Raw genomic sequence first — 248,245 nt, 5'->3', positions numbered from 1 at the left:
CATACAGATTTATGAAATAAAAATTGTTATCTGCGTGCAAAGGAATGACGTAGTCATTACACGTATTTACTGTGCTTCGTTTAATTAGATAATGAATATTTAAAATAATTTATACAATATATATTTAATAATTCATTTATATAATAAATATTTAAACTAATATTTAGTTACCTCAAAAAGTTCTGTTATATCGGTTCCTTTGGTAAGTTGAATCCACTCTGCCCCTCCGGGATGATACTTGGCGAACTTTTCCAAATCGTATAAACCATCCCCATACCTCCATAAGCCTTCTGCGCCGTCAACTGCTCTTCTCCCTTCGAGGTACGAGTATGGTGTTCTAACAATCTTGTTTCTAGTAGGAAAAGGTACGAGACCGGGAACTGTACTTTTAAGCTCAGGCATGACGGTGTGCGCGATAGTCCTGTGAAAGATCGTCAATGATTACAAGTTGGACTACCTACGAAATTAATAATAAAATGGTATTTTTTAGTTACTGTGATTTCTTATCGAGTCTTTTTCATTTATTTCGCCGCATTTCTACTATGTATTTGTACAGCGAAACTAATAGCAAATAATAAAATAGTAATAACAATAATAATAACAATATTATTTAAACAGCTATAAAGCGTTTAACTACAATAGTATATAATAATTATTATATTTCATTTTTAAATATATAATAAATATCTTTTATCATATATTGTAGAAATCTTTTTGTTGCTGAACTGCTTATAATATATTTTATTAGAAAAACATCCATATAAATATTTCATACATATCGACCTGTTAATCGCGGTTTCACATTATCTAGTAGTAAACAATTTTTTCAAGATTTGAATAAATAATAAGAATAACATGTAATTCATGAATTTACAAATGGGAATTTTATGATAATTTCTGTCACGTTATCTGTTTTTGTTGTGCAATATTCTCTACTTATCTTCGGAATTATTACAAGACATTTTGTTGCACCAATCGTTCAAATCGTTCTATATGATTAAAACTATAAAAGAAATATCATTGTGCTTCACTGACCAGCGTTTATTATCGTACGTACGTGCAAACGGAGGAAGTGATAATTGAATTTTATCATGTGTGCCGTAAACATCGTTCTACAGAATATAATGGTATGTGAATTGTATGAACAATGATAACATTGTGACTAACAGTATAAAGATCGCGACTTTTTTAATAACGAGTTTCGATTAATGCGATGAATAATTGCGAGAGAAGGAGTAGTATGAGGAACATGTAAAATTTTCAGCTGACAATAAGTCCATTTCCGCGTCACAAAGCCGAAATTAAATAAATATATGCAGCGTGCAAATAAAATTTTGTCCGTTTGTGGAGACGCCCCATTGTTCTGCGAATGTTCAATGTCCAAATGTATTTCGTTTCTCGAACAATTTACGTCTTTTCATATCTATCGGTACTGTTGCGCGACAATAATTAATAATTTTCCAAAGAGATTTCGTAAAACTTTTATAATAATGAATATAATAAAGTAAGCAGTTGTTAAACACTTCATAAATAGTTGAACCTAACTATGGTTAACTAGATTTCTCTCATTGATCGATAAAATTTTCAATGTGCGAATAAGTTGTCGAAATCTAAGTAATGCATTTTTTAAATTTTTGTTACGGGCGAGGATAAAAATGTTGTCAAAGCGTAAGGTCTTTTTTATTAGTTCTGTCGATTAAAAAAAAAATATTAAATAAGTAGCATTTCAGTTATTATACTGTAAGTTAGTCTATCTAATGTCTCAAGAAAGATCAGAACACTTGGTCCAGATTGAAAAAAATTATACCGTCACGCTTCCTATCCGCTGTATACACAACTTCCAAGCAATAGCACTTACTAAAAGTGGACGCGACACTGTCAACCTTTATATACGTCAAACAGAATCTTTGCTACCGCGCACTTTGACCCAAACACGATAACCCAGTACAATATGTAATACATTAATGTAACACCAAGGAATACCGAATTTCCTAGGAAGAAACTCAAATGTGGAAATATCACGTTCCTTGCAGAATTGCAAGGGAGTGATCGAAGCGAATAAATAGTAAACACTTGCCGTAATCAACGAGAATGCTGCCTGGTGTCATTGTACACCGCGCGCCATGAGTTCGTTTATCCGATGATAAAAATTTATCGAGCAAATCGAGTAACTGTAAATTTCCGAGGTCATTGTCTTTAATTTTGAAATTCTTATATTGAGGAAGAGATTATTTTAATGAACTTTAATTTTTGATCTTTTAATCTAAATATGTACACGGTATCTTTTGTAAACATTTAATTGCTTGCGTCAATCTTAATCTAAAGAAAAAATTATCGTTATTGTTCAGCTGCAGTATCGCAATTTCAAATATAGGAAAATTTAAGCGCAAACTCGGAATCTCTTTTGGAATATGAAAGCAGAGGTCTAATGGTTGAGATTAAACAATTCTTTATTTTATTCCTGCATCTTTGAAATATTTCTACAATACGTATTTATCATTCCGTTTCTATTATTGTGTATTTTGTATTTGTTGTTTTCAAATTGTAAAAGTTCTAATGGACAAGAATCAGGGGCTCGGAAGACATTTGAAATCCGAAATTGCTACTTTGTTCACCTTCGAGCATGCCACCATTTATATGTACCGCAATAGTACCGCAAGGGGTTAATTAATAAAGAAATAAGAATTTCATACTGATGCTGATTAATTGTATAGTGATTACAGAATTAATGTCCTCATTTTCGACTGCATTAGAAAATTAATAAATAAGCAAATAGATATTAATTAAAAATGTTCTATAATCAATTTTTATGTTTGTAATGACTTAATTGTGCAGATAAATAATTAGCCTAATCCCCGTAGGCGAATAATATTACGTAAAATAATTGAGTTGATGTAAAATCATACAAAAGACATTATTCCTTTCTCCGGTTACAGTAATATCGTCTATATCACGTCTATTTCACAATATTTTGATCGCAGAACCAAATATAACTAGCTGAGAAATATCAAACCAATTATGCAATTTCTTCAAGATGAACTCGAAGAAATGTAAACGTAACTGCCTACGCGTTTATGTTTATGACAAGATTAAATATTCTGTAGTATAATATAATACGTACATCGTTCCATGTTTTATATCCATAGTATAGATTATTGTTGAAAAAATTTATGCAACTTAAATGTTTATGTAACGAAAAGATTAAAAAAACATTTAAAGTCTGAAGGCAATATTTTACAATACACGCACGATTGGATATAAATATTTCTTTGCGATTAACTGATCGTTAAAATCCATAATTATTTTAAACACAATATATATAAGTTCGCTTAATAGCAATAATTAGTTTGGTATCGTACGTGTCCAAGTATTCAATGCAACGCTTTAGTGCTAGAATGCAACGCTTCAGTAAAATGATAAGTCGTATTTGGCATACAAACATTATGACTGCCAAAGTGATAAAATCGATTAATTTATACAGATAAATCTAAATAATAACAAAACTTCATTGAAAATTTTAACACTCACGCAACTAAATTCCTATGTGACTTCTAGAATAAAAGTTTAATCATAATACGTTTTACACACTATGCGGCCGAATTATTCAACTGTTTGTACTTATTAACCTTTACTGTTTATATCCTTAAGTACCTTCAGCAACGATATTTTTATCAAACTACATTGATATCGTCAATACCCCACGCTTTTATAGCTTCTGATAATGTTTTATATCCCAATATAATCACGATTGGTTTTAAAGGTCATAATCGATGTAAATGGTACCTCGTAAAATTGTTTTTGCTTATATGTCTTTAACTGGAATCACAATCTCAACGATTTAATCAAATTGATTCATGATTTAATCGTTAATGATCAATTGGAGTAATAATCAAAGAACAATATTTAGTATAACGCATATTAATATGGTAAATTCATGATTTTTAACGTTCTACCATTTTTATAAGTAATAACTTTTTCTAGTTGTTCTAAACAATTGTAACTTTTTATAAACTTTCATGAACGAACTAGAAAATTTAATATCGAATTCTCCTAACAATTATGAAAATTTCAAGTCGTTTAGTCTAATTTTAAAAGAATTATTCCATTTAAAGGAAATTCAAATATTTTGGCGAGACACTACACATGTAAATATAAATGAAGAACTCCGCCCAACATTTTACAACTAAAGACTTTATTTTGGAGACATTAATTACTTAAAAAATGACTAATCTTTTTTTTGAACATTTCACAAGGGAAATTCTTATCATTGCCTCTAGCCACTTTACTAATTAGAATTTAAACAGCGCACCTAAAAAACCAAAGCATTGATAATTATTAATTTTTTTACAATTCAATAAAATAAATTGCCATTGCACTATGAACAATAGAAAGGCCATTAGATTTAGACTGTCTTCAAAAATATGTTTTGAAAAATTAATGAGAAAAGTTGCAAATCTTCAAAAACATCGTTCATTGTGTAATTGTGAACTAAATCTGCTATCCGAAGATTAATATTTTGAAAATTTAGTTGACAAAATAGTAAATGGCTTTCTGATTTATATTTGCTTCTAAATAAACATGTTCTGATTGAACTCGTATCTTTAATACACCTTGTATACAAAGTTCCGAGAAATTGAAAGGCTTCAAAACACTAACACTAAAAAATTATAAATATTTTCAAGTTTGTTTATTTGCTTTCAGATGTATACATTGGAATATATGTTACCGGGAAAATGGCATTTATAAAAATTACAATAAGTATAACATCGCAGGCTTCGAAGGAAGCCAATAAGTTATATGACGCCATGCGTCGCAAATTGCTCTACAATTTCTTGTTCAAAATACTGTAACAAATCCAGAAGCCTTCTATTTTACCCTTGGTAAAAAAATATTTTCGGTTCGAAGCCCGTTCCGGTAGATTCAGGGCAAATGATCAGCACATAGAACGTTTACTGACGATCGTACTTAAATATTCAATAATCTAAGTAACAACCCTAACATTATGCGCGCTTTAACTACAGCAGCTCTGCGGCTTAGGATCGAGTCCTGAACGTTTGGTAATGTTTACACGGGTAAATTCTTCTGCGACTGTTGGGTGAATGCCAACTGTTTCTTTCAGTTTTGGGAATGTTAAATTACATCTGAAACAAATGATAAATAATTAAAATAATTAAATGAACAATTAAAATAATAAATGTTCTCAAATATTGATACATACTTCATAGCAGCAGAAAAGCCTTGTATAACTTCACCTGCATGAGGACCAACAAAATGCAGGCCAAGCACTCTCTCGTCACCGCCTCTAAGCGCAATTACTTTAAGGTAACAATTGGAGACATCTTTCTGTGGTATGAAGAATTCTGTTGGTTTGTAATACATATGGTAAATTTCAATTTTATCCTCTCCGTGAATTGCAGTCGCAGCCTCTTCGCTGAGACCAACGCAGCCGTACTCAAGAGGACTGAATACTGTTGTTGCTACGTTCACGTAATCCATTTGTTCAGTCGAGTTTCCAAATAATCTTCTTGCCAACAATCGCCCAGCATGTATAGCAACAGGTGTTAATTCCGGTTTTTTCTAGAATACATATATATTTTATTATTATTAGTTACCTCACTATTGAAGGAATGTCTTCTTTTGTACATAGAATATTTTGAACGTATTCAGAAAAAAATTATTATAATAACTCGTACACAAAACTAATGTAAACTTACATGAAGAACATCACCAATAGCATATACATTTGGAACATTTGTCTGTTCATTTATTGCGTCAATCTTTCCGGAATCTTCAACAAGTTTGAGATTTATATTTTCGGGTTTCAATTCTTGGGTAAGTGCTCTGCGACCAATAGCGAAGAGGACAGTATCGTAAACATCTTGATGAGATTGTCCATCCTAAAATAATTTTTAATTTAGGTAATTTTATGTAGACTTTAGTTATTTGACAGAATTTGTTTGGCATCATACCTTATCAATCCAATGTACAAGAAGTCTGCCATCATCTTGCTTTTGAATTTTAGACGGTTTTGCCTGGTAAATAAAATGTATACCGCGCCTTTCCATTTCTGCGGCAACTAGATTTGCCATTTGCTGGTCAAAACCTCTCAAAATAATGGAACGAACCATTACTGTTGCATCAAATCCTAAACCATTCAAAAATCCAGCACACTCCAAACCAATATCTATTTATTTACTTATTAAGAAAAATAATTGCTTATATAAAAAAAAAAAAGTAATAATTGCAGTTTCTACAAATAAAAGGGTACATCCTGCACCAACGATGAGCGTTTTCCCGGGAGCTTTATTTAAACTAAAAATGTCGTCACTGCTTATTCCGTATTCTAATGCACCAGGAATGTCAGGGTATTTTGGTCTACCACCTACTGCAATTAAAATATGTTTTGCTGTATATGTTTTTTCCTCTCCATTCTTCATTTTTCCACACACTGTGTGCTCATCCTTAAAATATCCTTGTGCATTAATGTATTCAACTTTTCTGTAACAAGAATAAAAATACCATTGTAATGAAACTGAAATTTAAATTTTATACATGCCAAAACATAAGGATTTAATAATAACACTTACTTTGTTCTAAGTTCAACACGTGTTACCCAATTTACAGATTTTACATGATTTTGAACAGCAGTTTTTAATGATTCCCAGTTGTTTGTAATAGTTTTTGGGTCTGGTAATTGCCAACCATAGAAAGTTGCTTCCTAAAAACATTGAGATTACAAGATCAAACTGTTTTTGGTATGATAACTTGTAGAAAATCCAAACAACATACATGGACAGCTTCTCCAAGTAAGGCAGCCTGATGCATCAATTTCTTTGGAATACAACCAACATTCACGCAAGTACCACCCAGACCCCATGTTGTACCTTGTGGCGATGGTGTTACATAGTCAAAAACTGCAACAGTCGCACCTAGACTCACTGCTTCTTTTGCTGCTGCTAATCCACCAGATCCACCACCAATTACTAGTAAGTCATACGTGAATTTTTGATCAGCTGAAAAAAAGTAATAGTGGATATTAGTAATAATATTACTAATAGAAACTATTATAGTACCAAATGAAAACAGAGAGAGGTTATGTAACAACACTACTCTTTCCACAAAAGTAGATCGAAAAGGTATGCGAACGAGATACTTCTTCAAACGACATACGGACTACCTAATTGTTAAATCAACCGATGAGTTGAGTTAAGTCACTTAGATCAATTTTAACCTTGCCGGTAGAATACGGTCGCGAACACAAAACAATTTCGTTTACTATCAATAATGAAATTTAAGCTCCGTTTGCAAATAGATACCAGTGAATCTCGAAACTCACTACACAAACAAGCCATTGCGGTTCGACCATACGGAAACTTGCTACACCTGGACCATGGTAACTCTGACAATTTAGCATGTGCCGAACGAAATGACACAAGCCTCGCGAACAGTGTTAACGTCGCCATGATTCTTGCGAGCCGAAGCCGATCACGGCCACGTGACGTCACCCCGATGACACTCGTGTTTTTCGACACACGTTGAGAAAATTACACGAGAACCGCACTTGTTAGAAAATTTCGCCGAAAACGCTTTCGAAGAAGCAAAACCACAAGCAACGATGAAGTCGATCCTGATCACTGGTTGTAACCGCGGTTTGGGTCTGGGTTTGGTGAAACACTTAACGAGTCTGCCGCAACCGCCACAGAATATTTTCGCGACTTGCCGAGACGTGAATAAAGCACGGGTAAGATTAGCCGTAAACTAAATTAAAAAAGACATTGCGCAACGACCGGTTATGTTTCGCAAGTTGCACTTACCAATCGGTGCCATTGTTGTCAGTCACTACTGATATTTAATCCACCCTAAAGAAAAATGCTACGAATTAAATAGGACTTCCTTCTGGAAAACGTTAACAACTCGACACGATAGAACTGCACGATTTCTTGTTACTGAAAGACAAGAGCGAACTGACGCCGACTTCGTTCATTCACCGCCATCTGTTATACGATTGCTACAAGCACGCGAGTTTTAAGTGCGATTTATAGTGACTCATAGAATGCGCGCTGTTCGATTACGCAAGTACCTGGTGGCATGCAAGTCATCGCGGATTTCGTTATAGAACGGGCTTTAGAAACCGGTTCACCGGCACTATTCCGATTTCAAATTTCTTACCGATCGACTCTCATGAAAACTATTATTGATGGTATAAGATGTATCTTTCTTATTCGAACGACTTTTAGATTTTCGTGTTTTTACAACCATAATTTACAGTTTCGATCTAACACATACATTGTTCCTGAATAATTCATAGATTCCTTGCATCATTCGTAAGTTCGATAATTTCAAGGACTTGTACCCGTTAAAATTTAATTGATGGAACCCAGAACATTCTAAAGCAGCTTCTTGACTATGACGAGAAAAATCATTATTTTTCCAGGAATTAACAGCAATAGCCGAGGTATCGAAAAATGTCCATATCATCGAAACAGGTAGGTATGATAACACGATAAATAGTTTGATAAATAGTTTCGAGTAGAATACTTAGATTAACGACTTTATCGTATAGAGTAATCTGTAGTATTAACAGTTTAGTGATCGATGCTGTGCATTCTATATTATTAACGAAATCTATAGATACATAATTTAAACAAAACTGAAAAATGAGTACATTTTTAAATACGTTTTTAATATACCATTGTTTGCGAATATTTCTTTATTATAACATTTTTAATACAAAACAATAATAAGCATACGATAGGTTATTACAGATTGGATGATTGATTGCGTTTCGGATTGTTCAACACTTCATTCTTTTTAATTAGGACATATTAATATACTATAACTATCTCCGTTAAAAATTCAATTAGTCCAGCTTTTGTAACATACGTGCGTTTATATAAATTTTTACGCACAATATTACATTTACATCTGTTTGACCGATCGTAATCTAGCAATAAAAATTTCCAAAGAAGCAAACGGGTTTCATAAATATTTAAATACATTCTCAAAAAATGCAGTATGTACGTTTCAGTAAAGAGAGCTACGTGAAAATAGAATTCGATGAATAGACAATGATACGGGAAATTTGAATCGAGTTCGCACCATTTTTATAAAGATAATTGTTTCACTGAATTTATATAACGAAAAATAATTTTTAATATCAATGGAGTAAGAAAAAATATTTAGCTATAACATTAAAGAGAATGAGCAGCCTTAAGTAGACAAACATCATTTCTTATCATTTACAATGTAAATATATTTACAATAAGAATGCACAGTTAAAAGATCATTATGAAAAAAAAACAGTTATTTTTTACTGATATAAAATACTCGATTTATTACGAAACGTGATACGTACATATATCATAATGAAGGAACATTACACGAAAATATTTTTAATTATATTCAAGTGTAAATAAATAATGGGTACATACGCTAAGAGAATATTTCGTATTGGATTCGAAAATTTCTATTTACGTAATGATAGAATTTGTAATTATCGAAATACTTGATAGTGGAGATAGCTATTATAAAAATGTTAATCGCTAGTGCAATTAACATTGTGCACTGATGCAGTAACACATATTATGTGTTTGGTCTATGGACGGCCTAGAAGTCAATCAGTGTAAATACGTTAATCTTATAATTAAGAAAATAAGGATATTGCAAAGTACAATTTTTATTATAATTATACAAAAAAATTAATGTTAATATTTAATTTTTTTATTTCTACCTTTTTCTATAATTTTATTTCGTTTAATTAATCTATGGACAATGCAGGTGCTGCTATCTATTAATTGTTTATGAAGAAATCGACTGTATTGATTTATCGATCGAAAGATCTTGTGAAAAAGATGACGAAGATGTACTTTTGAATCGTCCATATATGTATATTTTGCACATTTGGGGAAATGATGAAATTATATTACAGCAATATTATTCTATAGCGCTTACCCACACTTTCTCGTTTTTCGAAATTTTCGTTCAAAACAGTCGCACGATCTTTCACTTCCTGATCACTGAAATCTGAATCCTCGGTTTGCGGTTCTTCTCGGCAGCTAAAACACCAAGATCTCTTCTTCTTCGAGCTACGTGATTTCATGATGCGAGAATCCTGCGCAAATGTTTTCCACGATGAGATTGTTCACTACTGATTCACACGAGCAAAGAATCCCATTGCTATAATTGCGATTAATATCGGAAAAGTGGGTAAAATTTCAGTGAGGCAGCTCCAATCGATACGTGTTGATTTTCTTTCTGATAGCAAGTGTACTAGCGTTTCTAATGGACAGAGTGCTGTTTACTTCAACCTTGAATTATGTAGTACGCTCGAGACAGTTTATTAGAAAAATATGATACTTCTACCCGTGAGCAGTTCCGGAAATTGTAAAATGAAAAACGTTAAGAAAGGGGAAGCGCAATACACATTCTGGATATTAGACTTTAACTTTATTTTAAAAGTATTTTAAAACAATTTTTGAGAAATTTAAAATATGAAAATTGTTATTGTAGAAAAATTCAAAGTAATCGACATTAATTGGTAATATTTAATGATCGCTACGACAAAATAAATAATAATATTGTGTCTTACTGTAATAGCAAGTGTCGGACTAGATGACCGTGGACATCGCAATCATAAATTTTATAAAGTTAAATTGTATATTGTATTTTATGTAACAAAGAATGTATTCCCGCAATCTTCTGTGACATCTGTATTAATCTCTTGCGATAAGATGGGTGCAAAAAGATAAAGCTACTACCATGTGATCAATTATTTACGGACGCTGAATGACAGATGACAGCGAAGTAATTAATGAAGAATCATATCGTAACTTACCAAACCTATTTAAACACTGTCGATTTTAATAAAATGAAACGAAAGTAGAAGTGACACATTGCTCACGTTGCCGCGATATGAAAAACTTTGTTGTATCGATTAGCAGCGGGTCTATAAGTGCCAAAGCAGAATGTTCAATGTAAATATACTATAAGCAATGCACTACAATCTTTGACTAGGTTACTCTGTACATAAAATAACATAATTCGGAAAGTGACTATAAAAACGATTCCTCGAAATAATTTATGAATTCTTAAGAAAAATAACTCGCTACTTTCTTCCAATTTATCTTTTTAAATCGATTTTAAAATGTAATAAACGTTTGTAACTTTCATTTTAAACGTTAAACACTTTAAACGCTGAACTTTTTCGACGCTGTTTTCGGTAAATAATGCGAAACAGTATAATTATAAATCGTGTTGTATTTGTTAAAGGTAAAGATTTCTACTCCCTAAACATACTTCTGAAATCTTTAAAAGGCGTTCCCCGTATTAGCTAAAAACAACTGAAAAGACCGCCTCTTGAGTTACCGGAAGTATAATGTTAATTCCCTTGGTGGCGACACCTTCCAATCTCTGTGAAGTAAATCCCCTTCGTTCTAAATTACTGCTCGGTCAGTCACCGAAATATTCAAATGAGCGACACAAAATACACAAATCTCTTTTTTTAATTTTTAAGTATAACACTTATATAAATTTAAATTGTAGTCGATTCCACTGCAATTTGATGCTATTACCAATTTAACCGAAAATAAATTAAAAATCACACTGACAGTGAACAATTTTATTTAGTAGGAATAAGTAGTTTGTATATATAAATTAAATAAAAGATCTGTTAATAAGACAAGATAAAATGAATGAATGAATAAAGATTCGTTACAGTATCATTTTCATTTTTTAACTACTTTCCATTCGGAACGGTCACTAATGACGTAAAATTTAAAAATTATATTCTCATATATAAATAAATTTTAAATAATTTAACGATCATAAAAGAGTATACCTAAATATTCCTTACTACCAAACAAAATTTTAATGAGTATTAGTAAATGTGTTAACAAAATAATTGCTACATTTAATAATTAATTTTTTACAAAAAAAATACAATTTTAATCGCTTTTAAAGCATCGAAGATTAAAATTTTGAGATATCATTATACTTACTTATACTAACATTTATCTTATTTGTTTAAAGATTTTACAGACCCAGAAGATTATGACAAAATAGTAAAAACTGTTAAAGAGAAGGTAAATTCTGATGGACTGAATGTTTTGTTCAACAATGCTGGATTCAGCCCGAAATTCACAAGACTCGGTCTTGTAAAAGAAAAACAAGTTACAGAATCGTTTTTTATAAATGTGGTGGTGCCACTTATGCTAACGAAAGTAAGTGTATTTCATAAAACTACACGATAAAAATATAAAATAAGGATAAGTGACTTGATTTAACAAAATATTAAATTATTAAAAGTGTTAAATAATTTTGGAGATATTGTTTAATCAATCTCAAATTATGATCTCTTACAATTTATATATATGTACAAATTTTATAAATGTTAAGGCTGTTTTACCATTACTAAAAGTAGCAGCTAACAAATGCAATGACAAGACAAAAATGAGTACCAACAGGTCTGCTGTTATTAACATGAGCTCTGTCCTTGGAAGCATTACAGAAAACACCACAGGTGGATTTTATCCTTATAGATGTAGCAAGGTAATATTTATTGATTTTAAATAGTTTATGTTAATCATAATATTCAATTGTATAAATTCAAAATGAAAACAAAATTTTTTAACATATGACAATTATTTGTCTCATTCTATTTATTTCCTTAATGAAAGTAATGTTCTGATCTTATGCTTCTTACATATTATTCTGTATAATCAGATATTTTAGCCTTTAGATAGCCGGCTTGCAACTCTGCAAGTTTATGAGTATTCTGTGAAAGAATTTAAGTCTTTAATGGAAAAGTACCAGCTATCTAAAGGTTAAAAAAATCATTTGATACTAGTAAACATTATTTAATTTTTAGGCAGCTCTCAATGCAGCAACAAAGTCAATGAGTGTTGATTTCAAGGATGATGGAATTCTAGTAATTTCCTTACATCCAGGATGGGTGCGTACAAATATGGGTGGGCCCAATGCACCAATGGATATTGACACCAGTATAAATAATATTCTGAACACATTAGGCACGTTAACTGAAGAACATACAGGCTGTTTCATTCAACACGACGGAAAAATGTTATCGTGGTAACTGTTGAAAATATCTAACTGTTGAAACTTATAAATACTATAAAAGCTATAGACGATATTTTATGTAGAGTTATTCTTTATTTTACATTTTTATATAAACATTCTCTTCTAAGAAATCTGTACAACTTAACATAATTTTAATCTCTTTGTTTACATTAAATGCAAATATTTTGTACTGTATTAAATAGATATACTGTGTTAAACAAAAATTTTGACAAAAATGAATATCATAATAAGGATAATAAATTCTACATCACAATTAAATACTCTTTGTACACAACCTATAATAAATGGAAAATGTTAAATTAAATAAAAATTCATACAGTGCTATAATATAGAAGCTATATCTACTTTATGTAATATTTTTATTTCAAAACACACACAGATGTTGCAGCGTTATAAATGTTAAGTATAATTATTCTCAAAAGAAATAAAGACAGTTATGGCTTCATGAACAGTCTTCTTATTCATTTTAGAAAATTTGCATAAACATAAAGTGAAACGTTCGTAATTATATTGTTTTATTTGTAAATGTCAAAGCCTATTTTGTACATGACACGGTGCTATAACATAATCTGAAGGAATGCAAATTTGTCCTAGTATATTAAATTGCAAAAAACTGATATCTCAATTATGTACAACCATTGTCAATTACCAGAAATTATTGAACATATCATCATGTGTAGAAGTATAAATACATTACAGATAAATGTAATAGTATATATATATATAAGTCTTTTGAGATACTATTTTACAGCAAAAATAAATGTACCATTATCTATTGTACATTTTTATGATTACAATGAATTGCAATCATTTTTTTTATGTACCTATTCAGTAAATAAAAATGTTACATGTATCTCAAAAATGAACTAATACTGCGATGACACAAAGATTATTAAGAATACACGTACTGTTTGAGTATTGAGATCTTGCATGTCCTTTACTTTCTCCCAAACAGAGTGATCATTCAACATAAATGTTATAATGCACTATTATTAATTTTAGATTCTAAATTGAAATATGAAAATTTGTAACAAATGCATGTATAAAAAAATAATCAATATCGTAAAAGTATTTGTTTTTCAGTATGTAAGAGTTATAACTGAACATGAAATAGAATAAAAAATGAAATAAAATGTTTTTAATGTATCCAGTGACGATTATGATTAAAGATAATTTCATCAGGTGCAAATTTGTAAAAGATGTAAATGATTTCCTAAATACCTCAGTTTCCAAATAACAGTTACAGAATAAATTTTAATCAGTCTTTAACCTTTTAGATGTTGGTTCACTATTTTGTGAATTCGAATCTTCTGAAAATCCCAAGTGTGCAGAGAAATCTGTTAACCCTTGAGAATCACTAACTGTTGAGAAACCTAAGATATTAAAAGATATTGTTTTTATTATAATTTCTGATCAATAATAACAAATGCTTTATGTACTAATACAGTTTAACTTACATGTATTAGAGTCTTCTGTAAGTCCAAAGTTAGAATTTGAAGAATCTAGTCCACTTTTCCTTGGCAAACCATTTTCTTTGTCTGCAACTGTCTTTCCTTTCTTCTTCTAAAAAACAGGACATCTTCAATTCTAATTCTTGCATTCACGACAAATACACCCACCTGATCAAGTGTTGAAATGGGCACCCACTTATAGATCTTCATAGTTGTTTCTCCTATCGTGACCCATTTTTTCTCCCTATAAAAGAGAACACATGAGAAACACATCTTCTAGATCAATATTAAAACAACAGACACCTTTTTTACTGTTATTAGAAAAGCAAACATAAAACACTACTATTCAAAAACACACATGAAACTTTTTAGAACTAGAGGTTTGTTTACAATCGACATGTGTAATATAAAATTTGTACTAAATCTGCAAGTAATGAAAACTTGAATTTATTGTAAATACCCAATATTTTCTTTTTTTTTTACATATTTTCTTTATGTTTAAAAGATTTACCAATGGCGAACTTTGTCAACAACTTGCATTACACGCTTAATATCATCCTTGGCACGACTACGAGTCTCTGCACGTACTGACCGCGACATCATGTTATGTGGTTATAAATCACTATTAATTGAACACAACACGAAACACCGGGACATTCGTCGGTGAAGAGGTTAGGAAACTGACAGCAGTCGCGAATTTCGACAGTATAGTCGTAAACGTCTTCGGGTTTAAGCTAAGAACGGAAACTACAATCATAACAAGATAATACGTCTGGGATAGTTCAAAGGGGTGCGGAGGGAATGGCGGAAACCAGTGACACTCAATAACTGCAGTACACACATTCAAATTACAATATGTACACAAGAAATTTGGCCATTTTCATTCAATTAAAGTATATGTACAAGGAATGCACAGTAATTACGGATGTTACTAAGATAGTAACTATTATTAATAAAAGTTAAAATGTGTAATATTGTATAGTTGCGATAACATGAACATCAGTGTTACAAATTACTGAATACGCAGACTCACAAGTTGGTATGTGGACGAAATGCATGTCTGATTGGACATTGAACACTCGTATTTTTCCTATTGGTTGAAATATTTAGTAATTGGATCGTACAAAGTATGAAACAACGGAAAAATGGACTATACGAATAAATTGAACAATATTCATAAACTATTTATGAAAACTGAACGTTTTGTTTCAGTAAATATTCCTTGATGTAAATTATATCACAGAAATAACATAAAAATAAAAATTTACTCGATTACATTAGGATTTTTATCTGTTTTGATTTTATGATGTACAAAGTATATTAATACTCAAGTTTTTATCAAATTCTTCAGCCGCAGCGCGTTTCGTTAGCGAGAACAAGATTCGAATTACTTTCCTCTGATTGGTTGATAATTCAATACTAAAACAGGATTCATTGTGGATTGGATACGCAGTAAAATGGTAGGGATGCGGCAAAAGCTAAGAGAATTAGAAAAATTGAGGAAAACCTGAGTCATATTAATACGTTACATTTTCATTTACGCAATAATGAAATTTATTCATTCATAAAGGTAATAATAAATAATTGTATGGATTTCATTTATTGGTACATTTACACCGTGATAAATCATATGTAATAGATACACGTGCGTACGTGACAGATTATTTTAAGCAACATGTACTTCGTCTGCAGTGTATATGCGTGATACCACACATCACCTGCTTTTATCAGTAAGATCTTATCTTCACTAGAGTAGCCAACGAGCAAAACCATAAAACCGGAAAACCAGAATTGCTTCAATAAGATCACAGGAGTGGGAATGGCGGTGGACCACCTCTTATTATTATACTGTTGGTGGAATTTTTTACATAAACATCAGAATTATACTTATAAGTCACAATTTTAGGACCCACATATCGAAGTCGTCTCTACGGGGAATTAATTATACATATATGTTATTTAATAGTTAAATATTTAATAACATTAAAATTAAAATTCATAAATCTTAATTAAATAGTTTAAATCAAAACATTATTTTTGTGCGTGCACCTTTGAGTTACATAAAAAAAAATAGATTGTGAATTTTCACATCAGATCATGTTGTTCCTTACGTAAAGAAGATGAACTCCCTCGTAGACGGCATTTTGTTACATATTCGTAATTAACAATTTATAAATACCCAAAGCATTTAAAATTATAATATTCTTATACTTTTTAAATGTTCAAAATTCATTAGTTATTATACTTATAAATTATTACTTTCATTGCAATTCAGGGAAAAGTAAACCCTAACCTGTTGTAAAACCGACAAAAATGCCTGAGATAAATAGAACTAGTGAGCCAATGTTGGCAGAAGTAAAAGACAAATCTGATAATGAAAATGTAAAATCTAATGAAGAAAATGGCAGTGCTGATAAAGAAAAAGACCAATCTAATGAAGAAACAGGACACGATCTGGAATGGATGGTATAATTCTGTTACTGAGTGTTTCTCAATGAATTATAGAGTTCCATTTCTGTGAAACTGACAAATCGTTATTCACTAGAAAATCATGAATTAATATGTTGTATGTTTTAGATAAAACCATGTGAAATATATAAAGAAGAATATAAGGATTGTAAAAGTATAAGAGCACGGTTTCATCAATACTTTGTATTTGGAGAATCAATTGACTGCACACAATGGAAAACTGACTATAACAATTGTTACATTTGGGAAAAATATAAATCTGAAAAGGCATTTGTATGTAAAATATTTTGGTTGTGTTCTATTGTTTTGTAATTGTAATATTTAAAGGAAATATATTTTTGTATACATAGGGAAACTTAATAGACAGTGAAAAAAACCGTAGGATGACTAGGCTACAAGCTCATTACGCGAATAATGTCTGGGAAAGGAGGGACAAACCACCAGAAGACTGGAATGCACCATTACCTGAGTGGTTACAACGTAAAGCTGAAAATTCATATCTGGCAAATACAGATAAAATAGAAGAAGAATATAAAAAATTGAAATCTTGTACTATATCATAAAAGTCAATTTAGTAAATAAATACTACAGTAGGAACATGTAGTAACTTTGTACATATTGCAGCTGGGATAATTTAATTAATAAATTGTTTAAAAAATATGTTCTAATCATTTCATTTTATTATTACTAAACGTAATAATATTAAGCAAAATGAAATCTATAATACAAATAATTTGAAGAAAAATATTTTGAAGGAATATAATAAGGTAATTTGTCTTCATGTTGCCGAGTAAAAACTTTGATACCAATTTATATATTTATAGATGTAGGTTATGATTTTATCAACTGAAAAATCATATAAATATGAATGCATACGAAAAATTAAAAGAATTACAAACTTTTATTATGATAGTTTTTTTATGAAGAAATAAAAGAAATATATTTCAAAGTTTTGAATAGAAAATGATTTCACAGTTTAGTCAATATTTTAAGAACGTCGTATTCATATGGCAGGAATTCCTTAACGCTACAAGCTAAATTGGGTGCAACATATTATAAAGTTCATAGTTAGCTATTCGATAAAATTTGATAGGATCAAGAAATAGGTAAGAAATCTATAAAACGACATTAAAATTGAAGTTGGACAATGGATAAAGTTATAAATGAATTTTAAATCGGAACTCGACGCGGCTTTTTTTCTAGAAATTCAAAAGCTGCGTGTCGATAAATTGTGCATAAACGTATAATCAGTGCAATCAAGAAATCCGAAAGGAAAGATCATAAAAAGAAAATACACACTGGTGCTAGTTCGTGCGAAGAATAATAACAATTGCGAGTAATAAAGAAGAGTAGGTGGTGAGCGTGTAGTACATATGTACATTCCATGTATCCGAAACAACGAACGCAAAGCTCCGTGTCGGACATGCGCAGTATAGCACTCGGTGAATTCCGTTACGCACTTTTCTTCCGTTACGAAAGTCAATCCGCAAGTGGCCAGTGGTAAAAGGAAAGGTAAAAAGCGACGCCGGACTTAAAGAAGCGGGAGAGATAGTGTTTTAAACGTCGCGGCAAATCCTCCCCACTTCTCTAAGAAACACACACCAGAGGAACGCGTCGTTCTATCGAGCCTGTAGTGTTACGTGCTTACGCGATGTTGAGCGAGTGACGTAACCTAAATACAAATATCACCTATCACCGATTAGATTGATTACAGCACGATTATAAAAGAAACCGGCAGTTTTGATCTGTAATCGAAAAACATATATACAAATACGTACGCACATACACATTCTCTCTCTCTTACTTCCGTTCTAGTGTTTCCGTGTGCGGTAATCTAACTCGTCAAGATATACTCACCGAATTGTATCGTGTTTAACGTCTTCTCCGTGAAGCGGTTAGAGTTGCTGTCCTGCAGTGAAGGGTTGTGCTCTTTGTGCAGAGGAAAAGTGCGTGTGTTCGTCAATTTGTCTTTTCACGGGGATAGTAAACCATGGCGGAAGATTGCATCGATGCCGATTCCATCGAGGCATATAACCATTTTTTCATGGAATTCATCAACAAGGTGGATCCGAACGATCAGCTGCCCGTCACAGTGAGTTCGTACAGTGTGACAGACGCCGAGATCGTCGGTGAGATCATTAACGTGACTCTACAGTACCTCAACCAATTGTAAGTAAATGGTCTTTCAAATAACGATATCTGTATTGTGCGAACGCGTGGGTGGACGTCGGTCGTGTTTATTTGTTGATAGTTTTCGTTGCAGCCGGTGGCGTCGAACGTCAATAAACACCACACTGTTCTCTTAAACTAACGATCTTGAGTAATACTCATATTTTCGATCAAATAACGTCATTATATCATCTGTGATTCTGAATAGAAATAACATATTTACTCGTGTTTGATTAACCAAGAGTTTATTTTTATCTTGTACAACGACGATATAGTCATTGTTTATCCACATTTGTCATCTCGCGTAACACGTGACAAACAATAAAAGAAGGCGGGGCACACGCTCTAAATTACAGTAGGAACGTTTACGATCGATCCGCAGCCTTTTTCTCTGGTAACTGTAGATAGTTTTTACAGAGCCTTTGTTTTGTTCTGCATGTCATCCTTTTGTCATTCGATTAGTGCGTTTCAAATTTTATCAATAGAATTGAAAATCACGAAAGAACAACGGGACAGTTAAACAAAGTATAGAAACATTATAGCCTTTATCGCCTTGAAAAATATATAATATTATAAAAATTGTGCAAAGTATTTAAAGTAAAGGTATTTTACTTGACCAGTCTCCAGTGGTCCAAAAAGTGATTATTTGTGATAGAAATTAAATATATATTTGCATTTATAACTTTCTAACACAAATCTAATTTTTATGTATAATTTGACGATTTATCGTGAATTATTGAATGAAAGACAATTACTATTCCATATAATTTTTTGCATACATTGTTAACATACATTATTATATCATAAAATTAAATTAAATATTCATGATTGTATCTTTATAGTACCATATCTGATAAAAATATCATGTGAAAAAGGATAATGATGAGTAATCTCGAATATTCGGAAAATTGTTGATTCATTAAAAGAGAGAATTTTATTGTGAAGTTGCAATTGAAAAATTGAATTTTGGCCAGGAATGACTACTATGCAGTGTTTTCGAAGGTTACTGTAAATAGGGGATGACGCATTAATATATATAATGCTGAGATATAAAAATAAAATAGTTTCTTTCTTTAAAATATTTTCGGAGATATTAATTTTGTTCGTTTTCACTGAAGAATTTATGTTGAATCAATTATTTTCTATATTTTTATAAGTTTATGTTACTGTAGAACAGTAAACATAAAGTTGCTAAGGATATCCCGCACTTTAATCGAAAGGGATTAAATGCTAAAATATTTTTAATACTTGTAAGAGGTGAATCATAATTATCAGTTGTAATTAATTGATAATGGGGAAGATTGTTACGAGAAATGTAATTGCTCTAATTAAGTCAAGTATATCAATTTATAATTAATGTTATTATTTCCATGTATTGTACCAAGTTTCAGTAATCAATCTGTATGCAGTATCATTAGAGCGGTTACGAAAAGTGATTAGTTATTATTAGTCATTGGCATAGTATTGTTCAATCGTTCATACAATTTTGTTTAACATTCTCTGTATACGTTTTATCGTTTTTATGTTTAAGAATAAAGTATGGAAAGAATATTCTTTGATTTCTAAGCCGCGTGCGTGTGTTCCGCTGCAATCCTTTGAAGTGTCTCTCCAGCTTTGCGAAAAGTCATATGAACGCGAAACGGAGATGTAAATGGAACATACCAAAAGAACGTTCTCTGTAACGTCATACTTCCGTATCACTTTGTTGACAACTGGACCGACTAAAACTGTCACTAGACTATGTATAGATACATACATATACATGTTCTTTTCTATATAATAACACTCTACACAAAAACAGATGGTACCCGCGTAAATACAAAATGACAAAGACATAAATACGCATTGTCCTTGCACAGCTAACGGACTTTTAAATGTCAAGTACAATGAAATTCAGTATTTAAAGCAGATTAGATTTTAATCCTTTCCAATCGCATTATCGATAGCTCGTATAATTTATCACGATAGTCGATCTAAATGAAAGATATAAATTTAAATGTGATATTTTAGTATAAACGCAAGTTGAACACTTGATATAGATTTTTTCTATCAATAATTATATTCCAATTTGTTAACTTTAATGTATCAACTAATGGTAAATAAGAGGAGAGGAACGATGTCGCAAACTTAGGATATCCATTCTAACTAAAGAATAATTATATCCTATGCGCTATATTTATTAGATAGTTCGAGTGTGAGTTATTAGGACAAATGCATTATTTGACTTCCTTTCTAGGAATTATTTATGACTCAACCTAGTAAGAATAATTCAAGTTTCCTCGTCAGTTATGTCTATGATAGAATATTAGGCAAAGTAAGAGGTCAAAAATAAACAAGATTATCGATATATTAAACCTTTATTCAATAAATCAAAATGAACAATAAATCGTACACGCTACGTGTATAAACAAATTAAAATTCCTTTACCAGCAGACTCCAATGAAATAAATCTTCCAAAAAACTGTATAATGTAAGAGAATAAATTGGTGCTCAAAATCGAGACCAAAAGTCGTATTTCTACTTTCATAGGTCGTACTTGTTTTTGCTGCCGTCGTATGGTGTACCACAACCATTTTCATTAGCTAATTTCAACATATCCGCAGCCTTCAAATGCACGTCGAAATTTTCGTTGTACTCGTGTTGGTAACTGCCGACAATCGGTTCCATTTCTTGGTTCAGTTGACAATGTTTTAGCATCAGCGATGTAGACTGGCTAGAATCTTCTTCGAGACTTCCTTTTTCTAAAGACTGCAACAAGTTTTCCCCTTGAATTGTCGTTCTATCGCTTGCAAACTCGAAAGCTTCGGGATTCAATTGACTCGAATATTTGCTCAAAGCACAATCTCTTTGTTCTCGCGGCAAACTGCGTTTCTGAGTTACTTCTCCTCTCCACAGGTCCTTTATATCTAAATAGCGATATGTTATCTTATAAATTGCCGGAAGTAGGGGTACATTGCTCGCAAATATTGTTTCACTGCTGCAGGTGATCAAACTACGTCCATCGAGTGTATCATTTGATTTGCTCGAACATGACTTAACTATTCGTGTGTATAATTGAGCAGTACCATATGTATAGGCGGAACATAATTGTCGGGACAATGAATATAAGAATTCTTGAAGGGTAAAAGATTATTTCTAAAATGAGTTTTTATTAAAAACACAATGTTATATAAAATTTTAATGTTTCATACGATTGAAAAATAAGGTGACTGAAATAATTCTATTTATATATAAAATTATTTATCAATACGAAACAAATACCAATCTGTAAAACTAAATTACCAGTTTCAGAATTTTTATGTTTATCAAAATTATAATTAATTAATAAACAATTAATAATTATACCAATCAATTTTAAACTATTTCCTTACTTACGATTGAGAGAATTTCGTAACGAAAAATCCATGCTTCTATATTAATACAATTTTGCACACAGGAAATAAAATTCCAAAATTTTACAAATGCTTTTTGTCATCAAGCATCTAATTTTGGTTATTTTATCGTTTTCTATATTCACAGTAGTTCTTAGAATGTGAAGTTTGCTATATTGAATAATATTTTACATAGTGTATGCTATTGATAATTATTGTACAATTTTTGAAAACATTTGTGAATTCAAAGAATATTACTCTATTTTAGGCAATGTCCACCAAGCTTGCAAGCACACTTGCTTCATCAAGTAATACAGGAAATCAAATCCATGTGCAAAAAACAAGCAGAAGACTGTGGATACAAAGCACAAGAGAAAAGTATGTCACTTAGCCATAAATTTTTCATTCAGTTTCTTTTAAATAGTATCTCTTTTAATCAGTATAATTTTTTACAGCATATACCTCACTGAAATTAATGCAAGCCGTTACTAGCAAAGTTAATACAATATGTTATCGTTTCTTAATTCGATTACCATTAGTGCTACCTCCACCTACACCATTGCCACAAGTAGTAGCTGGTGGACATAAAAATTTTAGAAGAAAAATGGAGGATCGCTATGTAGTTTTGCATGATTTACATGCTACTTTTGGTATTGAGGTATGTATATACTGAATTTTTTTATTATGCTATGTAAAAATAGAAGTGAATTTAGAAATGAATTTTTAAATTTTAGGATGACTCCGTAGCAAATTATTATGCAGTATTTGATGGACATGCAGGAGAAGATGCAGCTGTATATTGTGCTTCACATCTTCATCAGTATTTAGCAGAAAGCAGACACTATCCTACTGATCCAGAGCGTGCCTTGCATGATGCTTTTATTACTACAGATACACAATTTATAGAGAAATCTAAAACACAAGTGAGTACTAGAAATCACTGAATAATAGTATATAACTTAAGCATACATCATAAACAATTAAATATTTCTTTTCTATTTTATAGAAAGTATGCGGTGGAACTACAGCAGTTTGTACTTTATTGTTAAATAAAAAGTTATATGTTGCTTGGGTAGGAGATTCTACAGCAATGGTGGTAAAATCCAACACTGTTGTTCAATTAGTAAATCCTCATCGCCTTAATCGTGAAGTAAGTATACAGAATTCCTTTATTCAATTCCATTTTTATATTACATATATACCCAGGTATATTTGTTATTTAAATATGACTTTTACTTCGAAGTCTATGATCATATAATATTACATGTTCATATTCTGCACAACGTATTCTTACTCTTGTTGTATCTAAACCTGGAGTAGGAACTGTGGGATCAATATTAACAAAATCTCTATCATGAAGGCTTTTAAATCTGAGACCTAGTATTGGATCTATAACTGGTTGATAATTGCAAGTTTCGTTTAAGCACGTTTTATTTGTTCTCCAATGGTAGTATGCAAGATCAGTTGCATGAGGCCACAACTTTTTCTTTCCCTGAAAATATGGAAGCCAGTTTTCTTTTTCAAGCCTTTCACAGAAATCAATGTAACCAGAGATTTCAAATTGAAGTTTTGTATAGTTTCTTATAAAAATAATAGTGGATATAATTTTTAATCTATTTGCACGTTCACGAAGTGCGAGCTCCTGCATTACTGCATTGGTTGGTGTAACAAATTCTGATGTTAATTCATATGGCCTATATATTGGAAACAGTAAATCTTGTAAAGTTTTCAAGCGCAAATTAAATTCTTCTCTGCTAAGGGTTTCTCCAGTGCTTCGATATCCAAGCTCAGCTAATTGACGAGCGGTATATAAATTTCCTAAATATCCAAGATCAACAAATGTTACCAGTGAATCTAAATAGTCTTCATAAGTTTTAAATGGCAATAATCTTTTGTCACTGTCTATTTGTGTTCCCAGTTCTGTCATTTTTGAATGTCTCTAATAAATGATTTCAGTACTAGTGTAATAATATAATGCATCATCTACACATAAAATTAAATTGACAGAGAATTTTGGTTACATTTTGAATGCATGAAAAACAATTGAAGTTCTGTAGCTATAATATGCTTATAAACTGTTTAGAGTGAAGTACAACAAATATCATGGTTCTGTTTCTTAGGATGAAGTACAAAGGATACAAAGGGTAGGAGGAGTAGTAATGCAAAGTGTTGGAATTTTACGAGTTAATGGAGTATTAAGCGTTTCAAGAGCAATAGGTAAGTTACTTCTAGTTGACTATTGTTAAGAGAAAGTAAGTAATTTAATAATAATTTAAACATAATTTATGTATGTAATTTGTTGTTTTCTGGTAAAATAATCTTTTCTAAATGCTTTTAATATAAAGAATAAATATACATTTTATTACTTAAGGGGTACACTTTTTTTCTGTTGAATATTTCTGAACAAGACATATTTTTCTTTATATTAAATAAGAGTAAATGATACAAACATTGAGAGCTTATTTTTGAATGAAAAGTTTAATGTTACCTCATCCTTCCGTTTTTTCCTAAATACATAATTATTAATATTTAAAAGTTTTGTTTCGCTATATTTACCTTTTTCTGTTTGTAAAATAAATGAAAGGACATTCAAGATAATAGTATTTTTTTCTAAAGTGAGAATCAAGCATTTCATTGGTATATTGCATTTAATATTTACAAATTTAACAAATACTTTGTGTGTTTCCAAGTAAAGTTAGTAAACATAAATAAATTAACTTGTTACGAACGAATAGACATACGTAACCATTGTTGCTTACCCCAACAGAAATTTGAGGTTAATTTTATAGGAGGTTACATTCTATGAAAAATTACGGAACGAAAAAATTGTGTTTTCCAAGGCGTGGTCATATGTTTGCAAATTTTATTAATTATTAATTAGTGTTTGTTGATATTTCTTCTTCGTACTCACATTCTTATATTAGCACGAGGCACGCGCGTTGACATTTCTTTCACACTGTCAATGCCAGTGAATCCTCTTTCGTATCAACTTTTCACGTCGCACCTGTCGCTTCGAGAATCGAGAATGACATTCGTCGGTGATCGGAGAGACGCTCGCAATCGCTAGATGGCGATACATGTATCTTGAAATCGATACACTCTATTCGACGCATGTTCTTTCGGTATACATTTGAAAATTCAAACGTTTGAAAAACTTACATTCTACCATGTTGCATCTCTTAATGTATTTGATAAGAACAAACTAATATAGTATATCGAATATTATTTACATAATGTACGTATTAATCTTTCATCTATAGGAATAATAGTAAACTTAGTGAATTGTTTACGTGCAATGTTAACCCTCAACTGATATACAGAAGTCATGAGTAATCCTGAAGGAAGCTTCACTTTCTTTGTTTATACTATTGTATACACTAGCTAAGATTAACATATTAATGGAGCGTTCGTCTAGAATAAGATTAACATTTTTTCCTGCACTTTTTGTTTGGAGTCTATTGTAATCTCAGTGTACCATTCTCCTTGTGATAATTAATATACCAGTTAAGGGCGAGTTATGTTGATTCATTTGTTCTTACTATTGTGTCATAAAATAGTTTATTGTAATAAAATTAACCCTCGGAAGACGAGTGGTTTTCGATGGTCGCGGGAGACGAATGCAGGGTCATTTTCACTCATAACAAAGTATGTATTGGAAACTGGTGTCAACGTTGCCTTTGAACGTTGTCCTTTACGGAATGCTACCATATACCAAGTTATCCTATCGCTGGCGGGTCAACATAATTCCGCATTCGACATAGGAGGGTTAACATTTGGCACATAAAAAAATGATACAAAACCGGCGTTTACCGTACAACATAATAGAGAAAAAAAGATACTATCAGATTATGTGGAGATGTTTATTTTAATATATATCCTAATAGATGTGTTCCTTTCAATATAATATTTCTATTATTCTCGATGTTGTTAAAAATATTAAAATCATTTCAATTGTTCAGTAAATGTTACGCTATTTTATGTGTATTATTTTATTAATATTTTATATTCGATAGGTATAATGTTAATTTGGTCGATTATGTTAGGGTAAACAGAGTTTTTGTTGATCACGAAAGAGCTGCAAACTCTGAAGATTTATCTTCTTTCCACACAATAGGTCGTGTATAAGGCGTTCAAGCATCCCGTGTGAATAAATGATTAAGTTCGCACAGGTCTAGTTAGAAACACATTTATCTAAGGAATTAGTGCACACTATAATTTACAGTGTCGCGAGAAGTGCTTAGGAATGTTCTAACTCCTTGCTCGTAGAATTAAATGGACAACGTGCAAGGTACAGAGTGCGTCGAGAACTATGCTATTTTCCCTCTATCAACTATAGAGCAGGTATACTAAACTTCCCGTAGTACACCGAAAAGTGGCATGTAAACTGATATCCTTGTGAGTGCAAATCGCCAAATGCGTTATTCACCACTTCGCTTTCATGTCGTGTATAGGATAGTTTTCTTCCAAATGGTTTCCTTTGATTATTATGATCAAGATATAGTATAATTTATTGTATCTTGAGAATATTTTTGTAGACACGATTCTCGTTAATAAATTAATGATGAGTGGAATTTTAATATACCAGGAACAGTCGAACAGAATTCTAACTTTTAAGGTAATTGCCGAGACGTTCTCATACATTCTTGACTATTTTATTACGTTGATTCTTGCGGATTGTTTCTGCGGTAACTGAAACTTGACTCTATTATCATCTCGGCAAGCGAGTTCCAAAGCAGTCCTGTTACAATTGTCGTTTCCTTTCCTGTCTGCTTGAGCGACATGTACAATTAAATCATCGATTGCTAATTGAAGATCGTTCCAAGCTCGGGATCGATAAATAATGTTTCAAATAAAACAAAAATATTAATATTCGTTTACGGATTTTACTAGCTTTAGATTTTGGATTATTAACAAATTAATTGTACAGATGATACAACTCTTAATGTACATTTGAAGTTTGATTTTTAATTCCTGTATTGCAGGAATAGGCAAACATAAATTTATAGAGTATGTTGTAATGGAAAATAGAAAGCTCATTTAAGTTGATTGGATTTTTAGACTAGTGAACATTAAAATCAGTTTTTACTATTTTATTTACTAAACTACTGTAGTTTCGTTAAACTTTGACGGAAGCCGATTCAGCAATCATTATGTGGAACGGATATGCTTAAAGCATCCTTAGTCTGCGGATTTATACAGTTATGATAAAAATAGGTGAAACATGAAACATAGATAAGATTAAAAGATTTCAAGAATACTGTTACACTAGTTTCAATTTATTAGATGTATAAGAGACGGTAATAAATTTTTATTTTACTTCGGTTTCGTTGCATTACTCTTTAAATCTTGGGATATCAGTAGACGACAACTTTACGTTTCATTTTTACGTTTAGGTAAGAGGTCGTTTTGAGGTCAAGCCATGAAACACGTCACGCAGATACTTATTAGGAAAGGTCCTCATAATTAGGCAACTTCGTCCAACCACCGTACGTCGTTACAATTGTTGCAAGAAGTCGAGGTGCCAAATTGTCGCGTGTTCGCATAGAAACCAAGTAGGGAGCACAAGTATTAGCGGCGTAGGTGTCCAACTATGGGTTAGGTGTCGCGGAGAAAAGGAAAGAAAAAATTCTGGACGCGTGTCGAGTATCCTGTTGGTTCCGTACGACCGCTGACACAATAGTACGTGCAGCCATGCTCCGAGCAATGCACGCTTTACTGGGTGGCTGCTACAATCGCATGCCCGGAATAATTAACAGTCCATTACGCCCGTTTTTGCATCGCGGGAAGACGCGTGTCTCGCTGGTCCCTCGTTTGCGAGGAATTTCTCCTCGGTTTCGCGAAATTTTACAACTGATAGCGTTCCAGTACCTATTACCCGTCTACTTCCGCTAGATTTCACAATCGAGGATCGACCGCGGTCCTTCGCTCCGCGCAACTTATCGGATGAAGTTCGATGTGTTCAATTCGGTGGAAATCCTATTATCAGACTTATTATCCTGACCTAGGCTGGCTTGTCCAATGAATGAACACTTAATCCGCACGTTTGTTACATTGATTGTTCACGAATTGTTATTTAACATGTTAAGTAATGAAAATCGACCCCAAAAATTGCCACAAAATTTAAGTAACTTGATCGATGAAATTGACACTAGATTAATAATTATTATCATAGCGGACGATGAACATTCTTACATATACGTACACTAAAAATTCTTCAAACGTACAGTTTGTTCGAAAATATTACATTATATAATATACTGCATATGCAAACTGTAAGATTTTTCCTCTTCTTGTTACTCCACATAATTGCAATATTTGGAAATACTAATTAAAAAGTTTTTAGAAATATTTTATTTAATATTAAGTGACGTTCGAATACTTCCCGTGGCTCACTATATGTTATCGTTCTATTGACCGGAAGCCTATTAATAGACTTGCTTTAACACTAAACCTACCGCGGTTGTTGTAAGTTTATAGAACGGCGGATAGTTTAAAATAAAAATTGACTAACCTGATTGTAACAATCTCAAGTCAAACAAAGATTTGGGAGATATCCTGAAAAGTCTTTTAATCTAACCGTTTTGTGATTTACCTACAAACTTTTTTTTTATATACACGTCGAAAATTCGTAGCCTACTTAAAACGAAAAACATTTGGATAAAAAAGGTAATAATTGCAACGCGACGATATTTTCCACAACGATTATAACAGTTACGGCGCCTAGAAATCTCAGGAGATTCTAAAATGTGTTCGAGCTTTCTTTTTCTAATTAACCGATTCACTGAAATAAATTCGCCGATCGCGTTCAGGCAAGGCAGAAGAAGTGACAGAGAAAGAAAATTAAGAAAATTTCATTCCGCGTGACGCGCAGTTTTATGGAATCCAAGATAACTGTTACAGTTACCCATTGCACATAAGCGTTGTTTTTTACATCTGAAAAACACGCGATGGTGGGAGCGTGGGGGATATCAGTATTCAACTAGACCGTAATTAACTTTAATTATCTTATTAATGAATGGCGTAACTAATTTAAATAATGGCACTACCGTAACATAGACGCTTCCGGTTATTAGAAACTTATGCGGCTCTTTCTATCGCTTTGCTACAACCATGAATGAAACTGGGAACAGTTAGTAATTAAAATGAAATATAAAAATTTGTGGGTAAACGAGATTAAAAATATTTAGGCACTGACGTTTCGTTAGTAGGGTTCGTGAGATTCTGAAAACCGGTTCTTATCTTTTTTATAAATTTGTAAAACTCCAGGATCGGTTTTAAGATCGTTTAAATTCAATTTTACACGCTAGAATTCGTACGTAAAAATGAGTCGATGTTCTAAATAAAAACGTTAGTACTCTGACTTCATGCTAATCTTCATGAGTCAGACGAATATTTGACACGCGAATCCGCAAATGTATTCTATTACGTAATACTGTTATGTTCATTTATAATACAGATATCCTTTTACAAAAATTCGAAAACTTGCTTAACTGGTATTTTAGAAATATATTGGAATTCGAAAACTGATTTTTTGTTATTTGCGAATGATACACTAATGACTGTGTTATGTTCTGTAGCAATGAAAATTTCTCGAGAAAATGTTATTAGTAGTGATGTAAATTGAGATAGTTCGAGGGAAATCAAATTAGTGTTATTGGATACGCTGAAATCGGACACGCTAAATACATTAAGCACGGAGGTAATAACATTTTTTTTAACGATATAGCCACGAAGTGGAAATGGGTATTTCATTAAAAAATGTATTGCGTACGAAGAAAATTCTACGGTCGTTTTTCATTTGTATCAATGAAACGTTTACGACTGGTTTTATTAATCATGCGCCTTTATACTGAGTGACATAAGCGTATTATGTATAATTTGATTTAAAAACGCTCACTGCTTTCCAATAGTTGATCAACGAGACGCACTCTTTAAAATTACATTTTGTATTCGGCGAATAATTATGTTTAATAAGCTCCAAATGAATTTAATTTAATATTTATAACTACAATTAGAAATATTGTAACACTCTATTGATAACCTTTTATAATTTTTTGCGTATCAACAATATTGTATGTATCTTTTACTTTAATTTAATGTTTAATTGGCCATTTCAGGTGATGTTCGGTACAAACCATTCGTAACAGGTGAACCGGAAGTGAAGTGCTATCCTCTGGACGGTACCGAGGATTTCCTGGTGATTGCCACGGACGGATTGACAGATTACGTAGGACCCACGGAAATAGCGACCATCTTGTATCACGAGATGCAACGGAGTCCAAGTAAGTACATAAGTAACTGCCCGAATGATTTTGCGCTGCGCGAATCAATTTAGAATAACAAACAAACAGAAGGCTGGCGCTTTACGGCCTGTCAGCAGTGCACCGCAGCTTGACACTGTTCAAATTTATTGGTGCGCGTGACGTGATTAACAATAGTATTCGCTGTTGGTTCAACAGTGTTCGATGTTCACGAAAATGTTTGGTCATGGTGAATCAGTTTAGTCAAACAGCATGCATGTCTCCATCTGAAATACATATATTTAAACAATGTATAACAATAATAGCTCACCGAATCAATCTAAAGAACCATAACACTACATTTTTTTATTCAGTGTTTGCCAGGTATTTATAATTAGTTAAAAGGAAGGCTGATCCATTCGATTTATGATACATTTTTAATATAAATTTGAGAAAAAAGAAATTCCAATGAAATTAGAGATTGATTTAATGTAATAATTCGTGATATATACATAATTGTGGTAGATATATAAACGAGGAATTTTGTCCGATTTCATCTACCATTCCGTATCGGGAGAAAATCGAGAGAGAGAACGATCGTTTTTCTATGTGTTCGTTCGACTAGCGTGCTTGGTTATGTTCCATTAATTTGGCCGATGTATCGCTGAAACGCGAAGATTTCCACGTCACGAATAGAACAATCGAAGCGAGTAATTACAGTTATCGCGATGGAATAGATCCATACGAAAGTATCAGGAACCTTAAATCATCTCATTAGATTTAATCAGCGATCGGACGAATACCATTTCTAAGTGCGCTATAAACTAATACGTTGCTGGAAGAAAATATTATGTAGACTTTTATCTATCTATTGCCACCTGAATGCTCCTTTCATCAATAAATTATGCGTCCGCGTCTAACCGTACATAACAAACGTTGTATAACAACCAGATTCCGGTTCTTTATGTAAATTCTCGTTTTCATGCATACGGAACCGAGTCTTGTGACGTGCGAATTATTTTGGAGCGCGGTGCAACAATTTTTTCGCGGCGCAGAGGATTAACAAATTCAAGAACTAAAAGCTCAGCGGACAGAAGACGACCGTGGACAGAAACGGTTGGCGGATCCGTATCGGTTGCGATAAATTGTATTTCCAGCCGCGCGGAATCGTACCGAAGAGTTTCACAGTAATAAAAAATAATTTACGATCCGGCATGAAAGAGTAATTAAGAACGGAGGGCCGTTAGTGGCTCGGCTCGCTCGTCGCTTTTACGCTCGCACAATGAAATATCCTGACCCGCATATCCCCTGCGCGGAGTTTCATTAGAGCGGACTCTCGATGTCGAAGGATCGCGCGCGTTAGCCTAAGTTTTCTCGTGGTTCCCGAACGATGAGCAAAAGATGACGAGTGGCTGATAGTTTTGAGAAAGTAAGGGGAATGCCGTCTCGCAAGGAATTTCGCGGTGGAAAACGCGAATCTCGTTATGATCTTGTACTCCTTCTAACCGGCTGCCAACAAACTGTGTCCAGCCGTTCCTCATGGCGCTGTCATGCTCTGCTTCTCGCCCGACTCAGGGACGAAGATCGGAACGGATTGCCCCGACGCTCGTTCATTTCATCAACGTACCCTTCCTTTCCTTCCGAAGACAAGTTCCTCCGTTTCTGCCCGTAGAAATTCCTCGATGAAAGTTCGTTCACCTTCCGGTCTAGCTAGCCGAATCTAATGCGAGTAGCGATGGGATAAACCGCGCCACAGCCTCGCGAATCCGAGACAATTTCGATGGCCGAGTTTCACTTGCGAGAAGAATATTACGAGAGAATATTTTTATCTAGAGCCCGATTAATACAAACGTAATTTTTCTTCGTTTAATCGTACAGCGAAACTTTTACATAAATTTTCAAAATACAACTACGAGCGTGCGCGAATGAAATAAGAATTGAACCTCGCCGGTCTAAAACATTTTAGTTAAAACAAAAAGATTTATTATGGAAATACAATGGGTCAAAATAATAGCACATTTGACTTCTTAAAATTTGAAAATTGATCAAATAACATCGATTTAAATAGAAATGAGATGTAGATAACGATCTACATCCGTAGAAGATCCGTACATAAAACTGGAATGTACATATTTCACGGTCTCGCTGTTTTGCCAATTCTTGATAAAGTGTTTGAAGCTGTCAACCTGGATCTCAAATATACGATGTAGACACGTTTATTTCATCCTATTTCTGTCGGCTAGCAATTTCGTCTTCCGCTCACGAATTTCTGCGGCCATGTTAAACTGTAAACTCTGACAGTCATTGTTAACGGTTGGGGCTACGGTTTCTCCAAGTAAATGACAATCGATGCGTAACCTCGACAATTGAGAAACAGATAAAACAAGGATTTCATTTTTCTGCATCCTACACGCAGTGTCCTAGTATTTGCCTTGTTTCTTTTTCGAAACTTCCTACAAATTGAAATAGGAGAAAAAGAGTAGCGAACAGGAGCCATGTTGGATATAACAGTGGCGTGCGCAATTATAGATTCAAAGTAACTTGGACATTTTTATCAACATTTATACAAATCTTAAACAAATCTATATTTGTATATTTCTGCTTTCTATTATCTCTAATGTAGAAGTATACAAATGTGGTGTATTGTTGGGCTTAATTTAAATATCGTAAAAAAAGGTAAAAGTTACTTCAAGTATATAATTATTCACGCCATACCATCGGTATTTCGCTGTCTGATACCGATGTGTTCAGAATTATTAACCTAGGATAATTAATAGTAACTGTACATCTAGCGGCGACACGCTGCAAGAGAAATAGCAAAATCTACGTGAAAGTTTCAGAAATTTATTCACAAATAGATGTTTTATTATAATATTAATTCCTTATGGTACAGTTTCTTGCGATTCTATTGATTTAAAATTGTAGATCTAGTTTTGTAACACTCTACGGTTTCTCTCCTTTCTGGGCGTTAATGAATGGCTTTTTATGACTGTATTTCGATCGTATGAACGAATGGATGTCTAGAAGAAACCTAATTGTGTTAACCAGATCAAGAACATCGCGTACTAAAACGCATTAGTACATACTATCTAAATTGGATTCTCCTCGGCGTGGACGATGTTGTACGGAGTTGTCCATGTTTGATACATACCTTTCACGAGAATGTCCTGTATATAATGAAACCGTGAACTATACATTGTAAATATAGTGTTTCATCTAAGGCAGAAATAAATTACCATTTCGAATGTAGCATATGTGACGCAGTTGAGGTAGCATTTGCAGCTGTTCGTATTTCTAAATATTTTTACCCGGGTCTGATCGAAAATTGGAAATTTAGTACAGGGGGACACCCTAGAACCATTGCAGCAAGCCATGGAATGGAATCCTTTATCGAATTCTGCGGAGGATCCTGTCGTCAGGATTTGCTCGACTTCCTGATCGAGCTGCAATTGGGCCAATTGCCCCATCGAATCGCTGGCATTCCCATTGCTAGGATTCTATAAGGGGTGTTGGGGTGGGGAACGGGGCAGGGGTACGGGTCCGTCACAATAGCGATTCCTACGCCTAATTGCAGTCGCGTGCTACGAGGCACGTGGCGCTCGAACACATCGTCGCGTTTGTGGCTTCCTCCGTCCTTCGTTGGAAATTTAGCAGTGTTCGAACGCAGTTCGTCACGTTACGGAACCCGCTGTGACAACAGTGTTTGTCATTATTCGAATAAAATTATCAGAATTCATACTTGGCCAGTCGATCGCAAATCACGTTGTCAAATTCGGTAAGCGACAAGCTTGTGCTCTATACAGTTTTTGTTTCATTTTCATCTATCCAGCATAGAAAAAACTCTCGCTGAACTGTATTTAATAGTTTAACAACGTAATTACTTTAATATTTTACGTCTTTGTTCCTTTGTATCTTCCTATGAATTCTCGTTTGAAATTATATTTTTAAATAAAACAGTAATCGAGACGAAAGCGCGACGAAATGAAGTTTCTCCGTGCATGCAATAATATTCGGACGTGTAATTACTCGAACGCGGTTGTTTATGAACAATTTACAGTTTTATAGACTGGCTAGCGAGAACCAAGACCGCTGAAAAATGTGTTTCGCTTGTTAGGGAGTACATTAAGTTAACAATAAAATTGAAAACCATAATAATCTTCTTGTTTCGTGCCGTTTCGCACGTTCACGCGAACCATAAGTGTACTAACTCCGTAATCTGATACGCGATTGAATTCGGAGGATGAAATCTTTAGAAAATTTTACGCGAATTTTCGAAATTTTTGAAAGCAGCGGAAACCATTACTCAATTATATCTAATCGAACTTGTTAACATAATTACGACAGATATTGGCGGCGTGCACGCTAGAAATAGAAAATACTGCTATTTGTGAGAAGTGGAATAAATCAGTGATAGATGGATTGTCGGCAGCCTATAAAATTCATGGATTGAACTACTTTTTTTAAACGTTACTTAACGAAATTCTTGTCGAGCGTATGCCGGTATTAAATAATAAAAGGAATTTCATAATTCTAAATGAAAATATTTCTATCGCAAATAAGGAGCAAAGAATTTCTTAAACTAATTTCAGTAGAGTGTAAATAATAACAATTATAATAATATATCGATAGTATTTTCTTCCATTTTAAATTTCACTCGTCCAATTTTTTTTATAAATAAACTTATAAATAAATAACATTTTTCAAAGTTATTTTCCCATAAAATTTTACGTAAGCAAAATTAAATAGGTCCGTATGAAATTTTCCACAACAAAATGGTGGTACAATCAATTCGAAGCAGACGGTGCAGGAACATTTTCCGTCAGGCTGGACCCGCGACGGTTTTCGCAGACAAAGCGATGATCGATCGAGACCGTTTAGCGACGCGAAATTTTGCACGCACGCGCCAAAACGGTGCTTTTATTGAGCGATTGATTAACCCGTAGCTTTTTTTATTTCACGCGAACTTTCTTTTAATTTTATCTGTTTAATTTACGCGCTGGATATCAATCCCAAAAATGCCCACAATTCCAAAATCATTCGATTAATAAAACTAAAGACTAAAAACTTAAAGTTTATCATAACGATATGATATTTAAATTCTTTTACAACCTAAAAATTCACTTTGCTCGATTAAAAATAAAATATAAGAAATATAAGAAAAACCTTATTTCCAAAACAATATATATTCGTAATTTTTCTAAAAAATAGAATTTTAAATAATAGAAATTGATATCCACGAAATATCGTTTTAAGTAATCAACAAAATAAAAATACTATTTCAATTAATAATTTTTTTTACCCTGACATAAATAACTATATTCAATAGTCGCACTTACTTCCACGATGTAAAAGCAAGCATGCAGCATTTTATTCCATGAACTATTATTATTCCATGCGGACGAAACTATTTTTTCATTAACTATTGCCAATACTTTATAAGATATTTTTATCCATTTGATTCACCCAATGGATCTTAGAAAATGCGAGCTCGCCAGACTAAGTGTTTCATGGCCGATCAAAATTCTCCTCCGGGATCGGCGTCAGCTCGAGCGTGGGTAATTGCACTAGGTCAGACTGCAGTCCGAGCTGCAACGATGGGGGATCAAGCTCGATGTGCACTCGCGAATGCATATCGATTGTGTGCACATTTGCTGTGATCCTCCTATCTGAAATGAAACAATCATTCTGTTCGATGAAAGCGTGAAATACTGATCCCGGTTGGAAATATGATTCACTTGCTGGACGAGACGAGCGTTTTCACCGGTACTGCATTATAAACAGTAGAATTGAATATGCAGTTTCTGCAATTACGTTTTTCTCTGATATGCAATTCATAAGGAAAGTTTATAGATTTGTTTATATATATATATACTTTAATTTGTAATTGCTCGGGACGGAGGCACGTCGGTTCAGTGGTAACGCACTCATAATAGAGAAAGTAACAGATCAAGATTAGCATGCGCGTATACTGATAAATATGTTACTTTTCTGTGTTTCGTAGAAATCTAAACGTTCACTCATTTTTCCTGTTTCGCGATGGAATTCGATAACAAAATTGGGCTAATTATACGCTACTGATGTAACACAGTTGTTTCAGAAAATGTTTTCTGTGTTTTAGAAAGGTTCGAACTAATTTGGAAAATTTCGAATTATTTCATCGATGAAAAAAGCTAGTACTTTATCAATTTCAAAGAGAGAATTATGCTTAAATAGATTAAATTAATTAATTTTACTATTACCTATAAAGCATCATAAGCTCGCAGTTCACACGCAAACATATAAAGTGTCGTCTCCATGGTGTGATCGTAAAAATCCGATCGTCTAATTTTACATTAAATCGATGCGACCGAATGATCGTAAAATGAAAACGGCGTTGACGATTGGTCAGCGTGTTCCTTCGGAGATGGAAATTGATAATAGCATACCGGAGCAATCGGGCAATTTGGTTTAATTAGGGGACCTGCTTCTGAAACGCGGCTACTACGCGATCGTGAAGGGTGCGTAGTTGGGGTCGCAGTTTATGATAGCATTGTTCTGCTAATAGGGCGGTGCGTAATGGTACCACGAAACAGATGAACGTGTTAATTGCTCGCCGCTATCCGCTCCACTTCTAAAACGTTATCCCGATCCTCGAGAACGTAAATGCTATCCGCGTGAAACGCGTCAGCTGTTCCTCGAGCCCAAATACTTTACTGTGACTCGATCCAATTAAGAAAGTAATTAATTAATGGCGACGAATCGAAAGCAGACTTTTAGGTTGGCGAAACCCGAATCCCCGAACTTTGTGAAGTTTATGCTTCTTCTTTTTTATCTGGGGAATATCTACAGTTTTTTAGGAATCAAGTTTTTAGGAATCAGAAAATCAAATTATTTATTGCGAAATTATGTATAAACGAATGCCGTGGACTAAACGGTTAAGTGAAAATAAATTCGTTTGGTCGAAATATTCTCTCGAGTTATTTATATTTACGAATGATATTACAAACAATTATTTGTGATAATAGCTCGTGCAACCAAAATTTGTTCGTTTCACGCAAGATCAGGAAAATCATAGCTTGGCCTTTTCGAGCTTAATACTTCAGCGTGCGGCGTCTGGTAGCGAATATATTAAGGTGTTCAGTTGATTTTAATGTGCACGGAGGGGCGAGGGATATATGGATCGAGACGATCATTATTTTTCCCCGGCGAAAGGCAGCGCGCGGTCCATGGAATCGATGAAAGCTGGGAGGGCCGCATTGCAGCTTCCACGAGCGGAGCACGGTGTATGATTGAGAAACGAAATAAAATTGAAAGGCAGCTTGCGCGATCGGAAGGGAAAAAGATGGAAATGTCTGAACCAACATGGCGGGTCGAGTGCATCCTAGCAGAAAGAGTGCGGCGGCAGATGAATCTTTTCCTCTCTTTCTATCTTCTTTATCATCTCTCTCTCTCTCTCTCTCTCTTTCTATCTCTTTATTCCTCTCCCTCTCTTTTTACCATGGGATAGAAACCGTGGATAGGCGGGGAAGCTCGTCAGACCGCAGCGTTTTCCTTTATACGAAGATGAAACCAAAAGTGATTGATACATTTGCTGATATATTTAAATTTCATAGCGCACGTAGCATGATGTTTATTGCTGCCGGGAGCTAAGGAAAGTAGTCGGACGAACCGGCGGAGTTATAATCAAAATGAAAGTTAGCATTTGCGACTGGTGCTTCTGGAAATTAATTTATTCGTCTCTACGCGAAGCGCTGATTGTTTTCAGTGGACAGTAAAATTATGGCCATGGTATTGTATAAGTTTGAATTGATAGCTGGTTAGTTTTCTTTTACGTTGCTTTTAAACATTATTCAATCGAAATAGTTACTTTGAGTCTATATTATGAGCCTATATATTATATTGGGTCTATAATTCATCGCACGTAATTATTAACCGTATTAACTATTTGTACTGTCAAATTCAGTAATAAATGATTCCAGTCCTCCTCGTTTTAAATTCATGTTACAGTCAATATTGTGCGCCCGGAGAAGTTAAATCGACGCATTTTTGCAAACAGATTTACAAATGTTGAAAGACTATTTAAAGCATACGAAGCGCATTAAAGTAATGTTTCATTAAAGAAAAATTCGATTCTCTGCTGGAATAGCTAGTTTCGAAAGAAACGTAAACTATCGCGTTTGAATAATGCATAGCAGAAAGAAGCTGTGCTTAACGTTTTCACACGATATTTAAATAATTATTCCATTTGATCCCTCATTTAAATACACGTAAAGTTTATGACTATCTCCACAGAGGAGGATCGTACTCTTTTATGATCCAGCAGCGCATAATTTGATTCACGAAAGTAATTATTAAATTCAAGCACATAATGAATGAAGCTTGGGTTTAACCAAATCGCTTTTATTTTTAATATTATTAACACTAGAACTTTTACTATGACGACACGATTGGATGTATTTAAACGCCGTACGGTTTGGATTATAATTAAAAATTTAGTTTATGTAACAATTTGGTAACCGAATAAATCTATTGCGTGAACATATAAAAATATAAAAAATATACATAAATCCATATAAAAATAAATATATGAAATGTGAAAACGACGTGCACGAATGGAATTTGTAATCGGAATCAGCGACGACGAGACGACTGTTATTAAAATACGCGAATACGGATAGAAATAGCAATTAAAATCATTTATATTTGGGAAACTTGTAAAACTTCGTTTCCAGCTGTTAAATTCCGCCTGTTTTATGAAACTGGCCCACCGTGCGGCGCCCCGGCCTGCGCCATGGCTCGTTGCCTGCCTCTTCCTTCGTCGTCCTCCGGCAAAAGAGCCGATGCCTGCAGGTCCTCCGACCATTCGCTCGTTCGTCACTCGTTTGCGAAGTTGTCTGTCAGAGGCCACGCTGGCAATTTTCACCTTTCCGTCGTCGGTCACATTCGCTTCCGGTCGCTCGCAGTGTCGACACCCCGGTGCCCGCGCCGGTTTCCCATAAAGCAGCAGCCGCGCTCTCTCTCTCTCTTTCTATTTCGCCGCAAGCGAAAAATCCCACGGGACCGTGAACCCATCACAGCGGAGACTTCACGGCGAATCGATTCACCGGCGGCCGTGATCGAACAGTGAATCGAATTTCGGTAATTGCGTTGTTTTTTTTTTTGTTCGGTTTTCGTCGGCCCCGGGAGTCTCTCCGATCGACGCCAGTCACTCGACGCGACTTCGCGAGACCTTTGGTAGCATCGTTCACGAGCACGGCACTCGGCTTGTCTCGAAAGTCTAATTTAGTGATTCTCAGTGATCTATAGTGTGCCTTAACTAACACGGGAGGAGGAAGAGGATTCCCGTTCGCGTCGATCGTTTCCGGGCGAGCCCTGCTGCACATTGTCTTGGTAAGTCCCGGCTGCGTGGGCGTGAAGAACGTTCGCGTTAAATTGGTTTTATCGGCGAAAGAGAAAGCCAAGAGGTAAAAAAGTATGCTTTATGCGCTCGGAAGGGTTACCGTTGCCTCGCGCATTAATCATCCTGATTCGCGTTCGGATTACGGACCTTTTTGCCTCGTCTCGCGACGCGAAATCGGGACAAGATGTTCGAACTGTTTCGCGGTGGAACTGGAAACTTAACGCTGTTCCGTCCGAATGAAAGTTTCTACGACGCGAAACCGTAGAACATCAATCTCTGCGCGTAGTTCGACGACGACGTTCATCATTCAAAGAAATACTCTATTTATCTTTGTTCATCGAGTGACGTATGAAAAATAACGAAATACTTTTATCACCGTTGTGGCTGAAAATGACATTAGCAGACTGCGGATTTTGTGCATTTACGACGGAAACATCGTACGCAAAATAATAAAATTATTTAAATAATTTAAAAACTGCGTCATTCTCGTTATCATTTAAAGTGACTAAAAAAGTAAATAAATGTCTATCTATATAGTTTCCGTGTTATTACCAAGAACACGATCGATTATTTCAAATGAAAGGATTAATGTAAGCAACGAACTTCGCGAATGTTTTCGCGTTGCGTCAGTCGCATAATTATGAAACGAATGCTGAATTTCGTCTAGACAATTTTTAACGTGGACGAATTTCCAGCTGCAAATTTTCGATGCGAATTTAAACGCGGGTATCAACGCCGCGTGGTTTTTAATCAAATTCAAAGCTGCCAAAGGAAAGTTTAGCACGCGCGGTGAATGTTTAACGGGATTTTCAGTATCTGAAAGGAAAGAAACGTGCTTTTCGTGGCCGGTCACGGGATTCGCTGCATCGGAAGACTTCCTCCTGACGTCACTTCCTCCCGGGAATGAACGAACGCGGTTTTGATCGAGATGCCGGGCTTTACTCCCATTTAATTACTGTAATTACGGTTAAGCGTGTGCCTCTTCCGACTCCGGTGATCGGGGACACTATGCAGTGATATTTCGTGACGTACTCTTCTGTTTGCTTTTTCTAATTTATCGGTATTTCGTTCGAGTTTTTTATTCCGGTATCCTTTATTTAAACATTCCATTGTCGATAATATTCGCGTAATTCAATTAATTATACATGAACCAGTTAATTGTTTTCGACGAGAAAATAATTTTATTTAAGTATTTCTATGTGCAAATTCGTTGATATTAATTTTATCTGAACATTTCTATTCATTGCGATCAATTTTATTTAAATATTTGCATGTATAGCTTAGCCGAAAGTAATTTTATTTAAATAAAGTAAATTCTATGTGAAATCTTTTAATATTAAAAAATTAATAGTAAAATAGAGGAAACTAGCTAGACAATTATCTTTTTTATGTATTTTTATACAAGATTGAACTTTCTTTTATTAATTTGAACAAGTCGTTTATAACATCAAAATATTCTAGCAATTTTCGTGAACAATTTATGAAATCCGCAGTCTAATCGTGGCTGCGCAATAAATTTTTTTACGGAAACGGCGTGCGTCCGTTTTATCGATGAAATTCTGAATCGTTTGTATTTTCATAGCGAGCGAAGCGTGCGGGATCGTTTATTTCTCCGTGCAACGGTGCTTACTAAAACCGTCGATAGATTTACCGAAATGTGACAATAAGTATTCCCGGCTCTGCTTCCTGCGGAGAACGCTGACTCTGTAATTAATATCGGCGATAGTTTGCGAACAATGTTCCCGCCTGTTTTATATTCCGCGATGACGCGAAGGGCATGCAATTATGCGTTCGTGTACGCGTGACGGGAATTGATCGTTTACGCGATTGCATCTTCTTAGGTGTCAATGAATCGCGTTGGCGCGTTTTACGAGAATAGTACGAACGTAAGTGGATATTGTTCTCACTCCTTCGACTTCGCGTACTTACCGTGTTTTCTTTAGCTTTGCAACAAAGATCCACAAACGCTAAATTAATAATAATAATGATAATATCGCTTGTCCTTGTACTCCGAAAAATTCTCAATTTACTAATGACACGCTGTTAACTAATTTCAATCCCTCTTGTTTCGTGTCACATTTCGCGTGACAGTAAATGACCATTTTATGATACAACTCATTGTTTCCCCGAATTTTCTGCGAGAATTCATTACGCGCCGAATTACATGGTATTTTATTTTGCATTACTGTAGCTATTTTAAACGCCAGCTTGGAGAAAATATTCGACTAACACGCGAAATTAACTACCATCATTCTCTCGAGATTGTTTTCCAGAATTTAAGTTTTCAGTATTTTTACAGATACATAGCCTCTTGTATTATACTGTTCGCAACCTCATATTTAGACAAGTAAAGTAAAAATAAATAAATAAAATAAAAATGACTGAAGTAAATAAAATTAAATTCAGACAGAAAAGAAAAATTGATGGAACAACATTGCCAAGAAAAGTAAAAATGAACGAAATAAATAGAACAAAAATGAATAATAAATGAAGAAATAAAAAAAAGAAACGAACGTCTAAGTCCCACGAAAGATTAGCATCGTTTATTTAGATCGACGCGGCACTTAAAGTGTCGAGTACTATACGAGATCCCCGGGAGATCGACGAAGGATCGAAGTTTATAGAAAACGTAAGCACGCTCGATTCGCGACGCGCCATTTCAATGAAAGCGTTGCTTTGATGTATCGCCGGTGCGTGAAGGGCGAAACGAAGATAAAACTTTTGGTACGTTACCGAGGCCGGCTTAGAGAGAAGGAGGAGAAACGCGAGGATGATCATCGTCGTGTGAAATATATTTTCTCACCATGAGAATGTTGGCCGCCCATTGAAAGGAGCCCGGAAATCTCTTTCTCCGCGAAACTCCGGTACAGTCGTCTGTGAAAATATGTATACTTCTTGGCCACGAACCATGTAATTATTGCCGCTGCTGCTTGCTCGTAGGCCAGCCGTTCGCGGATCTCTTTTTCGTGTTTGACGGCCGACGATTAGGGCCCCTCCATTCTTTCGCCGCGGATTTCTAGGCCTTTCATACCTGTCCGCTGATAACAATAGAATCATAGAGAAGACCGGCTGCAAAACGGCTATTAACACTTTCTGTGCCGCGTGTACCACCGGTGGCACGCACTCGCGTATTTATTTAGTGCGCTAGAAAGATATTTTATAACAACCGTAGGACAGAAGAATTAATTTCCACCAAATGAATGCGTCATAATACGTTTTGATTCGTAACAAATGATTTCATTAACTTGTTCGAACAAGCATTTTATTTTATTTTTATTTATTTCTTCTGCTACCGATGTGTTCCTATACTATATTGGGCGGTGACGTTTCGTCAATGTAGGAAACAAGTGTGTTAATAATTAAACGTTCGTTGATCGTCGGATAATTGAAGTATTATGCTTTATCGTGCGCTGTGTAATTCCGTTTGCCACCCCTGCCCTAATTACGATGGTTATCCATCATGTTAGCACTTCTGTATACATCGGTAACGCGGTTATGTTGCTATTCTCCTTCCTAGTTCCCTTCTTACCTTTTAATACGGTTCCCGTTACCGCGTGTTTCCTTCCGTTCCTCGGGCAGCCACACCGGCGGCTTCTTAATCCTCGGTGTTCGACCGACATAAGTTGTCTCAATTTCGTATAATTTTCTGCCGAGACTCGCGAGCGCCGCGAAGACTTTATTAGAAATAAATGAAATAAAAATAAGGAGAGAGTATTATATGACCGTGTTCATATAAAATTTGTTTCTGATATTTCGATCCGTAGAATGTGCTAGAAGAGCTTCGCGAAAACAACCGGCACACCCTGTGTGCCGTCTTTTCATTATACCGATTCAAAAGATTTCAAGCCACCCGTTGGATTTCCACCGTGAGATACGAGACTGCGTAGCTCACGGTCGTTGAAATTTGTCCGGGAATCTGTCACGCCTCGGGTCACGTATAATCGTCGCCTGAAGATGACCGGCGGGTGTCACGGAAGAAAGATTCACTGTACGGGCAACGAAAAGGCGGAAAGATAGACGGAACGCCGGCGCATAATGAGAGGTACACGAGCAGTAAACGTAGCCACTTTAACCGGACATAGGTTTCTTCCGGCTCTTTGTTTCGCCCTTTATTTTTTAATGCGCAAGCTCCTCTCCTATCCGCTTTCTCCGCGTTAATCCCGGCATCAACATCAGCGGCAGCAGCAGCAACAGCATCAGTAGAAGCAGCCGCCCTTTCTCTCTGGCCGTCGCGTCTCCCCTTCCGTAAATATGCAGATGACTTTTAATTAGACGCGCTGGGAATTCACCGCACGCTCATCCACTTGCAGCTGCACTTTAGACGTCGGTGTCACTTCGTCGGTGGGGCTTGTTTCTCTTGTTTTCATTACGCGGATATTAAAGCATCCAACGGGCGGACTCGCCCGACGAAATGCGCCAGCTGTTTCCCCGGAACTCCTATATTTATTACTACGCGAACGTTCAACGTTGCACGGTGAACGTTCAACCCGTATTCGAGCGGTCCTCAACCGAATCGGTAGCCTGTCGAACAGGTCTCGATCTTCCGATGTGGAAGGAGATTCGTCGACACCCTTCCTGCTGCTGCTGCTGCTGCTGCTGCAACCTCAGAAATTTCGTGAAATCAAACCAATTTCTCGTATACTCGATTTCTATTACTACTATTAAATCGATGCTTAATACTAACCCTACCAAGCAATATATGTGATTAACGATTACTATTTCATAATAATGACGAATTTAAATTTATTTAAAATTCAAATTATGCACGTATTAAAATGATGATTCGCGTGACCAAGCTGTGGGAGTATCGAGTATATATATAAATAAATATAATCGAATCAAATTAATTTTCATCTAATTGTATTCGATAAATTATTTGACTTCCAGAAAGGAATTTAACAGGGTTTTACTTGCTGTATAATAAAACAGCCTAGAAATATAAGAAAATAAAGAAAGAATGTTTGATTATGGAAACATACGGAATGTATTTGACCAGTAATCTTTTCAAATGGTATGAGAGATGCTAGACCACGAGATTCAATCGTGCTATTGTTTAACGCGTTAGTCACCGAAGTCTTGGAAAAGATGAACGATCGAGCGAGGATGATTTAACAAGTAGCAGCGTCTAGTTATATTACTGTTCTTACATCACACTCCTGCGGAAATTAACGTTACATTGTGACTATATAATATAATGCGCCGCGCCTACATGACTAACACGACTACACCGGGTTATAAACTTCACGGAACGCGATTTCCAGGATGCTTTCTTGCACATTCTCCGATGTTCTTCGTTAAAACCTGGTGAAGTGATTCATACTTGATTTCTTTGCTCGTCCACGATGAGCATCTCAACTGTGAAAATTCACTTCAGTAACTTTGAATTATTGCGAACGAACGAATTAGTATTCTTCGCTGCGAGGAATTTAACAGCTACGCAACAATTATAAATAATGCTACCGCAACGATTTATATAAACATTATTCGTGCTGCAAACAGAAATCCATCATATCAATAGTTGGCGATTAATATTAATCGATGCTCGTTGAGAGATTGATTCTATTTTCAATTAAATGTTAGAGGCGTTCAAAAGAAATAATAAAAAATATCACAAATGGATACTAGTCGTATCTTTGCATCGACTTCTTACAATGAAACAGAAGAAAACGCTCCCACGAGAGGAGATATTTCACGAAGCAGAAGAATCTCGAATGAATCGATTCACGGAAAAATATAATGTGATCAGTTAAATAAAACGCGAGGGGAGTCGGTGGATAAAATTATGCGAACATGAGATTTAACGAATTCATAAATCGACTGCGAAATGAATGGAATTTAATTAAAGGAAGAATTTTCTTATCGACCACGAAATTCCCAGTGGTGAATTCATCGGAAATAAAAATAACTACTAATTACGATGAATATGCACATCCGCTCGCATTCCTCGAATATCCAGACGCGCCGCGAGCGCATCCGCACTTTAGCGTTAATCGCGATTATTAAAATCATCTCGAGACCACAGGGAATTTCTGAAGACGGTCGCCTCCGTTGTCGACGGCCGTCGCCGAGCTAACGCGACAAGTCCATTAACGATATTGACAAAAGCCGATGGCGAAGTTGCGGTAAACAAGGAGCTCCTGTTCCTCCTCGAAACGCGAACGACGGCTTCGTGAAAAGCAACGGATTTCCGGTGGATATCCGCGAGCCGTGAACGAATCATCTGGCATTCGCGCACGTTGAAAATCTTTTGCATATCGCGGCTCCCGTTCCCTAATTGCGACAATCACGGTCGGAAGCTTCTATGAAAAAGCAAACTGCAACGACGGACACGTTACTCTCGCGCCTAACGGCGAACCCGCCGAGACAATGCAAACGAGTTTATACCGTTCCACAACGGTCTCGGAAACAATAATTTCTGGTGAAAATACAATTTTTTAACTTTCGTAATTGCAGCACAGAAACTCGAAAAAATTACTGCGTAAGAATTAATACCATTCATTTGAACGATTTGCTTTGGGAATAAGTATTATGGATGATTACAATTTTTCTTTGCTATAATTTCTTAAAAAAAAGAAAGAAAAATCGTTTTATAAAATAATGCTGGTCACCTTGATTTTTTTAAATATTGACATGCATCTTAGTTGATAATATTGTAGCTAGTGTTGAAATTAATTCAGTGACCTATTATACTATAACCTTAAACCTTGAAACAACGCTAAAATAACTTCAGGCACAGACAGCGAATTCCCAGACCACTGTGTGTTGGGAAATGTTGAGAAAGACGTCCCTGTTCTTCACTTCATTCCCAGGGAGCCATGTCTCTCTCTCTCTCTCTCTCATTTATGAATAACTAAAAGACGGCGACAGAAGACATTGAATTTTAAATCGGTTACGAGGCTTCTTTATTCATGACTGAGTGTCTCGGCGTTAGTATTTCGGCCTAATTAGCATCGAGGGGGTAGTCTAGCTCCGAAGGGTATGTACGGAATCGATTGCTTTTGTTTCGTACTTTTCCAATCTACAAACGCGGCGGGAATGTAAATCGGTTTTATGGAATTAGCAAAATCGTAAAAGTTTTCGTGGCGTTAACACGTTCTCGAATGGAATAACTTTTTTAAATTTCATCGAAATGACTTGAATTTTTTTTAATGAATGTATAAACATCTCTTTAAATAGTAATTGGTTGGAATGATAAAAAATTGAAAACTCATATTATTTGTTTTTTTTTACCCGAGTCAACAATGAACATTTAACAAATGTTTATCGAGAATATCATTAAACTTGGTGTATTATTAATGAGAAAATGCTGTATGTATTTATTTATTTTTATACGAATCTTATTAGAGATATTTACGGAATGCATTTAAAATCTACATTAATTAAAATTTATCGCAGAAAATATGATTTAATAACTTCTCCTGCGATTACTACTTGAAATAGAACTATCGAGCATCGTTTAGGTATGGCACGGTCATTATAAAATCTATAAATAGGCTTCCGGTAGCTAGAGTGTTAATATCTTTACAGTCCAGCAACAGATTTATAGCGCAGAGACGATCTCAAGATCATATACCCAAAATTAGAAAGTAATTTAACAATTTACACAGCGCTTACAAAGCATTTAGTACAAGCAGTGTAGTACTTCAGATAAGATACGCTAAAATAACGAATAATTATCGCCAGTGAGATAGACGGGTATTTAAAATAATTACAGAAAAAAATGAATGAATGGAAACAGGTGAATGAACAACGTGAATGAAATACTAATTAATGCAAACGAAGTCCGATTGCCAGCAAGATGGAATTCTAAATACACTATTTACAATAGAAGTTAAGCATTGGACAGAAAATGAGCAAAATTATAATAACACAAAGGATAAACGACTGTCTAACCATATACACTAAAAAAGCGAATAATGTTCATTAATAAGACAGAGGGCAGATAAAATAATTATAGAAAGAAAGGATTCAGTGTAAACTTATTAACAAACAGAGCGAGTGAAGTAATTAATGTAAACCAAGACCAAATTGTAGCCGTACGTTCAAGTAAACAAATAAAACAATGTTCGTCATAAAAACAAGAATGACCGATGCCGTTCAAATTTAGACGTCAGCAGGGCGATCGCGTTACGTGTCCGGTCGCTACCGTTGTTATTTACACGGTCGGGTTACGATATCCCAGTTCCACACAAAAGTATCCGAGTTCTCGAACAGATTCACCGAAAAAGGTCTGGTGTAATCCCTCGGGGGAGAAAAAAAAAGACAAGCAGCCGGATTGCATAATCAGCATCGGGAAAGAGCGCGACGATTCTTGGGCCGACTGTGGCGACACACGACGAGCAGCCTGAGCGTGGAGTCCGAGCCGCATGGCAACAGCGGAACCGTGTTAAAATATCGCAATAAGGCATTAAACAAAGGAATCCGGGAGGAGCTGAACCAAGACCGCGGTTACTGAAGCGGATCGGCTCTCGAGTGTTGTTTCTTCGTCTCGAAAGGACTCGCTGGAACCTCCTCCATTCATAACACGGTTTCCTCTGATCAGCCTCTTCGAGCGTCGATTTTCAAGAGCACCGTCGCGTTCACCTGTCTGTCTTGGCCCCCATTGTACACCGAGAACCGAACCGGTGTTCGAATACAGTTGGGACCTCTTTTATCCGAATCTCGAACGTTTCGTGTGTTCGTACAGCACGCTGAAAATCGTCTAGCATCGTATCTTTTCTAGTTTCGTTTGCAGAATATTTTGTATAATCTTTACGGAAATATTTTTCAATGACATCTACGAAACGGAAGTCACACTAAAAGACGTCCATCTGCAGAATTCAGGTATTTGCTAAACTAAAACATTTATTGCCGATTGTTTTTCAATATTGTCTTCTCTATTAAGTGTTAGGTTATGTTCGAATACACATTTCAAGCATTTTTAATAGAAAAAGGCGATAGAAGAACGAAAATTTGTAATTTTTTATTGCAATCAAGGGATTTCCCACGGAGAAATCGCAAAAGTGGTAAATAAAAGTTGGATCTACGGTGTAGCACATTCTAAAAAGATAACCAAGTGAAAATTGGATTTGAAACCTTGACATAACCTCTGCATATATTTGTAAACTTGGTGGAACATGTGTCGAAAATAAACAAATTAGTATATATTGTAAAATGATACCCAAATGAAAATCATATAGTAGACAAAACAAAGACGATAGGATAATCTTAAACGAATATGATGGAAGGTATGTTTTACGCGAAACAGGAGACGTTATGATGCATTTGGCAAAACACGGTTATTACAGCAATATTACAAATGTTTGGACGCCAGAGCTGTGATGCAGTCTTGCTTATTTAAAGACAAACACCATGAAAATATTGAATCTGGATCTGGTTTGCTACGGCGCTGTAATCTAAAATTTAGGTTTATTCTAGTAAGGTTTAGTCTAGAATTTAGGTTTAGTCTAGAGCTATTCTCGCACTATTACTTCGCACGAGAACAGACGGTTTTCCGACAATCTGAAAATTAGCGTTCGATTTCTTCTATCAGTGGATCGCGTATCACAGTGTTTTGTGTCTAGACGTTCGGTCGTGCCATGGGAGATCTGTTTCAGCCGTCAAAGAAAAATACAAACACCGTAAACGTGCGGTGCGTAACGATTGCTTGCACGGCAGGCTCGCTGAGAGAGTCCGACGGTCTTGACGGTCTCTCTCAGACTGTTAGTCAATAATTTCTTATGCAGGGACAGCCGGATCACACGGGCAATGTTTATTCTAATGCAGAACCGGCTGTTATTAACACGTTTACGGCGCCACGGTATCTACGGTAGTCGCCAATCATCGGCGGTATTAAATTGCTTAACACTTTGAGCCCTGTCGGTGGCATGTAGTGATACTTTGTGGCGAGCATGTGGCTACAGTGACGACCATTAATATTCTCTCATTAATACGATCTTTCAGAGAGAATAACCTGTTCCGAAGGCAGATAAAACGATTTGTTTACAGACGTCAGAAAAATTAGGTCACTGGATGATGTTTCTGCAAGACATTTTGGAAAGTTGCGTAATAACGTTCGCACTTTGCAATTTTTTTATTTGAATTTGTGTCGAACATTTATAAAGTATAGGCATCAGAGTTTTTTTTAGGCTTGATAGTTGTAGCTTGCTGGAACGTTAACTAATTTCTACGGAATTTTCAGTGTTGCTTCTGGGGGAGAAAAGAGGACAGACTTTCCATTTTGATTTGGCACATTAATAGTTTCACGAGCTATATATTTTATTATATCAATTTTTATATAAGAAACAACGAGAATTCAGTGAAAATTTATTTTCTTCTTGGAATTGTTTCACATCTCTTTGTTTTCACTATTGAATAAGAAATTTAAATATTATTTGAAAATAAAATATTAATCTGCAGTTTTTATTAAAAATAAAACATACAATTCCTTATTTATTATTTAAAGTAAGATTCGTTATTTGCTATTTATATAGTTGCGAATAAAATTTGCCCAGTTCTGATTCTAGATTCAGTATTATAATGATACTGGGCGTAGCAACGACTCGAACAGGATCGCGAATAAAGGATACAAAAATCATTTGTTGAAGCGAACACCTTATCGGGCAGATCATTAGCTCCCATAGAGAAGTGCTAGCCGAAAACCGACTCAAGTGCCGGCACATCTTTCCCCTCGGATAACAAGCAACTCCCTGGCTCTCCTCAAATTGGAAACATCGCTGTGTTTCGCGTCAGCGATGAGAACCACTTATCCGTACTCGTCTGGCAACGTGCAGACCGAAGTAACCTAACCGCAAACCTGGTGAATCATCCGAAGGACGCTCTCTTCCCGTCTCCTCGACCGTCTCCCGCTCCTTTTTATTCCCTCGCTCATCCATCGTCCGCGATTCATGATGGGATCGGCTTAATCCTGTGCCGCAGCAATAACCCCGACGCCGATCGCGCAGGGACGCCGACTTCGCGAAACGTTCAGCTTACCTTCGTCTTGCCTCCCGAGGAGACCGAGAACGTCTAGACTAATCCTGATCGAGGAATCCCCGGAGAATCATCGACGAGTGTCGTCGGACTCCATCAACAGGCCCCAGGCCCATTTTGACCTGAAAACAAAATTATATTCAGTCGCCAATTCTCAAGGGACTTTGATTTTTCTTGGCAAAAAAATATCGATTTTTCTTTATTTAATTGCTTATTTAACTCGTTGTCTTACAGTTTATTTTCGAAGAGGCGCGTGTGCGTAAACAATTTAATTCGACGCAGCAGCTCTGTGAGAGGAGTTGCCACAAAATAAGGCTAACATATTTTCATTTTTATTTAATATATTTGCGTATATGTGCAAAAATGATTTTATTTGCATCATAACAGATTAATATAACGTTAATGTTAAATGAAAATTATAAAAATTTCCTTTTCAAGGTAACATGAAATTATGAAAAAGATTCTTCAAATTCCTTTTTAATATTCTCTATTTTCCAATAATTTGTTACAGCTGTAATTTAATTTTTTTGTTTGAAATAATTCTGAAGTTTAATTTCATACTTAAGACTGTTTTACACACTTCAAACAAATTCTTGTCAGGATTTTATAAAATAAAATCTCGTTCATTAGTATTTTCTTGTTATTTCTTGTTATTCATAGCATTATTTCTAAATACATAGATAACGAAATAATTTATTATCTAAAATCGCTCTTTTTAAAAAGAAGAGACGAATGTTTTCACATAGTTATCTTTTATTTCCATCTCAGATAAATTTCATTCAGGCCCGTCTGTTTTCAACCCCCCGAATAATTCTTTGAACTCGAACCCGAAGCTTCGTGGACGCAATATCGAAATACTGAACTATCAATGCCTGTGAACAAAAGTTGTTGTTTTTTTTCCCTGCTGGTCGATCGGGATTCCCCCGGTTCGATGTCCCCGATAGTCGATAGAGCTGTCGCATGCAACCCGTCTGGATTTCGCTGCAGAAAGTCGCCCATTTTCTTCCTGCATTCCGGTCTCCGTCTGGCCGGCGCGTCGGCCACTCGAAACGTTTTGTTTTGTTCTCGACGTCAATGCTCTTTTCCTTTGATACTTCCTGGATTGTGCGGAAACTTATCGGCAGACGGGGACGGGGGCGAGTCGTTTGCTTGTTTCCGTCCCGTCCGTTCCACCCCTTTTATATTTGCGTCCACCCTCCTCCTCCCCCGGCTGCCTCGTTCCCCGAAACTTTCGCAGGATTCCAGACCGCGTCGCCGTTTTAATTCCTCCGGCCCGCGCGTCCGTTAATTTTAATCATCTTCGAGATAAACGGGGTACCCGATGCAATTTCGCGATGGCTCGGCACACCGGACGAAAATTAATTGCGCGATCGCGCGGCTCAACGGCGGCCCAACGACCCTCCGGCTGCGATTTTAATAATCTCGATTGAATGCGCTCGAAAGTCTTCGCGGGGCCGAAAAGTTAGCGGCGCCGCGTGCTGCTTTGTGCATCGTCGAATTTTCGTAAATTGTTGTACGGTGATCGGAACACGAAAGTTCTTCGTAGTGAAAGCGAAACGGTAATGCTGTTCATTTGCGTTAACGACGGTGCCTCGGTTAAACCGTTAAAGTAAGGATAAGTCTCGGTAATTTTTTGATAGCGAAACATTCCGTCATTTTCCATGTATATCTTTTGACACCCAGACACATAATTTTATTCCCGTTACGTTTTATTAATCTTAAACAATCTTAAATAATTAATCATTTTATTCATAGTCGACGGCGTAGATCTGCAGACTTGCACATTCTTCCTTCGATCTAGAACGAAAAATAAATATATTCAAAAGTGGGACTTTTCCGTAATAAAAGCACGCGTTGCGTGAATCTAAATCCTATTTTTAAAAATACAGAAGAACGATAATGCGCAATTGAGAATTGAAATAAAAATTCCTTTCAAAAATCATTCCTCTGTTTTCGATGAAATTTTCAATCAGATAAAAAGGCTAAAAACAAGAGTTTTTTTATAATGAAAAAACTATTTCAGTAATCCTATAGTAAACTAGTTTCTTGAATGTTTATATAAAAATTCAAGTAATTTATTCCAGCTTTAAAAAAGCTGTTGCACTTTAAAATATGTTCGAATACCTTTCTCCAGGGGTTGTAATTATTTGTAGAATCTCAAATAACACAAAGGTCCTTTTAATTGTTGTGAAACGTTGCACGACAGAAAAATTTAGATAACTGAAAATTCGTAGAGGTCAACAGTCATCCATCATCGACAGCCAACTTGTAAAATCAAGTTGGAAAAGCAGAGACGAAGGAATTAAGCGATCGTAGTGGTCGCAAGATCTAGCTGCGAGATGTTGCAACAGCTGTGTTCAGTCTCACGTCATCCCTTATAAAATTGAGTTTAACCAGTGACTCAGTTACAATAGGCTGCAGACGTTCTTCCTGGATACATGGTTTCCAGCACGGCATTGCTCGCGGGACATTTGTTATCAGTGGGAGGAGTCCCGCGTATTTGCTCTGAAATTTCATTCTTTCTCCCGTCTTCGCCGACAGTGTTTGCAATTTCTTAATGGTAGCCAGCTTCTTTCAGTCTAACAACTGAAAACTGCTTTTCCATTCTATGAAAGTGGCCTTTTCCTTCTTGTTAAAATATTTTCCTAACGATCTAACCGAATGGCGGACTCTGTTTGCAGGGAAACTTCAGACAATCGTAAATGCACTTAGAATTTTTCTAAGAGCGCCAGTCTCTCGATTATTTATTATTTAAGAATGACCAGCGTATGTTCGTTATTCTCGGCATAGAATTTGAACAGCGAGGAATGGAATTTTGAGAATCATATTGTGAATCAGAAGAATGTAAACATGAATTTGAAGAAAGTAGAAATGGTTAGCAATGACCAGACACGCCAATTTAGTTCTATTCGGTAGTATATGTACCAGACAAATAATGAAATTCAATTATTTTAGGAAATTAAGCGTTTTATGAGGAAACTTTTCTTTTCTTTATTAATTATTTTTTCTACAATGAGTTACCCTCCTTTTATCCTTTTTTTGAAGATAATACAGAAAATAAAATAAAGAGAATGAAATAATTGAAAAAGGTTAAAGGAATAAATGTATTTGTTTAGTTGTCCAAAAATAATTTTAAAAATAGGAGTATGGAAAACTATGCTAAAAGAAAATAATCGGGAGCCCAGATAAAATAATACAATTTGATGGGAAATAAGATCCTTTGTAAGCAAAGTCAAACGAACGGTGAAAAATCTGCAAAATAACGAAAAGCAACAAGGAACGACCTCTCTACACAAATTGTAACCTATTGCACGGTTTTACAGCTCGAAACAATACGAAGTTCCCCGGTGCTTTCGAAGTTCTTGCCGGGCGAACAAGGAAATCGTTCAGAAGTTTGAAACTACGAAGAGATAAACGATCGCGGAGGGCACGGGTTTTCTCCGGCGTTTTGTCGTAAACCTGGCGAAGTGATCGCGTACGAAGAAAAACGGGAGAAAATTTGCCGAACCACAACACGCCCCCGAAGAATGCCTCTTCCGCATTTTTCTCCCCCGGGGTCGCATTAATTGCTCCACGCTCGTTATTCGCCCGTGTTTCAGCAAAGCCCTAAATGAGATCGGTGACCATCGCACAGTGGACTATTATCCGCCTCCAAAACTAATTAAAAATCGATCTAAACAATTTTAGGCGAGACATAAAATTGTTGTTTTCTTTTTAAGTAGTTGAATGTATAGAGAAAAAATATTTTATCTATATCGTATCTGCAATTTATTTAGATTTTTCGCAATTTTTATATTGATACGTTTTGAGGTGAATAAATTTATTCTCCGATGCAAACATTATTGTAATTTAAATGGCGGAATAAAAATTGTCGAAACTCATTAATTCGGCATTTTCTGTTAAAAAGGCCGGCGCAATTTCGCGCCACACAAGACCGCCGTGTATTTCGAAAGTTGTTCTGAATACGGAAATCTTGCCCGCCCGTGTGAAAAGTAACAGATAATGTATTGGAAAGTTTAATCATACGTTTTGGTAGTGATTAATATGATTTTGTGACATATTTACGGCGGACACCCGGCGGTGATGCATCCCCAACACGGATCCCCGAGTCTTTTAACACTTTCCAACGACTTTCTTTTTTCGTACGCAGCTGTTGTCGATCGCGCCTAACGATTTTCTATTATAATCGCATCAGGCGATGTCGCCGAGCACGTTAAAACGATCGTTTCTTGCCGATGGGAGACACAGTCCTTTACACAGATGGTTGCGCCGCCGCGCGCCTGCGTTACGGTTGCCGGAACGCGAAATTTCTTCGAACGATCCGCATTAGCGGTTTCTATATTTCTACGTCGATTAAATCGAGCGGCTATGAAAACAGCCATAAGCTGGTAGCTTCACAAACTACTAACAATTAGTCCACGAATTTTACGCGTTTATAGAATAAATTAGTAAATTAAATATTAAATAGCAAAATACATTTGGACACTTCAAAAATATTATCGCGTCGCTGTCGACTAATCGAAACGACTATTAATTGAAATAACTATATTTCCTGCATCGTGCAAGAAAAAAAGAAATGCAACGGAATAGCAGAATTACGCATCGCACAGGCTGAAACGGATATTAATTCGCGAACTTTTTAAGGAATATGATAGTCGAATGAAGATGGCGAAATGTTATGTTCAATGAGCTATGCTCGCCCAACAAAAGCGACGTTAACGAGAAGAAAAAGGCGTGTATAGTATCCCCGGGGCGCGGTTGTAACAATCTTCCTCGTGCACTCTTTTTCTCCTCGTCTCCTCGACTGGCTTGTAACGGAGAACAGAAGTCCGACAGTAATTGCTTCAGGAATATCTATTTCTCTGTGCATTCATCCTACCAGAAGAAGGAGTCGCTTTGACCTCTTCGAATTCTATTTGTCTTCTCGTTCCTCCCTCCCCGTGCCGGCCCAAAGGGACACGATGAAAGACAAATCGTCGCGCGAATGCACGACCAACGAAAGCATGATGAGTAGTCCGGCTCGGATGCGAGAACGGGGCTTCTTTATCAAAAATATTCCAAGAGGAGCTTCCCGATATTAATGGAAAGCCGGCGTTCAATAGGAATTGAACAGTGGACGGATCCTAAGACTTTGAACCTGCGACGCATCGATTAGGTTCGTCGAGTCCATTAGGACAGTTGTTATCCATCTCCGTTTTCGATTAACTATCCAAGAATACTTTATGCAAAGCAATGCATAATTTGTTAACGAAGCACGGACGGTACGTTCTGCAGTAGTATACTTATGAATCACGTGGCAATTATAATTCATTTATTTTATATTCATTTATTTGAAATAATGTTCTCTCGGGTTTACATACGCTACCAGGGGTATAATATAATACAGTGTATGATATAGTACGTATAGTATATAATATAGAGTACAATATATAACAGATACTAATGAGTTTATTACAATTGACACTTTGCCAGTCGAGTCGGAGAGGTTTAAAATTTGATCCGCGTCGCGATACCGTCACCTCGACGATATTTATTCCTGACGTAAACGTTAGAAGTATTTATTGAAAAAATCAATGTTTTCCGTTCGAAACGAACAGATACGAATCATTTTATCGATCACGCCCGCAACGAATCGCGCGGCCCACAGCGATTCAAAAGCGATCCATTAAATATTTCCAGCGCCGTATTTTTAGTTTGCGGCGTCCCGCGTACGAGAATTTTCACTGGTAGCTATCGAAACGTTTCGGATCGCGCGCGATTTATGTGCAACGGCCACCCAGTATTTCCTGTGGCCAACGTTTTTCCCTTTCGAAACGCGAAACGCACGGTTTCCGCTCGAAGCCATGAGACATCGTTTCCGCGCGTCGCGATGCGCGCAGTACCGATTGCGATTCCACCGTGTCAAAAGTCGAAGGGAACACGTGCGATTCCGATTATTAATTTCATATGTTCCTAAATCCGTTATTTTTCATTGAGGAGAAAGATTGGCCTGGTGGCATAGTGTCTACAATGCATGCTTAACTGTAGTTATAAACGTCGAGTGATTTCTTTCTTTAATTTAACCCTTTGCAGGCGGAACCATTTTAATCTTAGATCCAAAATTGCTAATTTGACCAGCTGTAGTATAGTACTTGGTACAATTTGTGCATGTGAGATTGAGTCTTGTGACTCGTAAAACGGGTACTCTTTTAACAGAAGGGTCTTTAATAATGTCAATCATTATTTTGTTAATTATATAACAATTTTCATTGGCGCTTCAAAGGCGCCACTCGGGTGCAATGGGTTAAGCGATCGGAGGTTGGTAAGTCAAGGTTGAGTTTAAACTGACATGAAATAAACTTAATTTTAAATTAAACATGATAGAATCAAGTTAAATTATAATTATAATATAATAGCAATAGTTAGTAAAATAATATTGTATATATACGTACGCATCGTGTTTATTTTATCCTACGCTTTGATACATCGTTATTTTTGTTCTCGAGGTCATTCTTTCAAGTACTGAAGATCACCGCTATTTTTTTTACAGTTACTCTTGCTTTTTAAAGGTCATGCGGGGCTAATGCGCAAAGAATAGCGACAACCTTCAATAATTGAAAACAATTACCTTGAGAAAAAAGAAATATAAATCATAGTAATCTTAGCTTAGAACAGCAGCTCTTCTTGTTGTCTTGAGGTTATCGTTGTCGCTTTACCTTTTATGGTACTACCCAATTATTACTATTATATATATATTTATTTTACAAATTATTATCATTATATATATATTTTCTTCTTTGTGCATATGTTATATGTAGGTATTTTATATATTATGCATGCATTGCTTATACTTTTTTAGATAAATCGCGGATCTTTATGCGAAATAAAATATGCCCATGTCAACCGTAAAAATACAGGAATTAGATAAAGAGGTATTTCTTCATTTAATAAAATGTCCATACATCAGGAATAACGTAATAGGATTCTAAAATTCTTCTAAAGTCTCCAGTGATTTCTATTTCGATTAACCAGCATCACTTTGCATGCATAAAACTCGCAGTCTAAATGTAACTAATGGAAAATAATAATAATGAAAGAATTCGTAGACTTCGTTCGTATACCCACGACGCATCGCTAGAGTCTACACTCGGTTTTCTCTGTTTCGCGTGCCACGAGACGGTCGGAAGAAAATCGCAGAAGCCGATGGAAATAAAAGCGTCGAATCCGGGTCGAAATAAAAGCGTCGAATCGGATCGAAATAAAAGCGTGGAAGCCGGATCGAAATCGACGTTGATGTCAGGCCCCTGCGGGTGTATGTCGGAAAGCAGCGTTTCCACGCCGCTTTTTGCGTTTATGACGCTAACCAGTGCCAATTTTAGCGGGCGTGCGAACGCGAACGCGCTCGCCGCTGACTCACGGCGACATTCCTCGCATCGCTTGCCGGATGAATTTCATTTTTGCCCGGGAAAAACGAACGAGACGCGATTCCTGGAGATACAAGCGGTGTCGGCGATGCTCCTGTTATATGCCCACGTGGGACAAAGGAAGAATTTGGAATCGCGGATCCGTACGCAAATAGATCGCGGCGGAACGGCGTGTCTTTCCTCGTGTCCGACCGGCCTGCTAGTTTCCTAACCCGATCACCATGCGATACGGTTTCAAGATCTGACCACGGCTTTGCTTCGATCGCTGGTTTTCTTTGATCCTGCAGGCACCGACGAACAACTTCGAAAGCTTATCGGTCGTAGAATATGGTAAATTATTTTATGCAGAATAAAAATTTTCTGTGACGGATATGAGCAGTTTCTGCATATACGTTTGATTGATAGTTTAATAAGTATGGCACGTTAAAAATAGTATATCGATGCTCTTCAATTATTTCAATTCCTCCAGTGTTTCTACCTTTTGTACTCGGATGTTGTATCTATTTTAAAGTGAAGTCTCGTTTTAATCATTATCCTTTTTTTCGGTACTGTTAGGTAATAATAAAATGGCGTAAATGAAAATACAAAATCCTGCATATATTAATTCTTATAATATTTCACGCCAGAGTATGTTTATCATTATTAATAAATCTTCGGCTGAAGAATTCCACTATCTACAATGTGGCCACAAACTCTCAAAATATCTCTCACACTTCAAGATGGCGGGTAGAGCACTCGTATCTCGGGCTCCTCCATCATGCATCAGTACACGCAACGTATTTACTTAACATCGCACAGTTTGATAATCTTCTATAGTACCTATTTCTAAAATAATCTATAATTATTTATAAGTCAGATAAATAAGTTTTTTAGTGTAAAGCTAAAGTAATAATAATTGTACTGCGTCATGATATTTCATCGGATTACCAAACATGCCACTTTACAATAACTCATGCTTCTATACACAATAATTTCACACTTTATTTTCCCGCAACATTTTCACAAATTCGTATACAATACTTTGACACACGCCTAAATTTCGAGTCACTTCCGATACATCATTCGACCATTTAATGAATCGGTTATTCGCTTCCAACTCATAATCAAAGCAATATCTGCCGAATCCAATATTGAATCTAATGTCAAAGAATCGAATAACATTTACATTCAACAGATTATTACGGCATCGTTTTCTTTCTGGTGCCGGTCCCACGTGTTGGCAGCACGTGGCGAACGAGTAATTCAACATCGACGACTTCTCGGTAGCAAGTTCTACCTTGTAACTGGCAGCGCCGAAAATACGATTGCCCACGGATCCCCCTCAGCCATTTCGTTCACCGTTTGAACGATTTTAACAGCTGACAGGCATTTCTCATCGCGGAAGTGCCGGGTCATCGACCTTACACTCGTTTTCCAAGCAAGTGATCCCGCTCGCGAGTGAACTCAACCAGAGACACATTCCAGGTATCGTAAAGTCGCTTCCCCGAAGATTGGTCGAACCAACCGTCCGCCCTCCCTCTATGCCGAGGCTGTGCAGGGCGCACAGGTACACGCCTCGGCGTGCCTCTCGCTAGTTCCCACCTTTTTTCTCGAGCCTATCGTGCTGATAATTTCACTTTCTTGATTGGTTTCATTTTTTAATATCTTCCTTCCCAACGATTCGCCTCCCTTGACTTCAACTAGAACGAGAACCTACCACCGTGACCGAAGAGATCCTCCGCGATTTTTCCGCGAAAACGAGTCGAGCATTCCGGCTGAACTAATCATTAATAATTACCTCGAACCATTCGTTTCGACGCTGTTGCTTGAAAATTGTTTATTATTTTAAATTATTCAATTATACCGTTTATCACGTAGTCTTCGACTTGCAGAAACATCGGCGAGAATGGCGGAATAATTTCTCAGGAGCGTCTCGCAATTATCTTGAATAATTAGTTGGAGTAATTATATAATGAAATAACGTGTTGCGTGAAATAATATGATAAAAATCTGAATCTGACAAAATTTCGAATTATTTTAAATCATTGAATTATTTCGTTCATCGTATGGTCAGGTCGATCGCAGAAATATCAGCGAAAATGGCGAAATAATTTCTAAGAAACGTTTCACAGTTATCTCGAATAATGATCCGTAGCGATTAGAAAATAAAATAACACGTCGCTTGAAATAGTACGATAAATATCCGAATCTGATAAACATCGATTAAACATGACGCGCAAGAAGAAATTTTGAACAGTCCCGACCGGCTGTTTGAAATGATTAAGAACCTAATTGATTGTTCAATGGTCACAGTGTAACCCGCGAATCGACGAAACAATCAGCTACCGTCGGAAAAGTCAAGTCTGGCCGGCCAAATAAGCGTGAAGTGTTAATCAGCAAGCGGAGCGGTATAATATCGTGGCATTATCGATTTGTCGGATTCGATTAAGCCCGTTTCCTTGCCAACTATAGCTAACGACACGAATTAGACTCGATAATGGCGAGAGGAGAGGATTCCGTATAGGGCCCCGGGAAATCTGTCTAGCGCAACGTTCCCCAATAAATTAGTGCCGATGGCCAGGCCAACCTACCGCAACGTTGAATGCCAGGAAAATAACTTGGAGCCCGGCCAAGCATCGTTACCAATTTTCTCGCCGATGTGTCTGCTGGGACTCGCCTCGTACAGGATCTCTCAGGAATGCGTGTCTATGACCAGAGCAAGTTCAATATCTGCTGGCGAACCGGCCAGGGTTTCGACCTATTCCATGCTTGAACGTAGAAACCTCGTTTCCGAGAGGTCTTATTTATTTTCTACTTGCCTTCGTTTCATTCGTTTCGGATGAAATATCGTAGAATCGATACCGGAAAACTTACAGACCCGCGTCTTCGTTTGGAAACCGCCGCCGGCATTTTATATTGGCTCCCCGCGCTCAACGTAGAAACCGCATCTTCTGGGGCAGTCTTATGCAGCTTCTTTTTACTACTTTTTAGCTCGGGAGCACCCGGTCGAAAATCGACTGCCAGTAATTCAACGGAGAACGTCGGAAAAATATCCATTTTTGATGGGATCGTTTACGTTGCCCGAATGATGAAAATCTGTGCGAAATTCTCATCGAAAAAGTGCCGGAAAAATTTCAACTCGATAACTTTATTATTTTTTTAGTTATTGTTATTTTAGTGATAATTCGTGGGCAAAATTTTATTTCGATAAAGATTCATGCATTTCACTGTATGGTACATTGTGTTGTATCTAGGTTACGTAGTTTACTTAGTTTCAGTCAAGCCTGGTCTGAATTAGAGTTGCTTTACGTTAATTATGGTAAGTCGTGTCTGGGTCAATTAATTCCAGTAGATTCTAATTGACTCGCTTTGCATTTGTCAGATCACTGTATTATACGATCGTTAAATAATAGATTCGTTAACAATTTTTGCCAGTCTAATGATTAAACAATTTATTGGCTTACAATTATTGTAAATCTAATGATTAAACAATTTATTGTCTTATAATTTTTGCTGATACATCGATTGTCGAATGAACTGGTTTCTATTTTCTGTTAATTAATGATTTCGGTAAATTAGATGTAACATACTGGCTTAAATTTCACTTACACGGTTAACACTTACACATGCTTACACGGTTTTTTTAGTATAAACATTTCCGTAATAGTTATTCCTTATAAATATGCAGCGACAGTAGTGAGTCACGAGCGGCGACGAGATGCTGCGTAGCCTTGCATTTTGTTTTACAGGAGAAAGCAGGTTAACAATTATGCGACGGAAGTATCTCCAAGGTGATCTGCAGCGAGTGTTAATCGGATGATAACAAAACAACGACAGTGTCGCTTGATGGGTGTATAAAACTAGACAAATTACGTGTTCTCGGATGACTCAGTGCATTAGCATAGCTTGTTATTACGCGTTACGTCACGTGGCGGGAACGACCGCTTAGATTCTGCTAACGCCTTACAAGAATGAATTTCTCTTTACACTGTAAACGATGCTACAAATTTCGCCAATACGAATATGCAAATATCTTTCGACTCGTTCCGAGTTTTGACAAAGCTGATTTTTAAGTAATTAAAACGCTTCTATTTTGTCAATATGTTATTTTATCATAGTTTCACATTGTGATAGTATCTGTATATCTATATCTATTTACATAAGAATGTCTTTTTTTTAATTTAGGTGATTTATTTTATCTTTTTCATATTTATTATTTTTCTGATATATAAGAAAAGTATCCCTAATGTGGACAATTTGAGATATGAATATTTTATTTAACCTATAAATGAGATACTCAATATTAATTTAAACTTTATTAACTATTTAGTAAAAATTCCAGATGAACAATATGCAATTAATTCTAAAGTAAACGGTTAAAACAATGTTTATTTTGAGCTTGCTCTGAAATAAGTAATAAATATAGCTGAAGGTAAAGGATTAAAATGTTGTGAGCCGCGTATAAATTTTCATTTTGTATTTAAACATGTTGCGAACTCGCGCGGCTCTCTCGTTGATAACTGTAACGGCCTGTATAATGGCGCATTCCGCGTGGCTTGCGTCAGAAGTCTTCTCAGTGAAAGGGTTAATTTGAGAAAACTGACAATCCCCTAGTTCAAGTCCGTCTAAAATACGACGTTCTAGCGCGTTAAACCTGTGCCAGCCGTTTTTAGAATTCGGTAAAAACAAACCTTAAGTGGATTCAAATGTTCGATTCGGGATGAATACCGTAAACGTTAAACAATTAATTAATTAATTACAATAGCAGATATTCGGAATAATACCACGGAATTAGTCTGCAGATTTTATACAGTTTAAAACAGTACAATTCAAATAAAATAAATAATAATTTAATATTATTATTAATTACGCAAATAATCATTAAATCTTGTGTTTCATTCAAGGATCATTAAAATAATAAAGCAAATGGTTTCTATATTATTTCTCATTTGTAAATCAAAAATATTACCTTTTATTTGCATTTCAGAAACTAATAAATCACTCTTGTTCTTTATTTAACAATGAAATAACAATGTTTTCTTTAAATAATCGTTTAAATATTACGGTGTTTCTAATGTATAGTCAGAAACACCGTTATAACATATTACTGAGTTGTTTAAAAAATTTACAGAATCTAAAAGTTTTTCGCGAAACTAATCAGCGGCTAGCGCTGCGGAATTCAATTAAAATTTCCTGAACGCTTTCACAACAGCGCATCGCAAAGATAATTAAGAATATCATGGTCAGGATACTTGAAGCTTAAACTCCCTCGTCACCTTGTCACCTTGCGCCACAATGTCATGCTAAATATTTATAGGTACGCTGACTAATTAGAAATTGTTTGATGCCCGAACGGGTTTCAATTAGCGATGAAACTGCCGCGATAGGGGGAAAAATATCATTCACGGCACGAATGTCTCACCTCGTTGTCGCGTAATTATGCCGGTTAATTAGACGAACAACCATTGGAGCTTGGAAATTGAATTGTCTGTCGCGACTTTATTGACGGTTCGCGTAGACGCGGCCGCACACGCCACGCACACCGACCGAGGGCGTTAGTTAATTAGCCGCCCGAAGGTCTCCATCGCTTTATAATTAATTTCTTCCCTGTCCACCACATTTTCAATGAGCGCCGATGCTCGGCTCCTTTCTCCGCTTGATTTTTCATCCCCCGACTCGTTATAATTGCACGGTTGATCGATATCGATCGCGTTCATTACTATTCACAATTAATTTATCAACGATATTATATTAACCGTAGTCTTTGTTACCGACGATATTGTTTGGTAACGATCTATCAACGATAATTTTCATTATTGGCAATATTTATTAACAATAATATTTATTAATCGTTTACTTCAGCTCGCTGTATTCTTTAGTTCAAGTAATCAAATATTAAAATATCAGACACTTTGTGTGTTATTTTGTAACAATGTCGAGACTGAATTCATTCGAACTTAGTATGATTTTGTCATACGTCGAACTTGTTTTATTGCAAAGAAAGAGTGGGAAATTAGTGAATTTTAATGATCTGTTGGTTGCAATGTTAAAGCATTTCAGTATTCGTAGGAAATTATTTGCAACGAAATTGTTGTCGAACGAATTCTAAAGATATAATAAAATGTATAAATAAGAAAGTGTGAGTATAAATAAAAGAGTATTAGTAAGAAAGTATAAATAAGAAATTGTAAGTAAAACAGTATAAATAAAAAGGTGCAGGTAAAATGTATAAATAAAAGGGTATAAGTAAGAAAGTATAAATAAGAAATTATAAGTAAAACGTTATAAATAAGAAGGTATAAGTAAAATGTATAAGTAAAGAAGTATAAATAAAATATATAACTAAAGAAGTATAAACAAAAAATGATAACTGAAAAACCGCGAATGAACTAGAAATATGAATATGATCCCTTTGTTCAGAATAAAAGGTGTTTACCTTCGCTTAATGGACCTCGCATTTCTCGTTAATTTTTCATTCGTCGAATGAATGTCCCGTGGGACGAACAAACAAAGGGATCATTGTTATGGAAATAGCTTTTCCGCGGGTAGAGCGGACGGGGGAGGCACCGTGATCCAGTTAATTTTTTTGTTAAGTAGGACGCCGTACGTTTTTATTCGTAACGAGATACGGTTTACTGAAACGAATTTAACGCGATGCTAAGTCATTAATTACCAAGTCATTTCGTTTTATGTAAAGTTGTAAAATCGCGAGGATCAGGGCAGTCACGTGATCACGTGTGGCACGCAATCGACCCGGCGAGCCCTGTTTCACCGCGCTACTAAATACCGGCTCTGGGTCTTTTGAATTTTTCGAAAAATTAGTAGAAAGCTTATCACCAATTAAGAATCGGTCAACCGTTGCGCGTAACAACCACGTGACGAACAATTTTAATCGTCTTTTCATTATTCTTTACTTCATAAATCAAACAGTTTACTTTATTATTCTTGTCGAGTAATTAGTATATATATTTTTATATGTGCTATTTTTGTTTGTATTTCGAGGCTAATATATTGAAATTTTCACAAAATTCTCATTGTTAACAAAAAGTTGATCACGGTACGCGGGATTATTTAAATCCAAGAGTTCGTCGAATGAAATTGTACAAAATAATTCACCGTGTATTTTGGCACAAAAACTTGCTGGTAAAAATGGTGATGAAAAAGTTACATCAGAATACAAACGGAAGCGCAACATGAAATCGATTCAAATACTTCGGAAACAGGTTGCGTTCGAGTGAAACAATCAGCAATTACTGTTCACGATTACCTTTTTTCTAGGACGTCTATCGGTCAATAAGTCACGAATTAGACGATAACTGTACTGCTACCGGTGGCCACTTCCGTCTAAGATTGATCATAAAAACTGACCAGAGACGATATGTTCATTCAAACGATGTTCCACATTGTTTCATATGGAGCGCATTCTATGTATGGCAATGTTTTAGAAATTCATGCTTCTTCCTCGACTTGCGGTATACATTCTACTATGTATTATTACCGTAATACATAATATAGTACTATATACGTAATATATAACGTAATATATACGTAATACATAGTACATACTGCTATTCTATGTAACATAATTATAACATAATAATTACATAAATATATAATAATACATAATAGTATTATTATACATGTTATAATAGTAATAACAATAGTTAGTATAATAATATAATAATAATAATAATAATAATAATAATAATAATAATAATATGCTTAATATAATTGTTACGTATTCACTACACCCCTGCCATTACATATTCCCTCCTTACCACTATACTCATAGCGCCATGAAATTATCGTATACTATTATTATTATTATTATTATAATTATTATCATCGTTATCATTGTTATTATTATTATTATCATCGTTGTCATTATACATTATTATTATCATCGTTATCATTATACATTATTGTCATTGTTATTATTATTATTATTATTATTATTATTATTATTATATTACTATTAATATTAGAATAACCGATTATCGCCCAAACGATATTGCGCGTGGTCAGCGATGTAGAGGAACACCGATGTCGCTCTAGGACCCTTTTCCCCCACCCACGCTACAACCAGACCCACCCCTCTCTAACCCTCGGTGTCTTCTTCGGAGGCCGAAACAACGGCTATCGTCACTCTTGTACCAGCAACAAACCGAGAAAAATAAAATCAAATCTCCAAGAACCAAGTACCAGTTTATTTTCATCATCACGCTAACAAAATCGACCGTTACGAACCATATCGTAACAATAATATAGTATACTATTGTATATAATGGCATGCAGTGTAACAGTAACGATTTATTATTACTAATTAATAATTCTTACTACTACTAGAAGAGAATGGAAAATAAGCATCGACCACGTAATCATCAGCAGCAATCAACGATTAACAATAATAAATCAGTCGTCAATTAATTTTTTGCCGTACTCTGCTTTCGTGCCAGCCTGGCGATATCGTCGGCCATATTGTTCTCGCTGTGGCTGCTTCCTCGGAGACGTGACCTTTCGCTTGCACTTCAAATCGCGCTAACAATGCCGACTGCACTTGCCGTAGATCCTGATCGTCCGGGTTGCGCAGCAGCCCCCCCATGCTTCGATCTCTGTTCGCCGCGCAAGATGCATGGAACTAATCTCGTTCCCCGGCCACGGTGAAAGGCCATCGTCTCGATGAAGCTGGTTATTGCCGTAAAAAATGTCGATTTTCTGGGAATCGGACGGGCTCTCGCCACACCTACGCCCAACGCGAGGCGCGGTGCATCGTTTCTCCGAGCCTCTCCCCGGCCACCGCCGGGCACCTCGCCGCGGCTCTTTTTTCCCTCACGGCTGGCTTTGTGTTCCGATAATGCTAGCCGATAACAAATCACGTGACTCGCCGTAACCGTTTCTTTATTCGGAATGGCCCGATACGGGACGCCTCGAACGGGACATATTTATCGTTAATTACAGGGTCGCGGAAGTTTATGCGCGCGTAATATCCATCGGATACGCGAACTGCGTGCGCAATAAATTTCGGGATATGCGCGGTTCAGCGTGCAAGACGAAAACTCGTTTGTTTCGCCCTTCGCACTCGAATCCGCTTCAACGTTCATTTCGAAATCGTGTTGTTTTTTTTTTCGATCTACGGCACTTCCATTTTGTACGGTTCGTTGCATTTTATGAAATTAACTCGTGCGACAGTTGCAATTGTTTGCAGTAGAGACAACTTTCATCAATATTATATATTTCATCAATTTTACAATCATGTAAAAGTTTATTTTTGATACAAGGGTTGATATATATCGATTAGGAGTAGGGCTAATGAAATTACTTTGAATTTGTGGTAAAATTTTTCAGGTTGATTTTTGCCGCTTGAAGTGTTAATTCGTTCATTTATTATGCGAAACAGAAAAGATCAAGATGTTACTCAAGTCCGATGAAAATGTTTGTTTCCTTTTAATCAATTATAGTAGATTGTACATAGGATAAAAAAAAGTATCCTCGGTTTATTGAAAAACACCTTTATCGTTTTGCGTTTGACTCGTCCTTTTTTTCTCGTAACTGCACAAAGTTCAGTGGCACTGTATCAATGAAAGTAGCGCTCTAACACCGCGCGACTACTATATTTACCTTGCCGGTAACAAATCGTAATAGCCACGGCTAATAACCGCTTACGGTTGACGCGACCGTTAAAGAAAGTAATTAAAAAATAATTTCAGCAACGTCGCATGCTCCACCAAGGACGTTAAATCACCTTGAACGATTCGCTTCTGAGAGACCGTCGTAAAGAAAGAAAAACGAGCGCACCGTAAAACCACCTGACCAATTACAAGTTAATATAGTTTCTTAGCGCGGAGGGTTAAACCAACTTGCCGCCTCGTCGCGTGGAAACTGATTGCCCCGTAGTTTGAAATATAACAAAATCACTCGTCGGTTCCATTTTGCTTCGGCCGATAAACAAAATTCAAAAGTACCCGCCTAACCCTTTGCACTCGAATCCACTTTAATTCTACATCCTAGGTGGATTCTCTGACCTACACTGTTTCCATCCTATACGCGTTATTGTAATTTATGCATATAAAATTGTCAAACGATGTTTACTCTTTTAACAGACTCTTAACCCTAGAACGACCCTGTAGAGTTGCCGGCGCTGCCACAATATTTTAAAATTCTTTGCAAAGTATAAATAAATACTAAGACATTGAAACTTTTCTTATCCTCCTATCTGATGCTGTACTTCATATTTGATATTTTAAAAATAATAAATAATATTTAGATTCTTAGGATCTCATTTCAAGTCGCTCGCAACACCGCGATGTTACTTATAATGAAAAATGGTACGGTATCGGTCCAGAGTTAATTATAAACAAACACGATAATGTAAAAATTATTTTATAACCCGATATGACAATTGTTAATGGTGCCTCGGAGTGAGTACTCGAGTGTAAAGGGTTAATTATCTATCTAGTTTCCGAGGTGAAAGCTCAGAGTGATCGCCACCATTTCTGCAGTCGAAAGGTCCGCAACGGCGGCCGCGTCAGCACGCGATTTTCAATATTCCATTACGAAATGAAATCCTGACAGCCTCTCGAGTCGCGCTTGTCGAACATTTCGGCGATAGGCCAATTTTCTGGCACGGCTGCGAGATCAATCCTTATTTAAGCACGACAGGGTATCGATCAGGCCCCGCGCGCTTTCCAAGATGCTGATACGTTCTGCTGTTCGATCGTTAATAGGTTTCGCTTCACTGGTAACCGATGACTCATGATGTAATTTGAAGAGTTACGACTCCAGACGCCGGTTAACGACCGTTCGGGAATGCTCGGGTCTTCTGGTTCTATTGGATCGAACGAATTTGGATCCGATGCGTGCGTTTCCCACAGGAAAATGTGCACGGAAATTAGCTGACGAAATTTTAGCGGCGCGTTCTGCTACCTTCGATCCTGAATGACTGCAGTAAGTTGATGCAGAGGCGTTCGGACAAGCGTCAAAATGGCGGCTATGGTGTAGAGAATTTTTCCGTTTACACATCTCTGCTGTATTCTATTACTACATGAAACAAATTCAAATTTCGCGCTACAAATGTAACCTTCTACAGATGTCGTGTTTATCTTTCACTAATTAATAATATTAATAATCCTTTCGCAGACCCAAAAGATAACTTTTAAATGGCTCCAAAGCCATCGACAGTAAAGGATTAACATAGATGCTCGAATCAAGAAATAATTTCAAAAAATTCTACAAATATTTCCCTATTTTTCGTTGCCTTTTTCGGTCGCGTCAGGAACTGTGAAAAAATAGAAACCAGTCGTTTTGAATGGTTTTGATAGTGCTAATGTTAATTAACATAGTCGTCTCCGAGAAAATGTAACAGAAGAAATTACCGAAAAACTATTTAACGATCGATCGTGTCGGTAAATTATCGTTTGAAAAAAAAAAAGAGAAGAACGGCTCGAAATCGATATTACGTTGACGTTTTGCTGTGGCTCGGTGAAAAAAGTGGAACGTTCGAAACGATTCAAATGATTCGCAACTTTCATGGACTAATTTACGTAGAAACAGCAGCCCCATGAAAAGTTTCAAATTGGATCGACAGAACTGCAATTCATCTGCCTCGTATTTTCTACCTTGCCGCGCGTTTCTAGCCAGTTTAATGGCCGTAATATTGCCTATGATTTTCTATCTTTTTTTTTCTTGTTCCTTCTTGCTTTTTACTCTCTCGCTGTGTGTGTGTGTGTGTGTGTGTGTGTGCGTGTGCGCGCGGAGCGCTCGCGAGCGCGGCTTCTCTCTTTTTCTTTGCGCGACGGCAAAGAATTCGAAAATGCGGCGCATTCATGGCCGAGTGAGTAAGCTTGTCCGAGTTTAAACGCCTTTCTCTGCGCTGTCCAGTTTCCTATTTACCTGTGCACGCTTCTAATGTTCGGGGATCATTATACGAGCCCGATTTATGCCTCGAAAATATCGCCGAGCCTGGCGGAAACCCGAATCAGAGAGACGGAATGCCAAAGTGTTCGAACACGCGACCGCATAATTTTCGTAGCTTGTGAGAGCGAAGTGGACTGCATAAAATGGTGGTAGCCTTGACTTTTGCTGTGTCGCGATTGAAAATATCAATGCTACTTAACGCTTTATCGACCGGTCAACCGATGGTAAAAATTTTCGTTTCTATGTTGATTTTATTTGTCTTATTAATAGCAAAAGGTATTTAATATTTAAAAATTTATATAATAATATTGAGGCTTGTAGTACAATTTAATACATTTATTTCAGTAATAGATAACAAATTAAGGGTTACCATGGCAATCGATTCCGATCGGGGGGAAAAGCCGATTTATAGGCTACCGGTCGATGAACTGTTAAGCTCTGTGCATAGGTGGATGAAATTCAGGACAGAAATGATACAGAATTTATTGAAAGAATATAAGTAAATAGTGTGAAAGTTATTATTAAAGAAAGTAAATGCGACCTAATAAAAATAACGCGATCTGCAAAATGGTGAAATTAATTTAAAAAAGATATGAATAGAAAAAAGGATGAAATATATCCAAAAACAGGTATAAATATAATAACAACAAACAATACGACCTAAAAAAGAGATAAAAGTGACCAGCAAATGGACGAGTTTTATTTGGAAAACAAATATGCTTTGCGAAAGGATGAATTCGATTTGAGAGAGTTAAGTATGATTCGCGACGCGATGTATTTGGCCTGTAAAATCTGTAAAGGTGCACGGCGTCAGCGAACAACGCAAGGCGGCTTGGATAATGCCGAAGAGCATCGAGTCAGCCATCGCAATTAGAAAAACGATGCTTTCTCCCGCGAACTTTTCCCCTCGAGGAGACTCGCGCGCACGCGCACGCGCGGACATGCTCGTGGAGGTGGCGCGGCGTCTGGACGAAGTCGCGAGAAACCGGCGATCGCACGTTTTCGCGTATCAACGTCAGGTTCTTAATGATTCATTCCCGGGGAATGCAATGTGGCAATGCACTTGGGCCGAAGCGAGACGGTGGAAGTCGCCGCGAGAATAACGGGGAACAGAAGAAGAAGCGATCGACGTGTGGTGTCTGCACGGTCCGCCGCGCCGGTTCCCTTGCGAGCGGCGTTTCCACCTCGCGAGAAGTCGTCCGGATATTGCGTCACGTTTGACCCGCTCTGCCCGTTCCTCGAACTCGATGGGCCATCGATTCCTTTCGCAGCTGTTGCTCGGGGAAGCTGCGAGTGCACGATGCACACCAAACGTGCCCCGCGTGCAACTTCATCGCACCGTCTATTATCGATTTTGTAACCCCCTGCCCGACCGAACCTTGCCGATAACGTCGAATTCCCGAAACTCATTGAAAATTGAACAACTTTCCTACATGTTCACTGAGAAAACGTCGACAATTACCATGAAGTTTCGTTAGGATGCATGGCGTGCACTTCGACGTGCCCCATGTGCAACTTTATCCGGCTGCTTCTTATCGACGCTCTACACTTCAGAGGGTTACATTACGCTTGATTTTGTAGATGCATCCGAAAGTTGAAGAGCCTGTCCTTTTCGTTGCTAAAAAGTGCATAATTTGGAAGATTTTTAGTTACGGTGCACGATGCACTGTAATTTTGTCGATTTTGTACGTTTGCACGATTGAACGGTGTTTAAATGTCTACAGTAAACTGCATTTTCTGATTATCTTATAGAGTATATAGGAATCACTGAAATAGTCTTTAAATACATACTTCTATCTATGTATGTGTTTATTATCTTCTTTTGGTTTATAATCATTCCTTGATATGTATAAAATGTCCACAGACACTCGTATCAAACAGTTGTTTGAACGATCCAGTTCCTTAACTCGACGTGTCCGTGATTGTTTAATGATACGATCTGAACGCCGAGCAACAATTCATGCAGAACATTGAAAAGCGCAAATAGTTGTTTAACCGGCAATTATGATTCATCGCGATTGTGGCGTCTCGTAAAAAGCGCCATGAAATTAACATGTGTCCTTGAGCCAGTCTCTTACCTCGCGCCCTTGGCGTTTCTACCGACGATTAGAGAACATCGACGTCCGATTCTGGATCATGACACCAAAGATGTCATTATAAACTCTCTATACTTTTAACCCTTTGCACTCGAAGCCATTTCAGCTGCAAATCTGAAATAATTTTTTGGCTTTTAGCAAAAAATTTGCATATGAAATTGAGTTTTGTGACTGATATAACTGTTACACTTTCAACAATATTTTTAATCGAAGCTTTGACGATATCTACAAAAATAATTTTGGAACGTGTTATTGGAATATTACGTATTACCCACAATACGATATTTGTGCATGGACAAAAACAAATCAATGTTCTTAGAAGCGATGGAAATTAAGATAGGAAAATATACACATCGTATAAGTGCTTGGTCTTGTGAGGCACAAGCATAACAGTTTCGAATTACGAGGGGACCCGATTTTTCTTTTTGGGGTTCCAGGAAGGCCACCAGTTGTGATAAACAATCGACCATCGATCGTGGCAACACCTACTTTGCCGAATAATGCTAAGTAGCGTACGTTTTATTTTACAAATTCCTACTACTTTGTTTACATATGCTCTGTTGCGGAAGACGCGGTCAGTTTCCACCATATGGAGCGATAGACGGCCTGAACTTAATTGACCGTTCAAGGCCATTTGCCCGACAATGAATCACACCAGATATAAGTTCCACGTTTGCTTCGTGCCAGCTGGCCTGCCCATTTGACAGACGTGCTGCGTGCGCCTGTAGACACTTGTCAAGAAGCACGAGATGGAACGACGGTGTACCAGAGTCCAGGGTTGGGAGCTACCCCCGGCAGCCTTCGACGGCCTGTTGATAGTGCTTATTCGGCAACAGTGACTCATTGTTAGCGTTAGTTTTATCGTGGGGATCCTATTTCAGAAATCTGGGAAACTAAATACACCGAGATAACTATGGATAGAAATTTTGATTTGGTGTGCCACAGTTCAAAAGTGTCTAACAAAATTATGGAGGCTCTGAAACAATTCTGAGAGATTCGAAATAATTATTAACTGTTCCTGTGATAATATTTAATATTTAACATCAGGTATTCAGCGATGCTCTTTCAACTTCTATAACCAATCTAAAATTTTGGAAGGGGTGTTTCTTTCACGACTAGGATTTTCAACTAAAAGATCGGAAAAATTTTTCAAAAATAATATCAACAGTCTTTTAGTTATAATAGGAGATTAAAAGTTTCCACTCTCTCCTTTCCGCTCTCCTACACTACTGTGCAGTAGACAATTTAAACTGTTGCAATCTCGTCTTTTCTGAAATCAAAGTTAATAAGGGATCACTTGGTCATTACATAAAAATGGCGTGGTAATGAATAAGGTAACCTGAACTTTTTACAAAAAAGAAGCATGTTCGGTGATCTTATCTTTCGATGATTAAAGAGCAATTTTTTGCTTGAAACATTTTGTTCGTTAAACCCTCAGAAACTCTTAGAATCGTACACGGTATTGCGATGAGCACACTGTATATGATCCGGATTAAGCCCTATAAAATTGTAGCTCTAGGAGGGTTCGGTCACAAGGGTGAGAATTGAGGGTGGTAAAGCGGATTGGAAAGTGCCTAAGGTCTACAAACACCCAGATACATCCCTGAGGCGACGTATGAATAAATTTTTCGCCTCTTTGTCTCTGATTCTGCTTCCATGGAACAATAGGACTTTAATTCGGGGCTTCACAAACAGAGAAACTATTTTGCGTTCGGTTGCTATTCCAGAACTTTTTATAAAATATTAACAAAAATAATCAACTATCAAAATAATTAATTACAAACAGTTAATTCATATTACAAAGCAATTAACTCTGAGACAGTTAACTTTTAACAGTGCTGCTCCTTGTGTCTTCGCTACTCTGCATTTCATTTATCTATTTTTACCATAAACGCATAAAAATCGCATATACAACTAAATTATAAATGTTCTTGTTATACAAGTTTTTCGTTTTACGCCTGCCAGCAATTCACAACTTGAACATTGTTTAACACTTCATGAACTTTTAGATGCACTTCTTTATTCAAACATATGCAACCATTTGAGGGATTGATAATTTTATTGTTAAATGAAGAAAATCAGAGAATTCCGACTTAAATCGAATCTTATCATTGTCGTACAGCAATATACTTTACTTTAGACTCGCTAATTCTAAACGTTGAAGCTAAAAATGAGAAAATTCTTACTTAAGTGAATCCAGTCTTGTCACTATTACGTAACAAGACACATTAATTGCGTCGTTAATAACGTTACGGTAATTCTCACGTAAAGTCCAAAGCATGAGAAAACTCCCCCGAGACCTGGAAATGTTAAAAGGAGCACCGCTGACGGATCGAACTCTTTTATATCGTTCCGATTAAATGAAACTCATAATTCCTTGGCGCGCCTCGACGCCGGTCGAGGAAGATAAAGGTCAGTCAATTCAAGTTTCACGCCCGACGTTCACGCCCACATACGTGCAAAGCAGAAACCTACACAAGTCAATACCGCCACGTGTCGTTGTTCAGCAGTTTCGAGCCACGTTTCGCCCCCTAATGCCTCCCCCCACGGTTCTCTTAATGTAATTGTCAGATAGCAGACGTACTCGTTAGCGGTCTTTGTTTGTAGATCTAATAGCCGATGGCGGCTCGCGTTTTAATTCGGAAAAATGTACACATCGGTCGGCCTGATAAGGGAACCGTTGGTCGGCACACGACAACGAAAAACGATATTCGAAGCTGCCGAAAATATGTTCTATTTCTGACCCTGCGAAGCATAGTATTCCATACATTCTTTTAGGCTTCCAGTTTTCTATTATTTTGTTAGAATATTAATACTGTAATATTCGAATTAATTCTATTAATTTCATGGGAGACCTAGAACGTATCTAATGAAACAAGATCTTCAACAGTCTGTATTATATTTATTTATTACATGCGTGCATCTGACATATAAAGTGCATCGTGTGTGCATGAATCAGACAACTTTGTTGCTTTGATTTTATTCTTTCAATATACGCTAATGCTGTATGAAGTCTTTCAATCTCTCTTTCATTTTGTTTCGTAACCGTTTCAATTTCTAATTTAATTTGTTACATGTTTGAACTACCATGATCTTTACATGATCTATTGCATAATACAAACGTAATGCAAGTATCGTGTAAATAATACGATCTGAATGGTATTCGCCTGATACGAATATAATATCAAATCGATGGTTACTACTACTATTTTATAATAATAATAATTTTTTATAATAATTTTCGAATGTTAATGTTAATATTACTTTGTGTTAATTATGCTAATTTAGACTGATTGAATAAGATCAATGTCGCATAGGAAATTCTATCTCAATTTAATCAACGCTGCGGGTGGTAACATTTTACGGACGTGTAATCTGTAGAGAAAAAAAGCTTTCATACACGAACGGAATGTTTGTTGAAACGACCTTAAAACGTGCAGAAAGACTGTCGGGACAATCCGATATAAACCCCGCGATCAATTTATCAGTTTAACGTCGTTGTAACACTTCTTTCGCGATCCACGCCGTGTTCGGCGCGATAAAAACCTCGTGGATTTTATATTCCACTTCTTCGTATAAAGTGTGCATCAGGGACCAGAAACCGGTACGACTTCTGTTCACGGACGAGCCCGGATAGCCCTTTCCTCCCTTTCTCTTCCTCTTCCTCCGCGGCGATACCTTCTTCTTGCTAGTAATCCCTTCTCCCGTTATTAATCTCACAAAGAGTTACACCGAGTGCACCGTGGTCTTCGGACAAAGGAAACTTGTAATTGTTACGCGTCCCATTTTACACACTCCTTTCTCGCAAATATTATTTTCAGCGCGGGTACTTTGCAAATCGAATACCGGATTATTGATTGAACAGTGAAAGATGTCTATTCGATTCGGCACGCTCTTCCCAATAAATTTCTAAAGCGTAAACGCCATTTCCAAAGAATTTCTGGTCCTTTGGGCGAGTAAACTTGGTTTTCCAAAAACCTGACAAAAATGTCCGTAGAATAAATGAGAATATTCTCTATAAAATATATTATTCACTGAAATTCGATGTCCCGTTTAAAATACCATTTTATTTGAATCGTGACGAATCTATTATTTAGAGTAATATTTGAAATATTTCCTCTGTAAATATTATGAAACTCTGTTACAGAAAAAACATTTCGAAAATATTTAAAGAGAAATACAGCAGATAGAACCCGTGTGTTGCGACGATAATACAGTAGCGACGTTGTGTTTCCGAACCACCCATACAGGCCAATAAAAGGACGCCGTTTGTCCTTTCAGTTTCTCCAGGCAGAAGGGATTATCCGACAGATTTTTTCTTCGGTCACGATCTCCGAACAAGGAGGGTTGCCAAAAGAAACTCTCATGATTCCAGGAGAGATCGTCGTAAATGTAGTACTGTCTCATATCGTTGAATTTATTACATGCTTTCTTCATTTATGGTGATTCGACAGCGCCGTGTAGTGCACGCCCGTACGAGAGCCCGGAGGAGCGCGGAGTCCGCACGCCCGCGATTACCGTCAATATTTTTTAATGCCGTTTAAACGATACGCCACGTGCGTGCGCCATAAGTCGTCCGGCTGGTCCACCCCGTACGCGGAAAATGCCGGTGTACCTGTAATAATAACACGTTGGTATTATTAATATAGCGCGAATCGTCGTTATTGGCTTATCGTCGGCTCGCGAAGCGCGCCGCAAACCTGAAGCACAATTTTTCCGCGGACAAAGTAATTCGATGGGACTTAATCGTCGGAACAGAAACTGGGCGGGCGCTCGTTATCTCGGCGAAGGCTTCAATTAACCGAGGAACAAAATGTGTGACACCGAATATTATCGTAGCTCGGTTCACCGCGTTTCGTATAGTCAGCGCAACCGGTGATTATCTTAATTCTATGAACACTGATTATTTCGTAGAAAATGAGTCCACTAATATTATTGCCATTTTGTTTTATTTTATCACTAGAAACTGACGAGTTCGCCGATTTAAGTTCGGTCGTTTATGAGTCGAAACATGTCTTTATCGGGATCTAAATTACTTTATTCCGTCGTATATATGACAACAATTCTACGATTCTAAAGTCCATATATAGTTCTTCATCAATTTAATGAACGAATAATGCGTGAAGAATGCATTCGCACGAAGAAATGATTGAAATTGGATTTTCCTGGATTTCTACTGGTTAGACAGGACTTGATGACTCTGATGACTGGTTGAAGACTGAATTGGCTATTATTATGTCTGAGTGATGATAAAACCCATCTATTATAGTGATAGGACTAACTTATCATTTTCACTCTTCAAATATTTACGTAAATGTATATATGTATACATAAAATTTAAAATATAGTCACAAATATAGTTTGAAATATATTTTAATTTACTTTAACAATTATATATATATATATATATCGTATGCAGCAAAACATTTATATCTATTAAATTCTATTGAACATTCGCGCGCGAAGAGAAGCGGTTAACCTTTCAAAGTTTTACATGTTCCCATCAGTCTTGTCATATTTAACATTTACATCGAAAAAAGGCTACACCGACGCAGTGAAAAACCTGTGACACTTATGTTGGAACAGCTGAAAAAATTCAAAACAAATGACAAAAGTACAGAACTGTAAAAATATTCTTCTCGTCAAAACAAAAAGAAAACAGTATGACGCCGGCGATATACACGATAAGACTGTGAAAGAAGTTGTGTCGTAAACAACGAACTCGAAGCAGGCAGGAAGGACAAACATCTACACACGTAATAATCATTCGACGTTTCGTATGCACCCAGCCAACCATAATTTACTGGATTCTCCTACCTCAATCAAGATCCGCAGACGGTAAGAACGTTGAAAAATGAATCGACGACGTCACGCAGCTTAACCCTGCAATCTTAACTCGATTAAACGAAGCACTTTAACTCCATGGAATGTTCGCGATTGTAACGTGGCAGTTTAAAGTGTCAAAAGCCTGTTCGGAACAGTTTCACGAGAGCCACTTTGTACGCGAAGACGCGTAGACCACGGACGATTTAGCCGGCGTGGTAAATAAAGAGATCGATTCGTTCTGAGAACAACACCTGTCCTTCCCGTGTGCACAGTAGCGGCGGACAGGCTACGACTTCCGGTACCGATAATTCGGTGGACTGCGAGGAACATTTTCCTTTGGCGCGGCGCAATGGAATTGCGGATGCTTAGCAATTTCACGCTCTATTAATCGGTCTCGTAAAAGCGTCGAGGATGCCGATCGCAAAATTTTACAGAGCTTATCGTCCTAGATGACGTGTCCCGCGCAACGTATACGGCAACGCCATCCATATGTAAATAGACGCGGAATAAACGGAACGCTGTAATAACAATGAGCAACGGGTACCGGAGGGGGAGAGGGGGAGGGGGGGGGGCAAAAATAGCAGGGGCCGGTAAATGTGTACAGCGAGAGACGAAGGGGGGCAGTGTGACGCATGGTCTACGGCACGAGGGAACACCATTATTCCCCTAACGCGTCCAGAATGCTGAACGCTAATCCAGAAGGAGTGGATTGACGAAAGTTGTTTGAGCATTCCGCGTATCAATATGCATGAGCCGCGCACTGGCCACCGAGTATGCGAATCCTTCCGAGAGGTTCCGCTCATCTTCCGTTCCAGAAATCGAGTTTCCCGGTTTCCAGATTTCCTTATCTCGACTTTTACAAAGCTCCGCCGTTATCCATCGCGCATCTTGTTGCAACAATTATGATCGCCGCGGCGGATCTTTATGCGGAATGGAAACTTTCTGCATAAATTCTGCGGAACAGGAACTACGTACAGATTTCTTTCTACAATGGTTTTAATACATTGAGGATAACGTGTCATGCCGATTTGAATATGCGATTTAAATGTCCAGAATTTCCGTCACTATTATTCATCTACTAATCTGTTACGTGTCTCAATGATTTGTTGCTGAAATTTTTCTATAATTTCCAGGCGGTCGTAGATAGCTTGCTTGTTTTAGTTAATTATCTTGTTATAGTGTTGTTTCGCGCACAGGCGCGCGCTTCTCTTGACAAAACTTTGAGATCAGCTTTTGGCCAGCTTTTCGAGCATAATGCCGCATCATGCAACGAGGGAAAGTTCTTAACGAGCTGCGATCGAACGGCTTATTTGACTTATTTCCATTCTTAACGATTATGTGCCCTCTCTCGTCCCACACGCGCTCGTGCTCGTAGGGAATTCTGGGACTCGGTATACAGATGTTTGCTATGCTCAAACTCAGTTCCGTTCTCACGTATTATAAGGTTTACTTTGGATTTGTGTGGCAAGAATTAGACGAGGCAAAGAAATCGTAAAAATATCGTTTACGGACAGCGTGCTCTGAGGAACTCGTAGAGGAGAATGTGAACAGCGATTGACTTTTCATTTTACGAAATAATAGCGCTTGGAATGTTTAAAATATACGGCGAGTTCCAATTTGATAAAATTGAAATTTAAATGGTAACATACTTCTACATATTGCATGGCTGCGTGTACTCAATTCGGCGTGCAATTTTCATCATAATAATTAAAACAATTACAAGAGATTCAAAATTAATTCATATCATTGCTTCTGTAATTCTGTTAAATTAAATTGAATTCTATTACGATGTACTTAAAATTAAAATGTTATTTAAAATTACTTGTAGAATTAACCGCTCCATGCAACTCGAGAATAGTTGCAATGAAATTGCACGTCTGTGATGTCATAATTTAAAGAAATTCAAGGAATTACAACACAGTCATAAAGAAATCAGAGATTCTGCTGTGTACATGCGTATCGTACACAGAAATAGGAAACGGGAGAAACGTATAAGTATTAAAATGGAAAGTGAAAATGGGAACAGCTTTTGTGCAACTATTACTGGGAAACGCGTCAGAGTTAATAGAATTCATATTTTCTCTAATAAATTATTAACGGCAAAGTTCAATCGTAAAGTTCAATCTACGCTAATAAACAAGGAGATGATCTGCGAGCATTTTTAACATTTATATTGAAATGGTAGAAACGCTTTAATTAATTCTAATAAGATTCGTCGACAGACGACAAAAGTTAGCTTACCCCCTCTTAGTGTCCGATCAGAATAACTGCGTGTATCTAAACGAAATGTGCCAAATTTATTCAGTATAGTTTTCATAAAATTTGATAAAACCCGATTCGAAAAAAGAGAAGGAATAAGAAATGAAACTGTTATCTGTTAAAAGATATAATGAAAACAACACTTTCTCAAGTGTAGTTCCATCGAGTTTTCTCAAGAACGATGCACGTCGTCGCTTAGAGGGTTAAGTATGCCGACGCCTATAGGCGTCCACGGTACGACGAAACAGGTATAAAGCCGGTGGCAGCGCAAACATTGAAATTCAGCATCCGTCAAAGCTGTCCAGCAAACACGCGTCGTACGCGCGTAAGTTGGATATTTGGTGTGCTGAACGTTCGAAGATCCAGCGATTTCACGGATCCTGGCACGCTACGTACCAGATCGCTATCTTCACGAACGCCGGGCAGACGGTAGAGGCCAGGCGAGCGGGCACACGAGGAGATCGCGTTGGAGGGGAGCGCTGGAGGGGCGAAGAGGGAACGAGACGGGGGTCCTCGAACGATGACCGTGGGCTCGGGGTGGGGGTTGCGAAAGGACCAATCAAGCCGAGAGCCGACGAGGGTGGCGTGAGTCATCGGCAACGGTCTGGTGGCGACATCCGGTGGCCGGCAGTCTGCCAGTCGGTCGCGAAACGCCACGCCCGCTGTTTCAAATCTACAAGAATTCTCCTCTTGTCTAGCCGTGTTGCTCCGATAAACGGGGCCCTCGTACGATCGTTTTGCGAACGCGAGGGGAACCGGCCCGAATCTGCGCACGCAAGCGAACAAGCCGCAGCACCGGTCGCGAACAATTTACCCAGCTGACCGACCGAGAGCCGGCTCTTCGTCGAGTGGTGTTCTTTCTGTGACGGCTACCTGTCTGGACCACGTTTCCCGGTGCCGGTATATGATATAGTGAGTTTTCACCTGTTCTCGATTCTGTTTCGTTGCGTTACGTTACGTTGCGTTACTTTACGTTATGTTACGTTACGTTACGTTGTTGTTCCTTTCGATTACGTGAAGGATATCTACCCCCCGAGTGTTCACGCCGTGCTAGTGTAATCGCTGGTGGAATATGTACATATGTATGTCGGGCTCTATGCGCTCGTGAATCTCACCGGCCGGCGCGGCGAGCCTACCACCATCACGCCGTGCCGAGCCGTGCCGCGCCGCACCGGCCGGATCCCTTTCCGATTCTATCTTATTCACGTGCATTCGAAATAACGAGATGGAACGGTGTTACCCGGGTACAGTGACGGTAATTAACGAGTCGCTAGCCCAACTGTCAATCCTTCGTCATAGATGCTGCCGGTTTTTCCGAGATAAAAAATGTCATTAAACCTTGCTCACGGTGTAATTACGGAGACGTGTATGAGAAACCATTTTTTTTTCTTTTCGGCTCAACGTTAGTAATTCGGGCTTGGAAAAAATTGTCGAATCACTCTCTTCGTTTCTGAAATGATTCTGATCGAAAGGATCTGACATTGTGACCGGTATTGTGTTATTTTGGAGCTGTTAAGTAGAGTTGTGCGGATACCGGAGCTATGACTTCCGAATCGAATTTTAAATTCCAGCTTCGGTACGATGTCAGTGTAATTAGGTATACAAGTTTACCAAATATATTTTCAAATATTTAGCGAGGAATAATGTAATTTTATTTTTTATTTTGAGGGTAGGAGATATAATTATGCATTTATTAAATGTTATTGATACATTATTTTCCACTTGTCGACATTATTAGAAGAAACCATTTATTTTTTATTAATTTCTGGTTTTTGTAACCGTCTTGGAAAATTTTAATAAAAATCCATAATCCAATGATTGCAAACTTTCGGGATCCAGATAATACCGAAGTAAAATTCCCGACCAGAACCCAAAATATTAGGTATCCGCCCGCCCCTAATTCCTACTTAAGGGATGAAAGTTTTTTTATATTTTGTCTGCAAAGGTTTCAACAAAAAATGTAGATATTGAATTATTTAGTCAATCAGTTTGGAGAATAATTTTCTGATGCATGGTTCTATAATTATTGTAATGTATATTTGAAATGTATATTTTTGCGAATATTTTTTTAACTGCCTTGGCACCTGCATTCTTTCAGTTCCCCTCTATCGATATTAACTCTCGCGCTTTTTCCTGCAAATGATTATCCGTAAACGGCACTGGGATACGGAGAAAGTTTTTCAAACCGGATCTCGAAAGTGTTGTGAAACTTTTGAATTATGTAGGGGTGTCTCGACAATATACAATGCATAATTGTAATTTCATCGATTGGCCATGTCAAAAGTGAAATTTTTCGCCATTTAGTGGACCAGTGTCAGAAAATTTCAATCAGAAAATTACAGTAATATGTGGAGAACAGTCGTACAATAATTTATGGGTCAGTTAGTATAGGCATCAAATATTACGAATGCAGATGAAATATAGAACAATTTATGAGAATCCATAGGTATATTTCCGGCCTATGATTGCTCGTTTATATCATAAATATGACTTTATACTAAAAATATATCAATTCCAATTTAATATTAAGGGTAACGAAAATATTTGTTGCGGTGATTGACGTGTATTTTATTTTTAATAATTGTGAACAATGAAATTCTGTCAAAAGTGCAACTGAATAGTGTAATAGTGTAATAGATGACGTCTATTCAACAATTTTATACAGAATTTACGTTCTTTTGATACCTTTACCACGAAATCATAAAATTTCTATTTTTCACGCCCTTATCGTGTTACGACTCATTTATCGTTCGCTTTCACCAAACTAGTGTACACAGATTACGTGGAACCAATAAAGCAGTTGTACTGTTTCAACTTCGATATCATTTTCAGAGTTGAAAATAATTTGTCGTTACATTTCTAAATTCTATCAAGTGACCCAAAAATTATTCCATTAAATCAAGCTTAAAATATTATTTATATGTCGATGCATACTATAGTAGTTGCTAAATAAAATTCATTTTCACCAACTTCCGCGTTTTACGAATTAGTAAAATGTTTAATATTATTTTTCAGAAACTATTGTGTGAATTAAACTTTCTTTGACTTTATCATGCAACTATCAATCATAAGAGTGACACGAAAAAAAAACACATTAAACAAAGTTATAAAATTATTCCTGTTTCGTCTGAAAAAATAATTCTCTTCTAGTCTTCTAATATCTACAAATTCTTCCAAATGATCTCTGATTCGAAATAAATAGACCCAAAAATATCTACAAATACTGTAAAAATTTACATTGTTCTCAAGTACTTAATTTAGCTATCGATCATTTCGATAATAATTAGATAATTTATCTGTTATTTGAAAACGTATTTCCTTGACTAAGTCAGATTACCGACGATCTACAGTGCAATACGAATTATTCTTATTGCACGTGACCTTTAATAACGATATGCCATTCGACATGGTAAACCACATGGCGCCCGGTATACTTGTACAAAATGCTCGTTGTTCTCTCATTGGTTTTCTGAGAACCACCAGACCCGGTTGTATGACACAGCCAGTAGACTTTGAGGACATCGAACACTTTTCAGCCGGGTGCTCCAAGATCGGTTTTTCGAGCGACGCGACGCGGCGGTTGGGTCGATTTTTTCGTTGTTTTTCTTCGGGCTGTTGCCCGGCCGCACAGTGTTAGGTTACAAGGGCTGCGGCTTACCGCATTCGCTCTGCTTTCATTCCTGGCTCCGGCAGAGAGCCGGGATATCTCGCAGCATTTTGCTGCAACAGCGCAAAATGCAATTAAGCACGGCGTCCATCGTCGTCGCCGCTCTGCGGTCCGCGGTCCGCGCACCTAGAGTTACGGGACCGAGGAAAATTCGCGGCCACCTTTCTCGGCGAAGTCTCGATTTTACTTCCTGTTACACATCGCGTTCGCTACGAGCCGCGAGCTAATTGGCGAATTTCGCGAACGCTTCATGGGACGCGACGCCAGTCTCCTGACCTGTAAGTCGTGAAAGCAGCGCCTCCTCTTTCGACCGATATCCTAGCGATACGATCAGGGATATGCATCACTACTGTCGGACTCGTTCCTGCATTCTAACTGCCTCGCCACTTTCATTCTATTTTTCCACCGGAATCGGTCGGGGCGAATTTTTGCGAAAGTAATCCGATACGCTTCTGTATCGAAAATATATTAGATCCGTAACAGGGAATTTTATGTTATTTATTTTACTCGAAATTCCCAAAGCTCGGAGGACCCCGTTGGAAACTCAATGTTAAATATTCCATAATTTAAAGAGCTAAGCAAAAATTAAAAATTGCGAGTATTCTGATGGCGGAACATATTGTACTTATAACCAGCGCCGGTAGATGTCGGTAATTGTTTAATAACATTGTTTTCGTGATCTTCGTATGAAACAAAAACTTGCAATGTTTTTCTCACACGGTTCTTTTTTAAATTTCTTTCCTTTGCTCGTTGTTATTACTTGAGCACAGTAACAGTCTAATATATTTCTTCAACTTGTCATAGAAATGCATGTAATAAAGGGTTCAGTTGAAACTTCTATTCGTGAAACTACATTATAGCGCATTCCTGAATGTCGATAAAAATATTTATGGTATAGTGGATTCCTGATTGTCGATAAAAATAAGCAACTAACGTATTTTGATCGTTTATGACAATTACATTTATTCTGTAACGGACTCTTGGTTCGTTGTAAAAATCGTATTCGTGGTATAATCTGGTTTTCCATAGAAACAGCACTTCAAATGTTCGAAATACTTAGGTGTATCCATAAGTTGAAACGTTTTAGTTCTTACGGCGCCGGTATGGGGGTAATGGCGTGAAAAAAAGGAAACTCGATGGAACAGATGGGTCCAAGGTTTCTCGAGCTGCAACATCGTATAGCGTTTGACGATGTTCGACGCGAGGGGAAAAATGAGCGACGATGATGTATGCGGTTCGTGCGAGGGGGAGAACCTAAATCCAAATAGGGAACAATCTTTCGCCGCGAGTTTCGTTCGTCGTACTGAAACAATTCCGGAACTACTCTGTGTTAACCTAAATACTACAAATATTATTTTATCAATAACCTAAACACGGTAAATATTATTTTGTCAGTAACCTAAATGCTGTAAATATTATTTTTATCAGTAACCAGAAACGCGTTATACGACGAAGATGGCATTTAACTTGTGTTTACGGCTTATATAAATGCATCAAGTAATTCAAACTTTATCCACGCCTTCACTCGGGTCTTCGTCATGGTGTCCATAAGCCCCCGGCACTCTTATTTTCCGCCATCTCTACTCTTTCCCTCACTGGCAAACTTTCGAGACAAACTACCAGACGTGCTTCTCTCGAATGCGATCCTGCCTTCGCGTAAGTGCTAAAATCTGTTTGCGGACCGACAACTTTCCCATAGTAAAACTGAAACTTTTCCCGTGGACGTCATCGTTCCTTCGTAAACCGTAACATTCATTCACGGACCCTAAACTGTTTTCGTCGACTCCTATAGCTTCTACTAAGCTCCAGTTCTTCTTCTTATTCGCCGATATTTATATCCGACCTTGCCGCAAATTTTTTTCTTATTCCTTTATTTTTCTGTGCAGCCTTGTCCTCTTCGTTGCAATATTCTCGCATTTCTTCCAAAACCCTCACATTTTCTACGAGTATTTCGTATTCATTTACTGGAAATTTTTCAAGTTCCTTGCAATTTTTTGCTACAACTTTCTCGTATTTGTTGCAACGTTTTCCGTGTTCGTTGTAAGTTTGACGCGTGTTCGGCATCTTTTCGGCTCTAAAACTTCGTTGGCGATATCGTGGACACTCATCACTGTGCTCGAGGTGTCTGTCGCGGATAAGACGCACGAGTTTCGGTCGAAGCGAAGCTTCCAGAATCGCGAGACGATAACCGCCCGTGGACCATAAGCTCCGAGGAGATCCAGGAATGCGCCTGAGCGGGCGGCGGTTTTTAACACCCGACTTTATTGCCGGAATTAACATGAGAGCGTAACACACAACTCGGTATCGCGTTCCGCGGCGGGTAACAGGAAAGAAAGCGGATCTCCGCATTTTTATGAAAATGTATGCACCTAGCGGCAACGGATACGCGCGGTCTCTAACGAGCGCGGCTGCATAGATGCGCGCACCGTTCGTTTTTAACGAGAGAACACGGCGAAGTGACAATCGCCAATTTTTGTTGCATCTTGGACTATGACGAAATTTAATTAAATTATGACTAAATTGGTATAGTGAAATTTGAAACAGCAGAAAAATTGAAAGAATTCAACAATGACAGTGTATTGTTTTGTAATTCATTGGAACTATTAAAGAAAGAAACATATTTAAGAAGAAAGAAATCTTTTTTTCGATATAAGAAGGATGACCGATTGATTGATTATCGATAGAATTATATTTTCTTAATAAGGAACCTAATCGTAGATGCACCGTAAACTGCGATGCATTTAAATTATTATTATTTTTATGATGATCGTGAAACGAGAGTTTTGATTACTATTTTTATTGTCACTCCGAATATTAGCAAAATTATTAGTAAAATTAAAGAAATAAGATTACAAATAAATTAATAAATAACAAGCGACGCGTCTTCGCTGGCATTTAAGAAATTTCTCGCGTGGTTTCTATAAATAAAAATTGTCGTTGCCGATGTCGCGAATGCTCTCTTTCGCTTATCCAAATCAACTGATAAGTATTCTAAAATCTGCCAAGACACATGTCATGCGTGAAACGCGTGTTTCTTTCGCGTGCTATTACCACATCCTCTCTAACAGTATCTGAAATTCCTCGCAATACTTGCCTACAGTTGCTAAGCGTAATTTAACGTGATACACAGAAGAAAAAAAAAAGTTATCGATCGCTCTTTGCGCTCGATATATCGAACATTACAATGTGACACGGTCGACACGAAGCTGCGCGAAGATCTCCAAAAAGTTGCTTCGCTTGATCCGAGCTTTCTAGAGATAACACGATTATATTTTATTTTTATGATCATATTTCCACAAAGTTGCTGCGAACTTTCTACTTCAGTATTGTACGTAGAAACCATCCGGAAATTATTATTTACAATTTATCTAGTCGATCATGCCATGCGGTGCTTTAACATTTACTTTGCTAGAATATAACTTCAGCAAATTTTAGATAGACATTCTTTATTTAAACAAATACTATGGAAATATAATATTACAGAATTATGTATATATATATATATATTAAAGCTATAAAACCATTACAATTACTAGTTGGATACTGATTAGAATATTATTAGAAAATAAATAGTTATATCAATTTTAATGCAACATTAGTCGCATTTAGGCTTCGACAATGTTAACATTGAATTTAACTTCTGTACCTTTGTTCCTCGAGTCCTGAGAAACACTTTGTCGCATATTCTAGCGAAATGTTTCTTTTACAGAAAACTATAGTCCGCTTGCAGAGTGTAATTTGTAGACGATATAACGTGCAACAAAAGCCAACGGAATTCCTACAGTGTCTAACAACGTTCGGCAATCTTCTGCCTGATTGTCAGCGAATACAATGCAACCCGGTTCAATTTCAGTGGCATAAAGCAAACGTGGTAGCGTGACGACGATCAATTTGCCTGTAGTGCGTCAAGCAACCCTTTCCGATATCACTTCTGACAATTTCAAACGAACCATTAAATTGCACTTGCGTTTCTCCTTTCGATTGCACAAATGCACGTTGAACATTGTAACAAAGAAGATTAGGAAAAATATAATAATTGATTAATAACATTATAAATATATTAATAATAGTAATAATAGTTATGATGGCGGTAATGATAACAATAATAACACGAATAATGGCATATATCAAACATAAATATGTATAAAATCATGTTACGTAGTATGATCCGTTCTTCAAATTAATACTAAAAGCAGCGATAAATGATGCTTCCATTGTGAAATAGGTTGCAAGAAGATGAAAAATTATGCGACCATTGTGTTGTTATTGTTTTGTACAGTTACAATCAGTCTGGTTCAATTAAAGTCAAAGTAAATGCAACTCTGTACTACTATGAAGAAATTTTCCAGCATGAATTACGGTTATCATGGGAACAAACTAGCATGATTCATGAAGTGTTATGAAAACGCTGGCGGATACACGATCATACGTGAGATTAAATCCGCTCATACGAAATTAATGAGTTTGTTAACCAGAAACTAGTGGAACACATAACTGAGCTCGGTGTTGGTAATAATTCGATATAAATTCGACTTGTCATTCTAGTAAACTGCTTGGGCTTACGGTTTGCCCAAATCGAACATTTACAATATTCTCCAAACTGTAATAATTGACTTAACGTTACTCAGTACTTTCACTAAATTTAATCAACGTTATTATATTTTTTCATGTATTATGCATTTTCAAGTAAATGATAGTTCCTTAAAAATTGAAACTTGTGCAGCTAAATTGGGAATGATGACTGACTTATAATCACAGTTTTGTCGTAGCATAATTAGAAAATCGAACAAAATTATAAACAAATTCATAAATTAATTTATAAAACCGCTTTGCTTTTTCCCAACAAATTCTCGTATCCACCTGTAACGTGCCTGTGATCTAGACAGAAAAATTTGCATCAGATTTTAATGGCCTAACCTGTACAGTTTTCACGGACGTAAAAATATCTATTGTCTATTGTTTAGAGGTACAATATACACCGCTAATCTAAATTGAAATCTGCAAAGCATCTGCGGACTATTACGAGATCACGTCTCAGGCGCAACAGGTCTAAAGAAGATCTTGATAAGTGGGTCATACGATATAGAAACTCGAAAACTGTTGATTCGCACCACGAAAAATAAAAATCAACCACTGCCAAAAATAGTCGACCGAGTAATTTTATAGAGCGAGATACGGTCGCGTTATCCGCGTTTTAACCTTCGGCGACCAAATGGTCGCAGTGACATAATATCAGTGAATGTGTGATTCATTTCACTCGAGTCGATTATTCTGCGTTATACATATCGCGTGCCTTTTAAAACCGAATTTTGTAAGAAAAATATGAATTTTCGTGGGCATTTCAATTTTTATACAAAAATTTCTAAAGACAATACTTTCCATTGCTGATAATAAGACTATAAAGTAGAAACGTTGGTAAACTTTGACTGATAAAGTTACACTTTAAAAAGTAAACTTTACTTCAGAAACTTCATGGTTTTTTAATCTTATATTCATAAACTTACTTTCAAAGTTTATAAATTTAATGTTTAATATCGCATCCCTAATAAATAAATGATTTATATCAATTTCAAACTTTATAGGTTACGTTTCATTTAATATCGTGTTTCTAATGAATAAATTATTTGCTTCACTTTTAAACATTATATGATATTAAGCACCAGGTCGCCGAATTGTGTGTGTGTTCCATAAAATTGAGAGATCGTTGGATTTTTGTTTCCCCACTTATATCAAGTACACCCGGTATGCAGACGCTATAACAACGGAACATTGTTCGGTGGCATCTGGTATCGCCTCGAGTATTACCAAAATAAATCGGCTGATTCATAAAAACGTCTCAAAAGGCTTAATATAAGTATAGCCACCGTGATTTCGGTAACCTGCATTCTCGATCAACAGATCGGAATTTTACTTAATGGTTACGATAGATTGTAAGATTAAAAATAGCTACGAAAATTTGGTTCGACAAACAAGGAAACTATCGTTTAATAAATAATAGACTACTAGGGTTAATGTCCTTCTGTTGTTAATTATCGCTAGCCTGAGGATATTATTTTTATTTTGTATAAAAACCCTGATAGTAATTATCAGATAAACTGTTTTGTAAACTTTTATTTCGCATTCGACTTCATAAATGAGATCAAGAAAAAGACATGCATAATTAGATTATTTATTCCGTTTGCACTTTCTCTTTATAAAACTATGTAAATTACTTCAACGCCTGGTTTCATATGTTTTATAATAAAGATAGATCTTTTATCCCGATAGAATTTCACTTCGCAGCAATTTAATTCGCAACATCCGAATGCAATTCGAACAACAAACAGATATATGCATTTATTGCATTTATTGCAACAATACCGTTACAAAGTCAATGAAAGCATTGAATTCCTATATAGCATTCCGTTTGAAATGAACGCAGAAACTGAAATCGAACCTACGACATTTTAGCATGAACGTAATACGAGAACGTGGAAAATTATCTGCCAGGAACGTCTTTCTTTTATCGCGATGGAAATATTCTAAAATAGATAGCAAACCGAGCCTTAATTGAATATCAACTTGAACGGAAATTAATTCGCAAAATCCGCACAGTGAACAAGATCAATTAGCGTGTAATATAATATCCATTGTAGTGATAGCGACCAGGTTAAATACGGATCGAATTTCAATTTGTATCGGATGGCATGTATTATCTATAATGGTGGTCCACGGGTATGTGATTAATCGTCGGGATTAAAATCCTCTGATTGAATCGTTTCGTATTTCAAGCTCGAGACAGATCGGGCGTTGTTCGAACAAATTCTTGGAATCAAATATTATTCGAGAAACATCGCGAATAAATTCTTCGAATTAAATTTTATCTGAGTAAAACTTCGAATAAACCTTCCAAATGTTCCAAAAAACAATTTAATTCGAAATTGATTGAATAAATCAAAATTGTAAAAAAGCGACGCGACTCGCGAAATGATAATATTCGAAATAATAACCGAAAGAAAAATAGTCACGAGTACTTTTCTCAAAGTTCTCGTTCATTTAAGAAAATTATGTTATATACGAATATAATGTTATTCGAAATATTCGGAGAATTTATTCGGAATGCTATTCGAATAATGGGAAACGCGCGACACGGGAACGACGACTGCGTAACAGTTTATCGCGGTCAACAGAAATTTTTCGTAGAAAAATCACGAAACAGCAGCTCCTAACACCGATCGTCAAGGCCGATGAGCATTAGTTCAACGATCGTTCCGCGAGCAAGCCTCAATTTATGCGCGCACCACCTCCATAATTCATATCGCTTAGATACAGTAACAGTTCTAAGACGGGAGAACCTCGCGGCAAAAGGTTTTTCATAAGATCGCGAACGGACTGGCCCGCTTTCGTCGGGGATACATAAATTCTCTTGATTATGCTACAGCGAAGGTCATTTTCTCCTTGATATCTCGTATTTGCGAAAATAAAAGTACTTAGAAACGAGATAACGCCGCTGTGGGCTACCAATTATTTTAAAAAATACGGAGACAAATTTCTTCAATCTCTTCATTAATCCAAATGTCGCAAATCCCTCGACGTCATATTTTTATCAATATAGAATAAAATAAATGATCCGTGAAGATTTGATTACAACCGCTATTACAGAATTAATAATGACCTTCCATCGCCGTGGGACATTCAGTGACATTATTGCAATTGAGAATAGTTCGCATGCAAAGCGCGCATAGTTCCGTGAACGATCACAGCATTTTTAGAAACATTACGAAGACGTAACACTTGACGCATTGAAAAAGTTCACGAACTTCCTTCACCGTGGGACATTCGGTGACATTATTGCGGTAGACATTGTGCGCAGCTGAGAATAGCTTTTGCACGAGCAGATTGCATAGTTCCGTACACCGTCGAAGAACTTTGAGAAATGTTCCTCTCAGTACACTCGGATAAACAGTCCTCTGAATTATTAGCAGGATTAGCGAAACTTTCGTAGCACCGTCATTCCAGGAATCATTACTCACCGTGCGAAACCTTCCGTGTTAGGGGCCGAAATTCGTATCCTCTGCGCGCACTGACAAATTATGAGTCACTATCTGTTGGGGCTAGTGTCAGCCTCTCCCCATCGGAAATGCTAGATATAACAGTATACAGTACTGTTCAAAAGTTCTTCATCAGTTCGATCGTACATCGATCGTCATGCTACAATTACAGAAATATCATAAAATTCGAGTATTTGATTTTCGGCCTAATTCAAATTGAAAAGTTAGGTTATGTGACAAAAAATTACGTTTCCGACGTTCTGACGAGAGGTACCAAGGATCGAACGTTGCCTATCGAAATAATCTTGCGACGAAGTGCTCCACCCTAGATGGGATCGTCCCCCAGCGAGTTTCAGTTCGTGACCGATTCCGAAATCGTATTCCGCCTTCCGTGGAGAACAAATTGAGAGCGATGTGATCCGAATGCGAGGGAGCTAGTTATCGATCGGTCGAATGTCCATCCGGTTCGATAGGATGCGTGCTACAGCCGGCTGTCACACCCGTTTTGCAGGGGGCCAATCGATAATACTTTGTTCACAACTGTCCACGAATTTCCATGGACACCGTGTACACTGCATGTAGAAAGTTGTTGCAGTAATCCTTTTACTGATCACAGTGATTGGTAGAATAAAAAAGTGTAATAGAAGATATGTATACTTTTTAAAATATTTTTTTTATGAATTTTTCTGTTATATTTTTGTTGTACCTTGACATAATCTGGACATAATCTGACGTAACCTAATGTAATCTGGCATAACTCGATGAAATCTGACATAACCTGATATATCACGAAATAACCTGACGTAATTTGATATAACCTAGCATTAACCTTCTATAGATCAGGACTGACAGTCTTTTAATTTAATATAAATCTCATTCTAAATAATTAATTTTCATTGATCTTCAATAATTATTTATAAAATGTCATTCACTTCTTATATTGAATGCGAATTGTACTAAAAATGATTACAAATTGATCGATTTAATTTACGAAATGGTGAATAAGACCTGCAAGAAGATTATTTTAATTTGCAAAAAGAATTTGAGTAAAAAATCTGTATTAGAAAGGAAATTTGAAAACTTTAAATCTATCAGGAGTTTAAGATTTGACGAATTTAAGAATTCAAGCCAAATGGATTAAGAGTTCAGGTTTATATATACGATATACGAATTTACGAAAGATTGAAATTGTGAGACAATTGAAACTCTTTCACTTTAATTTTTCCTTCATGCTACATATCGTGTAAAAATATGTTTCACTTTCACTTATAAATCCATACCAATTGAAAATCACTCGTTTGTAAAACGCAACGCGTGACCAACACTTTCCATAACACGCGCTGGGAAACTTTCGTAGACTCGAGCGCAGTTTTCCGTGAGAAATTAAAAAGTGCAGGTTTTAATATTCCAACATGTCGTCTGAGAATGCCATTATTACACTGTCAATTCTTATGCAAAATATAAATTGTGTATAGCAGATTTTTATAAGAAACCGTAGGTCGGATAAAAGTGCCTTTTTCTCTATCAATAATTTGAATGAGTCGCACACCATACAAAGACATTCTCAAATTTTTGTCGTGTCCTTGGAAGTCCCCTTTGAAAATCCGCAGTTTGGCTATCATGCATTTCGAATGAGACGCGTTCAGAGCTAATCATCGTTCGGTTTGCTTTTCGTGGCCCGAGGCTCCTCGGTAATATTTTAGCAACTCTGTTCAAAAGTTGGACGATGTGGAGGGAACTACATATGTGGCGTTAACACAGCCGTTTATTGTTCAGCCGTTGTCGCAGTATCGTGGCGCAGGTAACCCAATATTTCCGTGTAATTTAACCTATCCTCGTCTGTAAAGTGCGTTGCTCGAGGAAGGGGGGCGATATTTCACCGTGAGGTTAGAACTTCCTCTCTGCCGTTGAAACTTTTACCCGTTCTAGTCGAGAATTTATTGCAAAAACCTGCGGACCACTCATTTTTCCGTGAATGGGTCACGTGTAAACAGTTTGCGGCGCAAGATCTTTCAATGGTCTCCCTGAACAGTCTAACCATTAATTATTGACTATTGTACCCGTGTGGCCATGTTTCTCGTAGAATTAACAGTTTTACATAGAACATCCTCTATCGTTTACGGCAATTTTTAATTTACGTCGGTGTGCCTAATTATAGACTTTTCATTTTTGTATTTACTATTGCAACAAGCATTTAACGCATTTATGATACAAATGGCTAAATAAATTATCAAACTGTCCACACGTTAGACAAATTTTTTTAAATAATAGTCACTTTTGTTTTACTTCGTTTCTGTTTATTAGAATCGAATTAGATAATTGATTGTCTGTTGGGAAATGGGAGAATTTGCAACAAACGCTAAAGAAAGATCTCTTGATAATTGTTTGCGATAACGTCTATGAATCGTTCGATAAAATTCTGAGCGGAAGATCAAAGGGCGGAGGGTTCTAGCGTTTTTCCGAGGGGTGAGATTTTTCCGAGGTCGTCGAAAAAGGAAAGTCTCCGATGTATGTCTGATTCGGGAAGAAATACGAGGGCTGATGTACAGATTTGATGAACGATCGTTCCGCTGCAGGCCTTCAGGAATTCAATGATCTTCTTGTACATGAATGCTTCGTCCGCAATCGATATATCTTGAGACGCTAGCGTTTCGAGTCGCAGGTTATGGGAATTGCACTCGCGAATTGATTCTGATTACACGTTACCAGCCATTTGATCGTGTACTATGTTCCAAGGGGATGTTAGTAGCAGATGGATGTCGGATAATTCGTAAATATTATTCGAGTCACGACTCGCGTATAAGCGAAGATTGATCGCCGAGGGTGGTGATTTTAGTATCAGGTTCGGCTACGATCAGTCGAGTCGCTTACCCTTTGCTTTATATTAAGGCTACTCCATAAGTAACGTCGTTTTCTGATACTTACACGTAATTTTATTCTACTTGACATTCGCGACAGATTACATTCACGATACGATCATTAAATTGTCGATATGTATATTGAGTTAGTACGTGGCTCGTGTAACAGTGCAATATAAAATCAAACGACATTATTTATGGTTTACCACGAACTTCTGAGAAACTGAAACATATACATACCGAATTTACTGAGGACATACTTACTCCTGCGCCTTACTATTGGTATAGATGATTTTTATTCTGTATTATAATTTATAGTCTAGCCATAACTCAGTGACAGACATCTGCGGAGTACTTTCAATCGTGTTTAAAACGATCAACCAATCTGTCCGCCGTGTGAAAAATTTCTCTCGCTTCAAATTGATCAGAGAGGTTCTACAGACTTCCGTGATCATAAGACACATTTCACTAGCGCCATGTGACAATAACGTAATGCTCCGGCAACCTTCTCCTTCTATGTCTGCCGAACAAAAGTCCGTCGCGTGTCATAAGCGTGTAACACGCACACGCCTCTCGTTCCCTTTCTGTATTTAATACCATTAGGAGCCGAGTGTGCACAAAACACGAGTTCGGGTTATAAATAACTTTGAAAGTGAGCCGGTGAAAAAAAAAAGAACGAGCAAATCCCTGTAGGAATGGTTCCGAAAGGAAGAAAAGAGGGTTGGGCGCGGCGCCACGTTGGAAAAGCAGACCGAAGGAGAATTAATGTTAGGGGTTAGAGAGAAGGAAAAAGGGAGAGAGAGAGAGAGAGAGAGAGAGAGAGAGAGGGTGGCAATGAAGTCACTGGCGCAAACGAGCCACCGAAATCGGCTGGCCCGAGACGAACTTTGCGCTCTGCAAAATAGAAAAAAGATCCGATGGGGGAAGGAAGAGAGGGTGGGCTTGGAACTTACGCAGACGTAGCTCACAGGTCATTGCACTTGCATTCAGAGGCACGCATTCAGCCGCGTGCACTTTTCTGACTGTGCATGTATGTATGCGCCGCTGCTCAAAGTGACACGCAATGCTGCACCGTGCGCTAAAATCGTCGAAACGCGGGCAAAATACACACCATTGTTATTTATACACTATTAACACTTTGATGGCCATTGTCGCTTACTCGTGACTTTGCGAAAATTTGAATTGCAAGAAATCGATTCAACGCTGTTTTTTCCAAAACGTGTCCTAATTTTATTATGAACAATATTTATTCTATTTCCATTATTTTGTACTATTCTATTTATTCATAAAGTATATAAATATTTTTTCATAACTCCGTTGAATACCACTTTTTCGTCCCTTTATCGGAACTTTTCTATTTATTCTGATCTTATTATAACTTCTTCTAATAAATTAATTTAAAGATTCCTGTCGTCGCTATATCTACATTAATACTGAAAGGGTTAAAATCTAAGAGCGTTCACATGGAAACCTGCTAAAAGAGTTGTTTGTTTTACAGACGGACTGAACCGCGCGCATCACATCCTGCTGCAGTGGGCCAAGCACGCAGGTTCGAAGGACAACATCACCTTGGTTGTGGTCTTGTTATCCCCAGCCAACGAGATCACAGCCAGATCCCGGAAGACCCGTCTGTACAATCCGTTCTACAGCGTACGAGTGCATGATATACTGGAGAAAATGAACTCGAAGGACAAACCGCAGTTCCTGGACATCGACGACGCGCACAACGCGATCAACTCCAACATCTTGAAGCAGACGATGCTGTCTCAAGAGCCGCGGGACCACGGCGACGACGGCATTCTGGCGGCGAGCAACGGGAAACACGAGAACGGGGACGCGGACTACGACTACTCGGACCTGGGTCCCGAGACCGATGTAGACGCGATCGACGACGTGCCCACCATGCCCGTGAAGAACTTATCCTACGAATTTTACAAAGACGACGACTCGGACCCCGACGAGGATAACTGTGACAAGGACTCGAACGTCCTCGACAATGTGGCCATCAACGCGCCAGAGATTAACCCGAAGTACCAGCCAGATGCCGAGAACAATTTACACGAAGACGAGGACGACGACGACGAAGTGGTCCAGAAAGTAACGCCCGATTTGATCCACGCGGCTATTCGCGATGTGATCCGCGGACAGATCGAAGAAAGTGTGGACGACGAAGAGATGCCGATGGAAAACGACGAGGACAGAGCAGACCAGGCCCAAGATCACGTTAACGAACAGGGCTCCGTTGACTTCGACGACTCCCCACCCTCGCCGCAAACTAACAGTAAGTGGCAACCAACAATTCTGTCGCGATACTACAAACCCGTACCGAAATTGATCGTCAGGTGCATGTTCTTCTTCGGGAGAATTGCTTTTCACAGTTTTCTCACGGTGTACGATTTGTCGAGGTACTGAGCAACTTCAGCAGCTGAGATAAGATAGGATGGTCCCTCGTTTTTCCACTTTCGTTATTTCTTGGTCTTACCACCCTGAACTTCTAGTGACAAAATGATGCTAAGCTGAAATTAAAGCTTGCAAATTTCTATGATTTTATTTGTTAAACTAATAAGAAAATATTGTCAAACTTTTTGAACTAAAAGACAATGCCTTAGATGAACGATAACGAGCCTGATCTCTAACAAGAGAAACTTGCTATATTTCTAAAATAACAAAATAGAATTATGCGTAAAAATGGTATAAAGTCGTTAAAATTTTTAGATTTTGCTTACAAGTATTGCACATATTAGTTTGTTACTAAAAAGTGTCACAAGTTAGGGGGTTGAGACAGAAACAATGTTAATAAAGAATTCATCCCTATAGCAGAGGACCAGCCTATTGAAAAATCGCTTTCTGAGGCAGAAAATATGTATTAACTAGTTAGTTATCTGACGGGCATTCGAGACTCGCTTTCTTTAGTGTTGGGGAAATTCAATTGGCTAGAGTTTCTCCGAACTGATGGTACAATCGAGAGGAAGATGAATCTGAGGGAGAGCGAGGTTTGGAGGCACAGTGCATTGGCCTGGTTCCATGAGAGCAACGAAATTACGCTTACACGGAGTATTCTGCAAAAAGATGGTTCTCTGTCGCCATACAAGTATCTTCTTTTTCTATTTGCCCTCAAGCGTTGCCATCAGACACAATTTAGGATGTTCCCATGGTTCGGAGCATTTGTCAAAAGAATCGACATCTTTCTTGTCGCTAGTTTGTAGAAACATATTTTTCTAAAGTTGTAACATACAATTTGAATATTTTCATAGTAAAGGTTGTTTTTAGCATTTGATTGAATAGATGTAATAGCAATAGAAGTAAAATGTATGCTCCTTAAGGTTTTATGGCGGTTCTTCCCGTATAATTAAGCATATGTTTACTGTATAAATGTTGAAGCAAAAAACTGTAAAAGCATATGATAAGTTAATTTTAACGACGAGAGTTTAGTGCCAAAATATTGTAGGATCTATGAAAACAGAACTCCGTAAAAGTCCATAGCATAAGTTAGTTGAACGTTTTGATATTGTGAGAAAAGACGAGTTGGTGCCTCGGGCCTATAAGCATCGATATACGGCCCTACATGTATAAATTGAGTGATTTCTTCTAAACTCGATTTATGTTAAAGCTAATGTATCTTCCAATGTTTCTTTTAAAATTAGTTAATGACCCTTACGTTTGCTATTTGTATAATAAGCTGTTCAATTTTAATGTTATCAATATTTTATACCATATGCAATAGATTATAGATTGAGATTTTTTACTACGAGTAGCAGTTGCAATAATCGAATTTTAAATACTATAACTTCTTAATTACAATAGTCAACTAAAAGCAATGTTTCCTTTGCGTAAATAATAATTGAAATCTAAATTTTGACCTTGCCTTAAAAAATATTATACAAACATATGCTCCCAATTTTGATATTTGTATTTAACAACTTAATTGACACGTATTTTTATTGTGTAAGGTATTTTGTATACGAATTTAGATTTCCTCTGTAGTAGTAGTAGTATGATGGTACATGATAGAATGGAACACGTTTGAATTTCGCGCCTAACTACGTCGCGTAATATCGTGGCCACATTCACGGACCACTACTTCCACGCGCCCGCGCAGTAAGAGTTTCTTCTCGAGGAAACCTGCTATTCCACCTTTCCTTTAGTTCTCTATGTTGTTAACGACAACGGTTAATTTTTGTACGTTTTTACACTGAAACGTTTCTTTATTCCTAATTCACTATATCCGGTGTCAATAGATAAAGGTAAATATTCCTTTTTTTAGTCTCCGTATTGTGTAAATAGATCGAAATTGGAAGACCTACGTATTAGAATTCAAATATAACCGTTACGGCACCAATAGGAGAACTGTCAGCTGATTAATAGGCGCAGATTTTGAATAAGTTCTTTACCTGCTCTTCTAAAGTGTAACGGTTGGAAACGAATGAACAGTCTGTCACAAAAGTTTACGTACACTTGTCGAATCCCGAATATTTCAGGGAAAGGAATAGAGACTCTGAATGCTCAACAGTTTATAAAACCGAAAAAAAACTAATAAAAATTCAAAACGAGTTAAAATAGATAACATTTGCTATCTCAATAACGATAATAATTGCAACAAATTTCTTAATCTTTTGATTTAAAATGTTTTGTGAAAACTTGCGGTTTTAAATTTAGGACAGAACATAATGATTTTTAAAAATTGTCCGATTGTGATACAAACGTGTAAAGATCATTTACATACTTCAGCAACGAAATTAAATAGCTATACAATACGATAAAAAATCATCGAATAAATGATCTGTTTTATTGGAAAAGGAGATTTTTTCGATAAATTAAAATTCTAAAAAAAAATTCTCTGATAAATTATTTTTTAAATATAATATAATCACTAATTTTGCCTCTATTACTCTATGTAAAACTTAAAAAGAAAGCAATTTACTAGGAAACTACGACGCATACAAGAAATGCGAAGGTCGAAAATGACGGTTTCCACAGACCGTTCCTGTTTCCTTTTTTACTTTTCTCGTCCCAGAAGAATGCTCTCCTTCTCGATTGTACATTCCAGGTAGAAATGCGAATGCTTTGGGCACTATAACCAGCCTTGAACTAGTAATGTAGTATTAGCATAGGTCCGACCAATTTAAAACTGAAGTTTACTAAATCCTTTTATACGCTCAAGTGAAATAGAAATTGACATCGATACCGACGTTTTTATATCGATTTATAACGAAACTTAAGAAACGGGGAGTCTCGTTATTCAATTTCTGTATTAGTCGTGACATGAATTGCTGATTAATTTATTTTGAAGTTGCCTCACCGCGAAAAATCGTGATCCAGTATAATTAGCAACGTCGAAATAGAATAAAGTAAAAGACCGACGATGGGTCCAGTGCTACTATCGAAAATCGAAAAGAGGATGAAACAAGAATCCGGGAATTAAAGCCGTATCTTGTATCTGAAATTTCGCGGGTAAGGCAACCAGTTAATTTCCCGATAACACCATAAAATCCCGTGGCATTACCGTGCTTGTTCGCGCCAAGAGGTCGGATCACGGTGATTCGAAGGAACCGGTTGGAAAGAGAATCGATACGGTCGAATATTTTCGACCACTGTAGCACGAAACTGTGCCGTGCTTTTGCACTGTGATCACGAACAATCCGAAAATGTACACCGGTGCCCCTTCGTTGTACATTCGATTTGACAGCGATTCGTTCTCAGTAAAACAATAAGTTTGATATAAGAATATAAATTATTATGCGCCTAAAAGTGTACGCAAATACTCAGTAGAGTATGAAAATTAAATAAGAAGGCAGTAATACGTGAAGACTATAATATTGTTGCTTAGCAAGTATTATTAAACCCTTTCAAAAAGTTAGAGAGTACATATTTTTAGATTTGTATAAATTATTGAAAAATTATAAAATTCTGTAACAGATTGCTCGAAACATTTAAAATTATAAAATAAATAGAATCTTTTAAAAAATTTCTGGACAAGTTACAGTTTGACAACGAAATCGTTTCTTTTTTTTAAACAATACCTCGTGGCGCTTCCACGAAATATCTAGACAAATTGCTTTCTATCGGAAACGAAGTATGTTCCTTTAAAATTAGTTTAGATGTTCGTTCGCAATATGGTTATAGACTCTCCCGAAACAGCTTGCATGGCGTGACTTTTTCGAATTTCTACATTCTACTTCTGTTCCCCACACACGTGGAGTACCGGAAATAGCTTCTACCCTCCTGTAGTACCGACTGTCTCGACGCGTTTAGCCACCTCTTATCCTTCTACTCCAAACTTCTCTGTGCAGAACGTTTGTACAGCGACGAAATTACATTCTGCGTGAAATTAATGCCGTGTATAACGCCGGGAACTTTTTTCGAGAAAACAGCTCTGGACACGGCGTGGCAATCAAATCCACCGGTTTCGTTGGTCTCTGCAGATAAAACACTAACGAGCTGATAATTTTAAACAATTCTAATATGAACATCCATGTGAGAATATTTTTAAATACATTATATGCTAACAGATGATATTTTTATAATGAGAAGATATATTTTGTGGATTAAAGATGAATACTAATAAGCGTATCCTTTATTTATGACATGTGCAAATTTATGAAATACTAGACAGCATTTATATCACCCAGAATAAATAGCATCTTCAGTTTAGGCTTGTAACAACGAAAATAAGAAACTTATTGAAGATTTACGGTCAACTAATAAGTATAATAGTTGTTAAGAAGTATTAACAGAACGCGTCCACTAATTAACCGAATGGAATCGGTTGAAGAAAGTTGTTGGAACTACTATTGAAAACTCTGTGTAACTAGTGAAAATCAGTGATAGAAAAATAGAATTATTATTCATCGTACATTCGATTTTCATCTACGATATCCTATGATGAACATTACTTTACGAAAATTTACTATGAACTCTTCTATCCAACTTTCTTATTCTACAATCAATCGTACTCTCCATTTTGAACGCGCACAAGTAAACGCACCGGCAGTGATTAGCTCGTTTAAATGCAGCGAACGGCAGAATTACTTTATTTTCTTCGCAACCGAATAAGGAATACGAATCATTGCAAACGCGTGTCGTTAAAACGGTTGTTACCACGTCACTTGAATACCCCATTATCACCAAATTTCGTTTCTCGACTGGATTTCTCTTAAGGATGTCATACGACTTCTCCATCGAAGCATTTCCTTTCGTAACGCGAATGAACATTAAAACTTGCTAAATCCAAGACGACCTTGAAACATATCCTTAAAGAAGGATGAAAGTACTTCTGGTTGCACATTCCGGACAGGAAACGGAAAAATGTTTGCGAAAAATATCAACGCCTCTCACAAAGTCGATTTCGCTGCATTCGGTGTTCCTACCAGGCGTAGTAGAGGCGTTTCGAGGTCCTCCGAGATTGATGCATTGCCGATGTCGTCTTGCGCTCTGCGTGAAGGCTCTCGGTGTATTTGCCGATATAAAGGCAGTTGTATATAATATATGTACCTGCTATCTTTATAAATATGGATGTCAAACGTGGGACGTCCGAACTCTTACACGTTCTTTATATCGTTCTGAAACCTGGCCCACTTTCCGCTGCACTTCGGCTTTCACCACCTCGTGCCAGTCACTGCACTTCCTGCACTGATTGTCATCCGCCTCGCAAATCTGCCAGTCTTCTTCCTAGACCGCACTCTTTCTTGTCCCTTCACGTGCCTATTTTGCATCGAACTTCTCTGGCCGAATTATTGGAATGTTCTTTCATATTCCAGTCCGGTAGGCTCCACGGTCCGCCTAAGAGGCTACATGCTAGAACCGCACATTGTATTGCATTTATTGTGCGAGGAATGAGTCATCCAGATTAGATCATGGTCTTTCAGCGCAGTTTAGCTACAATCTCGTCTTGCGCAGGAAAGTAAGGTGCCGAAAATGTGCAGCGTAACGTTCGTTAGCCTTGGAAAAACGAGTGACAGTCTGCTCAGTTAGTCACAGTGACACTAAAATGAAATAGCTTTAAATACTATTGAGAGAGTTGATACATCAAATATTTCTTTATATTTTGTATTCTCGGGGTTCTAGCAATCATTCTTGTCTAACCAAAATCAAATTGTCAGTTTTACTACGATTCTTGTGTTTAATTATAATAAATATTGACTAGAAACAAAATTATTATGACATTCATGAAATATAATTTTAACAAATAATACAATAAAAATGAATTATGGTATAATGGTAACATAAAAATGATGATTAATGTCGTGAATTAGCGAAATTAATGACATCCTTTCCCGTACTATAACTTCTCATATTTAATCAAATAATTTTTCTATAATGGGACGTAATTTGTTACAAAGTGCGATTTATTTTAAAGAGATTATTATTTAGTTATGAAATCTAAACGTTATATGTGTATCCGACTACAAATTACATCAGTTATCGCTCCATGAATGATTTCCGGTTCGTCCTCGTATACGTAAAAATGGATGATTTTTGAAAATTTCTCGAGTCTTACGTACATATTTCATTGACGAGATAATATCTTGTTCTTCAAGATCGTTGTACTTAACAGATTGCCTCATTTCTATTTATATTAACACGTTAGATACACAATTGCTGAGAACTACATATCTGCACGTTTATTGAATCAGATTAGTAAGTACAATTTGCAAGATGTTATACAAATTGTTTGGTATGTAACTATGGAAAACTTTTTTGTAATATTCTAACAACCAATATCGAAATCAGCTCAAAATGTGTATAACAATATAGTGAAATACTTTCTTTTATATTATTTTGATAATCTAAGGCGGTGTTACACCAACTTTAGAAAAGCTAGAATTGGGAACTAAATATACAAAGTTTGTTTTCCACATTAAGAAACAGCAGTTTTTAATACAATAATTTTATTAACTAATAAAAACAGTATTTTTGTAAATGGGTTTTTCAACTAATGTTCTAATTAACATAATGTATTTATGGTAAATATAAGTAGTTAGAATATCAATAGGTTTCCTGGTTTACAAGTTTTTTTGTTATCTTCATTATTTCATAAAATGTAAACAAATAATGTAATTCTCAACATGTCTTCATAAGTATGACTTGGCTGCTAACCATACTACTATACTATCAACATCTCTTCATGAGCTCCTGTTATATTGTTTTGTGCTTCTTTATGCCCTTACTTATGGATCTTGTGTATGTATGTGTTCAGAGTTCTTTAAATTTTTCTTACATAATATAATACTATAGATATTTGTTTATGAATATAATTCATTTCATACATTGTTAATTAAAGACTTTCTATTATAAAGATTGCAGATTTTTCTGAGGATATTGTACAAAATAAAAATTATCTAGAAAAACCAGTTCAGACATTTTATTTCATGTTATTACCATTGTATCGCTTAACATACTACTAAATATGTTATCTACACTTGTAGTGATTTTGTTTAGCTTGTTACATACTTCTTTGAATTATTTCTATAGTATCATTCTATACTTTATAAAATATGTTAGTATTAAAGATTTGATATTGAGTTAGCGATGAATTTTCTCAATTTACCAAGAGTTTGAATCGTATATAGACTTTGACATATTAATTGTATTGCTTACTCCATTGACTATTAAAGCGTGATCAAATTCATTGAAGTCATTGATTGTATGTGCTTAATAGAGTCTTGCGTATTTAGTGTTCCCTTCTACAAATTTTCTAGTACTAAGGTTACAGTATTTGAAACATTACTTACAATTTGTTCTGTTGTAGCTTGATTGAAACAGTGTTCCGTAACTATTACTGAGTATATTATTGTAATTGTTTAATACTTCAATTGCAATTGTATGTTACATCATCGTAGAAAATTACACATAAATGCATCATAGATCTCTCATAATTCCCTCAATTTGTCTTAACCTGATGTCATGGCTCTTTAGAAAGTATATGTTACTCATGAATATGACGTACTGTTAGATCAGTTCCAATTATAACATTCAATTTCTCTACTGGTGCTGTTGACATTGAATCTTAGATACTTTTAACCTACTTTGTTTCAAAAAATATCCTTTCATTATTATTGTTCTATTAAAACGAAGAAAAATGAGAAGGAAACTATAAAAAATGATAGAAATGTATATGTAGTAAAAAATTACACAAAACTATATTGTAAACAGAAGTATTTCCTAGTAAATAGTTTGCAGACTAATCATGAAATACAACTAAAAATAATTGTAAACGCAAGGATATAAACAGTACTATATATTATCGTCTGTTTATGTGCCATTTTATTTACTAAAATCCATATAATATTTTTTTAAATATACACATATTTAAGTAATTATAATTGAAACCTAGATTATACATACAGCTAGAAATAATGGTAATTACAAGAATATAAGCAATAATATATAGTATTCTATTTCCGCGCACCATTTTATTTACTAAAATTCAGGTAATCTTTCAATAGACATACACAAATTCAAATGATTTCAAATAAAATTCGGATTATACTGTGAAGACAATGTGTTGCAGCGTATATTTCGTTAGAAATAAATCTTTTACGTACCTAATGTACTCGTATAGCTTCTACAACGTGTATATAAATATGTCCAAGAGTAACTTTAAAAATCGTTTTGCAAAAATCGTGTATATTATCAGTAATAGTTGCTACGTGTCTCGCACATGTACGAATTTGCCGCCAGTGGCCAGAAGCATCTCGAAGGGTCGTGAGTGCGCACGATTGGCAAACGCAGTTGCGACGCGTGCCGATTGGCGCTCGTCTCTGCGGGCGTCGGCCAATCGTGCGGCACGCCGCGTGGGTTGCCTGGAAGGGGGTTCCGGCAGTTGGACTCGAGCCCCGGACAATTGCGAATGTGCGTCTTCTTCGATCTTCCTTGAAGTGTTTTCGTTAGTGCGTTGTACACATTCGGATTTGTACAATTGTGCATTCCGAGAACAAGTTTGAGAGTACCTTCTCACGGGGCGTGTAGTCGATAGGGAATCTGTATAAAATATCCGTTCGGGAGGGAAGAACAGGCAGTGCCAGCGAAAGAGCGTTCTGCAAGGTACGTTAATCACGTCCACTATGAACGGGTCTGCGGCGAATTTAAATTTGGAACGGATGCCGGCCGGCGTAGACGGTTCGCCGGTCGATTTCGTGTCATTCTGTAGATTCCATTGCGCATTTTGCTGCCGTTGTTCGTAGAACGACCAAGGATCGCTTTCGACAGTCGTCAGTCAATTGTCGCAACGTTAGTTGCCTCGCAAAATCATCGTGGTCCGAAGTTTTCGTATTTGTCTCGCGAGAGGCTCTGACTTCGTTACGGGCTTGGCTGCATTTCTTGGAAACGAATTCGAATGATTTGGCGCTGACGTCTCGCCAATGCGGTATTCGGCTCGTTCTCCGAATCTTTCATTTTTGACGCGCAAATGCGTCGTACATTGAATTTTCGATGGTTTTGGGTTTCTATGTCGCACCGTAACTCGGTGTCCGCCCGATCTACGCGTTTTCATCGATTTTCAAACGCTGGGCAGTCATTCGGCAAATGACGTATGTTTCTAAAACGGTTCCTAGAAAAAGTTTCGCCCCACTGACGACACATCCTACGCACGTCAGACGTGTGCAGAGTATGCAGGTATCCATGTTACGTAGTTGCGGTGCGACGTTTGCGAAATCGCGCAATTCCGAAATTATATCGTACTACTCGATGTATACCGAAGATCGTGTGTGATCTAATAATGAATTTTGCAGTACACGTAATTGCTTTTGGAGGAAATAAATATCTAGTGACATATTCAGGTTGTGTATCATCGGATCCATGGGGTATGGATCTGTTGACGTATGTTGATTACATCTTTTTATTTTAATAATTATACGTAATTGTGTTGGACTTCGTGTACATGAGGTCATCAATTATTTACGTGTCAGTGTAAATATTAGAGCAAATGTTTAATCTGTTATAGTCTGTAAGAAACTTTCTAGTTATCTGTCATCTTGACATACTCAGTAACTGCATTTTTCGCTAAAAGGGCAACATTCGCAAATCAGTTAATTATGTAATGATGTTTTATAGTATGCTATTGGTTTTTTCACAAATATAGTCGGTGATATGGAATAGCCACATAATTTTATTCTCTGTCATGCATAATAATTGAAATTAATTAGAGTGTTAATGATTTATTATAATACTTCAATCTAGGATTGAGGTAGCACAACACATAAGTAGCAATTATAACATTTCCATACTGCTTTAAAAAATAAATTCAGATGGACATATTTTTCTTAATAGAAAAGCAATACTATTATCTCAAAAACCACTACCAGCTGGTACGTAAGTGTGCAGATCTATTGAAAAATTCTACTTTATCGTATCACCCGTATCCAACTTCGCGCGATTACCGTTGGCAACCGTGAAAATACGGGTTACCGCCATCTGCAACCACTACATTGTTATCAATGGCGCGCTGCATAAACAATAATGAAAATAGTCTGATAAAACATATCTGTATCCTAAATATATATAAATTCATTTCACTGTATACTGTTTCATATGAAATGTTGATCATTTATCTTCATTTACATATTAAAATATTATTAAATATCATTTGAATTCTGAGTTTAATTTAACACAGTTTAATATCAAATTCATTTAGTGATATATGTTACTTTCATCATTCTATTTGCGCCTTATTTCTAGTTCACCTATATTTAAAGGATTCAATATTTATATATACTTAAATTTCTGTATAATTATTTCTTCATGCTTCCTTCGACGATCTGCAAGAGGTCAAACACAAATAAATAATAGTAACAAGTACAATTAATGAATTGAAAGGTAACTTGTAAAATAAGAAACATTCGCATTGACAAACGTCGACAATATTTCTGATACATTTTCACTATAAACAATTTTTTATTTCACAGAGTCCAATCCTTGCCGCAATAAAGATCAAACGACAATAAAGTTACTTATATCCTACCACAATAAACCTAAACCTGTCTTTCATTCAAGGCAATTTCCTATTACATGTAAATACTTCACGAAAATTCAAAACATTAAAAAACAATAAACAATTTCCATTTTATTCATTTTCAATTTTTTCTTCTCAAGTTCCACTTTCATTTTTTCTTGTGTAAAAATATTTAAAGTTTCTTATAGAGAAAAGCTAACAGTTCAAGTGGCGAATAAAATTGCAAAATTAGGTTGAACATCGCGCTCGAAACTTATGTGACCCCTTGAGCTCGGGTTTCGCGCTACTGACCGTATTCGCCGTTTCGAATTCGCGTCGATACACCAGCGGTCGATTTTCCGTGTCACAACATTAGCACGGTACCAGTCGATAATTGGATATGTCGCGCGTTGCCGGCAACACGGATCGGCTTACCTCAAACTTAAGCAAATTACACTGATCTATGTACGAAGCGATGTCGTGTCCCTCGCGGTCGCGATCTTCACCGCGCTAATAATAAGCGCGTCGGCGGGGGTAGGCGCGGGATTAGCGCGACGACGACGGCCGAGCTAATTTTATAAGACTTTCTTCGAGGGTCACGCTAAGCTTTTTTCCATAATTCGTTTAATTCTGACCGTGAAAAATATGCGCACGGGCTGCTAATATTATTTCAAATAGCATATTATTTTGTTTCATAATTACTTCCATGCTTGTGTTCATTTTTAAAATAACATTATATGAAATATATTTTCAAATGACATTCTATTCCGTTCCATCGTTACTTCCATCTGTCTACGATTAGTTATGAAATAATTTATATTTGAAATATAATTAATAATTAGACTGCGGATTTTTATGTGAAATAAAAATTATATGCATGAGTTGCAAGATACAGCAGACGAGTAGATATTTATTTGATGTCTCAATAATTGTAACTCATTTTGAGATTTGTCTTTGCTACAAATGCGTGAGATCCGCAGTCTAGTAATAATAGTTTATCGTATATCGGAGTTTAGTCCATTATAAAGAGGTCGATGACTTGTAATTACACGATAACTCGTAGCTTGTTTAACATTACAATTTTTATGTTACAAGACTATGTTAACCAACTATTGTTTTCCTCTGGTGACTATATAATTAATTTTTAAAAAAAAGGACGAACAATTTTTCCTTTAACGTCGATTATGATTGATTAAGCGTAGTCGAGTCCAATTTGCATTTCAATTTCTCGTCACAAAGAAGGCAATGTCACGTCACATGCAGATGGCTAACAGTGAATAGCGTGAATAACGTTTAACAGTCGATGATTGATGCAATTTGTGATATCTTTTCGAGGATATTGTACTACAAATGGAAGAAGAAATTCTAGCTGTCGATCAGATTTGAACGAGTTGTAAATATTTTGACAAGTATAAATTATTTTGAAATAATTATAGAATGACGAATGATTTAGCATAGCGAAAGAAGAAGAAAAGATGAAAAGTTTGAAATAAATGAAAACAATTTCGAATGCACCCACATATTTTGATATATCCTGCATACGCTATGAATCATACTTTAATACTAGATAACGAATAATTCTGCATAAAAACTTCATCAGGCTATGATTAATTTCTTTACGAACGAATATCAATTAAAAACTGTATTACAAGTCATTGTTGCAGAGTATAGTTTATTGTAAATCTGTTGTTTAGTATTTGACGAAATTTCGTATTTACGTAGAAGAAAAAGTAAATTCAAGTATCGATTTGCAAAATTTATTCTGCCAGCTACGTTCTGCTTTAAGTCATTGTAAGCAGTTAAAGATAATTATATTAGGCTTACACCCGGATATTAAACGTTTTATCAATTATGAGCCTAATATCCGGTCATAGTCGAGAGCTTAGATTCATGTGCATGTCGGTAATATTTTTCGAAAGCAGAGATCCAGAGAAGAATATAATAATACTATAGTATTACATTCATAATCATGTAAAATCTACTGTAATAAAAGTTTTCCAATGGGGATTGAAAAAGCTATTACGATCTAGAAGGTTAAACGAATCGCCTGTGATGGCGCCATCATTCACTATTCTGAGTTTCAGATTCTCTTATAGTGCTTTTAGATTACTGATCTACAAAATCCCACGTCAGTCATATTTATGAGGGAAAGTGAACTTATAAAAAGCACATGCAAGAAATGGAAATAATATTCAAGCGTATTAATTCACGCACAATAAAGGAAATATTTGTTTGAATGAAGTGTTTCAAGTTCATATTGTAAAATATATATTTTAGATACTTATTATATATTTCTAATATCAATTAAGCATTTTATTCGATATAGAAATAAATTAATATTTCAAACAAAGCATATTCAACACAGCTGAGAGAAATAGAATTTTCAAATATCTGTGTTTTTCAACTGAAATACTTGCACCGAAATCTAAGGTACATTGGATGAACCACCGGTTGTTTTATATTCTAGGTGATCGGACCTTGCGCGATCTAGATCACGCTAGCCTGAAATTCGTTAACATTCAATGACCGCGAACAAACTATAGTAGAATGGCTAAACGCGATTATCGGTGATCTTGGCCGGTCACGACGCCAAGAAGAAGCACAATGAAACTACAACCGGTGCGATTTGAATCGGAAACTTGTCGGTTGTTGTATGCATTACGTCGCCGATGAATGTAATCATAGTAAACGACCATGGCGACGCATTTATTGTGCTCCGCGTAAAGCCGATACCCTGTCCGTGCAACCCTTACGTCGTGAAATCATTGTTATCAGAACTGCAGCCAGCTGTGACGTTTCATTGACTCGGACGGGAATCATGTGACATTGATCGCCCTTCGCTTCCAATATACCAGTGCTTCTCATTTTGTATTTATGGCAGAAATAATAATATATCTATACATAATAATACTAATAATTTCTATTGTTTTTGAAACAATTTGTTTCTTCAGTTATGATATCGTTCTATTGGTCGCTATATGAATAATTGAATTAATTGGTAATCTCTTGTTTTTTATTCCACATGCGGAAATCTTTATCGCCATTTTGTATATTTTTAAAGGGCGAGTAGATAGCCACGATGATTCTTAGTTAGTCCTCTTGTTTTAATAGATAGACTATGTATAATAGCGTTATCGTGTCCATTTCAACTCAAACGACTTTTGTATTGAAGATTCTTTTTTATCTTCACAAATGAAGCATTTATCTAGATAAGTTGTATCGCCCTGTACAATACACAAACTGGGTATCTCAACTGTCGTGTGCTTACGATAAGCATTTTTATGCACTGGGCTGAGGTGATGTCGTCAGCAATGTGTGACTTAGATGCACCGTATTGTTACCTGCGACTGCAGCTTTCTGTTACATTTCTATCGTTCGAGAGAACGTTAAAAATATTTCTCACTGAAATTGTAGATTCTTCAATTTTATTATTTTTTTTTTTAATAGGAGAATAAGTACAATAAATTTAATATTTTCTATTGAGAATTCGAAATTCGTTGTTTACAATATCTTGGACAATATTGTTCGTAGCATACTTCTAGAGTTAAAAATATCGGATATTGATTTTTGGGGTGCGCATTCGTAACAGCTGATTAGCGCAGACGGCAAATTTTGTCGTGATAAATCGTAATTTATCACGACAAAATCTCACGCGTAACAGCGAGAGATATTTTTGACAATGAGCTTTCCGATAATAACACTGCAAGTCGTTACCAAGTAGAATTTTAATGTAAATTTCCTCTGTTTCACATTTTGCAACGATTACACGCAGTTATATAATTTATCTGTCTGTTCCGTATACTCTATTGGTTAATGTTCTTCTGATTTCGTACTTTATGGTAACATAAATTACTGATGCATTTGTGTAGCAGCAATCTAATTGAAAAATTATTAGTACGAACTAATTATCGTAATTGAACGTACATGTTTATGTATAGGTTGCAGTTTAATTAATGGCTACGAGTAGTATGAATTTCGCAATTTCAAATTATTACGATTTAGATTTTATGGTTCTCCTGAGAATTCCTAAATAATTGTTTTTCTTGGTATCCGGAGTTCGCGTGCTTAAAAAACGATAACGAAGTTTAATACTATAAGAAATATACGTCAGCATCGCAACTCTAGATCTGATAACTGACTTAGCTGAAGTTATATCTATAATTAAAATAAGAATATATATATAGGAGGGAGAAAAAGAAAAAACATAAAATACTGTTGCTGAGGCAGTTACTATCAATTGTCACCTGTAAGTGTGTTGAAATGGAAGTATTGAATAGAACTAAATACAGAGATCGAAGATTCGCGTTATTCATTTATTTAATATACTAGCACTAGACCTACCATTATAAAGAAAATAATTGGATACATTATATCGAATAATAATTCGAGCAAGTGTTACAATGAGCAGTGTAAATAAATCGACATAAATTCGATTTTTTCGCTTGTATCAAATAATGCACGCCAGTCACTTTTCGATAGCTTTAATATTAATATTGATTTTAAAAGATAAACAAATTTGATAATCCCGAGCAAAGTATTTAAATTCGATTCATCATTGATCACAGTTTTCTCCATGATTTTTATCTTTCCAAAGATACGCTCTTATCTCTTATATAATATTGAGCGAATATACATGTTTTAATGTCTCTCTTCGATTTCTCTGTATTTACATACATGTGTGTTGTGGATTAACTTTCGAAATGTTTCCACTTGTTTCGAACGACTTTCTTCCATCTCCCTCTCAACTATGACTTTGAAAAAATGACAGCGATTTTGAAGCAAGCCCAAAAATTCATGAAACTGTGACGATCGATGCGCCAAATCCCGAACAAGTGCAAATCACGAACGAAATTCGTGCATCGAAAGAATGAACGAAAGAAACTAATCGATGCGCCAAATCCAAGCAACCCGAACCACCTTGCAAAAATTTACAATAAAATAGAGAAGATTCTATCGAAGAATCGGCCGAGATGTACACCGTTTTCGTCGAACGTGTAGAGTACATCTTGGATTTGTCACGCATCACGGTATCGTACGAATATTTTTGTAAGCGTGTTTTTCCACGGCCAAATCCCATACTGCGTACCGAATCACGTTTATGTCAGGTGCAGCGGCGAGGAACCAAGAAAGCGCGTAAGAGAACGAGAGAGAAGGAGAGAGAGAGGGAGCACGGTAGAAGAGAGCCTCGAATAGCGCAGGGAAGAGTGTCTCGCTTCGTTTTTACTTTTCCTGTCTTCATCTTCTTGCCTGCTGTCGCCGGGCTAAAATTAACTCACCCTTGCCGCCTATACACACGCGCTGAGGTCCGATACAAGCAGCACCGTACGGTCGAAATCAAAGAAAAAGGACGAACGGAACCAACAAGAGGGAACATGTTCGGGGGATACAACGGGGATCCTCTTTCGGTTCGAAATCTTCGGAGTTCGCCAATCCTTTTTTTTTTCTTGCTCCTCGCGCGAGATTCTTCTGCGCCGTCTCGTTTCGAGAAGTCTGTTGCCGGCTAGCCCATACGTTCGCTTCGAAACAGAAATTAACGATCGAACGCGCGCACAGAAGTGTAGAACCATGTCGGGAACGCAGACGGGGATAACCGCTCGAGTGTCTCGGATTTTATCGTCGTCCGAACGCTGACTCGTATGCTTGGATACGAATCGTTTCTAAGCAGGTGAAACTACCCTCTTCAACCCTTAACCGTCGCAGCGGATGCCGGTATGTCCCCGATCATCTTCTACCGGATCGAGCGCTCGGAATCGTTATGCCCCGAGTATTAACTCGGAATTACATAGATAAACAGTCCCGGGGACTTCGTGGAATCTCTGGGATCGACTCTCGGTTTAACTGTATTTGTTGCGAATGGAATTTTAATTGCGCCACTTATTTTAATATACGTCATCGCGTCAGTGGTCCGGCCAAGCAATGCTCCATGCAGACCACGGCCTGAAAAATCGAGCTTTATCTGTCTGTTACTAATATCTTTAATAGTAAATATTTAAAAAAAACTATAAGCCGTCTGCTCCATCTAAAGTAGGATCTCGTTAGATTCAGATGTACTAACTCCACCACTGCCAAATCTTGTGAAAAAAGTGTCATCCCTTGAAACCTCGTCCTGTAAACATTGTTTATATAGACAAAGATATTTGTCACAATTACCAAAGTCAAATGTATCGCAATAATGTAAATAAATTTTGGTGAACTAACAATGAATGACACTACTGACAATGGTCACAATTTATCTCAACGTTTTCATAGGAACGATTGTATTGGTCGCTGTTTAGCGAATATGTTGCTACATTTTGTTAATTTTGTCTTTTCCAAAGTATGGAAACTCTGCCCTTAGTGAAGAATGCTATTATTGTTAAGAAAGAAGTGGTTGAGGAAACCGGTGATTGGAATCAGTTCATAGCTGCTTGGCAGTACTCAAACCACGTCCCAGGGGGAAAACGGGGTTAACCTAAACCAGCTCAACAATCTGAACTTCGGTTTATTTGTATTCCTTATGCATGCCAGATGGCTTCAAGAAGTCATAATAATCGAGCCGACAAAGAATGAGTGCTACTATTATTAAGATGGGGTTAATAAGCTTGTCCGCAAATGATCGTCTACAGAAAAACCCTTGTAAAACTGATCGATGATCTCGATACTCTTAAACTAAGGTTACTGGGCCCTTTTGATCCAAGGTTTTTGAATCGTCGCCTGATTACTCAATTTTCAATAATTAAGTGATATACTATCACTCTGTTATATTATAAAATTGATATATCAAGTTGAGAATTATCATAAATATTGTTAATTATACAATTGCAAAAATGGTCCATCGCTCGTGGGTTAACATTATGAAAGAATTATTACCAGTTGCCAGAACTGTCTAACAAGTGCCAAATATTGTCAGAACCTAAAACGCGATCTATTGCAACGAAACAAAATTTCCGCAACATAATAGATATTTACCTCAAGGATCGCTGTTTGGATTTATAATAGACGATATTCGTTCCAACGATTAATGTTACAGTTTATAATAAATGATGATAGATATTTGTTTTTCTGATCAAGATTGTAGTTTATAATTAGCAATAATATATATTCGTGTCAAGGATCGGCGTACGAGATTGTAATAAACAATGAAATTTAATAATGCATTAGACTTTAATAAAATTCTCGCCTAGAAATAGGTAACATTAGGTGAAACGAAAGATGATCTCCGAAGGTTACTAATCGTTATAGCATAGATGATCGTCACGGTGTAATATTTAACTATGTCTTGCTACCGTGTCAGAGCAATACGTGACAAATTATGATGGAATACCGCAATGTACACATTTCAAAAATATCTATTCCGATTATTAGGTCATTACGTGTAAAATGTATACCTCACTCTATAATTTTACTATAAAGTCCTACGCATTTAATACTTAATGACTTAACATTAACGGTAATATTCTTTGTTTCTCCTATCACTAATTTTTCAAGAGATAGGAAGTAATCTTCCTAAGTCTTCAATCAACAATATGCAATACAGAAAACTCGTAACTCATAAAAAAAATTAAAAAACACGATACATCAACCGATGAACATAACTCGCGTTTCCCAGAACAGCTGGATAATATCATTTATCTCTACTACTAACTCGCTAAGATTATAAAACAATGTTTGTAGTAAAGATGCTGCTGTTGACTTTATAAATGGTTTCTTGTACTTCACTTTGCGCATGCCATAAATTCACAAAGATTAGTTGGCATAGTTTACGTGAAATCAAAATTTTTGCAAGAAATAGAAACTAAATATAAATAAATTGTTGCTTTAATCATTTTGATAACAAGCATTACTGAATTCTTTTTCTCTTGTTTTAAATGGCACCAACGCGACGATCCTTCTATAAATGCGTTAAATCCGCAGTCTAGTAACGAAAATACGGACCTTTAACAAATCTACCGTGTGGCAATCAAGAAACTATTACCGAAAGGACCCACAGTCCGCACGTATAGCTGACTGCTCTTTATCGTGAGTAGATCTAATCATAGTTAATGTGGCAAAGGCAGTGCATAGGGCTCGGCTGGGAACTATGCGGACCAGCCAAAGTTCTGCGCGACGGTTTCAAAAGGACCTCGGTTAGGGCAGCATGATAAATGAAATGCCAATTAATTTCACGTATCCGCGGAGCCGGGAAGCAGCGAGGTCCTGACGGAGCATTTACGCGTCGGTGCCCTCCGACTCCCGACCAAGTTATACGATACCGGCAAGACTTCGCGTCGAAAGTCTCAATGACATATCCCACTTCGACTTCTCTTCCGACCATACTCTGCGGCTTAGGCGACCACCGGAGCTTGTCGCGCGTGTGTCTCGGGACATTTAGGACGTGTGGCGCAACAATGCCGTGCTCAAGCTGAAAAATAAACAGCCTGGAACGAGCCTCGGTAGCAATAAGATTCCCGGAGACGCCGGGCGTGTCGAATCTGTTCTCCTCTTTTTTTTTTACCAGTTTCAACCGGCGAACGCTATTTTAACACGTCAACTGATAAATATCAACTCCTAACGTTCCATAATATCGGAGGCATTTCATTAACTCGAGCGAAGAGCTATTCCTTTCTAGAATTATATAAATTTCTCATCGATTGCAATATTTATTTAATTCAAATAAAAAACAATGGGAATAAAGCAGAAGGTAGGAGCGTGTACCTATTATAGTATACCGTCCGATGGAATGAAAAAATTGAAGTAAACAAAATATGTTTACAGTATGTTCTAGCTTAGAAATATCCTTATTTCTGTAAACATTTGTGTAAATATAACAGTATAGTTGTATGAGTGAATTCATAAAGAACAATGTTGGAAAATACGGATAGAATTTTCACGTTCGCTCTCATATTGTTCTGTTCAGTTTCTATTGTATCGTTTACGCTGTTGTTTCTAGAAGGGGTCACGATTGAGCGGCGTTTAGTAAAATATAGATACGTTTACCTTACCATAAGTTGCCGTTCAGAGATTTGAGAAATGTGCTCGGTGCACATGGGATCTCGAGAGTTGCGTGGATCGATCGTGCCAATGAATTCGCGTTGGTGGCGACGGGAGGAAGGCTGGAATTAGGAACGGGTTAAGGCAACGTTCTCCGCGTGGGTTGCCCTTTTTTTGGCATCCCTTAAGCCTGTTTCTATGTGGATGGGATCTAGAAACCTCGGCGTAGCGGCCGCTCTAAGTCGGTTGCATACGTTCACTCGGTATTAATATTATTGGCTTCGAGGAACACAGGGATGCGCATAATTATAGATTCAAGGGAATCCCGACGGAACCTGTTTAACACTGTGATCTAGCACGCCAGCAAACCTTAAACAGTTCATGAAGTGAAAGTGTATTTTATTTCAATCGAATTACAATCGAGAAATTCGGATAAGCCAAGTTGCATGTCTATTGAAAGATTGAACTAGAGAAAAATTGGAATTCGTATCAATAATATCGATGTAGTACTTATAATCTAATCAAATTGTTTAAGAGGGTCCTGCGTTTGCGGCAGAACTGTTTTGCACGGAGATCCACAGTTTTAATCGTAGCAAAAATTTGAAATAAAATAGAACAATATCTAGAAGTTAACCGCAAAAATTAAGTGAATTTATTTTGAAACAACTTTGTTCAACTTCTGGATTGAACTTCGTCTTCGTTATGAATTCTCACTGTATTCAATCATATACCAAGGAACTGAAAACGAAGTTACGTTGCCAAGTATTATGGTTCCTTGTATTATACCTAGCATTCCTTCCCTCAGCTTTCCTCTGTTGCCAAGAGACATTTGAAACACAGGATTATAGTGTTTGATTCCCTGAATTAGATTCTGCTTGCTGTTATTTCGTCTGAATTTAGGTATTTGTAACCTATTTCCACCTATTTACAAAAATTGTAATATTAATAGACATCGCAATATTTACAATTTTTCTTGAGTAATTAACGTGTCTACCATCTATAGCGAAGAATGCATCGAAATTTTCAAATATTATTATTAACTAGATAATAACATAAAGCATATATTTTAGGTCTATAATATTTATTCGTGATACGAATTAATACAGATTTAATATTTACAATTTCTTTGACTAATTAATATGTACTTGGATCACGACGCCGCCGTCTATGAAACGAACACAGCGAGATCGAACGTCATCGAGTGCATATTTACAAGCGTTACAATTAACTATTTAGCTTATAATTACGTAATTAAACGTTCTAATTAACTATACTGAAATGAATACAAAGCAAAAGATATATTTTTTATGAACAATATTTATCCACGCTACGAATTCGATAAACAATGATCGCGCAGAGCAAACGATAATCGCGTGACAATTAATACTCGTATTTCAACTGAAACACTGTTGCACGTAAAATACAATTACTCTCTCCTCTCGACGATGGAAGAAATTTCCCTGGTGCGTTTTGTTAGGAAATTCAATCGAAACGCCGCATAATAGAACGGGAGCGCATTCTAATTAAAAGCGTGACGCCATCGTCCACGTTAAAACTCTCCTGTTCGTGACAGTCTTGCCTGCTTTACGGCGACGGTATAGTACATTGCCTATTCGTGTCGACCTGTTCCCTAAAAATATAAACACTGCACCAGAAATTAGTCGAACGTCCGTATTGAAGTCTCTTCTCTTCTATTTGTTTTTCTTTGCCGAGAAATTTCCGATATGCTCGCACCACCGTATTCCAGTCGCAGCTGAATCGAGTTTTTGAATTTTCTGAGCGCAAGGAACCAATTCTATTCCGAAATATGTCGAATACATGTTTATTGTAAATATGGTATGTCTCCGTACGAACGAACACCCTTTATTCGATTAGATAGTCTGCAATCGATAAAAGCATGGAACTATGACGTTTCCGATAGCATCGCGAACATGCACCGTTTAGCGATTCTTCTCCTTGTAATTGTCTCTCTATGAACAAACGGTAGAACGAAGAGAGCTTGGAACGTAATTTTGACGCTGTATTAAATATCGATGTGTAGCGTATTCTAAATAGGCAGCGTTTGTAGTATGTGTAGCGTAGACTGCGATTCGAAATGAATTGAAAAACTATTTGCCAATAAAAGTGATTAATAAATCGATCGCCGGAGTTTCAATTAATGTCAAACCTCTGTTGAAAAATATTGCATTCGCATTCGAGCTGTCCCGTACTCTCCTCTCTGCCCCCGCATCCCGATACATCATTACACTTTCATAAGCATGATCGAGAACCATCCATCGAGCAAATAATTTTTCATTTGATTCATTTGAATCACAGTTTTGATTACAGCTCTGTATAGTTTGTCGTCTTGTGCTGTCGTTTTTAGTCATTAATTCATTTATTTTTCGTTTCATTCGATTTACGAATTTGTCCATTACAAGTATGATTGCAAGTATACGGAGATATCCTTATGGTGATGCGGTAACACGGGCAAAGATATTGCAGGCCAGTAGGTAAAAGGAAGCAATTGTAAATTACTTTTAATAGCCAAAATAGCAAAGCCTTGAAGGCAATTTCATGATCGTTTGATTTCCGGCTTATTTGTTGCAACAGTTTCGTTTCTGTCAGTTTTTTGTCATAGAAAACGTTCCGCCTTCGTTTCCATAAGGAAAATGTTCTTTCCTGGAATATTGTCCTTCTATTGCATTCAGTGTGCAATTATTCCAGAGTAATTTCCTTGCTGGCCATTTTCGATTATCGTACATTATCTGAGAAGGAAAACCCATGATTTATTTGATAGAGACTAACGCTTGTGCTTCATAATTTAAATATCGATGCGAAGCTTGATAGAAACAATTCATAATAAACCACGTCGGAAGTAACATTTATATTTTCAACCTGAAACCGGGTAGCTTGCAATCATTCGCATTTAGAACCTATAAATGTTTCTTTTAAATTATCATCATCGTGCACTATTCACGTATTTAATTAATGCTTCGACCATATTACGATTAAAGTTTAATTAAGGAATATTTCATACATGTCACGAAATATTATTAGAATTATAAACATCATTGTACACTCTCTATGTAATTAGTATTTGAACCGTCTCTGACATATTCGATGTCTAAATTAAAGTTTAAGTAAGGATTATTTAATAAATATTATTAAAGTATTATTAGTATTATAAAGATCCTCGTGCGATGTTGAAAAGAAAGATTAATTAAAGAAATATTTGATAAATACTATTAAAACTATAGAGATAAGAAATTACGACAGTATATTTGAAGAAAATCTGTAATTCTGAAACTCCTTCGAATAATGTACGAGAGTCGACAAAAACAACATTTTTTACCTACAAAAATTTCCTTTCTGATTCTTCAAAGAGACAACAAATCTTCAAATAAAAATTTCTTTGAACTACCTCCAATCACTTCGTTGTCTCTTTATGTTCTTTTTCTTTGAAAAATAGAAAAAAGATAGCGTAATCTGCAGTCATCTTAAAATACCGTATTACTGGTATATATTACAAAATTTATGCGCATTGCAGGGAATATAAAATATAATTTCGAAGATACCTTATCCAGACTTACAAATAACACGCAATTTCATTAAATTTCCTGAAACAAAATCTTTTTGTTACATATTATTTTAAGGGTTATTTTTGTTGTATTTGAAATGAGAAAAACTAACAAAATAATTCATCTTTTTAAAGTAGCTGTTACATTAAATGGTGTGATATTATTTCTATATTCAATGAACAGTGTTCAAATTAACGATCGGAATTTATTTCAATTAGTTATTTCTCGTTACCATTCGAGATAAAATCAGCTAGGTGTCCGGTCCTATCATTTCGATGGTAAAGTACACGCTTCGGAGCTATTCAGGGGAGACGCCTGCACCTGTAATATTCACCGCGGCTCTAATATTAATGAGATCGAACAATTCAGGAGAATTGCGAGACGGGTTGCGGCACTCCCATTGTGGAGCTTTGCAGCACACACAGGGTCCCGTGGATTCAGCGCATTAGCCGCAGATGCCTGAACTAGCCCAAAACCTCTGCAGGGAGAGAAGGTAGGGCGTGTGCCATTGGGGAGCCCACCCTTTGCGGGTCAGTGATGGGTCAATCACCTAGGGAGTGCTGCCATCCGAAATCGGTACAGTGAAATTCATGGAACACCGGTTGCTCGTCCTCTCAACCCTTGCGACCTGCTCGTTTTTTGAGGGCTTGCTCATCAATTTTTCCTGGATGCTCTCGCGATTCATTAATTTTTCTGGACACCGGCTGCCCACCGACTGCGTCATGACAATTGTTCCACTTGGACGATCATACAAATTTTAGGGAGAAGTCGACTAGCATGATCCCCCGGCCGCTTCATTTGTGTCAATACGTCTGTCAAATCTCATTGTTCGGGAATCTCCGGCAAGTTTTCGACGCGAATTCGGCAATACGGTGGTGTGAGTAATTGTAGGCTCAAAGGAGTTTTTATATTTTTAGTGGTATTTAATTGGAAGCCTAACAAGGCGTCGTGTCTGTGTACTTCGATTTTCTATATTTTCAATAAGAGTAATAGTTCGTTCGAATTTATAATTACATAGAATATACATATACTAGTAATAATAGAAGCATACTGATACATTGATAACTCTCTTATTTAAGGGACAATAAAAATGTAAAATCTACAACTGTTCACACCACTGTAGATTCAACTGTTAAGAAATGCTAGTTTAGGGATCTGTGAGTTTAATAATAAAGTAGACTACATACGATAATGTCGTTCAGATGATTACGTAACAGAATCATTTTACAAATCATGCTGCTTAAGCATTCATCCACTGAGCAAGTCACGCCTGTAAATTTGAATAAAAAACATTTAGACAATGTCAATAAATGTAAAGGAAAAAATTGAGCAAAAAGAGCTAAAATGTATAAAATCTTTTTAATAAAATTCCATAACTTTGAATATTTCATAACTGAATTATATGTCTTACAGAAACTCACTAATAATTTCAAAAGACCTCCTTACACTACCTTAATTTAAATAATTTCCTAGATTATGCACCATTGCTACTGTTTTTCGAGTAATAATTTAAGAAAAGTTTAACAATTCCTCGTCGAGTTTAAAGATCCTACTAGAAATGAACGATGGCGTACGTTAAAGCTCACCTGTAACGACGAGACGATGTCCGAACACCAAAGATTTCCAACCACACCTTCAATACCCTTTCGGCCAGCAACCGCGACCACTGTCGGACCAAGGTAGTTAACGCGCGATGGCTGAGTATGTTGCGCGACGACCTGGGTCAAGGTGGACCCGGAGATCGTGCAGGGGTTAATGGTAGAATTCAGTGTCCCGATGACAGACATGGCGCGCGTCAGTTTGTGCAGGGCCAGGACCAATCGCAGGAGCAGCGTTCCTGTCGGAGATGAGGTGCGACTGTTGCTATACGGTGTGGTACAGGTGGGTGGTGGGCAGGGCCGGCGAGGAAGGGGTGTTCCGGGGGCTCTAGACTAGATCGATAATGCATCTCTTGGCGGGCGTAGTTCCTCTTAGTCGGCGACGATCGCTCCTGCGGCCAGATATTCTGCTCGTTTCCTCCTGAAACTCGTGAGTACCGGCGCGCTCCGACCAGCACCGAAACCGTGTGTGAAACCATTGCAGAGAACCGTCTCTTCGTTTCTACCTCCCTGTCTCTCGTCGCTTCTCTGTCTGGTTCGTTTTGCATCCGCATTTTTTCTGCGCAGACCAAGCAGCTGATCCGATCGAACGCAGACGTGGAATCGATTCGCCGGTGAACTCGTCCTTTGGACTCCTCGCTCCTCGGACTGGTTTTTCTCCTCCGGGCCGCCCCCTCGCGCTCCCCGCGTCTGTCAATGATTTTTCTGGATGATTCGGGCGTATCTACGCGACGCGCGATTCTGCCGCACCCCTGTTCCGCGTTTTCTTGGTCGACGACACGGTCCGCCTTGCCAGGATCCAGTGAAGTGTAGACGTGCTGTGCAACGGGCATGTCCAGGAGTTGCGTAACTCGCGTCTAGCTAGCACACGAGAGGGTCGTTGCTAGATTATCGGCTGTGGTGTCGGTGACGGAAGGCTCTCTGCTGTGTCGCAAATTCGAACGTGGAAGGTTTAATTATTCCGAGATTATCGGTGGCGACGTTTCTCGGTCGGGTCTAGGTTTTCAGTCTCTCCGCGTAATCTTGTTATCGAGATTGGTTTACCGTTTGTAAATTACGTGACTCGGCGAGCTTAATTTGCTTATCGTGTCTGCAAAGTCGTTCCGTTTAAAATCGATGTTCCTCGTGATGTACTAGAGGCTTGAAAGGGTTTTGCATAATTCTGCTAGTCGGGTAACGATCGACAATTGTGAGAGTGGTTTCGAATTCCTTTCCTTGTCTCGACGATTTGGTGAACGACGAACGTTCGGGAACGAACTCCTTTGCGGCAATCATACTTAAAACGCGAAGGAATTATTCCATTTTTCAAGAGACTGAAAATGCACTCCGAAAAATAAGCCAACTTACAATAGGATATTATTATCGATTTTGATAAAATCTGCGTGAAAGATAATTCGGCGAATTTGACACGCGAACTGTATCGGTTAACAAAGTTAGGGCTTGAGGATTTACTTTCTTCTAGATATATTGGAAGCTGTGTCGAGAACTTCAATTTTTTAGGAAATTGTCTTACCGATAGTCTGTCTATTCATCTAATTAATTTAAAATCTAGAAATCGAGTCCTTAAGTGACAATTTACTATAAGAGGATTCATAGAGTTAGTCTGTAATTACCAATATTCGATGGTGAACATTATGCTCAGCAATTGTATGCTATAAAGAGTTCGATTACATTGCATTCGGTTTTTATTCAACCGTGTTTTTCTCGTAGAGGAGCTATGCAGGTGAAAGCCTGATGATTGTGAAAACTGCGATCGCCTGCAACTGAAAATCAAATCCAGCTAATTTAGTTGTATGTACGGTTTTTCAGAACCTCTTCAGCATGCGCTGATTCCTGAAGCGGATAATGTAGCGGACAGCGAGGATTCGGAAGACGAGTGGAATTACTATCGCGTTGATCCGAACAAAGAAAAAGAGTCGACAACGCCCGACGACGAACCGCAGCAAGTGAAACAAGAGGAGGAAATCGAAAGTTCAGAAGTTCCTATCGAAGACAACGATTTGAAAATCTATTCCGAGGATCTGGAGATTGTGGACAAAGTGGTTCCGAAGGAAGAGTTATCCGAGCTATTTAACGCGGAGGTATGCGTCAAACGTCATTTCTCTTCCATATACTTTCCGCCTTCCTACCAGGAATTTGTTCATTAGAAAATTCTAACAATTCTTCGTGTTGCAGATCTGAGGCAATATGGAGTTTGTAAATACAGGCTCAAATACCAATGAAGATATTTAGGGCAAGCCACTGGCAGTAATTTATAGTATAAATCGCTTGCATGTATCACTTGAGAAAGAGGTTCAACGAGTATTTTGCATCAAGAATGTAACACCAATTTAGAACAAAAAGAATACTTAAAATCAGTATTGCGACTTTCCGAAACCGTAAAATCGAGCAAGTATAAAATAATGTGTATTTTCTTTTAAACCGTGGTAATTTGAATTTTAGTGCGATATCATCTGCTAAAGAATGTTCCTGCTCTTTCAAAATGCTTTTGAATCGACTAACTAGATTTTTCGTAAGAAAATTGGGTTTTTTACATAAGAGACTAAATGAACTTATAAAAGAATTTAAAGGACTTTCACGATTAGCGTTAATGTACAATACAGTATCACTTATCTTCGCTAGGAAAGTACTTCAAGTACTTTGTACCCAAAATAATCAGGAAGGAAATGTAAATAGTGATCTTCATTGGTATTCATTGACAATAAGTTTTTATTTGAATATATGTATATAAACGTTTGTAAAGACTAATGACCAGCACTCTAAGTAATCGATTTCTGTCCGTAGTTACGCATAGACGACAGGAAAGAGGAACTGGCAGAAGAATCTTGTACGGAGAACAAGGACAAGTTAAAAGACATGGATTTTCAACTAAACCCGGATGCGGCGGAGTTCGTTCCCGTCTCACCTCAGTTTGCAGGAACTCGAATAAACCTCATGGAAGATTACCCTATCTCCGGTTCGCCTTTGAAACAGGTTCCGCAAATGGATGACATCCAAGTGCCTAGCCAGAGCGAATTCGACGAGGAAGTATGCCAACGGCCGCGAGAGGTCGAGTCTGAAGAAAAAGAAGAGTATCAGAATGGTGTTAACCAGAACAGCAATGATGACACGGACTTTATCACTGAGCGACAGAAGACCATTAGTTTCTCCGGGAATATGGACGACTCTGAGGTCTCGTCGACGAAGGCGGAGTTCGGCGACGTGTCGTCGGCTAGCTTTTTAACAGCAAACGACTTCCATAGAACCGGCATCTCCACGGTGGACGAATCGTTTTCAAGTTACGAACGCGATTACGATATAGCCAAGGATCCTATGGCCATGTCCTTCACACCTAGTGACTTCGAGGCAGCGTTTGACAAAGGCGACAAGTTCGACGGTGAATTCGAAAAAGCTGTCGACTTGAATGCCGTCCATAATCTCAGCAACACAGATCTAGATGAGAAGAATGGAAGCATGGAGGAACCCGAACTAACGGCACAGTCTCCAGAATTGCATCCCGAACTGACAAACTTGGCATCGCCAGAAGCTGAACAACCATCGCACACGCAAGCCTTCCCTGATGAGTCTCAAGAGCTCGTGAACTTTTCTTCGCAGCAGGAGGACGACATTTTCAACGAGCACGTCGTCAAATCGAAATCACCCTTCGACTTACTCGATATGCAATCGGAGTCTTCCCAGACGAAACAGCCAGAAGCCATAAGATCCGAGCATTCTCCTTCGACCGAGAATTATTCTCCAGTATTTGAGTCGGAGAAAGAAGCCGTTTCCGTGGACAACGAGCCACCGCTCTCGCCGTCAAGCGTAAACATCGACGAACCGAAGGTTTTAGACGAAACCAGCGAGGACGCGTTGATTCCAGAAACGGAGATCCAGAAAGAAACCTGTGAATCCAAGGAAGCGGATACGCCTTCGTCGCTGTCACCGGTGCCGGATGCGATGGAGAGCAACCTCACTGACGAAACCGAGACCGATAAAATGCCTTCGGCACCTCTTGAGTCCACGTTGCAAGATGAGACTCTGGTATTCACACCTGGGCACTACGATCACCAAACATACTCTGCCGAATCTGGCAGCATCGACCAACCACAGACCACAGAATCAGTCGAAGTTGGTCAGTCCACGGTCGTAGAACCACGCGAAATTTGTGAGTCTCCGGTGATGAAGTTGGATGATAACCGTTCAGTCTCTTCCACGGAAGGAAACAACGTTTGTTCGTCTCCTGTTGCAATGCCTCAACAAGAAGCCGACGTTCTCGAACTATCACCGGTAGAAACAAATGATGTCCGCGAAGCATCTCCACTGCCGACGATGGGTGTATGCCATTCGCCCATCGAAAAATCGGGTGACGTCTTTTCACCCTCTTCCATAGAACCGATGAATGTTTGTACTTCTGTTCCATCGTCTCAAGAAGTACTCGATATGTTTGAATTATCGGCAATGCCAGCGTGCGGTCTTCGCGCATCTTCGCCACTGATGCAAACAGACGACGTTTGCGAATTGTCTCCGATGAAGAGCGACAACGTTTGTCTGGAGAATGAGAACGATTTCAGCAGAGTACAGGCTGCTGTCGATATGGAAGAATGCGAGCCGGTTATTCAAAGTTTAGATACACAACCCGCTGAAGAGAAACGTGCCGAATCCCCGCAACCGACTCAGGAGAATTTATTAGACTTCGTCACAGAACAGGAGGTTAAGGAGAAAGCTGCGCAAGATTTTGATGATCTGATTTGTCGCATGAAGTCCGCGTTCCCACATGAAACCGAACAAGTTTCCGAGGAAAAGGAAGAAACTGTCGTCGTGGAACCCGAGATTTCCGAAACAAAGCTGCAGGAGGTAGAAGAACCGGCGAAAGAACCAGCACTGTGTCTATCGGAGTCTATGCAAGAATTTACAGGTTTGGAATGTCAGTTGCAACCGAAATCGGACGATGTTCCGGTAATCAGCGCTGTTCCAGAAGTTCAGGAGGAAATTCAGAAGGAAGAGGTAACGGTAAAGGAAGAAGAAACGGTAAAGGAAGAAGAAGTAACGGAAGTGAAGGAAACCGTAGAGCCCGAGAAAACATTGGAGCCTGCTGTTGAAGAGGTATGCAAATTAGAACAAGTAGAAAAGATAGAAGCAGTTTCTTCCGAAATCGAAGAGCCTGTAATCGAGAAAATACCCGAGGCTGCTTCTGAAACCAAAATCGCGGAAATAGCCACAGTAACGGTTGCTGCCGCCGCAATCGCAGCAAGCGTAGCAGGCACAGTTGCAGTGACCCAAAACAAAGCAAAGGTGAAGGCCGCCGCTCCGAAACCACCAGCGAAAACTGCAACTTCGAAAACCGCGCAAAAATCGAATCCGACATCTCCCTCGAAATCGATGACTTCCACGACACGATCATTGGTTGGTGCAGCGAAAAAGCCAGCGACAACAGCAACTGCTCGTCCGAAGGACCTGGACGCCCCGAAGAAGACAGTGCCTTCGACCACGTCAAGCACCAAAGTGGCGGCAACCAAACCGGCTCCAAAAACAACCGCCACAACGAGAACCGCTACTAAGCCGAGTACCACCGTCACCGCGAAACCAAAACCCGCTACGACCGCTTCGAAACAGGCTCCCAGCGAGAAAAAGCCTACGACAAACGGCGACGTGAAACCTCTTAGCAAAGTGACTGCAGCGACTAAAACTTCTACTGTCACCAAGACTGCACCGACGACTAGACCCGCGACAGCAAAGGCCTCGACTACAAAAGCGTCTACTCTAACGACGACAACAAAGGCGAGACCTACTTCTGCGACCACGACCACCAAACCGAGCGCAGCTGCGAAGCCCATCGCTGCTACCACTACAACGACCACGACCAGTGCGAGACCGAAGAGCGCCCCGACTGCTACAAATGCAATGAAGCCTCGTCTGTCGTTAAGCAAGCCTCCGATCATCGACAAGCAAGTGAAGGAGACAGCCAACAAACAAATCTCCATGGCGCGAACTACCACCAAAACAACTACCCGCCAATCGACCACCAGCACGACGACCGGCGCGAAACGCTTGTCCTCGACGACGAAGACCACCACAGCGGCATCGCCTGTCAAGAAGGTCACCGCCGTGTCGAAGGTGACCAGCAAAGCATTGATTGGCGGCAAAACAGCCGCCGAGAAAGCGAAGGTTGTGCAAAACGGAGTGTCCGAGAAGATAGAGATGAACGCTATCATCGACGACGTCCCGAAAAAAGACCTCTCACCAGTGGTCACGCCGAACGACAACCAATTGATCATGAGCTCCGATTGAATCCACGGCGGTGAACAGCCGGGCTCTCGATCTTTAGCTTTATGTTGATCGTATGTCACGCACCGAGAATGTTGTTCTTTCTTTACGAGAAAGAAGTTAGAACATCTGCTGAAGTAGTTTAGGGAACATATAACGGAACCGGAAGGAGTTTTTACTAATGACTAGCGTAAAGTATAAAAGATAATATATTAATGTGTACATGTACCGATGAAGTGACGAGTCCGTTTATCTATATTAAAAAAAGAGAACGAGTGTGTGAACGAATGCTAGAGGAAATAAGAGATAGAGACCGAGAGCAAGAGATACGGTATGAATGCGCGGGTGTATGCGTGTGAATGAGAGCAAGAGAGTATGAGAGCGCATATCCTTTAAAAGAAAAAAAAAACAAACAAAATATATGCTATCGCTTCTGACTGCTTCAGTCGTGTTGGAAAACAATGATGTCTCGCTGGATGAGGAAGATAATGAAAACAAAAAGAGAAAGCAAGAGATAAACGAAAGAGTAATGCGGAAAAGGATATCGGTTGTTTTGTAAATAAATCGAATACGTTTCCAAACGGTCTCTGAGATTAACCGGGGGAGAGTGTCCACGTGGTGCTGCAACTGGCCTGTAAAAATCGAAACACGCATACGATAGGAAAAAAGCGGTGTGGAGAGAGGAGAGGAGGTCAGGCGAGAAGAGAAAATGAGAAAAAATACAGGCACAACCAACTAGCCCGACAAGATGAAATTTGAGATCCGAAGGAAGCGTTACGCGTCACACACTTGACCGCACGAATCGATTTCTTAACATATTCTTATTGTAAAACACGAAACTGGACGGTCTTTTTATACTTTTTAATTTTATATGTCCATTATACTTGATAAATGATTAATCGTCGTAATCTTTATGGAGATGAACTTATCTACACGTAACACGGCGTTCTGAATCTGTATCTCGAAATGCGGATCTGGACGCGCTTCACTAAACACGTATACGTAAACACACACACGCCAATACACAGGCATCACACGTGCGTATACATACACAAACATTTCACGTACACGCGAAACAACACGGTACTATATATTTATTTTTTTTGTTTGTTCCTATTCCGAAGTTGAGTATACTACAAGAGAATATTATACACTTGTCATTCATTAATACCATTCTTATGTATTCTCTATCCATTTATGTACAGCACTTTGATGAGTTAATGTGATACATATTATTAAATAAATTCGAACAAATACGAAACGAACGAACGAACAGTTTGTACGTACACGCGAGATCCGCTGCATCGAAAGCTTATGTTCCCGACCGGATGACTATAGCGCCAGCGAAGAGGAGTTTCTCAAGATCCCCGTAAGATAATAAACTTAGATGGGATTGTCCCCTACCTGCGCCCCCGAGCCCCCACCCCCCTCCCAGGACCATTTAGTTGCCACTTTTAAGGATGTGACTGATTATACATTTTAAAACAAGTATACAATCTCTACTGCCACTAAATAATATGAATAAAGAAGTAAAAAAAAAAGTATTTTAACAATGTATAATACAAACACAGAGGTTTTTTACTTGTCGGTGACTATTATTGTGCAAAGGCTTATTATCATTTTCGATTTGTATTCTTTATTTATATCTTGTCCTGTTTTTCGTGCGTAAAATCTGTAACCCCAGTTTTTGTTTTTCTGTTAATGTTATAAAATTGTCCCGTTCATATGTACTTGTGCATTGGTAAGAGTAAATATTTCTAATAACAATTTTACGGTGAACAATGAGAATACTAATAAAACATTCGCGATAAGTTCTGAAAACTTGTTACCGAAATATTTACTTTCACCCATTCATTTGTCTGTAATACGTTTCGTTTTTCTTTATCGTTTTGGCCGAGGTTTCACACCGAGCAGAATTCCTATGAATGGTAAAAAGGGAAAGTAAAGATAGAGTTGTAAAAAATCTTTTATTTTTAATTCATACGAAAAGAAATGACGTTATTTATTTATCTAAATATTTTTGTTATTTAGAGCCTCTTGTATGTACGTACTGCCGTGACGTCGACCGTATTGGCGGACAGGAGCTGAAAAATGAAATGATCAGAGTTAAAAGATAGTCATCCGCAACGATTACTGATAACACGTCGGTGTGCAATTGAGCGCATTATGTTTCATTTCTGAAATTTTATTTTATATCATTACACGCTTAGCGAGTACACGCGAATCGCAACCGATGTGCAATCTTATTCGTATTTCTAACGCGTCAACTGCAATATGATTTTGTTTATTTACTCACCACTTGCATTCCGGTCTCTGTGAACTCATAGACGCGGGTGATCTTGAGACCATCAGTTACGGTTGTTACTACCTTCAGCTTATCGCCTTCCTTTGTTGCAATGCTCTGCAAACAGACAAATGAAAGCCTTTAATTTTGCGAAATATTTTTGCGAGTCGGCAGGACGGCGGTTCTATTTATCGTCGAGAAAATTAAATCGCTCTAACTTATTTATCTTAGCATAATCAAGGTAAGAGTAAAACTAAAATATCTTATCCTGTAATTGTGTTACATAGTTTATTTAAGTACGTTTACGAGTAGCGTATTGAAAAATCCGCCGCTGATGTGTTTTTTTCAGACGATTCCTCGAGTGCGAACGCGATTGCAATCCTAAAGTATAATATTCGGTTCTATTACTGTGTAACCGCAGACCTAATTGTATCTTCTTTATTTGGAACAGTAAATCACGCAAATTAGTCGAGCATTAATTTAATTTTATTTTTATACATCTATGCTTTCTTTGGACCTGATGAAGATCAAAAAGCTGACGTTGATACCTTGATGGCTGTCGTTTAATTTATCTTTCAGGTAATTGTTAAGATAGATGAAATTAATCTATCTCTGAAGTAAAACTTATTTTTTCCAAAATTATATCGTAGACTGATGTATTTATTTAAAATATGACTGATGAAATAAATTAAAGTAGTGAAAAAGAATACAAATTATGGGAGGATATAGGATCAGCAATCATATTTTTTTAATTATGAATAATTATTCGAGAATAACTTATTAGATTGAAAATATTATTAGTATTAAAAGATTAAAAAAAGCTTCAATTGTAATCCATTAATTTTCATAAACTGTTAAATAATCATCTACAAATAATATGTGAATATTTTTTACTTAAATTATCATGTCTCTAATGTAGATATTGATTTATCACATCGTCCACTAAATGAACAGCAATCAATCTTATTTCTTTGCTGCACAAGGGATCGTTGATACTTCTGAACTACAGTGGTCAATGTATATGTATATCAGTTGTTGGTATCAAATTAGTTTTTCCTAGGGAAAGAAAGAGGGTTTGCTTATAATTCAAATTGACCCGAACAGTGCACGAGGGTTAAATACTGTTCATCGTTTAATAGTCGTTAGGATGTAGGGGAAAGGGAGGATGCTGTCCAATTTCATATGCCGGGATTCATGTACGGTGCACCGCCATATGAGACCCTTTTATAAATTCATCGGCGCACAGAGTACACCAACGAAGGGAGCCAATTCCGCCTGGATAATTCTAAACATTCTCTTACAGATGCTGGATAAATGTTGCAAAGCCATCCCTTCATATCACTGAATAACAATTTGAGTTATTTAATGTAGCAAACAATCAAGCAATCTTAGCTTTTAATTAACAATTGTCCCATATCTAAAATGATATGATTTACGAAGAACAATTGCATTTACCTTTATTGCTAAATACCAAAGATCTCCAAAGCTTGTTTCATTTAAGGATCAACGGATTAAGCTATCTACAAAGCACAATTAATTTTTATTTCCTGTGCGATTATGATAAAAATAAGTAGATTAAGCAAGAACAATAGAAATTCTCGAGAGCATCATTTTCAACCTGTTCGAATTATTAAATGTAGCAATAGATATTTTTCAAATTAATTCCTGCTTTTCGCAAGTGTTACTAATCATTCTTATTTTTGCAAAAGGGACCTAAACGAATTTGTATTTTTTTTATACGAAAAGTATACTCTTTTTTGATCTCAGGTCTTTTGAATAATACAACAACCTTTTTCCCAAATTTGCAATGATTCCACAAAATTATAGTCCGATATCGATAATCTGTTCGATCGAGGTCTCGCTTATCTATGTTAAACGTAGATCGGCGTTATCGTTCGCCCGTGATTAGATGATATCTAAATTATAACATATTGCAAGTAAACTGATGTCAATTGCCTCTGGAAGTATACTGTAACACGGTCGATCTCCCCGGGTTCGACGGTCGATGCCTAACCAGAGATCCTATTCGGGAGAATTACATCATTTTACCTAGTATACGAGTGTCAAAATGCGAGCAAACACTGCGATTCTTATCACAGATGTGCCGTTTTTCTCAAGAAGTTTGACCTAAACTGTTTTATCAAATTCAATACTATACAGCTATATCTGACGGCTCCAGATAAATTACGAATTATTCAAGTCATTTTTTAACTAGTAATATAGAATGTTCAATCATTATAAAACTCCTTTACAACTAGCGTAATACCGACACTGTAAATCTTTATGTAAAATAATAATGTTGTATATCAATTGCGAGAAACAGGAATTAAATCAAAGTGTATTTATTTCTTTTATTACTAAATGAAAATCTTTGCTGGAACTGATTTAATAAACTGGAAATGTCGTAACAATGTTCTTCAAGTTCTTTTAGTATCTCATTGCTGTATATTTCACTCGTCCAGTTTTTATTACCAATTTACCATTTTTTATTACCATTTTTTTTTACTAATTACGTGAAGCTTTGCTACAATATTTAGCTACATATTATTTACAATACTAAGCAATAATAAGCTAACGATTTTCTTTTCAATCAAATTTGCTCTCTGCGACGAATTCTGGAATTGTGTTACACTATAATGTAATTAAACGGGTGTTAAGCTGATCTTAGTTTCCTGAAACAAGTACAGGTGCTTAGCACATAAAAAATGCTTGTTGTTAGTTTTAACAACTAACAAGATCCTAGACCCGTTTCAATTCGAACGATGGTCAATTAGTTCCTAATAAGTCTTTGAAAATCAGAAGACCAATCATTAACATTTCCATAAAATTATTCAATACTTTAACTACCGCGTCACCGAACCTCCAACCACCGGAACCATTAGCTGAGATTTGAAAATTAAGTTTCAGCTAATCTGTTACATATTCTTAATTCCATTAGGACCCGTGAAACTGAATTTTAATTAGATTAAATAAAATACTAAGCCGGTCGGATAACTGCTTCCACGTTCTCTCTATTTTAAAGTCATCAAAATTATAAAAGTCTTCTCACAGAAAACGATTCAGTTAATATGTTATAATTTAATGCAACGTCTAGCCAAACACTCGTCCTGGTCGTGCAACGTCAAAATTTATTGATCAGTAGATTAATTTGGTGTTAATTCGACGAGATCGGCAGTGGAAGTGTTAACCCTTTGCACTCGAAACCATTTCAAATGCAAATCTAAAATAATTTTTCTGATTTCTAGCGTCTCCATTTTATGTAACAATATTTAATTCGTGCATATGAAATTGTGTCTCACGACTCATATAATAGTTACACTTTTAACAATTTTTAAATCTAAGCTTTGGCGATGTCTATTAAAAATAATTTTGGAATGTATTAAAGTAATTTTAATGGCGCCGCAGAGTCGACACTCGAGCGCAAAGGTTTAAAAGAGTATCGTCGTATGCTCACCGGGAACTTGCGGTCGAAGGAGGGCAATTTCTCGTCGTAGGTCTCGTTCAGCTTGAACGTGGTGGAGCTGGATCTCTCCTCGGAGTTGATGACGACGGTCCATTGGTCGCCGGTTTGGGAGATCTCGATGATCGGCTTCGAGGACAGCAACGGGGCGGCCAGCTCCTTGTGGCCGAGCACGTTCACGAACTCGTCGAAGTTCTCGTTGGAGACGTATTGGTATCTTCCGACGATCTGCACCATCTTGAAGCCGGCTCTTGGGTTTATTCGCACGAGAGACGTTCGTATGAACACGTTAACACGTAGCCGTTGCTAGCAGCGAGATGTCCGGTGCCCCGGGCACCGGCCGCTTTTATAAGATCACTGGAGGGGTACATGTCCCGAGGCGCGCACGTGTGCGTGCGGATCACACACCCGCGCCGGACAATCTACGATCGGACAGGACAAAGTGTCGAACGGATTATCGTTAACCGGCCGGCCAGCCGACGAGCGGACAGTCGGCGACGTCGCTTTGTCATTTCACGAACACCCTCGTGCTTCCCTTGTACTTGCGCGCGCCAACGCAAATGCACAAGCGTCTCTCTTGCCCCGAAGGGAAATGAATTACGCTGGCCATCGTCGATTTTGCATTTCGATCGCTGCCTAGAACGGAATCCGAGGACCGGTTTACCAGGATTCGGGGGTTGTTTGTTCGCGTCGCATTTGCGAAATTTCATTAGGAGAGGGAGGCCGAAACTTTGTATATTTATGGTTTGTTCTGTTTTGTATTTTTACAGTTTTATAGGGATGATTCGTGCATAGGACAATTTCTCAGGTTTTGTTAAATGCGATGGTGTATATTTAATCATTTTAATGATTTAAGACGAGTACGAGAATTGTCTGAAATAATTTATTTTCTGTTTCGAAAATAGTAAATCGTAAGAAAATAGAGACGGGAGGAATTTTTATAAAAATTCTTTGGTATTATAAATGACGCAGTGTTTTAAAAATCTTGCACAAAACAATTTTAGAATTTGGAAATATATGTTTATATTGTACTCGGATCTAGAACCAAGAACTAGGATGTGGTATCAGATTTGTACAGAATATTTGTATTGCGATTATGTATTTTCTGATACGAAAAGTAAAATATTTTAGTCTAGATTAGCTGATACATTAAATATTATTAACTAAAAAATTATATCATTCGCATCATCCTTTCGTTGGAATTTGCGAAATCAGAAGTTTCCAGATAAAAATCACGTTTACAACGCAATAACGTTTACGTTATCGTTTCCAAGTATTTCGACGCCTGCACCTTCTTCGTAAAATATGAAATGTATGAATATTCATGGAATATTCAACGAAACAATAATATGACTCCTGTCTCATACTAACATGTACGATTTGCATCTTATAAAATTAACGGTACGTTATTATCATCGATAAATGTGCAAAATTAAACATGGCAGACTATAGACTTTCTTTACACTTATATTTATAGCAAAAATTATTTATAAGATAGCGATACTAATACAGATACAGTTACTAGATAATAATATTTTGCAGCAGCTGAAAAATCACAGTACAACGCATTACTCCTCCACGGTGTCGTAACCATGATAAAGTATAAATAAAAATGCGAATATTTACGAATGACAGTATAACAACACGATTAAATGCGAATTTTTTTATGTAAAATGAAAATTGTCTGCAGCGATTGCAAGATACGAGTATTCTTATTTGTTTGCTATCCTTATGATTCAATATTATTTCTTTACTATCCTTGTTAATTAATGTTGTTTCTTTACTATCCTTGTTAATTAATGTTGTTACTTTACTATCCTTGTTAATTAATATTATTTGAATACTATCCTTGTTATATATTTTTATTATACATTATCAGCTTATCGTTATAATTTATTTCCATTCATTATTTGCATCATCAAGCGGTGAAAACAACTCAGGAAGCGACCGGGACCTCTAATAGCCGAAAAGTTTGTGTAAATCAAACGCGCGATCGAGTTTGATTGGCTGTTCGCCGGACGATTTCCAAGAATCCCACGAAGGGGAAGAAAGCGTAATCATTCCTCCTGCCACCAACAAGTCGAAACATCGGGCACGGGCGTGCACAACCAATCACGCATAAACACGCCACATCCACTGCGCCGCAAGCCAATGTTAATATAAAACCCAAGCCTACACCAAGAGGCAAACGAGCGCGCACGGCACTCATACGAGAGAAAACGTCCGTACAGTTATCGTACGTAAAGAAAAAGAACTCCCTCGGCGTTCCTGCGATAGGGGAGGCTCGTAGAAACGGGCACAACTTTGAACCCAGTAACATATCGCGGCTCGAGGAACCCAATCAGACCTCAATCATGAACTCGGTTTATAAATATGAATCACTCGCATCAAGTATTAATTTACATGGGGAACGCGGCGCATCCGAACCGCTGCCATCTTTAATCAATCGCCACTATGCATCGCGACGATTGTAGCATTAGAATTTCTATAGCACCCAGCGACGATAGTTCGCGTATCTATCGCCCGGTTGGCTACAATTAAAATGTATTTGAACGCGAAATTAAGCCTTCTGCAAATCGTGTATTCGCCATTTTGAACTCAGCAGCAGTCCGTTTGTAGATCATATTCATCTTTTTACAAAATCGATTCACCTATTCTGCAAATTGAATTCACTCAATCGCAGTGATGTCTAAAACAGGTTCTCGATAAATTCAAAAACTGAACTGCATTCTATAAATAGCCATGGAAAATTAATGAAGATCAATTATATATTTGAAATATTTGATCATTCCCTTATAAAAGTCTAGAAATATACATAAAAAATTTTTAAATGCGAGGGAGCAGATGCGTGACTTCTGAAAAGCTTTGCTAAAATCTGGTAATGATTCTATCGCGAGCCTTTCGCTCGTTCGACCGCGGCAACCCCGACGCTTCCCAATTTCGATGGGAGAGTCTCGACAAGTACGATTTGGCGAATCGGTCGAAACGAGTTTCATTCACAAGCTCGGCCACGGTTCCCATGGAAAACCGCGTGTATCGTCGCGTCGCAACGGGATCTGTCGATCGGCGAGCTCGTCGATTCGCTAATTCGACTAACTACTTTAACTGGACAATTAACGTTGCGCATTAGCAAATTGGACCAACGAGTTGTGATTGGCGGCTGGAAGGTTGCAAATGGAAAAAGGAGAAAGCACGGGGAAAGCGAAATCGCTGGCCGGCATTTGCCGCGGCGCATCCGACGTGCAAGCTGCCGCGAAGATCGGTTGAAGATCGGTCAACGCGACTTAATCGTTCGCGCCGACATTTCCGATCGATCGATGATCGAGGCTGGATTAATTCCCGTTATCGGTGCGACGACACCTGGGAACCGTGATTGCACTGCAATCCGGCCGACGATCGCCGGAAAACAAGGTTGTTTTTCGCAGATAGCCGCGAAAATAAAGCGACGCCCGGATTTGAACGTGTATATTTTATCCCGGCCGGCTTGCTCCCCGTTATATCTGCTGTCCGTGATTTTAATAAAGTGAACAGGAGACGCCGGTATTGGTACGTATATGAATTGAAGCCGGCGCGCGCACTTAATAGCCGATTGTAGTCTGCGTTGCCATACCGCATTCGACATGCCCTGAGCTAGTTATTGGCTTGCTGCAGCCTTTCTGTCGCATTTCTCCTCGCTGGCATAGAGAGGTAGGCGATTTATGGCGACGAACGGATGCCGGCTTCTTTTTTCGTGCCTACAAAAATATTTAGCATGAAGACCGAAAAGAGATGCGCAGCATGCGAAAAGACATAAACGTCGCGACGTTTATTCTACTCCCTTGCATTTGTACAAAACAATATAAGGTGCTGCAAAATTCACCTTGACTGCTTTTTTCAAGGTCAATAGGTTGATATTTCTTTTCAATTTACTCCCCCGTAAGAGCCCGCAAGCTCTATGGCAACCCATAATTTCTCTAATTAATTTGGCCAATGCGAGGAGTATTTTTTAGTAATTTTCATTTTTCAAATCTATAAAAACTGAACGAATTTTCCGCGGTAGCTTTCTTTCATTGTTTTTCACTAAATCGTAGAATCGATTTAGCATAGTCGTGGTGGTTGCTTTCTTTACACCCTGTACATTGTATTTCCGTTCGTCCTCGTGCGCTTTTCGCGAACAGATATTTAGAGTGCAACGATTATCTTAGCAAATCCTGGGGAGGAAATGTAAATTGCATTTTCGTTCCAATCCTGTCTTTGCTCCTTCGAGCAGCAAGTATTTGTGCTGATCGAATTTAGAACTCAATGAATGCTAAGGAGAAAACGTAAACTGCATCTTTGATTGTTTTTATTTATTTTTTCGAACAGAGACTTTTTATGCAGTAGCATGTTCAAAATTATAATTTTAACGAATGCTACCAAAAACATGTAAATTATGTTGACTATCACCTTCGTCTGTGTCTTCTAACGTTAACGGTATAACCATTAACATTTTAACGGCCATAAATATTTCTATATTTTCATAACATTAGCATTAAACAATATTTCGTTTAATACGCGTATATATGTATTTATTTGATTTCCTTTATTTATTTTATCCATCGCGAAAGGTATCTAATATTTAAAAAATTAAATAATAACATCTTAATAACAGATAGCAAATTATTGGTTGCCATGACAACCAATTCAAAGGCTATCAGTCGGGATAAATAGCCGATTTATAGACAACCGGTCGGAAAAGTGTATATTTTTACATTATAATGCAGTTTGATACTCGAACCTATAAATTCACCAATTTTTTAGTAATATCGTGCGATAACCAGCTACTACGTTGAGAAACAAAGCTATCGTAATGCTGTTAATCGCTGTGTAATCGGTAGCCAATAGGAACGACTTTTGATACACTTAGCATTATCTTCTTTATCGAAGGTAAGATCATTGCAAAAGTGTAATCAATTTTTTCGTGGTAGCAGCTTGTTCATCAAGGTGACTTATTTAGGCGATAACGATCGCGTACGTCACCGAAATACAAAACAACGCTGCTCCCCTCTAGCTTCTGGAAAAATAATTTTGTTAGTTAACATCGACTCGATAAATACTAATCATTTATTTTTCAGATCACGTTTCCCCGGGATCGCATCGCTTTCCAGAGGTAAGATAAAACGACGTCGCTCATTGCGCGCGCTAAAATATAACAATATGTATAATAAAATAGTTTAAAATGAAGTATAAAAATCGATCAAATAATCTGGCTGTTATCATCATAATAGTTAATAAGAAAAAAATACATCGAATGATTGCTCAGAAAATTACACAGTTGAAAGGTAGCAAGAATTGAAAGTTGATTTGTTCGAAAGGAAATTAATTTTGCAATTTGTAAAAATTTCAACAGTGAAACGACATTTGTTAGAATCCGTCGACATCGCTAATAAATTCCTAATTATCCAAGAGATGTTAGCATAGCAAAATTTGTAATTCTTTGGGGAACATATTTCACTTCCGGTACTTTATTCAGTTAGGTCTCCTCCGCTAATTTCACGGTTGAACGTAGCAATTCGATCGTTAGCCGCAGCATTTAAAGAACAGAAGCACGGAGAAGGTCTGCGCGGGATTGTCGCCCTTCGAATAAATTGAATCTTCGGGCTGCTGGAAGACATCCGGGACTATCAGACATTTTTAATTTAATAGTTCCGAGACCGTAACAGCCGTAACCGTGCATCCATGAACAATCGTTCGAACTCGGCAACACGGACGGTTTTATCAATGCCTGTGATTCGGCACTGTATTCAATAACATTTTTAATAATAAAGTTCATTTCGAAACGAAACGTCAATCTCTCAACAGATCTTTAACAGATAAAAACTTAGCATCCCCTCGAAGTATGTAATTACATTCGGTGATACCATCGGATTCAATATTTTTGTTTGTGAATATTGAAATGTTATTATCTCTGGAGATTAATAAGTTGCCGGCCTGATTAAACGCGGCGATGCCCGCAAGACCGTGCTGATTGAAACATATTGATAAAACAAAGAAGATATTAACCATTAATGAACGACCGTTTAGAACGTTCCCTGTTACTTAAAACGCTCTATCATTAATTAGTTCATTCATGATTACGCGATGAATATTTTGCAAAAATCTTTCCAGATTTTGCTTATCAGTTTTTCGTGCAGCGTTACGGTAACTTTTCTAGCGATATGAGCCCAAGTAACTACGCGAAACACGGATAATGTAAACATGCGTCGGTGCTGAGGGAAGTGTTGTAAAAAGGAAACGGATAATGAATACGTTGCCTCTATACATACAACGTTCTACCGTATTAACCCGTCACGGCCGAGGATTTTTTGAAATATTCAAAATTCTCTCCTCGTTGAACGAAGTCGCGCGTCGATTGTCTAAAAATAACAGCGAAAAACATGCACGGATCTATTACTGTCTGAATGGTCAAATTATTTGTCTAAAACATACTGTCTTAACTAGAACCAACCTTCAATTTGGCGATTCGCTATAAAATCACTGCATAATATAAAATATTAATAAACAATTCGACAGCCACGTTATTATTTGCGAAAGTGAAGTTTTACAATAATTTCCAGTTTTATTAACGCTAGACCTACCGAAGTCTTAGTGTCGCCTTATAGACATTACTATGATAGAATTTATTTAAGCTTTTCACGATTCTTATTATAGCACGTGCCTGAATAAATATTTAAATTCGACAATTTCTAATGGAAACAGCTTTGTGACATCGATAGTTGTGAAATAAAAGGACTGACATAATTGTGAAATAAAGAAATCGGTAATAGTCGCGTGTCTACTGCAGACAGATGTTGGTGCGAGCGAAACGTTGCGGCTTTGGGGGACGAATGCAGTCGGTGAACTATTTGGTTCCCATCGGCAAATGTTACGGCACAGTTTTGTCTTTCTTCTTCGGGGATGATTGCCACTCGAGACTTAGGGCTCGGGGTTTCGGAGACACAAGTACGGCCTTGAATTGACAGCTAATTGCCAGTGATGACCATACATCAAAGACCTAGACGATCGGAGGTCACGTGATCTGCCGTTTCATATGGGATGAATGAGCTTATTCCCATTAAGAACAGGCCAGCCGAGTCTACACATGTGCATGTACGTAGTACCTCTAGCAGTGCTCGACGACCAATTGAACTTGTTGGAAGTGCTTTCTTCTGTTCATCGGTGCAAATCACACGATCGATCATCGACCGCATCCTGAAGCACGTTCGCGGCAAAAGAGCTCGGCCGTGCCGCTTCCACAAACATTCGACGCCGTAAACTTGAATAGGAACGCCGATTCTGTATGATCGAGGAGATATTCTTACGAATTTTTAGCGCTCGTCGCACGTCCGAGAAGTTTCGTATTTTCGAAATGCGTAACCGGAACGTTGAAAAAACAATTTTTCGTTGGAAAAATTATGTTGGAAGATCGAAACGAAAATTAGTGGAATAAAAGTTTGTTTCACTGCTTAATAATTGCAGTGAGTTGAAAATAACACATACACAGATGGGGGTAAAATCTTTTTTTTTCATTGTCTCAAATTTTACAATATAAAAAATATGTAAATATAAAATCTTTCCAAAAAAGTTCTCAAAATTATGTTTTCCAAGTTTGATTTGCACATGTTTAAATAATTGAGATATTTATTATTAATATAATTGAAACAAACGTTCATTGTTCTTTATCCGTTCACTTCCTGTACAAATTAATTTTTGGAACATTGAAAATAAACACTACGTGTGTATAATATGTATCAATGTATTAAAATATTGCATTTTCATTATAATTTTGAAAAGATTTTAAGATGAGTATAAAACTCATAATTTTCTTTTCTTCAATAAATATTTTATAATCTTTAGTCTATAGCTGCATGGAATGATACAATACCAATATTTAAATTAGAAATAAGGGCTTTTTCACTTTATGCTGAATTGTAGTCAATTATTATAGACTATTTCATCCAGAATTGATGTTTTAGGACAATATGGAAAAATGGATACAGAACAAAGTGAATTGAATTTATTCTTTATTTTCTGTTCGTACCTAGATTATGAAAAATATGAATTTGTCAATAAATCTTCGCCTATTAAATAGTAACCTAATTACTCCCCCAAGATCTAAGAATATGCAAAAACACAATAAAATATATCTTTCATAACATTTGGCAGACTTATTTTATTTTTATTTTATTTACATTATGAACCAAGACTCTTCTTTTATTACCTTTCCTTTTTGTAAATTAGAATAATAAGTCAAGGCAAAATTTGTTTCCCTGGATAAAATGTTCGAGCTCACAATGAAAACAAATTATTAACTATTTTCTTGTGAATGTTTCTGTTTTATTGTGTTTTAACAATTCCATATATTATAAGTTAATGAGCACAAATTTAACTTGCGATGAGTTAAAAGTGTACAATTCATTTCAAAAACTTGCAATACTATTTGAAAACTAATAATTAAAACACTTTACACTGCTTTCATTCTTATTCATGTATCAATAAATATTAATTTTTCAGTGTTAGCTTGCACACAAAATGAATCAAATAAATAATGAAAGACAATACTTCTAAATATTTTTAAACAATACCACATTTCTGCAATCGTATTATTCATATTTCAAACCTAATCTAATTTTGTGTACAATTTAACTGTTCCGTAAAAAATGCATTGAAACAAAAAATAATAGATTATATAATAATAATATGTATATAAACATTGAAACAATAATAATTAAATTATCAAACTAAAAAATAAAAGTCATTTCGTTCGAGAACTTCCTGTATATGGATTTTATCCTTGATCGTATACTTATTTATAATAAATAATAACTTAATTGGACGAAAATAACATTGTGAACAATGTCTATTATTAATACATGATTCAACATTCTTAATATAAATTTTTAAGTGATAATAATTGGTATATCGAAAACAATTTATGTGTAAATTATGAAAAGAATATTATTATAGGACAATATTAACAGCTTTATTTACTCTGATTTGCAAAAGATGAAAATTCCTTTGGTATTTTACGGACTATTTGATGCACTTCCATTTCCAACAGAACATATGTGACACAGTGTATGCAAATTAGTTCTCATACAACATGTTTGATGCATAAAATAATCAAAACAAATCGAAAACATAGACAAGATAAATTTCACTCAAAACATGAGAATAATAAATATTTAACAAAAAATATACGTCTGTTGTATTACACTTTTGATCGTTTTTCTGGTATCACAATGAATTACAGAAAAATATCGCGTAGGTTTAAGAACTTTATACAATTGTTCCGGAAAAGATGAATGTGTGCAAACCTTTGTGCTAATTGCCAATAAAATGTTAACTATTAAATAATTGACCAATGAACACATAAAGTGGCAACGAAAGTCATGATTGCACAAATCCTCACTTTTCAGTTTCTCCCACCTCATACCTAATTTGAATCGTTTGTTATACAAAACCATACATAGATATGTTCATTCGATTAAATTAATAATAAATAGCTATGACAAAGTGTGCCGAAGTTGCTTAATAAATGAAAAATTATCTTTCTATGTACATGACCGATGCTTGCGTGTCCTCACACGCTAAATTCACCTAAGCTGATTAGAACACTATTATTCTTAAGTACAAGGCATTTCTGTGCAGAAAATTTCACTGCCTATAGTTTACAGAGGCAAAATAGTAAAGGAATAAATGCCCCGATTGCTACAAAAACTGGTAACATTATTGAAGAATCATCAATCGAATACGGATCTGGAGTTCTAGGGCCACTTGTGTGTCGACTACGCACTGTCGACTCTTCTTCGTCTTCTTGTATATTCTGATATTCCTCTGGTTCTTGAGGAATTGGGCCTAACTGTGGTATATCTGTAAAAATGATAGAGGTTGAATAAACGGTATAAATAATAAACTTTTAAACGCGTTCATGTCTTTAAACAGTACCTTCTATATTTCCTTTTATAACAACAATTGCATTTATCTTTGGGTTATCTCTGTACCCCTGCAAATAATTGATGTAAATTGATTAAATTTCAACCACATAACTGGTATTAATGCTTATGAGATAAGTAGAAAGACCAATCATAATACCTTTATAAATTCAACTCGAATTTTTCCAGCTAAAATATCCGACTCCTCATCATTGTATATTAATTTTCCAGCTTGAACTTTAAATGAAATATATTCATCATGTGCTATACCACGTCCAACTCTTTCAAATATATCTAAATCAGTAACAACAGTATGGTCTCCATTTAAAACCACATCAAAGACCTGGAATAAATAGTGAAATATAAGATTAATTAATGTTATTTTAATGAAAATGTATTTGAGTGTTTGTTGTATAATACTATTTAAATAAATGATCTTTCAATATACACTTCATATTAAGAAATTAATATTTCAATTGCACAATTATAACTTAAATATATTTTCTTAAATTTCAACATTTTCCCTGATTTAAATAAATATTATTAAATAGCTATTCTAATTCAATATCTTCAAATTGGTTCATAATATATTGTATAATATCTACTATTCCTTGCATCTATGTCTTCAAATGTTATCAAGATTATTAGAAAACAACCGCACCTACAATATGGTTCCACTCGAACTTATATCATACTTGATATCAATAGCTTATCTACTCTTCAAATTTTACAAATTATTTTATAAATATCTTATTTTATCATTAAGAAATATTTATATTTCATTTAATAGTTACATATACAATGTAAATTAGCAAAGTTAGCATTCTGTGCAGATATATTTATAGATACTTGAATCGCTTACAAATAGATGTTCTGATAGTGAAATATTGAAGTAAATTGGCATTAACTTTTTTACACTATACATTAGTCATCTAATTAAACGAGGCAGACTGTATCTATACATAATTACAATATCTGTTTGGTCAAACAATGTGCTATTAACGGATACTGTATATAATTAACAGAATATTCACGTAATATATATCTAGATACAAACGATTCAAATTGTCTTATGTATTGCTAAAGTATATTGTACGATACAGATTGATAGTTAATATGAAAACATAATACAACTTTACCTTCATATTGGGAGAGTTAAAATAAACTTCACAGAACTTTAATATCATAACATATTCTCCATCTTCACTAATTGGTATATCGTACCCAAAAGTACTATGATGATAACGTTCTGTTTGATATAATATTTGATCGATAGCATTTACTCGTCCAATGATCAGCTGCTTGCCATAGTCGGATGCTGTACCAACTTTGCCCATTAATGGATCTTTGACATAGCGAATTCCATAACTGTCAGTGTGTGCTTCTCCGCCAGAATTTATTGCATATATCACTTCTAAACCCTGAAAACTTTGCACACAGATGGCGAGAAATAATATTGATATTGTCAACAAATGTACTCCCCATCCCGATGACATTTTTCTTATTATACAATAAAATGAGGTTCAACTTTCTCTAAGCAACAATGTAATCATAACTTTCCGCTTCTGGATTTGTTCGGACCGGCAAGTGAGGTTACGACTGTGATAGAGAAACATTTAAGGTCACCGCTATTAAGACGTTACACACAATTAAATGCGCATGTTAAGCAACGAAATTCAAATCAGTTGTATGTGATTCAAATTAAGATAATGCGCACTGTCTGTCGTCAACAAATGTTATGTATCCTTTTGGGAAACGAAACACGCGCTTTTGAACATACGTTCGCTACTGCCACGTTAGGATTACGTGGTCATCGGTGAGTCAGGTTAGGTACATAGATAGAAACACCTTTTAATCAAAAACATAAGAAATTTTAGCGTTTTGATTAAAACGACTACGTTAACGTATTCTTAATGTCTGTAACAATAAATTGATTTTATTGTGCATAATGTGAACCTATAACATGTATTATTAGTATTTTAAGATTTTTAAATATTCTGCAGGAAAGCTGAACCGGTACCATTTAATTTTACCCAACCATTACCGACCGAGTTTGATAATGAACATGCTATTTTTGATATTTCATACGTATCTCGGCTACGTATAAAACATTACAAAATTCAAACTAATGTACATAAGTATTACAAACCGATTATTATTATAATTCTTAATTCCGTATGTATACTATATTATTGTGTCAACAATTTGTATTTTTATGAAATGTGATATCATATTTACATTTTGTTCATAAATGCAAATATAGAACCAACATTTTATATATTCATATCTTCTTTTTGTTTTTTCTTCTGTTAACTTATCTCTACTAATTTCTGAACGTAATACGAACGTCATGATGTTCGATATTATACAAATTGAATTCGGTGCTGCTGGGCTCGGATTGAAATCCCGTTGGAGGCTACGTTTTTTTTTCGTAAAACACATTTTATATTTAAGGAAACTTTACTTGGTTGCGACTCGTCCAACGGTACACGTCGCCAACGTTCACTTAATCCTTGACTGCGAGGGTTGATCGGCAGCGCGCTCGGCGACCGATGTTAACCGCTCGGTGATCGGTAGACGAGTGAATTCGTACGCTTTAACCATTGCGCTAACCGATTAAGTTGTAATGAGCGGAAACATTTCGGCATATATTGCGCTCGTTACAATTTTTTTGCTCGCTTAATTCGCATTTTCAGGGTTAAAAAATTATTTGTTTCGATGCCATAACGTTTGAAATTACTTAATCCACACTCGCGGTAAATTAAAAAAGTAGTAGCTTCATTCTGACAGCAAAAAACATCGACACATTGGGTTTTCATTTTTTTTGACAATGTTGCAGGCGAGCAAAAAATCTGAGAAAAATTGAGTACACGAGCCGTGATAGTACCTTGTCAGGGAATTAATGTAAAAGTTTTACCGATTTTAGTTTTCGAGAAATCCAAATGAGTGATGTCCAAAATGAGCCATATTTTTTTCAAAATTTTAGAAAGCCACTAAAGATGGAAAAATGCCGGAAAACCGCGAAATCTAATTTACCCTGTAACTACCCTCACGGACAAGTTACAGGGTTAAAATTTTGCACAGATGAGTTTTTATTGGTCAGCTATCGATCGGTGTATGACTCATTGAAAAACCTCTAAGGGCAGTTTTGACCATCTTAATCGGCTATGCCCTTTTTAGTTTCTTGTACGTTTTCGTTCAATAAACATAGTTCTTGTAATAGCTATACGTGTGAACACGTGTAAGTTTTAAAAGATATTTTTGTATACATATATTTCTTGCAATGATTTTTATCAAATATATTACAATTTATCCTTCGTATACATAGATTCAGAAGAATCATTTGCTGTTTTAAAAACTGTTCCTTAAAACATACTCCAATATTTAAAAATTCATCAAACATATATACCGTATATTCCAATTTTTTTAAAATTTTTACACTATTCTAACTGTTTTTACATAATGACCTTTCCATAAAGTTTGGAAATATTTGGAAATATTGATATACTGTAGAATGTCTGGTAATCGCAACAAATGTAAATTCGAGACTATAATAACAAGCTACACACTGCGAGCGTGTGTTGGAGCATGCATACATAAAAAGAGGCACCTGGATGGCATTCAGAAAAACGGTAACGTTCTCGTCGATCACCTGCCCTTGCTGCTTTCCTTCTCTTACCACCTGGAAGCCTTACAATACTCACAGCAAAAACGGTGGTCTTTTGAAAACCGTATAATACAAATATCTTCTCCGTCTGCGAACTTTGCAGCGTATCGTACCCTAGGGAGACATTTGCATGGGAATGTAAAATCATGTACTGACGCTTTAACGGAAAGAGAATTCGATTTAATTTTCAAAAAGCTGTTCACATTTCAATGAATGTTTATTCTAATTATAGGTAAACTTGTGTCAAGACAGCTTAATTTTGACTAAAAAGAATATTCAAATGTAACATCTAACAAGCTGTATATTTTTTTTTATTATATTTGACAGGATGAAGATAAAGACCAATCAATATAATTTAATAAGACGCAAATGTAGCGTAAGCTGGAAGCCATTTTACGAAAGATTCTTTAAAATAAATAAAATTAAATACTAGAAAAGTATACTAATATTGATATTAGTATGCTAATATTGATCATTTGTGCAATTAATACTGTACAGCGCTTATTGTTACTTCTTTGTTTGAACAGATATTTTATAGTGTTTAGTAAATATTTATTCGGATATTGAATGAAATTAATCATTCTTGCTTTATCTTTTAAGATATTATCGATCCACGAAAAACTTGATAATTGTTATTGAACATTTTCAGTAAGTACCTCCTATAGTAGCACATATATCAGGTGAGAAATTCCTTCTAAGGATCTTTTAATAATAGTCGTTTGCCTCGAAAGTTTGAAACAAGGACACTTTTATGTACAAATACAGTATTTGTCACAACCTTGGGGCAATAATGAAATACGAACAATTAAGTACTATCCGTAAGCAATACTATTTATAATTTTCAAATAGAACGAACATTATTTCAATATGTGACATTAATTAAATTGCTTCTTCTGTAACTGAAAACGATTCTGTCATTATAAATTTTATAATAATATTTTTAAGAACAGTAAAGTTAGTATGAATATCAATTTATTCATGACAGAATGGAATTATTTAGTATTCTAATACCTCATCATTAATTCATTATTGAATATATGCTAATGATTAAGGAAAGCCATTTACGTCATAAATGCGCAACGTTGACCTATGAAAAGTTTTTATTTTTTTATTAAGCTTTTGTTTAATGTATGTATCAGTATATTTGACATGCTTATTTCATCGTTTCAATTTAAAAACTTTATTTATAATAGCATTTTCAACTTTTTGTATGTAGTATTTTCTATTATGAATAATATCTTGACAAACAATACTGAAAAAATGCATGTATGATTCGTATTACTTCTCCGATTTCAAAACTTCTAGAAATATATAGATATTGATACAGTGACGCGATACCTACGGTCGGTACGAACCAGATCTTTCCAGAATGTACTATAGGGAAATTCGAAAGAGGCAAAAAATAATTATACTCAATGTTAGCAACAATACTACGCCGTATATTCTAAAACCTTTAAAAAAAGAAGTCTACCAATTAAAAATTTCATTCGAGCCGTCTTCTAGGTGATAATATATCTAAACAATGATTAGATAATAGAACATTTTGATACCAGAATGTTATAAAAATAAATGTTCGGATAAGGGAGTCTCTATTCTTGTCGCACTTGTTAAGCATAATAAAACGTGACATTTTACAATTCGATCATTCATATTAAATTCTCAATAAATGTACCGGTATCCAGATGCAACTGTGAAGTATTTTAAAAAAGCGAGTTCTAGAATTAATTCTTTCATCGCAGAACATACTTTCGTATCTTAACTGAAATATATTAATAAAATATATAGTAATAAAACACATAAAATACCTTACAACTGTATCATAAACATCAAAGAATAGTACTGGTCAACTTAGAAAACAAGGTATGTAAGTAATAACTCGAGGATAAATTTCAAAAACGAATTTAATTAAAATACGTCTGAACGATCTGTCGTCAGTCAATCGTGATTACTTTCAAGGTTATTTTAAACGAATTAAACGCAGTTGGAAAAATAAACTTGACATTTCCAGTCATGCACAAGATGAATCACATTTCCTTTAAAATGTTTATTCAAACTTGTTTATTTCATCATTTTAGTAATTTCTTGATATCCGTGTAAATAACATTTTGATTCTTGTTTTAATTCAAGTAATATTTGTTATAATTGAAGCATTTGCGTCAACGAATACAATACCAATCGTGTGATTTAATGCTGCAATTATATCATGACATTGCAATGTTTCCATAAAATTGTACAATGATGACAAAGCTGAACAATGACTATTACCTCCGGAGAACGAAATACATAAATGTCTTGCAAATACTAAAATTTACATTCACGAAAATTGTACTGAATTTCGTTAATTTTATCTGTTATGGCTGTACGTCGATTTTTCCATCATGAAATGAAAACAATTGAAGAACTTCAATAAAGTCGTAGGGATGATAGCAAAATTTTGTATATCTGTACTCGTTGACGATGGTCAATTGAGCGGAAATAACTCTTTAAACCAATGGTTGTATAAGTTATTCACAAATACGATCACTAAATTGGAGATATTTACGCAAATTCACATTTTCAGGGATTAATTGAAAGAGAAATTATGATCTGAGTCATCTGTACATAAACTGGACTTGCAGTGAGATCTTCGTAAAAACTAACACAACTGTAATAAGTAATTTATAGTCCGCCGATCAATGCTGTGAGACAGCTAACGTATCGAACAGTTGTGCAGAAGCAGCTAGACTGTACTGGGACACGCTAGAAGTTTCTGTCTAGCAGCTTGGAAACTTTACTGCAATGCTATCATCATCGATTTCCTGCGCCGCCTTTTGCTGCATTGACTACATTTTCTTCGTAATAGTCCAATCGCATGATTTAACTACAATAATAGACAGAAAAATGTTTTAAAAATAATCATTTACATGAGCTAACCTAGAAATTTCGTATTGCTTCCAGAAAATGGAGGTGCAATAAGAAAATTGCAGCATAGGCGATATTTATAGAGAATCTAACACATACAATGAGCGTGCACGATTATGTACGACACATTTTTAATCGATGTTAATTTGATTTGCTAAATGTAAGAGCAGTAACATCATTACTAATTATATTTACGTTGTACTCCTTTCACAGTACACATTCCGATCGAACAATATATAATTCCCTACCAATATTTTTATAATATACCAATATATCACTGAAACAGAGTAGAATTTTAAGTTCCTTGTAGATTTTGTGTATGTATGATTCATACGTTGGATCGAATGTAACACACATACACATATATATGCGTCATAATGCATGACGCAAGACAGAATCTCAAGAAGTCAATGAATTTTTTCTACAATAAAGCTCGGTTTACTTGTAATGTATGTAATTCGAGATAGCGAGCAAGAATTTTCAATAATCTCTTCCTCCTAACTTTATTAGAACTTAAACGTCGCTGTAACGAAAATGCGACGTATACTATAAAGATAATACAGTGATACACATGTAGTTTTTGATAACGAATTTAAGTTCATGGTCAAATTTCGTTGACGTAGGCTAAAGGAATAAAACATTCTACACACGCTCTTCATAAAGGAAATTTTCGTATTTTTATAATGTGTTTACTTAAATTCGATTTATGCATAATAAACAAATAATGCTAACGTCCACAGTCCAGTTAGACTATCTCTAAAACAAAATCCACGAAACAAAAATTTGATTAGTTCAATTTTTTTTCGAATAAAATGTAACGATCTACGTTCCATAAAATGCTAGAACGGTTGACACGTGCTCGTAATTCATTGTCAGTAAGCTCAGTAGAAAATTAATCAGGTAAACCATAAAAACATGGACGTTAATGAAATGAAGTATCCTTGAATCCGATGTAGAATCTAGAATCCAATGTAAATATGAACTACATAAACGTCGTTTAACGTACATTTGTGTTCCGTGGCCATGTTCGGGTACTTTCTAGAATTAGTCCGTTCTGGCCGGAAATGATTCTGTAAAATAACTTTACAAACCATTAATCCCTAAAATGTATATTTATGACATTGTAAAACTATTTTTCTTGTAATAGAGGGAAGGTAATTATGAAATATTTACGTTATTTAAAGGATATTTTGGCTGGTCGATAAACTGATGAAATTTCACGGTTGATTCACGTAGTTCACGGTGTGACCAATAGCCATCGCCGAATTATGTCGCCCAATGAGATTCGCCGACGCCAACATCTGATTGGCTGTTGTAGCGATGGAGTGGGAAGAACATTCTAGACGTGTCCTCTGGAAGACTGATATACAAGGAAGCGTGGTGCGGTCTCTTCACTCACGTTGCGAATCGTCGAACGAAGAACTTCTCCACTTTCCTACGCAAGGAATTTCTACAAGCGCATAAAGAAAGGTGTGTATACGGTCTCGTAGGTTACGACGGATACGCGCTACGTCGCAGCATCTTCTATAGTTAGCAGTTTGATTTCGAAAATTATTCAAAGAAAATTGTTTTCTTTTGTTTTCACAGAAAAGCAAAGATGGCCAAACCAGCACCCGCAGTCGGTATTGATCTTGGTACCACCTACTCCTGTGTTGGCGTTTTCCAGCACGGAAAGGTAGAAATCATCGCCAATGACCAAGGAAACCGAACAACACCCAGCTATGTGGCATTCACAGATACCGAACGGTTAATCGGTGATGCCGCCAAAAACCAAGTTGCTATGAACCCCAACAACACAATCTTCGGTAAGTATTTTCTAGCGAGTTGTTAATTTCATCGATCATATTTTGAGATGCTCTCTTTCATTGGTTTTATATCTTATCTTATTCTTGAGTCATACTTTCCCGGATGCCTCGACTATGCTTACCCTTGAAATTCATAATCGAACAGTGTACTGGAAATTTTATAGGTATCGATTTTCCAGCAGATATTTGTTCGAATTTGGAACTAATGAAATATTTTGTTTCAATGTGTATAAATATGACTAAATATTCTTCTGCGAAATAGTTTGCTGTTGAGTGTAACAAATTCGCTGAAACTTCATATAATTTCAGTTTTTAATTATAATTCCAGTATTATGAGCTTTATGAAGAACGCTAGTTTTTTTTGGCAACAATCCGTGTAATTTTAAAAACATTTGAGGAAAACGCGCGATCAAAGAATTACGTAATATTGGAAGTGGAGAAGTAGGCGTGGAAATTGACTGTAAGGTTAATCCATAATGCTACTCTATATATATTAACCTCAACGCGTTATGGTTAGGGTCATGGCTCCTAGGGGACGCCTGTTTAGCACCTTATTAGGTCATCTTTGCAGTAACGGGTATTTCAACGGGTAAATTTTTATTTAAAATATTGATCTTATAAATTAATAATGGAAACTTAAAAATGAAACTCAATAATTTGATAAATAGCTTCTTACTAGAAAATTGCCGAACTTTTTTGTTGTTATATCGGCTAATTTATAACGTTGCCAAAATCGTTGAATTTACATAAAATTATTCCATTCAGTTAGTAATTTTATCCATTCTATTATTTTGACATGTTGTAAATAAATATTGAAATCATATTTTAAAAATAAATTTCATCCGGCATTCTTGAATAATCTTAAATTTTAAGTGAGAGCTATAATCGTTTTATCTAACAAAACAATTATTTTTAAAATTTATAGAATTGACAATAAATTTAATATTTGGTCTTCTATAACTAATTTTATTTTCTTATTTCTTTTTTTAGATGCTAAACGTCTTATTGGACGTCGGTTCGATGATGCCACAGTTCAAGCTGACATGAAACATTGGCCTTTCAATGTTGTAAGTGATGGAGGCAAACCCAAGATTCAGGTACAATACAAAGGAGAGATGAAGACCTTCTTCCCTGAAGAAGTTAGTTCAATGGTTTTGGTAAAGATGAAGGACACTGCTGAGGCATACCTTGGACAGACCGTCACCAATGCCGTGATCACTGTACCTGCTTACTTCAACGACTCGCAGCGTCAGGCAACCAAGGACGCTGGTACCATCTCAGGCTTGAACGTTTTACGTATCATCAACGAGCCGACCGCTGCCGCTATTGCTTATGGCTTAGACAAGAAAGCCACTTGCGAGCGCAACGTCCTAATCTTTGATCTTGGTGGTGGCACCTTCGATGTGTCTATTTTGACCATTGAAGATGGCATATTTGAGGTCAAGTCCACAGCTGGAGACACTCACCTTGGTGGTGAAGATTTTGATAACCGTATGGTCAACCACTTCGTTCAGGAGTTCAAGCGTAAATACAAGAAGGAGCTGGCTGCTAACAAGCGTTCTCTCCGTCGTCTTAGAACATCTTGTGAACGCGCGAAGCGTACTTTGTCTTCGTCTACCCAAGCAAGTATTGAAATCGATTCCCTCTATGAAGGAATTGATTTCTACACTTCAATCACCAGGGCTCGTTTCGAGGAGCTTTGCGCTGATCTCTTTAGAGGAACCCTCGAGCCGGTCGAGAAGTCGCTGCGCGATGCTAAGATGGACAAGGCTCAAGTTCACGACATAGTTTTGGTTGGTGGATCCACTCGTATTCCGAAGATTCAGAAGTTGTTGCAAGACTTCTTCAATGGCAAAGAACTGAACAAATCTATTAACCCTGATGAGGCTGTAGCTTATGGAGCTGCAGTACAAGCTGCCATTTTGCATGGTGACAAATCTGAAGCAGTACAAGACTTGCTGCTTCTCGACGTTACACCTCTGTCGCTTGGTATTGAAACTGCTGGCGGTGTCATGACTGCCCTCATCAAGAGAAATACGACTATCCCAACGAAACAGACCCAAACCTTCACTACGTATGCTGATAACCAACCTGGAGTATTGATTCAAGTCTATGAAGGAGAACGAGCCTTGACAAAGGATAATAATCTTTTGGGTAAATTTGAGCTCAGCGGAATCCCACCAGCACCTCGCGGTGTTCCTCAAATCGAAGTCACTTTTGACATCGATGCCAACGGTATTCTCAACGTCTCTGCTGTGGACAAATCTACTGGTAAGGAGAACAAGATCACCATCACTAACGACAAGGGCCGACTTAGCAAAGAAGACATCGAAAGAATGGTCAACGAAGCAGAGAAATATCGTACGGAAGATGACAAACAAAAGGAACGTATTGCTGTTAAAAACAGTCTCGAATCTTGCTGTTTCAACATGAGGAGTACAGTGGAAGACGAAAAATTGAAGGACAAGATCAGCGAAAGTGACAAACAAATGGTATTGGACAAATGCAATGAGATCATCAAGTGGCTTGATGCCAACCAATTGGCTGACAAGGAAGAATTCGAACACAAACAAAAGGAATTAGAAGCCATCTACAATCCAATTGTCACGAAACTGTACCAAGGAGGTGGAATGCCCGGTGGTATGCCCAATGCACCTGGTGGAATGCCAGGTGCTGGGGCTCCTCCCACTGGTGGTTCATCTGGCGGTCCTACCATCGAGGAAGTCGATTAAATTTTCAAACATTACCATTGAAAATGTAATAAATTATTTTGCGAACATAGCGAATCAACTGTTTATTTTCCGAATCGATTGTTGATCTTCTATGTACACAAAACCTCGACTAAAAATAAAATGAATTACATAAAACTTCCGAGTGACTTCTCATTCCATTATTTAGAAAGAAATTGCAACTGAGTAGGATTTGTAGAAAATTATAATTCCATAAAATGTAACGATAGAGTTATATTCTCTGTGCCCTAAAAATATAAATTTCGCAAACATTTAAAATTTAATAAAAAAAGTAACCAAATTTCAAGTAAAATCAGTAACTTTTTGTTGAATTTACTCATAATTTTGAAAGTAGCAATGTTTAAATTTTGTTTTAACGGGACAATGTTTAGTTGCATGGTTTCAAGGAGGACGCATCATTTATTTCACCTAATGGTAATTTAAAAGAAAAACAAAGTAATGTAAAGTCAAAATGCGTTGTGCCGGTATCACCAAAATACGTGAGAGTTCTTATAAATGCTCTTAATCAAGAATTGCATATAAAATACAATTTTATTAATATTCTAGGATACTTATGTAGGATTAGGGTAGGTTAATATAAAAATGTAGAACTTTTTAATGAAACAAAATTTTATTTGCAAGCACAAAAGGCTGCTACGAAAAACAATTTTTTGGTAATCAATAATACAATGACAGAAATTGGACAGGCGTGCAATGAGACATTTGTAAAGATTGTGATCTGTACTAGAACTCGATTAATTTTCTAAAACATACCTGAAAACGTTAAAATATCGAAAAACGAAAAATTTTTAACAAAATTTGAAAGTATGAACGTAAAGTACAAGCAATATTAGGGGAAAAATTAAGATGCGTGTGCCATAGTAGTTGCGAACAATAGGGTCGATTTCCCTTTCTTCTTCTTCTTTCTTCCACCATCCTTCTTACCCCCTGAAAAAATGAGAGTAGATTCATTAAAAACAAATTAAAGCAAAGTATTCGTTATAAATTTTGGTTCGTTTTATATTTGTGAGGAATTATTTAGAAAATATGACGCTATTACACTTGCCTAGTAACTTTGTTTGTTCTAATGCGACTGCCAAAGCATCGCCAAAACTCTGACGATATGTTGGTGGTGAGGCGTGCTCTTCTTCATCCGTAGAAAATGATCCAGCAGTGACAATCGAATTTGATTTTACGTTAGCAGAAGTTGCAGAGGGCCACGCAACTGTAGATTTTAAGCGCGTGCCGGTGTTCCTTAACATTTCCGCGAATGATGGTCCCTGTTCATGTGCGGTATTGTCGGCTTTGCTGTTACGAACAACTTCGTCGAATGTACTCAATGACGGACTACTAGCTATGCTCGAAGTTCTTGTCGATTCCAGTGGAGATGGAACAGTTTCCCTGTACGAACATTATTTGTATTATACATATTTTTTATCATTGTGATGTAAATAATACATTATCTCACTACAAATTTAAAATCTTCAAAAAGAAGTAAAATTACTATAATGACATGAATGTTGAGGTAGTAGAAATTCTGTAGTTTAGGATAATTTAGACGCACATGTATCAACGTAGTATTAATTATAATAAGAAAATATACATACTCAGAAAATAATAATTCTGGTTGCCACTGAGGGAAATGTCTTTGTGAATCGATGTGGACATTCGGTTTTGGAAATTTTCCCATTCGCTTATTCTGTTCCTCCGTGATCTTCTTCTCTCTCTTTCTTTCTTCTCGTTCTCGCTGTTGTCTGCGCTTATGTCTCAGTGCCAATTGATCTGGAAAATTTCAATATAGATTACTTTATTGATAAAAAGTAAAACGAACTTTTCTTATAATACAGATAAAAATTACTTTGAAATGATGTAAGAACCTCTTCTGATACAATCGGTGGTTTCAAGTCGATTTCTGCTACTTCAAATTGGCAAGTAAGAGGCAAATGACACAGATACCTGAGTCTACGTCTTAGATCTTCGGTAAGACTTCCACTCTCTTTCTCCAAAAGTTTTCCCTGTATCGAATGAGGAGAATTTTCAAGGCTACCATACTGCAGTTCCAGCATTTTTACATTCATTGCGTGAAGATACAAATGTTGTCCGTCATCGGCTAAAAATTTCAGAATGAAGTTGTTATGAATATAGAAAAAGGACATAACCAAAATATTTTGTTGTCACAAACCTTGATAGAAGTAAAAGAATTTGTGAACGCCTGAAGTTGACTGAGAAATGTTTGTGTTTCCTACTATTTTGGAATTTTCTTCATCATCATTTATTATTTCTTTTTTGTTAGCCATATTGCCGGTTTCATCATGGCATTCTAATTCCTGTTGAGCTATTTGCTCGTTTTCGACGATAGTCTCTTCTCCTTGTGTTGTATCCACTTCTGATTTCGATGTCATCTGTAACCGAATAATAATGTTATTTTCCAAGTTGTAATATAATGTAATAAGTTTTAATTATCTAATGATATTACGTCATTTAGTAATTCTTCTTCCCTTTTCGAAAGATCATTTAGTGCTTGTTCAATGTAGCAATTTTCTGGTGAATGAGGATTATCTAACATTTCCAGCTTCAACTGAACCCGTTCGCATTCAATAATATTCATAATCTGGAGGACATTATCAAAGCATTAAAGTTTTAAAAATTACACGTTTTAGTCTCCAAATATTGTAAGTACTTACAACATCTGTATTTGCAATGAGAAGTTTTGAGTACACCTCGTTGCTAATAGTCTCTGCAGCAGAAAAAAAATTTGTCGGATTTTGGGATGTAGAACCAACGGGTACCGCAAGTAAGGATCCTTTCTCGCGACGCATTAAACGTAAAGTAACAATATCTCCTATATTGAGTGTACTCTGAGTGATTTCTGTAACACTAACAATAATAACACGAGATTTTAAAAAACATTAATTTTCTGACCCTCTAACCACTCTCTTAGTTTTCCATTGAAATTACCTTTTCAAATCGGATTTTTGAATTAATTCGTAACAAATGGGACATTTACTCCAAGACTTGCAAGAAAGCGATAAATAATGGAGAATACAAGGCCAACAATAAACATGACCACAACGTGTCATTTTTCCAGCAACTGGTGTACATAAACAAATGGGGCATGATAAACTTTCAGAACTATGAATTTTCTGAAATAGAAATATTATTTTAAATATTATTATTAATTTCAAGAAGTTTTAAGAATGTCATTTATAATTTACAATTTGTTCTACTAGTTTCCAGTCTACTAGAGTGTCAGGATCAGTCAGATAAGATAAATAATTTCCATTGGCAGTCACAACAAATTGGCAGCTAAAGGGAGAACAATATTTAGTATATAGAGTTATAAAATTTCAATAAACTAAAGTGTATTCTTAATATCATATCACCTGGCTTGTAAAAACTGTTCTTTGTTGTATTTATGTCGCTGGATTGGTGGAAGCCATCTATTACTGTTGCGTGAGTAACCCTTTGTAGATTTCCCATGACTCCATACACCTGAACCACTTTGCATTTCACGTGGTTCATAATGAAAATTCAGCAAGTGATTCAAATTCTGCTTTTTACTTCCTTGGACCACTACTGAGCCAGGCTCAGCTATTTCTGTTTGCACTACCTAAAACAAATTGTGAAATTTAATGCATTAACGTAGAAGCATCTGAGAACTATAATGGAGTTTAAAGTATTGGAATCTGAATAAAAACCTTGGTATCCTCCTTTGCACTGCCATGATATTGTCCTTTAGGTTTTGGTCTCTTATCAAAACTTTTTGTTTTCTGTACATTGCTCTTCCTTGGTTGTTCATACTTTGAGAAACTACCAGTAGCAGTTGGTTCACGTCTGCGCGATGTCCTCGGGAAGAGTTTGTTACTTGTAAAATCTGAAAATGACAATAAAATACAATTCTCTGTACACAAATGCTATAGGAACATTAACTATAAGATAAGTAATTTATTCTGCATTTAGTACATGGTATAAATTAATACTTAATCATTTGTATTCAGTACAATTGATATTTGTGTGAAATACTGGCAAATATTTAAAAACGTATTGTTAAACTTAATAATTTGGATACATATACCAAATTATATGTAATAACATAATGGTTACACTGCTTAACATGTTGAGTGCTACGTCAGTCCCCAGGGACTGACAGTGAACTTTCCGTTCAGGCGGCGTCAGTCCCTAGGGACTGACAATCGACTTTTCGTTTGGACGATATGGATTCAAAGGACTGTGTCATATAATGACATCTTTTTAGTTTATTGGTTTATATATTTTAAGGAGATATTGATTTTTAATATCAATATAAATCAAGTGCTCACGCCTAAGCGAAAAGTATAGTAAAATCGGCGTAACACTCAACGTGTTAATGAAAAGTAATTTTTAGATAAATTAATGTATGTCAATTGCAACTCGTTTATTGTCATTTTATCAAATTTAGAAACATAAAAGAGTTTTAAATGCATTGTATATAACAGAGTTAGATGTTACTGTTGAATATCGTACATATAGACAAAAACCTTGTTCTTTTATTAGACTTATCTTATATCTATTCCTTTAAATATAGTTACTTTATATTTTTCTTTATACTAAGATTCTGACTTGTATATCAATACGAGTGGGTAATCTATACATGCCAAAACGTTAAAAAAGAATTCTGAGGTGACTTTAAATTGTCTCAATAATAAATTTAATTATTAAACAATACACATGTTAGTAAATAATAATACTCCTGGCTTTAAAGAGTATTATAGTTCCAACCCACTCGATACATAAATAGTTATTTAACTCTCTAACTACAAGCAAATTCCTAATTTAAATTATACATTTTTTATATTCCTTTCCTAGAAGAATATAAAAAGAGAAACGAAAAAGAAATAAAACAATTTATAAAAACAACAAATGTTCTAATTTTAGTTTCTTTTTTTCCAAATTTTACAAAATATTTAGAAGACAAATTCCTTGTTGGCTATGGATGAAGGGTTAATATATATAGATAAAGAGATAAACATTAATTATCTTAGTGGGAATCTGTCTTTAGACCTTGGCAGTTCTTTTATCTACATTGATGTAGTAAAAATAAAAAGAAACAATTTATATGAATCTAGCAATCTTTATCATCTTCAACCCAAAATTACTGATTTTGTCAAATTCATGCTGTAATTACTTTGAATTTCAAAAATATAAAGAGTTAGATTTTTTCAATTGTTTAGCATAATTTTGGAAATCTTGGCAAATATTGCAAAACTTGTTCTCTTCAATTTTATCGTTATAATTTTTGCTTCACAGTAAGAGAGAGTTGAAGAAATCCAAAAATTGTTTTTCCCCTATTCTATAGAATATACATCTTACTGAAGAATTCTATCTTGCGAAGAATTACAATGTTTTAAATTAAAAATAATATAAATGTTCAACAGTAAGGAACGTTTCATTTCATAACGAAATGAAACGCAGAAGACGTCATCAAGAAGATGACGTCCTTATCGAAGCGATCGACTTTCAGATAACGACGCACCTTGAGTTTTCTTTGCATCAGTAGGACCCCCCTTTGCCGAGGATTGCGAAAATTTTATGTTCTTTTCCATTTCCGGCACGAATGTGTTCGTGCTGATGTCCAGCATAAATGAGGCTTTCGTCTCCTCCGTATGGAGAAATAATGTGTTTCTGCAGGCCCTTCATCTTCTTCAATAAGCCATGTTTTTTCAGCGTCAAATATGGAGAAAATATCCTCGAGATGCCGATAATCGACGCTCGATGAAACGCTACTACGATAACCACGGACACGTTCTTCAACAGAGCAAAAGCTCTGTCTCGTTATTTCGTCGTAAACGACGATTAACTCGTTTTCTGGCTCAGCGGCCGAAAGCGGTCGCGATCTCGTCGCTATGATGGCGACGAAACTAATGACTTGCGCAACCGGAAGTAACGAACGATACTAGAATTGACTATGCTAGTGATCTGAATGTTTAGAAAATTACTTATTATTGTAAATATACTTTTCTCGTAAATTTTATTTAATGCACGCAACGAAAAATAATATAAAAGCCTAAAAATACACAGCATATTCATATTTTCTGAATTATTTTCAATATGTGAGATTCATTTGACTTCCAGGATATCAAATTCTTGTTTGTAATGGAAGGTTAAAAAAATATTCGAATTTTTATACGAAATGCTTGACTTACATACTTAGATAAATAACGAATATTGTCAACGTATTGAGCCATTAAACTATATTCATGGACTCCTGCATACCTCTAAGTCACAGCATGATTTGTTAGCGGGGGTCGATATAGAAATTTTCATTGCTCTTATTGGCTGACGATCACTACTGAGAGAGGATTTACTGCGGATTGGATGCGAATAGAATGATAAGGACGCGCGTGCCAGCTTAGAGAGTAGAAAAGCGTACAGGAATCGATCATTGTTAATGTATCAGTTATTGCTATTGGCATACAGAAGAGAAAAAACGAATATGAGTTACTCTCTTTTACCCTTGAAACGCTAAAGTCTTATTAATTCAGAGTCGAAAATGATTAAAAGTTGAAAAGAAAATTAACCAAAGGTTTAAGAGAATCTGTGCTCGTGGTTTATTTTTGTATACTCTAATTTTACGATAATTAAACACAGCACCTTTGAAAAATTAAATAACTTCTAAATCAATAGCTTGAATTTTACGTTCTGTTTTTCAATCTGTTTATAATTATCCTACATTTTGAATTGCTATTATTGCTTAAATATGAAACGTCTATATATGATCAACTGTTGTTAATTTTGTTCAGCAGTTTCAGTATTTTGCCGCAACAGGTAATGGCGCTATATAGACCCTTTTGAAAGCGCGGCTTATTTAATTTATTATTATTATGAAATTTATAGTTCAGAATTGTTTACCTTTTGTGCACTTAAATTAGTGTTAAAGAATTTTTTACAACCATATTTATTCCATTATATGTTTATAAGTCGAAATATGGGTTTCAATAATGATTGCATTATGCTAAAAGTAATGCATTCTTAAACTTGAATGAAATCTGGCAAAACTGTTAATGGCGAAACAAAACATTATCTTTTATCAAGACATTATCTTTTATGGTGCACCCTGTGCTATATTTGCGACAATTACGGGGGTATTATTTTAGTATCACGACCGACATGACCGGTGGTTCACAAAATCGAATTTATTAGTACAAATCGAGTATACTATGCACTTCATTTTTACTAAAACTGCTTATTGAGAATGCAAATGCATCACTGCTAAATATAATATACTAGTGATAATAAATGCATATGACAGATTCAATTCAGCAATGAAAATACCATTTATAAAATATAATACGACGGAAATACAATTTTAATTTATTCATGATCACTCATATCTTTATGTATGTATGAATGAATATAATATACATGATGATCATATGATATTATTCAGAGGAATTCTTCGATAGGTAATTTTCCATGTATCGCACATTTTATACAATTCTAAAATGTGAGTTTTCTTACATTTTAATATCTGCTAGTCTAGCAATTTATTTGAGTATAAACGGTTATCTACAGAGAGATTTATGTATTTAATGATATTTTTAGGAAAATTATGATATAAATATGACATAAAAATGAATTTTTCTTCAGTGATATAACAAATGAACATCATTAGTATTATACTACTGTGTTCGGTTCATTATATTTGTGTAGGTCTTATAAAAGTCAGCGATAACAAAACGGTCTGCAAAGACGGTGTCTTTAATTAATGATTAATGTAATATTGCAAGAAAGACAATAGTTAATGTTTCTGTTTCTTCTTTATTATCTAAAAGATCGTAGTTCATGAAATTTTCATGGTGCGATAGCCGACGCATTAATTCCAATGCATTTCCATCGAAAAATTGTGGTACCGTGCATCTTGAACGCAACAAGACATGCTGCGCGCGCCTTTCCGGTGAGCGCAGAATTTGGGGCATGCGATTGGCCGCCGTTTTCGCGTCACGTGGCTCGCGTTGGGTCACGTGACCGCGCCGCGTATATACATTCGGTCGCCGGCAAAGTTCCACACTCACTCTTTCGAACCTTTCCGACGCGGTTCCCTTTTCGAATTGGTGCGCCGATCTTCTGGATGGTTCGTCGTCGCGGCCGATGCACGATTTCTCCCCGGACACTTATTCGCGGGAGGAACGGCACATCATTGGCTACCGCGACGATGGCCCTCGCAGATTAACTTTGGAACGGTACCAAGGGGGGAAAGAAAGAGCGCGCGCGTAAATGACAGCAACAAGTAAACTCGAACGAGATCGAACGAACCGCCGCTCGATAATGCTACGGACATTGTAAAAAGGACACGCGAGGTGTTGGCCGAGTGGCGATTTAATCCCGGGGATAAAGTTTAGAGCCGGTGCGGTCTCTCGCTGGGAACCATTTTTCACGCGTAAAAAAAAGCAGCACCGTTCTGTGAGCTGCCAGTGACGCGGGAATGGGTCTGACAGACTCGAGTTTCGAGGCACTTTTGACCCTGTGGCGGGTTCACGTTGAGGGAGTTCTGTGGACCGAAGGGGTCCGCGGTCAGTGTCGCGGTGTCTTGCCCAGTCGTAACATCGTCAGTCTGATTCGTTAATTCTTCGGGACCTGTTCCACCGGTAAGTCATTGACAACCTAACCATCGAATCACCTTAGAATATCCTTGCTCCGTTGGAGAACCGAGTGACGCTCCGCCACTGACAATCGCAGGTAACCGAACCGGAAGTCAGGGAATTTATAATCTGTCACTGGATGGCTTGAGGCGGTCGAATTGAATTTTAGAGATAAAACGAAATTTTAGCAAAATGTCCAGATATTGATACACGAATTGTGAAATTAGTAATTAAGATCGTGCAACTTATTTGAAGCTTAATGAAACTTTTTTTAAGGTTAGTAAAATTTCATAAATTCGGTATTCTCAGGTTCACTTCTGCTGATTTGCAAATCATCTAAAATTCTTGATTCAATTAAATTTGCCTTCCATTTGTAAGGCTGTATATTATTTAATTTCGAAGAAATGTTTAAAAATTATTATTATCTAAGTTAGTTACTTTTTAAAGAAATCTTTAAAAAGTGATTTATATAATTTGATTATCGATTAATGGTATCACTGAACGATTAATTGAAAATCGGACAATAACTTTTCGATTTTTGTCTGCAGCAGAACTGTTGGATAATGCGACGAATGTTTCTCACTAGAATTAATGGACTCGTCAAAATGACAGACTTTAGATTTTACAACTATTATTAAATTATGTGAAATCCGAGCAAATGACATTTTCCTATTTCTACATTAATTGGTAGAGAATTCGAGAAATAATTCTTCAAGAATAATGTGATTTAAATCATTGGTCATTTTTTTCGTGCCATTTTAATTTTTGTCCCTATAACTGTATAAATATTATTAGACTGTAGGCCTTGTGCCTGATTTAATTTATCATTCTTAACATCTATCGTATTAATATCAATATTATTACTTGTACTTTTCTTTGCTTTGCATTATTTTCTCTTTCTTTCTTTTCTTATTACTGTTATAATTGCTGTTCTCCAGCAACTGTGCAATCATGACGACATTTATTAAACATTATTGTTCATTGTCGTCGTGGATATTCAATTAATTTAGGATAACGTGTTTATTCTTAATTTTTTTACTAAAATGTTGCCCGAAAACTGCAGTTTATCACACCATAAATTAAAACATTTAATAAGGGTGCGTTTATATTGCGTAAACGGTGTAGAATAAAATTGGAAAATGTAGGGTATGAAAAGAAATTACTTGGCTAATATAGAAAACGGGGAACGGCTGCAAGCTGTTTTTAATTGAACGTTAATTAAAAATTTAATAGCCTCGAGATAGGCTGTCTAGCCGTGGAATAATCCGCGGACAATTTAGTATAATTTCAGATTATTTGTAGCAGTTTAGGATAATTTGCTCAATCAGCGAATAAAAAAGCCAACCGACTGGCAAATTGGCTTCACGTCTAAACATTAATTCATATTAAATAATTAATATTAATTCTCGGAATTATATAAATTATATCAGATAATATTTCCCTTCTCCACATCAATTAAATTACTTCGAAACGATCCTTTATCATTACTGTTTTAAATATAAAAAGTAGCATGTTGCATACTATAATATAAATGTCATCAAAAATAAAATTGCATATTCTTTTCATCGACATATTTGCTGCATTATAAATAATTGTTGGCATAATGTAAGCACACGAACATATATTTTACACAGAATCGCAGAACCATACGGAGGTTATAAAAATTCAATGTATTAGAAAAGAATTCAGAGTCTCCTCGGTATCACCTATAAAGAATGAACAATTTTCGTATCGAATAACCAAATTATTGATTAAACTCGTGCAACAATAGCGGACCGTGTGAATAGTAAGTGATAAATTGCACGCACGTAGTAAATTAGAAACAAAAAGCGGGAAACATAAATGGAAAAATCGCTTGTTAGTCGCCCAGTCCAAACAATATTTTCGATACAATGAAACGAACAAATTAAACCGCGCATACGAATATTGTTCAATAATAATATACCCGATGGAATAACCGTACACGACTGTGGCCATTAGTTCGTAAATCATTCTTGGCAAATTTCACAAGGGTGAAAAAAGTTTTGTAACGAGTTTTGATCGGTACTCTCACTTTTGTACGAAATTGGAAAAGAGGACAAAAGGGTGTCAAAGTAGCCCTTGGGCGAAATATTCAATTCGCTTTTCATTCATTTATGGCTTTTAAAGGTCATTTACCCTGAAAGGCAAAGGGAATTGCTTTATTGTTTAATACGGTTAAATCGAGGCTTATTATTATACAGATAATATTAATCTTTTACTCGATATTCTCTACTATGACAATTTAAGTGTGTAACGAAACGATATACTTTATTTAACAAACAAATGAATATTACACGTGCTCGCTGGTGCATTGGTGAGAGGCTTTTACAAAGAACCGGGCTCGCACGGGGAAACTGACCGGATCATCTCGGTCGCGGCGCGTATCGTCACTTGGGTCAAGTCGGAACGCCTATCTGCCAAGATTCAGATTTCTTAAAAAAACGTGGTCAGGGAGTCCAACCTTGTCGGTATCTGCTCCTGTACACTGCTTTTTGCACAACTTTTCTGGCTGAGTTTACCCCTTTTATACCATTTTGAAAAGCTAGCCCTCGACCAATAAGCAAAGAGTCTAGTACTTTTATTGCTTTCGGTACCTGGTACGCCGCGCGTACGGTCACCGAGCGTCGCCGGCGGCCCGAACTCGTCACGCGTCTAGCTATTCTATATACGAAAATTCTTAGAACTAACGTCGCGCTACAAGTGTAATTTTCAGTTGTTACTTATAAAAAACAGTATTGTTTTTTACTATTTGAAATAATTGTGAGCCCTCTTCAAATATGATAGAAAATAATAGAAGTGAAAAATAGGGTAATTCCACGTGCAAGTGACTAATAGCTTTAGGGATTGATTACCAGAGCGATTGTTTCTTTGTGGAATGATTCTGGCTTTCCTTATACTCTTTTTCACGGCCGTCTTGTGGTTTTATTGTCAGTTAATATTACGATTCTCAGATTTCATCGTTTACTTTTTTACTAGCCTGTACGGTTTGCGTAACCCTTTCCAAATCCCTGATTCACGGAAGGTTGCAAGGATTCGTTACAAGATTTCCTAGGAGCGATCTTCTTTTTTTTAAATAATGTACTCGTGAATTTTAATGCTAAATTTACCAAGCATTACAAGCGACTAAATCTATTGAGACTTCTCGTCATTATTATCGATCTGATCATTTCCTGCGGAAATAAAATCTATCCTGATCAAAATAACTGACTTCATATTTTACAAATTCTACAAACTGTTTCTTCCAGTTACAAGAGATTCTTCCGAGGGAAATGGTTGACTAAATTATACGCACCACTTTCATAAACCTTATGTATATTTCAATTCTACTATATTTGTTTCTATAGAATGATCTCGTATTAAAATTTGGGATATTTGAAGGACTACTTCAGCAGTTTTTTAATATCCTCCATTTTCTTTTCGCAGGAAGATTGCTTCGTCGATCTGGCTCTGTCTGTCAGGTATTAGTAAGTCTTGGCTCTCCGTAGACGGTGTTCGATCGCGAATACAGCGGCTCATCTAACGATAAATTAATTACTACTGCAATCTTGTTTACAGCCTTGCATACCTTATCCCCGCCAATACTATCGTCTTGCCTCGAATTTCTGCGCCTCGCACGCTATACTTTCCTTCCGCCAGTTCCATTCTCACCCCGAGGAACGCGTGACAGTCGCCTTATTCGAAATAAGTATTTTATTTACATAGAATCGGATATAAGACTATCGATGCAGATTTCACGAAATAAAAATTATTAATGTTGAAATGACGAACTCGGAGTTGTCGCCAAATAAATAAGGGTTTAAAATAAATAAAATAAAAAAGACAAAAAAGTAAAATAAATGTCTAGTAACACTAGACTAACTTGATTTTCTGTAAAAGCATAACTTTAATGATTCTCACATGCTATACACAAAGTCGTGAAAAGATATATCCAAACGTAGGCGAATTAATAAATGATAGTGACGCTTTCGGAATGGAAGACCGGAAACCCTTTGAACCGCGAAGAGTTAACTGAATAATTCTGGGCAGAAACAGTTTCACAGTTGTACATAATTACTGTAGAGACATCTTCTTCATTTACTTCTGTTCAACAATTCTCTATTGTCCTTTTTTTTCGCTAATTTTATCTACGATGTAGAAATGCATTGTTCCAAATCTATTTTTGGTAGCTCTCAATTAAATCAAGAACCATTGTTATCGCGAGAACAAATAATTACGTTGCAATTCGAACGTGTTCAATGAAATATGTTAAACAAAAGCAACACTTGAATCGAAAATAGCGCCACTGCTCTAATACAAATTCGATGGATTATGCACACTTGCCACGGCTACAAAAGGACTCTTAAACGATTGATAACGATCAAATAAATCGTCGACGCTTAGATTTATTTGACACTTCTATTTTTATTTATTTCCTGAAGTGGTTATTACAAATTACCTCTCCCCCTCATCCCCCCGAAATATTCGCATAATTTTCCATTTAAAATAGATCGAAAGTCATTAACTTCTTCCACAACGTTTTACCGCCATCAATCAATTAATTAAAGAAGTTCCACGGTAGGCTTCGGCGTGCCCATAATTTGTAGACTTGCGAGTTTGAGGAAGACCCTCGACGCATCGAGGAAGATTTCATCAAATTAAGAAACTGAAATCAGGACATTATCCAACGAAATTCTCGTGTCACGATCACGCAGTAATTAATAGGATTTTCATTTGGACGTGCGTGTCTATTAAGAATTACATGCATTTAATTTAAAATTGAACAGAAGAAAAAATATTACTGTGTCCTATACGATAAATATCAAGTTAATGTGCCCGAAAACAAGCCCAAGGCACAGCAATTGGTGATCCCCCATCAACCGGTTCCATTACCCTGCCTTCTCCAGCGTTTGGACAATATTGCCTAAAAATATTTCGCAGGCAACAAAACTGACGAATCACCAACTAGTTTATATTTTATTTGCAAATTGCGGGTGTCGTTTTTACATAGCGTATTCAATCACTTGTGCAAAGTTTCATAAAAATCGGCACGTGTACCAATCGGCGTGGGTTCCCTTGTCAGGTGCTCGCGGTGTCCAGGCAGATCCGCGGCGGTGCTCGCGGTGTCTTGCTCGTCTCGCACCTGTTCGCGGCGTTCCATCGTCGTTTGGCAATAACCGCCGAATATCAATTAATCGGGTCGATCCATAGACAAGCGTGGATCAGTGCGTGTGACAGAAAACCCCTCGTCGAGAGTCAGAGTCCCCTCGAGGTCGGCACCGCGGCCGCCTTTGAAATATACCCTGTTTGTCCGCAACCCGTCACAGGGGCACAATGAGCCTCGCTCGGAGCTTAAGCGGTGTCGCTTGAAGGGCTATCGATAACTTGTCGTCGCCAAATTACACACGCGACCGCGCCCGCGTCCCAGCTAGCACGCGTCTCGACCCCCCCTGCCCCCCCCCCCCCCCTCTATGACACCCTCCGCCACCGCACCATTGCCAATCCACCCACCCACGCGGCCCAACGCCCCCTTACACCCTCGCACCAACCCCGTTCGGTCGCGCGTACGGTTTTACAACGTAATAATCTAACGACCGGGCTAGATCGTCCGATGAATTAGCGATTTTTTTAGGCGAATTCCTCCAACACAGTTAGGGGTAAAAACTCGCGCGAAACGAGGACCCATTACGCTTGTCAACTCGATCCCGGGATACCCCTGTCCGCTCGATGAATCTCGATCTGTTGCCGCGTTTCATATCGGAGATTCCTCGAGTGCGCTCTCCGGCTGCGATTAAAATCGTCGATCGACTATGATTAGTTGTGTAATGCACGCGGCGCTCTGTAATTTATTATGTTAGGCTCGTGGCGATACGTCCGCGTTTGATGGTCGCGGCAGTTCACGGTAGTGAACTGGAGTAGGGCAATCATTAATAATTACTGTATGCAGTATGTTAAAAAAAGTAATACCGAATGAGATGGGGAGAGTTTATAAAAATTGTTGATAAGGTATATCTTGTAGATCCTAGCATATACCTAGAATTCATCTGCGCGATAATGTGAAGGTCACATTAGGCGAATAGTGTAGACGATTAATATACGATTAATTTATTATACTACTAAAGAAGAAGGGATCCTTTTTTTGTAGGAAGACGCATAATGTCGTCGAGGGTGGTGAAGAATCCTCCAAAGCTCGACGACTCCGCCGACGGCAGGGAGACCTGGTCCGGCAAGGTCGACTTTCTCTTATCCGTCATCGGATTTGCCGTTGATCTAGCCAATGTCTGGAGATTCCCCTACCTGTGTTACAAGAACGGTGGCGGTAAGTGACTCCAATGATTTTTAATAAAAGTAACGATTTTTTTAAAAAATCTTTCTTCCTTCATGTGTTTCGTTCAATATGTACTTTGAAGCACTCTTCATGAAGAATATTAATAAACGGCAGACATTTACTCGAATTAGCTGAACATCGACGCTTAATTAATGCGTAACCTACTTTGAACGTGTTACAAAATACAAAGGACGACCAAGTAATTAGACTTGCGAAATATTTAAGTTTCAGACGACTATCTGGCTACACAATATTTCTGTTATTTAAGTCGATTGCCGAGCTTTCTTTTAATCACAGTTTACTTCCAGGTTTTTCCTTATGAACGTTCTTTCATGCGAACAGTTTTTAAACCAGCACGTATAAGTTCGGATAGCAAGTGTTAAAAAATGTTTAATGTAATAAAAGTTGACTTTTACACAGTGAGGTACATAATAATAATTTTCAGCATCGTACAGGGACTAAAGAAATTGCTTTCACAAAAGCTTAGCGAGTTTCTGGTTCAAATAAAGTCAATGTTAAATTATGTTTTCTGTGAAACAGTCGCAATGGTCAATTAACGAATCAGATTCGATGTTTTATATGCAAAAACTAGGCCAGAATTTGTAGTGAAAATGAGGTCAGGGGGGAAGCGCGGCTCCAAATAAGACGAAAATCAGGGACGACGGAATTGCATCGATGGCTTCGTTTTCGAGAAAAATGCAATCAAAAATCAATCTGGTGCGCGTTCACCTACCTGATGACTACCGTTAGAGAGTTTCACCGCAGATCGTTACTATGATTGTTTTTTTATGGGGCACTGCTACTATGGCAGTGGCGAAGTCGTCGGATAATTACACGCGTGCTAAATCGATCAACAATCAATAAAGAAAAATTGAATGAATAAAGATGTTTGTCAAATAGAAAAAGAAGACGAATCAAATAGAAACTCTCGAAGACGTCAGGAGGATTTAATGACATAGGATTCAATTATATTATTTTCGACTTATCTATATAATTAAAAGCAGATATGGATTTTTATTTAACGATCATTGCTCGGCTTTGTATTATCTCGAGATCCATCGATCACACCTCCAGAAACTACACGTTCTCTGTAACGTGTGCTCGTATTACGTGACGCATACGATTATAAATTTCAATCAGCTTGATTTCAATAGGTGTGACTCAATTTCGTGTATGACTAATCCCGCGGTAATGGCTCGTACAATTATTCCCGTACTGGACAGTTTAATGCTTCTCGTGCCGTTGATACTTTTCTACGATCTTACTCGGGTTTCCTCTGTCACTGATAGCTTCGCGGTCGAATCGACCTTTTTTACGTAAATGATTTACGCCGACGGCAATGATCGTAAATAAGCGCGAAGAAACACTAACGAAGGTGTCTGTTGGAGATGCTTGGTATCTTCTCCTAATCAACTGTAATGTACCTCGTAACTGATTCTAGATCTGTAGATATTCTATTGTAACTGGTCTCATTCGAGATTCGCGAAATGATAACTGCAAAGTGTACACGCAATTAACTCTTCAATTAACGGACTAGGCAGATCAGAATCTATGCGTTGAAAAATTGTTAAATATCCTCTGCTAACGAGTGTGTTAACACAGTATTTTTGAAAAACAGATAATTTACATCGTTCACGTGCTAGATCATTGAACACTGGTTACACATAGTTGGGCCAACTAAATTCTGGTTCACAAATTCTTTCAGGAATATTTTCAAGAAAAAAATCAGTTTTATAAATCTTGTAGAAAATCATTGGTGCTGGTTACGTAATGGAATCAATTAGATCGCGATGTAATGTAGTATGTAAATAAGTACGTAAATGTAACTTGTTCTTCTTTTTTGCATGTAGGACATCTGTATATGTATTTAGCTTAATAAAGCGAAAGGTGTGGCGATAATTATCATTAAGTGTTGGAAGAGAATACAAAAGATACAACTGTCCGTTGGGACGAATTGTATAATTCTCACTCAATAAGAAGGCGTCGTTGTGTTCACATTCCCCCTATTACTAGCTGCGGCAGTGTGGCGGTCAGTAAGAGGGGGAATGCAAACATAAAGATGCCTTCGTCTAGCGTGGAGACTATACTTGCGTCGTTCCTGTACTATTACGGCTATCTCGATGCAGCGCTAATGAGAATATGCGGTGTAATTTAAGAAATTTAAGATCACCTTAATGTCGGCTAAACTTGCAAAATTTCTTTATTAAACCCCTTCCCGTGCCATTTAGCTCGATGAAACTCGGGCCCGAGCGGTCCGCATCAGCGCGCGCTAAACAGACCAGACTGATGTTTGTAAACAGTCGCAATACGATCCGAAATGTATGTGTCGCCCAAGTATCTGTTCGCGAGTCTGACTCGCGATGTTTATGTTTGGCCCAAGTAACTGTTCGCGAGTCTGACTTGCGATATTCATGTTTGGGCAAAAATCTTCATCGCGAGTCTGACTCGCTAAAGTACGGGAAGGGGTTAAAACCATAAATAACAAGTACACTTCAGACAACAGATCTAATCGACTCATTCCGTATAACGATACCGCTTACGCCAATTGAATTCTCAGTTTCTAGAGAATCATCATGTATCCTGTCACGGTGTAATTAGTGTTTAGCAACAATATAATAGACAATGATGTGCCCTCTTTAAAACATGTGGGGCACTGTGCAACAGGAAATTAAAGCATAGCTAGTGAATGGCGTCGTTCATCAACAATGAGACTATGGCTTCCTACGCGACTGCCAATCATGAAACGCAAGACGTATTTTTCGACTAAAGTGTTCACAGTTTAAAGTCCATAAATTGTACGCAATTGAGGTCGACAAACCATCTTTGTGATCATAAACGAATTTTTAGAAAATCATTCTTAGAAAATCGTGGAAGAAAAGTCATCTTCAAAAAGCTGTGATGTTTTCGATGGAATCTTATATGTACGATATCATTTATTATTTGTCATATATTCATTATATTTATCATTTATAAAAAGTAGTAAATTCTGTTTTATTGTCATGTTACATTGAAAATTACAGTCACCACATCCTTTGCGGCATTCGTGATTTTTTTACTGTATTGTTTATGAAATAAAAAATACTGCACTGTGCTCTTTCGACTGATTTTCGAGATTGTTCAACATTTTATCGATTTCCTTTACAATTAGTGGCCTCTTAGGTCAAGCAGGGATCGCAGTGGAAATATCCTTCGTTTCTCCCACGTGGGATTTACTATCGTCATTATTTTTATCATTGTAACCATCGCTGTTATTACCACTGTTATCTTCCTTGTTCAGAATTATCTTCAATTTATATTTAATTTAATTGCAGCAATATAAAGATCAAGTAGACGTATTTTGTATAAGTTCAACTTTATTTAAATAATCGAAGAACAACTCATCCCTGGAAACAGTACGATAAATATAATATTTTTAGTATTTTCAGAAAAGAACTGACGTAAAAGAAACTTGACAATTTTCTTTTAAACAATAATTCCAGAAGAAATGGTTACATTATACGGATCTAAACATTTGATAAGATTTTAAAGTGACTGTTGAAGCACTTCCTTAATAGTCTGCGAAATATAATTAAGTAACAAACGTAGTTACAATTCATTTATTTTATATTAAGATAGCTGAAGATCTTAAACGTTTCCATCTTCACTTTATCCAGAATTTATTTCGCGACGGTAAAAAGTCTTGGCTGAAATGCCGCAACACCGGTTGCAGACCTGTGGCGTTTTTTTCATTCCGATATTCCCGGACTTCGTCCTGCTGATGCCTGGTAACATTGTCAAGCGTTATTTCGCTGCTAGAACCGAGGGATGCGTCAAGTAATGCACTCCTGCAGCCAAGTAATACCGCGTTAACCGGTCGGCTAATTGGCATTTACCTCGTGGAAAATGACCCCGAGATTTAGATTTCACTTCGGGCTGCTTCTTATCTGCGAGAGCGTTCGTGGGTCTTGAAATTGGCACGAATTAAAGTGAAAGTGTAATTTAAATGTCCACGTGACGCCCCAGAAAATTGCAACGTCTTGACGGATTTAATTCCCAACGAATTATCATCACGATTTCGATCCGGCTGTTTCATCAAATTCTGCCGTGCCTCTTTTTTTTTTCTTAACGTGGTCTCGATCTTAATACTTTTACATGGTTGTTACTCGAATGATGGAGAGATATGGAACGTAAAATCCATACACGTACTTCCGGGGTGTTTTCAGGGTGTACGGGTTATATCGATGTTTTTACACGTGGGGGATTATTGTGGTACGTTAACAATATTTTTGAAAATGTTAGAAGACAGTCTATGATGTGTATGTTATATAGACGATATTATATGTGTATATAGAAAAAAACCAATCCAAATTGGTAATGCATATTACCGTATTGTCCAGACAATATATATTAACAATATATTTTGACGATACTATGCAGACAACAGGTATTGACAGTCTTATACGGACAATCTATATTGTGAATGTCGTGCTGGCAATACAGACTGATAATATACATTGATAATATCATATTCACGATATATATTGATCGTTTGCGGGGCCTTTATTTAGTCGTTGCAGTATCGACAGCGTGTATCGATCTTTCTAGCGTCCCACTGAATACATCGAAAACATTTTTACAGACGAAGTGCGCGAATCAACGAAAGAATTTCGCGAAAGCCGTGGATCCCGTAGCCTGATGGAAACGTGGCTGGTAATAATTTCGACTCCGGCGGGCTTACATTTCCGTCCGGCGGCGCCGCGTAATTCGACTCCGTTGTACAAACCTTCAAATAACAACTGGGGCAAGCAGAACGCCAACTACTTGGAAGACTGCGCATCGTCGCCGACGATGCTATTAGCTGTTCTATCGAGTCGCCCGTAGGAATACGATTAGAGCCGGCTATCAGCGATACAGGGGCTCCTCAAAAGCGGCGGCTAACTCGATTGAGAGGAGAGTAGGGCGCGCCATTAGTACCGGCAAGATCGGTCGCTAATTTCCAATTACCTTAATTAATTATAATTTCCCATTCGGGCTGGCCTTTGATCATGGACGCTCGCGACGCGACGCCTTTACCTGCTGCCATGCCACCGTACGCGATCCATTATGTCGCGTGATTCCGCCGAACGTTTCGCGCTTCTTCGTTGCGGGGAAATTAGGATATCTTAAGCGCCGCCACGTGTTCCGGCAGCCTCTTCCGGAACCACCTCCGATCGATTCGCGTTAAGAAAGAAATATACAGATTGAAATACGGATGATTAAACGCGCGAGAAGATTGTAATTGAACAGTATAAACAATAGAGCAAGGTAAGACTCACGGTTGAATAAAATAATCTGGGATAAAGATTACTCTAGTCTATGATACTAATTTTTAGTCTTGTAATTATTGTTGTTCGCGATGGTTCAGAAATTAATTTTACATCTTGTTTACGATAGTCCGGAGATGAAGTTAACGTAGAATATTTAGTTTACAAGAGTTCAACGTAACCCTGACGCAACAGCATAATTATTGCGATTATGCGCGGAACACTTTGGGGGTTCGATGATTCTATGAAATTGTCTTGCCTCGAATAATACAAAGGAAATTGGCAAGTCGCTGTAAGAAAAGGGGTGGCTTATGGAATTCACGCATCGCGTGTGATCGTTCCAACGTCTCGAACACAAAGAGACGTTTGAAGCTCAGCATTGTCGTATGCTCAAAGGACTAACATTGAACGGAAATGTTATTTGAAACCGGACATTTGCACCCGACGCAGCCGTGAACAGGAAATACATTTGCTCGCCGGTCTTATAGATAAATTATAATGTAATTACGAGAAACAGAGATTCCTTCTTGCTGTTGGAGAATAAGGATTTCGGTATAGTTAAACAAAACTAGCGAGAACCTTGGATTCTTATAAGCCTAACTGGCCTGAATCACACGTGACTCTTTCCCCTACTTACACCTTCAGACGTCACTCACACAACATCGTATCCATGCTATGTGTAGCAAGGAGCATGGCGTGGCAGTAGTGTTTACAGAACCCATGTAGTGGAGATAGAGAGGGACCGATGGCGAGAGCACGTGGCTCGCGACCAGAAGAAGGTAGCCAGGCTTGGTACAACAATACGTACTTAATAGCAATCGTTTTTGAAATCCTTTAGGGTAATGATGTTTGAACATTTTTTTTAAGATGATCTAACAACAATCATAGGAGATAGGTATAATTGTTATGCTATTATTATTAATCATACACTAAATATTATAGTTTAAATATTACATTAGACGGTATAAGTATTTTTTAAAATAGTATTCAGTATTTGAAGCTTTTTTAAAAGCAAATAGAACTCTGCAAACAATCGGTCAATTATTAAACGAACATACTTTTTATTTTTTCGTTCGCTACTTTTTGTTTAATGATTGTAAGTTAAATAGGTTTCTTGTAATTTTTCGAGATTATGTATTAGAATAACTATATCAAATCTTTCGTTTAAAAAATGGTTGCTTACGTGAAATCCAGTAAGGAGAAAACGTGTCTGACCATACACAATCAAGTACTACTTACATTCTATTCTAAAGATTCGGGATCTCTGATTCACGGAAATGATTAGGTTAATATTGACTCCATTTAATTAAGAATTTTTCATTATGAACATCATTGAATATTAGTTATTTTTCTTTGATTTTATCAATAGAATTAATTACACAGCTCCTTTTTTAAATATTCAAAAAAATTTGAATTTTAACGTTTATACAGTTCGTTTAAATGTTTACCGATTAATACAATATTTATTATCGAAATAGTCTCAAATTCCAACAACACGAATTTGCAATTGTACTGCAGTTCTAAGCCAATTTTACAAATATATTACTCACAGGAAAATACGTGTCACACGATGTTCGTTTGCAGGTTCCATTGGACTGATTACACAAGCCTACAATTTTACGCGTCAATTGAAGCTTACGTGATTAGAGAAAATGATATATAATGGGACCTTAACTGGCAAATTTAATGTTCTGCGGCGAATTCAGAGTTCTGTTCCGGTCAATGGAATCATTCTGTAGAAAGTTTATTTAAATCTATGAAACCGTCGCAATTCTGAAACAAATGACTCCGTACAAAAGGCAAATTCAAAATGTGGAACAAAATTTCTGTAATTGAAACATATTTTAAAATATTTCAAATCCAATGCTCGTATTCTATTTCAATTGTTAATCGAGAGATTTTTAACACATTATACTAAATACACGAAAAATTACAGCGAGAGTGATAATAACGATTATGTTACAGATTTTTATGAAATAAATACGTAATAACTTTGGGAAATAAATGTATTATAGCTATATATTTTATTCATGCAGTTTTTCTATAAATGCAGAAAGCTTACAGTTTAATACTAATTATTATTACGTTGCCAGAGTGTTAGTTGACAAAAATCGTTTCTTATTTTCTCACTATCGAGGTTGAACAGTTTCTATCGTTCGAGTAAAACGAACAAATTGAGAAACAGGGAGGCATAGTTTCGTTCATTATTGCGAGAAAAAGGTCATCAAGTAAACCATCGGCCATAAGAAGTAGAGAATATTCTTTCTTAATGCGATTACGTCTCCGTGGTTACGAGGGAGATGTTCACGACAAGCAAAAAGACAGATCGTCAGAAAAGAATGTGCAGTACGTTTGATCGTGATTCTCGTTTCAGTCGATCAATCCCGATTTCTTTTCGATTTGAACATTCTGCGTATTATTCACTCAAAAAATGTAATAGTTTATAAAAAAAAGTAACTATATAATTATCTATAAATTACGTAAACAAGTGTTCGATTAGAAAACACAATTAATTAGAAAAACAACACTATACGTAAGAAACTTTCGAATGTTTTACAAATTTTTAACAAAGGTTCGCACATTTCTAAAATTTCCTTTCTGATACACGTTCAAAATTAAATTGTCAAAGTACTCATTTCCGGAAGAACAATAGTGTTCCTTGGCAAAATAAACAATATCGTCAATTAATTATTAACTTTGAAATAAGTTAAGATAACTTATTTACGTAGCTTCGCAAACCACGAACCGTATATAGGTTATCCGTTGCGGACGCACTAAATTAGCTTACCTAACATTGTGCTGTCAATCATTTGCCAATCAACCCTCTGTCATCCCTATCGGGTGAAATCGATATACGCAAGAGACTTTTTCGCAGCTTGTCGAAGGCGAAATAACTGCTATGACTTACCATTAATATAGCTGGCAATTTTGTAGCAGCCGTTTCGAAATTGAAGATCAACAATCGAGCATTTCTTAGAAACTGCTTGAACCGAAATTCAATAAATTATTCGAATTAATATTACGTTTTTAAGAAACCGCTTCTGAAATTACCATCGTGTTAACAGGTTTAATTATTTTCATATATCTCATGGTATGGCTTGATGGTGTAAAAAACGCACGAGACGAAATCGTTGAAAATCGCATAAAAATTTCCGGGACTTCGTTGAGATTGCAGAAAGCGTTTAACAGAGTTACAAATTTTTGATTGTATTTTTTGGGCTTTGATCTCTTTCGGACGACGCTATCGCGCGACTCCGATACACCGGTCCGTTGTCTGAAAAATAGTTATTTAAAAATGGCCGGCGTTCATGATCCCTCGGATCGTTTCACAGATCGGTGTCAACCGAATCGCCATTTTCGCTTCGCCTTGCCATATTTTCGAAAGTTCACTATCGAATTACGCACCTAAAAGCATCTCGCTACGGCCGCTGCTCTGAATATCCTGGAATTCAGTTATGCAGCTAACACGCTGATGCGAGTGGCTCTCGCTCATCACTCTTTTTTCCACCGGAACGCTCGTCGCCATTCTCTTGACAAGCGGCAGATGTCATCAAAGACGATAAGAACACGCGCATTTTCGCGCTACTTGCCGATCAACCGATCGCATTCGATTCCAGCACGTTCTCGGCGCTAATGTTCTTCGCGATGCTACTAACTCGTGATATGTTACTGGAATACTAATTACAACATTAATGCATTTGTGTTCACAGGAGCCTTCTTGGTCCCGTATTGCATTATGCTGGTAGTGGGTGGTATTCCTCTCTTTTACATGGAGCTTGCCCTTGGCCAGTTCAATAGAAAAGGAGCGATCACCTGCTGGGGTCGTATAGTACCACTCTTAAAGGGTAAGTAAACAATCGATTTACATCTTCTAGACTTCTGCTTTGCCGTATCCAAAGTTACGCCAAAGTATTTTCTGCATTGTTTGCTAACTTTTGTAAACTTTAACTTTACGACCTCGCGTCAACTTGAGTTTCTAATTGCGTCTGAAAATTTTGTACTTGTTATTGCTCTCATTGTTTAACATAAACTAGTTAAAAATACTTTATTATTAGAGGGCATTGGTCATAAAATTTATTTACACATATATTAAGTAGTTTCCGTATGCAAAATTAAAAATTGCTATAATCATTGTCAACTGTAAAACCTGCGTCATTATTGCATGCATATAATCATAGACAAAAGTGATTAAGTGATTAAGTGAATTATAGTGACTAAGAACTCTCAGTTAATTTGATTATAATCTTACATTTTCGTAAGCGTATCTTTCCGTGATAGCATACGGTGACCGGTGAATGAGGTAAAAGCGCGCGGAATTTTCCGTCGAATCGTGGGCAAAGTGTACGAAAATGTGGTGAGAGCTTTTCGCATGATCGGACGGGTCCGTGAAACGCTCGGAATGATTCTCGGCAATTGGCGGTAAGAGCGCGATTACTTTTTCTTTCTCGGGAAATTTTTCTAAAACCGTTCCTCGGCACTCCGCCGTCGACACCTCTCGGAACGAAGAACGGGGAACATTAGGCACATCCGGTATACTTTCTTTTATTGCGCGATATGGGTGGACTGCACGGTGCTTTATGTAACGCGTATAAATCCGGGGAAATCCTGGGGTTGGACGGCCACCCATTCGAGGAGAGCCTCCATTTCCGTCGATTTCCCAGCCAGGACGTTCGCGTTCACGATGATCGATGTAAGCACAGGATTCCTCTCGACTCTTGTCTCCCACGTGCTTTCTCCTTTTGATCCGCATCGATGAACTACGTAATTGATTCGTCGTTCCCGGCGACCCTCCCCACGGGATAATGGAATATTCTCTGGCTCGAGGATCGGATATAAGACACGACCCCCAGAGATTTTTAATCCTTTCGAGATGAACGTAGCCATGCAGAGAACGAGATCCTTCATTTTATGCATCGCATAACTATTTATTCCTTTACGATGAATCGAGGAATGTTTGAGCTTCGAGATTGGCCGCCCGAGCTTACCATTTTCCCGTGAACCGATACCGAAACGTTCGGCAACCGTGGAGAACGCATCCTGCGTTCTGTTTACCAAAGGAATGTCTAGCATTGTTGAAAGCGAAGTTTAGCAAACCCTGTCGTGGGAACGTTGGAGAACGAAAGTATACAATAAATAATAAAGACATGAATTAGTTTGTAGACTAGATCTACAGTCAAATCTGTTTTTGTGCGGTATTTTTTATGCGTCTTTTTTGCGTTTTCTTTTCTGCGGTCCTAAAACAGGTTTGACTGTACTTTCAGGCGATTAATTCATTTGGTAAGAAATCTGTGGATACTAAATAAATAAGTGTACAGCTATTATTACGGATATTATTTATATATTATATATTAGATATTAATAATCAAATAATTTTTCATCTTGTGGCGACCCGTGCACGTGCACGTCGTCAGGTCGCCGCCAATTGTTTCAGAGTTCTTTTTGACGCGCGACGCTTTCCGCACGACGACCACGTGGCAGCAACGAAATAAATTTATTAAACGCGAATTCGAGTTGTTAATTCTCCCGCGTACCTACAATCCTGTAATCTGGTACAATAGAATATTTCATGGAACTTCTCCAAATTGAGAGAGCAGAGAATAATTTCTCTAATAGTTGTAAAAGTCACCGGTACACAGAGAAACATAAAAAAGTATATTTAATGATACAGATATCAAATAATGCTTTATCAATTTTTACATTTTCACATTGTAGTCCCGCAAACGTTGTCTTATGTAATACCTGGATTCCAGCACGTCCTTCTGCATCGTTAACCGAGCGCTTCCATCCTGCCTCACCTGTGAATCATTAGCCAATCACAGCGAAGCAATTTCTGCCCTTATACTCTACCAAGTAACTACTGCCCAAAAAATGTGCACGGATTATTGTTGACTAGGAATCGGATACGCGGTGGTACTAATCGCATTCTACGTGGATTTTTACTACAACGTGATCATCGCGTGGGCTTTGCGGTACTTCTTCGCCTCGTTCTCCAGCCTTCTACCTTGGACCACTTGCGACAACCCCTGGAACACGCCGCACTGTCGTGAGTTCGACGCGAACGTCTCCTACACGTTCGAAGACACGTCCCCAGTCGAATCCATGGAGCCACGAAGTACCGACAACTCGTCCTTGGTTGTAGAATACTTGGACAGAACTGCCCATCATGGTTACAACAGCACGTCGCAGACGAGCGCTGCGCAAGAATACTTCAAGTGAGTATTCGGCTAATAATTTCAATCGATTATCTCAGGTTTGTACGGTAAAATATATATATTTCAAATACTTATTATATATTTGCAAAATTAATAGAATACTATCGATTTAGTGTTTCATTTGATACAGGAATGTTATTACTGTTTCAAATGTTTGTATGGTTTAGTTGAAATATTTTGTCGCGATAGAAATTTGAAGAAGCAAAGTTGATTTCTATTTTACGGACCTGAGAAAAATGAGAACAATTACTGTGTAGAATAAAGTCATTAAGAGTATGTGTGAAACGCCCATTCATCAATTCTGTTTAAAGCCGAGCCATCTTAGAGCTTTACAAAAGTGAAGGATTGCACGACCTTGGTGCAATTAAGTGGGACATTGCGTTGTGCCTGCTGGTAGTCTACATCATCTGTTACTTTTCCTTGTGGAAAGGTATCTCCACTTCTGGAAAGGTGAGATTATCGTACTTGATACTTCCAGTCATAATTTTCGAGTAACACAATTTATTTCACAATTTATTTCAAGTAAATTTTTAACATTCAAGTAGTTCTTTATACATATATCCGAGAAAGACAAAAGCATTTGGATTCGAACATTTTTTAACAATTCGTTTCTTTCTTAGCTCTCATTTATTCTCAAGTTTTATAGTATATTGTTGCAATCAAAACGTATTTCATGAATCTAATTTCGCGTCATAGAGCTTACAGAATTTATTTATGCGAGCATGGTGTCATAAGTAATTAATCTTCGTGAACAAGACTGTAAAATATTTACAAAACTGTGTTACCTAAAATAAAAAAAAACAGCGCACCAATTGCCAAGCTATTGACAAACTAATGAAACTCAGGTAATAGTTAGCGCCTATTGCAGCACCGAAATTGAAAGGAACTTTTTGTCACAGGTAGTTTGGTTTACGGCTCTGTTTCCGTACGCTGTTCTACTGATTCTACTTATACGGGGCGTCACGCTGCCAGGAAGTTCGGAAGGGATACGCTACTACCTCAACCCGAACTTTTCCGCCATCACAAAGGCGGAGGTAATTAAATCTCAGATTTATATTAGAAATTATAAGACAACAAATGCAAACTGTCCACTGGTTTAAAATTAAAAACGACTATTTCTTTTTCGACCACTGAAAAAAATACTCAACCATTTGAGATGATTAGATTTTTGAAAATATTTGTTTGAAACGATGCTTCGATCTATGACAAACTTGCGTGTTCAGATACACGGACAAAATAATTCTTTAAATCCTAGCAAAATGCTTGGCCAGTATTACCCCTCTTCAACCGCGACTAATACATATATTTTTATAATGATGTTTAAATTTCATGCATTTAAACCTTGTACAATTTTGATTATAATATATACTGTGCTATTAAACAAAATTTCTTATTCAGGTGATTCTACAATTTTAGTAACTGTGAGCAAAAAATAAAAAATCCAGTCATATTCTTGGCAGAAACTGGTTTGGCAGTTTTAATTTTAAATAATATAAAAAACGTATCACAGTGATTATAGTTGAATCCGTTGTAAATGGCAAAAGATTAAGCAACATTTTATCAGTTTTTACACAACGTAAGATTGTTCACAAGATCGACATACAACGCTCCAATTCAATGACCAGTCTGGACGAGAGCGTACCTAACGCCAACTTTAACCTAAGAAAAACTGCGCAACGGTGACTCGCTGTACATTCGTTGGAATCGTTTCCCAGCGGATGATCGTGAGAATATGAAGTGGCCACTTACAGCGGCCACAAGAGAGAATAAAAAACGGCGGCCGGAGGCTAAGGAAGTTAATGCAGTGGCATATAAGAGGGTCGGAAAAATCGGGGCAGCGTCGCGAGAATTATTGGGTGGGAGTGGAACGTGCCAGGTTTATCCGACGATGCTGAAAATGGAAACTCTGTGTACCTGTCATAATGACCATTAGAGTTCGGTCAGTCAGAGGCCTGGAGTCGCACGTTCGACCCCTCTCCACTCGTAAGCGGAATGCATTTCCCCCCGGCGGCGGCCGTAGCCGCGGCTTCGGAACGCTAAAATGGATTTTATACAGCGACCCGGGAAATTTGTTGATTCCGGAGATCAGAGGGTTTACGGTGAATCACTCCTGCCCGCTTCTTTCGTAAATAAAGCGGTTTGCCATTTTTTCTTCTCGAGCAGTCACGCGTGAGCTTAGATCGTCTTAAGCCACGATGCATAGTGACCTTAACCCAAGATGTAACTTTCAAAGTATGTAGCAACAAAAGCTGTTACAATAGATGCAGTGACTTTTTTCAAGTTCAACGAAACAATTTTGGAGATATTACAGGGAACTAGATCGCTGTATAATGACGCATTATGGGATTTCTGATGTGTTTATTATATTTTCGGGGTTTATAAAATGATATTTCATTGCAATTCAGAAGTGTTATTTTTGAATGTTTATATTAACTTAATGATCTCTGAAATTTATTTGATGCGAATAAAATATTATCTGTATTTAACTAAATATAACAGCTGATTTTTCTAAACAAGTGGATTTCTGATGTCGCTTTCGCGTTACTGCCAGTCAACTACTTCAGATATACATAAAGATGGCCAAAACTATTTTTAAGAGAATGTTGCGATACTATTCGCGAAGAAATCGGAGTTTCTGTTTTAATTATAAACCAGTCGAGGTATTCAGCGGATTTCGACAAAACCCCTTAAACTGTTTCTAGGTGTGGGTGGATGCCGCGACACAGGTGTTCTTCTCCCTTGGCCCGGGATTTGGCGTGCTGCTGGCTTATGCGAGTTATAATAAATACCACAACAACGTTTACAAGTAAGAAACAGCCGGAATATTAAAAGCGTTCCATGTTCGGCTAATTAGAAAGAAGTTACCCTGGACGCGGTACAAATAGGAGTAAAGAAAGCTTGTATAAGAATTTATCTCCGCCTTTAAAATTTCAATTACAAAACTGCTTACGATATTTTTCATTTCAATTGTCTCGAGAACAATCAGGAAACATTTCTATACTTAAAGATAATTGTAATCTTATAATCAATAGTATTTGTTATTAATTTATTATTATATATGATTAATGTCTCGTGCGACGTAACTATAAACTCTCCAGAATAATTGCTATAATAACACCATGATTTATTATTGCCTTTACAAAATGAATAGAAGTATTTCTTACAATTTACAAACTTTTTCTAAAACATATTTTAACAAAAATTTGACCAAGCAGGCTTGCAAATATTCATAATTTAATAATCAATATTTTTCCATATATTTCTTACGGTACTTCTTCTAGACTCTTTCTATAGACCCTAATGGAACATTTGCAAATTGAAATTAATTGTCAGAAACTAGAAATTCATATAACTAAAATGTAAAAAATAGTCGCGTTGTTCAAGTGACAATTAAGTTCAAAGTTTCAGCTTTTACGAAATGAAGTCTTTATGCACAGTCTTCTGTAATATTTCACTCGAGGTTCTTGTCGTTGTTCGATCTTTCAGAGACGCTCTATTAACCAGCCTAATTAACAGTGCAACGTCGTTCGTTGCCGGATTCGTGATCTTCTCTGTGCTCGGATACATGGCACGGGCAAGTGGAAAATCCATTCAGGATGTTGCAACGGAAGGACCCGGTCTAGTGTTCATTGTCTATCCTGCTGCTATCGCGACCATGCCCGGATCCATGTTCTGGGCACTAATCTTTTTCATGATGCTTCTAACTTTGGGACTGGACAGCTCGGTACGGGTTTCGCAAGTTTTTTTAATAGACACGATTCTCTGAGAACAGAATCACCGATCAAGGACTCACGAGTTCCATATTTTTATTTTATACCTTCAAAAAATTCGCGATCTGCGTTTTTAGCGCGGACTGTGTTAAAATTGTTATTAAACCCTTGCAATAGTATTTCTTTCGTGACCGCGTTGTTTAACGCATTTTTGTTCTGAATAATTTCTCTGATGGAACATAGCAGGTTTTGTTTCTTGTATATTACATAACACAGCGATAAAAACAACTATTTTATGTCACTTGATAAGAATAAATACATAAATACATAATACAATATGCTCGAAAGGACTGAATTAAGATTGAAATAATATGTTTTTGTAGTTTGGTGGTTCTGAAGCCATAATCACTGCTCTTAGCGACGAATTCCCGTTGATTGGGAACAATCGTGAAATTTTCGTCGCCCTTCTTTTCACGCTGTACTTCGTCGTTGGATTAGCTTCCTGCTCACAGGTCGGTAAAAAATCGACGGAGCAAATATGTATCTTGTTAAACCCTTTCTAGTTTGTCGATGATAGTAATAATATAAGTATAGTAATATTACTGTTTGTTTTCGCGCAGGGCGGCTTTTACTTTTTCCACTTGTTGGATCGTTACGCTGCCGGCTATTCGATGCTGTTCGCAGTTTTGGCTGAAGCAATAGCCATTAGCTGGATCTATGGGACCGATCGATTCTGCGCTGATATTAAAGATATGATCGGGTTTTCGCCTGGCATTTATTGGAGAGTCTGCTGGAAGTTCGTCGCGCCAATATTTCTTATGGTAATTAATGCGATATTAATCCGACGCTAATGCAGTATTAACAGGATGAATCAGATTTAATGCTTCCGCGGCACAGGCTAGGTATACCGCCGATAAATATACGCCGTTATACAGCATCGACTCTTGCTACACGAACGACTGTACTTTTTGATAAACATAAATGCGTGAAAAATATAAATTAATTGCCACAGACTGAATGGTTAAATCACGATATTCATATCATATAGGTAATTGCATCGTGCATTTTGAAAAATATAAGTAATCGTTTGCAATTCACGCATCGATGATTGTATCACTCCTCTATCTTCAATTTGTTACCTCTAACAAATTGGCATGACGTTGGAGTTTATAAAAAGACGGGAGTTCGTTCGAATGAAATTGCCATAAAAAATGAAGGGAACATAAATGCTTTTTTGCAGCTTCGGTAAAAATGTTTTCCTCAGAATATTTTCGAACGTGTTCACAGTTTATTATCGTTTACGGTTTAATGGGCTACGAGCCATTAACATACGAGGATTACGTGTATCCAGTCTGGGCAAACGTATTAGGCTGGCTAATTGCGACTTCCTCGATTGCCATGATACCCGGTGTTGCAATTTACAAGATCATCGTTACGCCCGGCAGCTTTATTCAGGTAATTGCCGGAATCTTAACATAATCCCTTTTATGCGTACGGTAGTTCTATCGAACTACATGTCGAATTACGAAATATCATAGAGACATACATGTTGTCTCATAGAGACAACATAAATATCAAGACATAACGTTACAAAGACAAAATCATATTTCAATGTTTGCGTTTGAAATGGTATAGCATGTGATAATTATAATTTCTGTTTTATGGTTTATTTAATATCATTAACATGTAATACTAGTCTAATACCGATTCATCTAACATTATTAACATCTTATATTATTCATATTTACAGACAGTGGTCATTTGATGAATGGCACAAATGGATAATACATAATCAGTAGATATTTACAACTTCGTGTTACAGAGATTAAAGATCCTCACCACTCCCTGGAGAGACACTCAGCAAAGGAACGCCGATTTGTCGTCGGTGGCGAACGGCGTGGTTCGCCGCAGCTTCATGGCAGATCAAGACCTGAATCTCACCAACGAGCAACGAGAATTAACCAAGGAACAAACGGAGGTCATGATCCAATCCAGGGAAGGTATTAACGGAGATCCACCTCCAGAGCCGGTCTAGGACAGTGCGGTTGTGATTTTGCACGGTGCCCGGTTCCAAGTATACCTCTGCTAATATTCCATCGTTGAGGTTTAATTTTTACGTTGCACTGAACCACACGGACCTCGAACGCGCCACTCGAAACGCAGACTTTACGATGCGATACCTTCGACGATTCTTTACTCTCTCTCTCCCCCCCCCCCCTCCCTCTCTCTCTCTCTCCCTCTCTGCATAACAAGGTTCTCTTAGGCCACAGGCCCTATGGGATCTCTGCGCAACAGACTCGCACCTTTGTACACCCAAATATGGTAATTTTTTAACGCATAAGCACTGTCCAACGATACAACGCAGTTTATCTTTTCTACCATTCACCAGGAACACGCTCAGTGTACTAAAGCAATTTGTAATTATGTGATTGAGATACAGATTTTACACTGAAAATTAATCCACTTCCGGATGGTGTTCGACTTTCTGCAGATCAGATTAATTTTTTTTTTGTGTTTCGTGCTCGACTTTCTGGAGGTTGAATTAACCCTTTCGCAATATTAAATTAACCTACTTGTAATTATTTGTAATGAAATTCATATTTTCGAAATCATATAACATTTCATAAAGAATTAATTGAGATTAGCGAAGATTAATTACTTGTAATGACATTTGTACTATTTAATGGATGAATATATCAATTCTTGTGTAAAAGTTAATTTAATTTGCAAAAGATTGAGGAAAGCCTGTAAATTAGTTAATTATTTTGCAAGGGGATGTATATGATCAGCAAAAGGATTAGTTTTGAGTGAAAGAACTGTAAAGAACCATGGTATCCACCAACCTTTTTATATGTTTTCCATTTTCGCAAGTTTTCGAAAACTATAACCAAAAAATCATTGCTTTTTAAAGAAAATCAAATGATTATTAATTAATTGTCCCTTTGCGATATGACTCATTCCTTACTGCATTACAACTTGTAATTAATTTATTATTATGGGAAATAGATCTCTCAGCGTATTTCTTTTCAGTTATTTATTTCTTGTAAATAAATGATAGACACTGTTTGTACAACTTGTCGAATTCCTTTGACAATCATTTGTTATTTCGGACATCATGTTGAAATATTTTCCAATGAAATCATGATTTTCTATATCCCGACATCAAACAGAAGGACGTATTTAATAATTAGCAATAATACTCTACTGTTAGAAATATGAAAGTATGACCAACAAAATAATGAAACCGTGGAATCGAACTCGTTTAATTCGAAAACTTCGTTGATTAAAATATTGAATGAGAATGGGAATGTTGTGTATCAAGGTGTAATCTGCTATTTTGTCCAAGTATAATACATATATCTCGCCAAATCTCGGTAATATTACGCAGCACAAGGGTAGAAAAATCTACTAAATTTGTCTTGTGTGTCATTGTTAAGGAAATAGTAGATTACTCGTGTGTACACTTAATATTGACGATGACGTTCGATGGAGTAACGTAATTACATTCGTCGAAGAACAATGATTTATTCTAATGAAGGAGATTCTAGCTCTGACTTTGAATATCATTCGGTCAGCTGTCGCAATAAGAGGAACGAGAGTACACTGACAAATTATGATTTTCTTTCAATGAAATCAGCTGATGATTTACCAATGGATATTTTCGTTTCTAAAATATCTCTGCGGTGTTAACGAGAACACGTCGCAGATGGTCCAACCTGTAAATACTACAGGCATTACAGAATTTTCTAGATAAAGTCGATAAGCGATTAGATTATTGATACCATTCTAGATTTAATGAATGTGTATAATTGCATTAGCTAGAGAAAGTCTCTTTGGGCAGCAGCTTCAAGTTGCATAAAAGTTAATATTTTAATAATTACAAGCGTCTTGTTGAAATATAGAAAACGTAAGAACTCGAATCTCTACCGTATCATTGAAAAATGCCATGACACAAACGTAAGAAAAGCTCGAATATAATAGAACTTTCATATAGCTGAAAAACAACCAGCAAATTGTAAACCACATTCTGTTCACAGAGTTCCTATCCTTACCGGTACTTAACAAATGAGTTCTCGTTGCGGTTTTACCTTTGAGATGTTTATTTCTTGCCATCATAGACAAATGCGATAGTGTCAATTCTTTGCAAAATTTTATTTTAAGATACTATCATATGAGTTATAAAAACACTGTAGATTTATGCGCATTATTTTATTTTTTCTATCAAAATCATTGGTTATTATTCATTGTTATAATTATGTTGTAAGTATTATTATTTTATTTTTAGAAATGGAAGATATGTATATAGTTTATTTTTTTTTTCAAATAAATGCGAAGGATTGGCACGAATGTCATCTAACGTTGATGTTTCAGATTAATGGCAGTATTGTCGCGACCAAATGTTTCGATTTGATTGTTGAAACGCTTTTACATCGCCTGACTCAAACAGACGAACATGCTGTGTAGACTATACGCGAATTGTAATCACCGATCAGGTGTAAAACGTTACATTAAAATGTATTAACGTTCAAATGTTACCGAAATAACAAAGCCTATGTAAAATGGAACATAATAAGTATTATTGTCGATTTAATATTTAGAATAGACCGGTCATTAGACAGACAATGCCGAGGAAATGTAATCTGCGTACAATACAGTGACAAGCATTACAATTTCAATTTTCTGTAGCACAAAATGAGTTCTATTTATTAAAAATTGTTTGAACGGATCAGTTAAGAAAATGAGAAATAATTATTTCTGGTAAGGTATGAAATAGGTAGTAAATAATAAATAATTTCGCAAAGCATGTCCGAAGCAATTGTCTGTCTCTCCTTGGCTTTGAATATCGACGACGGAAAATGGTTGAGTAGACATTAAGTATTTGAAAAAGTATTATCGTGAACTTGTTAGAAAATATTCTATGTGCAGATATACATATATGTACGATATAGTTTATAGCTATTGTTGTTAGACACAACAGTACGTATGTACGTATAACGATATGTTAGCCGACGTGCGTGCATATACTTATAAATACATATTGTACAAGCTTAAGTCACCAGAAATTAAATCTGTAAATGTCCCATCTAACTGCGAGAGTCCGAAAAAATGTTTCAAGGATCATTCTGAGGATTTCGGAGAATTATTGAATTATTAATGGCTTCAAATCAGTCAAAAACTATACTTTTAGCTTTCCGATTTTCCGTTATTTTATATCAAATAAGCAAATTTTTGTTTCAAGACTATACGTGATTTTTATTAGTAATGATGATTAATTCCTAATATTATTAATCAATAATAATTAATTCTTGATCTACTGTTCGATATTTAAAAATTAATACATTCATCATATAAATAATTAAGAATTCATTGTGGACAGTGATTACGGGAAAAATTTTGTGAAAATATATTTTTCTTTGTTTTGTTTGCACCTTAAATAAGATCCAATTATATCCCGAACATCTTTCAGATTCTCATCAATAAAGAAAAGCAATCTGGTGTTCTATTTAAAACGAACCATCCTGTATAATTGTATGTTATATTTTATACATCGCATCCGAGTTGCGACCGCAGCCATAGGTAGCAGCTCGGGCCTTGTTAACATGAAAAATAAATAAATATTCACAAGAACTGGACAGCTATCATAGATAGATATTCTTTAGCTAGTTGGCAACTGCACTTCTAATGATCTCTGGTTTGCGTTTGGTAATTTGAACCGCGATCTTTTACTGTTTTATTTATTGGAAATTGATGATTCCAAAATCCCATATTTAATCATTTCAAGTCAATAATAATAATTATTATTAATATTACTAAGTTTACTCCGCTTCGCAATCAGAAATAGAACTTGTTTTGTATTATTCTAATTACAGTTATAAGCTATCTTAATTATTCATCCTTTTCGTCCACATTCTCTCTTGCAAATCTTTTTAACAACTTTAAGTTATACATTAGAATTGTTGTTTATAATTATTTCACATTGTAAACATAAAATTTCATTTTCTAAATGAAATAAATTGTGTGAAGTATTCAATCCGAAGTGTATTACTCATTTTAATTTAACAGATTTTAATTTAAGTTCTCTGTCGTTCCCAAAATATAAATAGAACTTTGTAAAAGTTATAAATACACTCCTATTATTATTCTTAATTTATTACTTTTCTTAGTACATAATATTAATAAAATAATAAATGTATCCGGATAATTTCAATCTAACGTTATCTGTTCATATTGTTTTTTTCATCAGAAATTAATTTTCAATTATAGTTAAAAAGTTAATTATTTTGTGCGTAATGAAATATTTTTCTTTACACCTAAATTTAATTACAACGAAAACTAAATAATAATTAGGAATTGATAACAAAATAAAATACAACACTTAACGGACATGTAAAGAGATTTCATATTTTATTTATAATTTTTCAAACTCCTCTAAAAATGAATTTATGTTCAATCTTTTTAAAAAATAATGTAGGTGTATTTAAGTTTTTAAAGAAATATTGACAATCTAATCATTTACATTATGATTATTCGTACAAATTCTTATTCAAAAATGAAATATATATTCGATGTACATAATTGAATAATTACCAATTTGAATCATCGAGAGTCGATAAGAATGATACCTGCTATCTTTTTCAATGTTCTCGATGATTCCATAAATATTCGACTTCTCGTTATGTTAATCGATAGTCGGCAAAATGGCGCCTGTCACGGAAGATCTAACCAATTTACAGGAAAAGATTTTTGAAAAAATCAACAACAATGCGGTGTCAGAACTTAAAATTCTGTTAGCTGCGAGTAAAGTGAAAATGGATTTCGTGGATGAAAATGGTGTGAGTCCACTTCAAAATGCCTGTTACAAAGGAAACAAAGAAATAGTACAGATGCTTCTCGATCAGGTAGGTTAACTTTTCAACAATACAGAGAAATATGTAGCAGCTTTTTAAAATTTCGTCTTTTCTTATTCCTTTTATTCATTTACAATTCTGACGAACATTTAATATATATACATGCTAATTGTGAATATATTTCATATCTTTTTCATCTAAGTAATCAAAGTTAACAAATATCACTTTGAATATTATGAAATGGAGATCTATTCCGAAGTAAAATTTACTATTCTGTGACAGTTTAATTTCCTAATTAATTCCATTTGCTGTAAAATTTCTACAAAAAAAAAAGAAATAATGTGTAATTAATCATTTAGACATATATCCTACCATATAATATGCTTTACTACATTTTACATATTTTTGTTCCTTTCTAAAATCAATAAAACTGGTAAATAATTTTAATTACAAATACAGTGTTCATACTTTTAAAACATATATTTGTATGTAACACTAAACATATAAAGCATATATTAGCATGTTCTTAGAAAAATGTATGGGTATTGATTAATGTCATTTAAATTCCTTAATTTAAATATTATTGAAAATATAGAATGTAAAAATGATAAAGTCTTATATTTTTAGAAAATGTAGAAAATTGTAGCTTATATCAAATAATTTGTACATTTCAGGGTGCCGATGTAAATGCTTGTCAACATGAGCATGAATATACAGCACTTCATTTTGCAGCTTTAAGTGGAAATGCTGAACTATGTCATTTGTTAATGTCTTATGGAGCAAGGCTAACAGCTACAAACAGTGTAGGGCGGACTCCAGCTCAGATGGCTGCTTTTGTGGGCAATCATAATTGTGTTGCAACTATCAATAATTTTATTCCAAAGGCTGACATAGATTACTATATTAAACCACAAGGATTACAGACTGAATCAATGCTTCCACCTCACTTGGCAGATTCTTTCCATAAATTTATTATGGAAGTCAATGTACATCCTGTTCGAGTAGTTATGAATCTCCAAACATGCCCTGGACTGTTAGAAAATGCTGCCAAGGTGAGAAATACATAATTTTCTGTTATAACATAAATTTTTCCACAACACTGTGTTGATTTTCCTCTTTCCAGGTCGAAAAGGTATTAGAGTCTATGCGTCATAAGGTAATGACCAGAGGAGCAGAAACTAATGAAGTAATGGCTTTTAAATATCATTATCTAAGTTGTGTTGTGGCTGAAGTAATCAAATTCCAAAAGAGGCAAGGTGCAATGAAAGGAGAAAGAATTGAAAAAATAAGTGATGATGGGGAAGAAAAAAAGTTAGATACTATAGAGGGTTTAATAAAGAAATTCTTAAAGTGTAGCAAAAGTGATGGTACACCAGAATATCAAGAAGCTTTCTTACGAGACACCGTAAGAGAATTTCCATATAGAGAAAGCACCATTTTTCGTCAAATGATAGCAACTCTTGCTGCCCCAGATCCACCATCTGCTGTATCGGTAGTATCTGCCGCAATTAATGGACAAAGAGCGTTTTTCGATAATGCACAAGTTTGCGTTACGTGCGGTGAGGATAAGGCTAGTAAAAAATGCAGCAAATGTAAAACAGTAAAATATTGCAACAGAGAATGTCAAAGATTGCATTGGTTCATGCACAAGAAAGCATGCACGAGATTAGGTCAATCCTCGGTACTGAGTGCAAAAATAAGCGATGCAGACAAAGAGCAAATAAGCAGTGCTGTTAGCTCCAGGTTACAAAAGCTAAATGTTAATTAAGTATGAGATATATGAAAGTTAATTCTGAATTATATATTTTGATGTGCTGTATGTATGTGTTTCATTGTTAATTATTTTAATTAAGATAGAAAAATTAGACAATGTGTCACTTACCATATTTTTAGGAAACATTTCTAACTTTTTATTTTCCAGAGAGTAACGAGACTTTTTATACATTACACTAGAGTTTTATGATACTTTTTCCTGTGAATTTTTTTATAAATATTGTATTATAGATGCTTCTGTTACGTCCCAACACTCGATTAAAATATTACCTTCTCAGGACTGTACTTTTGTGGTTACTAACGACATGAAAATAAAACACGTGTACGAATGTTTCCATGATTTGAATTTACATTAAGTTTAAAAACTGCAAATTCTTTGACCACATTCTCGATACAAACTTTTTGTGGATAAAAATACAAAATTTTATTGTAATATAGTTTTATTTACAAAACCTTGTATAGTTTGTGGTTTTACAAATATATGTATACAGGATGGGGCATTTAAACAGGTCACCTGAATAACTCGCTTGTTTTTGAAGATAGGAGAAAATGCATTAGACCAAACTTATTTGGTATCGGGGAGCTCATAATCTGCTATTACTACTTTTTCATCATCACAGCATGTACAAATATGATCTCGGATGTACTTATCAGAGTTCAACAATCTTTCAGAGCTTGTTTACATCAATGTATCGACGTAGACGGCCATCATTTCGAACATTTATAAAATACAGGTATTCTTCTTCCATATTTTATTTTTCTATGTTTTCTCTGTCTGTGACCTTGACATAACCTTTGAATAATTATTGTCACTGAATTCCTAATGAAAGGAACTATCATTGTAGATGCTTAAAAAATGGGGGGTTCCATTAAAAAAAAGTCAAGGTGACCTTGATATCTCTAAAAAAAATGACATAAAACAAAATTTTTGTATAGCACCGTGTCAACCATATTGTACCATGAAACTTTGTCCTTACCATATTTTACATATCTTTAGAAACAACAAAGATATTTGAGGTGCAAACGTTTGGTGACTCACCCTTTATATACAATATACAAGCAATAATGTTTATTTTATTTATTGAACACGGTATAACGAAGCTTTGTTCAATTTAAAATACCTTCCGTAATGAAATCCTTATATATCCTTACCCTGTTCATTATTTCTAATTTTCACACTCGGAATCTAGATTTGTATATAAGATATCACATTTATCTCGCACATTACCTAATTAACGGGTATATATTACAATGGAAATAAAAAATGAGAAAAGTAATTGAATACTTTCAGATATAAAAAACAGTATACGAGTATGCAGAAGATAATGATTCGAATTACGCGCAATTTCCGAATATTTGTTGCACTCGTTGCGAACCGCCACCATCGTACTGCACAAGCCGATGATGGGGACACTGTTTATTTTACGGAAAACAACTTTGAATATTTTAAATGATAAGAACATATATGCTTAATGCTTATGAAATATATCACTATAAAAAATCATTTTGATAGATGGATGAGCAAAAATATTTTGATGTATATATTTATTATATAAGCTAGTTATTTTGGACAAACTTTAAATTAATATACTACTTTCCTTAGAATCACATATGTTAATAGAAATTCTGGGAAATCATCAAATGCACACATGCAACGTATGACAAACTCATACGTGCGCATTTAAACAGGTTTAAGATAGTTGGTTCATAAAATCCCATACAATGTCAAATCTATCGTTATATCTCGTCTATGATTTTACCATCTATCCATATATAATATGTGTATAAGATATAAGATATGTACTGATACTACTATAAACAAAATACGAAAATACTTTCCGGCCAGGTTCTTATACATACATATTGGATTATTGTTAAACCATCATTATGGCATCGTCGCATGCCAATTATTCAAACTCCACATCCGATTTCGATTTTATTATAGAAAAGTTGCTTATATTGGCCAATAGAAAACATAATGAAATAAAGTTAATCAACAATTACCTTTGTGAACTTAATAAACTCGATTATTGTTTTCTTACTAGTTCTAATAATGATGTAAGTTAATTTTGATGCATTACTCTATTTTCTATAATCGCTATTCATTTCTTCAAATTGTTATAAGCATACGATTGTTTTACTTCATTTCAATGTTCTAGAGATTGCAATTATTAATTAAACAATTATGTATAATTGCGACACCTACGGAAACAGATCTAATAACAAGTACATCCAAATTTTTAGTCAATTTGATTCAAAAGAATGTAAAACTCCAGTATCAAACAATTGCAAGTGTTATGCAGTGGATTTCAGTAATATTGGAGTCAGGTTCACCTGATATGTGTAAAGATGTCAGTAATGTTATGAAGTATTTTTTAATTACTATAGATTTTAATGACAAAAATCATGTAAGCATCATCTGTTTTATTAGTCTAGATTATTTTTCCATCATGATAATTTAACAAATTACAATTATATCGCATGTAAAATAATTTATTTTTTTAGTATTTCAAAATATTATTGGAAAAGGAGAAATTATTAAAAAATGACTTACTACTTAGTTGCTTAGAAGCATTTTTAACAAACAATGGGAATTCTGTTAGACAAGAATTTATATTTGCCATCAAGAATATTGTGTTAAATATTCTTTCATCTTCTTTACAATTGATAAGAAAAAATAACAATAAATTATATTATGCAAAAGTAAGTAATGAATCTGAAATATGTGAAAAAATGAATAATTAATATTGATTATTATCTATTAAATTAAAATACATTAAATTTTTAGGATTTAACGTTATGTTTACGCATACTTTGTATCATAATAGTAAATAAGCAACTACCACATTCAATAGATTTGATGGGTGAAATTTTGGGAATAGTGCAAGTACTTTTATTTTATGGTATCGAGGAATATGAACTTGTAATGCCACAATTTTTACGTCCAGCCGCTATGAATCTACCTGAACAAATTCACGTTATTCCGAAATGTAAAAATCTTAAAAATCATAAAACAAAGGTAAAAAAACAATCTATCAAGAAATCTAGCCCAGAATTGAAAAATAATATTGTGGCAGAATGTAAAAACGTTAGTATGCATTCTAGTGATTCTGATATTTCGGACACTGAAAGTGCTAATTCTATGTATGCAATCTCTAAAGTTAGATTGGAAGCTGTACACTTATTGCAAGTACTTGTCGAAAATTCACAAAGCCGTGAAATATTTGGATTTTGGCCACAAATTGTTGCCACTGGATCTCAAAGTGATGCAAGGGTACTAACTAGATGTATTCTGAAAGAGTCTGTACCAAAAGTAAAACAAAGTATGCTGAGCACTCTCACTGAATTACTCATTGATGCTAAACCTTTTTTGGTTCATGCAGAGGATACCCATCATACATCTTTTATAACTTTTTTTGGTACAGTGGGTTCAATGATAAAAGAATTACATTTCACATTATCCTTGGTATTAAGCAGTGATAAAAATGTAGCTGTTTTAACCAGTGCTTTAAAATGTTCTACTGCATTAATTCAAGGTACACCTTATGCACGTTTAAAAACAGGACTTGCTACAAAATTAATGAGAAATTGTAGACCATACATATTTCATAAAGGTATTTTTACATTGTTGTATTGTGTATGTATAATTATGACAGAATAATTATATTCAGTTCTCTATACTATTTTAGATGCATCAATTTGTGTAGCATCTTTATCCACTTTTGAAGCTGTTGCATCCTGTGATCCACTAACATCAGAAATATTTAATATACTTGCAAAACAATTAGAGTTAAATACAGAACCAGAACAAATGCATATGAATGCTTCACATAGTGACAATACAGGAGGAGAAGAAGAGGAAGAAGAAGTAGATGTTGAAGATCTGAAAAATAATGAGTCTTCTGAATATGAGAATAAATTATTAAAAGGAACAAACGTGTGCTTTTTGATTCAAGTTTGTTTAAGGAACATTTCTAATAAGGTATACTTGTATTTAAAGTTAGAAAAAAAATAAATTATTTTGTAAAGTGTATAATATATATATTTATTTACAGATGATGAGCCTTCCTGTTCGTCTTCAATCTCTGAAACTACTTGGTAGAATGGCTTTTAATACTCAAAGTCTTGTGTTTCCTCATATGGAATTAATTACAACAACTTTAGCTACACTTATACAGGATTATGAAGTACAAGTGATATTACATGCTTGTCGTACTTTAGAAATTATGGCAGGTTGTCTTCTAAATGACTCCGAGGACAGTAATGCCTTGTTATTCTGGAATATTATATTTGAACCTGTAACATCAATTCTTCAACATTCACAGACAATATTAAGAGAAGCAGCATGCGCTTGTTTAGGCAGCATTAGCCCTATTGTATTTACTCAACAACCAGTAAGTAGCATTACATCATCCAGAATGTCCTGTGATTTGAAACAAGAATTATCTAAAACACAATACTTATATTTGCTTCTTTTTAACAAATATTTTAGAGGAAAAAAACTATTTTAATTATCACAGTACTGTTTGGTGCAGTGCATGATGAAGAAAGTGCTGTAAGAGCTGCAGCATTGAGAGCATTAGGAATGTTGGTCACGCTTCCTCCATTGAAAGAAGAAACTGGATTTTTAATGGATTTAGCCGACGTAATTTGTTTAACTGCTGATGATAGCAATCTTGGTGTTCGCATTAAAGGAATTTGGGCACTAGCTAATTTATGTGATTGTTTCTCCAAAGAAAAGTTAGTTACAAATATGTATACATAATTATTAAATTATTATTATTATTAAAATTATATATATACAATTGCAGCTATACACTTAAGGACACCTGACAAATGATATAACTTTTCTAAAACTGGACTAAATGACTTAAACTTCTTTTTTAGATGGAAATAGATTTGCAAAACGTATTTTTCAAGTTTTCGTTATTGACTTGGTTAAAAAGTTGACAAGCGTGAATTTTCACTTTTTTATCATTTCAAGTGAAATTTAGAAGAGGTAATATAGTATAAAAAAAATTCAAGCCATTTAGTCCAGATTTTAAAAAGTTACAGTTTTTCAAATGTCTTTAAGTATATGAACGCCACTGTATATATCAATCTTAAACTTATAATGTTATATAGTATATTATTTTTAATCATATTCATTACTTATTCGAAAGAAAATTAGAAACTTTAATTACCTTAGTAATATTTATTATACACATACAGTAAGTATGTATTCAATAGTTGTTCCTTGCGTTTATTTATATAACTTTCTATGTAGAAATTTTGAAGCAGAACCTCTTCCTTTGGAAATTTTATTACCAAAATTATATCAAATTAGCCTTAAAGCATCGAAAGATAGTGACAAAGTGAAATGCAATGCTGTTCGAGCTCTTGGAACTATTTTGAACGTGTGTCCGGAGAAACATATATTGAATGATACATCTTCAGGACTGGAGGCTCTCATAAATTGTGCCATTTCGGGACATGACATGAAAGTAAGTAAAACTTATATCATGTACGTATACTTACATAATTATATACTATATTAGTTCAGCATACATTTCATGCATTTTCAGGGAATCCTGATGAAGGATATAGTAACAATAAAATTCAATAAATTTGTAGGTACGTTGGAATGCTTGTCGTGCTCTAGGATTGGTTTTAAGGAACAATCCAGATAATATACTACCATATTCGTGGCGTGTAAGTTATTAATTGAATGAAAATTTTGTTTTAATATTTTTTATTACAATTATATAATGCAATTCTGTTGTTTAAGTAGGACTCAGTATTTCCTCCATTATGTAATTTAATATGCCATAGTCCAAATTTTAAAGTACGTTCCAATGCAGCATGGGCACTATGCGCTTGTGATTTTTATGGAAAGTACATTGTAACTCTATGGAAGAGCATTATTCTAGCATTTGAAAATTCTCAACATGTACCTAGCTATACTGAGTATCCGCATCGTGATACTCTTGTTCAACAAGTAATTAAAATTATGGTTATGTATATAATTATATAATTAATTGATTTGTATTAATTGGTATGGTTTATTTATAGTTGTGCCTTACCCTTAGTCACGTTGCCGCTTGCACCTATGAGTCTGATTTACAAAATCTTTGGTTTGAAATTGGAGACCATGTGGATGACATTTCTAACTATATGAAACAATTTCAGGTATAACGATTTATTAACAATAACTATTAACTATTTTGATTTAACAGAAGAAGTGATTTAAAAAGATGCTATAATTTTTTATGCTCATGTTTTAGGAAACTATTGTGCCTGAAAAAATTGGAGATTTAATAAAAGCAAAATCTCAGCTAGAGAAATATGAAAAAAGTGCTTCTTCATTCCAAGATCGACAAATTGCTGGTACGTTGGCGGGCATCTTTGAAAGAACCAAACGATATGACAATTTAGAAACAGCTCTTCCAGCATTATGATGGAGAACTGTTAAAGCAGGACAAATTTAATGTATATTAATATAAATTCTGTAGATTTGAATAGAATATAAATTACTTTACCATAAAAAATATGCAATTTTTTACAGACATATGTATATGATAACATCATAGAACAACTTCATAGCATTTATATTTTATTTTTATATTTCAGAATATATTCAAAACATCTCAATAATTGTTAAGGATTTGTACTATCTGTATTATTACGTATATCATCCTCATTATTATTTTCAACTATTTTACAAACAGAGGTTGATACGTTATCACTGTCAATAATTTCAGAAGTAGATTCTTTTGTATTAGCATTATTTTGTAAGTTTTGATTTATACCGTCGTTATCTACATTTTTACAATCGTTTATCTCTGATGCAGATTGTGTAGCTGTATTATTTTCAATTTCATTATTAGATGCAACTTTAATTTCATCATCATTTTTATCATCTGTATCTTCTGTGTCTGGACTATCATCTCCTGAATTGCTGTCTTCATTATTTTTGTTTGACTGATCATTTGTTACTTTTAGTTTTTTCTTTTGTTTCCATTTCTGTTTTTTCTTCTGTCTCTTTGCTCTTTTTTTAGCTGTTATATCTTCAGCCACCTTTTTATTTTCTTCTAATTTCTTATGATATTCAGCATCTAGAAGTTCCTAATAAAATACCAAAATATTGACACTTTGTATCCTTTTAGATATTGTATAATATATACAATTCAAAAAATATAAATGTATATGTATTAATGTACCAATTAAAATTACCTTACGTCCCTTTTCCTGAATAAACTTTTGTCTGGCGTATTCTTTACGTCTTAAATGTCTATATACATGAAATTCTCCACTTCCTGCTCCTGCACTACTTCCCATTACATTACGTACAAATTCTGGTACTGTTGGTGTATTTTTAGCTTTAGGTCTCTCTGGCAGTATAATAGGCTTCTCCTAATGTGACAACCATAAAAATCCATACTTTTCCTATTCTGAACTTATCAACTACATAGAAAATTATTTTAACATTTTGAAAAATTAATAAAATTATAAAAAAGCGAAACATATTCTGAAAAAAAATATGTTTGAATTCTTTATACCTACCGGATTTTTCATTAGTTTTTGAAGTTTTAATCGTTGCAAATCAATTGCGTTTTTTGCAACAACAGGTTTGTCTTCTTCTTTTTCTTTATTCTCCGGCATTTTAAAGTAGCATGTAGTATATAGCAATTTCACATATACCTTACAATCTTACAATTTGACTGAATAAGGTTAAGTGTACATAATAACACAACGAAATACATACATACAGTAATATGTACCTCACATTTTGCACGATTTTTCTACCTCCTTTAGCTTTTGCAAGCATCCCCACCATTTCACTACGCATCCAATCAGCAATAAATTCTGTCTTAACACTGAATCGTCAACCAATCAGAGCATAGCAATTTCTACTCCTATTCTCGATAACGGAGCATGCTGCAACCGGAGAGTTTAAATAAACTTTGATCTAAATGTATCTTCATTTTTACGTTTTACATATGTACATAGGCTGTGGAGCATATAGGTATACTTGGGGGCAGCAGAAGGTATACAATAGGTTTTTGTTATCCTTGGGTCTTTTTTTACCATTTTATATGTGCGTGCGTTTCTTAGAATAATGAAAAACATCTTTATTAGAAAAGTAAAACGAATGACGCTATTACTATTGTGTATATCTTATTTGCAAATCATTGTCATATTAGTTTAAAATATATTAAATGAAATTAAAATATATAAAGGAGAATGCACATAAGAGACGAGCGAGAAACATAGAATGTACTGTTTAACGTGGTAGCCCTCTATAAAGAGATGTTTGTTTTAAAACGGAAATACCCTACGATAATATATAACATATTCAAAGAGTAATAGGTCCCAATTATTCATTTTTCGTACTTCCTCTGAATTTTATTAATCATCAAAATTTATAAATGTTCTTATTTTAATTGGAAATTCTGAGGTTATTGGAATATTATACCATACATTTGCACATCTATATTTTTATGTTCACTATACAGTATACCAATATTTGTAGTTTAAACTTTTTAATAAGTATAAAATGTTCATTTAATAAAAGTTAAGAAATACTTTTTTCACGATAGCAGAGAATTTGGTAAAACTAATAAGTTTTGCTAACTTTTGGTAACTACGTACATAATGTATGTATGTTGCCAATTATGGTCTATATGTGGATATATATTATTGATGTCGGAAGAATTTGTTTGCGAATTTGGAACAAGAAGTCAAATAAAGTCGTAATTTGTATTTCTATATGTATAGTATGTACACAAGTATGTCTGTGATCGAACATCACTAAAAAAAAGTTCAACAAAGAAGAACTTTAAATAGAAGGAATTAATTCATTATTGTCGCCGTAGCATATCATATATTTAACAACACATAATGTATGTTTAAAGATTTGTATTGTACTTCTTTTTTGTTTGAAATCAATTCTTTTGAACATTTTTGTTTGCCGAAAATTGCATACAAAAATGTATTTACACTGTTTTTACAGTGACGACGCGCAAACGTAAGCTTTTAACGTTTATTATCGTGTAACATTTGTTCCTGCTTCCTACTACTACAAACATAAGCGTGTAAACGAGCTTATATGCATATACACATTTACTTTAAGAGTTTCTAGGGAAACCTAGTTTCTGAGTTTATATCACAAGGTTATTGTAAATATACATGTATAATTTCATCTGAAAGTAATCAGTAAACAAAAGTTATATAATAGAAATCATTACTTGTAGTTTGAAGGAGCAACACTAAATTATTTGTTTTAGTGAAATTATTTCTGCGACAGGTATAATAACGTGCAATAATATGTTACTAATAATTTCAACTCGAGCCAGTTGGTAACAGTAATAGTAGCAGAAGGCAGCAGAAGGCTTTCAATATTGACGCTTATCGAAAATCTTGTAACTGTGAAGGCTAAAAAACTCTTCTTTTTCAAGTTTGAAGTAATTTTTAAAAACTATATCACGGTATTGTTTGCTTTAGAAACAATGTCAGATACGGTAATAGATGAAAGGTAATTCTCAATAAGATTTGCAATGAATGTTTTTCATAGACAGTCCCTTTAACTTAATATTTACAAGAATTTTTTACAGAGTAACTGATGAAATTGAAGCATTAAAAGCAATTTTACTCGACGATGAGTTAAACATAAAAGTAAACGAAAGGTAAGTTCGTTCATATATAAGTATGAAAAATCTCATGTGTGTAACCTAGTTATTTAAATAATTTAATTGTCATTCAAAGAGTTTGATTTATTACATGTTTACTAATAATTCCCTTGGTTAAAGTTTTCATTTAAGAAATATTTGCTCAATCATACTTGGTAAACGTAGTTGATGAAAAGCTAGCAATTTGTTCAATCCACTTAATAAAATAGTAATTGATTAGTAATTAATTTTTCTATTTGATTAATATATGTTTGTAATCAATTCTATTGTATATTATGACATTTACATATTGATGAAAATAAATATATGTTTATTATCAAGTATATAATGTGAAGTTATTGATAAAGATAAATTTTTTAATGTCTGAAATGAAAGAGTAATTGATGTGAAGTATTATTCTAAAAATTACTCATTCATAGTGTTGAAATTATTTAACATATTATAGAAACTCATATATAACTTTCCAAATATGTTTAATCAATAAATATTGTCGCTCTTAATATTAATCATATCAGTCTGTTAGTCTTTAATAATTGATAGCTTAGCATTTTGTGAACTCAAATATTTAATGAGGTATCAATAACTGTTTTTTCAGAGGAGAGCCAGAATGTATTGAAACTGTATTATTTCCTTCGACTGGTGAAGATTCTCAATCTCAATATGTTTGTGTAATATTAATTGTACAATTACCTAAGGGTTATCCAGATGTATCGCCTACTATTAATCTAAAAAACCCTAGAGGATTGGATGAAGAAACGGTGAAGCTTATGCAGTCGGATGCAGAAGCAAAATGTAATGATTTTATAGGTCAGCCAGTTATGTTTGAACTCATTGAGGTATGTTACATATGCATTATTATTTGTATTATATATAATTTATTTTTCAAGAAATGTATGTTTTATATTACGATTTAATTAATAATATTATTTTATTCTTATTCTAATAGCTGATAAGAGAACATCTTACAAGAAGTAATCTTCCTACGGATCAATGTGCCATATGTTTATATGGTTTTCGAGAAAGAGATGAATTTACAAAAACAGAATGTTATCATTATTTTCATTCACACTGTTTAGCAGCTCATGTAGCTGCTGCAGAACGGTATTATAGAGAAGAGCAGGAAAAACTACCACAATGGCAGCAAGATGCTAAAAATAAGTTTCAGGTAGAATTACAATTTGTAGTATTTTTAATTTAACAGAATAATTTATATTCTCTTCAATATAATTATAATACATCTATAATTATTTAATAATTTCATTTAGCAATAATATATTTTTGCAGGCTATATGTCCTGTATGTCGAGAATCAATCAATTGTGATGTAGAAAGCCTTTGGTCAGCTCCACTTCCAATTGATGTTGAAGCTGCATCAGATTTCTCAGTCACTGCGGAATTGAAAGAATTACAGACGCAAATGGCAGCACTATTCTTAAGGCAACAACAAAGAGGAGGTATAATAGATTTGGAAGCTGAAGGGGTAAAATTACTGGTAAGAACAGAAGATGAATCTGGGACAGCTACTGAAGAACTAAATCCACCAGGAACAAGTTTAAATACATATTCAAATCAGACTGTACAGCCTGTTAATCAAATGGTATGTTTATATACTTTTATTTATTTAAAGAGTAACATCTTAATATAAAATAACGAATATGAGATTTATTATTATTATTATTATGATTATTATTATTGCAATCTATCATAAGTAATATTTTTATCATAGTATAAAGATAATTCTATTAACAGTTATCACAATCAAGGCAACCCTTACATCAGGCACAAAATCATACTCAATATCAATCACGTCAATTACATCAAACTTACCATGGACATAATAATCATGGTCATCGGAATAGAGGTCGTGGACGAGGTCATTACCGCCGCCAATTTGACAGGGTTAGACAAACGGAATCAACTCCCACATGACAATGGGTTCGAGATAAAATTTACTATCTGGTCTTCTATTTTACTAAGTGTACACAAAAATGTTTAACATTAGTAGCATAATTATGAATATATTATATAACAATTGTTCAATTTCAAATCACTTTCACGTGATAAAATTATAGGTATTATCGTTCAGCAACATTCCCGTTGTAACGGTGTATAAAATGAGGCATGTTGAAACTACCAAGGACTGTTTGTGTAGACTGAAGCCATGGTGCTCTTTTAAACGATCTGCAGTCGTACAAAGTTGATTCATTTTTTTTAATATAGATGTGTACACAGAGCTGTAAGTACTATAGCAAATTATAAACAAAAAGAAGTTCACAATCAAATATTTAACACTAAAAATATTTTATACCAGTGATTTAGAATTTAATAATGTAGAAACAAAAAAATAACATACATCATTTGCATTATGTAGATTTTATGATCATTTTCGCGAGCGATTTCAATTTATAATACTCATTTTCGTGCTATCAAATATATCAATTGTCGACAATATTATAGGTCGTGACATATAATAGAGCAAACATGGATCAGTATTTAAACAGATATTCACTTATTCCTTCTAAAGGAATGAGAAAATTAACGCGTATATTTGGAGGCAATGTAAATCTTTAAAAAAAATATGTAATACTATTATATCTCAAGTTTAACATATGAAATATACCTTTCAAAAGTTGAGAATTTTTGGTTTAATGCATAAATTGACCACTACTTCTGCAAACAAATGTTTAATTCATATCTCATTGATAGTACCTTAATTAATCTAAATAGTTTTCTAAACAAATATATTGATTTCTATGCATACATAACATAAACATTCAATCAATTTTATTATAGTAACGACTTTACAAATTTTCTATAAATTAAATATGTGTAATCTTTGGTTAAGCCTACAATTAATTAAGATTTACTGTAAATGTTTCTTTGTAGCACATAAACAAAAATATTAGCAATAACTAAAAGCATCTTCCTTATAATTGTGATACTGATAAAAAGATAACAAAATTGAATCATTCCAATACTACTAAAATTAGACATTGATTTTTGTTGCAATGGCATGAACAAAGATATTATGTTACAATTTCAAATAATTTAAATTATTGTAACTTATAAGAAAATTGAATGGAAAATATTTATGCGGAAAGTTTAAAAAGTTTATTTATTAACAGATCCTATAAGCAGTTTTCATGGAAAAGTAAAATCTGAAATAGTTTACTTTTATATCGTTTATAAAATTATATCGTTTAACTCTTATCATTTCGTAGAAATGATATTATCATATTATCTGATAACAGTATTGGGAAATATATAAATTATAATTATTATATATTGCTATGTGTATTTATTGCTTAATAATTTATTTTTTATAATAGTAACAATAAAATTATTCATTTAGTAATCATATTTTCCTATAATATTCTTAATAACTCTTATAATTTAAAGTATACATTTTCTATGTACATAAATAGTCTTCTCTTATTTTAAACGTACATTTACATAAAAGAAATGTTATCAACTAGTTTAATTTCTTATTAATTTTTATCAATATTCATCGTGAAATATATTTTATTGCAGATATTTATATATATAAAACAAACATCTGAATTTTTTTTTTGCTTTGATATAAAATTTTCCGTAATAATTTGTTATATTGAAATAAGGAAATTATAATATAAGATTTATTGGACTCATTGTGTCTGTTTGTGAACATTAATTATATTCGAAATTACAAATCTTTTAATTTTAGTTACATTTTACTTAATATAATAAGTTCCTTTTTAAATATTTCAAAGTATATTGACATTTACTCAGCAGATTATACTATGAAATATTTTAGTTAAATTTATTATGAATAAAATTTTTATGATTAATTACTAATAACCAATGTGATACAATTTCAATACATATTTTATGAACTTAAAGTACATTTAGTTCTTATTTTTAATTGCTCTTGATATTATAACTAAGATATACTAAACGAAACATTTATATTTAATATAAATTGTTTTAAATAAATACTTTGTAATCAGATACTTTGTTTATATCTTTATATATTATTAGTTTTTACTTAATAATTTTTTTATAAGGCAATAAATTATGATATGCACTACTTCTACATATTCTTTTTACTTATCAGACACAATTTACTTATGCTACACAAATTGTTCATTATTGACTATTATTATTATGATTAAATAGAATAAATAAATTTATAATGTAATAAATTCTTAATACAAAATCGATAACTAAGGATGAACAGCATTATAGGAAAATTTTTACAAAGTATCTATCATTCACTTGCGAGCATTATAAGATTTAGACAAGATTTTTGTATAATTTTTATTAATTTAATTTATATTACATATTTACAAACGTTGATTATAATAATTTATTTAATTTATTAAACAATTTTAAATAATGTTCTGCAAAGTGCTATTAGAATATTTGATGAAATAATTTAATATTTTAAAGATTGATACCATTTAAAAATTATTTCTAAATAACAAGTGGTTAAAGATGTATGTATTACTTTTTTATCAATAAATATATATTTTTAATTATAAAGTAATATATTTTTGTATACATTATGATATATGTACCTACAGTTAAATATACAATACTTTTAATTGTTACATTAAAAATAACTGGTTACAAATGATTACCTTTCTTAATTTAAGTAAAGATCACTTATAAATAATTTTGATTGATTCTATTTACATATTTACCAATTGAGTGGATCGATGCAAGATAACATATTTACAATTCCAATAACTTTAATGAAGTGCTTAAATATTATCAATTAAATAATTTTAAATAATGTAGTTATATTATTTATATATCTTCTCTGTTTAATTTCATCATCCGTCACCTGTACCCTATAATACTTTACTATTTCAATATCAATTTGAAATAATACTTCTAAAAATAACCACTTTTATAGAATTAATATTTCAAAATTAGGCAATGCATTGTTCTCTTAGTTTGTGAAGTTTTAGTTGTAAATAATCAAGTTCTATTTGCACTGGTTTACAAAAGTCTTTACTTCCCAAAAGAATACTAGAAGCTTTATTTAATAATACTGGATTAATGGAACTTGGTGATGGAATGTCTACAGAAATGGAACTAACTATGCTAATATCACCATATCCTTCATCAATACTTTCATCTGAAGTTTTCCTCTGTGTCTTCAATTGGTCTTTTAAATCCTATTAAATAAAATACTCTTTATTATCATGTAATGCATGTATATATAAATTTATGTATGTATAGAAATAAGTAAACTACCTTATTTCTTATTAAAACCTGCTTTAGACATTCACGTAAGGAAATTTCAGTTTTATTTTGCTAAAACAAAATGATAATATAATTATTATAAATAATTTTAAATATCAATAAATTGAAAGACAGCATTTATTACCATGTCGTCCAATCGTTCTTTTACTTCTACACCATATATTTTATTCTCCAAGTTTTTAAATTTACGTTTCTCTTGTCGTAGTTTTCTAATGAGTGCAGTGTTAGCCTCATATGATAAGGTTTTTAAGCGTTTATTCTCATTTATCACATCTTGCATTGAATTTAATTTTTCCTCCGCTTCTATATTTTTTGATTTTAAAAGCTTATATTGTGCAATCATTTTTGTTAGTTGCAGTCGTAATTGAAAAATTGCATCTTCTATCTGACTTTGTTCCTGTTTGGAAGAAAGTAGAGTAGTTTGCAATGTTTCATTTTCTGATTTCAATTTTCGAATTTCAAATTCAGTTTTGCGCAGAGTATCAGCAGTTTGATTTTTTTCAGTCTCACACTTTTGTATATTTTCTTCCATTGTTGTAATTAATACACGTTGCTTAGTTAAGGCATTCTCCATTAACATTTTAGATACTTCATTGCCCAAAAGACGTTTCTCTAAAGTCTTCAGTTCTGCTTTTGTTTCTCGTAGTTCATCCTCTGCCATCTCTAACTTTGTAGATGTATCTGGAGGAGTACTCGATGCATTGTTATCTATGGTTTGTGAAATAATTGGTAATTGATTATTTGAATGATTTTGCGTTCTTAAGCTCTGTACTTCATCTTCTAAACCTTGTTTCTCTTTTTGATATTTTTGAAGAAGTTCAGTATAATCCACATTTAATTGTTTATACCTTGTATTTATATTTACTATAGTTTGTTGTCTTTGTTGCAATATTCCTTGGTAAGTGTCAATCTCTAATTGTAAAGTTTTTTTACTTGCTTGCAATCCATGCACTTGTGATTGATACCATTTCGCTGATACTTCAGCTGCTTCTAAACGATTATATGTATCAGTTAAAGTATTTTGTACCTTTTGCTTCTCTTGAAGTACTGATTGCATTTCTACGTATAACTCTATAATTTTTCCTTTAAGTCCTTCATTTGCTGCAATTCTAGCACTAAGTTCAATACGTAGATTTTCTAAATCTACTCTAAGTCGTTCATTTTCTAATTCCAATAATGCAACACGTTTTGACAATTCTGTGTTAGATACGTCAGGTGTTGATAAATGTCTAATGCGAAATTCATCAGTTATTAATTGCAAAGAATCTGTTGATGTGCAGGAATCTACATCCCCTTTAAATGAATCAGAAAGGTTGTCCATTGTTTCGAAATATATAAAACTTTAATATAGTATCAGCACAGAAGTTCTAAGAAATTTGTATTCATTAAATACATGTTATTATCGATTACATGTAAAGATTAAAAAATTATTGTTGTATAGTGTTAAATAATTTTATTTTAATTTGTGGTTTTATGTAAACGTTCATTATTTTTTATAAACTGCATTTGCTTTGTATATTTCACTTTTTGAAGTAATTAAATTCCTTTAATGTAATCACATTAAAAAGTCAAATTATAATGAGCATATGTTACACACTCGCGGATTAAAGGGCTTCAATCGTTTATGTGTCACTCATTATTAGTACATACATATTCGCTTACACCTTTAAGAGAATATATCAGATTTCGCAGGATTATTTGTGAAAGGAGCTTAATTATTATGGTGTAGTTTCATGACTATATGTATATGTACATATGTATATCTACCTTTGTATACATAAACATATCGTATTAAAAGTTAAGCCAAAACAGGGGTTACCAACTATGTACATAAAACTAGTTTCATTTTACAATATACATATTAAGTTGTTGCGTAGCTTTGGGTGGGAGTTAGGGAAGTTTGGCTGGTTCGGATGCCCGTGGAACACAAAAGTGTTCTACTTGTGTAGGACTTGTAAAAATTAACTAGTTACACAGAAATCGTCTTTAAAACTTTATTTCCTGGATAAAGATGTTATCTCTAAGCCTCCCAAAAATAAAGTCTGCGTATTTTTCCGAGGAATCGAGTTTTGTTCCTGCGTTCTTTCTTCTTTTTCCTTCCTTGTCCAATAGGAAAATTGGGGTCCTCTAGCTGGATGCTGATTCGTCGGATGACCCGTCTTCCGGTTGCAGATTGGTGGTGATTGGTGGTTCGACGGTGCGCGTGCGCTAAAAGTAGCGGTAAAAAGCCCGCCGGAACGAACGGTGTGGGGGTGTGCCGCGCTCGAAGATTTCGGCTCGAGGACTGAGTAAGAGAGAGAGATCAGAGAGGGTTCCGAGAAGTCCTTGTCTAAAGATTTACAACGTCCTGTACTTGAGAGATCCGGGTTTGCTATTGTGACTCGTCTAGTTCATGTGAAATTGGAGAGGGACTTACGAGAGGCTACGCGACTTTCTCTACATTCCTCGATTAGTCTCGCTAAATAAAAAAAGGTTCAACGAATAATTTCGTGGGAACTCTCTCATTATCTCCTTACATATTCTCAGTTATTCCTCTCGGCCGATACTGTATCTCTATATAAATATACGATATAAATTTGTATTTACATTCGAACTTCCCTCTTGTCGCCATAAATTGAAAGCGTATAGTCTTGTAGGGACACAAGACAGGTTCGTAGTTGGAACCAGCAGATGGCGTGGTGGCAACAATAGTGCCAACCGCCGATCGGGCATGCTGAGTAGACTAGGGGATATTCCCCATGATGTTCGGTACCCCGAACAAAGAGCAGTCTCTCACGAGTAAGCATTGAGTACGGTCGAATAAAGAATTGTCTCTCCATCCAGAACACGTGTTATATATTTTCCTCCATAATGTATCGTAGGACGAATATCCTACAGTCTAATAGCGCGGTCGTAATATAACTAGTGACTATGTTCGCGTCGCTCATGAAACGTGATAACGTAACAATACATACATACATATTACTATATGTACATATATATGTATCGATTACCAACATAGGAACAGAAAGTATTCTAGCGCAGACGAAAATCTGGCAAATATATTTATTCACTACGAACTTAGCTTCAACACTATATATTTACATGATGGCAGTTGATTTAAGTTGTTTGAAAAGTAATCGTTTCAAACCCATTAATACACATGTGAAATCCATATAAAATTAGTATCAAGCTTCTAGAAACAATATACATTTATTGAATATAATTTTCTAAAATAACAATAGGGTTTCAAATATTGTTAAGCTGTCAAACTTTTCGAATTTGTTTTATGCGGTATTTCTTTATTTCATTCGATAGTTTAAAATAAAGGAAAGTCAAAATTATTCGATTTGGTAACATCAAGATCAGAAATTCTGATAAGAGTTTTATCTCTAGTATGCTTAAAGTTAACGGTATTAATTTATATATTACACCATAACATGGCGCCAGTATCGCGTTAGATACAAGTTTAATAGAGGCAATGGTCTCAGTAGCGCGCATGGTTGTTCGATGTCTTTGGATTAAGGGTGGGTCTATTCCTTTTGCGGGAGGGGTCGTATAAACGAATACAAGTGGATAAAAACACAAAATACGACAATATTCACATAAAACCTAGTCTACACATTGTTCAGATTTCAGAAGATTAACGTAGTGGATAAAAGTGACGATAGCGTACTTTGGTGTGTAGTGGTTATTGACAGCGCAGCGGTAGATAAAAGCTATTACTGGATGGAGTTCTTTACGAGTCGTGCTGTCTTTCCCTAATTTCTACTTCCCTCCTTTGCTCGACCCGATTCCCCATAAAGATTCAATCCCCTATACATACGTTCTAGTCGCTACCGTTCATGGCTGCGGCCTGGGGTGGGGGAAAACAAGCTGTATAACGACGTAAAATTTCGAAGCTTGTATGCAGAAATATGTCAAGTTTAAAAATCGGTAAGTTAGTGTTTATTTATCCTTTTAAGAGATAAAACAATGAGTTATCATATTTAATGGATAATTAAATAAGCGGCTAAATTGACTCGCGTTAGTCATTGTCCCCTTGCATTCAACACGCTTCTACTCTGCTTTCATAGTATGGTAGGCAGTAAGGCAATGAACGTACTCTATATACGTGCTTCGAAAGTCACTGATTCTCATTTGAGGTTTGTGCGGAAGAGATCAGAAAACAATCGTTTGATTCTTATTTTTGCGTTGCACAATATGCTATAAATGGTTTATAATATACGATATCTTTGCGGCTCTTATTAAATCATCACGTATGACGTTTACTAAATCTTATAGAGTATACATAAATGTAGTTAAAACAGCACAATGTGTGTAGAAATTATTCTTATTTTTCTATAAACTTTTGAGGTATTTTCTTGTGTTTAGTAGATATTTGTATATGTGCGATTGCCTGTTTCGCAAATGTTTTTGTTTTCAATGATTTTAGTCATTGCAGTCGTTGTTTTCAAAATGTTGTGAGTATTTGTTTTTTTTTTTTTTAATAATACCATTTCAAATTTAGTATTTGATGCATTCTTTGAATATTTTTATTTGATAATAAAATTTTTGTAAAAAGTTTGGGTTGATATCAATTTTCATATGCTTGATATTTACTTTTCATTATTTATAATATTTCAGCAATTAGAATTTATTGTTTATTAAGATAACAGAGAACATATTGTAATCACATTTAGATATCTTTTGTTTGTGTTTAATAAAATCTTCTTATTAAATTCAATCATTAAATAGAACTTGCTTCTTTAATAAATTATTTATTTTAAGTGAAGTTTTTATTTCATTTAAATTATTAATATCATTTTATTTATACTTGGCTTTATTTATCTTTCTGAATTTCTTAAACTTAAATTTATATCAGAGGGTTTTATTTAATATAAAATTTTAATATTTCCAAAGTATATTATGTGACATATTTATATGTAAAATTAACTTAAATAGTATTATTTTTTTAATTCATCGACTTGTGAAATATGTGTGCTATCATATGCGCTTTTTATTATTGCAAAGTAGTTAACTGCCTATAAGATTATAAATAATATGATTTATATTTTGTAATTAAGATATTAAAAGTAGAGATATACATGATGTAAAAGTAATATTTTTAAACAATAGAAATAAAATATTATATCTAAAGTAAAACTTATTAATAATAGCTCCATAGTGTCAATAAATAGTGAGAAAAGATAAACACCTATTATTTAGTTTAATAATTTTGTAAATAGTATAATATATACATTTTCAGTCAATAACATAAAACTGCATAACTAATAAAATCTTTCTAATTTTTATGCATGAATTCATTATTTCTTTTATTGTATTTTGCTATTTTGCTGTCTGTAAGAGCTATTAAACTCATTACATTTTGGTATCAAAATTTAACTACATTTTTAGAAAGTAATATATCCTGTTTTTGTTGACATATTAGACTATACATTCAAAAGTATGGTTTTCATTGAATTCGCATATCTATATATATTATTTTAATTATTAGATTTTTAAAAATATTCTGTATATGAATATGTTATCTTATTAAAAATATTTAACATATTTTTACAATACACTATTATTCATTTGAGTCAGTTTTAACTTTTGGCTGATAGTGCATATATTAATTACAAAGAAATCTAAGATAAAATCAAATAAGGTAGCATCTTTTAAATACTATGGTAAATATAAGTGTTTAGTGTTACAGTACCTATTATATCATGTTAATGATTGTTATTTCATTTTCCCTAAAGTGTTGGTAATGCATATGCTTGCCCTACCTTTGAGAACGATGGACTCTGAACAAAGAAATCAGGAGGTGTATCAACACTAAACAAAAAGCTAAAGAATGAATGCCTGCTGCACTCACGCCGCCGACACAGTACAAGCAGACTTAAGATTTGTGCAAGTAGTGTGTGAGTAGCAGCTACTCACGCCCCACTCAGACATATATATCTGTTTTCGCACATGGCAGCCATGAAGCATGGTACGTTTTTTCTTGTATGCTTTGCTTTGTATGTAAATTTGTTTCAACAGCTATTTTTATATAATTTGTCAAAAGAGAATAATTTATTAACATATTTTTGTTACAATATGTAATGTACTGTTGATTACCTATCTCACATCAATTTTAAACTGTATATCATTAAATTGTTATGAAAGATTTTGACAATTATAAACAATGAGTTTTATGATAACTGCATATGTTTCTACCTTTTATGTTTTATGTATTTAAAGTTCAACATAATTTAATTGTAGTTTATGATTGACATGAAACTGTTATGTATAATATCTTAAATAAATTTTTAATCAGTATATTTTAATTCAAAATAAATTATTTAAATACATTTCCTCTTAATTGCAATATTAATAAGATAAGTATATATTGTAAACATGCATGCTTATAATAGTATAGAAGATGTAACAAACACAGGAACAAAAATTATTACATACTCTATTCATTCTGAAAATAAAGGGAGATCATAGAAACGTGGGTTTCATATAACTATCTTTTCCAAGATCTAAACACTTTATTTGCAATGTAGTTGGATAAATGTATGAAGTGTATTATCACAATATTTTTTGTATTTTGATAGTTTGTGTGATCAAATTTTGAACATTTTAGAAATTTATATACATATTCAACAAACTATGAATCATCAATGTAAAATATGCACATATATGGAAGAAAATTGTATCCAATAATACTTTATAAAAGTGAGTAAATGTAAAGTGTTTATTTTTTGGGAAAGAAGTCTTTCAAAATCTATGTTTACGTAACCTTCCTACTTTCATTTGAAGGAATGAATCTTATATATGTCCTTTTATATGTTTTTCCAAAATCGTAGATCATATATTTTGTAGTTGTATACTCTAGATGTCTTATGAAGTAAGTGTAATTATTTGTTCTTTTCGTTCAATGTTAAAAATGTGATTCAACTTGGTCTTTGATCATAACAGTTCATGTCATCAGTAATTGTATGATACCATAAGATAATACTGTAGAGTTTGTGCTATACTCAATTTGGAATTTTGTTAGTTTTCTTAATACCTTTAAACAATGTGTAGATTTTAATTTTTTCTTTAGAACATAAATTTCGGCGTAATCTAACAATAATAAATTAAAAATCAAAAGTATTGATATCAATAAAATTGTTATATTTATTAAAAATTTTAATATAACATATTATATTAAAGACATTGAACTTTTAATATTTAAATAACACAATGCTTTAGAAAAATATTTTATTGTGATCATTTGCAGGCAAGACAAGTCAAGACGACGTGTGTTATGTTGTCGCTAAATATGACTATGGAGCACAAGGTGCCCAGGAGTTAGATTTGCGTAAAAACGAGCGTTACTTATTACTTGATGATTCCAAGCATTGGTGGAGAGTGCAAAGTGCAAGAGGCCAAGCTGGCTATGTGCCAAGTAATTATGTTAAAAAAGAAAAACCATCTCTTTTTGATAGTATCAAAAAGAAAGTCAAAAAGGGCTCTGGTTCCAAAACTTTACCATCTAGTAATTCACCATCTAGAGCTGTAGAATCTCCAATAATGGCCAGGCGTTTACCTGCTGATCCAAGTGAAGCGATAGGTACTGCAGTTGTCAAGTACAATTATCAGGCACAACAGGCAGATGAACTATCCCTTGTCAAAGGCACTAGAATTCTAATATTAGAAAAGAGTAACGATGGTTGGTGGAGAGGTCAAAGTGGCACTCATGCTGGCTGGTTTCCGTCAAATTATACTCAAGAAGAAGGCGATGCAGATGATACCCTTCACACTTATGCAATGGCGGAAAATGTTCTTGATATCGTTGTGGCTCTTTACTCATTCTCTTCCAACAATGATCAAGAACTATCTTTTGAGAAAGGTGATCGTTTAGAAATTCTTGACCGTCCACCTGCGGATCCAGAATGGTATAAAGCAAGAAATAGTCAAGGGCAGATAGGTCTTGTACCACGGAATTATCTCCAAGAACTCAGCGAATATTTGACGCAACCATACCGTGAACGAGGAATGACAAGTAATGAGATTAGTACAGGCGATTCCCTTGAGAGAAGGCCAGACCCTGGTGATAGACCACATCTTGTTGGAAAACCTTGGTACTATGGTAGCATTTCACGTTCACAGTGTGACACATTGTTGAACCAACATGGTCATGATGGCGACTTTTTAATTAGAGATAGTGAAACTAATGTGAGTACAAATGAAAATACTATGTTTTATTAAACATAAATCATTATTTACATTTAATAATACGTTATTTATTTATGTGACTCTAATGATTATGAACATTACGACTTGCAGGTGGGGGATTACTCAGTATCTTTAAAAGCTCCAGGACGTAATAAGCATTTTAGGGTACATGTGGAAGGAGCACTATATTGTATTGGTCAAAGAAAATTCCATACACTAGATCAGTTGGTAGACCATTATCAACGAGCGCCTATTTATACTAACAAGCAGGGTGAGAAGTTATACTTGGTGCGCCCATTGCCAAAAGGCAACTCCAGTAGCAATGGTTGCTAGGTGAATTCGTGCCATGAAACGGTCCATGCGCTTTGAAACGTATCTTTAAGATACTTGACGCCTGCCTAGTAATATCAATATCACACATCTCGTATGTTTATACACAACAATTAACATAATTGGTGAACTCATATATTAGTGTTTCTTGATTGTTTGACCATTTACACTGATAAATAATTTATTACTCTAAGTAATTGCCATCAGCAATTCTTACCATTCATTGGAGCTTCCAAACTATTTAGCAAACGAAACTACAAAGTTAAGGAAAACAAGTAAAACATTTGTACGGCAGCTATACGACATTTGACTAGTGACACACAAGGCTTCTCTTTATATCCATATGTAATTGTAAAACACAACCGACCATGTTATTACGATTAATAATATATTTACAAACTACACATAATGTAGACTGCAAGTGTAATGATGAAATAATGATTAATTATCATGCAATTATGACCGATTAAGTGGGATCTCTACTCTGAGTCTATTGGTATTGAATTATGACAAAGACTAAGTGTTCATTTGTGATTTTGTATTTATTAGAAATTTTTAAGTAAATAAACTGTATTTAAGTGTGCATCAGGTAAAATATTTTTTTCTTCTCAGTCCTTATGCATTGTACGACTAATGTTATACACATTTTATAAAAATAAATTTTATGTACTTTTAACATGAAAACATTGTAATTCTTGCGTGAATGTGTTTTAAAAAGCGAAAATGTTTCTCTTCTTTATGTATTCAAAGTACATAGATTTAATATTTATAATGACTTTTAATTGTATAAATAAATTTCTTTTAAAAGCAAATTGGTAATATTGGATTAAATTTTTTAAAATTCTATACAAAACGATTGTTTACAGAAATAATTGTAATGGATGTAATACTTCCATAATTGGTAACAAATATTAATCTTTATTTAACGTGTATATTATATTCATAAATAAAAGTATTATTTTAGTTATATGAATAAGAGATTGGTGCTCCTGGGGATAAAAGTTAATGGCACTAATTGCCAATAAGGTCACATATATAAACAATTGCCCTAATCTAAACATACTTTAGGTCTGCATTATTTGTTCTTAATTCCATTAAAAACTTATGCTTACTTAATCATAAGAAAGGATTATTCGAATTTCTTGTCATGTTGCTCACACCAGAACCAACCTGAAAAATTGATATGTACATAAAAGTGTTTTATAAATACAACATTAAAAGGACATTAAATATATTTACCATAAAAGGATTTGCATGATATGCTGGAAGAGTAGGTTGCCATACTTTGTTTGCCATTAATTGACTAAATTGAATTACATCTCTGTTACTGGATGGTCCAATACCTACCCATTGTGAATCTGAAGTGTTTACAATGATTTAAATTATCTTTGATTTCTAATATACATTATTCTATATTATTTAAACAGAAACTTACCATTATTCATAGGAAATTGTACTGGTTTAAATGGATTAATGGGATTACATAGAGAGGTATCAATTGATTGTGTATTATTATTTACTACATTAGCTGATGGTCGCCATAAATCAGAAGCAGCAAAAGGATTTGATATTACATGTGCAGTTTGATTTCCAACATTCCAAATTGAATTTGAAGCTAGAAAAGTGGTAATAACAAAATAAATTTTAAATATACTGATAAATTAAATTAATTGTATAAAAAAGAAAGTATACCATTATTAGTATTCCATGTAGATGTATTTATTGTTGTTATAGTTTCATCTTTCAATTGAGTTTGTTTCATTAAGGAATCTAAATCTTTCAATGCTGCATAACGATCTTCTGATGGAGGCATATTTGTTCCATTTGCATTCATTGCATTTGTAGAATTTATTGTAGATTGATTAAAAGGGCTTAAAGATTCAATATCTAAAGCAAAATTAGTAATTATTAATAAAATTATATTACTTTAATTTATGTGAATAACATAGTAAAATAAGTTTATGATTTACTTGTATTTTTTGAACTATTAAAAATAGGATTGTTGTCAAAATTGGCAAAAAATGGCTGAGGTACAATTGGTTGACTGAGTTTGTTCGCAGGTGCTGTAGTAGTAATAAATGGATCAGGAACTTTGCTGAAATCAGCTACAAAATCAGCTGAGAAGTTATTAGAATTAACTGACTCAGAATTGCTTGATTTTGTGGCAGATGTAGGTGATAAATTAGATGTCCCAGAGTGGGGGACCCTTGGAATGTTAGTTTGATTTGATGATTGTGACTTTTGATTTGCCATGGATGGATCCAAATAGTATCTTTTAAACTCATATTTTGCACTCATTAAATCTTTCATTTTTTGTTCATCTTTTGTATCTAGGATTTGAGGAGAATTTGGATTCATTAATCCCAACCATGTCCTCCTGCAATATTCATTACCACGTTCCTTTATAAAATCTATCTCTTCTTGTGTAAATGTTGCCACAGAAATAGATTTCACTCTATGTGGTGGTGTCAAACCCCGCCTGTAATATTAAATGAAACTAATAATGTTAGTATATCTTATATTCAAAGTATTTCTTCTGGTTAAGTTTTAGTTTGATTACAAACACACAAGATTAACAGAATTAGTGATTAAGGTAAACATGTAAAATATACCAAAAGATGTAGAAAATAAAAATGAGAATTAATTTATTCATTTATATAAAAAAAATGTTATCTAAAGTACATTATAATATTTATTCTAAATTAATATATCCAGCTATTAATGTTTACTTAAATTTAATCAAATAACATAATTATAAAAAAGGAATAATCAATGTTATTTTTTAATTAAACAAAGATAATATTGCATGTTGAAATACCAATGTGTAATCATATTTATGTGCTTTAAAAATGTATGTCTTGTACTAAAAGCTATAAAATTTATAATTAATGAGAAATAATATTAATTAAATTATAAAACGATTTTCAATTAAATCATATTTCTTGTAATTACAAATTATATTTATAGTATCATACAATTTATCATAGACTGATCTATATTTTATACGCATCTCTATGTCGCAATCAAACTTGGTCTATAAACTTTCTGATACAACCACTGATCTTCTTCATCATGTATGAATGTAACATTTTGACCATTGATAACATGAACTACGCACAAAGAAAACACTGATGCTGATAGTATGTTAACTTCCTGAGTGCGAACGCGAACGTTTTATAATGACTCACAATCTGTGATACAGAGTAATAGTAAAACGCGTTTGTAGCACGTGTTTCAACAAAATATAATTACTTACACATAACATTGGTAATATTATACTTTTTCATAAATAATGAAATGACCTATCTAACATCTTTGAACTGTTGACATTTAGTTTGTATTAATCTCGAATTGATGATCATCGAGTTTCTTACGAGAAAAATGCAAAGCCACCCTTGCTTTTGACACGAAAAGGCAACGAGTCAAATAATCGTTTCATCAATGTAGATGATGACGAAGGATGTTGTTACACTTTATTGGATTCTTAGAAATAACAAGTACTTACAGCATACCAGAACAAGAAGTACAGACAAACGAACCGATTGTCATGTTGACGTAAGTTGGACCTCGCTGATGGCAGTCGAAACATTCTTTGTTACCGGGTTGCGAGACCAGCTCGCGTAATATTTTCAAATATTTCTCGTCTTGCTTTCTCTTCGCAGAAGCCATCATGTATGAGGATACTTTGTAATTCTAAACGGGACAGAGACACGACTCCTTTCGCGGTCTGCTTGCGGAACTGACTCAATTTTCTGTCACGACAATCGTGCGTGTTCCGTAACACATTCTAAAAATGTTTCTCGAGAAAACGGATCAAGCGCAAATCTTATTCACAACTATCTTTTAAGGTGAATTTTCATTCACCATACATTTTTCTATTAGAATAAGAAAATTCATTGGTCAGTCTTTCAGAAATATTTATGAAAAAGCGGAAATTCGATTTTAAATTCAAACAACAAAGGAATTTATGCGATACAACTTAAATTTGTTTTCATTTTATTTAATAATTGTACAGTTTAATTGTAGCTAACAATTACAGCTTAACGTTGGAGGTAATATTTAGTAATATGTACTTAAAAATCATTGAAAGGATTTATAAATTTTATACAACCTATAATATCATCAAAAATATTTGTAACATCTGTCTTTTTTTATCATAACAAAAATAGATTATAGAGATTATTAACAAATATAAAATAAGCAAATTTGATAATCTCTAGAATGATCATAAAATAAAAAATAATGCAATCAAATATATGGTTACATTCAGTGTTGTTATTTATAATAGATTTGAGTTTCCTTGAAATACACTTTTCAGAGAACGCAATATACTTTGGCAATAATTGTGGAAAGAGAATGTTATGTGTGGGCTCACATGTGAGACATTTACAATATAGTTATATATGTTATATAGTTTTATACATATAAATAATTACACGTGACCTGTCAAAATAATTAAGAAAAGTTAATTACCGGGAAATATTAATTTTTACATATTAGGTAAGTTGTGTTACCATTTGTTACGAGCAATGATATTTATTAAATTATAAGACATTTTTGTATGAATAATTAGTAAAAATATTATAATTTTTCATAAATATTAAGTAAATAGAAAATAACATCGCAGAAAATTTTTTTATATCTATTTATAAATCTGAGTGTAATACGTAAGATCTTCTGTGCCAATTACATTTGGTTACAGTATATATGAGCAAAACAATCGTTGAAAAGTCGTCGTTAGTCAAGGTTAATGTATATATATGATACACTGAAAAAGAGTTTTTACTATTTTAATCGTCGCCTTCAAACAGATTTATCTCGTATATCGAAGTGTAGAATATTTTAAAACTTCCCTTTTAAATATGTTATTGCTTACAAATAATAAATGAAATTAATGTTCGTAATATGATTATGTACAGTGCGAACGACCAGAAATAATAAAAGAAAAATTTAAGTTTAATTACTTCAAATAAGATGACATCTCTCGTTACAACACCTACAAATATAAAAAGGTTTACAATTTTTTGTGCTTTTTGAACTTTTGATAAAATTTATTATTTTTATTGTAAAACAATTATTTTAAATAAATATTTGTATTCTTCCATTTGCCAGATTTTCCCAAATTAGAAATGTACGACAAGGTAGTATTATTGATTTGGACATTGATATGTTCCTCAAAATAACAAATTATGAAGATACTGTTCGTCAACTTGACATTTATTATGGAATAGGTATGAATATTTATCTTTTAATTATATTGTCATTGATTTAATATTTTTATTCTACATATAAATTCTATACATATCCATTAGTTAAAAGGCAATTATTGCGTTATCAAAGCTGTATCACAGGATTGTTTCCACAAGTTTCAAGTGATAAAGTTGTAGGAAGTGTACGAGAAAGTATTTATTGTGCTGCTGCTATTTGGAGTTTATATCAAGCATATAGGTAATTATGCTATGTATTATTATATCTTTTACAATATTTATAATTCTATATATATTCCTTATGATTTAGGCGAATAGATGATGATCGTGGAAAATCATATGAACTTGGTCAATCAGCAGTAAAATGTATGCGTGGAATTTTAGAATGTTGGGTGAAACAATCTTCCAGAATAGAATTATTTAAGCGTAATCAATGTAATCGTTTTGCCTTGCATTGTAAATTTCACTTAGATACTGGTGATGAGATTTTTAATGATGTTGCTTACAATCACTTACAAGTAAATATAACATACAATATAATACTTTCCCATAATTGTTTGTCTATATCACTTTAAATATATGATATTAATCTGATATTTATGTTATTGAAAGTTTTATGAAAAAGTAGTTTATAATACATAATTGTTACATTGTACTTTATCTTTTCTAGATTGATATTGTTTCCCTATATTTAATATTTCTTGTACAAATGATTTCTTCCGGATTGCAAATTATATATACACAAGATGAAGTAGCTTTCATACAAAATCTTGTATATTATGTAGAAAGAGCATATCGTACACCAGACTATGGCATGTGGGAACGTGGTAGCAGATATAATGATGGTACACCTGAAATTCATGCAAGTTCTATTGGTATAGCAAAAAGTGCTCTTGAGGCTATCAATGGATGTAATTTATTTGGAGAGAAAGGAGCTTCTTGGTCAGTTATTTATGTTGATATTGATGCACACAATCGGAACCGTAGTATTTTTGAAACAATGCTTCCAAGAGAATCAAGTTCAAAGGTAAGCAATAATCACAAAAACTTTCTTCTACGAAGTATTTATCATTACTTATATATATGTAGAGCGTAGATGCAGCTTTATTGCCAACAATATCTTTCCCTGCATTTGCTACTCATGAAGATGTACTGTACAGTGAGACAAAGGCAAACATAGTTGGCAGATTGAAAGGCAATTATGGTTTTAAGAGATTTGGAAGAGATGGATATAAAACAATTTTAGAATCCAAAGATCGTCGCTATTACAAATCTGGTGAAATCAAGGTCTCTGATGTATTTGATTGTTAGTAATGAATTTAAGTCAATGAATTTAACTCTACCTTAAATAATTGTGTTATTTTTTATAATACCATTAATTCGGTGTTAAAAAACTTTCTTTTCTGATATAGGAATTCGATAATATTGAATGTGAATGGCCTCTGTTTTACATTTTCATGATAATAGATGGAGTTTTTAAAACTTTGCCAGAGCAAGTTGAACAATATCAAAATTTATTGAAAGAAAGAATACAAAAAGATATCAATGGAGGTATATTACCATGACAATAAATTTAAGTACATATAATAGGATAAGAATACTATTACACTTTTTAAAATTAAATAGATCCTGTAATACCCATGTATTACTATGTATCTGAAGAGAATTTGGAAGCAGAAAGAAATGATCCTGGTAGTACGTTTCGTATAGCAAGCAATGAAGGAAGAGGGCGAAGAGGTTCTGGAGATTCTGAACCCATACCCATCTATCTGTGGAATCAAGCTATGTTTGTAATTGCACAATTACTTACTGCTGGTTTGCTACACATCAATGAATTAGATCCAATTCGACGATATCTACCTTCATATAATAGACCACGGAAAGCTGGAAGGTATTCAGCTTTTCAAGTAAGTAAGAATGTGCATACTTCTTCTATTAAATTATCATTTGTGTAAATTATTTTGCTTATGTTTATTCCATACAGGCTAAACCCAGTATTGTAAGTAAATGATGATATTTGTATGTGTATTTCAGTCTTCTTGCATATATTTTCTTTTGAAGTCTGTGAATTAGATTGACACTTTAGCACTATTTAAATACTGTATACATATTTGAAGCTTTCAAAATAGTTAAATAATGAAACATGCCTAGTAGAATATTTAGACTTTTCCAATCACTATTCCTTGTTTACTATTATATTGGTAGTTCTTATATTATACATATATATATATATATATATATCCTTAAAGCTTTATGGTAATGTAATAGTGCATGAAGCTTGAATGAAGGCATGATTTAAGTTAATCCTTCTTGTGATGCTTGTTGTAACTATCTCATTCTTCTTTTTCAGTGATTACTCTTTATGTACTATGGCCTATATTCCTATTTGTATCATCTCTTTTAACACTTCTAGTTTTACAATATTTACTGCATTGTTCATTTTTTGTTTTATAAATATTTTTACTACATTATAATGATGCATGATTTATCTATTACAACATTTTTGTACATCAGGGCACTCATACTGATCTTGTAGTGCAAATCGTTCTTATTGCTGAGTCTATGCGACTACAAGCTATGATGGCAACTTATGGTATACAAACGCAAACTCCACACGAAGTAGAACCTGTTCAAATATTATCATCTATGCAATTAGTAAAAGTTTATGAAAAATTAGGTGTAAACAGTAAATTAAATTTACAAGGCCGACCAGCTAGACCAATTGGTTCTTTGGGTACAAGTAAGGTATGTTTAATGTATGAAACAATAATTTTAAACAAAAATTATCATTAGTTACTTTTAGGTTTATAGAGTATGTGGCATGACAGTGCTCTGTTATCCTTTGATATTTGAAGTATCAGAATTTTATCTTTATAGAGATATGGCATTGTTAATTGATGATATTAAAACTGAACTTCAATTTGTGGGTAAATATTGGCGACTTTCTGGTCGACCTACGGTATGTTTACTAATACGGGAAGAACACATGAGGTAGTTATTAACTTTTGTTGCAATTTCAATTAATATATACTACAATCATTATAAATTATTTATATTTATTCTTACTTTAGAGATCCACAATTCAAAGAAATGCTTGACCTCTTTGCAATGCTAAAAAAAGGTTACTGTGATAAAACAAAAGTTCGAATTGGTCGTTTGCAAAATCTCATTTCATCTTCATGCATTGGTAATTACTACATAATAAGTAATGAATTCATGCTCATTGGGTATTAATATAATTTGCTTTTATGTAATATAGAACACTTGGATTTTATAAACACAATTGAAACAGATCTTGAACTTACACAATTCAAACAATTAGAACATGATTATATTGGATACCAAAGCCTCACAGATGTACCCAAAGCTTTAACTTATGCTGAAGACATAAAAGATTATTCTGTAAGTTTTTCTTCGAGATAGTTACATAATTGTAGATCTGTTTTAATTATTTCATATTTCAGTATTACATGAAGGAGCCATTGTACGATATATTAACTGAAATTCGTAGTAACAAAAATCTTTATTCATTGTGTCAACTGTATGGTATTTTATTGGAACGAGAGGGTATTAATTATGAGATTAATGGAATAACAGGTATTATTTTATATATTAAAAAATTAAATAGGTATGCTATTTTATTGCATACTTAAGCTGGTGTTTCATTTCAGTTGGTGATCATTTAAGATCGTTGTATCAACAAGCAGGTTGTCTTAGATTTTGGATGGTTGTCCGTTACTGCAGTAGTTTATTAAATCACACAGTTGATAGTATTAGTCCTTTTATAACAGGCGTCCTTGTTAAAGGAAAGCAGGTAATTTTGATATTTTCATTTAGCAAAATTTATTTATCAATAAATGTTCTCCCGGGCTTACAAACATACCCGGGGGTAATTACAATTCTACCGCCTTGCGCGGGGTCTCAATGTATAGAGAAGTAAATAAATTAATAAAAAGAAATAACAAATATATATAATAGAATTAGGATTAGGCAAAATTTATATTATATTTCATTAACTCTCATTCATTTTTAATATCAGATAACGGTTGGCGTTATTGGCCAAGAAGAAACAGTATTTGATAAACCAATGACACCAACAGAAATTCAATCAGTGATGTACTCTACAATTCAACCACATAACGTTGTACAAGCTGTCCTTCAACAAGAAGTTTTATTATATTGTGGTAGACTTATCGGAAGAAACCCAGAAATGTTTAAAGGAATATTGAAAATTCGTATTGGGTATATAACAACACTTGCATTACAGATATATTTGTAAAAATATTTTCAATAATTATCGCATTTATTTACAGGTGGGTTTTAGAAGCAATAAAGCTGTATTTACAGATGTTTGTTAAAAATCCAAAACCGATCGAAAATTATAGTCCTTTTGAAATTCGTCGATTCCTAATAAAAGTACTGACGGTTAAAGATTGGGCAAGCAGTAAAAGGTAAAATTTCAACATTTCATTCATGTTAGTATTTAACAAATAATCAATTTTATATAAATGAACGTACGTACCCATTATAGGCTCACAGTTTTGGGTCGCAGAAGACTTGAAGGATGTCTCTGTAGAGTACCCGCTCATTTTTATAACTATGTTTGGGAAGTATTATTACGATGCCCAGGTGGTATTTGCGTTAATGGGCAAGAGCTACCTCAGCAACCTACTCTTTCTAATATGACTCGTTCTGAACTGACATTTGCATTACTTGTAGAATCATTGCTTCATCATATACAGTTACCAGAATATCGTCAAATTATCGTGGAGGTATTAATTCTTATTTACTTCCAATTGTCATCTTTATGACAAATTTAATTTAATGGATTAAATTATTCTTTTTCTTGCACAGCTTCTTACTACGGTCTCAACAATTTTACTTAGAAATCCGGAATTAAGTTTTCAAAAGCAATTGAATCTTAATAAACTTGTTGAAGATAGTTTTCAAATGTATTGCAAGGTATGTATAGGATGTGTGTAGAAATAAATATCTATTGTCATTCTTAATAAATATCTAATATCTTTCAGGATCATAATATAGAAGAAACTAAAGATATGTCATCATTTTTCTCTGCCGACTATTCAATAACTACTGGATACCTTGCTAGAGCTATAGTTAATAATGTGCTCACTGGAGGGTGTTTTGCAACTATTCATGATATCAACGATGCAATTGAAAATCGAGAGACGTGCAAGATTACATAGTTATATAATAGTAAATATTGTTTCCAAATGTGTTAGCAAATTATATTTATATAAGAATAGTGACCGATTGTGTTAAATGTATACATACATATTTGTATATTTTTTCAAGTATGTGTTTTATGTAAATACGTACATGTACATTGGAGTTATAAAAAAGCTACAGGAATTGTATTTAAAATTTATATTTATGTACGAATCATAATGCATGTGTGTTAGAAAATAAAGTTTTAAATATATAAAAGGAAACTGAAATGAAATCTATATGCAGCTGTACAAATGTAAGGGAGTGTCAAAAATCATCTTTTAGCAAAATTTGTATCCATCGCCCTTCCACTTCGCTGTATATTATTTATATTTGCTTTAATCCGTGACGCTACTGACCCTAATTCTGCAGCAGCAGCTAAATGTTTCCTAACAAAGTCTTGGTTATATCCTTTGCCATTGTCGATTTCTTTCTTTTCATCTTCTGTATACTTTTTAACATTCTTTTCCCTTTCCTTATCCCTCCATGTTGCATTTGCCATCATTTCCTGTCTACGTCTTTCTTTTTCTTCTTCCGTAAGATTGGATCTTTTCTTAGGATTCCTTTGATCTTTATACCGATTCCCATCTTTATATTTCTCTTGAATAGCACTAGCAAATGAATTAGTACTCTCTTTATAATTTAATTTACTTATAATATATTTATTCCCAGTAGTATTTCTGTTACTGTATTCACTTTTATGTGAATTATGTTCCTTATTTCGAAAAGTATTATGTTGATATTCTTTATGCCTATTTTTATCTTCATCTCTTTTAAATTCTCTATATCTCTTCCTCCGATTTGAGCTATCGCTCCTTTCTTTGCTTGAACTACGGTTCCTCGATCGCTTCTCGGATACTTTTCCTCTTCTCTCATCTCTTTTGTCAAATTTTTCAGAATATTTTTCTCTATCATTTTTCTTGGACTGAATACCATTTTCCTTATTTCTGCTTCTCTTTTCCTTTGTACGTTTTTCTGTACTTTCATCACTTGTATCATCTTCAGAACTACTGTCAGATTCACTGCTTGAACTACTTTCACTCTCTTTCCTCTTTTTCTTTCGTTTATGTTTGATTTTCTTCATTGATTTCATCAAGTCTTCATCATTAATTTTGTCTTTTAACTTTTTGTATTTAGCAGCTAATAACATATCTAATTGTGTTTCATCATCACTGTCTATATCTTGTTTCTGTTTTTTCCTTTTTTTTTTCTTTTCAATTTTACTTTTTTTTGACTGTTGCTCCAGCTAAAAGATTAATAATTTAATAACTACTGTTTATTGAACATTTTCTAAAGTCATGTTTACTTACCAATTGTCTCAATTGTTTTAATTTAACAGGATTTTTCAACAACTGATTTCTTGTTTCCATTTCCTTCTTTTTTATAGCATATAAAGGATCTTCTTGCATTTTTCTTGCTAGATCAACTTGTTCATTACCAGAAAAGAAACGTAATGATGGTGGAATACATTCTAAAAATATAGATAAGTTACACTTACAGCTAAAATATATATTATGCAAATTGCATTGGTTGTTAATTTAAACAACAATGACAAAATATTTTTTATTTATCAACACAACCATGCTATATAAAAATTATAACAAAAAATACCATGCTCAACGTGATTTCTGGCAACTTGATTCATATCACTATCCTTTTCTGTCTGATTCATTTGTTCGAAAGATTTGTCAATTGGCCGACCAAGCAAATACTCTTCTCGATTGATCATTTGATTTGGTCCTTTGTACATCCAATCCAATTTTTTATCATCCTTTTTTTCTATGACACCTTGCTCCATTGCATACTTTTTTATATCCTCCCTATCTTTCTCCATCTCGATTTCTTTCTTCAATTCTGCTATCTTTCTCTTCTCTTGGCTTTGTTGTTGCTCTGCCTTCCAAACTTTTTCTATATTTTTTATGGTAGATGGATGCCATGATTTTTTCAAATTCTACCTTAATGAAATTTTAACTTTATTAAACACATATCCATACAGTTTATGTTGTACCAGGAAAGCAAATTGTATTGTAATTCAACTTACCAAATCTCCACCACCCATTTTTGGATGAATTCGTTATGTTACTATTTACTTGTTTAAACTACGATATCAACGAACTTTGGTATAAATTTTACATTTTTTTATGTATTTTATACGAAACCTTGGAATTGTGCACAAGTAACATAATTACATTTAAGCACCACAAATCACATATGTAAAAAGCACAGAGTGTACATAAACTGCACACAATTGTACATACTTATATTATAAATATGAAGATAAGACTTACATGTCATACCACAGACTATATGATTTTATAGAGGCGAAACTTTCATCGTTATTTTTTAAGTTCATGCCCCTGTTACGTTATCACGTTTCATGAGCGACGCGAACATAGGCACTTGTTTATATTACGATGTTACGTTATCACGTTTCATGAGCGACGCGAACATAGGCACTTGTTTATATTACGACCACGCTATTAGACTATACGTTTCAATTTATGGCGGCAGGAGGGAAGTTCGAATGTATATATAAATTTATATCGCATATTTATATAGAGACATTGTATCGCCCGAGAGGAATAACTGAGAATATGTAAAGAGACAATGAGAGAGTTCCCACGAAGTTCATCGTCAAGCCTTTGCTTTCTTTAGCAAGACTAATCGAGGAATATAGACAATGTCACGTCGGCTCTCGTAAGATCCTCTACAATGTTGCACAAACTAAACGAGTCACAGTAACAAATCCGGACCGCTAAAGTGTTGAACGTCGAAAACCATTAGTTAGGGACTTCACGGAACTCTCTCTCTCTCTCTCTCTCTCTCTCTCTCTCTCTCTCTCTCTCTCTCTCACGCTGTCCTTGAACCGAGGTCTTCGCGCGCGGCATACCCCACTCCGTTCGTTTCGGCGGGCTTTTGCCCCTGCGCGCTCGACCGTCGCGCACTCCCAGCAGCACGCGCATCGCCGAACCACCAATCACCACCAATCTGCAACCAGAAGATGAGCCATCCGACGAATCAGCATCCAGCTAGAGGACCCCAATTTTCCTATTGGACAAGGGAGGAAGAACCAGAAGGAACGCAGGAACAAAACTTGCTTTCCTCGGGAAAATACACACAGACTTTATTCGACAGTCCAAGAAAGTAGATCATAGAGCTCTATCAATAAAGTACCAGTTTTTGCTTAAAGTATTCAAAGTTGTACAACTCTCTACAACCTTTCACGAGCAGAGCGGTTCAGCGCTCCACGGGCAACCGAACCACATCGAATTCCCTACATCCAGACAATTCAGACCGTAACACCCCTAAACACCTCAAAATTTAAAGACCTTCAGGTGAGTTCATATACTTTGGAACTAGAGATTGGTTCCTATAAAACTCTAGGAGTTTCTTCCCTGTAAGAGTCCCCCGTAGCAAAGTTGCATCTCTATGTACGTATGTGTAATTCTTTATGTTATGTGCTTTGAAGTTCTGCTTTAGAATGATTCGAGTTCTGAACGTTGATGAAAATATCGAAGTACATATGACACATTAATGTGACGTAATAAAGTGGTGAGCAAAGTGTGCGTTTTACTACTTCAATTCAGAGTTTCCTACATGTAATGAATAATGTACATGAAAATTTGTGGGCTTGGACCGAGAATTTCATGGAGACAATCGTTAAATTGACACATGACTTAGTGGACACAGTATCAGACACTGTCGGATTAGCGTTTGATTCGAGCAATTTTATTATTACCGATGTTCTCCAACAGAAGTTAATTCATTATTTTCACGAATGCACATCACTATTATCATTCGACGACTTTCAATTGCAATTATTAAAAGCTTTTTCGTTGACATTTATTAGTACCGTCGCTCTGATTTTCATCGCTTGGCATATTTATGGTCCAAGAATTTCTGAACAATTTATGGAACCAAGTAAGGCAATTTACATTTCTTCTGAATGTGTACATAGATTGAATTATCCCATGAAAACAGTTCTAACAGTTTCTTTATACATTTATCGTAGTGAACATGAAACCATTTTTATTATTTTATTGAATTAATAATACCATATGCATATCCACATTTGTATCTTATCACTATAACTGTTTTGATAATAGATACACAATGAATTCAAATCGTATTAACTTACATTGTTTAGCATATATATGAAAAAAACACATCATTAATTTATAATACAATGAGTCTTTAATTAATTAATTTTCAATGATATATCTATATGAACCAATAGTATACATACATGTAATATTGTTGCATATATTTGTATTCTTATTCAATTATTAAATATTTGATAATAAATGCTACTATAATATTATAATGATAATGGTGCTTTTATAGCAAGCCAAAATTACATGTTTAAAAAAATTGTTTCATTTTATAAACTAATATCCTTTTTCTAATAGAATTTAAAATGCCTGCTTACCATAAAATTACTGTTGCCTTTTACTTACTTACACCAATTAAATATGACACGAATAGAAAAAGATATGATTACATAGTATACAAGGTAGTTTTATATAAATTATAACGCGTGATTCATTTTTACAACAAATATATAATAATTTTGTACTTAGTCAGAGCATGGTATTGATAACTCAAATTTAACTTATATTGTTATATATATATGATGCAACAATTCATCAGATGTTAATATGTTTTCAATTTTAGACGTATCTATATTTTAAAAATTAAATCTTTTGCATATAATAGATTTCAGTGACAAAGAGAGTGAACAGTGACTATTACTTCATTTTTCGTTTTTGGATTTTAACTTAACATTCTAATTTTGTTTCCAAGATGTATCAAGAATATAGTTTATATAAATTACAAATAACTAACAAAGGGAGTATCAGAGAGTTTTATTAATAACAAGCAAATACATTATTTGCAATGTACAATAATTTTGTACATATAGTTTTATTTATTGTATGTATAGATCTATCATCAAATTTTACAAAACTTCATAAGGATTAGATCAATAGATATCTTTGTGAGCTTTATAGCCTTTGAGATAAACAATTACTGTGTGTAGGAATATTACATTAAAACAAAATTTATCATTGCAGATCCTGTAGTTGAAGATTGTGACTCTTCATCGGGAGACTAGTTTCACACAGGTAATACATTGCAATGAAATAAGTATAGATTAAAGAGATATAGTTATACGTATTTGTTGTATAAACAAGATATATGAAACATTTTTTTGTTACAGATATTATTTAAAAAATGAAAATAGTTTTTAATAAAGATATTAGATAATTATCAAGTATAATGGACAAAATAAAAGCATTCTTTCAAAAGAAAAAGTCAGATTCAAGATTTATGAATGTGGGAGAAGGACATAAGTAAATTTTGTTTTGTTATTTCTATTGTAATAATCGAAAATGTAATTCAAAATAATTTGAATGTAACATGTAGCAAAATTTATGTACAGATTATCAGATTCGACAAGCACTGTTCAACGTCCAGTAAGACAACCAATAAAAAGAGTAGAACCGACTGAAGAAGCTAAATTAGCAGGCCAAGCTGCTTTAGCAAGATTAGAAGCAAAACAAAATGCATCCAAATATAATAGGTAAATCATATTTAATAAATATTTATGTCCTGCTTGTTTTGAGTTTTTACATTAATAAATAATAACAATGCATCAAGTGTGCTATTCAAGTATTTTTTGTTTAGAACATATGCAGCTATTAAAGCGCAAGTACAACGTGAATTGGAACAAGAGAGAAAAGCACAACAAATTGAACAACCGGTTGATAAAAAAACATCACAAAAATCTGAGGAATCAGTAAGGAATGAATCATCGCTGGCTGTTGCCGATGTATATTTTCGTTGTCCGTACTTATCTGATGAAATATTACCAAAAGAAGAGTGGAAGATGAAGATAAGATCGTTTTTATACGAACAACTAAAAGGAGAAGAAGCTGGTCTCACAGCATGTTTAGTTATACAGAATTGCAATCCTAGAAGAGACAAAATTGAAAGTTGTGTAGAAACACTGTCAAAGTATTTGGAAAACATCATAAATAATCTGGAAATAGAAAAATATAGACGAATCAGAATGCAGAATAAAATATTCGAAGTAAGAGTCACCTTTATATTCAAACATAAGGAAACTTTAACAAAAGTTTTCAATAATAATACATTCGATAGTTTTTTTTTTTAAATATTAATACATAATTCATGTTAAAGGAGAGAGTACGTCCTATAGATGGTGCAATGGACTTTTTACACGCTGCTGGCTTTCGGGAGACGAAGTTATTATATAATGACGTAGAGGAGGACTTTTTGTTGTGGAGTCCAGAAAATTGTGACATTGAAAACCTTACTATTTTATTGGAGGCATTAAAATCTGCAGAAACTATTCCACTCGAACTAGATAGAAACCTTCAAGTATTAATGCCTGTGCAAGCAAGTCGCAAGCACGAATTACCATCAACATTTTTTTCTATTACTCCACAGGAACTAAAACGGGAACAACAACTACGGTAAGTATAAACATAAGTTCTGAACTATAAGATATTATTTAACGAAATGTATAAATACATTATTTTTATATTAATATTAATAGAACTGAAACATTTGAAAAAAGCCAAATGCTAATGACAAAGGCTATGAGAGAAAGAGAAGAGAAACAGCGCCGTCGAATATATAGATACTCGTTGCTTCGCATCAAATTTCCAGATAATATTATTTTACAAGGAACATTTTTCGTACATGAAAAGTTTCAAAATGTATTTGATTTCATTAGTGAATGCTTAGAAAATAATGAGCTACCATTTTGTTTGAAAATGATTGGCAAAACATTTGATCAGACATGCTTTGATAAGACTTTACTGGAACTGGAATTGTGTCCCTCTGTTACTTTAATGTTTATTCCTCTAAATAATGCACAGCTAAATGATTCTATAGGATATGTAAAAGAAGAATTACTTTCTCTTGTGCAATCTTAGAATTAAATTAAATGAAAATATTGCATTATTCTTATTACATTTATTATTTAATATTCTAATTATAATTTTGTGAGAAAACTATTTTTTGAGTAAATTTTTTTGAATTTTACATATAAAATAGTTATAATCCGCATTCTATAAGGATATTTTTAATACTTCTAAAAATTACATCGTTTGTGTTTTAAATTCTGTTTATCTGTATTTTGTATACTGCACTATATCTAATGTTTCTATGTACTATCTATCTCTTTTCAATTTACGTAATATAGCATATTTCTTTGGGCTAGGATATAAGATAGAATGAACAAGATAGTGTTAATACAATTTCTTTATTATACAATAAATTATTATACAAGCATTAAATTATTGAGAATACAATTTTAAGAAAATCAAATGAATCCTTAGAAGTGACATTTTGCGTCTATTTGTATCAAATTGATGAAATTAATGTTTTTAGTTTTACGGATTGTATTACATTATTTATGTTTGTTTATTTCGACACATAAGTGAAATCGGAATTCACTGTGTGTATGCTAATTCTTCATATTTCTGTATTTTGGCACTTACGTTATTATATTAATATTTAATATCAGTCTTTGTATATTCTTATATTACAAGAAAGTAGTCCAAATTTGTTAGATAATGCGTAAATGTGTATATGTATACATAGTTTATCCGGTTGATTTGCGAGGAAAAATTACATAGAGTTAATAATCATACATACATGTACTTATGAATTGTAAACAACTGAAATAAACATATATCATAAATATAAACAATCTCTTTTCATTATGCGAAGATTGCAACATAAAATACATCAACAAAAACATATTTTGTATCTAGTTAATAAGTTTCAGTGATACCAACAAAAAAGAAAATTTTAAACGAGTTTATCTTGTTTCCTGCGTTGAATCATGTAATGATTGACTTTTAGTTTCAACAGGTAAAGCAAGTGTAGCTGCAGCAGCACATAATGCTGTTACAGCATATATTGTCATAGCTCCAGTAATAGACCACTGCAAAAATACTTGCGCTATGTATGGTGTGACCATTGCACCAATTCTAGCCATGGCACTGCAAGTACTTACTCCAACACTACGCAAATGTGTTGGATATACTTCTGGAGTATATACATAAGCTGCTTGAAAAACACCAGCAATTAAACCTCTGGCTAGAAAAATTGCAAGTGTCAATGAGATTCTATTCAATAAGCAGGCCCTACCTAAAAAACAAATTAACATGGCAAACATTACTAATTGAAAAGCCATTGTTTTTCTTCTACCGATTTTTTCTATTGCAAAAATGGTGGAAAATATTCCTGGAAATTCAGCTAACGTTGTCCAAAGAAGATCAATATAATCACTACGTTCTAAACGGCAATCCAATTGACATGTATCTTCTTTCTTATTTTCCCAAAAGCTACACTGCTCAGATGATGTATGGAATAATTCCGTTGTCATTAATACTACACCATAATAACAGAATGCTGTACTCATCCTAAAAGTTTTATCTTCATTATTTGAAGCTAATTAAAATTATATGAAATCCCACAGTATATATTATAAAGAAGGAATTTAAGTATTTACCATACAAGCCAAAGTAGAGTAGATGTCCTACACATTTCTTTGCTCAGTACATCTTTTAATTTACCATGATGCACTTGATAAAAACGATCCATAACTAATCTTCCTGGAGGTAGAGGTTTCTTATTTTCTCTTGCTACTCGTTCTAATGTAGAAACAGCTTTATCCATTCTTCCAGTTGACATATCAAATATCATAGATTCTGGTAACCACTATTATAAAATAAAGTGAAGAATGTACACAATTTTTATAGTATTGTTCATTTGTATTACTTACAGGAGTGATAATAGCAAATACAAGAAGTGGTATTGTAGATAAAATGAGAAGCCATCTCCATCCAAAGTATGGCATTATTACCAATGCTATGGCTACCTCAAAACAGGCTCCAAGAGCCCAAAAGCACTGTTAAAAAAGTTAGTATTTTATGCAATGAAAAAAAGAAACAGTTAATGAGATTTATTTTGATATACTAACATCTAATAAAATTACACATTTTGCTCTTTGCTTGGCTGGCAGAAACTCTGCATACAATGTTACTCTAAAACAGTAATAACTTGATGTAATTACTTTCAATTATCAACAATCGTGTCCGCATATAGAACATATCAAATACTTACGATTGTGGTACACAACCAATAGCAAAACCAACTAATCCTCTAAGCAATAAAATCCACAGAAAATTTGGTGCAAAAGCACTGAAGAAAGCATAGTAAAGTAATAAAATTGCACAGAGTGTTAAAGACTGTTTGCTACCATATCTATCACTCAAGTTACTCCAAAATGTAGAACTTAACATCATACCTAGAAAAACAACCTACAGACCATCATTATAATGCATGTATATTTATTAAAAATATTCTACAGGATAATTAGGTAGAAAGATTGTACTTAATAATGAATATTACCGTAGTTGTTAAAGCTTGTTGGTATCTAGTAATGCCCCAGTCACAATGTAACGATGGACTTAAAATACTTAATATTGTTATTTCCATACTGTCCACCATCCAACAGAGACCCGTAAATAGAGATAATTTAACTTGAAATTTTCCAAATCCTAATGCATTGATAGCTTGTACTACAGTAAATGTATCTGTCAATGAATATTAAAATAAAATCAAATCACATATGCTACTTCCTAGAAGGTACAACATGTAATTATTCTATAATAACTTTTATATGTCCAATGTTATGTCAATAAAGAAATACAATTTTCCATGATTTATTAATTTGAAGAATAGAATAGAATTATATATAACAAACATAATTCATAATTATAAATATTTACATAGATTGTATATAATATTAATTACACAAGTAGTGAAAGTTACATTGATTAATAAAGGAAGGAAATAGAAGAGGTAGTAGTTATATATCTTATTTTTAAATGAAATATTTATTGCAAATGGAATTACATTATTTAAATACATTTACAATCAATACCTTACATATTTTTATGGAAAGAACATAGTACGAGTATAATATTAGCTAATACAGAATTAACTATAAAAATTCATAGGAAAGAAAAATTAGTAACCCATAATATTTCAAGTTTAATTCAATTTTAATCAATACACTGAATCCTAAATATTACAAAATTCAGTGAAGTTTTAATATTTACTTTTAATTTTAGTATTTATATGTTTAAACATTAAGAAAATGAATGAATTGATATATTATAAATTGCTAGCTACAAATGAGTGATTTATAAATCAGAATTAGATTGTTCATTTATTGTCATATGTACCACATCAAATAAATATTACATGTATATTGCATCTTACATTAGATTTAATAATCAAAATTTGCTTTATAAATATATACAAACACTTACCTTACTGACATAAACTAAATTAATATATTTCATTCCATCACATTACTAGTGTTACTTGTTAGTAAATGTCATACTTCTCTTTAAAGATGTCTAAATCCTACATAAATTATATTTAATTTATTATATGTATTAATTAAAGCAATTCCCTTAAATCCAAAGTTATACTTCTATGCATACTTAGTAAGATATTTACAGAACTTACATTTACCCACTCCTTAACAGATAAAATTAAGCAAGTTATCCTGCAGGTAAAAAGTGTCAGTAATATTATAAAGAAACCTCAGAATAATTAGTATATTTAAATGATTATAATATCTTTATAATAAACTGTATATATATTACATAAAAATGATATACCATCTGGAATAACTACTACTGAGGATAGTTCCATAGAACGTTCAACATTGTTCCCAAAATTTCTGCTACATCTTGGATTACTGTCTGGTTGATCATTTAATTCCGAACTACGCAATTCTAATTCACGATATGATTTGTTTGATATTTGGCACTGAGTAGACATGACCGCCTAGTTATCATATACACAAAATAATCGTAAAATTATACAATCTATCAAACACTTTATTTGTCACTCTTTTTGTAAACTATTAAATAGTTAATTAATATGAATGTAAATTGTTATTATAACTAGAGCTGGGATCATATACATTTGTGTACTATTAGACACGGCTTGTACAATACGTGTATAGGAAATTCGAGAATTCAAGATCTGGAATCTAGAGCATGACAAGTACAAAAGGGTAAGGTTAGGTCTTTATACCGTCAATTGTATTTACTAAACCAGGAATTAAATAATATGAAATATGGATGAATACTAATCAAAAGCGCAGAATTGAAAATTATTTAAAGTTTCTTGTGTAGCTTAAACAAAATAATTAATTAATTAAGAAGCTATTATAAAATTGAAAGAATTGTAATATTATGTCTCGTCGTATCTATCAATAGTGTTAATTTGTGGGCCACGCCACGCACGCCAAGCAACACAACTACGTGCATCAATTTAGTCACTACAGTCTCCACTTGTTAAAACATGCATATACATATGAATATATATACATTTGAGAAATGTATATTTTCTTATGATAAATCATGTATGATTTTTATATATAGTCAACAAGTTTTTAATACATATAGCAAACTTCTTCGAAATATTTTGTAAAGTATCAAATAAAAAATCTGAAATTCCAATTTTTTTATTGCCACAATAAAATACAGCTGTTTTACAGATGAAAACTTGAATAATATGACAAAATAAATAAAAATCAAAATATTAGATTGTGTTGAAATAGAAGGAAAAACAATGTTAAAATGTGTCAATTATTATAATTTGTTGTTAATGACAAATGTTCCTATCATTTAAAATTTACATAATTATATAATATTCTCGGAATTATTTTAATAAGTAATAGATTCTTAAATGAAATGTATGTAAAAATTTTGAATTTTATAGAAATTAATTTGCAAATACATGATTTCTATAAGTCTAATATACATATATTTTTTTAAATTATTATTAACATGAATATTTCTATTTTATTGTTATGTAAAGAAATATCATACAGCAATGCTTACAAAAAGTTATCTGTAAATGATGCTTGAATTTGCATTTGAGCATCCACTTTGTAATATATATAAAATTCTCTAATGTATTATAATTATAGAAAGTTCAAAGTAAATTGTATGTTATATGAACATTATATTACATATAAGAAAACACTAGAAATACCAAAACTGTGATTATTTCTTTTTTAGTTCACTACAATTTCCAAGTATAAAAAATGCAGAAATGTAAGTATTGTCCATGCTTTAATCACTATGAAATGAAGAATTGAAAAAATAAACATAATGATCTAATTTTAGAAAAAGAATGAATATAGTATGAACAATATATTTGACAAATAAACGTAGTTATGAATAATAACAATTTTTATTCAATGCCATGAATTTTATATATGCATCATGAAGTAAAATATTTGTCCATTTTTTATAGATTTGTACAAAATACTTTATTTATTGTAGCTCAATTAGTTTTATTTATTATTTATGATTAAACCAAGAATTGTATTTGAAAAAGCACTGAGATAAGATTTTTCTACCACTATTTTTACAATCTTAAATTCATTATAATGTGGATAATCATAACAAATTTCTGCTTCAATAGCAGAAAAATATCTTAACATTTTGGATATTTACTTAATATCCTTAACAATTGAGAGCTACATATGCTTGAAGGAAATATGCTGTTTAGAATATCTGTAATTCGAGTTACAGGAATGTGATTTAGCCCCTACTTCTCTGCCCCAATTAAAAAGTTCTTTCAACTTTAATTATTATAATAAAAGTTCATTTTTATACAGAATCGCAAATGTGAAATGCGATTATTAAATTCAATTATTATACATAATTGATGCTGTAGCTAAATTAACTTCAGTATTCGCATCGGATAAATCAGGTAAAGATAACATAACTGGGATCACTTGTATTTTTCCTGAATCATCTTCTTGTTGTAAATGAACTACAGCACCTGATTGCAGTATTTCATTTGTCATCATTTCGTCTGCCATTATTTCTGCAGATTCAATATTGTCTGCAGTTACTTCTTCAGTATAAACAGTAGTATCTTCCATATTCATTATTACTTCTGCTGCATCTGAAGCTTCCCTAGATGTTTCTTCATACTCCTAAGAGAAAATAATACATATGAATTAAACGAAAATTAGTTATTCCATAATAGAATTAAATTTAATTCACCTGTTCATATACTTGTTCATATTCTTCTGTTATCTCTTGTTCTTCGTACTTAACTATTTGTTCTTCTTTGTAATCTTGATCTGTCTGTTCTTCGTACTCTCCTTCAGCAACTTGAGATTCTGCATTAGTTATACCTTCTTGTTCCTGATCAGAACAAGAAGAATCTTCTTCGATTTTAGGTTTAATATTTCGACCAGGTACAATTCTTTTAAATCCTGATCCTCCTAAACTTTCGTGACGTCTTTCGTGTTTGTTTTTATCACCTAAGTATTTGAAACGTTGTCTACACACACTGCAAGAGTATGGTCGTTCGTTCGTATGTGTTCTTTCGTGGCATACAAGAGCACTAACTTGTTTGCATCTCCATGGACAGTATCTACATTGCAAAGGCCTTTCATCACTATGTCTATTTTGATGATGTTTAATCAACTGAATTTTTGTTTTCAGGTTAAATCCACAAATCTCACAAGTATATGGTCTTTCCTCAGAGTGAGATATCATATGTGTTTTTAATCTTAGCTGATTCACAAACCTCTTTGGACAGTGAGGACAAGGTAATGTTCCTTCTAGTCTATTGTGAGTTACCATCATATGATGTTTTAATCTTACCTCAGAAGTAAATGTCAATTCACAGTCTAAACATTTCATAGGATCTTTCTCCATGTGAGTGTTTTTAATATGTGTCCTTAAAATCATTTCTGTTTTAAATGTTTTGTTACAATGATAACATGATACTCTCTTCTTTTCTGGTGTTCCATCTGAATCTTCTTTCACAGCACCAGGAAGAGATTCATTATGTATATGAGACATATGCCACTCTAATGATCTAGTCGAAATCATTGATCTATTACATATGTGACAAGTGTATTGTCTACCATCCTTATGGACTCGGTTTCTATGTATAACAAGTGTTGAATGGTTTGGAAATTTTTCACCACACACTTGGCACGAACATTCTTTTAATCCTCTACTATCAGTTTTTTCATGAACTCTCATATGCAACCTTAAACCATCGCGTCTATTAAAACCAACACCACAAGTATCGCATCTATACTGTCGCTGATCTTCATGAATTCGTACATGTTGTTTTAAAGTAGAACTATTTTTAAACATTTTGTCACAATGTGGACACTGAATAGTATATGCCTTGTGTGTATGCATGTGCTTTGAAAGGCTGTAAAATGGCACTAATTTGTGGCAAACTGTACACTCACGTTTATTGCCTACTGGTTGATGTTTGCGTATTCTATGATGTCTAAGGCTTGCAGGATTTTTAAAATCTGCTCCACAATCTTCGCATAAATACGCTCTTAAAGTTGTGTGCACAGACTTCACATGAAAGCTAAGTTTTTGTTTGAAAGCAAATTTTTTGGGACACTTTGGACATTGAAATATTTTTTCCCAACTCATATGCTGCGTTTTTACATGTTGATCCAATGTTCCTTGATGTTTAAATTTTTCACCACAAACATCACATAGTTGTCCATACATATTGTCACAATGTTTTTGTTCATGTTGTCGTTTTTTCCCCTTAGAATCTAATAACATATCGCAATATGTACACAACTTTTTTCTTATGCAAATTACATTGTGACTCCTTTTTGCTTTGTTCGTTGGAAACTCTTCCATACAATCTTCACAATAATGCATAATTTTGTAATCATGCATTTTTAAATGTTCCTCAAGTACATCTTTAGAAGCAAAAGTTTCTGGACAGTAATCACATTCTAAATAATGCTCTTCTGGAATATAATCTGCTGGCTGACTTTCATCAATCAAATCGGGTAAACTATTTTTTAATACAGCATTATTTCTATCTTCATATAGAGATATTATGTCTTCATCTTTTAATCTTGTAACAACAATTTTACGTTGCTTCAAATAGTCCTGAAAGTCTTGTAAATTTTTTTCTTTCTCTCCTAGAATTCTTGTTAACTTTTCAATATTTCCTTCAGTATAAGATTCATCAAGTTCTTTTTGAAGAAACTCTTTTTTTTTCTTTGCTTCCTCCCACTTCAGCTTAAGCTTTGCTAAACGTGACAAATATTCTTCAGTATTTACATAAGTCTTTTCATTAGTGGATTTATCTTTTACAATTTCTACATTTCCTGAACTTTCATTTTCATTTTTAATAGTACTTGCATTACTATCATTATTATCTTTATCAAACTGTACATTTACAATTGAATCAATGTCTCCACAAATTGAAGATTTTTTATTCTCCTGAATTTCACTACGTTTTACAAAACGGGTTTGAGTTTCTTCAAGTTTAAGAGGAAGTGAAATATTAGCATGACCTCCTAATACTTTTTCTCGTTTTTTCTTATACTCTTCGATTTGCTCTTCAATGATCTGTTCTCTCATTTCAGACTTTTTTGTCCTCTCTGGAAACAGCTCTTTTTCTTTTGTAGCTAATGTTTCATATCGCTTCAAGATTTTTTCCATTGGTTTGATATCAAAACTTTTCTTCCCTACAGGTTTCTCTTCTTTTTTTTCTAATGGTTTATCCATCTTTTTAACTTTGACTAATAATAATTCATTCGGTTTGGAACCTTTAACAGTAACATACATGATCCCATCTTCCTGATTGCTATTAATGCTTAAAGGATTGTTTAAATCCAATTTTTGTACTTTAACATCTTTATAAGTTCCACCTTTGTCGGAGGCATTAGATTGACATATATTTTCGTCTGTTTCTTCACTGGGTTCTTTCTTTGATTGTAATAAAAGCCTCCTTTTCAATATGTTCGGCTGTTTTAAAGATTCTTTTGTACTTTCACTGTTGCATACAGTTTCAGATTTAGATATGCTATATGGTTCAGTAGCACAATTACTATCTTCTATACTCTTTTCTACTTTGATGTACACATTCGATGATGTATCATATTTATATGTTGTTTGATTAATATCCGTGACTTTGTTGTCTGAGACAGAATTACTATCACAAATAAAGACTGGTTGCAAGCACTTCTTCAGAATACTATCCTTTTGTTGAATATTTTTCTTTTTCGTACTTGATATTTGAACATTAATTTCATCATCAGACTCTACAGCATCAGAACTATCAGGTTGAAAAGGTGGATCATCTGGATCAAACTCTTCTATAGACTCATTATCATCACTATTATGTTGAATCGTCATATCTTCAAAAATCTTTACTGTAACATTATTATCAGATTCTCTAGTAATATCTATAGTTTCAATTTTTATTGGACTTTTTTGTTCTTCTTTTGTTAAAGTAGTTATCAAATCTTGTGCAGTCATTTGTTCATTATGTTTCTTATTAGGATATAGATCAATCGTACTGCGTTCTTCGCAACTTTCTCTCTTTACTTCTGATTTTTCAACATCTACTATTGATTTCATTTTATTTATTTCTGCATTTTTTGCTGCTGTATCTGCCAAAGAATTGTGAATAGACTTTAATTTTACTTCTGCTTTTTTAATTTGCATAAAAAACTTATAACTCATTTTTAAATCACAAATACAGTCCATACACATTTGAGTTGATAAGCTATCATATGGATTTATCTCTTCTAAATGTTTAAGTTGTTGACTTAATCTCATTTGAATACCCTTTTCACTGAAAATGTCTACTAATGGAAGTTTTAAACCAGCACAAGTCCTGCAATACTTTTTTAATTCCTGCTTTGTTTGTTCTGATATGCATACCTTCTTTTGTGCAGATATCTTATTGTGAAAAGAAATTTTTGTTAACTCAGTTAAACTGCTAGCATCATGAGCCAGTAATTTTACACGTGGTGTTATTTTTTTTAATTCATTTATATCCTTCACTTGACCAAATGTTTCTTTATTTGGTACTGATGAAGATTTGTTTAATTTATGAATAGCTTTTATATCATTCATAGATGCATTTGAAGTACTGTCATCAGCATGCTGCAAATTATCTACTTTTACTTCACTATAGTTGTGATCTCTGTTATTTACTTCAATGCGCTGCATTTTTAATTCAATGACTTAAATTCTTTGCATTGTATGCTTAATATATATTTGTAAAATATCCTAATGTTTATATCCTAGAGAAAAGAAAATATAATATAAAATATAAAAATGATATATGAATAAATGAAATACAAAATTTGACCAAAAAAACAATTACAAAGGTTCCCTTATTTTTAGGACTTACAATGATTAATAATATTGTATTTACCTTATCATTCAGTATGAAAGAAAATTAGTCCTTTTAACACCAGTTGTGCATGTTGTATTTATAATATTTCTTATTTTTATCCGAGGTTTTCTATATCAACTATTTTATGTACTACATGTCATTAATAAAAGTTCAATGATTCACAAGAAGGCTGATCGAAATCAAGTATCCTCAATGTTACAGTATTGTTATTGCATGAGAATGTAGTTATTACTTCAATATCACTGATATTTTCAGGTTTCCAAACTTCACGTTTCTGTTCATAAAATGAAAAATGCCTTTGTCTTCTTCTTTCAAAGCAGATTGAACCTTTTTATTTTCTTCATAAGATAAACATGAAATTATGTTCTCATAAACGCAGGTATTCATTTTTCATTCGAAATTGAGGTTAGGTAGATTTAATTGTGAGCTTTATACGTTTTTGCACTCAAACTTGAGGTAAACGTAATTGATACGTATTACGTCAATTTTTGAATTCATTAATTTTACCTTTTTATACTCGTAACTGGAAAGAGTAATAACATTATTCAAAAGTTTTTCCAAATTTCGCTAATATAATTTCTTCCTAACGATATCCAGATGGCGCGATTCAATGGCGCCTGTGGCGTATGTTATTTTCGACCTACGCAACGGGCATTCTACACTTCCGAAATTCATGACTAGCTTTCAATAGTCATAGAATATTATAACACGGGACACTGTAACAGTAGCATATTATAAAGATTCGTCATAGATTACAACCTGAAAGATGCAACTTTCACAACGTAAGACAATTAATCCGCACGCACTTTGAAATAGCAATTTGTGCCACGTTCAACTGTCGTCTACTGAAATTCCTTTACTGTAGCCGTGACGTTGCTTACAATCATAATGGCTGCGTTCGTATTCTTAAAAGTAGTGAACGTAGCAAATACAAAAAAGATATTACATTTTTTGTTATAATCTGTTTAGTATTTCAAAATAAAACATAATACGGCATTTTAACAAGAATGGAAATCACACTTATTACGTTTATATTTCTATAAATTTTATTTTTCCGTCTTGTAGCATTGGTACGCATGCGCACATGTATATGATTATAATATGTAACCGCGAAAATTTTGATTTGATTACAAAATCTATTAAAAGTTTATTCTGATTAATTATAATAATTCTTGAAGTGTATTTTATGAACATTATTGTTATATACTGATTAGTTTACATAATTTACATAATTTAGAGTCGGTACATGTTTTTCTTGAAATATTAGATTGGTAAAAAAAAACGCACTCTTTTATCTCTGATAATTATAATTTATTTAAAAAAACTGTTTCAAAAGAATCTTACTCTGTTTTGAGGAAGACATCCTCTTATTTCAAGGTGACCTTGGTTTTTTTTAATGAAATTATATATTTTTTTTATGTAAGTAGATTGCATTTTAAGGTAAATTTGTTGATCTATAATACTTTGGTCAAAGATCACTTAATATTATTTAATGCTGTTTAAAACTCATTAAATGTTCCAAGAGATTAACTTCCATGCATCTTACTACAAACAAAAGAAATCTCTTATCATAACTATGTCAAAATATTAGTTTCATGACTAGCATTACGTATTCCTCATTTTCATGCTTAACAGAACAGTAAATATGATTTTTGAGAGAGTGTCGGTATAATTATAAAGAAGTTGCAAAATTATATTGCAATTGGTGTCCAGTTTACCAACTTTCATATGATAGCATTATTTGAAATTATGAACACAGAGCTTGTCAAGAATGTTCACATAGACATTAGTGTAGGTAGACCCAGGAAATTTCAGAGAGTTTAGTAATCATAGCAGTGGATATGAATCAACAAAAGTTTGACAATGTACTATTAATCTACCGCATCCAGATTATTAAGACGATTTCGTTTCCATCTCTATAGCGATTCCATCTGATACCGATTATGTTGCCAAATTGCAGTTTTGTGTATGGTCCCAATGGCAAATGTTACAGAATCCTTTCTTTTAAAGATTCTCTAACAGGAGAATACTATAACAACTTCCTGAACAATCCATTGCAAAATCTTTTGGAAAACATTTCTTGTGATGCTCCTACTCACAATTATTGGTGTATTCAGGAAACGTTTAATAATGCTTTCTCATTGCTGGATAGCAAGTAGAAGTAATATCCCCTTTACATTCCTACCTTCTATACCTTTTCTTCTGGGGCTGTATAAAACACAAAGTTTACCAGGCAGAACTCACTACCCATGAAAATATGAAGGATTGGATTAGAGATATTTGCTACCAAATTAATAGAACATTGAAGGATATAGAGCTATTCCTTAGAGAAGAATCAATTAATGTATTGATGATGGTAATAGAGGTAAATCTCCAATGGCATTAAATAACTTTGAGTGATTTTCAAAGATCAAAGTATTAAGGTCAATAAATTAACATTAAAATGCATTATTTGCTTACATAAAAAAAATATATAGTTTCATTATTTACAAAACCAAGGTCACCTAGAAACAGAATAAAATTTATTTGAAACATTGTTTTAAATGAACTATAGTTTAGGAAACAATTGAGAGCGTTCTTTCAAATGGGATACTGTTTATTAATAAAGTTCATAAATGAAATAAAACTCGCTATTTTCGTCAATAATGTGAATAAACTTTTTCACCAATTCATTACATTACGATTGTGTGTTTTATAAAAATGTTCTTTATGTATAATATTGTACAACACATAGATTGTGAAATATATCAGTACAAATAGTTTTATCTTTTATATGTTCCTTTTTTATTCATAGAGCATAACATACATTTAAACAATAAGGGTATTTGATCACAAAAATAGATTAACATTACTTTTACATACTGCGCTATTACATAGAATTATAAATCTTTGGGTTGTGAGATCTCCATTTAATAGTAAATACAACGTTTACTGAAATTTCTAGTAGGTATTTAAATTTCACATTTATCAAAAGATGATTTTTAATTAATTGAAATATATCTTTCAAAAATAGAACTATTTATTGTAAAAATATACTTCTTCTATTTTCTACCATTTTAAAACTATACATCTGATTTAACTATTGTAATGTG

The 248,245-nt window shown here is 34.9% G+C and overlaps 25 protein-coding genes and 3 long non-coding RNA genes across 50 annotated transcripts in view; 12 read left to right on the top strand and 16 right to left on the bottom strand.

Annotated features, from left to right (window-relative positions):
• Positions 1-4,672: 4,672 nt before the first annotated feature.
• Positions 4,673-10,917, bottom strand: Trxr1 (Thioredoxin reductase 1). Of its 4 annotated transcripts, XM_078182312.1 has the most exons (9): positions 10,835-10,917; positions 9,952-10,111; positions 6,790-7,013; positions 6,588-6,718; positions 6,269-6,498; positions 5,970-6,184; positions 5,715-5,897; positions 5,219-5,577; positions 4,673-5,141 (listed from the first exon to the last, which is right to left on the bottom strand). In XM_078182312.1, exons 2-9 carry the CDS (start codon positions 10,097-10,099, stop codon positions 5,012-5,014), a joined length of 1,620 nt encoding a protein of 539 aa, XP_078038438.1. In that variant the 5' UTR covers positions 10,100-10,111; positions 10,835-10,917; the 3' UTR covers positions 4,673-5,011. The 4 variants fall into 4 exon arrangements, with proteins under 4 accessions (XP_078038438.1, XP_078038437.1, XP_078038440.1 ...); XM_078182311.1 differs by lacking the exon at positions 10,835-10,917 and having other exon boundaries at positions 9,952-10,243; XM_078182314.1 differs by lacking the exons at positions 9,952-10,111; positions 10,835-10,917 and adding an exon at positions 7,815-8,015.
• Sni (SDR family oxidoreductase sniffer) lies at positions 7,611-13,698 on the top strand. The gene is made up of 5 exons (XM_078182315.1): positions 7,611-7,741; positions 8,435-8,486; positions 12,028-12,218; positions 12,394-12,546; positions 12,866-13,698. The coding sequence occupies exons 1-5, from the start codon at positions 7,616-7,618 to the stop codon at positions 13,088-13,090; spliced, it is 747 nt and encodes a 248-aa protein (XP_078038441.1). The 5' UTR covers positions 7,611-7,615; the 3' UTR covers positions 13,091-13,698.
• Positions 12,945-15,535, bottom strand: Bcl7-like (chromatin remodeling complex subunit BCL7B-like protein). Its single transcript, XM_078182316.1, has 4 exons — positions 15,058-15,535; positions 14,715-14,790; positions 14,553-14,658; positions 12,945-14,468 (listed from the first exon to the last, which is right to left on the bottom strand). Exons 1-4 carry the CDS (start codon positions 15,147-15,149, stop codon positions 14,350-14,352), a joined length of 393 nt encoding a protein of 130 aa, XP_078038442.1. The 5' UTR covers positions 15,150-15,535; the 3' UTR covers positions 12,945-14,349.
• A 475-nt stretch (positions 15,536-16,010) lies between these two features.
• Positions 16,011-17,668, top strand: LOC144471624 (synaptic plasticity regulator PANTS). 3 transcript variants are annotated; one of them, XM_078183848.1, is made up of 4 exons: positions 16,011-16,116; positions 16,822-17,012; positions 17,124-17,288; positions 17,366-17,668. In XM_078183848.1, exons 2-4 carry the CDS (start codon positions 16,860-16,862, stop codon positions 17,576-17,578), a joined length of 531 nt encoding a protein of 176 aa, XP_078039974.1. In that variant the 5' UTR covers positions 16,011-16,116; positions 16,822-16,859; the 3' UTR covers positions 17,579-17,668. The 3 variants fall into 3 exon arrangements, with proteins under 3 accessions (XP_078039974.1, XP_078039972.1, XP_078039973.1); XM_078183846.1 differs by lacking the exon at positions 16,011-16,116 and adding an exon at positions 16,230-16,396 and having other exon boundaries at positions 17,366-17,667; XM_078183847.1 differs by lacking the exon at positions 16,011-16,116 and adding an exon at positions 16,405-16,703.
• Positions 17,669-18,481: 813 nt separating this feature from the next.
• Positions 18,482-130,469, top strand: LOC144471622 (uncharacterized). The gene is made up of 10 exons (XM_078183844.1): positions 18,482-19,184; positions 22,824-22,933; positions 23,011-23,213; positions 23,290-23,478; positions 23,562-23,705; positions 24,676-24,772; positions 30,673-30,837; positions 96,675-97,457; positions 124,021-124,292; positions 124,996-130,469. Exons 1-10 carry the CDS (start codon positions 19,006-19,008, stop codon positions 128,476-128,478), a joined length of 5,625 nt encoding a protein of 1,874 aa, XP_078039970.1. The 5' UTR covers positions 18,482-19,005; the 3' UTR covers positions 128,479-130,469.
• LOC144471628 (uncharacterized) lies at positions 21,523-22,313 on the bottom strand (the record flags this gene model as incomplete). Its single annotated transcript, XM_078183851.1, has 1 exon — positions 21,523-22,313. A coding segment is annotated over one exon (606 nt), but the record flags the coding sequence as incomplete, so codon positions are not given.
• On the bottom strand, positions 23,699-24,666 carry LOC144471623 (cilia- and flagella-associated protein 299-like). Its single transcript, XM_078183845.1, has one exon. It carries the CDS (start codon positions 24,480-24,482, stop codon positions 23,775-23,777), a length of 708 nt encoding a protein of 235 aa, XP_078039971.1. The 5' UTR covers positions 24,483-24,666; the 3' UTR covers positions 23,699-23,774.
• Positions 76,584-92,736, bottom strand: LOC144471629 (uncharacterized). 2 transcript variants are annotated; one of them, XR_013494319.1, is made up of 3 exons: positions 92,567-92,736; positions 92,301-92,478; positions 76,584-77,151 (listed from the first exon to the last, which is right to left on the bottom strand). It is a non-coding gene; the product is annotated as an uncharacterized LOC144471629 (long non-coding RNA). The 2 variants fall into 2 exon arrangements; XR_013494320.1 differs by lacking the exon at positions 76,584-77,151 and adding an exon at positions 90,471-92,237.
• On the bottom strand, positions 121,865-122,412 carry LOC144471627 (uncharacterized). The gene is made up of 2 exons (XR_013494318.1): positions 122,200-122,412; positions 121,865-121,883 (listed from the first exon to the last, which is right to left on the bottom strand). It is a non-coding gene; the product is annotated as an uncharacterized LOC144471627 (long non-coding RNA).
• Fabpl (FABP-like protein) lies at positions 130,403-134,603 on the bottom strand. Its single transcript, XM_078183849.1, has 3 exons — positions 134,193-134,603; positions 130,751-130,855; positions 130,403-130,538 (listed from the first exon to the last, which is right to left on the bottom strand). The coding sequence occupies exons 1-3, from the start codon at positions 134,433-134,435 to the stop codon at positions 130,482-130,484; spliced, it is 405 nt and encodes a 134-aa protein (XP_078039975.1). The 5' UTR covers positions 134,436-134,603; the 3' UTR covers positions 130,403-130,481.
• Positions 134,604-142,202: 7,599 nt separating this feature from the next.
• Positions 142,203-146,717, bottom strand: LOC144471287 (malectin-A). Of its 2 annotated transcripts, XM_078183176.1 has the most exons (5): positions 146,595-146,717; positions 145,270-145,558; positions 144,291-144,473; positions 144,144-144,201; positions 142,203-144,068 (listed from the first exon to the last, which is right to left on the bottom strand). In XM_078183176.1, the coding sequence occupies exons 2-5, from the start codon at positions 145,465-145,467 to the stop codon at positions 143,860-143,862; spliced, it is 648 nt and encodes a 215-aa protein (XP_078039302.1). In that variant the 5' UTR covers positions 145,468-145,558; positions 146,595-146,717; the 3' UTR covers positions 142,203-143,859. The 2 variants fall into 2 exon arrangements, with proteins under 2 accessions (XP_078039302.1, XP_078039301.1); XM_078183175.1 differs by lacking the exon at positions 146,595-146,717 and having other exon boundaries at positions 145,270-146,585.
• Positions 146,718-152,015: 5,298 nt separating this feature from the next.
• On the top strand, positions 152,016-155,374 carry Hsc70-4 (heat shock protein cognate 4). The gene is made up of 3 exons (XM_078182327.1): positions 152,016-152,168; positions 152,286-152,503; positions 153,494-155,374. The coding sequence occupies exons 2-3, from the start codon at positions 152,296-152,298 to the stop codon at positions 155,233-155,235; spliced, it is 1,950 nt and encodes a 649-aa protein (XP_078038453.1). The 5' UTR covers positions 152,016-152,168; positions 152,286-152,295; the 3' UTR covers positions 155,236-155,374.
• A 467-nt stretch (positions 155,375-155,841) lies between these two features.
• LOC144471369 (E3 ubiquitin-protein ligase RNF10) lies at positions 155,842-161,128 on the bottom strand. Its single transcript, XM_078183331.1, has 12 exons — positions 160,745-161,128; positions 158,931-159,106; positions 158,616-158,842; positions 158,448-158,538; positions 158,191-158,375; positions 157,917-158,109; positions 157,709-157,843; positions 157,415-157,634; positions 157,091-157,342; positions 156,840-157,014; positions 156,299-156,633; positions 155,842-156,180 (listed from the first exon to the last, which is right to left on the bottom strand). Exons 1-12 carry the CDS (start codon positions 160,848-160,850, stop codon positions 156,095-156,097), a joined length of 2,181 nt encoding a protein of 726 aa, XP_078039457.1. The 5' UTR covers positions 160,851-161,128; the 3' UTR covers positions 155,842-156,094.
• Positions 161,129-163,294: 2,166 nt separating this feature from the next.
• Dat (Sodium-dependent dopamine transporter) lies at positions 163,295-191,400 on the top strand. The gene is made up of 12 exons (XM_078182694.1): positions 163,295-163,856; positions 169,993-170,166; positions 179,168-179,302; positions 181,351-181,669; positions 181,981-182,119; positions 182,569-182,703; positions 184,372-184,475; positions 185,156-185,393; positions 185,763-185,891; positions 186,000-186,200; positions 186,667-186,834; positions 187,202-191,400. Exons 2-12 carry the CDS (start codon positions 170,004-170,006, stop codon positions 187,412-187,414), a joined length of 1,944 nt encoding a protein of 647 aa, XP_078038820.1. The 5' UTR covers positions 163,295-163,856; positions 169,993-170,003; the 3' UTR covers positions 187,415-191,400.
• Positions 191,401-192,077: 677 nt separating this feature from the next.
• LOC144471577 (ankyrin repeat and MYND domain-containing protein 2) lies at positions 192,078-194,750 on the top strand. The gene is made up of 3 exons (XM_078183748.1): positions 192,078-192,278; positions 192,902-193,279; positions 193,351-194,750. The coding sequence occupies exons 1-3, from the start codon at positions 192,078-192,080 to the stop codon at positions 193,993-193,995; spliced, it is 1,224 nt and encodes a 407-aa protein (XP_078039874.1). The 3' UTR covers positions 193,996-194,750.
• Positions 194,751-195,700: 950 nt separating this feature from the next.
• LOC144470994 (HEAT repeat-containing protein 6) lies at positions 195,701-200,445 on the top strand. 3 transcript variants are annotated; one of them, XM_078182627.1, is made up of 13 exons: positions 195,704-196,058; positions 196,160-196,408; positions 196,506-196,703; positions 196,789-197,323; positions 197,426-197,614; positions 197,690-197,982; positions 198,056-198,394; positions 198,493-198,740; positions 199,267-199,483; positions 199,614-199,691; positions 199,771-199,977; positions 200,052-200,168; positions 200,264-200,445. In XM_078182627.1, the coding sequence occupies exons 1-13, from the start codon at positions 195,888-195,890 to the stop codon at positions 200,435-200,437; spliced, it is 3,015 nt and encodes a 1,004-aa protein (XP_078038753.1). In that variant the 5' UTR covers positions 195,704-195,887; the 3' UTR covers positions 200,438-200,445. The 3 variants fall into 3 exon arrangements, with proteins under 3 accessions (XP_078038754.1, XP_078038753.1, XP_078038752.1); XM_078182626.1 differs by having other exon boundaries at positions 196,789-197,614; XM_078182628.1 differs by lacking the exons at positions 200,052-200,168; positions 200,264-200,445 and having other exon boundaries at positions 195,701-196,058; positions 196,789-197,614; positions 199,565-199,691; positions 199,771-199,912.
• LOC144470996 (uncharacterized) lies at positions 199,887-201,759 on the bottom strand. 2 transcript variants are annotated; one of them, XR_013494211.1, is made up of 4 exons: positions 201,543-201,759; positions 201,213-201,392; positions 200,519-201,104; positions 199,887-200,444 (listed from the first exon to the last, which is right to left on the bottom strand). XR_013494211.1 is itself a non-coding variant. In XM_078182633.1 (3 exons), exons 1-3 carry the CDS (start codon positions 201,639-201,641, stop codon positions 200,637-200,639), a joined length of 747 nt encoding a protein of 248 aa, XP_078038759.1. In that variant the 5' UTR covers positions 201,642-201,759; the 3' UTR covers positions 200,506-200,636. The 2 variants fall into 2 exon arrangements, 1 of the variants encoding a protein (XP_078038759.1); XM_078182633.1 differs by lacking the exon at positions 199,887-200,444 and having other exon boundaries at positions 200,506-201,104.
• A 1,432-nt stretch (positions 201,760-203,191) lies between these two features.
• On the top strand, positions 203,192-206,943 carry LOC144470995 (E3 ubiquitin-protein ligase RNF25). 3 transcript variants are annotated; one of them, XM_078182632.1, is made up of 7 exons: positions 203,192-203,514; positions 203,594-203,665; positions 204,264-204,504; positions 204,615-204,833; positions 204,953-205,264; positions 205,417-205,645; positions 205,740-206,943. In XM_078182632.1, exons 1-6 carry the CDS (start codon positions 203,489-203,491, stop codon positions 205,594-205,596), a joined length of 1,050 nt encoding a protein of 349 aa, XP_078038758.1. In that variant the 5' UTR covers positions 203,192-203,488; the 3' UTR covers positions 205,597-205,645; positions 205,740-206,943. The 3 variants fall into 3 exon arrangements, with proteins under 3 accessions (XP_078038758.1, XP_078038755.1, XP_078038757.1); XM_078182631.1 differs by having other exon boundaries at positions 203,195-203,514; positions 205,417-205,602; XM_078182629.1 differs by having other exon boundaries at positions 205,417-206,943.
• A 527-nt stretch (positions 206,944-207,470) lies between these two features.
• Positions 207,471-210,702, bottom strand: LOC144471601 (uncharacterized). Its single transcript, XM_078183810.1, has 3 exons — positions 209,042-210,702; positions 208,909-208,968; positions 207,471-208,829 (listed from the first exon to the last, which is right to left on the bottom strand). Exons 1-3 carry the CDS (start codon positions 210,236-210,238, stop codon positions 208,581-208,583), a joined length of 1,506 nt encoding a protein of 501 aa, XP_078039936.1. The 5' UTR covers positions 210,239-210,702; the 3' UTR covers positions 207,471-208,580.
• Positions 210,703-212,369: 1,667 nt separating this feature from the next.
• Positions 212,370-218,002, top strand: Dock (SH2/SH3 adaptor protein dock). Of its 2 annotated transcripts, XM_078182900.1 has the most exons (4): positions 212,370-212,832; positions 214,641-214,873; positions 216,152-217,089; positions 217,201-218,002. In XM_078182900.1, exons 2-4 carry the CDS (start codon positions 214,855-214,857, stop codon positions 217,420-217,422), a joined length of 1,179 nt encoding a protein of 392 aa, XP_078039026.1. In that variant the 5' UTR covers positions 212,370-212,832; positions 214,641-214,854; the 3' UTR covers positions 217,423-218,002. The 2 variants fall into 2 exon arrangements, with proteins under 2 accessions (XP_078039026.1, XP_078039027.1); XM_078182901.1 differs by lacking the exon at positions 214,641-214,873.
• Positions 218,003-218,141: 139 nt separating this feature from the next.
• Positions 218,142-221,207, bottom strand: Drongo (Arf GTPase activating protein drongo). Its single transcript, XM_078182899.1, has 6 exons — positions 220,925-221,207; positions 219,390-219,898; positions 219,112-219,306; positions 218,855-219,034; positions 218,659-218,777; positions 218,142-218,589 (listed from the first exon to the last, which is right to left on the bottom strand). Exons 1-6 carry the CDS (start codon positions 221,089-221,091, stop codon positions 218,536-218,538), a joined length of 1,224 nt encoding a protein of 407 aa, XP_078039025.1. The 5' UTR covers positions 221,092-221,207; the 3' UTR covers positions 218,142-218,535.
• Positions 221,208-221,763: 556 nt separating this feature from the next.
• LOC144470919 (putative phosphorylase b kinase regulatory subunit beta) lies at positions 221,764-228,079 on the top strand. Of its 5 annotated transcripts, none has more exons than XM_078182511.1 (21): positions 221,764-221,919; positions 222,339-222,431; positions 222,532-222,650; positions 222,732-222,867; positions 222,937-223,144; positions 223,297-223,653; positions 223,716-223,913; positions 224,039-224,177; positions 224,253-224,533; positions 224,611-224,625; positions 225,141-225,371; positions 225,430-225,617; positions 225,698-225,813; positions 225,886-226,028; positions 226,091-226,223; positions 226,298-226,440; positions 226,666-226,868; positions 226,940-227,077; positions 227,158-227,398; positions 227,481-227,588; positions 227,657-228,079. In XM_078182511.1, the coding sequence occupies exons 2-21, from the start codon at positions 222,394-222,396 to the stop codon at positions 227,831-227,833; spliced, it is 3,312 nt and encodes a 1,103-aa protein (XP_078038637.1). In that variant the 5' UTR covers positions 221,764-221,919; positions 222,339-222,393; the 3' UTR covers positions 227,834-228,079. The 5 variants fall into 5 exon arrangements, with proteins under 5 accessions (XP_078038637.1, XP_078038638.1, XP_078038636.1 ...); XM_078182512.1 differs by lacking the exon at positions 221,764-221,919 and adding an exon at positions 222,149-222,165; XM_078182510.1 differs by lacking the exon at positions 221,764-221,919 and having other exon boundaries at positions 222,173-222,431.
• Positions 228,080-228,124: 45 nt separating this feature from the next.
• On the bottom strand, positions 228,125-230,166 carry LOC144470920 (uncharacterized). 2 transcript variants are annotated; one of them, XM_078182516.1, is made up of 4 exons: positions 229,897-230,166; positions 229,467-229,810; positions 229,166-229,326; positions 228,125-229,101 (listed from the first exon to the last, which is right to left on the bottom strand). In XM_078182516.1, the coding sequence occupies exons 2-4, from the start codon at positions 229,687-229,689 to the stop codon at positions 228,130-228,132; spliced, it is 1,356 nt and encodes a 451-aa protein (XP_078038642.1). In that variant the 5' UTR covers positions 229,690-229,810; positions 229,897-230,166; the 3' UTR covers positions 228,125-228,129. The 2 variants fall into 2 exon arrangements, with proteins under 2 accessions (XP_078038642.1, XP_078038641.1); XM_078182515.1 differs by having other exon boundaries at positions 229,467-229,806.
• A 1,134-nt stretch (positions 230,167-231,300) lies between these two features.
• On the top strand, positions 231,301-235,409 carry Gint3 (GDI interacting protein 3). 4 transcript variants are annotated; one of them, XM_078184116.1, is made up of 7 exons: positions 231,301-231,407; positions 232,928-232,978; positions 233,074-233,206; positions 233,296-233,436; positions 233,541-233,946; positions 234,057-234,352; positions 234,436-235,409. In XM_078184116.1, exons 3-7 carry the CDS (start codon positions 233,133-233,135, stop codon positions 234,815-234,817), a joined length of 1,299 nt encoding a protein of 432 aa, XP_078040242.1. In that variant the 5' UTR covers positions 231,301-231,407; positions 232,928-232,978; positions 233,074-233,132; the 3' UTR covers positions 234,818-235,409. The 4 variants fall into 4 exon arrangements, with proteins under 4 accessions (XP_078040242.1, XP_078040246.1, XP_078040245.1 ...); XM_078184120.1 differs by having other exon boundaries at positions 231,302-231,407; positions 233,280-233,436; XM_078184119.1 differs by having other exon boundaries at positions 231,334-231,418.
• A 138-nt stretch (positions 235,410-235,547) lies between these two features.
• Positions 235,548-239,317, bottom strand: LOC144471754 (synaptic vesicle 2-related protein). Its single transcript, XM_078184121.1, has 7 exons — positions 238,589-239,317; positions 237,306-237,490; positions 237,018-237,214; positions 236,875-236,938; positions 236,677-236,802; positions 236,404-236,612; positions 235,548-236,314 (listed from the first exon to the last, which is right to left on the bottom strand). Exons 1-7 carry the CDS (start codon positions 238,749-238,751, stop codon positions 235,708-235,710), a joined length of 1,551 nt encoding a protein of 516 aa, XP_078040247.1. The 5' UTR covers positions 238,752-239,317; the 3' UTR covers positions 235,548-235,707.
• Positions 239,318-239,426: 109 nt separating this feature from the next.
• LOC144471751 (uncharacterized) lies at positions 239,427-246,365 on the bottom strand. Its single transcript, XM_078184112.1, has 3 exons — positions 245,172-246,365; positions 241,001-245,037; positions 239,427-240,930 (listed from the first exon to the last, which is right to left on the bottom strand). Exons 2-3 carry the CDS (start codon positions 244,961-244,963, stop codon positions 240,637-240,639), a joined length of 4,257 nt encoding a protein of 1,418 aa, XP_078040238.1. The 5' UTR covers positions 244,964-245,037; positions 245,172-246,365; the 3' UTR covers positions 239,427-240,636.
• Positions 245,810-248,245, top strand: part of LOC144471755 (uncharacterized) — a 3,986-nt gene continuing 1,550 nt past the window's right edge. Inside the window, exon 1 of the long non-coding RNA XR_013494333.1 lies at positions 245,810-245,935. This is a non-coding gene — a long non-coding RNA (uncharacterized LOC144471755). The remainder of the gene's footprint in view (positions 245,936-248,245) is intronic.
• Inos (Inositol-3-phosphate synthase) overlaps positions 247,888-248,245 on the bottom strand; it is a 4,788-nt gene continuing 4,430 nt past the window's right edge. The window contains exon 7 of one of the 2 annotated variants that reach the window (XM_078184113.1): positions 247,888-248,245. This exon is cut by the window's right edge and continues 1,058 nt beyond it. The gene's annotated coding sequence lies outside the window, so the exon portion shown is untranslated. The other variant, XM_078184114.1, reaches the window with a different exon arrangement.

Source organism: Augochlora pura, chromosome 6 (assembly GCF_028453695.1).
Source record: "Augochlora pura isolate Apur16 chromosome 6, APUR_v2.2.1, whole genome shotgun sequence".
NCBI lineage: Eukaryota > Metazoa > Arthropoda > Insecta > Hymenoptera > Halictidae > Augochlora > Augochlora pura.
The sequence above is the reverse complement of the archived record's forward strand: the minus strand, read 5'-3'. Positions and strand labels throughout refer to the sequence as shown.

Coding starts and splice junctions, on each gene's coding strand:
- Sni (XM_078182315.1), top strand. CDS start 7,616: ATGAAGTCGATCCTGATCACTGGTTGTAACCGCGGTTTGGGTCTGGGT. Junction 8,487..12,027: donor TGTCCATATCATCGAAACAG/GTAGGTATGATA, acceptor ATTTGTTTAAAG/ATTTTACAGACCCAGAAGAT. Junction 12,219..12,393: donor TGCCACTTATGCTAACGAAA/GTAAGTGTATTT, acceptor ATAAATGTTAAG/GCTGTTTTACCATTACTAAA.
- Trxr1 (XM_078182312.1), bottom strand. CDS start 10,099: ATGAAATCACGTAGCTCGAAGAAGAAGAGATCTTGGTGTTTTAGCTGC. Junction 6,719..6,789: donor TACTTGGAGAAGCTGTCCAT/GTATGTTGTTTG, acceptor CAATGTTTTTAG/GAAGCAACTTTCTATGGTTG. Junction 6,185..6,268: donor GCTCATCGTTGGTGCAGGAT/GTACCCTTTTAT, acceptor GTAAATAAATAG/ATATTGGTTTGGAGTGTGCT.
- Bcl7-like (XM_078182316.1), bottom strand. CDS start 15,149: ATGATGTCGCGGTCAGTACGTGCAGAGACTCGTAGTCGTGCCAAGGAT. Junction 14,791..15,057: donor GTTGACAAAGTTCGCCATTG/GTAAATCTTTTA, acceptor TCTCTTTTATAG/GGAGAAAAAATGGGTCACGA. Junction 14,659..14,714: donor CCATTTCAACACTTGATCAG/GTGGGTGTATTT, acceptor CCTGTTTTTTAG/AAGAAGAAAGGAAAGACAGT.
- LOC144471624 (XM_078183848.1), top strand. CDS start 16,860: ATGCCTGAGATAAATAGAACTAGTGAGCCAATGTTGGCAGAAGTAAAA. Junction 17,013..17,123: donor GACACGATCTGGAATGGATG/GTATAATTCTGT, acceptor TGTATGTTTTAG/ATAAAACCATGTGAAATATA. Junction 17,289..17,365: donor ATAAATCTGAAAAGGCATTT/GTATGTAAAATA, acceptor TTGTATACATAG/GGAAACTTAATAGACAGTGA.
- LOC144471622 (XM_078183844.1), top strand. CDS start 19,006: ATGGCGGAAGATTGCATCGATGCCGATTCCATCGAGGCATATAACCAT. Junction 23,214..23,289: donor ATGCTACTTTTGGTATTGAG/GTATGTATATAC, acceptor TTTAAATTTTAG/GATGACTCCGTAGCAAATTA. Junction 23,706..24,675: donor CTCATCGCCTTAATCGTGAA/GTAAGTATACAG, acceptor TCTGTTTCTTAG/GATGAAGTACAAAGGATACA.
- LOC144471623 (XM_078183845.1), bottom strand. CDS start 24,482: ATGACAGAACTGGGAACACAAATAGACAGTGACAAAAGATTATTGCCA.
- Fabpl (XM_078183849.1), bottom strand. CDS start 134,435: ATGGTGCAGATCGTCGGAAGATACCAATACGTCTCCAACGAGAACTTC. Junction 130,856..134,192: donor CCTTCGACCGCAAGTTCCCG/GTGAGCATACGA, acceptor GTCTGTTTGCAG/AGCATTGCAACAAAGGAAGG. Junction 130,539..130,750: donor CAGAGACCGGAATGCAAGTG/GTGAGTAAATAA, acceptor TTCATTTTTCAG/CTCCTGTCCGCCAATACGGT.
- LOC144471287 (XM_078183175.1), bottom strand. CDS start 145,626: ATGTCATCGGGATGGGGAGTACATTTGTTGACAATATCAATATTATTT. Junction 144,202..144,290: donor TTCGAGTTGAATTTATAAAG/GTATTATGATTG, acceptor AATTATTTGCAG/GGGTACAGAGATAACCCAAA. Junction 144,069..144,143: donor TATAAAAGGAAATATAGAAG/GTACTGTTTAAA, acceptor TCATTTTTACAG/ATATACCACAGTTAGGCCCA.
- Hsc70-4 (XM_078182327.1), top strand. CDS start 152,296: ATGGCCAAACCAGCACCCGCAGTCGGTATTGATCTTGGTACCACCTAC. Junction 152,504..153,493: donor CCCCAACAACACAATCTTCG/GTAAGTATTTTC, acceptor TTCTTTTTTTAG/ATGCTAAACGTCTTATTGGA.
- LOC144471369 (XM_078183331.1), bottom strand. CDS start 160,850: ATGCTGGACATCAGCACGAACACATTCGTGCCGGAAATGGAAAAGAAC. Junction 158,376..158,447: donor GGAAACTAGTAGAACAAATT/GTAAATTATAAA, acceptor TTTCTATTTCAG/AAAATTCATAGTTCTGAAAG. Junction 157,015..157,090: donor GGTTCTTACATCATTTCAAA/GTAATTTTTATC, acceptor GAAATTTTCCAG/ATCAATTGGCACTGAGACAT.
- Dat (XM_078182694.1), top strand. CDS start 170,004: ATGTCGTCGAGGGTGGTGAAGAATCCTCCAAAGCTCGACGACTCCGCC. Junction 170,167..179,167: donor GTGTTACAAGAACGGTGGCG/GTAAGTGACTCC, acceptor TTGTGTTCACAG/GAGCCTTCTTGGTCCCGTAT. Junction 185,892..185,999: donor GATTAGCTTCCTGCTCACAG/GTCGGTAAAAAA, acceptor GTTTTCGCGCAG/GGCGGCTTTTACTTTTTCCA.
- LOC144471577 (XM_078183748.1), top strand. CDS start 192,078: ATGGCGCCTGTCACGGAAGATCTAACCAATTTACAGGAAAAGATTTTT. Junction 192,279..192,901: donor TACAGATGCTTCTCGATCAG/GTAGGTTAACTT, acceptor TGTACATTTCAG/GGTGCCGATGTAAATGCTTG. Junction 193,280..193,350: donor TGTTAGAAAATGCTGCCAAG/GTGAGAAATACA, acceptor TCCTCTTTCCAG/GTCGAAAAGGTATTAGAGTC.
- LOC144470994 (XM_078182626.1), top strand. CDS start 195,888: ATGGCATCGTCGCATGCCAATTATTCAAACTCCACATCCGATTTCGAT. Junction 196,704..196,788: donor ATAAATTATATTATGCAAAA/GTAAGTAATGAA, acceptor TTAAATTTTTAG/GATTTAACGTTATGTTTACG. Junction 200,169..200,263: donor ACTATATGAAACAATTTCAG/GTATAACGATTT, acceptor CTCATGTTTTAG/GAAACTATTGTGCCTGAAAA.
- LOC144470996 (XM_078182633.1), bottom strand. CDS start 201,641: ATGCCGGAGAATAAAGAAAAAGAAGAAGACAAACCTGTTGTTGCAAAA. Junction 201,393..201,542: donor AAAAACTAATGAAAAATCCG/GTAGGTATAAAG, acceptor TTGTCACATTAG/GAGAAGCCTATTATACTGCC. Junction 201,105..201,212: donor TTCAGGAAAAGGGACGTAAG/GTAATTTTAATT, acceptor GTATTTTATTAG/GAACTTCTAGATGCTGAATA.
- LOC144470995 (XM_078182632.1), top strand. CDS start 203,489: ATGTCAGATACGGTAATAGATGAAAG. Junction 204,834..204,952: donor ATGCTAAAAATAAGTTTCAG/GTAGAATTACAA, acceptor ATATTTTTGCAG/GCTATATGTCCTGTATGTCG. Junction 205,265..205,416: donor TACAGCCTGTTAATCAAATG/GTATGTTTATAT, acceptor TTCTATTAACAG/TTATCACAATCAAGGCAACC.
- LOC144471601 (XM_078183810.1), bottom strand. CDS start 210,238: ATGGACAACCTTTCTGATTCATTTAAAGGGGATGTAGATTCCTGCACA. Junction 208,969..209,041: donor AAGAACGATTGGACGACATG/GTAATAAATGCT, acceptor ATTTTGTTTTAG/CAAAATAAAACTGAAATTTC. Junction 208,830..208,908: donor AGGTTTTAATAAGAAATAAG/GTAGTTTACTTA, acceptor TTTATTTAATAG/GATTTAAAAGACCAATTGAA.
- Dock (XM_078182901.1), top strand. Junction 217,090..217,200: donor TTAGAGATAGTGAAACTAAT/GTGAGTACAAAT, acceptor TACGACTTGCAG/GTGGGGGATTACTCAGTATC.
- Drongo (XM_078182899.1), bottom strand. CDS start 221,091: ATGATGGCTTCTGCGAAGAGAAAGCAAGACGAGAAATATTTGAAAATA. Junction 219,899..220,924: donor ACTTCTTGTTCTGGTATGCT/GTAAGTACTTGT, acceptor TTAATATTACAG/GCGGGGTTTGACACCACCAC. Junction 218,778..218,854: donor ACAATTTCCTATGAATAATG/GTAAGTTTCTGT, acceptor TAAACACTTCAG/ATTCACAATGGGTAGGTATT.
- LOC144470919 (XM_078182511.1), top strand. CDS start 222,394: ATGACATCTCTCGTTACAACACCTACAAATATAAAAAG. Junction 225,814..225,885: donor CATTTCATCTTCATGCATTG/GTAATTACTACA, acceptor TATGTAATATAG/AACACTTGGATTTTATAAAC. Junction 227,589..227,656: donor GTTTTCAAATGTATTGCAAG/GTATGTATAGGA, acceptor AATATCTTTCAG/GATCATAATATAGAAGAAAC.
- LOC144470920 (XM_078182515.1), bottom strand. Junction 229,327..229,466: donor CAGAAATCACGTTGAGCATG/GTATTTTTTGTT, acceptor CTATATTTTTAG/AATGTATTCCACCATCATTA. Junction 229,102..229,165: donor TAAAACAATTGAGACAATTG/GTAAGTAAACAT, acceptor TTAATCTTTTAG/CTGGAGCAACAGTCAAAAAA.
- Gint3 (XM_078184116.1), top strand. CDS start 233,133: ATGGACAAAATAAAAGCATTCTTTCAAAAGAAAAAGTCAGATTCAAGA. Junction 233,437..233,540: donor AATGCATCCAAATATAATAG/GTAAATCATATT, acceptor TTTTTTGTTTAG/AACATATGCAGCTATTAAAG. Junction 234,353..234,435: donor AAACGGGAACAACAACTACG/GTAAGTATAAAC, acceptor TAATATTAATAG/AACTGAAACATTTGAAAAAA.
- LOC144471754 (XM_078184121.1), bottom strand. CDS start 238,751: ATGTCTACTCAGTGCCAAATATCAAACAAATCATATCGTGAATTAGAA. Junction 236,803..236,874: donor AATGTGTAATTTTATTAGAT/GTTAGTATATCA, acceptor CTTTTTTAACAG/TGCTTTTGGGCTCTTGGAGC. Junction 236,613..236,676: donor TATTTGCTATTATCACTCCT/GTAAGTAATACA, acceptor ATTTTATAATAG/TGGTTACCAGAATCTATGAT.
- LOC144471751 (XM_078184112.1), bottom strand. CDS start 244,963: ATGCAGCGCATTGAAGTAAATAACAGAGATCACAACTATAGTGAAGTA. Junction 240,931..241,000: donor ATGAACAAGTATATGAACAG/GTGAATTAAATT, acceptor ATTTTCTCTTAG/GAGTATGAAGAAACATCTAG.